General features: G+C 42.4%; 3 protein-coding genes across 9 annotated transcripts; 1 reads left to right on the top strand and 2 right to left on the bottom strand.

Annotated features, from left to right (window-relative positions):
- Positions 1-1,149: 1,149 nt before the first annotated feature.
- Positions 1,150-101,526, top strand: STARD9 (StAR related lipid transfer domain containing 9). The gene is made up of 33 exons (XM_075614255.1): positions 1,150-1,367; positions 12,434-12,503; positions 20,609-20,725; positions 48,438-48,554; positions 50,685-50,717; positions 51,255-51,316; positions 52,409-52,521; positions 56,941-57,010; positions 57,647-57,719; positions 58,530-58,597; positions 58,707-58,804; positions 60,934-61,110; positions 61,451-61,548; positions 62,609-62,686; positions 63,716-63,790; positions 65,239-65,418; positions 66,446-66,491; positions 68,232-68,369; positions 69,982-70,064; positions 70,626-70,729; positions 77,252-77,439; positions 78,012-78,492; positions 79,473-89,039; positions 90,054-90,251; positions 91,418-91,592; positions 92,635-92,781; positions 93,730-93,829; positions 95,982-96,151; positions 96,589-96,653; positions 96,746-96,951; positions 98,406-98,485; positions 100,111-100,269; positions 101,204-101,526. The coding sequence occupies exons 1-33, from the start codon at positions 1,321-1,323 to the stop codon at positions 101,303-101,305; spliced, it is 13,485 nt and encodes a 4,494-aa protein (XP_075470370.1). The 5' UTR covers positions 1,150-1,320; the 3' UTR covers positions 101,306-101,526.
- A 4,081-nt stretch (positions 101,527-105,607) lies between these two features.
- Positions 105,608-154,124, bottom strand: CDAN1 (codanin 1). 3 transcript variants are annotated; one of them, XM_075614256.1, is made up of 28 exons: positions 154,011-154,124; positions 143,939-144,663; positions 143,170-143,388; positions 141,426-141,616; positions 140,702-140,821; positions 137,886-137,964; positions 128,235-128,355; positions 127,685-127,794; positions 126,593-126,682; positions 125,764-125,839; positions 124,946-125,160; positions 123,780-123,894; positions 122,768-122,911; positions 120,720-120,886; positions 120,540-120,624; positions 119,730-119,819; positions 119,022-119,076; positions 118,424-118,557; positions 117,496-117,599; positions 116,878-117,027; positions 116,270-116,333; positions 115,221-115,299; positions 114,278-114,435; positions 113,823-113,930; positions 110,857-110,920; positions 108,492-108,682; positions 107,426-107,533; positions 105,608-106,399 (listed from the first exon to the last, which is right to left on the bottom strand). In XM_075614256.1, the coding sequence occupies exons 1-28, from the start codon at positions 154,092-154,094 to the stop codon at positions 106,274-106,276; spliced, it is 3,972 nt and encodes a 1,323-aa protein (XP_075470371.1). In that variant the 5' UTR covers positions 154,095-154,124; the 3' UTR covers positions 105,608-106,273. The 3 variants fall into 3 exon arrangements, 2 of the variants coding, with proteins under 2 accessions (XP_075470371.1, XP_075470372.1); XM_075614257.1 differs by lacking the exon at positions 154,011-154,124 and adding an exon at positions 152,465-153,939; XR_012803849.1 differs by lacking the exons at positions 105,608-106,399; positions 107,426-107,533; positions 108,492-108,682; positions 114,278-114,435.
- A 10,787-nt stretch (positions 154,125-164,911) lies between these two features.
- Positions 164,912-233,295, bottom strand: TTBK2 (tau tubulin kinase 2). Of its 5 annotated transcripts, none has more exons than XM_075614260.1 (17): positions 232,899-233,295; positions 213,443-213,596; positions 209,083-209,230; positions 190,438-190,511; positions 188,827-188,967; positions 187,938-188,042; positions 183,342-183,383; positions 179,856-179,921; positions 178,736-178,828; positions 177,252-177,377; positions 176,203-176,360; positions 174,966-175,182; positions 174,364-174,575; positions 172,892-173,477; positions 168,543-168,782; positions 166,168-167,399; positions 164,912-165,642 (listed from the first exon to the last, which is right to left on the bottom strand). In XM_075614260.1, exons 2-17 carry the CDS (start codon positions 213,509-213,511, stop codon positions 165,159-165,161), a joined length of 3,993 nt encoding a protein of 1,330 aa, XP_075470375.1. In that variant the 5' UTR covers positions 213,512-213,596; positions 232,899-233,295; the 3' UTR covers positions 164,912-165,158. The 5 variants fall into 5 exon arrangements, with proteins under 5 accessions (XP_075470375.1, XP_075470374.1, XP_075470376.1 ...); XM_075614259.1 differs by having other exon boundaries at positions 233,049-233,294; XM_075614261.1 differs by lacking the exon at positions 183,342-183,383 and having other exon boundaries at positions 233,049-233,294.
- Positions 233,296-248,547: the final 15,252 nt, after the last annotated feature.

Raw genomic sequence — 248,547 nt, forward strand, 5'->3', positions numbered from 1 at the left:
CTATTAAAGGCTCCTCTCTCCTGAGCCCCGCCTCTTCGTCATCCTTAGTCATTGGCTGAGTGTATGTGCATCATAAGTCACATGTTCATGGCAAACTGAAGGGGAACTTGACGGGGCAGTGTGAATGTGTTGAAGGCATCACACAGGGGGTTATATATATATATATATATATATATTATTATTTTTTAACTTATGGTGGGTGAAAAAGGCAACAAAAAACCTCCACCGTTAGTATATAGCCAATAAAGAATATCAATTGTGAGCACATTCACATGTCTTAGACAGGTCTGCACCCCTGCCTTTTACCATTATCACCTAGCATACAGTGCTCCCACTGCAGCAAGGGATTCTGGGAAATTACATGCAAATGAGCATACAGTGTCACCTTTTCATGCACATGGAGCCCATTTAAGCAGATACATCGCAGTTCACACAGCTTTTAAGCACAGCATGGGACTAGCAAAGCAAGTCAAACCACTCACAGACATGTTTCAACCTTGATGGGTATCATCAGTGTGCCCTGAAGGGTTTTGCCACTTCTTTTACCCACCATAACGTATTGAATGTATCACTCTCCTTGTAATTCGATATCTTCTTTGCTTATTAATTCAGTTGTAGTGCTCTGTGATTTTTCTTTTTATATATTGTGTAAACTAAAATGTAGACAGACTGCTCAATCCCTTGTGCCAATTAATAATATTATTTAGTAATAACTTTGGTGCAAAGGGACAAAATCATGAATGTACTTAGAGTGCAAGTTATAGGGACTCTTGAGTGAGATCTTTATCTCACTGTTTGGTTTAAGCGTATATATTGTGTAAGTAAGCCATGTAAAGTGTTTCTGGTGTTAGGAATAAAAGTGCACAAATAAAATAATTGGTGCAATAACTAACTGCAGGATACTTTGTAGCACGGCTCACCCTTCACACCCCTTCCCCATGCTGGAGCTCACCAGGCACGCCCCATGCTGCCCCTGTACAATGGCAGCTCCCTAATGGGCGGGAGTTACTGGGCTGAACCAAAACAAACCCGGAGAGGGGAGAAGCCGCAGCCTCACTGCAGCCTGGGATTTACTCGGGTGCGGGACTCCGCCCCCTATATTACCCCGCCCACTGGCTGTGATTGACATGCAGTAAGCTCCGCCCCCTCTGCTCCGTGTGCTGCTGTGAGCCTGTGTGTGCAGCGGTACCGGGGAGTGCGGCGGTATCGGGGAGGCTAGGCGGCCGGGTAGTGACGTGTGGGGGTGTCCCCCACCTGTTCTGCGGGGTTCCCCGGTAACACCGTGCGCGGTGCAGGACATGAGGCGCCCCCTCTGGGGATATGGCGAACGTAAGGGTGGCCCTGCGGGTCCGACCCGTCAGCACAAGGTGAGGAGCCCGGGGGGGCACTGCCATATAGAGAGGGCACTGCAGTATGCATGCAGCGGGGGGGGCACTGCCATATAGAGGGGGCACTGCAGTGTGCATGCAGCGGGGGGGCACTGCCAGGGCAGTATGCATGCAGCGGGGTCATATATATTAATCTATTGTATGTATGGGGAACTATAATATATACATGTCTACATATGGGGCAGTATAAGTAAGGTATACATTGGGGAATATATATATATATATATTCATATATTCATATATTCATATTCATGCACTATATATATATATATATTCACACACATCTATATATGTAGCAATATAAGGATGAATTTAGTGTATACTGTATATAGCAATTTGAGTACAGTATACTGTGGGGGTGCTATGTATGTATATATAAGTACCCCACAGTATACTGTACTTATATTGCTATATACAGTAATATGTACAGAATACTGTGGGGTTCTTGTATATTTCTATGGGGCAATACACTTTTCGTATACTGTGGGATACTATGTATGTGTGTGCACGTGTATGTATGTTTGTGCACGTATGTATGTGTGTATATATATATATATATATATATATATATATATATATATATATATATATATATATATATACACACATATCGATCGTGTGAAATTGCAATGAGGTGGCAGATATCTACAGGTGCAAAAATAACCATCTGTATACAGAGAGATCAATCATGTATGTACAGGTAGTCCTCGTTATCCAATGTTTCACTTTACAACGAATGGCATATCCAACACTTTATAATGCAACCGTATGGGCCGTTTTTCGACCCTGGAATGCGTTATCCAACGCTCACCGCCACTGATCACACGTGGGACTAATTTTACAGCGGTTTCACTATCCAACGCTACTTCCAGAACGGATTCCGCTGGATAACCGAGGACTGCCTGTATGTCATTCTTCTGAACAAATATCTCTGCAATCTACCGATGTACACTTGATGTTGTTGCATAATTATCTCTTTTATGCCTTAAAATGTCTGCTGAGACTTTATTTCTATGGCAATGACCCATGCTCTATAGAAATCCCCCTCACCCATTTCCTGTCCTTCTCCCAGGGCTCCTCCAGTCTCGTTTCTTGGCAGAAGCAGGGGGAGCTGGCACCTTAGGGCGACCTACTGTAATTTGCACTCTGTGCTTTCATTTCACTCCAGAATTGACAAATCTCCAGCACGCCGCTTTCAATCTAGTTCTTCATAGAAATCACATTGCTGGAATTTATTCACACAGACCACATAACCCAAGAGAACACAACTGCCTTTCTTACTGCAAAATAAGAGAGCTGATATGTCCTATAAATGTGGGTTAAGGGGTAGCGACAACAGAACATACACGTTGTGTATTTGGAAATAAAGCAGTTACCGTTCCATAGCAGCAATGATCTGTTTTGTGTCACTGGGAGTAACTGTGGTGACTATAAATATGTATATTGAAGCGTGAGAAAATATCTTTTGCTGATGGATGGGGTATTTTATTTGTCGTTCTGATGTAAATATTCATAGAATTTGGAGTTGTGTTTTTGAGACCCAGTTTGTCTTCGCTTGTATGTACTCTTTGTTATACAGTGTAATTATCCTCCCTTCCACATTGTACAGCGTTGCAGACTATATTGATGCCATGCAGTTTAAATATAATATTAAAATACTTTTCTCTCTTTGTAACAACACATGTGAGTCTCGGAAAATAAATCATGCTATCCATCTAAACATAGAAATGGTTTAAGTTGTGGTTCCCGGAAGTGATGTGCTAAGACTGTAGCTCTTATCACTAAATATTGTTTATGCCCTAAATCCAGGCAGGGCTGGTACTGAATGGGCAGGTTGGCAACATCTATTGGAGTTATCGTAACAGGGAACATTACAAGGCAGCATCTACATAGGCAATTTAACATACATGAATATGCCTGTCTATTTAGCCTGTCTGATTTAATGTAGCATCAATTTAGTTTTGTAGCTCAGAAAAAAACAGGGACTGTCGTGAGTAACTTAACTCCGCTCTTGCGTTGGAAGATATGTTATTTATGACTATAGATGCATTCAGCACAATGCATCTCTTTAGAAACCTGTCCCAATAACTATATCAGGGGTGGCAACGCCAGTCCTCAAGGGATACAAACAGGTCAGGTTTTAAAGATATCCCTGCTTCAGTACAGTTGGCTCAATCAGTACCTGCTTCAACACAGGTGACTCAACCAGTCCCAGCTTCAGCACAGTTGGCTCAATCGGTGGCTCAGTCTTCAAATGAGCCACTGATTGAGCCATATGTGTTGAAGCACGGATATCCTGAAAACCTGACCTGTTGGTGGCCCTTGAGAACTGGAATAGGCCTCCCCTGTACTAGATCCTCAATTTTAAAGCAGCAGTGACATTTTCTGCACTAGGCGCCATTGCTACTGTCCATTGAAACCAGTGGGATCTCAAAGCTGACAAAGGCACCAAAAATGTATAGTCCCTATGTCTGCAAACCTGGCATGATCGTGATTACCAGGAGAGTTGGGCTAACAGATTCTTCACAAGTCTTATTTCTTTAGTATTTGTAACAAAATGATTTATTATAACCTGGGCCTTTTTATGTCTGTGCTTGTGAATGAAGATATCCATTACAAATCTGAATTATTAGCATTATACAATGATGAACCCTGCAGTATATGAAGCTGACATGACTTGAGGTCAGGTAATACATTTCTATAGGGAACTTTTTCTAGTCCTGTGCAAACGTAACCCTGATTCTGCTCCTCTCAATTGTCCCCAATAATCCCCTGAAGGGAACTAAGGAAGCCGTCTCCTTGAAAGCTTTTCTTGTTGTCTTCTGCTGGCAGAGGCAGTCGAAGTTGTGTTAACTCTGCAACTTGACTGTAAACAGGCATTTGTTGTGCGTTTCCCAGACAGCAGCCTGGGTGTATAACTGTACTGTTACACACACGCACATCCCGAGCCCACAGAAACAGGAGAGTGGACAATATCCCAAAAGGAGCAGTCCCACTTATCCACATATCATGGGGGTCGCATTTATGTGAGAACTCATAGACATGTAACACCTTCTCTATAATTGTAACCGTTATTTTGAGCGTGTTTTATAGCTGTGCAAGTTTAGACCTGAAAGTCCAACTGAAAAGCACAGTAACAAAAGTGCTAAATGTGCAATACTTGCTAATATGATGATGTGTAGTAAGAGGTTGTTAACTAACAGATTTCAAGGAGTTCAATAAACGCTAACGCAGTGTTTTTCAACCGTGGTTTCTAGGAACACTTGAATTCCCCGGGCATCCTTAAAGGGTTCCCTGCAATTTTCAGGTCATTTGAAAATTGTACCAAATACAGAAGAATTTATAATATTCCTAATGTCAGTCGCTTTATTAGAGGGGGTTGGGGTTCCCTATAATGCATCTGATCTCAGACGCGCTATTAGAGAGGGTTGGGGTTCCCTACAATGCATCTGATCTCAGACGTGCTATTAGAGAGGGTTGGGGTTCCTTACGATGCATCTGATCTCAGGCATGCTATTAGAGAGGGTTGGGGTTCCCTACAATGTATCTGATCTCAGACGCGCTTTTAGAGAGGGTTGGGATTCCTAAGAATTTCACAATATAATTAATTTTAAAAACACTGGACTACCGTATTAAATCAGTCACTGCAAAAATAGTTTGAATTGCTTTTAGTTTTTTCATCCTAATCACAGACGCTGTATACTCCCATAGTGAAATGTTGTTGCAAAAAAAAAATTTTTTGCACAAAGTGTAACTATATATTTAATCTGTGTCTAGGCGCATAATTGGGATTGTACATTTAGATGTGGCAGCAGTTCGTTGTACTAGAAAACATTTTTGTTAATAAATAATGAACCGAATGTTAAAAAGACCCATTATAGTTGATAAGAGGCGGCTGAAGATTTAGTTAGTACACATTCTCCGTTATATTTTGGGGGCTGGACTATCAACGTTTTCTGGCTGAAACAATTGGGGTAAAATTAGTGCAAAGGAAGCGCCTTTTTCCTGCACCACTTCTGCAGCCAGGAGACGTTGATATATCATCCCTTTTATTTGTTGTTGTTTTAGCAGATTTTACACACTGACCCAGATATTAAGATGTGGCATGGAATGTGTTACCTTAGTTGCTTATTTGTCACTTCATTGCAACTCTTTATTGCCTAAGTGGAATTGAAAACCTTTTTTTTATTTATTTTTTTTGCTAATGGCAGCCAACCTACAATTATTAAGATTTGTCATCCTTCACTCGCTCTTTTATAGCCACGACGCAATATCATTTAAATAACAATTCTTGTAAGGATGGTATTAATTCCTGGAAGGCATAACTAAGGAGAGCAGGTTTAGCCGGACAGGTTAGAAAGTGTTTGTGCAGTGGCATTCATTACCACGGTGTGCAACCAGCAGGAATAATTAGGGAACTAGTAATCAATACGTGTGTGTGTGTGTGTGTGTTATATGCAAAGTTCTTAACTTCTTAAATATCAAGGAGAGGGAGGACTGCAGTTCATTGTACTGTTTAGTTTGCTACACAATGGCCACTATTCAATTAAAGCAATCTTTCCACATACAGGCAGTCCTCGTTTTACAACGCTTCGCTTTACAACGAATGGCTTATCCAACGCTATGCAATGCATACCTATATTCATTTTTACAACGCCAAAACGGCTTATCCAACGCTCTTACGACGCTTTGCAAAGTTGTTTATGTGTATATAATATATATATATATCATATAATATATTATACTATATAATATATTATATTATTAAATGACATGATATATTATGTTATATTATATATAATACAGTATATACACTATATAATGTATGTGTGCTGCATATTTTATTGCCCGAGTAAAATATTTTGTGTATTTTAGCATTAAAAATGCCTTCAGGAACGGAACCTTTCATTTAAACAGTGTTCCTATGGGAAAATGGGTTTCGCTTTAAGACGTTTCGCTATCCAACGCCATTTTGAGTAACGCATTGTGTCAGATAACCGAGGACTGCCTGTACAGAGAAGATATTGGTCCCATTCATTTGAGTGGAGCTGAACTGTTTTTTACATTGTATTAAATAGGAGCTAATGTCACTCAATGTATACTATGTCCATTTGAAGCCATGTGGAGCTCTGGAAACTGGTTATTCCTGTTTATTCTGTGTAGGCTTCAGTTTTCATCCATTGAGAAAGCTTTGCCTTAGCTACAGTGTTAATGTTAAAGTGAAACTGGGCTAGTTCACCGTGACCCAAGGCCTTGCAAATCTTTCTGTTGTGTGTGCTTTGGGTAGTTTAATGGGACAAGCAGACAAGTCTAGCCTGGCCTCCCTCTCGAAATTCCATAAGATACGGTCGCATTAAACTGATGTCCTCCTTATTTTTAAGTAAATAATATGCATCATAAGGCGGACGTCGGAGCTTCCTATTGACCCACATGATGTGGGAGATTTAGACCTCTATTTTGTTTTCCCTGGGGGGAAAGTACGGGTGACATCTTCCCTGTTAAGAATCTTGGGAACCTGAGGGTCTCCGGAGCAGAAATGAGCACTGTTCAGCTCAGAAGACTCCCTGCTTCCTTTACATGTAATAAAAAAGGAGGGGGAGGGGGGCCCCTGCAAAACACATTGAGATGGGGGAACTGCCCCTGTCACAAAATGTATTATTTTCACATTGTCAAATGTGTAATTATTAAATGCAAAATCTGAATATTATCCATAACACTAGTTTTAAATAAAAAAATAATACGCTTAATTATGTTTCTATCAAGTATCCAACATGACAATGCATCGGCGTTCATTTTAAACAACAAATTATGCGTCCCGTGTTTCAAGTTTTCATACTTATGACGCACATTCTATGAAGTTTTCTATGACTTTTTATCACTAGAATTTTGACGCACAGAAAAATGTTAAACATGTCCTTAGTACATAGAGCCCCTAGAATTACCGCGACCAAGTAATGATTTGAGCTGTGGCTTCAATTCCTCTTTTCTCTACAAGAAGTTGCAAGTAGTGACCTTAAGCATATAAGCGCATACAGGATGATAACCGTGTACAATGCGACATGTTCAATGTCAGGCTTGTCTGTGAGGACCAGTTTGAAGAAATGGTGATTTGTACATGAATAATGTTTCCTAATAATGTGTTATGCTGACTAAAAATCTAGTCCAGTGATTTGAAAGTCCTATGACCGTTACTTGTCCGGAAATACCAATGTTTGAAAGCAGTGTGGCCAGATGTTTCTCTGTTTCAATTTGTCTGGGTGAGTTCCAGGAGAAACAACAAAGTATTATAGGCCCGATGTATCTCAGTGTCACTGAGCACAGAGGGGTTTCCAAACAGATGTTATCAGAAGGAAGACTTTCGTCTGCGTTTCTATAATTTTAATCACTGCGCCGTATCTTGATTAGGAAGCAGATATCAGAAATGGTCCAAATTGTCCTGTGTTCTGAGTCACATATCAATACTTTCTCCATGTGGGTCATTTATACATATATGTAACTAGAAGCTTTCAAATGGATACATTTTAATTGACGTTAAAAGCACTTTTTATCTGACACAGGATGAAGGACAGAAAAGCAAATTACTGTAGGGCTATAATGAAATAAGCTTGACACACAACCCCATATTCAATATGCAGTGAAGATTTAAGTCCTATCAAATTAATTAATTCAAATTAATATGTTTGGATGTTCCTGAGACTGTAGATGTCATCACAGCATTGAATAGAGCAGGGGGCTTAACTCCAGTCTTCAAGTGTGCCCACCTCCCCCAACATGTCCCGGTTTTCAGGATATCCCTGCTTCAGCACAGGTGGCTCAGTCTTTGACTGAGCCTCTGATTTTGCCATTTGTGCTGAAGCTGGGCTATGCTGAAAACCTGACCTGTTGGAGGTGGGGGGGGGGGGGAGGGAGCTTGAGGACTGGAGTTGAGCCCCCCATTGTTGTCACCAAACATTTTACCCATTATAGATCACCAGCTTGTTGTGTTTTTTGCACCTATATAAATGTCAGTGTTTTCTCGTACTGACAATTGTGTTGCATTTCTAATTTATTCTGTAGTCTTTTTATGCTGGTGCAAAACATATAAATTCTGAACCAATCATCCTGTGGGATATGGAGTATATTCTAATCTAACCCATCCAAAAACAGGTGTGAACAGAGGGATATCACATTTTTGGCCCAGATCCACAATGCTGTTAACCCTTTGCGCACCCGAGTGCCACTTACTCTCCGGCACTCGCGATGATGTGAGCGCCCTGTCGCTGATGATGGCACAGAAGGAAAATGAGTCAGCGCAGTGTACAAAGTCCCCTATAGAAATAAGCTGGCATTATGTGACGTAGCTACGATGTGACAGGGCTCCTGCCAGACCTCATGATGTAACAACGCCTCAGGTGCACCAAAGGTTAAAATCCGGGATCATAGTGTGACGTTGCCTGAAATGGGGGGAGGACGTGATGTTCCCGGAGTTAATGTGGTATCCCAAGGCAAATCATATGCAAGCTAAACGTTGCTTTATTTTCCAATAACCTGGCGTTACGTTCAGCTTGGTGTTACTCCGATCCAGGCCCTGAAATAGGTGTTTAACTCAAATGAAGAGTGAGGAAGAACGGTGGGAAATAACACTTAGTAAAATCATGTCCGAGGTGTTACATCCATTCAGACCAGGGGTGGGCAACTCCAGTCCTCAAGGGCCACCAACAGGTCGGATTTTCATGATATCTCTGCTTCAGCACAGTTAGCTCAGTCTTTGACCTGTTGGTGGCAATTGTGGACTGGAGTTGCCCACCGTTGAGCCATACCCTGGCGTGTGGATGTGAGGACGTGGCGTCCCTGCGTTACCCGTAACGGACTTTAGTGAATATTAGATGATATGATAAGGCATATCATTATTACTAACATCCGATGTTGTTAACGCATGCTGTTTATGGGAGAAAACATGACGTAAGACGAACAGTATATCTTCAATAACGAGGCCAATAAATAATATATAATTATTGTGATGTTAAAGCAGCAATCCCCACCCCTCCCCCCCACACTTTGTTACCTTACCAGAGTGTTTCTGTTACAGGATGGGATTTGGGTGGTACCCTGCAGCTGATTTCTATTCTATTTTCAGCTCTGTCGATCCCCCAGTTGCTGAGATACTTACCGGGGCAGTAACTAGGTTTAAATCTCCCTCTAGGGGGAACATGACGTCTGCCAAATCTCGGCGAATAGGAGAGCATCACATTATTTCACATAACATTGGTAACTTCACCTGTCAGTATCTCCGGAACCGGGAGTGTCCCCGGGACTGAAAATACGATTCAACTCAGGAGGTCCCTCTCCTGCTCCAACACTGTATACAATGCGGGGGTCATGGGGGGCTTGCTGCTTTAAGTTACAGTGGGTTCACGTCATGTTAAGTGACTTAACGGAGATATGTGGATCTGAGCCCATGTGTAAATAATACGCTAGTGTGTCAGTGATTGCACACACGTGTGTGTCAGTGATTACATTACCCACACACGTGTGTGTCAGTGATTGCATTACACATGTGTGCGGTTTAGTTTCAGTAAGTCACACAGCCCCTGCCACTTTGCCAAGAAATCTACGGTATCTACCTCAGTAAGCACAAAACAGAGCACTTTTGGGTAAACCGTTCTTTTTTTTGGCTTGCGAACAGGAAGCACTTTTCTGACCCACAGTCACCAAATATTTTATCGTATAAGATTCTGTAATGTTGTCTGTTTGCTGTACAGAATCAGATAAGAACATCGTTCATTTGATGAAAACAACGTGCAGCTCATACCTACGAAACGAGCAGAAGCATGGCCACAACCGCCGTTTTGCGAAGTTTATGCGTTCCTGTAAACAGTTTGCAGATAGGAGGCACAGTACTGCGCGGGTCTACTTTACTGATAATAGAAATTTGTCTTTACAGACATTGTACTTAAAATACAGTATGCTTCCATCCCAGATGTGTATGAAACAAGGAATCCCTACTTACATTATCAAGTCACTTTATAAACATCCAAAAGTGAAACATCTCGGGACCCGGGGCCCTCAGAAGTCTAATGAAGTTAGACTTTGGGGGACCTCTCAAATCAAACATCCTGTATTGCTGCTTTTAAAGCTTATGTACTTATTGCTAAACATTTCCTTTTTTATGTTTGTTTTGGTTTGACTGCTGCTGGAACACATCCAAACATAAAATAACTTCCAATAAAGGAAAGAAATAGAACCACATACAGGGACCCTAAACTCATACAATATGGTCCTGGAGATTCCTACTTTTATGTACCTAGCTTTTTCCGATTCTTATCGTTTGGTTTGGAGTGTCATATTATCCTTTTGGTAAATTAATTCTGGCAATCTGTATCTGATAAACTGTAAGACATGTGGAGTTATCAGTTTAAGTGTCCTGTTGTTGAACCACTTCCCTTCCAGGCATCCTGCCAAATGATCATTTGCTTCAGAAGAGCTTGTGAGCTGTCAAAAGACAGCAATGTATTTTAACGTTTTTAATAAATATATATATATTTTGATTTATTAAGCTCGTCTGACATTCCACGTTTCAGGCAAAGATTTCCATTTGTTGGCACTTCTGCTAAAGTACTTGTTAGTGTATATAACTTACCACGGTTGTTTTCAAATCATTCTTCCATAAATCACTATAAAATGCTTCTTCCTGTTTATAAGCTCGGAATAAACCGTTGGTTCCTGTGAGCTTTAACCTTCAAAACTTCAGTATGTATCTTGGAAATGAATTGCAATACATAATGCGTTCTTGTATGTATGTCTTTATTTATATAGTGCAATTAATAATGTACATAGCGCGTCACAGCAGTAATACACGTGACAATCATATAAATAACAAGTAATACAAATAACAGATAATGGGAATAAGTGCTTCAGACATAAAAGTAACATTTAGGAAGAGGAGTCCCTGCTCTGAAGAGCTTACAATCTAATTATCATGTACTTCATTGCACAGCAGAATCAAGCTCTTTGTGTGTTTAACATTGATGATTTAAAGGCTCTATATGCAACCTGCGGCCCATCCTGTATAAATGGTTATACGGTGGCTTTTTATGTTTAGGATGTTCACGTTTTGATTCCTATTGTTTGTATAGTTTTAATTTGGTATCGGTGCAGATACACCATATTGGCAGAAACAGATGTACACATTGGCTTATGCTGTAGAGTAAATGTAATACTAAGCATTCATAACATACCAAAGCCATTGCCGTAGAGAAGCGTGGCCCCCATCTCATGCATGGGTTTGGCACTGATAAAGGATAAAACCACAGAGGGCTACTATCTGAATGGTGTCAAGTATATCAACTGTTGTACAACATGTTTTATTACTCAGATTTTACTTTTATATAGGGAATACTATATTTTGGAACAGTCTGTCTTTTAGAGCTTGAGAGGCCCCCTCTCTGGGTATCTATACAAACCGGCCCAAGACCTACCTGCTTACCCAGGCATTTAATTAATGACGCACAACCTGTCCAGCATTTAATAGCTGCAGTACCGTCCCATCCTGTATTGTATGTAGTGTCTGTTTTTTCGTACTGAGTGCTGGGAAACAGTACATAGATTTATTGGTTATTGCTTTGAGGGGGTTAGGGGTCCCTCTCTGTTCCCGTGCACCACTACATTTATTTTCTTATTGTTTCACATTACCTGTGGTGGAGTGCTGCCTTACTCACATACATCCTGTACTGTATCTTTCCGTGTGTTCGGTCTCTCTTATAACCTTACATGTTTTCTTCTTTTTCTCTTTTTGTAACTGTGAGGCGCTTTGAGAAAATCGCTATATAACTAGTTCTTATTAATACAAGGGAGTTATACAGTACATGAATAAGAGCATGAGGATAAAAGTTAATATTATGGATAGCACCTCCCAAAGAATTACAATTCACCATCCCAGAGGGCCACACTGAAGTGGCTCATTGCAACGTTGGGAGCCATTCAGAGAAGTTCAGACATTGGCTATTTTGGTAAATAGGAGGCTGGTATATAGTATCTAACGCTTTTTTTTTTTATGTTTATTTTAGAGAGATTGCAGAAGGAGCCAGAATAATTGTGAATGTTGATGAAAAAGTAGCAAGGATTAGGAAGGTAAAGGTGAGTACATTTGCATTTATTTCTTTTTAATAACACTCTCCTCTTCCTTTCATAGCTAATTCAGTGGGTACAGCTGTAATAGGAAAACGAAGCATGGTACAAATGTAGATGCCTTTCTACAATGCCACATTGGATAAATCATGTGTAGATTCCAAGAAGGATCATAGACGGTGAAGGAAAAATACAAATTAAGAAATTATCATTTTATTTCAAACTCATAGCATAACATCCAGCATACAACCCCACACACCCCTACCCCCTACACGTATGTCACTGTTCCTCCTCCTCTGGGGTCATTGAGGAGCAGCAGCAAAACGCACACAGGGGTTATCACCACCCATATTGGAATCTAACCTATGCATGATTTAGGAGTCCGGGGGGCGGTATTGCAGAAAGTTTATATTTGGGTGCATATGAGTATTCTAACCTGCACTAGGAAGAGATGGTACCTGATCTTTTGGCTATCTAAAAACTAAAAGGCTGTCTGAGATTGATGTGCATATGCAGGTATAGTTCTTTATTAATTCATGGCTTTACCCAAAGGCAAACTATGCAAATACTTCTGGTTCCAAAAATATACTAAGTCTTTGTTTGCTGCTGTTTTTGTTTTTTATCCTTAGATTTGTATTTTTTTTTAAAAAACATTTTTATGTAGTGTATTCGTTATAAAAAGTCAAGAGTTTTCTGTTCCACATCACTTTTGGCAAGTAAACAGTAAAAAAAAAAAAAAAATGTAAGCGAATAGTACACAGGCTACAACACGCACTGCATTCAGTAGTTTATTCCCGAAAACCCCAGCAAATAGCATGAACTACTGGATCTTTTCATGGGAATTGTGCGGTGTGAATGCAAAAGAAAAAGTAAAATGACGTGTAAGAAAAGACCTGCATTGTGCTGTGACTGGACCACTCGTTTTGTGTGTAATACACTGAGAAGTGCGTTTTTAAATGGGAATCCATTCCAGTGTTTTATACAGAACATTTCAGTCCCTTTGTAAAGCTGCACATTCTCGCGTATGATCTGGAAGTTGTTCATTCCCACAAGATAATCCTAAATCATAAACATCTGTGTGCTTTCTCTTTCCATGATCCACCCTTTTTAGTGTCCCGGGGGGAAGAGACTCTGAGGCCCTGTCTACAAAGATCCCAATCATTCCTCGAGCTGTTTGTCCAAATGTATCTCTTTCCGATATTATGGGGTTTATGGTCTGATAAACTCACCCTTGTAATCTGACACACTGACGTCACTATTAATGCAGAGATTGGCCCATATTTACAAACCAGTGCTATGTCATGTGACACTTTTCTTGCGCTAAACCGCTTATAGCGCATTCAAGTGAATGGTCTATTTATTAGGTTTGTGTTAATTACAAATGGGGTAATTTATAATGCTAGCCGCTGGTCCATATTCTCACTTTAGAAGTGAGTAATAACAATTTGCAGCATTTTCCTGAGTTGATGTATTATTAACCTGTCCATTAGCAGAGGGACATGTTGCATGCCAGCTGGCAGTAATTGGATTAATGAAGCAAAATATACTGTAGCACGGTATAGAACAGTGTTTTCTGATCAACTTCAACAATGGGTTAGATGTCAACACAAAATATTATTTGTGCCAGCGCTGATAGATATATATATATCTACTATATATTTCTGAGTTCACTGTATGTCTGCGTCCCTAGCGGCAATCTCATTGGTCCCTTGGCCTGCCCGCCCCCGCACCTCTCATTGGCCTGAGGCGGAGTGACGGGCCAAAGGACACACAGGGACACACACACACACACACCACCCCCCCCTCCTCTCCCGGTGCCCCTCACTCTCTCCCCCCTCCCCACCTCACCCAAATCCCCACGCTCTGCAACATCCCCAGCCGCACCCTCACCGTGCGCCGCGGAGAGCAGCAAACTACAGCCTCCTCCTCCCTCGCGGCGCGGCCCGGGCCTCCTGTACTGCCCCTCACGTGCGCCGCTCCCGGAGGAAGCGCGGACCGGGCCTCCTGCACTCCCCCTGACGTGCGCCGCTCCCGGAGGAAGCGCGGACCGGGCCTCCTGCACTCCCACTCACGTGCGCCGCTACTGGAGAGGGGAAGCGCGGCCCGGGCCTCCCGCCTCAGATCCACGTGGGAGCGGCCGGACGAGTGAGTGAGCGGCCTTCACCTCCCCTCACCCCCCTTCACCTCACCTCCCCTCACCCACCCCTCACCTCCCCTCACCCACCCCTCACCTCCCCTCCACCCCCTCCCCCCTCCACCCCCCCGGCGCCGCTACAGTCAGCGGGGGAGCGAGCGCCCGGGACACAGAGGGGGGGTGCGGCCACAACAAGCTGCCTCCCGCCTCAGATCCACGTGGGAGCTGCCGGACGGGTGACTGAGCGGCCTTCACCTACCCTCACCCCCCTTCACCCAACCCTCACCCCCCTTCACCTCCCCTCACCCACCCCTCACCTCCCCTCACTCCACTTCCCCTCCCCTTTACCTCCCTCCACCCCCCCTTCACCCCCCTTCCACCTCCCCTTCACCCCCCCTCCACCTCCCCTTCACCCCCCCTCCACCTCCCCTTCACCCCCCCTCCACCTCCCCTTCACCCCCCCTCCACCTCCCCTCCACCCCCCCCTTCACCTCCCCTCCACCCCCCCCCCTTCACCTCCCCTCCACCCCCCCCTTCACCTCCCCTCCACCCCCCCTTCACCTCCCCTCCACCCCCCCTTCACCTCCCCTCCACCCCCCCTTCACCTCCCCTCCACCCCCCTTCCCCCACCACCTCCCCTCCCCCCCCTCCTTCACCTCCCCACCACCCCCCCTTCACCTCCCCTCCACCCCCACCTTCACCCCCACCTTCACCCCCCTCCACCCCCACCTTCACCTTCCCTTCACTCCCCCCTTACAACCTCCCACCACCTCCCCCCTCCTCACCACCTCCCCCCACCTTCACACCACCTCCCCCCACCTTCACACCACCTCCCCCCCCCCTTCCCCCCTTCCCACCACCTTCCCCCCTTCCCACCACCTCCCCCCCTTCCCACCACCTCCCCCCCCCCTTCCCACCACCTCCCCCCCCCCTTCCCACCACCTCCCCCCCCCCTTCCCACCACCTCCCCCCCTTCCCACCACCTCCCCCCCTTCCCACCACCTCCCCCCCTTCCCACCACCTCCCCCCCCTTCCCACCACCTCCCCCCCCTTCCCACCACCTCCCCCCCTTTCCACCACCTCCCCCCCTTCCCACCACCTCCCCCCCCTTCCCACCACCTCCCCCCCCTTCCCACCACCTCCCCCCCCCTTCCCACCACCTCCCCCCCCGATCCTCCCGCTGGCCCCCCGATCCCTCTGCTGGCCCCCGATCCTCCCGCAACTCCTGCCCGATCGCCTGGCATGTGGAGCAGCATGTGGAAGACAAGCAGGCCCTGGAGGAACAGGTGGGCCCCCTCCCTTCCAATGAATACCAACCCAGTCTCCCACCCAGTGAGTGTGTCTCTGAGTGTGGGTGTGGGTGTGTGTGTGTCTGTGAGTGGATCTGTGAGTGTGTGTGTGGGTGAGTGTGTGTCTGAGTGTTTGTGTGGGTGTTTGTGTGTCTGTGAGTGGGTCTGTGATTGTCTGTGAGTGTCTGTGAGTGTTTGTGAGTCTGTGAGTGGGTGTGTGTGCGTCTGTGAGTGTGTGCGTCTGTGAGTGTGTGCGTCTGTGAGGGTGTGCGTCTGTGAGGGTGTGCGTCTGTGAGGGTGTTTGTGTGCGTCTGTGAGGGTGTTTGTGTGCGTCTGTGAGGGTGTTTGTGTGCGTCTGTGAGGGTGTTTGTGTGCGTCTGTGAGGGTGTTTGTGTGCGTCTGTGAGGGTGTTTGTGTGCGTCTGTGAGGGTGTTTGTGTGCGTCTGTGAGGGTGTTTGTGTGCGTCTGTGAGGGTGTTTGTGTGCGTCTGTGAGGGTGTTTGTGTGCGTCTGTGAGGGTGTTTGTGTGCGCCTGTGTGCGTGTGTTTGAGTCTGTGTGTGTTTGAGTCTGTGTGTGTTTGAGTCTGTGTGTGTTTGAGTCTGTGTGTGTTTGAGTCTGTGTGTGTTTGCGTCTGTGTGTGTTTGCGTCTGTGTGTGTTTGCGTCTGTGTGTGTTTGCGTCTGTGTGTGTTTGCGTCTGTGTGTGTTTGAGTCTGTGTGTGTATGTGTCTGTGTGAGTGTTTGTGTGAGTGAATGTGTGTGAGAGAGTCTGTGAGTGTTTGTGTGAGTCAATGTTTGTGTGTGTGAGTGTGTGTGAGAGTCTATGAGTGTGTGTGTCTGTGAGTGTGTGTCTGTGAGTGTGTCACCCTCTCCCTGTCACCCTTTCCCTGTCGCCCTCGCCCTTTCCCTGTCGCCCTCGCACTCTCTCTCGCACTCTCTCTCGCACTCTCTCTGTCGCACTCTCTCTGTCGCACTCTCTCTGTCGCACGCTCTCTGTCGCACTCTCTCTGTCGCACTCTCTCTGTCGCACTCTCTCTGTCGCACTCTCTCTGTCTTTGTCTCTCATTCTCTCTGTGTGTGTGTTCTCTCTATCTCTCTGTGTGTCTCTTTCTCTGTGTGTGTCTCTTTCTCTGTGTGTGTCTCTTTCTCTGTGTGTGTCTCTTTCTCTGTGTGTGTCTCTTTCTCTGTGTGTGTCTCTTTCTCTGTGTGTGTCTCTTTCTCTGTGTCTCTCTCTTTCTCTGTGTCTCTCTCTTTCTCTGTGTCTCTCTCACTGTGTCTCTGTTTCTCTCTCTCTCTCTCTCTGTGTGTCTCTGTGTGTCTCTCTGTGTCTCTCTGTGTCTCTCTCTGTGTCTCTCTCTGTGTCTCTCTCTGTGTCTCTCTCTGTGTCTCTCTCTGTGTCTCTCTCTGTGTCTCTCTCTGTCTCTCACCCACACTCTCTCTCTCACACTCTGGATCTCTTATTTACCCTATATATCTTAACTGCCTTATACCTACACCGAAATAACCTACACTGCTTTATTCCAGATCTGACTCAAGCTTCACACGGAAGACATCGGAACCCCCCTAACCCAGAAGACAGGTAGGGAACACATCCCCTCCAATGTATAACATTGCGGGAATGAGGGTACCTGGACATTGAGGGACTGCGGATCAGGTAAGATCCCAGGCGGGATTGCTGCTTTAGATATTGTGACGCGGGAGCGTCCAGGCACTAGTTATGGGGTTCAGGAACATTTACACACACACACACACACACACGTAACAAGGACTAATTGTAGTATAATGTAATACAATAAATAAACTAATGTCAAAAACGAATGTTGTTCGTACTATGAATTTATTTTAATTTTTTTAAAAGTGGGCCTGGGGGCGGGGTTGGGGCGGGACTAGGTGGCGAGTAGATTTTTGGGTGATTTGTCGAACACTGTATGTATATATATATATATATATATATATATATATATATATATATATATATATATATATATATATATATATATATATAAAAAAAAATTCAATTCCTATTAATTGATGAATCCAGCTGTTACTTACTCATCCACTTTGAGGTGTACAGTGAAAAACAATGTAAAATAAATACTTGTTTACTGGTCATACAGTATGTAGGGACAAATATGCAGAACTCTCACCCTAATATGAGCTGCCGATGATGTAACCGCCGTCCTGGGGGCCCCTGGAGTGCCGGGCAACATGACACCACAGGGCACTCGAAGGGTTAATTTGGAGAACGCCCATATTTTTTTTTTACCTTTCCAGCCTTCCTTTTGAGGGCCACTTTTTATGCATTGCCAAATATTCCACCCCAAAAGGATATGGTGAAATGTATCGCTCGTTTTCAAATGTGTACTCGAAGATTCAAAGCCGAGAGACCCGAGACATAGACATTGAGTGAATGTTCCTCTGGCATTTCTAATATGCTGGGAACGCAGTCACGTTATACCTTTTATATTGTATACGCAGCTCAGGGCTCAGGGGCCAGGCATGCAGAATTTCTGGCTTCTGTGTTTCAGGCTTCATGCAGAGAAACCTGGTCAGTGGGTTTTCCGCACTGGGGCGCTCGTTCTAACTGTGGCTATTGTTAAAATATTTTACACGGTGCTTTCCAATTGCATGTTGTAAGGAGGTCTAAGAATTAATTTAAACTAAACAGTTGCTAATATCTTTAATTTGTTAAAAATTTGAAGCATTGTAAATATATTCCTGTAACTTGCTTCCTAGGACTTGCAAAAAAAATGTATTATTCATCCGTTAATCACTGTACGTCATTCTCCCGGTGCTGAATCCTGCTATTTTCAGAGCCGGACTCCCCAGTCCCACAGATAATTTTACCAGTGCGGGCGCTGGTGCCGGTGCTTCCGTCTGGGGAAATAATTTGGTCGGCAAATCTCTCCGGAACTTGCTGGCCAGTTGTGGCATTCTATTTGCCGACACAGGCGGCCATATTGTATTTTACACAACGGAGCGCCGTCGGCAATTTTCTTTATCTTAGAAACTTGGGTGGTCCTCTGCGCTAAACGTAGCTAAACAGCTCTAATTGTGTAAAAAAAATAACTGTACTGTTTTTGCTAACTGCTGTTTTAACCCCTTTACTGCCAAGGCGAAGACGTACCTGTCCAAAGGGATGTGTACATTTTTGCATTATATTTCAGTGTGTTGGTTTTGTGGTATATCCCAGTGACCCATGCATTGTTTTTTTTTTTTCCAGAATATGTCGTGACTTTATCAAAATATATGCAACATGCAAAATATATCGGGATCCACAACACATTTTGCACGTTAATGAAATTTTGAAAAAGTCACATGAACTAATATTAATTTTGCCCCAACACCAAGTGTAAGGCTAAGGCCCCGGTAACTCCGCTGCAACGCGCGCCCGCGAGATTGGCGGCGCGTGCAGCCGATTCCCTGGTCTGCAGCTCACTGCAGGAAGAGAGACCGGGGTGGGGGGGCGTGGCGGGGGCGTGACGGGGGGCGTGGCTATGACGTCACCCGGCAGGTTCGCCCTCATTGGCTGAACCGCCGGGGGGGGGCGTGCCGTATCGCTCGTCGCGAGTACTGCTCTCAATTCTATTGAGAGCAGGAGCAACTCTCGCCCCAGCGCTGCGGCCCCCCCTCGCAGCGGGCCCGGTGCCATTGAGGGGAGGGCTCTCGTCCGTGCAGCGTCCGCAACAGCGGACGCTGTAGTAGGCAGGGGGGGCAAGGCCTAACTTGCTCTGAAGAAACTGACCCCAAGTGTATTGGTGATTAGGACCGGAGTAACCAACTCCAGTCCTCAAGGGGCCACCAACAGGTCAGGTTTTCAGGATATCCCTGCTTCAGCACAGGTTACTCAGTCAGTGAATCAGTTGAAGACTGAGCCACCTGTGATGAAGCAGTGACTGGTTGAACCACCTGTGCTGAAGCAGTGACTGGTTGAACCACCTGTGCTGAAGCAGGGATATCCTGAAAACCTGATGTGTTGCGGGGCTTGAGGACTGGAGTCTGGAGTTGAGCACTCCTGCTCTATGCTGTATAAACAGGTTTATTAAAAGGCGTTATTGCAAAAAATGCCATTTTAAACCACGCACGAGATCGCACCATGAAACTTGTAAGGCCAGTGCGCCTGTTGGGTAGAAAGTAGAAGTCTGTTTTAGTCATATTGTAGTAACAGAGAGAATAAAGCAGAGTGTAATGGAAACATCTGGCTACAATGGAAAATCTGGGAATACTTTGTTCAATTTAAAGGCGCAGGCCCCTGAACACACTGTAACTGCACTGAATTTACAGCTCTCTGTCAACATCTGCACTTTTGTTTATACCAGCGGTTACTAATTGGTTAACTGCAAAACAAAAAGCACAATAACACAATATGATCAGCATTTAATGACCTCAGGTCTATGTAGGAGCCCATCTCCATCACAGGAAATGCTGCGGAGAGTCCACGCTTGGTCATTAATGTTGAATTCCATCACAGAAAACATTTTTATTGGGACCATGTTAAACTTCCCTACAAATGTTATCTCCCCAAGTATTTCTTCAAAATAGGAAATACAGTAGGATTTAAGCACTGGGGTCATTTTTAAATGGGATGATAAAGTGAAGGCGGATGAACCCGTAAAACATTTAGAGATGAAGTGAGGCCGCGTGCATTGTTTTTCTAATGCCTTAATTGTTGCATATTTCTGATTTTTGGCAGCTGGACCATAAACCAGATGGCCCCAGGGACACCGGAGGGAGTCTGATAGAGTTTGGCTTCGATTACTGCTATTGGTCTGTTGATCCTGATGATCCAAAATATGCGTCTCAGGAAGTGGTAAGTTCCCCCATTGTCTGACTGATACAGTATGAGCTACTAGAATTGAAAGCCACAATTGTAAACACAGTGATTAACCCCTACCCTGCGTGGCCAGAAATCCACGAAAAAGATTTGTTTGCGCATGATATGTTTAAATATAAAGCTTGGTTTTTGCCATTTGCAGTGTGTTTCTGACCTCTCTGGAAGTTTCAAGTTTACCCATTTTCGATTGTATGTATATTTTTATTTATATAGTGCCATCCAGGTACGTAGCGCGTCACAGCAGTAATATACGTGACATAATATTATAACACGTAATGGGAATAAGAGCTTCACACATAAACGTAACATTAGGAAACGGAGTCCCTGCCCCGAAGAGCTTACAATCTAAGTGGTAATTAGGGAGAACTTGGTGTTACGCAAATGCCTGCTGAGGACAAAATGGTAGATCAAAATTACATACACTAATGTTGCAAAGTACATAAAATGAAAAACCCTAAGTGAGGGGGAGGGAAACACAATGGGATAGACAAGGAGAGAGAAGACAAGGGGAGGGGAAAACGGGAATACGGGGGGCAACGTAACGTTTCGGGGCACCTGGCCCCTTCTTCTGGGCCCGTTCCATTAGATCAACAGATCCAGGTACTGTACTTCCCTTGTCCCTGTCAACAAAAAAGTGTTCCCTAAAACGTAGTAGAGCAATAATAAATGCAAAAAACAGTAGTGGTTTCTACATCTAGAGACCCCATAGTGGGGTACTATACACAATGATAGTGTCTGACACCACTTCCAGACGCACAGGCTGTCCAACAAAATATAGTCTGATTATTTACACCACTCCATCAAGTTTATAAGTGCAGATGTCCAATATCAATGATAGCACAGACTAGATGTTTGTGCATGAGTTCCTTGTGGCTGATACTGTATCTATGCTCTGAGTACAGCACCGCACCCCCAGAATTCCTGCACAGAGGCCGTAACGTCATTTAAAATGTCCTACAGTATCAGCACCACAAATTAACCCTTCGGTAGTGGCTACGTCCCGGGGTTCGGCCCTCCAGGGGCACATAGCTGCTACATCCTAATCTTACTGCTAGTTTTCCAGGGGGGGGGTGGGAGTAGAAGGGGAGGACACCTCCTTTTTCCGGATTAAGTAGCCGTGGCACTCTGGCAACCAAAGGGTTAAACCAGGACATTGCGACTTCCGAGTGCACGATCCGGCAGCCATCTCTGAATTTACCCGCACACAGAAAGATACCGGGGAGTCGAGCTACGAATAGCATGGTTCTGCCCCAGGGGACCCTGGATCTGATTCTATAAAAGAAAAGTTAATTAGTATACTGTAATGCAGCAGCAGCAGCGCCATTTTTTCTAAGTGGGGAAAAAAGTAAAAAAAAAAAAAAAACATTTCATATTTACTAAGTATTTCAAATGGATACATTTGTTGTCAACTTTTTATTCTTTATACTTTCTAGTCTTCTAAAATGCTCACTTTAATAAGATGTGGAGAGCGAGGCGATTAGTAAAGTGATTTCCACAGAGAAGCAGCGTGTGATATAGCAGCCAGCTACCTGCCAATGACTGGCCACTTTAAGACTATGCTTTATACTCAAACAACAAATTAATCATAACTTGGCCCTAATGAGCCACCTGGTACGGCATGGTTCCCGGCATGGTTCCCGGGATGGTTCCCGGCATGGTTCCCGGGATGGTTCCCGGCATGCCAGAGGCCCTCATGACATTCCAGGCACTGTACGCTCTGGGCTCTTGTTCTTTTTCTAGGGGGTGATAGAGCTGACGGCACAGATGGAGTGGCCAGCCCAATGGAAGTGGAGCCCTCTCCGCTTCCATTTATGGTATTCAGGGCCTGATCACATGACCAGGAAGTACGCAACGGTCCACTAGCACTCCAGTGCCTCCGGACACCACGGCACACAAAAGGTTAAGAGCAATAATTTAAACGTATAATTTGGGAAGATCAAAATAACCTGATGGGAGTTAAAACTGTAAACGTGTCTGACATTTGAAAAAAAAACATTTTGCGCCTCGGGAGAGCGGTTTCAGAGCGTTTCCAGGTGGTAATTGAGGAGAAGTCTCTTGGTTTGTTCATGTTCTTTAAGTTTGACACTCGGATAGAAAATGTATGTTGTTTACCAGACGCTGAATTAGTGCCAGAGGTCTTTGTAATTCAGTAACTTTTTGTCTGTTTACTTTAGGATCAGCATATTATGTTATTATCTCAGATTGTATTGGGGATTGCAGCTGATATGGTGTATGATGTTGAAGTACACAGGGGATGAGGCAAGCTCAGGCTTGTATGACCTCCTGGTCCTGCTGATTAAACAATAGGGCTCAACCGCTTAGTGGTCCCATTGAAGTCATGGCAGATAATGAACTGCTCCGTATTTGAGAAGGGAGGTTTGGACACTTGTCATCATTCATACACAAGTGACAAGTGTACTGTGTGTATAATGAACAATGGACTTGGAGACTACTTGTTGGCTCCAGTACACCATGTGTCAAACAGTTTGACGACATGTTTTCATTGTGGTGCAAGCAACCAGTGGATTAATGTCCTTACTTTTGAAGGGTGCTCATGTTGTGTGAGCTTCTATTGTTTGTTCCAATTACTGTATCCCTCTTCCCAGAAGCAGAAATTGTTATTCAATCGCATAGTTGGATGGATCCATGTACAAATAGGCTCATATTTACTAAGCGGTGCTATTACATACTGACTTGAATGGGCCATAAGGTGACGTCTGGTACTAGAAGTTTTCTTAGGGAGCAGCACTGCTTACTACATATGCACCCACAAAACAAACAAAGATTCCCCAATGAATGCACTCAAATCAAGTAGTGAGAAATGTTGAATGAGTTAAAAATACTCTTTAATCAAATTACAATGTGCCAGGGTGGCACTGAGCGGCGCGCCCGCCACGAGGAGACACATTGCGACAATGTGTGTGGCCAGCGTGAGCGGGCGCTTAGCTGCTTGCCGAGCAAGCAAATTTGATTTTGCTGCTTGCACGTGCGTCACGTGAGCGGTTCGCCCAATGAGGGCCCCCAGACACACGCGCACCTAGCCGGCCACGAATTGCCCGGCCGAGCAGGGCGCGGCGCACGGGCACCAGCGTGCCCGTTCCCTACCTGGCCTAGGCCTTATGCATGTACTGTAAGGAAGACGGAAATGACTGCACTTGCTCCTGTTGTAGTCTGTGAGTCTCCCATTATTCCATTTAGATTGTAAGCTTTGCAGGGCAGGCACTCACTGATTCCCATTGTTTAACACATGTGAGACTTGGTATATTATCTCCCTATGCCATTTAGTTAATTCTGTAAAGGGCTGCGTACATTGATGGCGCTATATAAATAAACCATATACTGTATACACATCACTAAAATAGAGAAGGACTCGAGTCTAGGATGTCCTGATGCAGAATGTGTGTTTAGAAAGTTTAAGCACTGCAGAGCCTGGGAGTTCACTGTCGAGGCCAGAAGTTATCTTATTCGTTTTCCTCTAAGACGAAAGTGAACCAAGGATTCTGCCCGAATTTGACATAAATTCTGCAAGTGTAGGGCACGAGAGCAGGACTTCCATGTACCAGTTACAGAATACACTGTGTTCTGCTTTTATCTCTCCTTTGCGCTGTAGGTTTCTTCTTCAAAAATCTCCTCTCGTCTCCGGGTGAGAGACACAAACCAGCTACAGGGAGAGTATCAGTTCTATAGTTCGAACCATTGTTTTTGTTTGTCAGCGTTTTACATTTTGCGCAGTTCTTCTTCTTTTTTTTTTTCTTCACATTTCTGTAATACTTGGATGCTTTTGATGTCTGTGTGCACGCGCATTAGGCTGAAGAGGGTACGAGAGTTCATGATTTTCTCTCACTTCACATACAGTAAGTGCCAGCTACACACAGCTGCTGCATACAATAGCCCTGTAAATGGCCTGAATTTCAGAGGCATAACATCACTCTCTTGGCTTTACCAAGATGTTTCTCCTCCCAAAAGATGTGTTCACGTTATCATGGGAGCTTTAAGCCTCAGCAACTAAAGAAATGCGCAAAAGTGCAATTCCTTCTATAAACACTGCTTTTAGGCTCCTTCTGGTACGTGCGTATATCCTACGTAGCCTTACACTGGGATTGGATGGAATGTGCTCTGTCGACCAGGAGATTTGGCACGTTTTATTTCACTTTATTTCCACTTGATAATATTTCCTAACATTTTTGGCCTCATTTATCAAGATATATAAAAGATTATAGTCCAGAAAATCCTATGTATGCGTGATGTGACAAACGTCTCCCATTTGGTTGCTCTGCCGTAGGGGTTCGCTATGACACTGTCTTTCAGGGTAACCAGAATGAGCGCACGTACTACAATATTGTTTCACTCAGGCCTCTGCCTGCTTTATTTGTCCCAGCAGTGGGACTGCAACACTTTAACTGAGATACAAAATAAATCCCTGCTCAATTGAGCACCGACTAAACATAGGATTTCCCTTACTTTGGTTGGGTGGTGTCACGGTAGCTTATGACAAGATATAACGAACACCAAATATCTGGGTTGAACTGAACGAGGCTTAGATATAATAAAATATATTTATTCCTTAAAAAAGGTGAACACAGCAATATAGTATAAATAACAGACAAGAAGGTAACACTTACTTAGGGTTGGGGGATGGAGAAGTATCAGCTAGTAATTCTCCAGCAATCCGGTGACATTCCAGGTGGAATCAGAAGCACAACTAAAAACTGTAGGGCTGACACAGTTTATATACCCGTGTAACCCTATTCTTAACATTGAATACAGACTATTGGTGAACAATTATCTGTATCCAATCCCTAATGTGGAGACACAGATTAACCCATGCCCCCCCCAGCTAATTAGCCCATGTGTACTGGGACTCTATGGGTAGCCCCATAATTAAATCAGGGGCAACGACCAGTCTACCAAATGAAGTATCTGCATTGTTTGTAGGTATAACACTTACAAACCACTCCAGTTTGATGATTCTCCACCCTCAGGTAACAATTAGAGTGGCAGAGTCTGTTGATTAGTACTTAGTGTAAACAATCAGGCAGTTAACTTTTGATCACAGTGCTTAGGCTCAATCAGCCGGCTGCCCTTCATGACCTATTAGCATAGCAGATGGTCTGAATTTTCAGAACAGATCCAAAATACCATACATATACACTTTAATATCTACACATATTAATAAGTTCCATTCTGGTGGGCTCAGTGGGTCGAAATTTGCCAGTTTTTAATGCCTACATTTTTAATTCCACATATTGGCCAAAAATCAACTCTGCGACCTCCAGAACTGGAGATACAGAAATGCACTTTAAAACATTAAAATACAGGATTATAATGAAACATGGGAACAGGGGAACATACATTTTCATGACATGACAAGGTGTAAGCCACATTCCTGGACCGCAGTCCAGTTAACCCCTTGACTCCCTGGTGAGGTCAGGGGGTGACCATATGGGGTGCAGCCCCTTTAATACCGGGTCCTCCACGGGTGACCATATGGGGTGCAGCCCCTTTAATACCGGGTCCTTTAATACTGCTTTCCCAATGAACAGGACAGGTGAGTGGGAGCCTAGAACAGCCAACTCTGGGCTGGATTTCCCATCCACCAGTTTCAGCACCTGTGAAGCTGTGGGATGGAGCACATTTACCCTGTGGCTGTATTTTGTGGCCTAAACAGGATAGAAAGTACCTAGTATCCTGGGACTCTAACAATGATTTTTAGGGTTTAACCCTTTTAGAGATGGTAACATGTTGCAGGGCCTTGGTGAAAATCCATGTAGCCTTAATACACTGGGATCTTTTTTATAATTATTCTTATCCTTAGAACTAAATATATATTTGTATTTTCTTAAACACTAAACTAATATGTGTACAAAATCTAATTCATTGTAGAAGATCAAATGGTCTTGTTTGGCATTTTAACTCCTTCAGTAGTAATGTAATAAAGATGACCAGGGCTCTGTGTACGATACAGACGTACGTAGATGGGAAGACTCTATCACATCCTTCCTCGTGGCAGCGAATCAGTGGAGAGAGTGACATTAGAATACAAAGCATATGTTTGGTGTTTTGTTTCCACGGCTTCGTCTCTTGCATTGCGGTGGGGAAAGATAGACTTTCCTTCCTGAATGATTTCGATCGTTGGGCTGTGCCAACGCACATTCTAAGAGGACAGCTGGGGCTAAACTGGCCTTGCTGGAGACGTCTCGGCTCACATTGAATAATAAAACCTATTCATTGCAACAGCTGCATGCTAACGCGACAGGCCTGTCGTGAAATTCCCCAGAACATAGTTCGCTATTACAATTATACAGTGTGAGAACGTTGGCATAGATAGCCATTGCTCGTGCATAAATCTAATATTTTTTTCTGCGCACATGAGGCAGGCACAACCGTCCATACCATTTTTTTTGTTTTATCTTTTTCACTGCTTAGACAATTATTTTATTCATTTGCAGTTCGATGAGTGTGCAATGTTGCATTTAAACCGCTTGTAACTCGGGCTCTTGTTCTGCCAAGTGCAAATAGCAGCGATCTGCCGATGCTGCATGGAAAGCCACTTTGATTACAATGAGACTGGATACACACTACACGGGATTAAGTGATGAAAGTCAATGGCGGAGAACTCCACCAATGGATGCTGCTTATTAATCTGTTATCTCAAGGAAAATGAACACACGTTTCAAGGTTGGACATCCCGGCTCGTACTCAGATATTCAGTTTGACACACGCTCATGGGAGTTACAGCAAGCTGGATTCTAGCCCCTACTAAGCATCTTCTGCATTGAGACACCTTAGTCCCAGGCCATGGTACCATCGCCCACGTGGAGGCTGTGAAGTCACCCGCGTGAAGCAGGTGCTTTCCCTGTCCATGGTGGACAGGCCGTGGTGAGCGTTCCTAGGGGCGTCACAGAGCTTGTTCGCCTTCATTGAGCGAACTGTTCACGTGACCTGCGTGTCACGCTACGAAATCAGTTTCAACTGATTTCTTGCGCAACATGCGCCCCCTACGCCTGCGCGGTCTATGGGCGCGATCAATGGCTTAAGGCAATCTGAACGCGCTCCGCACGGTCTCCCACACCATGGACGCCGCCTAATACAGTAGCTCTTTGCCTTGAATAGGCTGTAAGACTGCTTAGGCAACATAAGCCCTAACCGGAAGCAGAAGCTTACACTGCATGTTTACTTTCAGTTACTGACTTCATTGCTGTTTTATCTATTTCATTTTACAATAGTTGCCAGATTATGAACTCCTTTAAGGTAATTTTCAAAGCTTTTGAAGTTGTCCTCTTGACGTTTTGATTTTAAAATATACATTTTTGTTTTCAGTAAGAAAACCTCTGCTTTCATTTTTATGCAGTAGCAGGGAGATGTGTGAATGAAATTCAACAGACTTCTGCACACTTAAAATGGTTACTGTACGGTTTCCTCGCATTCATTTATTAAGGATGTGTCATTAGATGACTATTTTAGAAAAGGAAACTTTAAAGTTATAGTTCTCTCTTACTATAACTCTTATTTCTAATGCAGTGTTGGTATAAAAAGAGAAAACACCTTTATAAAATACAAAAAAAGATTGTGAATTATTGTGGTTAAGCAGGTGTCGACACTCACACCGTAGTCCAGTCCACCTTAGCTACAGTATGTTATATTGCTTTACAATTTGTTAGCAATAACCTTGGCATTAACAGCTGCGTTTCCTGGCTCTGCAGCATGCACTTACCAGTGGCAATGAAGCGTTTCTGATTTCTGTATATGTATTTAGGAGTTTACAGAATATTTAACTCAATAGTTTGAGTAAAATAGAAGTAGGCCATTTTTTCCCTTTCTTTTCCCCCCAGGACTTTTTACTGCTTTCACATAATAGTTTAATTGTGTTCTAAACTCCTACTTTTTATGATCACCATACCATTAATATGATGTCAACAAAGGGGACTTTGTATTTGTTTCATTCAGCGACATTGAAATCTTTGCCTGCTAGACCCCAAGAAGTAGATTCTTTGAAGACATTAACATGAAGATTTTTCTTCACATTGCAGTATACTGTTTGGGGCAATTTGAATATTGACCATCCTCATTATGCATCTTTGCATTGTTCAGTGAGACATCTCTCTGTTTATATAAGCAAAAGGAAAGCTTATTCACGACTGACAAGTTCCCAAACCTGCCGTTTCCCCTTAGGGGTTTACCTGCAGACCCTCCTATCAGGTGGTCTGTTTATTTACATCCATTTGATACAAGCTGATTACCAGCTTCTCCTTGTGTCCATGAACACAACAGGCATTTTTTGTGGTAGATCCTTCCAGCTTCTACCACCTAGACCAGGGGTCTCCAAACTCAGTCCCCAAGAGCCGCCAAAAGGCCGTTTTTTTTGAATATCCCTGTTTCAGCACAGGTGGCTCAATCAGTGGCTCAGTCAGAGACTGAAACGGGGATATCCATAAAAGGCGGCCTGTTGGCGGCTCTTGAGGACTGAGTTTGGAGACCCCTGACCTAGACCCTACATGTCCAGCCTATACCGTTGACCCTCACCTTAGTTTATGATTTTATTATTTTTGTTATTAAACTACTTTTTAATCACACTTGTCTTTATCATCACTGATACTTTATATTTCCCAATGTATCATTTATGTCCGTCACTGCAAGTGTTTGTTTGACACCACAGTCCCTAATCAATAGGTTTACATCATTCCTACGTAGTGTTCATATCTAAAAGGATTATTCTCTCTACCCATATTATGTGTTGTACAAGTAAGAGGCCATGTGTGATTTGTTTGCATTGAAAGCAGCAAAGCATATGAAATCTTATGGGTTTCAAAAAAAATAAATCAGTTCTGTGGTATTAGGTAGTGTTTTGCATGGAAGATGGGGCTCATAGTCACGTGACTCTATTAATAGGATTTTGAATATAAAAGTTCATGACTGTGATGAATGTCCAATGTAACATATATGATGTATAGTGCCAAGAAAATATTTATTCTTAAGTGGCGCTTGGATCTAATCGTGATGTGTCTTCAAATAAGATAAGTAATCAAATGGTGAAAAATATATATAGTGCTTCAATCGCTATCAACGTGCATCAAAATATCACTGAATGTGACATAAATGAAAAAATATGATATAATTTAAATACAGACGAATTCAGTATGAAGCGTCAACCCAAGAATGGATTGCTTTCTCAATCCTTGTATTTTCTTACATGTCCAGGTAGAGATGGGGAGCGCAGGTATGATGTATAGCCAGAAAGCGGTGTGTGTCTAGTGGTGTCCACCTGACAACCACAGCATAAGGCACACTCATTTCTTCCCAGTCCGGTATATTAATTAAATATTCATTTATATAACAAGGTAATATAGGGAGCTATAGCCCATTACCTGTAGCTTCTCGGGGACAGTCCAGAAAATCCAGGGTGTGCAGTCCGTAATGCAGAAGATCCAGAGGTTGTAGGTAAATGCAGAACACGGCCAAAAATTAAAAAAATAGAAAATCCAGGGCAGCCCAAATATATGAATTAATTTATTGCAAGCTCAACAGCAGATGGACAGGATGAAATGCACCTACGCGTTTCATGCGTGGGCACTTTATCAAGGTGTTTGATAAAAACCTTGATAAAGTGCCCACGCACGAAACGCGTAGGTGTATTTCATCCTGTCCATCTGCTGTTGAGCTTGCAATAAATTAATTCATATATTTGGGCTGGATAGTGTGAGGTAAGGGCGCCACTGCGCATGACAAAACTTCACTTGGTCCCGGATATATTTGGGCTGCCCTGGATTTTCTATTTTTAAAATTTTTGGCTGTGTTCTGCGTTTACCTACAACCTCTGTAGTATTAGGTAATAGTGAGTGGCTGTTTTTTTTTTTTTTTGTTCTTATTCAACCCTTAATGCCATTTTTAATGAGTTTTAAAGCATCCTTTTATTTCTATATCCGGTTTTAACCCACCTTCCAAGCATTGCCAGATATTTGCAACACTTTCCTGTTGTTTGGGATAATTTGTTGCAAATGTTCCCAGCAGTTTGAGCTGCTAACTGTAAGAATAGATATCAGGATTTTTACAGTATTATAACAGGAGCTCCAAACGATTGCCAGTTTAAGTAAGAATGTAGAATTATACATTGTCACATGCTTTACATATAAATATAATGTTATAAAAGTTGGAAAGTAGTATTGCTGCTTTAACACCAATTCATAATCCTGATATTCAGAGATGGAATTTGGAGTACAAAGGTTAGGGAAGTTTTTTGCAACCTGCACTAATGGAATATCTGGGAAGAGTCCAAGGGTTAGAATTTGCCTTGGCAAATGATATCCTTTTAAGTATAACATGTTTACCCACCTAGGCCAAAAAGAATATTCTTTTTCATTTCAGATGGTGTTATCCCATATAGGCAATTATAAAGAGTTGGGAATCGTGAGATAACAACATATTTAATGAAATCTGATGAAGCCTAGTGAGCACCAATTAATACTGGATCGAGTGTGATATATATATATATATATATATATATAGATATAGATATAGATATAGATATATATAGATATATATATTAATAATAATATGATATAATAATAAAATATATATATATGATAATAATAAAATATATATACAGGCTGTCCTCGTTTTACAACGCTTCGCTTTACAACGAATGGCTTATCCAACGCTATGCAATGCATACCTATGTTCATTTATACAACGCCAAAACGGCTTATCCAACACTCTTACGACGCTTTGCAAAGTTGTTTATGTGTATATAATATATATATTATACTATATAATATATTATATTTTTATATTATATTATGTTATATTATATATATAATACAGTATATGCACTATATAATTTATGTATGTGCTGCGTATCTTATTGTCTGCGTAAAATATTTTGTGTATTTTAGCATTAAAAATGCCTTCAGGAACGGTACCTTTCATTTAAACTGTGTTCCTATGGGAAAACGTGTTTCGCTCCAACGCCATTTTGAGTAACGCATTGTGTCGGATAACCGAGGACTGTCTGTATATATATAATAATGATAATGAAGGAAAAAGATATAGAAGCCTATGACGAATAATGGATGTTTTCTGACATTGCCTATGTAGCAGTTTAGAGTCTTAATCTAACCAATATAAAGCTTGGTGAATTAAGAAAACTTTGATATAACTGGAGGTTCAGCACATCTGGTCCAACTTGTTCTTTATTCAACATTAACTTTTTAAGTGCAATTCCAGATGTTTTGCTAAATCCCAAATGAGTTAACCAGTTCATTCATTTTTATTAAAGCATCTGGATCAAACCCTTTCTTATTTATGCACCTGTAAGATCTAGTTGCTGATCCGATTACACTATCAGAACCCAGCATATGCGACATACATATTCCGGAGCCATGCCCATAACACCACCTGGCATTTCTTTGATATTCTTGAAAATAGACAAAGCCCTTGGAGAAGAAGGGTAAATAATGTATTAATATTTATGTAAATTGCCCTCTGTTTAATTTGAGATTTCTCTTTGCTTGCTGGCAGCTTGTTCCCTCTGTCATTGTCCTTGCAGAGCTTCCTTCTCATAGATCCAGTTGTTGCAGACAGAGGAGAGTCCCCCAAAAGTCACGTTTTAAAGGATGTGTGCTGATGCAATTAAGCGCGAACATTACCCAGATGTAATTGTTGCGCACAGACGTACAATTGCAAAAGACTTAAAAATGAAGCATAGGCAGCGCTAATCCAATACCTCATTATTATATTTGAAAAACAGCTGCTAACTACCCTGTAGCGCCTAACTCGAAGTCTTGTTGTTATTCCAGAAATAGCGATGGCACATCGCTAGACTGTTAATGCCACCACCATTTTTGTGGTTCCGTTGAGTTGACGTCTGTTCGGATATGTTAACCCATAATCGACTTGATGACTAACCCCCTAAGTAAGGGACACAATTAGGATAATAGTTTTATACGTGTTCCTAATACATGCCTGCACATGCCTTTTCTATTTGGAGAATGAAGAGAACAGAGACCCAGTACCAATATTAGTGCTCTTCCAAAAATCTTTAACCTCTTTAATATTGTTGCCTCTCCTAGTCATCTTTAACCTCTTCCTAACATCAATAGAAATATTACTGTGGGTTTGTGGGCAGCAGCTATGGGTACCTTTATCAAATCCAAGCATTACAATGTAGCGCTCGTTGGGTCTATTAGCCATCAAAAGGAGAAGGCTCTCGGTGACTACAAATGTTCATTGAACTTGTCCCCTATCCGTTAGCTATGCTATTCTAAGCACATATTGCCTTTATTTCTATGCTAGCTGGAAATACTTTGCAAACCTCTCAGGTGGATGGTTGACAAAATACTAGCAAGTTCTAAAAATAAAATATAAATAAGCTGTACGTAGGTAGTATATGGATAGCAGCCAAATGGAAAAGAAAGAGACTGGGACCTGACAAACAAGTCATTTTAAAATTCTATTTTAAATCCTATGACATGTAAACGGAAATCCTCCTCTCCAGCACTGGTTCTGTTTTACTGCTGCATTGTTTCTGCATTTCCTGTCTCTCTGGAATTGGAGTAGACTTTCCTTCGTCCCCCTGGGAGATCCTACGTGGCATGTCGCCCTGTGGGTGATCCCTGCCCAATAATCCATGCAAAATAAATAAATAATTGTGTCTCACCTTGGTGGGAAGCACAGAATTTGGGTTCTAAAATGTACAAAGTTTTACATTAAAAGAGATCTTTTTAAATCTATACTCTGAATTTGATTTGAGTGTGGTGACCACGCGCTTTACTGAAGATCTTGTATTTGTACGAGTTCAGCACAACAACTCTGCTTTATGGCAACATGGGACACACACACACACACACACACAAGTAAAATCAGGGTTATATCTTCACTCCTAAATGTATCCATACAGGGATAGACCATAATGCACGATTTACCACAATGGTCCTCAAGCTTTTGCCATTTTAAAAATACATATCGGAACGGAAAAGCTGGCACTTGCGATTACCATTTGTAATAATGTAGGGGACATTTACCAATATATATTTTTTAAAGTACCTGAACCAAGTGTCTCCACGGAGGGGAGCCATAGTCCCCCAATCTCCGGGACCGCCCCGGATCCAGAGATATTCAAGTGTTTTTCGTGTCATTGTGTGACACACAAACTACAAATATGGCTGTAGTGTCAGCAACAGAAAGTGGAGCTTTCTATTGGCTAATATAAATTCATGGTGTAGTTGATATTATATTGACAAGTACTTGATATCATACATGTATGTATATAAACAAATTTTTATTTTTTAATTTTAATGTGGAGTATATATCTTGAAACAACATATTGTAGATTGTAAACTCAAAGTCGAAATAAATGTGTGTGTGTGTATGTGATCTTCTAAAAATATAAACAAATTATAACGTTGAAGAATAAAAGTATAAATGAAGAATGAATAAAAACATATACAGTATATCTCAAATACAATATATAATAAAATAAAACATATTAAAAGATTTATATGAATGGAACAGCATAGTTGGATTGGACCATAGAAATTCCGTTAAAACATTGTTGATATATAAAAAAGAGATTGTGTAATTAACAATGGGTCAATTGCAATGAATACTAAAAGCTGGTGAGGGGAGGGTTGTTGAAATGTACTAGCATATGGTGATGAAAATACTCAGAGAAATGCTGCCAGATCCAGATTTAAATTAGGGCAATGTGGGGATAATGTTTAAAATGTATAGATCCAGAAACTTTCTTTGCCTCAGTGGCATTACCACCTCTTGTGTCTCTTTACCAGCTCAATACCTTTGATGGTCAGGCCCGGGGGTCTTTATTATGACTAGTGAGGGAATGCTTTGAGACTCCGTGGTTCATGAAGCCATTACATATACTGTATTTTGCATGTGTTCTAAGAAGCGTATTTTTAGGCTTCTTTTAGTCCGCCCCACAGCCTGTTTGCCACAGGCTCATTCTGTTACGTTCTATACATATGTACTGTTGCAATTGATGAAGTCCTTAATCTCATATTTCTTACCTCTACTCTTCAAAATAAAGCTTTTTTTTTTAATCTTTCATATCTATAAATTGACAGGGGATACGGTACATCTCCCGGCATTGCATTTAGGGCACCCATACAATTTCCCTGTGTCCCATAGGGCACATGTTGTTTTTTTTTAATGCTCCCATCTCCCTTATTGTTCAGTCTACTGGGTACCATTGAATGCTCTGGGAGTGTTTTTGTTAAAATGTAATCTAAAATATTTATTTAGAATGCGTTTGCTGGGTGCTTTCTCATTATAGCGGCTGATGAATGTCATCTCTTTGCCCTTTGTTTCTGTCTCTTTGATTTTATTAAGTTAATAATTGGTCAATGTTAGATACTTGATGTAGAGAGCTGGTAACGAGTTCTTCTTTGAAGTAAGTCTGTTTCTCTTGTGCAGTTTCTACAAGCTCCTTGGAATTGCCCACCTGGGATTTTGTTTATCCAGTTTCGATGATGTTCACCACGGGTGTCCCGGTAACCACTACAATCGACATTCTTGCAGAGATTTTTAGTAAAAATTAAATTAAATAGTTAAAGATCCCAAAAGGCTATGTTGTCCTTATGACTGTCGCTACAACATTTGAGGTTAAAAGTAACGTTAATAAATTCTAAAAAGGAGTTTCGAATGTTTCTAACGCTTTTCCTAATAATTCAACATCAATGAATCCATCCATAAAACTGTGTTTTAAAAAGAGATTACTGTGCCATATTTGGGTATCTTCCCAGAAACCCATAAAAAGATTAGTGTATGATGGTACAAAATGTGTCCCTATTGCTGTTCCACAAAGCATAACAAAGATACCTGTTGACTCATACCAAAGTAGAACTTGCGTGGGCAAAAGTCCTCTTTCGGGAGAATCATACGAACATATTAATGCAGGTAGCGTTGTTCTGGGAGTTACGGGGTGAAAGTTATATGGCGTTTCACACTTGCAGATTAATTTTCTCTCCCAGTCTTAAATGTCACAGGAGATGGATGAGTGGGAAAATAGGACTTGCTCAGGAGGGTGTGGGCTTATTCTAGTCCCATTGCAAAGTTTGAGCATAAAAAACATGCATTTGGGATATTCAAACAAGAATTCAACAAAGAGGGGTATTTTATGCCAATAAACACGTGAATTCTCATATTCTGATCTCCATGACCTCTGAGGTATCTGATATTATGGTAACGTATTTAGATTTTCTGTTTTTTACTCCATTGTTTCCTGAGACCGTCTGCATTTTTATTCTTTGTTATGTTGTTTTCTGTAAATAAGCACTGTACCACTTTTTGTATATTTATTCTAAAATATAATAAGTACGATGTAAGAGATGTGTGCAGGTGTGGCGTATGTGACACTACTTTTTTTCACTGCTTTAAAGAGGCAATCCAAGCAATATCCTACATACATTTTTTTAATTTAAAAAAAATAAATAAATTCAGTTCTGTAGTACTAGATCAAGGGTGCGCAAACTTTTCCTCGTGCACACCCATGCCTGCTCTCCTCAGCGTCTCATGCCCCCCCCCCCCTGCTCGACCCCGGCGTTAAATGACGTGCAAGGTCATGTGACATCACATCGCCATGGTAACGTGAAGTCGAGTGACCCCACGGCGTCATTTGATGCTGGGTCACCATGACGACGCGTCGCTGGAAGGGAAGGTAAGTGTGTTTATTGAGGCCTCGCGCCTGGGGGGAGAGCGCGGGACCTCTATAACTGCCGCGGGGGTGCACCGCTGTACTAGATAATACTTACTGCAATTTTTTTTTATTCAACTCAATGCCATTTGTAATGACTTATGGCATACGGTGGGAGCATCCTGATTTTTGTAATAGCAGGTTTTAGCATAATTTCCCAGCAGTGCAAGAGCTTTGTAACACTTTCCTGTTTGGGATAATTTGTTTCCGATATTCCCAGCAGTTTGAGCTACAAAATGTAACAATAGGTAATGTTACCTTAGGCCGTGCTTATAGTGCCCGAAAACATTGCAACGGAGCGACGTCGCCGTCGCGAAAACTGGAAGCCGGCAAAATTTGATTTTTCAAGGGCTGCCGCGTCACGTGACGGCCCTTGAACAAATCAAATTGCTGGAATCCCGCGCCGCCGCCGCCCGGCGAAACATAACTTTCGCCGGTGGCATCGGGTGACGTCACCCGTCGTGTCGCAATCGACGGCACTATATCACGGCCTTAGTAATACAAGAATACATTGAAGCTGCTGAGTTACACTGACTGAAGGATTGAGTGAAACTGAAAGGCAGCCATTTAGTAAACCCTGGGAAGCAGGATCTTTGCTGCTCGACCATGGGAGAACAAATCGACCGGCAGCTTAGGTCATTTGTTTTCAATTAAGGTAATCAAAGGCTGCATATATTAATAATAAAAAAAAGATATATATATATATCAAATGGAAATATTACTGTATGCTCATTTGCATGTCTTAGGCTAAGGCCCCGCTCCCTCAGTCAGCGCACCCGCACGGCAGACAGGCGGGGCGCTGACAGACACAGACCGCGATATGCGGTCTGTAGGGAGCCTGAGTGGGAGGGAGGGGGGCGGGATCTGATCGTGGTGCCGTCCACCCCCCCACACACCTACACACACATATACACAAACATATACACTAACCCGCAGCTCCTTCCCTGCTCCCCGCCCAAGGCGCCTCCCATCTAGCGCCTTCCCTCCCCTCCTCCCCATTGGCTGACTCCCGTACCACGTGACGCGTCCGCGCCGAAAATCACTAGGATCTTGCAGCTTCGGCCGGCTGACGCGTCACAGTACGTAGTCAGCCCTACCGGAAGGAGGCAGCGGGGGCAGGGACTATTCCGGCAAGGGTCTGGTGGTCTGCGGCCGCGCGCCCCGCCGGCCGCAGCGGGTTCGCAGCCTAAGACAGGTCTGCAACCCTGCCTTACACCATTATCACCCAGCACACAATTCTTCCACTGCAGCAAGGGATTCTGGGAAATGACATGCAAATGAGCACACAGTGCCACCTTTTGCTTCAAAACCATATAACATGGTCCCCTGTAAGCTTAAGCTTGCTGCATTTCACAGCTTTGAGCACAGCCTGGGTTAAGATGCATAGCCAGTAAACCCACCCACTGACAGCCGTTTCGACCTTAATAGGTCTTATCAGTGTGGAGTTGGTTATACTGGCTTTGTAAAATGAAGCTTAGGATAGGTTTATGCTTTACTGTGGAGGGGGGGGATATGCTATAAAATGAAGGATTGCGTGAACCCCCCTCAATGGGGTTACCAGGTTGCGGTCAGGAGTTAATATCGAGGTAGTATGTGCTGGGCCCCACCCTGTGATTCCATGGGGATACTGATGTCAGAAGGGATATATAAAATAGGGGGAAGATTACAAGACCGCTCAGTGGTCTTTGGGCCTCGCCTCCCTTGGCAAAGTTTTTCTCTAGCCCCTATAGACGTTGAAAAATTCTTATGTAATAGGCTGTAAGTGTATTTATATGCATGTAAACTGCAAATGCCTAATAAAAACGTTTGGGGAAAAAAAACAATAGGGGGAAGATATTGAAGTCAGGTTCCTGGAGGACAAAAGGAGAGGAGCCGCGGTGAGAGTAGATAGGGATGTAATGTTCATAAAGTAATAGCACAGACTAGGCCCCCCTGCTTTATTATGTTGTAGATAGGGACAATGCCCCTTTAAATTAGGACCCCAGAAGAAGGCTAATGGAGACCAACATATCTTAAAGATAGGAAACCGGTGCCTGGGCACACGAATAAAAGACTGTTGTACTACAAACGTTCCTGGTGTCCATTATTTTCCATGCTTGCTACCTCATCCCCCAGCCGCCTGAATCCAGCACCCTGAGTTAAGCTGACCCATTCGGTGTAGCCAAACACAGTACACCGATGTACTTTCCCCAGAAGCCGGGCAGGGAGCGTTACTCCTATTTAAGGTAATCAGACTTGATATCCAGTTTCTTTTCTAGTGACTAGTATTGTAGCCTCACACATTCTGCTTGCGGGATAGTTTCCAACATGCATCATTTTACATTTTGCGTCATTTCTTCTGTCATATCCCACGTACTTGGGTAGGGTGACCAGGCGTCCCAGTTTAGTAAGGACAGTCCTGTTTTTTTGCCCCCTGTCCCGGTGTCCTGAGATCTGACGAAATGTCCTGGTTTAATATCTAAATGCAGGCATGCGCCGATCGTGCATTTGTAACATATGTCCCGGGAAATATATGGTCCCCCTAACTTAGGGAGCACCTTATTAAATTCCCAAGCATACTAACAAATTTATATTGAGGTCTGTGTGAGCCACAGCATGGAAAGAGTGCAAGGTAATGCAAGTTTATGGACACACACAATGTTTTAAAGCTGCAATTCTTCTCTAGGAGAGAGTCTGTTTTTCCCAACTTGTCTGCACCAGGTGAAATCTCCCACTCTGCGCCTGTATTGCCACCAGGAACCCACCCTCCCACCCCCCCCCCCATTTATTTTGACTTGTGATGGGCCCAGCACTTATTTCTAAAAAGGACATTTGCCATCTCAGCCATTAATGGAAACAACGCACAACCTGCCATGTCTCTTATTTATTCACTTCCATGACAGCGCGGGGTGAAATAGAACGCGACTTCAAATGACGCCAGGGGAGAGCTGGCAGGGGGGCGTGAACAAAAAAGTTTGCTCACCCCTGTAGAGCATTGGAGTTAGAAACATTGAATAAATGTTGGACTGCATAGCAATACTCTACTTTGGAAACAATATGCTCCATACACACCCAACATCGCCTGCAGAAATGTTTGACTGTCCATTGTAAAGAACATTAACTGGATGCATCTTTATCCTCTGTTGAATGAGCTTTCTGTTTTCGATCTTCTTTGGGTTGCGTAAAAAGCACAAGAGAGCATGAATTGACCCTTTCTTTGTGATCCTCTGTTACATACAATTTTGTATTATATACGCTATGCAACTAGTTGGCATTCTGCATTCGGAAAGCGTTCATCTTATGCATATATAATCTCTTGCATACTGTATATTTTATTGCATTTTCTTCTTGTGTATGATTGAACAGACCTATACTAAACTTAAAACTAGAAAATTATGTAGGTCCTGTCATTTGTAATCAAACAATTAGATTGTAAGCTCTTCGGGGCAGGGACTCTTTTTCCTAAATGTCACTTTTATGTCTGAAGCACTTCTTCCCATTACGTGTTATTTATATAATTGTTGTGTATTACTGCTGTGAAGCGCTATGTAAATAAAGATATACATACATACATACATAGTTATTGAGGTCTAGAAAAAAGCAGTAATTCATATTCAGAGGGAAATTGTTTCCTTATTAAATATACAGTTACAATGCAAGCCACTGGTAGACCTTAAGGAGAAACAAATTGGTAGCCCACAACTGTTGTCCAACCCACAGAGCTATGTATGTATGTATGTCTTTATTTATATAGCGCAATTAATGTACATAGCGCTTTACAGTAGTAATACACGTGACAATCATATAAATAACAAATAATACAAATAACAGATCATGAGAATAAGTGCTTCAGACATGAAAGTAACTTTTAGGAAGAGGAGTCCCTGCTCTGAAGAGCTTACAATCTAATTGGTAGGTATGAAGAACATACAGAGACAGTAGGAGGGAGTTCTGATAAGTGCGTCTGCAGGGGGCCAAACTTTATGAATCATGTGTATAAAGACATACATACATTTAACTCCCTTATCCATACACTCTCGGGAACTTAACGGATATCCAGCACTTTTCAGGGCTGCGCTTCATAAATTTGTCACACATATAGAGAGTCAAATAATTTACTAATTGTATTACTAATTTTAGCGACTGCCATAAGTAATCTAAAACAACTGTTCCTCGCCTATGACAAATGTAAGTTTAATGACACTTAAATCGAATTTTTCCTTAACAAAAGATGGCAAAGTATATAATTCAATACGAAAATGATTGACCGACAATGAGACCATAAGAATATATTTAGTGTATTTGTCTTTAAATGGCCTCCAAAGTCAGGACTTCAACGTGGTGAAGGGAGAAACTAGAAGGGTCACTGGGCATTGTGTGGTCTATGGCTTGGTGACGCAAGGTGTGTGTGTGTGTGTGTGTGTGTGTGTGTGTGTGTGTGTGTGTGTGTGTGTGTGTGTGTGTGTGTGTGTGTGTGTGTGTGTGTGTGTGTGTGTGTGTGTGTGTGTGTGTGTGTGTGGAAAACCTCTGATGCACTCAAGTTGCAGATTAAAAAACAGGCTTTTACTCAAACAAATGCGGGAAAAAATGTTTGCCAAAAGATAATGTAGATAAGGGATGGAGAGCTGACAAGATGGATACAACCTCAGCCACCAGCTATTTTTTGCAACCAGGTGCATTTTCAAGGCAATAATCGGCTGTAGGTTGAGGCTGCAACGACCTTGGCACCGCTGGTGAGTCCTTGATCTTCTTCTTGCTGACCAACAATTGATGCGGATCTCCTCATCGGCACCCGGGTTTCCCTCCTGTAGATGAGGCTGTCTGTGTCCTGGATGACTTCACGCCAGTACGAGCCCTCTATGGTCCTTTCTGGAATGGGAACTGGTCCAAAGGGCTCTACACATTTCGCAATGCTTTGTCTCTTCATCAGGAGCCTCTACCAGTGTGTGGGGGACCAGAAGTGGTCACTTAATGTAGTCTCTGTAACCACTTGCATGTCAGAGTGCAAAACGTATGGTAAAAGGAGTGTAGACGATACAACAATTGTCATTGATGTATTAACTATGTAAGAAATGCATTGACAAAGGTACATTTTTTAATCATAGTGTGTGTGCGTAGCAAAATAATATATAATTTTACATGAAAAGAAAATATTATTCTGTGTGTACTGCATCTTTAAACTTCCTTCTTGTTACTTGGAAACAATGGAACTTCTAACATGGCTTTCATTGTCAGAATCAGAGTTTACCTGCTGTGCAAATATTTAAGAAGGTTTTCTCAGCCACCCTGTTCATACACACAGGTGAAATCCTCCTGGCTCTCTCAAGTCTTGGCTGCATTCTCAGTTTGCTAGTGTCATATGTCTCTGTTTTGCACAGTTTATCCATGGGAGAATGTTCTCGGCTATTGCTTCGTAAAGATGCAATATCTGGTAGCCAACCAAAAAACCCCAATATTTTGTAAATAATTTAACAAACTACTTGGCTTCCTTAACAAGTGCAACCATTCTCAAAGCAACTACTCATGCTTCTTTATATGGAAATTAGAGATGCAGTCCCACGTAGCTGGTCAGAAATAATATCCACGTAGCTGGTCAGAAATAATATTTTTGGGAATAATGTAAGTCTTCTTGGCTTCCCAGCCAGTACCTAATAGTTGCACAGTTACTTTAAATGTGGTCATCTTTTTTTTTATTCTATATTTATTAACTGCATTTTTATAACAGCGAACATACAACACAATATAATACACTACAAAACCATACAATAAAATACAACATAAAAATTATATTATACATATACATATGTATAGATTATTGAATAACAAATACAGACAGTCACCAACAAAATAAAAATATTCGATTGATATAAAATATAGGAAACAAGTCAATCCCGTGTTTGATAAACCCATTTTATCTCTTTAGTTCTCCTTTTGGCAGATGATTCCTCTCTCCTATCTTTTCACAATTTTCTGTTACCAGTGAACACTGACCATGGTCGCCAGAGGAGTTCAAATTTTAACCCTATATCAGTAGTCATGTACGAGAGTCGCTCCCTCCTCATAACCTCCCATATTCTCGATTCCCATTGTCCCATAGTGGGTGCCTCCGTGGTCATCTTTTCAACGAGGTTCAGTGCCGCGTATAGGGGGGAGAGGTGGGACAAGTGTCCCTGGCCCGGTGGCTGCGGGGGGCCCGGTGGCCGGACAAAGCAGGTGGGACCGACCTCTGGCAGACTCTCCCCCAGCGGCTGGCCTCCCTCACTGACTGTCCCACATCGAGCCTCTGACATCGGCGCACGCTGGACAGAGAGGGCCGGTGTCAAGAGGCTCGGTGTGGGACTGTCAGTGAGAGAGGCCCGCAGCTGGGTGAGAGCCAGGCCCGGCGGCCATGAGAGGACCGGCCTCTGCTGCCTGAGACCATCCCCAAAGTAGGTAAGTTTGTGGGTTTTTTAACCTGTTTAAAAAAAATATATATCTATATCTGGGGGAGGGGGGTTGTATGTATTTGTGGGGTGGGTATTTTTGTATTTGGGGGATTGTAGGGGGAGGTGGGAGGGAATGAGTAGGGGGGATTATGTGAGGGGGAGTGGGAGAGGGGGTGAGTGAGGAAAAGAGGGAGTAATAGTGAGACGTGAGGTGGGGGGGCAGGGATTGAGTGAGAGTGGGTTAATTGATGAAGGGGGGGAGAGTGAGAGGGAGTGAGTAAGGGAGAGGGAGTAAGACAGAGGACAGAAATACATGGGAAGATGGGAAATAGAGGGGGCTCGCGAGGTGTGAAATAGGGTGGCTCGCAAGACCACCGACACGGGGGGTGGGGTTGTAACTCTAGTCCTGGGCCCGAGGAAACCTGTCTGCGGTCCTGGTGAGGCTGCATACGTTTCTGTGAAATTACTTTGTAGTTTTCAATTATGGACAAATGAGATTTTGTCCAGTCCTGGTTCTCCTGGGAATCAAATACTGTAAACCAGAAAACACAGACTAAAATGAGAGAACAGGGACAGCTAGAAATGTCAGCAAAGTTACATTCAGTTGTGTTTTTACTGCAAAACATTGTTTCCTAGTAAATCTTTGCTTATTAAACTATTTTCATTACTACACCTGACATTTGAGTAGGGTCATCTTTCAGAAGACCCATCACTGCATGAACACTCATATACAGAGACTACGTTTTTTATCTTCCTCCAAAACAAAGCTTTGTCTTTGGCCGTTGGGTCAGATGAGGACGAATTCTTGAGCCACACTGCTCTTCAATTTCACTGCTGCAGGAAGGAGATGCCTTGAGAAATCAACAATGCAAATGGGTTTTCTTAATATTATTTAGCTACTGTCGTGTATAAATATGAGAAAGTATATACAATCAGTGAATGTATCTTCTGTTCTCCTGCTGCTTTTATCGGAGTACCTGAAGGTTCTGCATTTCAGTTTATTGGAGCAGAGGAAAGACCATGGATTTTGGTAATATTATATATACTTTGTTAATCAAGATATATAGCTAAAACTACAAGCGGTACACACTACGGAGAACATAAATGGAACCTAGCCTGAATAGCCATTTAAACAATGAAATGTTTACTCGTATGTATATTTTTTTATTTATATAGTGCCACCAATGTACTCAGCACTTTACAAAAGAGACAGTATAACACAGTGAATTATAGTACAAGTGCAACAAACAGATAATAAGAAAGTAAATCCCTTCCCCGGAGAATTTACAGTCTTGGGAGACCTGCAGACACTGTAGGTGAAGGTGTAAGTGTAGTAGATGGCAGTGCTTGACCACGATGTTTGGCAAGTGCGACTGTGGGTGTGGGGCTGACACAGTTGCTTCTTACAATTCACGTGGTCCAAGTAGGTTAAAAACAGACTCAAATAAATGTTTGAAAGCAATCAAACTTATACACTATTCTTTACTTTGTGATTCACAACATATTACTCATGCAGATGGGCCACACCCCCTAATCAATATTCTAATTTTGAAAAGATTATTACAGTTACTTTTTGTTACCTTCTATCAAACCTGGATTTTTTCCAGTTACTGTACCACGTCTCCTCATTATCAGGTCCAGCCAATATACATTACCCATCCTGACCTTGAGACTAGCCTCCCATCTCTGATCCATTCTTATCAATGCTGTTTTCCCACATTCCAGTGTTCTACTGAAGCACATTAACACAAACTAGGAAAGAGGCCGCAGTATTACAATTAGAAGATAGTGTTGGCTCTCTTGCTACTAGAAATAACTAATAAGAGCTCCTAACGATCACTACAATAATAAAGACAAATATAGAGATATATAGACACAATAGGGTTTATTAACCTCACCTATCCACACCCTGATACTGTCCTGGGAATATCTCCGGGATTGGAATCCATATGAGCAGAAGCACTGCCATTTTTAAAGCCCGGGATCAGGACTAGGCATTGTGATTGCATGCAAGAGGTTAACGAAATAGTTTTCCACAAAAGAAATGATTCCCTGGTAGGAAAACACAGTGAAGTTAGTAATTAGGAGGAAAGAAATTGTGAAGCAAAAGCAAATAATTTGAAAATAAATGAAGTTTAGTAGAAAGGATTCTGTACTGTTATTGGCTGATTATATAAAGAGGCAATCCTTTAGGACAGTGTGGCCAACTCCAGTCCTGAAGGATCACAAACAGGGCGGCAGGCTTTGGGGTTAACCCAGCTTCAGCACAGGTGGCTCAATCAGTGACTCAGTCATTTTGATTGAGCCACCTGTGCTGAAGCAGGGTTATCCATACAACCTGACCTGTTGGTGGCCCTTGAGGACTGCAGTTGGCCGCTCCTGCTTTAGGCTGCGCTTATAGTGCCCGGAACAGCGACGCAACGTCGCAGCAAATCTGGTAGTCACTGATATTTGATTTTTCCGGCGACGGTCTCCCCATTGCGGCCAATCGGGAGTTTCTCTGTGCCTCTGCCTCCCCCCCCCCCCTTTTATGACGTCATCCAGCGACGTCGCCTAAACTTTCAAGTACAACTCGTCGCAATGGGTGACGTCATCGGTCGCGTCGCCGGCTGTATAAGCGCAGCTTTAGGATTAGGGTTCTGCAGTGATATTTTACAAGAGAAGCTGGTCACAATATGTTTAATTGTGTCAAAGGGAGACTATTGTTTTACATTTCCGATTTGTTTTGTAAATTGTCACATTTGTTAGGTTGTTTTTATATTTTACTCACAAACGCAGTACATGCTATAACTCTCTATACCTCTCTATAGGCTCATTGTAACCTATGCAGATTAGCTGTACAGTTTATTGTTGCGATTACACAGACCCTGGAGTCTGCCCAGATTATGTACTGGGGAGGCAAATACAACTTTTACGGATTGTGTGGTGGAAATTTACCTCCACATTTTCCACTTACAAGACACAGGAAAGACCACATCATGTGAGTAACTATTTAAAGGGGCAGTCCCTTCCAGGACCAAAGGGAACTAATTCCAGTGACATGTTTAAGGGGTCTCCTCTGGGTGATTAACACCAATTATACCCAAATCTGTCTTTATTATTTTTTTTTTAAAGATATAATTGGAAGGGGTTTAATTTCCTCAAGGACGGGGGGAGGGGGGTAATAAGGGTAAAGAAAACACTTGACTGACAGTGTCCCCCCATTCAGGCGCCCGAAAGAAGTTAAACTGGCCAACTATGAGGGATTGCATCTTTAATTGTCAATTTAGCCCCTGCATTCTATTATAGCCACAACTGGTGAGTGCAGATCATGCCGCAGTCTATTTCCGTTGGCTGATTGGGATAAATCTGTAGAAATAGCAGATGACCAGACCTCCCTGTTGACATAGTCGTCGGCAAAGTAAAAACAGATGTTGAAAGCGAGCCATACAAAATACATAAGTAATAACAGAACTACATGTGAAGCCTCCTGCAGGTTCCCAGTGTGCATCATCCCCTGACGGTCACGTCTCCCCTCTCTCATGTCCTGCTTCTTGGGACTGCGCTCTTTAACCCTATCAAATAAACTCATATTAGTGATATGTTTAGTGGGTTAAATCTTGGTAATGAAAGCTTTAAAAAAATATCAGAAATATGTAAATCATTTTTTTCAATGTTTTGTAACACTGTAACGTCATTTCATTTTTTATTAGTTATCCCGCCCCCCTTTTTTATTTAATCGGCCTTCCTCCCCCCCCATTGTTTATATGGGGCAAAATGACTAGAACATGGGCCTCACAACAACAACAAAATCCCAATGGAAACAAATAAGGTTTACATTTAGTCAAATAAATCAACAGAGTTATTAATGAACTAATGTTATAGACGTGTTGTGAAGTTGGGGTGTATACTGTAGCTATGGAGAATATCACCGCTGTATACTGTAGCTATGGAGAATATCACCGCTGTATACTGTAGCTATGGAGAATATCACCGCTGTATACTGTAGCTATTGAGAATATCACCGCTGTATACTGTAGCTATGGAGAATATCACCGCTGTTTACTGTAGCTATGGAGAATATCACGGCTGTATACTGTAGCTATGGAGAATATCACCGCTGTATACTGTAGCTATGGAGAATATCACCGCTGTTTACTGTAGCTATGGAGAATATCACCGCTGTATACTGTAGCTATGGAGAATATCACTGTTGTTTACTGTAGCTATGGAGAATATCCCCGCTGTATATGGTAGCTATGGAAAATATCACCGCGGTATACTGTAGCTATGGAAAATAATATCACCACTGTATACTGTAGCTATGGAGAATATCACTGCTGTATACTGTAGCTATGAAGAATAATATCACCGCTGTATACTGTAGCTATGAAGAATAATATCACCGCTGTATACTGTAGCTATGGAGAATATCACTGCTGTATACTGTAGCTATGGAGAATATCACGGCTGTATACTGTAGCTATTGAGAATATCACCGCTGTATACTGTAGCTATGGAGAATATCACCGCTGTTTACTGTAGCTATGGAGAATATCACGGCTGTATACTGTAGCTATGGAGAATATCACCGCTGTATACTGTAGCTATGGAGAATATCACCGCTGTTTACTGTAGCTATGGAGAATATCACTGTTGTTTACTGTAGCTATGGAGAATATCCCCGCTGTATATGGTAGCTATGGAAAATATCACCGCGGTATACTGTAGCTATGGAAAATAATATCACCACTGTATACTGTAGCTATGGAGAATATCACTGCTGTATACTGTAGCTATGAAGAATAATATCACCGCTGTATACTGTAGCTATGAAGAATAATATCACCGCTGTATACTGTAGCTATGGAGAATATCACTGCTGTATACTGTAGCTATGGAGAATATCACTGCTGTATACTGTAGCTATGGAGAATATCACTGCTGTATACTGTAGCTATGGAGAATATCACTGCTGTATACTGTAGCTATGGAGAATAATATCACCGCTGTATACTGTAGCTATGGAGAATAATATCACCGCTGTATACTGTAGCTATGGAGAATAATATCACTGCTGTATACTGTAGCTATGGAGAATAATATCACCGCTGTATACTGTAGCTATGGAGAATAATATCACCGCTGTATACTGTAGGTATGGAGAATAATATCACTGCTGTATACTGTAGCTGTGGAGAATAATATCACCTTGATCTGAGTATGCTCAACTTGTCTGGAATATTTGGGCAGAAATTATATCCTTATTGAGTAACTGGTGTTTAAAAAATCGCCACACATCGGGTACTTTCTTCAGACATATCCAATAAGGGACCGGAGAGGGGAAATAATGAGTAAAAGTATCATTTGTTACATTACGGAAAATAAAGCACAATTGTAACTGTGCAGTAATAACATGAGTGGAGTTTAGTGCATCTGTAGGTCACTGGGGTATGAAGACCATGCACGTTCATGTGATGTTGTTAATATGTCGCAGTCGTTTGCAGGCACCTCCGGGATTTGAAATGAGACTGAAAATGACCCTGTGTATTGTGATCTGAAACTGGCTGCACTTATGTGGTGGCATTTCATTCTTTTGCAGGTTTTCCAAGACCTTGGTACTTCGGTTCTATCAGAGGCTATTAAGGGTTACAACGTCTGCCTCTTTGCATATGGACAGACCGGCTCAGGAAAGACATACACTATGACGGGGACTCCGGTAAGTGACGTCATTACAAGCAGAATGGCAGTGTTAACGCTTTGTGCACCTGCTCTTCTTCCACGTGGTCATGAATGAAGTTCCTTCCTTCTCCCGAGACACCGGTTTGACTCCCCGATAACTTGCTATATGCCCATGAAAAATGCTGTAGAACTAGTGAACTGAAACTTGCCATTTTAACCAGCCGGTGAATCATAATATTTTGGAGTTTTCTGTGTGTTTGATTTCCAAACCATTTTAAAATGAAACTTCAGAGAAATTCATGGAGCCATCCCTGGGGTGCATTCCTGGAGCCATCCCTGGGGTGCATTCCTGGAGCCATCCCTGGGGTGCTTTCCTGGAGCCATCCCTGGGGTGCATTCCTGGAGCCATCCCTGGGGTGCATTCCTGGAGCCATCCCTGGGGTGCATTCCTGCAGCCATGCCTGGGGTGCAATCCTGGAGCCATCCCTGGGGTGCATTCCTGGAGCCATCCCTGGGGTGCATTCCTGCAGCCATACTTGGGGTGCATTCCTGCAGCCATCCCAGGGGTGCATTCCTGCAGCCATCTCTGGGGTGCATTCCTGCCGGCATTTTCCTGGTGCTCTGGTCTGCATTGCAGAGCAGTACTGTACTGTACATGGGGCTACAATTGCAGAGTTGGGTTTGCTCTAAGACAATATAGCATTTGTTTTAGTTGATGGGGGAGAGGAAGGGAATGCATGTTTAGGTCCACCATGAAAGAAACATTTAAAGGTGGGTGCACCATCACAGCTCACTTTTCCCACCAAGTTTCCGGTGTAGTTTATAATACATTGTAGTATGTGATACCTTGTAGTATGTGATACACTGTAGTATGTGATACCTTGTATTATGTGATACATTGTAGTATGTGATACCTTGTAGTATGTGATACACTGTAGTATGTGATACCTTGTAGTATGTAATACACTGTAGTATGTGATACCTTGTATTATGTGATACATTGTAGTATGTGATACCTTGTAGTATGTGATACCTTGTATTATGTGATACCTTGTAGTATGTGATACCTTGTAGTATGTGATACCTTGTAGTGGACCAAACGTACTTACTTTACAAGTTCTACTTTGAATAAATTAAATTAGTTTGCAGCATCTTCACTTGAAAAAGAAACCAATGCAGCTTGGAAAGCTTTGTACATTATGCACGACTGTGTCTAAAAATAAATAAATAAAGGAATCTATGAAGGACTCTGTTGGTCCCAAAAAGGTATCTCAATCTACAGCTAATCTGCATTTCTCCAGGATCAATTTTGAACCACATTTATAACTCGGTCACGCTGGGAAATCCTCCAGTATTTGCTGGAGGTAAATGTAAGAAGGTTTTTGTGGGAACTCTTAACCATCTATGTAGTTTATCTTAAAAAAGTTGGCAAAAAATGATTTTTATCTGATTTAATGCTACTTCGGAATCGCCCTTTCCTAGACTCAAAAACAGCGTTTATTGAATAGTTGGTTATATTTGTTTTTCTGCCTCTAACAATTTTTAGACCTATATTTACCAAGCTGTTTAAACGTGTAGTTCCAGAAGAGCTGTTTAAGCAGAACGTGTTAAATAAAATAATATTTGGGGAGCAGGGATTTTCCATAGCTGAACCATGCTAATTTCAGTTGGGACTCCCCTGCTTCCTGACATACCTCCATAGGGGGTGGCGGTAGCAGCTCTGATGGTTTAAATTCAACAGTCAGGTGAGCCATTAGAAAGCTTCAAGAGATGATGTCACAGCTTCCTATTGGCTCACGTGACCCGGGAGCTTTATATCTGCCATTTCGATAGCCCCACACAGCCCAGCTGTCGCTGCTACCGGCACCCCCTCCGGAGGGGGAGCACGGGAAATTTATATAGTTCAGTTCCGGGAAACCTCTGCTTCAAACCTCAAACGCTGAAATAATAAAAAAAAGGAAAGCAGGATTGCCGCTTTCTGTGCTAGACGGTGTTACATAGCTGAGCGTGTCCAGTTTATGGTTACTCTGATATATGTTGCTTAGGGGGATCACACCATTTAGCCGCTCCTCTCCTGAAAGTGCATTCGAGTGATGAGGTTAATTCAAAATTGTACCACACGTATTACCCCCTTAATTGAAGTCTTATTTTTTTTCTTTTGTGGCAGACGTCTGTTGGATTAACACCCCGCATATGTGAGGTATGTATTATTGTTTCAGCCTCTTACCACCTGTGCGATAGGTTACATATGTTGGGTTGGGGGTCCATTAAACTGCGTCAGGGCAGCTTGTGGTCCTATCGTGCAGAAACTGATTCAAGTCAAAAGGCAGTTTCCATACGATCGTGCCCAGATTGGCACGATCAGAGTTTCAATCCCCACAGAATTAGAATACAAACCATGTATAATACAGCAGAATGCTGATACAATGTAATGCGAAGAGCAGCGGGTATAAAAGAGAAGGTGTGTGCAGTCATAAGGAGTAACTCCAGGTAAACTAAAGTGGAATTTATATTGTTTTAGAATTGTTACTAATAAGAACATCGTTTTCAGGTTTCTTGTTTATAACTTACCTGTTGTGTACATTTAGGTGTTAAAAAAGGTGATCTTAAGACAAAGATTCCCCCAAACAGCTTACATTGTCATTTTGTGTTCAGATTGTGTGCCCTTATTCACAGCGTTTTAGCCATCCCACCACTGAAGTCATTGTCAGACCCCTCTTTGGTTTGTAATGTGCAGGGTCTCTTCTCTTGGGACGATGGTTCTTCTGGAAGGCCGGCCTCATGCAGGATTGAAGTCAGGTGAGGGACGGGGAGGGCATGTGTAAACTGTAAAACCATGTGTGAGGAATACACCCAATCAGTGCTACCAGGAGAATAGCCATCCAATACTGAACCTGGGGACCGACAAAATCTAGAAGTAACTGGATCAATCAAATCCACAATGAACATAGGTTTTCCATGTTTGTGGCTGAAGAAAATACCTAATTTCTCCTCCACAAAAGACTCCAAACCAACTTGGATTATTCTACGTGCTCAATAGAAAATCTTGATTTCGCAAAGAAGAAAAAAAAAGTATATGTTTTATATTTGAAGTTAATTCGTTTTTGTTTAAGGAAGTAGTTTAACAAATAACAGATTTTCTGCGTAGGTGGGACCACCCCTCTAGTTCGATGCTGTTAATTCACCCCCAAATAATCAGTTCACGCAGTGTATATAATTACAGGAAGTGTTCATTAAACAAAAACTCCGCTTTGATCTTTTAAGCACAAACATACAAATCTCCTTGGAATTGTATGTACGCCGATTTTGTTTAAAAAGTATTTATATCAGTACATAATTTTAGGTGCCAGTAATCGGGGGCGGACTGTAGGTACATACTGGCCCGGGCAATTCCTTGAAGAGTGGCCGCCCTCCTGCAGCATCATGGCGTCATGATGTGGTGTCGCCATGTGGCATCGCGTCGTCATGGAAACGCGTCACCATGTGACGTTGGGTCGCAATGACGATGCTGCAGGAGGAGATGCCGCTCCAGAGAAGGTAAGAGGCACCCCCCTCTCACTCACTATACACACTATACACACACTCTTGCCTTGGGGTGAGGAGCCGGTCCGGGGACTCTGCAGCTCCCTCCTCTGGTCAGGCGGAAGTTGGATACGGGCGCCGACAGGAGGAAGGAGAGAGTATTGCAGGTGGTCAGGGAGCTGTAGCACCTGCCCGCCGAGGCAACTGACCGCCCGATAGGTAACTAGCTTTGTCAGAAGTTCAAACATTGTTGTGTTTGTACTCGTATGCAGAAGAACATATCGATAGCCTTTTCTTTACAGCATTTGTACGGTTCTTTGAAATTAACCAAATACAAGACAAATATTGTGTGTCTCTGCTTTATTTCAGTTTTCTTGAAATTTATAATGAGCGTGTTCGAGACCTGCTGAGCGACTCAGATCAGAAAAAACCTTACACTCTACGTGTGCGGGAGCATCCAGAAAAAGGCCCTTATGTGCAAGGTACGAACGATGACCCCTAACCTGGAAGAGATTCAGGGACACGGTGCACGGTCCTTTGCTGTTCTAATGTAGGAGACATAAGTGATTCGGAAGTAGGAATGTGGTGCTGGCTTCAGTTTTACTTTATTTCATTGTTTTGCTTACTTTAATAGACCTCCGTCTTGCCCTTCCCAAAGCTGTTTTTATGAAGCTCTCCCCAGAGCCCAGTGCAGTATAAAGGTTACCATGGTAACCTCAGAAGGTAGAGCTGAATCATGTTTTTTTTAACACTAGAAAAACATTATATGGGGCACTAACTCAGATAGGCTTCTGAGGGGATTGTTGCTTTAACTGTATGCAAGGGGTGGCAACTCTAGTCCGCACAGGCCACCGTCAGGTTTTAAGGATATACCTGCTTCAGCACGGGTGGCTCAGTGATATCTGAAAACCTGACCTGTTGGTGGCCCTGGAGGACTGGAGTTGCCCACCCCTGTACTATGTACAGTAAAACTGACTAACACATAAATAATATTTTGTTACTACCGTATAAATACATACCGTGGAGTTACAGTTATATAAAACTTTATCTTCTGCATGCAACTTACACTCGGATTTAACTTATGCTTGCTTCCTCATAGCGTGTTATTCGGGTGTGGCTCACCATGCATAACAACAAAAACATACATAATGCAAGATACCAATGTCAGATTATTTTTGGGAACCTCTTACAAATGACCCCTGTCTTTCAAAACACATCCCTGGTCACCGCAGCTTTGCAACCGCTGCAACGTTCTTTCTTCAGTTGGGTATAAGCTGCTTCTTCGCCATAAACTAAAGAAATAAGCATTGTATCTCTTCATTTGCAAAGCTAGTAAACATATTATGCTGTACGACACTAATAATAACCCCTTCACTGCCAGCAGTGCGTTGCCAGTCCTGCCAGCGAAGGGGTTAAAATAGGTCACTGGACCTCAACGTGGCTTGGTGCTTTCACAGCCTTAAGTTCATGCTTAAGATACTTCTGATTTCCACCTAAAAAGATATATTCTCTGCAGCAGTGCATGCTGAATCTCTATACGCTTCCAGGACTTCCTCTCGGTAGGGGAACCCTAACAGAGTTTCCGCACGTATTTCTTCCTGGATCTGCCATGTTGTCTCTGGGGCTCTGTAAGGTTTTTCTTATTGTCGTGTTACGGGGACTGGCGATCAGCTGATTTTAATAGCAGAATGCTGGGTCTCTGCTTCCTAAGCAGAAAATGCTGTTGCAGCTGAAGTGTGTGTTTTTTAAATAAGTAAAAAAAAAAAAAAAAATACCCAGCAATTCTTCAAGAGCAGTTCATGCTGATCACTAATTATTTTTTATTTTTTTTTATTTTTTTACTTATTTAAAAAACTATTTTTCAAATCTAATGCTTTGCTCAGGAGATATAAGCGTTTCTGATATGAAGTGTCCGAGAGATTAATATGGAGCTCGGTCTAAAGGTTACCATGGTAACCGCAGAAACAAGAACTTAATCAAATCATGATTTTTAACAGTAAAAGAGGCAGGCGAGATACTAACATTATCTGAGTTAAACTCGTAGAGGCTTCTGGTGGGGGGAGGGGGCATTGGTGCTTTAATGCTGCTGCATAATTTCTGGGGCTGGTCCAAAACATGAACTGTTTATATTTAATTTGAGGCAATGTATCCCACACCCCCCTGATATTGCTTCCTATCAGCACAGAAAGTTGGCAATACATTTGCTCCTCCTCGCATATCTCTTGTGAGATGTTTGCTAGAATCTGAAAACAAATGTAGCAACTGGTTAGTTAGAACGTGGCATGTGATACCATGAAACGGCCTCTTAGGGGATAACTGAATAGAAACGATTGTGTTCACATGCCATTTCCTGCACGCTAACAATTAGATAATACATATAAATAGAAGCATGTGAAAGAGCGGCCGATAAATGTTATTAAGTAACGCTTTGGTGTAGCTTCATATAGATAGATTTGTAAAATTCAGCTGAAAGAAATGTGGACAAAAGCCCCATTCCTATGAATGCATTAATCCCCAAGCTATTAAATAAATATATTACTTGAGGCACCCCATGCAGCATGGAATGAAAGGGTTAATTTTAACACTTGAAAAGCATAGCTGATGTTACCTGCCCAACCTCTGTTCATGTTAGCTACTGTAGGTGCACTGGGAAATTAGTAAGCTAAAAAAAGAGGTCACCACCCAAGGTAGAGAAAAAGAGAGAGCCCCTAATTCTATGCACACTAAACCTATGTCAATATCAGCTGAGACCAACGGCCTTGGAACACGTGAGGTTAATAAACTTGAGCACCCCCACCTCCCCTTTCCCCCCGATAGCCAGACACATCAATGTGGAACACAATGGGACCGTAAAGGCATTCAAGTGCTTTGTCATTGACCATCCAAACTCAGGCCCTACGAATGGAGTTGGGATAGGATCCTTTTGCAACGTGAATTCAAATTGATATATAACCTCCAAACCTTGAGCCCCAAAGGTCTGAACTACGTATTCCTGTTTTCCTCCTTCATATAAGGAATTAAGATACTTGGGTCCCATAAGTGTAATGGTAACCATGATCAAGTATTAGCATGAAGGTTTGAAAACGAGGTAACTCTCAATGTGTTCTTCCTGTTAAAACATTTTATAAATAAATAAATACTCCGTTATGGTCATTTCTAACCACTATCTATTATCCCCTATGAAATCTACCTAGAGGATAATCAATCTGACGTGTAGTAATGTGTCCATAATGGGGACCCCTGTGACATTAAACTAATATCCATCATATAGGTCATACTTGGACTTTATATATACATATCTATAAGATGCCCACCATTTCTGACTGTTCGAAATCAAGTGATGAACTACTACAATTCAAACTAAATAAGATTTCGAACTGCATTCTGCAATTGGCCTTAAATATAATTGCAATCCAACTCTGCAGGTATTTCTCAATAAGTAATATACTACCCACATGCTGATGATTCGCTCTCCTGGTTGGGAATGGGTTATATTAAGCCCTTCCCCACGATTGGGAGCATATAAAGGACCTCCTTTGAGTAGTATGCTGAATGAGTGAAGTTGGGGAAGACGAACTCTAAAAATAATGACATAGATGATTTTGCAGCAGGGGAACCCAGTTCAGTGTCCGTTCCTTGTGGCCATGGGCACTTTATCCCTCTGTGCCTCAGGCACCGAACATAGATTGTAAGCTCATCAGGGAAGGGACTGTGCCTTTAAAAGTCCATGGGTAGCGCTGTGTACTGCTCGCTATGTTGTAATTGTGAAACAGTTTGTGTCCGTTTTGGTAGAAAAGAGCTATATGAAATATAGTTACTAGTTGTACCCGGTGTAACATACGCCGATCTAGCAGATCTTAGAGATTACTAATTAAACATTACTCTTTGTTTGCACCCCTCCCTGGAATACCTTGCTGTCCTCCTCCATCATGCGCTGCTCCTCTTTGCACTCTCCTCCACACTCTTTGCACTCCTTGCCTTACTGTGTCTGCTCTTCTCCCTCCTCTCCTACTTATCTAATTTGTCTCCTCTCCTTGCTGTCTCTCTGTTTCCTCCTCTTACTCACCTTGCTGTCTCTCCTCCCCTCTCTTTGCACTCCTTCCTGCCCCATGTGCACACTGCTCTCCATTCCCTTCTCGTCATCAATCTGTCTCCTCCCCTCCTTGCTGTCTCTCCTTGCTCCTCTCCTTGCGGAGCCATTCCGGTGGCTTATTGATGCTTGTCAACCCTGTAACAGCTGAACCTTGGTACGGAAACATACTTAAGCCTGATATATAGATATCTTAAAGATTTGCATGTATGGTATTTTGCAAGGAGAATGTGTCTGCATGTGGCAGATGATAATACAAGAGAGCTGTTTTGAAGAGGCTCGGCATGTGACTTTGAACAAGTAATGTTATCATGCTGTGTTCAAAGAAAACAAATGTTCTAAGTTCTTAGGGCTGGGATGCATTATAACTGCAGAACCCCATGCTTATAGGGATGTCCGGCCATGTTGAATCCACCAAGTCTCTTGCGGTCACCACGTGCAGTGAATGTGAGGACACACTGCTCCCTAGTGGAGAAAGTTCTTGGCAAACATTCTGGTGCTGACCTCACGTGACCCATCCAAGTAAAAGGGAGAGGAAATGTAGGTTAGCTCCGGTTCAAAAATGATGTATTTGCTGTGTATTTAAAGCACCAGTCCACCTTCTTGGCATGTTTAAAAAAAAAAAACATTTTCTGTAAGTGTAGTTTAGAAAGACTATCAGGTAACCAAACTTTTTGAGATCACAAAATGCCGTTCATAGCAAAATTAGTGGGTTTAAAACTGTAGTTTTATTGTCCGAATGCTTGATCGGTCAGTCTTTTATGGGGGGGTGATGGATGCATAACCATCATGTCTTTGTTTCCTTTAACAGGTTTATCCCAGCATGTAGTTACGGAGTACGAGCAGGTGGTAGCACTTCTAGAGGAGGGGGTGGAAAACAGGTAATGTTACACTTCCTGTTGTACTTCTGAAGCCGGCACATCACGGGGGCCAAAACTTGTCAATCAGAGATTCCAAAACCCGTGTTTGGGGAACCTGTTACCGCTTCAAGGAAAAACATTTGCAATTTAGCACGGCGGTTACTCCATTATTGTATCATTTCAGAAGGGACTCACAAAAGCTCTGACTTTCACAGTATTACAGGAGGGGCTTGACAGCATTGTCACTCATTCTCTTTTTGAAATAAAAAAAAGCTATTTTTGATCTCTGTCGCTGCATTTTGAAATATTGATACTATGGGATGGATTTGGTCTTCCAAGCACTTTGTGTATGGACGCACGAGATATACGACTCTATTTTCTAAGTGGGACACAAGGCATTCCGGCAATGGAAGGCACCTTATGCCAAGTGAATGGGCCATAAGGTGTCCTCTAGCACGGTAAGGTATCTCATGGAATAGCACCGCTTAGCAGATATAGCCCATAATATATAAGCGTCCCATTATAAATACATAGCCAGCATTTCACATAGAATTATATTTGGCATCCGGCTTTTGTAACGAGATCTGGAGCGTTTGCTGTGCAGGAATCTCATGCGCTTAAGCACTTTGTAAAAGATCACCTATGTTTTCCCCACAGAATTACAGCAGCCACCCATATCCATGATGCCAGCAGCAGGTCTCATGCCATCTTTACCATCCAGTACACTCAGGTTTGTTATTCCTGTATCTCTTATCGCTGTAAGCCACGCTAACCCTAATTTACAAAGTTATCTTTTTTGTATACTGTTAGGACTATATACTGTACCAGTAACCAGAGCAATCCCTTAACATTATTTCTGATACAACCTCTTTCATTACGAGATGAAGGCGCGGCTCAGTGAGTAAAGACACTGACTCTGTAAACAATCACACAGAGTTTGGAGTAGGGGAACCTGGTTCAATTACCGGTGTCGGCTCCTTGTGACCTTGGGCAAGTCACTTTATCTCCCTGTGCCTTAGGCACCAAAAACAGATTGTAAGCTCTATGGGGCATTGACTCATGCCTGCAAAACGCCTATGTACAGCGCTCATACACTGTTGCCGCGATACAAGAAAAAACCTATTGTTATTATTATTAAGCTCTATACAATTAGTTTTTTGCTTTTCCAAAAAAATGAGAGCAGAGTATGAAACGGCTTTTTATTCAATGACCCACAAATAATTCATCCAGTTTCCGAATCATTGAAACATGCACATGCTCTGCACTAGCAAACACATGCTGTATCTGTCAACATACTTATGATGCATGTTTTCCTTGCTAACTGTATCCTCCTTTTGGCAAAATGTCCATCATGCGCATTGGGTATTAGAAGTGAGTGCGAGAGCAGAGTCACTATATCTTTTGGCCTATGTCCTAAAATAAATAATCCAAATTTTTTTTGTGCCTGGTAGTATCTCACATGCTGGAAATTACTTTCTTGGGGCCTCAGCGGTCTTTGAAATAATTGGGCAGTTATCCTAGATGTAATTCTTTGTTACAGGCCATGATGGAAGACAACCTTCCTTCAGAACTTGCCAGCAAAATTAACCTGGTGGACCTGGCAGGCAGGTGAGCAGGTTTCCCCGGCCTCAATTGTGGGCATTCAGGGGTTCTCGGTGCTGCGTAGTTCCACCAAATAGTATTCTGTGTGGTTTATTTTCATGGTTTGTGTTTTCAGCGAGAGAGCTTCTCCCAGTTACTGCAAAGACCGTCTTACCGAAGGCTCGAACATTAACAGGTCCTTAGTAACCCTTGGGATTGTCATCTCTGCTTTAGGTATGTTATGTGAAGTTATACACCAATAAGCATCATTACTGCCCACTAAAAGATGCAGTGCAATGTAGGATGAAAATGAACTAATGGCAATTCTATATTTATTGGGCTAATAGAACTTTCAAATATGATTAAAAGGTACCCATTTAAGCACAAAGCATTAATCATTTTACTTATTTAATCAATTTATCTCTGTCATTAGTTCACTTTGGTCATAAGTGGGACAGCAACTTTAACTAGTTATAAATAAAATAAAGCACCAGATGAATGATAGAATGACAAAGCATCATTAAGAGATAATATTTAGAAATTAGTCACGTACTAAAATTATTATCGTGATTTATTTATATAGCGCAAACATATTCCAGAGCACGGTACAATGGGGGGAACAGAATTATATAAATGACATAAACAGAAGGATGTACCAAGTAAGGACAAACGAGCACAAACAGATGCAAAAGGTAAAAAGGGCCCTGCTCATGAGAGCTTACAATCTAGGGCGTAAGAGGCCAAATTAAAACAAAAGGGGCTGCTCATTGTAGGACTGAGTATGTCTCAGGGTTACATTGGGTCCGGACGCACAGCTGGTCCTGTTAATAGTTTAGGGTGTGGATGTTAGGAGGTGTCAGCATGGAGGTTGGTGCAGCCGAGTAGCTGGTTCCAATTGGGTTAGGGTGTGTATGTTGGGCGATGCCAAATATTTCCATAAAGGTGAGATTTCAGGGAGCTTTTAAAAGTCTGAAAGCTGGGGGAGAATCTGATGGTGCGTGGTATGGAATTCCAGAGAAAGGGGGTAGCACGGGAGAAGTCTTGTAGGTTTGAGCAAGAGGAACTAATGAGGGAGGGAGAGGCGGAGGTCATGGGCAGAACATAGGGGGCATTTTAAGGGAATATTTGGAGATGGGGCCTGAGATTTAAAGGGTGGTGGGCATTGAGAGCTTTGTAACTCAGAGCTAGGCGTTTTGGTTTAATGTTACAGGATATGGGAAGCCAGTTTGTGAATTTGCATAGTGGAGCAGCCAATGTGAAGCGGTGAGTGAGGAAGAGAAGTCTGGCAGCATAAATTTGGATGGATTGGAGTGAGTACAGGTGGATAAGGGGAATGCCAGCTAGGAGAAGGTGGCAGTAATCAAGATGGCACAAGATGAGTGAGTGAATTAGGATTTTTGTCTCTTCATGAGTATGGCCTCGGCCATGTTACCTGCTTGCTGGCGGAGGCGCGCTCCTGCTCAGCACTGAGCCCCAACAGTCGTAATTAGTAGGGGCTCGTCTGCGCTTCCGCAAGCGCGCGGAAGCGTAGGTCTTAGTGAAAACTAAAAGAGTGTGTTGGGTAACCAAGAGAAGAGATATAGAGTGAGAAGAGCAGAGGGCCAAGGACAGAGCCTTGTGGGACTCCAACAGAGAGGGAGTGAAGAGGAGCTGACACCAGAGAAGGAAACGCTGAAGGAGCAGTTGGATAGGTAGAACATGAACCAGGAGAGGACTGTGTCCACAAGAATGGAGTGGAGACTGCGCAGGAGACAGGGTGATTAACTGTGTCAAAGGCAAATAATTAGTAAGGAGAAATTACCTTTAGATTTAGCAGTGAGTAGGACATTGGCCACATGACGGGTTTTATAAGGCACAAATGTTCTTGCCTTTCCTCTGCTATCCACACACAGCAACAGGCTCTATAGAAATGTCCTGCTATGTTCCCAGCTCTCTCCCAGGTCTTATTCCCGCAAAGTTATTTTTTCTTGATTGAGAAAACTGATCTTTATATTATAAAGATTGCAGATTTGGGAAATTAGTTACTTGAGGCTAGGGGGAAACTGATACTATTTTATCTTACACTGTTTACTTTAATGACAATTTTTAAGTATTTATGATTACTCTTGATTTATGTTGATGTTACCCTTATCCATGATGTAATGTAATTTTTAAACCTCATAGAGCGTTTAGAAGGCAAATATGAAGCTTCCAGCTCTCAAGATATAATTAAGTATAATGGGGAAACGCTTATAATGAAGACATTTTCACTTGAAACGGAAACAATAAGTAATCTTACCTGTAATGTTGTTACTTTGTAATGCTGAATAGCAAATGCCTGTGGGACAAATACATTGACTTTCTCTCTCTTCCCTTCCTTCTAGCTCAGAATTCCCAAATGTCCAGTAGCTGCCAAAGTATCAATAGTATAGCCAGTGATGGGGACAGTGGCAGTCCGGGCAGCCTGAAGCGTCAGCCTTATATTCCCTATAGGGACTCCATACTGACCTGGCTTTTAAAGGACAGCCTTGGTGGGAACTCGAAGACCATCATGATTGCCAGTAAGATTCAACCTTACTTTTTTGTGGTGCTAGTGAATCATTTTATATATATTTAGTCTAATCTAGTACAGCTCCGTCTGTGTATCAGTAGTTTAAAGGTAAAAGTACATCAGAAAGCTCAGATCCTGGTACACCTTGGCTATTTTATAATGATTCACGGGACTCCATTTTTATTGTACAGAAGGGAAAATGTCAAAGACTGTGGAATATGCAATACATGTTGCTTTAATCTGGAGACCGGGCTTTACCAAACTCTGGAAAGAATTCTAAGTTTTCAAGTATTTTTTGTCATTTTTCTTTACTTATTTACCTGTCTATCATTTTTGTCGTGTGATTACAGCAGTGTCGCCGGCGAGTGGGAGCTACAATGAGACCATGAGTACCTTGCGATATGCGTCTAATGCAAAAAACATCATCAACAAACCTCGAGTAAATGAGGTAAAAGTCATGCTATCCCTAAAATCCCTCTTTAAAGCCGTTCAAAATGACCTATATGCAGATGTTATTACCCCCATTAATGCAAAATAATGCACAAAATAGCGCATTAAATAATGTACTATGTAAATAGTACTGCTGTTGAGTAGCGCGTCAGTGTTAACGCTATGCGTCACATTAACGGGAGCGGTAACGTCTGCTACATTTCTGTCCGTTGCTACCATGCTTCATTGTGTTAACGGGCAGTTCAGCAAGGAACAGGTTCAGTGTTTGACTCTGCTGCGGACAAATGTAATGGGTATAAAGCTCTTCTGTCTCTTTCACCTGGATTTTGCTTGGACAGAAGCATTGTGGCATTTTACCGTTGTGTATCTGTCACCCTCTTGTTAAAGAGACCCATTTAATGAGGTATGGGAGAAACTCTTTGGCTGTAGCAGGAAATGAATCATGGTTGACACCTTGTGGTGCTGGAAGACCCATTCCAGCCTATGGTCATGAATGAGCTGTAAGGTATATTCCAGCACCGGGTTGTGCGCTCTGATAGAAGACTGCTTAGTAAATATTGCCCATGATCCCTCTGTCTGCATGTCACCCTGCATTGGGTGTGTCAAACTAGGTGAATTATAAGTTCTTTGACACTCGTTTAATTGGACGTGGTTCCGATACCAAGTAACCAACGCTTGATGTTGCCTTCATGCATTATAGTAATACAGGAGATTGCATTCTTGGGATCCCAGGTCTTGTGCAAAGAGCCACTTGGAGCTCTTCTTATTGATGAAATCATACATTTCACACTACTTGAATGGGATTAAGCCTTTAATTCCGGAGTGTGTTCTTAACCTTCACTCCACAGGTCTGTTCATATCAAATATTCACCTCGTTAGAGGTCTAGAGGTGTCTGTGGGATGGTAAACCCAGGCCTAAAATGTACATGTATCGTTAAATATTTTAATCCCCTGTATTAAATTCTCTGGCCACCTGTAAACTAAAGCAAGTATAGGTGTGTGAGTGATGGTTGTTTGGGAAATTTAGTGGCAAATATCTGTGGTTTTTGTTTTTCCAGGATGCAAATGTAAAACTGATCCGAGACCTCAGAGAAGAAATTGACAGGCTTAAAAACATGTTACGGAGCATTGAAATGGTAGGTACGGACAGTATAAAGGTGTCAACATGCTTCATAGCGCAGAACATCCATACAGAGGTTGAGCTCTGTTCCAGATTATGATATATATTGTATATTTGTTCCCTGAGAACTAAAATCATATTGCAACCAGCAAAGTGCATTAACAGATATACTGGGATAAACGTGTATCTGAATACTGATGGGCAATTCATAAAGTATCTAATATCTCACACTCTTTGCTCTCTCCCTTCAAAAAATCTCCTTCGACGTTACCCCCAATCCATAGTTTGTAGGCTCACACAATACAAAATAGAGGGATATATCAAGGTATTTTTGTTTTAGCAAAGTGGATACAAATCAAATGACTTTCATGTTGTGTCTCAGCATTGAGGTATAAGGGCATTGTGGTTTAATCTTGCCCTGGGGGCTGCCCGCTTCCGATTTTTGGATAGTTTCAGAAGGAAGGTTTAGGGAAAGGTAACCGACACACTTTCCATCATTGTGGTCTTTTCTTTCGCCCTGTATCCTCTGGCTACTTTTCTACATCAAATGTAGGAAGCTCCTTATATTTGATGCAAGACCAGATTTAAAAAAAAAAACCATTTTCTGTACATATTTGTACTTTAACCCAGGCAGTGCTGAAAAAGCTGTGTGGCACGGCAGGCATAGGCTTGTCCGGGTTCATGTTGAAATGAACAAGAAGCAAAGAGTGACTCGCAGTGAGTCACTGTGGCAGCCGGCGGAGGATGGGACTTCCAAGGTTGTCAGGTCTGCCAGGTCGGTGACCGTAGTATCGGCAACGTCCCCCTCATGGTCGAACTGGTGACCTGCGAACTGGTCATGCCTTGACAGTGGCTCACAGGCTTATACACTTTGGCCAAAGCGTTAACGAAATGACCCATTTTTAAGAGAGATATGGGTATTTCACTGTGTATTTTTGTCACGTTGGATGTTGCTCTGGACTTCTTTGTCCCCCTCATTGCTCTGGTGATCCTGCTCCTTGAATTAACAGGAAATTCGTTTTCATAGTATGTTTCATTTGTCTAGAGAACTTTCAGCCCTTCCTTCAGTGATGACAAAGATGGGAACTTAACAGAACTAGTACTTCAAAATGAACTGAAGGTTAGTAAAAAATAAAATAAAATGACCTTCTGGGTAGAGGAATTATCTGGTGGGTTTATAAATAGGTAGGCATTCAACAAAATATTTAACCTATCTCTTTCTGTCAAAAGCCCACAAGCAAATAGAATCTTGTCTCATTTTCAGGTGGTACCAATAAGATTGATGTACACTTCTATGCTGTGTACACCTGTAAAAAATAAATATATATATACACACACACACACACACACACACACACACACACACACACACACACACACACGCTTTTGAATGTCAGGTTAAAGTTTTTGTCGAATGCCTACCTACTTATAATATATATAATATATAATGAAGCGTTCTACACACAGTTTATTTAATGAGTACTTCAGTATTATGTGATACTTTTTTTTTAATTTGAACTAACAATTGATATTATAAGACAAGCTTCCGCGAATTCTCCTCTCTTCCTCAGGTCAAGCAATTCTAATAAACAAAATAAGATTTAACACTGATATGGGGTTTCTTACACACTTTCGTTTTTGTAATGTTTCTACCTACCTCTCTTAATTTTACAGTTCAACCGGTTCTCCCGCACGCTCACTGCACCCACTCTCCCTGCCCCCCACGCTCCCTGCACCCCCTTTCCTGCACCCCGCGCTCCCTTCGCACTGCTACTGGATCTATGGTCCTACATACTCTTCACATTTCTCACTGTCCCTTTTCTCCATGTATTGCCCTGTCTGTTTATTTCCTATCCCCTCTGCCAGTCCTTCTCTACCTCATCTGCCTTAGATTGCTATCTTGGTTTTTACACCTGTGTTAAGCTCCTGGGATCTCTGTAAATCAGTATCGCTGACCTGAGGAGGAGAGGAGAACTCTTGGAGACGTGCCTTATAATATCAATTGTTAGTCCAAATAAAAAGGTATCGCCTAATACCGAAGCACTCTTTTACTGTGCACTATCGCAACTGGACTAACACGGCTATTTCTGCTTCATTCCTGTGTGCAAAGAATACCTGTAAAGGAGGGAGAGAATTATTATTATTTTTTATACTTTTTCTGTTTAGTGATTCCGTCAGCATCTATTTCAAAGAGCAATTAATATGTAGATTTATAGAAGAGCCTTGGTGGAGGGATTACGTGTGTTCTAGAACAGGGGAGCTCAACTCCAGTCCTCAAGACCCCCCCAATAGGTCAGGTTTTAAGGATATCCCTGCTTCAGCACAGATGGCTCAATCAGTGGCTTAGTCATAGACTCACTGAGGCACTTAGTGAGCCACCTGTGCTGAAGCTGGGACTGGTTGAGCCACATGTGCTGAAGCAGAGACTGGTTGAGCCACCTGTGCTGAAGCTGGGAAATCTTTAAAACCTGACCTGTTAGGGGGTCTTCAGGACTGGAATTGAGCGCCCCTGTTCTAGGAAAGGAATATAATGCAAAGTTGACAATTGTATGTATGATTAATTCACAGATTGAGCAGCTCACCAAAGACTGGACAGACAAGTGGACAGATAAGGAGGCCATTATGGAGCAATACAATGTGGATATAAACAAGGGCAAAGCAGGGGTTACCATAGACTCTAATTTACCTCATTTAATAGCAATGGACGATGACATTCTAAGTACTGGAGTAGTGATTTATCATCTCAAGGTATGTGTTTAAATCCGTATCCATACGCAGTCTATATAAATATATTTTACAGCGACGTTCCCTACGTTATGTTTGCCACACAATGAATATTGTTAATTTAGCCTTGTTTATTGTAGGGGATGGTCTGTGGGGAACATTAAATATGTCACACAGTTTAAAATCTTAGTGGCGCTGTGCAAATCCCATTACAGAATTGCTAGAAAATGCAAGCACTCTACGAATAAGAAGTACACACGGCTTATCATTTATATAACCATGGTTTTATGTATTTCCTAAATAATTAACCATTTTGCCACCATAGAGGCCTGCTGGGTCCTATAGTAGCAAAATGGCTTAAAAAAGAGCTGATATAGTGTATCCTGTGATTTCATGTTCTATTCCAATATCCCTGTATACATTTATAAGTCATGTTGTATTAACAAGTCTGTGTCTCTGAAATAACAGGGCAGACGTTGCTGTGAGGTTTCATGGTCTATATCAGAGGTTCTCAGCTCTAGTCCTCAAGTCCCCTCAACAGCTCAGGTTTTACAGATATCCCAGGTTCAGCATAGGTGGCTCAATCTTTGACTGAGCCACCTGTGCTGAAGCAGGGATATCCTGAAAACCTGAGCTGTTGGGGGGGGGGGGGTCTTGAGGACTGGAGTTTAGAATCTTTGCTCTCTATTATTTTACACTACACATCATCTTCCTGACTCGCCATAGTACAGAATCACTTTGGGTGTCGCACCTCTTGCTGTAGAAGGCCACCTCTAACAAAAGTGAGATTCATTCATTCTAATCTCTCTCGTTTTCCACTTTTCTTGCTTTGTGTAGATGGGGCTTTTGCCATTTCTGCCTTGCATTCTTTAGACTCTGCTGTCTTGCTACTGTATCTTCTAAGCACCGAAAAGGTAAAATGATTGTTCTGCACATGGTGTGTGATTAGGCAAAGGCTCTAGTGTTCTCGCATGGCGTGTGATATTGTTCACAGCAGAGTATTGTGTCTGGTTATTAAGTGCTCACATTGATCTCTCTTGCTGATTTTTAGGAAGGAACCACTAAAATTGGGAGAGGCGATTCAGACCAAGATATTGGTAAGAAGCTTATTATTGTGATCGGTTTTCCAACTCTTATTGCACATCAGAATGGTCTGATCCCATTTAAGGTTTACTCCGTGAAGACGTGACATTTCTACAGAGCAGCCCGGAAAACCCTACAGGATGCTGTAGGAAAGCTTTTTAATGCTGTGGTTCCGATGTATTTTTTCATGGACTGTTTGCATTTGTTCTGCCTGATCGTGCACTTCACTGGAAGTGCCTCCCCTTGGGATTTTCTGCTTATATTTCAGCTCCAATTACCACCACTTTTTGTATCATTCCGCAACTTGATGTGACTCACAAACAAGTCCCTATAAATGCCGTATATTTGGGGATCTGTTGTTATCAGGGCTGCTAGAACCTTAATCTCAAGAGAGGAGGCTCTGCCCTTCAGAACCACACTCTGGGCTGGTGCTCGTTGGGTGCTTTTGTGAGCAGCTACTGGCTCATAATCAGCATAACTAGGAAACTTGCTTCTTAGTTTTGCTGCTTGTGTTACGACATTTATCTTTGGTGAAAAATAGCTGTGGAAAGCCTACTGTATGTAATTGAGGATAGCGTCAGCTGGGGGTCTGTACATCTCACCCCCCTACCCTTTCCCCTCCTCCCTCCGTTAATGTGTTAAATGTAATCACCTGGTTTATCAATCTATACAGGCATACCCCGCATTAACGTACGCAATGGGACCGGAGCATGTATGTAAAGCGAAAATGTACTTAAAGTGAAGCACTACCTTTTCCCACTTATCGATGCATGTACTGTACTGCAATCGTTATATACGTGCATAACTGATGTAAATAACGCATTTGTAACAGGCTCTATAGTCTCCCCGCTTGCGCACAGCTTTGGTACAGGTAGGAAGCCGGTATTGCTGTTCAGGACGTGATGACAGGCGCATGCGTGAGCTGCCGTTTGCCTATTGGGCGATATGTACTTACTCGCGAGTGTACTTAAAGTGAGTGTACTTAAAGCGGGGTATGCCTGTATACAGTTACATGGTTTATACTAGTTCAGGCCTCGTAATTTCTTTATTCTGATTAATAAAAAAAAATGCAACATTTTTAATGGGATACATCAATTTTCACAAGTAACGCTCCAAATGGGTCTACCGTATATATAATATATAATGAAACTGAATGCTGGTACAAAATTAACAGATTAGAATACATAGCATAACATGTTATTAGTGACCAAAAATAACCAGAACACCAACTGTAATGTTGGAGTTTTACTCACACTTTAGTGTCTATTTCTGTTGTTCTATATTATTTATCTTGTCAAAGTCCAAATTAGGATCAAATTGTTGATCTCACAATACATCTTTGAAAAAGACCTTTGGGGTCCTGGCTTTTTCTGCTGGACATTCCTGATTCCAGCTGTGCACCCTTGCATTCTGCTGGACATTCCTGATTCCAGCTGTGCACCCTTGCATTCTGCTGGACATTCCTGATTCCAGCTGTGCACCCTTGCATTCTGCTGGACATTCCTGATTCCATCTGTGCACCCTTGCATTCTCTGTGAGTGCTTCTACCTCAACAGAGTCAGTCATCACTGCATTAAAGGTGTAAAAGAACCTGGCAACAGTCTTTTCTTCAGCCATAGACCTACTGAAATGAATGTTTGGCTCTGTACAGAACAGGCTAAAGACTGAGCGGGATGAACCAAGTGTTACTCCTGTCAAAGGTACAACATGTTACTATGTAACAAGATGAGCACTGAAATACTGTTTGCTGTCAGTGTTACAGGGAGAGTGGATTGCAGTGGAACATTGCGTGATTGATAACAGCGGTGGGGTTGTGGTACTGAGAGCGGTCCCAGGAGCGCACTGCACCGTCGATGGGCTGGAAGTCGCAGAAGCTTGTCGTTTATCACAGGGTAGGATTTCCAGTTCCTAGGAAAGATTTCCTTAGTTAAAGCTGCAGTTCAGTCAATATCCTGCATGTGTGTTTTTTTTAAATAAATCAGTTCTGTAGTAAGAAAAAATACTTTTAGCATTTTCTGTTTTTAAAAAAACAACTTTGAAAGACCAATTTTCTTGTATTCTATTTTAACAGCCATTTGCTAAGGCACTGCCCCTTCATGTCCTGTCACAAGCCCTGGCACACCCCTTTGTCAGCCCTGCCCTCCCTCTAGCACATGTCAATGCAGGAGTGCTCATGAATATTCATGAGCTTCCACTGACAGACAAGCAGAATATAAACAAATCCCAGCTTTTAATATGTCACCAAATTTCAACCTATCAATACATGGAGAACAAATTGACCTGCAGCTATACATTTCTTTAGGTAATTAGAGATTGCAAACATAAAACTATTGAAGTAAAAAAAAAAAGACTGAACTGCAGCTTTAAGGACTCTGATACTCAAGGGTCTCATGTCTGTGTGTTGGAGTTCTGAATCTGGAATTTTCCATACCTCCGGACCCCTGCCATGTTAATAACTGCAGGCCCACCATGCTTACACTTGTTTCTTAATAACCATGTATGTCTATATATGAGATATATTTGAAAAATATTGAGATTGTGTCTAGAAATAAGCTTTTACTTGTGATAGAAAATTTATCTAGTGCAGGAGAAGGAGACGTGTTTTTACCGTTCCCAAAGAATCAAAACACAGTGCAGCCATCATGAATTACATCACAAAGTAAACATGGCTTCCTTCTGCATTTAAGGTATACATATCTTAATGGGTTTGTATTGCAGTGGAGCAGTCCCAACATAAACTGGAGTTTCAATAAAGCGAAAGCACACAGCTGTACGTTACAGCCTTTATAACAACTATAACATTATTACTGCGGTGAAGCGCTATATACATTAATGGCACTATATAAATAAAGATATATACATACACACACATACACACAGATACATATACACATACATATATACATACATCCCACAGGCTTAATTACTTTCAAATTAACCTAAGGTATGTTCAAATGTAACGAATATTGATCCTAATATCAGAAAACTACAATGCCTACAGCTGTTATGCAGGGCTAGTTTGGGATTCATACCTAAAATAGCAGCAGTGATTCCATCTATACTGGGAATTCATTTTATAATATATCAGAATCACGGTATATAAGTATGTTGTTAAGATGAAAAAGGGAAAATACAATATATTTGTGAAGTCTAAATATTTTTAGACTATCAATTTATAAACAAAAATACTTGTGGTCCATAGTAAAAATTCCTGAAGCATTTTCTTAGTGTCACCTGGTTTGTTTTTGTGACTAGAATACCATTAGAAAAATGTAATTCGCTATCTTTAACTTAGAGGTCAGCATAAATACAAAGAAACCAGTCCTTTACCATATGTGCAGGCTAATGGATGTTTGTTTGGCTATGATTTTATAGTGACGGGTTTTTGTTCTAGTTGTGGTTAAAAATATGCACACTTCCAGAGCAGATTTTACTGAAATCTATAGTAGTAACCCTTATTCTGTTTGTGTCTCTTATTTGTGTATATGTTGTATTTGTTTACAGGGGCTGTTCTTGTTTTTGGAAAGACTAATAGGTTTAGATTTAACCATCCTGCTGAGGCTGCTATCCTGAGGCAAAGGAGAACGGTAAGTTAAACTTCCCTCTAAGTTTCAAACTTGTGGACCAGGGGGGGGGGGGCAAACCCCAGTCTTCAAGGGCCACTAAAAGGTCAGGTTTTAAGGATATCCCACTTCAGCACAGGTGGCTCAAACAGCTCAAACAGTGGCTGTTGCAGTAAAAAAAATGCGTACGTGGCTGGAATTACAAATCTGCAAACAAGGCCATGATTTTGCAAAGTTTAGATGTGTCAAACTAAACGATATGAGCAGTTCCAATCCAAGAGCGCCTAAAAAATTAGTTTCATACGTAAGATTTTATTTTATTTATGCTAACATCAGACACTGTTGCTGAATACTTCTTCACTCCCAGAGCATATATTTGCACGAGTGTACTTGATCTATATGTCCCTTATTTTCTCTGTATTTCTGGACAAAACACACACAGCCCCTGTATGTTCTGAGCCCAAATCCACCAGATCATATATATATATTGTGTTAAGAAGAGTGCTACTAGGATTGTGACCTCCATGTATAAAACATTTCTGGGCGATATAAACATTTACTGTATGCATTTTAATGTTTTCGTAGGAGAGCCAGGCTTCATTCCTTAGCAGTGGTTCTTTAGATTGGCTGGACCTGTCTGGAGCTTTCTCCACTTCTTCCAGTGGCAATTCTCTCATGTCAAATGCAAGGTATGTTGAGCAGAACATTATGGATTAAATAGTAACTCCTACGTAACTTTAATTGTCTGTGCTCAGATTTACACAATTGCAATGCTCACATATGTAGTTTAGAGGTAACTTTGGTAACATCAGAATCTAGAGATTAAGAAAACCGTGACTTGGGGCCGTAGCCTAAGTAGGGACACCTTCTTTATTGACATACAGGCACACAAATTAATGTGCAACATTATAACACCTTAGTGGCGACGTCTTAAGATCTGGACAGCAGACACGGCACAAACATTTAGAGAACATCTGATTATATGAGAGATGAAAACACATTGTCCTGCAGATAATACACTGCTCTGCACGTGTTCTGCACCCGGGGTGGCCAACGCCAGTCTTCAAGGGCTACCAACAGGTCAGGTTTTCTGCATATCCCTGATATGCCAGTCCTTGACTGAGCCACTGATTGAGCCACCTGTGCTGAAGCAGAGAGATCCTGAAAACCTGACCTGCTGGTGGCACTTAAGAGCTGGAGTTTCCCACCCCTGTTCTATATACTCTCATTGCTCTGTATATAATACAGGCACACACTGCTCTGCTTATACAGATGCGAGTGACATTGTTTCCCCATTATAGCGTAGCATATTACACGTGTTCCATAGGATTCTCAAGCAGTGTTGGTACAGAATATAAATTCCACAATAATGCGAACGTGGCTACAATGAATCGCCCTACATCAGTAGAGACATAGGCACTGCTATACATGTATCCATTGCTCTGTTTATAGTAATACACACACTTATGTAATGCAGTCAGGAACTGTACCCCATATTCTGCATTAAGCATAGACACACCCTAATGGGCTGTGTGCCCTACTGCAGTAAAGATAGATGAAGTATTAATGAACCTGACCACCATTGTTTACTAAATGTTTCTTTCTGAAAAGGCACGTGTGTCTGATGGGCTGAAACAATGAACAGTGCTTTCTTTTAGTTCTGATATTCCTTTCTCCTTGATTATAAGCTATTTTCCAACATCCCTAGAAGATACAACAATCGTTTAATTGCGAGGCGATAGATTTGGGGACATTGTTCTTATTTAAAAAAAAAAAAAAATGAAATGGAAGAGTTTTCATTTAAATACAGGATTTAAAGCCATTGTTCAGATGCATGGCGTTTGTTGAACATGAAATGATACAGTAGTTACCGAGCAGATTGGTGCTGAAGTGACTTGCGACTGCAAAGCTGTAGTATTAGGCAGAATGAGGGAGGTGCTTTTTATCTTGATCTTCAAAAACATATTGACGCTTTGCGGTAATTGAGTTTGGTTGTTTTCCGAGAGATTGGGCAATGAAAAGCACTTCATTAAGATGATAAACATCAATACTGGGTATGATCACACTGTTCTAACTCTTTAACAGCACAGCCCTTCCAATGTGAACTAATGAAATGTTTAAGGAATTTAGTCTTGGTAGGTTACAACATTTACACAATCAGACATCCCTAGTGGAGATATGTACAGGGTTGCCACCGCTCTGGGTTTGACCCGGAGACTACAGGTTTTGGCCACGTATCTCCGGACTACATGTTTACCTGGGAAATCTCCGGGCGAGGCCTCAGCTCTTACTTTTTCCAGCGGCGGCGGCGGCATTACCGGCGACATCTCTCCCTGCAGGGACCTCGCGTTGTCATGGCAATACGACGCCATGTTGACGGAACCTTGCAGGAGGAGATGCCACCACCGGAGAAGGTAAGAGAAGTAAATGTATAAATAAAATAAATTAATTAAAAAAAATGAAATTTAATTGCAAAAAGTCTCCGGGTTAGCCTTCACTATAAGGTGGCAACCCTGGATATGTATTGTGTTGCAAACTGGAGCATTGTTTCAACAACGGGTGCAAATTGTGTAGTTTTTACATTGTGACACTTTGCGTCAATGTGACAACGTGCTTTGTTCAAACCCAGTGAGCGTTTTGGCCAGTGGTCATGGAAGGAGATGGTCAGAACAATATTATAATGAGATGTATAAAAAAAATTGTGACAGTGGCTGGTATAGTTTTAATTTCTCTTTGTATCAAATAAGTATGCCAGATGTAGATGACACTAACCTCTGTCATTTGATATGTATTTATTTTATCTCGTGCAAATTGAGAATTTCGTTTTAAAGACGGAAGTCACACACATGATAATGCTGTGTATAAATCAGTGCGCTGTTTCACCATCATTCATTCACAGCTACAAGCATTCAACCGGCAGAAATGATCCGAATATTCCAGCAATAGCGGCAGTGTTTTTATACATTGGGGAGAGCAGGAGACAAGAAAGGGCGGCTCAGTGAGTAAGGACACTGGCTCTGAAAGCAGTGATACTGAGTATGAAGCAAGGGAGCCTGGTTCAAATCCCGGTGTCTGCTCCTTGTGCAAGTCACTTTATCTCCCTGTGCCTGAGGCACCAAAATAAGATCGTAAGCTCTGCGGGGCAGGGACATATTGTGCCTACAAAATTATATGTACACTGTACCCGCTACCGCTATATAAGGAAAACTGTTATGCTTGTGCAGACTATTTCTAGTGCATGAAAGGAAGAATGTAATGTTTCTAGCCGTCTAATTGGGTAAGGGGAGTAATGATAAGAATATTGTAAGCCTTTGATTAGGAGCCAGTCCAGCCCAGTCACAGTCCAGCCGCTCATGTTGCATTACAAAGCTTTGCATTGCTGGTGTCCCAGGCGTAAAGGAGGGGAGAGATTTGAGCCGTGCGGGAGGCATTGCACTCAAGCTGAGCTAGGAAATGAAATGCTAATCTGGGAAATGAGGTGTGTGAGGCTTCAGTATTAATGCAGCTATGGACACGGTGTTACACAAAGGGAGGTAGCTGGCCTGTGTATGTTTCACTGCATAGAAGGTTATGCAGTATTTCAGTCACTGACTCATAGAGCCGTAACAAAGAAACAATGTCAATTCTATACATTCTCCTTCACTTCTGTATCTGCACATGTTTTCCTAGAGATATACCAGGCAGTGGATTTTAAGGAGCGACACATTTTGCTGTCCTATGAATCCCTCCATGCTTCATTACTGATGCATCTGCTGCTATAGTAACAGAGAGCTGCATTATGCTTTAGAGACTGTAGCCAGCCAAGCCCCTGCGCCAGCCTGGGCAGGGCTTGTGATTTGGGGGTGGAGAATGTGACCGTGTGTCTGTTAGCTGGGGACATGTTTGGATGAAGACGTTTAGCTACACAAGCTTGGTAGAGATTTTTGCATAACTAAAAACTAACTACTAGTATTGATCCTTTGGTCCCTGCATACACGGGGAATGTCTGATTCAGGTGAGTGAAATGTATTTCTATCTAAATCGGCTCAAAATGTACTACAAGGAAAAAAGATCTTTGCAGAGATTTGTGTGTGTTATTGCATATGAGGAATTTGCAGAGTAGCTGTGAGTCTTGTTCTACGCTCTGTGTGCTTGAATCCTTTGGACGTGTCTTTTCCGCGCCTCGGCTGGAAATGTTCCATGATTATTCGTTGCTTGGTTGAATCTTCCACGTATCCATTGTACTTGTTTTCATTTTATTTAATGTTGAAGAAATAGAAGATGCAGTAGATTCAATTATTTGTTTGATAAAATGGGGGGGGGCGGGCATTAGAATAATTGATTAATAAATGTTTAAACCTATAAATCTCATAAAATTTATAGGGTCTAAAATATATTTGCACATCGGTGGTATTTCCATGTATTGGAATTGGTGACCTTTTGCTATTCAAACGTATCACTCCCTCTGGCCAAAGGTTTAATGTGCACATATAGTTCCCATAACGTGCACAGTACACTTATTAAGACTTATTATTTTTGTAAGATATCTGTGCTCTCAAGACACAATGGTAGTATAATTTCATTACTGTCAATTTTCAGTGCACTAAAATGTATGTGCCATTTTTGTCACGTTCTTTAAATGCATTGCTTTTTGTAGTGTCTATTGCTTTTAGTTGCCTATATTTGCAGTGTGTTGTGAAAGTGCCCTGGCTAGCATCCATGCGTTAGTAAAGAGGCCTAGGTCCTGGGACATGTTAGAAGAAAATGATGACCTTCCTTCACTGTTCCATTATGTGTATCTCCATTTGAGTTGCTGTAATTGGCATTGGCAGCACAGAAAGGTTATGTACAATCACACAACAAGCAATGTTACTAATGACGATTAATGCAATGAGAATCACTATAGTTAGAAGTTTGCCAAGTGTTTTTCCTGTGTTTGGGGAGAGATTGCCGGCTTTGCATATTGTGTTATGAAATCACCTAGCTAGGCAGAGTAAAACAATGAAGACGGCAGCAATCTCACTGCTGTGGCATGAAATAAAACTGAGACTGCTACTACTGTACGTGCTTATTCTTCTATTAATCCTGAATCTTTCACTAGGCGCACGTGCTTTGCTGCAAATGACCGTAATACTGTTAATAACTAAATTCTTTGGCTACTGTAAGGCTTGTTTTATAGTTGTCGCTGCTGCGCGTGCGGGCGCACGACCGGCGTGGCGTGCGCATTTAGTTGCTAGGGTGCAAGCGGTGTCGCACGCGGTTAGGGGGCGTGACTCTGATGTTGCGCTGTGATTGTTTTGCGGTGCAGCAGCAGCGGGAATTTTTTTTAAATTGTATTTTCCCTGGTCTACCGTGTCACCGCTCACAGCCGTGCGCTCGCGCGTCCCTGGTATAGAAACGTCTGGCTTACACTGCCAATTATAATTACTTTATATTACATGCCTAAGAGTTTTCTTCGGTGCTGTAATGACCTCATACAAAGATAGATACTGACAAAATATCGGGTGTTTTTAGACCATAGTTTGCCAATTCCCCATCTTAAACCTTATATTGTGTTATATCTGAATTTGTTTCTTGTGTTTCTGCTGAGCAGTCTTAATTCATTTATTGAAACCTCATTTATCACAGCTGGGAGAATGTTCAATGCATCCACTACCTTTTCAGTAAATTAGTAATTTATTAGATTTTCCCAAAGTGTACCACTTGCCACCAGCTCCTCTGCATGGCCTCTTGTTCAATCACTACCTTTTTTTCTGGCAGAGGCGTTTTTCCTGCACCTCATTGAATACCTTATGGAATTTGCAACTTACTATTATATTAAATCTTCTCTTTTCACATTGAAACCTTGGTTTCCTCCATATCCGCGGTATACTCTCTATTCATATATGTTAGACATGCTATTGTCCTTATTACATCTGTATGTTACACATGCTATTATCCTTATTACATCTGTATGTTACACATGCTATTATCCTTATTACATCTGGATGTGGCATGCATGGTGTTTGTGTGGTGAGACACTAGTATTTTGACTTTTGTATCTCTCGGGTCTTCTGTTCACATCTGTGACAGGCCGGTCTTGCGTACCTAGGAAAATACATTTTTCCTTAGGTTAGCACAATATACCTCATTGTGTCCACCTATATTTAGATCGGTGACGCAGCATACCTATCCTGTCAGTCTTTGAGTTATATGCATGTAGTGTATATGTCTGCATAGTTTTTCTACATCTGCTAATTTTTGTTACCTAAGTGTATACCAAGCAAATACAGGCAGTCCTCGGTTATCCGACACAATGCGTTACTCAAAATGGCGTTGGATAGCGAAACGTTGTAAAGCGAAACACGTTTTCCCATAGGAACACTGTTTAAATGAAAGGTTCCGTTCCTGAAGGCATTTTTAATGCTAAAATACACCAAATATTTTACGCAGACAATAAGATATGCAGCACACACATAAATTATATAGTGCATATACTGTATTATATATATTACATAATATATAATATAATATAAAAATATAATATATTATATAGTATAATATATTATACTATATATATTATATACACATAAACAACTTTGCAAAGCATCGTAAGAGCGTTGGATAAGCCATTTTGGCGTTGTAAAAATGAACATAGGTTTGCATTGCACAGCGTTGGATAAGCCATTCGTTGTAAAACGAGGACTGCCTGTATATGTGTACAGAGACAATATGGCATCTCTCTCGTTTCAGAATTTGAAATATTTCCTATGTTAACTGGCGACCGATTAAAAAAAAAAAAAAACCACAATATCATCCATCATTTATTGGTGACTTCAGCTGCGAGGCTTATATTTTGCTGCCATATTTGTCGTTTTTGTGTGTGTCAAAACTGGCAGAAAAAAAAGTACAAATACAAACAGGATGGGGGATTTCCCAGACGGCAGGAAATAAAACGGGCAGCAGGGATTGCTGCTTTAATCGTAATGCATTTCTCCTTTACACATTGAATAGTCGGGGGGATGGTGACTACTGTACTGCAATTATGTTGCATGTCGCCCCAGGACTAGAGTGAGGGATTGGTGAAGTTTATATTCTCCCTGTGTGTGCCTCGGGTATAAGTGCCCGCAGCCGTCTGACCTCATCTCTCTGTGTGGCATTATGCTATTGCCATGTTTTTTCTTATTCCCCATAGCCGCGGAGGACACTGGCTTTTAACGTCTTGGTGTAACGTTGCATTTGTACTTTAATAGAAAGACTGACCCGCTGTCCGAGGAGTATCAGCAGAAGCTGAGAGACCTGGAAGCCTTTTACCAGCAGCAGGTGGACGAGCAGCAGCGTTACGTGGAGGATTTGAAGAGGCAAATCCAGACGGCGCAAGTCAAGGGCGAAAAGGAATTGGAGCACGAGCAGTCATTAATTAACCAGCTTATTAAAGAGAGTAAGTATCTCTGCTTTGGTTTCAAAGTCCGTGTATTGGAGATTCACCTTTGGGATGAAAAATCAGGCTACTTGTGGGAACTGCACAGGGTCCCGGCGTGCTGCAGAGATTCACGATCAGTCGTGGGAATTTGCATGGTGTTTTGGAGCTTTGCAGTGGTCCATGAGCGGCCGTTGGAAGCTGCAAGGGTCCACAATGGGCTGTGCAGATGTGTCTATGTTTTGAGAAGTGTTACAGAGGGTTGTGGAGGCTTATAGGAGCTTGTAAGTACATTTTAGTGCCTGTTGCAGCTTATTTTGGCTGTTTTGGGGGCCTTTCCCTACAGGGCTATGCGGAGCTCTTCCTGAAGCGCTTCTCCCTGTCGGTTCCATAACCAGAAGTCGCAAATCTTTTCTCCTTGAATAGAAATCACTTATAGAGAAGTCATATGACGATGTTAAGTAAAATACTGTTGGGATATTTACTGTTAATTATATAATGGAACATATTGGTAAGCGCACATACACTTGCAAAGTGTGCAATACTTTTTCTATACACCGGTTTCAGTTTGCTCTTGTCTTTGTTCCTTACAGACCAGCAGTGGCTTGTGAAAGAGGAGCAGCGCCTGACCACCAGTCAGCAGCAGCAGCGGCAAGAGTCGGCAGCACAGACAGAACCCAAGTCTTATGCAGAAGCAGAGGTTCATAAAACTGTGCCTGCGGACATCCACCCATCTCCAGCTGAGCAGGACAGGAAGAGGCTGGTGCAGCTGGAACTACTGCGCAAGTGCTCCCTCAGAAGAGCTGAGCGGAACATAAAACGGAAAAGGGTGAAATTCCAGCTGGAGAGGGTTGTCAAGAAGCAAAAGCTGCTGGAGGCCAAGAAAGACCTCCAACAGCTGCAGGCTGTATGTTGGATCAATGAGGACAGAGTGAAGCAGATTTACCCTCATAATCCAAACACACGAGAACCCTCACTCACAACACTTAGAAGGAGCAGGTCCTCACCTTCTGGCTTTGTTTACTCGCGGAAATGCGCATTACCGTGGTCTGTACAACCGCTCCCTAATTACAGGTGGGTGCATCTTTTACTATCTTTTTACTAAACATATTGCTAGTAATTGCGTCCGTGGGATCTGGTTCTAGTTAGATGTCACTAGAGAACCTTAAAAACGCCAGGTAGTGGGGAAAATATCTCATTAGAATTTGTCAAGAGCTAAAAGCAACATTTCTAGATTGCTGTTATTTCGTTCTGTTCTACCTGCCTACAAAACAAACCTGTCAATCTTTCTACAGTGAACCACATCATTATGAAGATCTAAGATTTTAAAGTTTGAAGTATGACCTAGAGAATCCTAATTGCAGCTTGCCCATCATATGGATTCTGCAACACCACTTCTTTCTAATCCAATAAGTGTGTCATAAATATTTAGTTTGATGGTGCAAACTGGTTCTCCAGTGTTGTCCCTGCAAAGATGGGAGCTACACAAAACATGCACTGTTACTCTCAAAATCATGCTTAAAGAAGCTATTCCTTTAAAAATATATATATTTATATTCCCCACCCCTTCCCCGAGGTGGGAAACAAGGGGTCTCCGGAGCTGAATCGTATTAATTTCAGCTCTGGGAACCTCCTGCTCCATGAGATACTTGGATATAAAAGTGATGCCGGGATCGGACTTTTGTTTATGCGACAAGCGGGCCAATAAGAAGCCACAAGGGATGTCATGGCTTCCTATAGGCCCGTGGGATGCAGGACATTTAAACTGACATTTTTTGTGCCCCAGCTGAAATCAACACGGTTCAGCTCCAGAGACCCCCTTCTTCTAACCTAGTAAAAAAAACCGAGGTAAAGCCACTTTAATTTGTGTTGACGCTTGAGAACAACCTTGGGGAACCTGTGCATGACGTGAATGGACTCGTGACTTTTTGTTGTCTTCACTCTGTCTTTCGTGGGAATTCCAGTTTTTGTTGCTCTTTTTGGCCTTACAACCCATGCTTCAGATGCTGTATCATTGTATCCTAATTTGTTTTGATGTTTTCGTATTCTTACAGTGCTCTCCTAAAAAGAAAAGGCAAACCTGAGCTAGCTGCAACGGTACATAGCTGTAAACCCCCCCAAGACCATAAACCAAGACGGTCAGTGTCCATAGAATGTCTTACCAAGGCATGTAATGGTTCAAGAAGAGGGGACACCGACTATGAGCAGACCAGTGTACTTACTGCAACTCTACAAGGAGATGAGAAACATACCAAAGAATCTGTAGCAAATCAGAATAAAACGCGCACTTGCTGTGGTGTTACTCTCCTGATAGGCTATCCACAAATGAGCAAAAAGCATAAAAACATGGATAAAGCTGGTAACAGATCAAAACTTTTGTCCAACAACTTCCCTGATGAACCTTCAAAGAAAAAAAATGTTAGAGCGTCTGTAGCTGCAGGGAGCAGGGAAACCAAAGCAAAGCCATTAAAAGGCCTTCGTCAGCAGCAGACTGTTAGGAGCATTAATAAGAGCTGTGTGCAGGAGTTGAACAAAATGTCACAAAAGAATGAAGTCAGCAAGTGCCCTTCCGAAACGTCTACCAAGAAAACACAAAAATCAGCTGCAATTGGGAAACCGCCTTTTGGACATTCGCCTTCCACTGTTCAAACTGTAAAACGCGAAACGGCTTCCTCTGTGCCATGTACTCAGAAGAAGTCTAATGACGTTTTCGCTAAGCTATCGTCTTCTGTTGACAACATCAATAGGTTAAGCAGTCGTGTACCAACTCATGCAATTGACAGGAGGTGTCAGAGCACAGAGAGGCTAAGTAGGGGGCTACTGAAGCCAACCACAGAGATACTGGAAAACTGGAAGGAGGATGGCGAGAGTGGTTCTTCAGACAGTGAAAGCTTCTATTCTGTGGATTCCCTTTCTTCTGCATATGCCAGTGCCTTACATGAACCGCTAAAGCCGGAAGAATTGGAGAGAAGTAAAAATATCGCTAACCAGAAAGATTCAGACAGTGAAGACAGTCAGATGTCCCAGGACTCCTTGGTGGGGAGAGAAAATAGAAAAGAGAGGCCCAATAAAAGACAGTTCAATAAATACAAGACTCTTAAGGCTCCCAACAGTTCTTGCAAAGTATTGACGGAACAAAATGTTTTGCCCATTATGTCTGGCTCCCTTACCACTGGACTTTCAAAAAGCTTTTCTCTAGATAGTTTGGCTGATGCTGAGGAGGTACCCGAGGCAGACTCATCGGAAGAAATGCCTGCAGAGATCTTCTGGAAACTGCCAAGCCCTAGGATTTTAGTGAGACACACAGAAGGACCACACAAGGTTGAAATCACAGACGGAGGTGATGGTTCTGGTGAAGGGATCAGCAGCTCTTTTTACCTAAATGTGAATCAGGAGTCTGGCTCTGATTACAATAGTACGAGTTCAGTTAGGAGGATGGGGGATTGTCCTAGGGCGTCTACAAATATTTGTGATGCAAAATGTGGGAAGTTAGGTAGAAACTCCCCTGTGCTGACTAGTACATGCTCTTCAATTGAGCAGGAAAATGAGAACTGTAGTCCTCAAATGGTTGTAGGTGATGTACATGTGGACTCGGGCTCTCTTGTGTCTAGGTTGCACTTTGTTAAAAAAGCTGATCTTTGGTTGGAAGAAGAGAATACGGAACAGTCTGCCATTGATGATATGTTTGTAAAAAATGATCAACAAATCTTTCCTCAGTCCCCAAAAGCTTTCATTACAAAATCTGTTTCAGATCCTGAGCCATTTAAAGAACAAGTCAAACGAAAGCACAGTAGTGTTGAAATAACTGAAGAAAATGTTAGCATTAATATATTGTTACTAAATAAAGATTTAGAGTCTCAGGAACCTGAATCAACATGTGACATTAAAGAGTCAACATCTGAAAAAACAGGAAATAGTTGTGATTTTCTCTCTGTTGCTGCGGATCCTTCTTTTAGACACACACCGGATCTAAGCCATTCAGATACCGAATTCACTAGTGTGAATGATGAATTTGATGTTCATACACCCTTATCAGATATGTTTAAGAATCACCATTCTTGCCAAACAAAGTCTCAGAGATGCAGAACAGAAGATGACAATGTGATTGTTGCTGCTGTTTGCAGAAGTAATTATATGACCAGTGAAGAAGTACCAGCAAGGTTGCATAAAATGAGTTTTTATACAGCAGATACATTCAGAAATGCAACCAAAATAAAACCCTCTGTAGGATTACCGGCAACCTGTGATGAAGACATATTTTCTAGTACAGGAGAGAGCTGTGGGAAGGAAGCAGGCACAGAATCCGTACCAACCACTTGTGAGGGCATTCCTTCTACACATTGTCACGTTAACACTGTGAATGTAAACATGTCTCTAGGAGAAATACCTTTAATCAGGAGAAAGTACACGGAACAAAGTAGTGTGTGCCAGCAGCTATCTTCTAATGAGATGTATTCTGACAGTATTACTCCTTTGAATCAAAAAGTTGGAGAATATGAAACTAAAGAGCTGTTTCCTTTGCCTAGATCTCAGGGTAAATCTGAAACATGCCACAATAGTTTTGATGCCGCATGCTTGGATCAAAATAAAAATATTGAACCTGAAATCCCTTTAACAATGCCGGTGTGTATGCTGCAATTTCAAGGGTCTCCTTGTTCAAACTCTGCACTAGAGTCACAAAGTGTTGACTATCAAGAGTCTCCTATACATTTTACAGACATGTCTCTACTTAACAGTGATGCAGAAAACAATGGCAATGATAAGGCAGGCAATCACTCCAGCTCTTGTGACTTTGAAATCTTAACACCTCCACATGGACCTGTAACATCTAGGTCACAGCTGGACATAAATGCCAACAAAGAATTCAGTGACGCTGTGTGTGAAGTGACGTGTCAGAGTGAAGAAGAGACACACACTGCATCAAACATTAGAAGTTATGACTCTAAGAATGAGAATGGAGATAATCCAGTTCCAAACCAGAACACGACGGGGGATAATGGAGTGGTCACTAATTCCCAATCCGTCCTCCGTTCGGTTGCAAAATCCGGAGTATTTATAGGCAGCAGGCAGTCATCAGAGCAGCGAGACATAAACCCTCCAGTGTTTACTGATCAAGTTGATGCTAGCCGCGTCTTCTCACAAACTGAGTACAATTCCTTTCCTGAAACAACAGAGAAAAGGGAGAATGCATCTTTGCTACCATTATTTATTATTAATAACAATAATAATTACCCTAACGGCTCTGCACTTTCTGAAGCCGTCTTTCTGTCTGCAGCGAGTAACTGTGGATCTGAACAAACGGAGGCCACAGAAATACACGTACACGCAACTGAAGCCCCTTTGTCAGTGAGAGAAACTTCTGCTCTGCTCATCAATTCAACACATGTAATTACAGAGGAGGCCAACTGTGATATCCCGGGGTGTATCTCTTCCGAAAACTCAAGTGGTAACAGCGGGAAAGTGGATATGTATGAAATGAATCGTACATTCGCAAGCTCAAGCCTGGTACTTAATGATGATTTAACTAAATGTGTGCATTTGAAAGCAGCTGAGAAGGAAAAAGATGAAGAGATGGAAAGTGCTACAAATGTGGGAAATAAGAACATTGTATCTAATCTGACTGCAAATTCTAACTCATTACATCGTTCTGCTATTTTCAATGATATATTGGACTTAAACAGCAGTGCTATTGATGCAGGAAATTGTTCTTTGAGTCTGAATAATGTGGAAATAAATACAGTTGTTACTTTTCAGGGGCCATCATCTCCAAAGGATGTAGTGAACATTTGTGTCCCACCAAATTGTACTGTAGATCTAGGTGTTGGAGAAGGATTTCATGATACTCTTAATATTAAAACCATTGCACGAGCACAGGGAAATGGTGCTGTAGATAACTCTTTTGATGAACTAAATGACAGAGCCTCAATGCAAAATGCAATTGACTTGGTTAAAAATGGTGGTGTCCTCAGCAAGGAGAGGAGAACTAAGGTAAATGTTTTATATGGAGAAGCAATTGCATTACCTGAAACTTGCACAGAAAAAGCATCAGTAATTACGAGTGAAAAAGAAATAGAATCTTCACAGACCAAAAGCTTCGGTTATACTCCTGAAGAAGGAATTACTAGTGATCAGAGGGGGACAGGAACCAGTAAAGTCATTACAAATAATAACTATGTTTTATCCATGGAATGCACTGATGTTCCAGATAAAATATCTATTTTCTATCCTGATTCAATGGAAATTCTACCATCTTTGCCTGAAACTCCTTCAGCTTCTGCTGGATCAGAAGAAAAGTCAATTGTGGATGGCAGGAAAAGCGTGGGTGCAGAAAGCACATTAATTGCGCTGAAGGAGCACAGCACACTGGAGGGAAGTACAGTCAGTCTGTTTAGTAGCAGAACTATTGGTTATCAAGGTTGGGCCCGCTGTGGATTTCATGATCAAACAGACATTGCTAGATCCCTGGAATACATGTTAGAATTACATAATGAAAGTGATCTTTTTGATAAAGATGATGGCGGGACAGAAGTGTGTTCTAACAATCAGAAACATGGCGATGGGAAGAAGCTAAATGTAGAGGTCTTAGGAAATGAGAGCTCAAGAACACAGGACGCTTTACCAATAACCGAAAATAATTTTCTGCTACGTGGGAAACTCCATATCCCTGTGAACCATGACCAACTTGAGAACAGTAGCCACAGTAGAAATACTTTAGAAGGCATATACACAAATGAGGACTGTCCCAGCAGCGTTCAAAATTCTAATCCTGCCAATTTCCCACATAAGAAGAATGGTATCAAGTATGTCCCTGTAACAGACCATAATGAACCTGGTGACAATGCAAATGCTTTTTACCTTGGAATAAATAGCAGATCGAGTTCATTGCAACAAAATCCTGGATGTGTAAATGTCCGTGCAGCAGAAGACATTGGTGGCACAGGTTTGGTTCTTCCATATTATGAAGCCATAATGCAAAATCAGCTACTTTGTGAGACCATGCATAGTAAAGATAAAAAACTGAGGTCCAAGTCCAGTCCACGGAATAAGAAAAGTGTTTTTTTAAAGACTGCGATTCATCCGAAAAAAATGAGGGAAGAATGTTCTGGGAAAAGTGGTTTGAACACATTAAACCTGGCAGGGGTCAAACCGTTACAAAAAAACACACGTGTAGATAATTTAAGGGAGCCTGTTACCGTGTCTTCAACTTCTGAACTTACAATGTTTAAAAATGCAGGCATGTTTTTGGAACAGCAAGATAAAAAATCAGAACATAATGTTTTACATGGAGCAGAAAATCTTCAACCTGACAAACCAGGCATAATGACAAATGCAGAAGGATTTGAAGAATGTTCTTCTCCTTCACCTCCTAAACTACATGCACTTTTTCATTACCCAACTGAACATTTGTCAAAGGCGTTGACTTCAGGAAAACTTCAGGTTGGGCCTAATATCCGTGGTAAATTGAAATACTTTCAAAGCAAATCTGACAATGTGAGTATGTTGTACCATTCTGCATGTGAGCAGTTAGACAAAAATGTCTGCTGTGATGTTTCTGAAACACAAGGGAATAAAATACAAGACGTAAACATATCTGTGACGGAGACAAGAAAAGAGCTTCCCAATAAAAAACAAAAATCTGAAGGTCCTTTGGCAGATATTGTAAATGAACATAGAGATGCATTGCTTGGTGGGAAATCATTGGGAATGGAAGAGATGGGATGTCTCGGCTACAGCCAAGGATCTGCATATCTGTTACACAATCCTAAATCTATGCAAAACAGAGACAAGGAAGACTATTCCATAATAACGTGTTCCATAAATGACAATAGTTTGCATTTGTCTGCACCACGGGGACAATGTACTTCTGATCAGTGCTGTATATCTTCGAGTAATTTGCAGGAGTTTTCCCTTCCTTTGGACAACCAGCTTCTACAGGAAAGTCAGCAGGAAACGGATAGTAAGGTAGACAATTCATGTGCAGATAGGTTCTCTAATACACCAGTAATGAGTGGCCATATTCTTGGCAATGATGTTGAATGCAAGCCATCTCTCGGTTACCAGACATTTTGTCAGGGACAGTCTCAAGAAACTCTGCCTAGTGATGGTGGAGACTTGCAAAACAAGCCAACAAGGACAGGAAATATGTCGCAAGTCACAATAAAGAGAAATGAAGATAAATTGAAAGTCTTAAAAGAAAAGGTGACTTCGCTTGATGGACAATCTTTACATTTATCTGATTCTAGCAGAGTAAACAACATAGAGCTTATTAGTACACAACTCAATGATGTTCGTGCTGTGGGAACGAAATACAAGGAACAGAATAATGTAACTGAAGAGAATGAAGTAATGCCAAAAGTGAGCAGTGAAGAATTTCATCCAGGTGTTGGTACATTGGATACATTACCACCTCAGACAGAACACATAGAGGCATCCAACTGTGTAGCTCGGAATGTACACTTGCATATCGTAGACAAGGCAGTGGGGGAGGGACAAATTCAGGGTGGATGTGTAGTAGATGTTCCTGTGGATAAATATACCCGTGCTGAGAGAAGTGGGGAAGTAAATGTACCAACAGCACCAGTTGTAGGACTTAATAATTATCAGTCTGCCTATTTAAAAGTAGGAAGTTCCAATGTAAAAATGTCTGATGCAGTATGTACTTGCTGTACCAAAGATCACTACCCAACACACACACACAATCACAGGTCATCGGCTCCTTCTGTTGCTGACATTTCTAATCTGGGGCATTTCTCCTATTCTATTTCTTCTAAATCAGTGCAAAACCTGACAGTCCAGTCCCCACCTCTAAATGCAGACAATGTATTTAATATTGAAAGAAGACCTACATCAAATCCACATGATATTGCACACGCTAAATCTAAGCTCATTCATCCACGTGCACCACACCTTGCAACAGATAACAAAGACCACCATTGTCATCTAAACAGTTTTGCCAACAGTCCTACCGAAACGAGTATTGATCCCCATTTTAACACTCTATTAGTTAACCCTTGCCATTACAAGCACATGGATGTGAAAACCGATGTGACAAACAGAGCACCAACAAAATACATAAGCAATACATTTAAAGAACAAGCACATCAGGCAGTGCAATCCGATTTAGAATTAGTAGACAATAAAGAAGGGTTGCACTTCTCTTCCAGTGACATAAATCCATTTGTTCACCTTTGGCAGCCAGAAGAGAACTCCAAAGTTAGCGGGAGGCAGTATGCATTTGGCAGTGCAAGTGACGTATCTTGCAGTAAACTCCTAGCAAGATTAGAGGATGATAAAGTAATGAGGTGTTCAAGCGTTGACGAAGGGTTAAATTCCCATAATTCTCCTTTCCATTCTCATCTTAGTTCATATGCAAATGCAAGAGAGATATCCAGCACTTTAAGTAGTAGTGAAGACTTTCATACATTGGGTGACACAATGCAAGATTTTAAACCTGCCAATTCACTGGCCTGCGCTCAATACTATTATCCTTTGTCCAGTACAACCATTGCAGTCAATTCCAAAGACACCGAACCACAGATTGGCAGTTCATCAAGCGTGGAGCCAAGATCTGAAAACTGCTCCATGCAGGTGGATGAAATCATGCTTTTATACACTTCCGAGTCACAGTCATGTAATGAAAAGCACATCAAGATAACTTGTGAACAGGCAACACAAACTAAGGCTCGGCATAATAGGTTGAATAGGCACCGGAGAAGCCACACGGATGTGTCTTCTGTGAAACCGACAAAGAGCAGGAATCTACATCAGAGACCGGCATCATGGACAAGTGTGCAGAACATGTCACTGCATTTATCACAGCTTTTGCATGAGACATCCGAACTGTTGGGAACCCTGTCTCAACATCATACTGTGGACATCCATCAGGACACTGTTAACCAACAAGTAGAAACAGTTGGGAAAAGTCCTGTCACGCATATATCCACCCAAACCACAGTAGACCTAGGTATTCAAACGGATGTGCAAGCATGCATTCAAACAAAGCACGAGGATGTGGAATACCAGGCCAAAGAAAGGAGCCGTTTTTTAAATCCCTCAGAAATTAATGTTATTGTTAAGGTCATAGGAACAAATTCATTGCCTCTAACTCAACAACAAAACCCAGATATAAAACTGAAAGAAAACGATCAGGAAACGCCAACAACGAAGACTCAGAGCCTGCCAAACTTACATGATTTTCTTTCGTCTGAAATATCGCAGGACGTTTTGTGTCCGTCATCACCTGTAAGAGCATCAACTCCCATCCTAGCGGACTTGCAGGAAACGACTTCTAATAAATCCTTTTCGCCTTTCATCACAAGTGTTTCTCCTATTTCACCCATATCTGATATGGCGAAAGGGGAATCCTCTTGCACTGTAGTAAGTGGAGCTGCATCCAGCACTGATGGAAAACTGAGCTGCCACACTGAGCCGATGGGAACCATAGAAGAACTGAATGAAAAGTTGATGTGCCGTGGAAACGCCATTATGGTCGACAGAGCCTCCTCGCCAATTCTAACACTCCGAGCAAGTAAAATGCCCCTTAATACAATCATTAAACCACAATCTTTGAATAGTCAGAACATTCTAAAACTTCTCCGTCAGCGAAGAAAGAAAGGGTGTGGTATCCATGAGCCTCTGATGGATAATTCTTCACAATCGGAAACCGACAGTGAATGTGCCAGCTCTCACGGCAGTTCCAAAATAGTGAAGACTTCAGAGCTTTTAAGTTGCAGCCCAGTTAAGGAATCACTAGTGCGGGATGATTCAGAAGATGCAAAACTGGTACATAGATTCAGGAGTGACAATTGCATTCCTAAAGAAGTACACCCCTTGGCTCCTAACTGTTCGAGCAGCATCTTAGACTTGGCACAAAAAAAAGTTGATGGGACGTCTCCAACACCTTTAATTCCAAAAAAACATTATGGTGTTTCACACCTAAGGAAAAGGCCTCATTCTTTAGAAAACCTTTCCCAAATTTCTCAGGGACAGCCTTTGGCAAATAGAATTAGCCAATCAAGTTCTCCAAGTAAAGAAGACCGTGACGATGACAACAATTGTGGAAGCTTTACCTTAACATCTAACAATTCATTTTTGAAACATAAAAACTATCCATTTTCAGCATCCGAAACAAGTGTATTTGACTTGCGTTTTCAAGATGAAGATGAAGCATCAATTGTAGAAAGTGAATGTAATACAGAAGTTCTTTTAAATCAAGATCCATCCATCAGTGTCAGCCTGAGACTTCAGAGTTACAGTTTGCAGGATCTGCCGCTGCATAATAAATTCAACAATTGGTCTGGAGTGCAGTGTAGCCTTCCTGCTGTAACAGGCAGTTTGCTGGGAAGCGCTGCTGATCTGAGCTTGGGAAAGAGCCCCAGTCAGACAGAGGCATCTCGGATATGTGAAAGCAGAGCTAGAGAGATTGAGAGGCTGCAGAGAGAGCGTGTAGAGATCATGTCTGGAATACACCTGGAAATGAATCAGCAGCCTCTTACCGTGCAGCTTGCGGAAGCCAAGCTCAACTATGGCATCGGGGAGACGGACGCGTTGCTGAGAGTTATTCAAACTGGAAAGGTGCATAACCAAGATGCGGTTTCCATAAAGAAGCAGCTCTATGACGGGTATGGAAACATGTCAAATAATATAGTGGATGTTTAATTGATGTATCTTTCTCTCTCTACATATATATTTCCCCCTGAAAGATGTTTATATTGTATATATTATCTATCTATCTTTCTATACACACACACACACACACACACACACACACACACACACACACACACACACACACACACACACACACACACACACACACACACACACACACACACACACACACACACACACACTAAAAGAGGCACAGTATCTACTTGTAGGAATTCCATGCCTCTTTTAGTGTAGCTGTGTCTTTCTCTGTCTCTCTCTGTCTCTTATTCGTATTAGACAAGTGCACGTATCATATAAAGATATACTTCACCCAAAACCAGGTTTGACGAAGAAGACACAGCACTGCAGAAAATGTGAACAAAATCCATGTATTGTATATTAAACATCTGGCAGTGCAAACACCACGGGGTCATCCCTTAAGGTCGGAGGAAAGGAGATTTCACCAGGAACATTACCCATGGAGACGGTGATGGCAGATACAATAGTTATCATCTAAAAAAGGTTGGATATCTTACAAAGGAAATGTATACAGGGAAATACCTAATAAGTAAACTAGGAAAGGATGTTGATTCAGGGAGTAATCTGATTGCTAATTATTGGAGTCAGGAAGAAATGACATGTTTTCCTTATGAGAGCATTAGATGATATTTCACTGGGGTTTTTATTTGCCTTCCTCTGGATCAAAATACTGTAAATATAAATATAGGATAAGTATCTGTCTACGTTTAACATAGGCTGAACTTGATGGACTTATGTCTTTATTCAACCTCGTCAACTATGTAACAATATATCTATTTTGATCACATTTCCTGCATTGCTGTGGCTTCATCGTACCTGGTTTTGGGTGAAGTATGTGTGTGTTTGTGTGTATTTATGTTTATAGATATGGATATCATAGATGTTTGAGATGTAAATAAACGTGACATACAAATTCCATTAACACCTGTTTGTTTTTTCCTTTTCAGTCACATGAAAGCGATTGAAAGTCTGCGTAAGGAAAGAGAGGAGAGATTGCAGTGTTTCAGGAGGAGCCGCAGTCTCAGCCCCCAGAAACAGCTGAGTGTGTCCCAAGGATCGCTGGCATCACTACGAGAGTCAGACCTGCCCAGCCGACGCAGAGAATACCTGCAGCAGCTAAGGAAAAACGTGGTAGATAATACCAGGTTAGAAAACTTTACGTCATTTACTGTTCTGTACAGTAGATTGTAATTACATAAATCTATTAGAGGTTTGATACAGGGGGTCTCTGGAGCTGGACCCCATTAATTGCAAGTATCTTCGGAAGCAGGGAGCCTCTGGAGCTGAAATTAACGGGGTTCAGCTCCACTTCAATCCTCTGTTATAAACAAAACAAAGAAAACCACTTCGCTGGCTTGGATTTAAACCGCTTCTTTTTGTAAACATTAAATCGGAATTTACCATTTCTTTGGAGACGTTTGTAGCATCTTCTAATGCATGTAATGTGTATGTGCAGATTAAAATCAGCAACATACAATAATAATACAGATGTTGCCTGCGTAATTGTTTCTATTAATAACACAGGTACAGTTGAGGGGTTCAAAGTTACTGCGGCTGTTGGCTTTCGGACAACCAGCTGGGCTGTGGTGTTATTTTTCTTTTGACCTTTAATAATTTTTGGATCTCCTTCTCAAAGAGCTGTACAAGCCTTCTTCCTACAGTCATCTTTGGGTAGAAATCCTAGTGGCACATATCTGGGGCTCAGTCTAGATTATTATTATTATTATTATTATTCAATAACCGATGAGAGGCTGAGGCACACACAGGATGATGAATTCCCAAAGTTATGTTGGATTTTAACACTATACTTGTATATTCAAGACCAACAAAATTGTCCTCACACTACTTCTATAGGTGTACTGACAGAACAAGGAGTAGAGGTGGTGATGTCAGGAAAGAGTTGGTTAGACTCCTTTAAAGCTGCAGTTCAGTCAATATCCTGCATGTGTGTTTTTTTTAATAAATCAGTTCAGTAGTAAGAAAAAATACTTTTAGCATTTCCTGTTTTAAAAAAACAACTTGGAAAAACCAATTTTCTTGTATTCCATTTTAACAAGCATGCTGGTTCCTATAGCAACAATTTACATTCCCCATATTTAAAGATGTCGCCAAACTTTGCCGATCAATAGACGGAGAACGAATTGACCGGCAGCTATGCAGTTCTTTAGGTAATTAGAGATTGCCCGTATGAAACTATTGAAGTAAAAAAATAAATTAAGAAAAAAAAAAAGACTGAACTGCAGCTTTAAAGGATAAAGTTAGATAATTGACTCCTTATTGAACAAAGTTCATAATACCACAATCATTCCAGGGTACAAGAACCAAGGAGAAGGACAGCACAGTGTCCCTCTGAGATTGAGCTGCTGCTGAAAGACTATCAAAAGGCCCGCGAAGAGGCCAAGACCGAAATAGCCAGAGCGAGGGATAAGCTGCGAGAGAGAGCAGAGGTGGAGAAGAGACGCCTGCAACAGAGCTGTCAACCAAGGGTAAGTCTGGAGTAAGTGCTGTAGTGTTGGATTATTAACAAAGGGAGATACGCTTTGAACCACGATTGAGCCAAACAGGGCACTATCGCAGGGAAACTCCCACTGACTTTAATGGAAGTTAACATGCTATATATAGTCCCCTGACCGACATTATCGTAGTGTAACCCCATATCAGTATTAAGTCCTCTTGATTTTTGTGTCAAATAGCATTATTATTTTGAGTTCAAATGTTTTCCGTTCTTGATGCTTTGTAACATTCCTTTGAGGATTTGGGTTTTAAATAATGTATGGAATGATCTGACTGTGAGAAGTGGTGTCCCACTGCAGTATCTTGCATCTTCGTGGTGTGTTATTGTAGGTCTGTGCAATATCTTCTTCATAGTGTGTTATTGTGTGTCTGTGCAGTATCTTCCATCTTCATTGTGTGTTATTGTGTAGGTTAATTCTGATTGGAAACATTTGCTGGTTTCGATGCATTTAATCACATATATCACATTCTTGGATGTGCAACCTCATGACATGTTCGTTGTTTGTGATTGGCTGTGTCACAAACATTGAATGTTCTATGTTAAAGCTGCAGACCAAGCAATTTCCTTTTTTTTTTTAAATTTAATAAATCAGTTGTGTACTGTGAGAAAATACAGACTTGTTGTTGTTGCAGACTGAACCACTGATTGAGCCACACGTGCTGAAGCAGGGATATGCTGAAAACCTGACCTGTTAGAGGGGAGGGGGTATTGAGGACTGAAGTTGATAACCTCTGCTACAAAGACAAACTATATTAACGAAATAAGTAATAATTGAAACTTAAAATACACATTCCCAAACATTTTTGGAGCATTCGTGCGAGGGGTTTAACATCTGAATTCTAAGTCAAGTTCCAAAAACAAAAGGGTGCAGCAATAGGGTGCAGCAGCGCCATGAAGCGTTCCTGTGTAAGAACACGTGTAATTCAGTGGCTAATGATGACTGAGACACCATATTTGTATATAGAGTTCACGATGGAGATGTTTATTCTGTAAATACTGGGGACTCTCCGCAGGACGACATAAAACCGAAGACACGTCTGAGCACAAGCACTTTATGCACCAGTTCCAGCTTCAGCGTCTCCTCGGGGCCAACGTCTGGTTATAACAGCAGCATCACGGCTACATCTGGCAAGCAGAAACTCGGCAGCCTGGAAGCAAAGGTATGTAACATCTTTTATCCCATGGAGGATCAAATGCTGGTCTTTTATTCCTCGTTTTAATTAAATTCAGATGAATTTCCCTCCCCCCCCCCTTTTTTAACCGTTGAAGTGAAAGATTCTTATTTGCTTGTTTTTCTCTCTTATGCCAAGTTGTAAAGACATAGGGGTGTGTTCAGTAAAGTGCGATCGCACGGACTCAGCTGCACGGTACGGAAAGTCCCACCCGAATATACTCATTTGCTTCATTGTGTGAAATCGCTGGGGTCGCTTAATGCTGAGACTCGGCATACACACCATATTTAGCTCATTGCCGATATTTCCCTGAAAGCTTGAGAAATTCCAAGATCCGAGACCAATTTCATTACGTTGCTAGCACTTTGAGGTTTGGCTAAGCCAGGGCTGTTCAACTCCAGTCCTCAAGCCCCTCAACAGGTCAGGTTTTCAGGATATCTCAACTTCATCACAGGCGGCTTAGTCTCCTCGAGCCTCTAATTGAGCCACCTGTGCTGAAGCTAGGATATCCTGAAAACCTGACCTGTTGGAGGGCTTGAGGACGGGAGTTGAACAGCCCTGGGCTAAACATTTCACAAGGAATCTAATTTGGAGGGGGAGTGGGGGAGGGGGTAAAAAACTTAAACTGTCCAAAAATGTAGTCACAACATTTTGACATCTCTAATGTGGAGATTGATTTATACATTTTACTTGTAGGTTGTGATACCTTTTACCAAAGGTTTATATGTACAGGTATCATTTGGTTTGCGATTTGACTTTTTGTGTAAGTAATAGCCAAACATTCTCCAGCAGTCTTTAACACATATTTATACATATACAGGACTTGTACATTTGCTCTACATGCGCTTGCTGATGAGCGTATGACGGACTTATTTTAGATCTGTTTAATGCATTGCATAAGGATATTTTCACTGTTCTTTCTCTTATAATTCAAAGACTTCTCCAAGAAGCAGTGATCTTCCATCTGGCGCCACAAGAGGGCGCTCTGCTGTTAGGACCTGTCACCTTGCACCCTCGCAGAAGACTTCTGCCTCTGGTAAGGGTGCTAAGGCAGGGGAGCGCAAACTTTTTCAGCTGCACCCCTCTGCCTGCTCCACCTTGCTCTCGCGCCCCCCTCACCTTGCTCGGCGTGACGTCGCGTGGGCGTCACGTGACCCCGTTGCCATGGAGATGGATGTGTGACGGCACTCCGCATGGCACCTCGGCGTCATTTGACGCTGCGTGGCCATGGCAACGTGTCCCTGCAGCACTTCAGAATCCCAGTAAGTGAGTTACAGAGGCCTCGCGATCCCCCAGCATTAATTGAAATGCCTGGGGGAAGAGTGCGGGACCTCTGCAACCGCCTGCGCCCCCCTAGAAAAATCTCCTGCCCCCCAGTTTGCGAACCGCTGAGCTAAGGTCTGTGTTTGTATGTGTGTGTATATATATATATATATATATATATATCATACACAGGGGGTGAATACCGCATCAACTACCAATTAATATATGCAATGTCTAAACCTATCTTAACCAGAAAAAGTAAATCTGAGAAAGAAATCACAGAAAACACGTTAGCTGCTAGGCGGTGCTAGAGGAAAGGGTAAATGTATACACACAAAAAAGAAAACCTCTAAAAAGCACTCAGACAAGTATATGCAAAAATAGTAATGGTAATTTATTAAATCAAAAAATAATGAAAGACACAAACAGCTGACTGAAGAGCCTGCCTGACTGAATAAATCAGAAAATCATACAGATAAAACCAAAAAAAAAACCACAAAAGTACAATATTGTAAACCCAGCATGAATGATACAGTATCAAAAAAGTGAGTGATCACTTATGGGAACATAGTTCCCACAGTGAAGACAAAAGACCGGCCGGCCATAATCAATGATACTGAGCTGAAGGTAGTTAAATATTAACCCTTGAAAATTAAGCAAAATACAATGTTGTGAAGTAAATAACAGGTGTGCTATACCAAAATGCAGGATATAAAATGAAAGAAACCTGTATGCCTATTGCCATAACATAATGCATATCATATGGAAGCATGTTAAATAAGTACTTCAGTGACCCAAATACATATATCACAATGATGGGAAACAAAGGAAGATACTCAGCTCCTTATTGGCAAGGCAGTGCAGTCTCAGGCAAGCACAGCCCACAAAAAACAATTTCCATGGATGGGAAAAATAAATAAAAATATTGCCCCAATAGAGTGTCAGCAGGCAGGGTCAGCAGCAGCAACAATTAAAAAAAGTCCCCGTGTGTGTATGTATGTATGTATATATATATAAATATATATATATAGTTTAAAGAGACAGGGCCTTAGGGTACAATGCAATCTAACTAATTACCCAGTTAATGGTACAATATTCCTTCCTTTTGCTATAACAAAATCAATACAATGTAACAAATGATGACTAGCTAACTAATACACAGTAGTTGTTTAGCTGATGCTTAAAATAAAAAATATAAAATAATAAAATATATAAGAAAAAAATGTCCAAAACCATATAAATAAAGTCCAATACACTGTGACCTGTATCAGTCAACCTGGATATGTATTCTGGATACTGGCAGCTTTGTTCTTGGGCACAACAAGCTCCCTCCACGTGACCTAAGCAGAAAAAAAGTAAAAGCGCCCGATCCTGTTGCGATACCAGAGTAAAAAATGTGTTTGTGTGTGTATATATATATATATATATATATATATATACTATATAAATTAAGTTGTTATTATTATTAAAGTAACATGGTCACTCCATTGTCTTGTTGACACTCTTACTACATGCAACATATTTAGGGTATCTCTAGGTTTATAAAGTGATTGAAACGCCATAGCGATTAGAAGACCGGCGTTTTGGGTATCGCCCAGAATACTCTGAATCCAAGCAGGGTCAACTTAGCCTTGTATCCATATAATGAAGATCAATTCTGCTGGGTGATAACTTCTTATTATAAATTGATACCTTATAAGGTGTTAAGAATTTTGGATGACAAAGGCATTAAAGAAAACAATCACCCTCATTAAAAAGTGTATAGACCGTTACAATTGGGATTCTCACATATGAAGGGTGTTACTGTTAAGAATATATTATCCAGGAGCTATATATTATTACTGTACTGTGCGCCAATACTACATTTACAAGTTGATTTGTCTGGGATGCTTGTGTCTATATGACAGATGTTTCTCTGGTTTTAGAGCTCGTTGCTGTCAGCCGCGCACCTGCTGAGGAAAGCTGGGTAGTGGACTCACCCGCTACGTCTGCCAATATAAATCCCTGTTATATTCCATACAACTCTACTCTTCCCTCTCCCACTGCATCGTACCAGGAGTTTACCAGGCAGGTTCAGGCTAGTGCTACAGCGGAGGTGAGCTTCAAACGATTCCAAATGTTTTGGTGCTTGTGCCTTTAAACAGAATCACAGCTCGGCTCTGTACTGCAGAGTTCTATGTGGCAGACACTTTGTGGTAGGTCTTCCAGCTGCATGTTTAACCCTTTTGCTCCAAAGAGGGATTGTAATGAATAGCTATGCTAAGTTAATTCAGCACCACATGGACTAACTACCCAAGGAGTGGCCAACTCCAGTCCTCAAGGGCCATCAACTGGCCAGGTATTAGGGATATACCTGCTTCAGCGCAGGTATCTCAGTCATGATGACTGAGCCACCTGTGCTGAAGCAGGGATATCGTTAGTGGCCTGTTAGTGGCCCTTGAGGACTGGAGTTGGCCACTCCCCATGACTACCCCAATAATTTTTTGACTTTTAAAAAAAATAATCCTCTAGTTACAGATTTCCATTTTTCAGGTTATGGCCGCTTGCTCCGACAACTTAAGGAACCTGTTTATCTGCCAAGCATCTTCTGGGTGGATGTAAGTTTCATTCCCTTGTCGGCCTGCATGTGAAATGTAATCACGGGACACTTGAAACTCACATTCATCTTGTTCTCTTTCCTCCTCTTCAGGTATCAGTGCATAGAAAAAGACGTATTGGTTTATTACAAGGCATTCCCATCTGCCACCAAGCATGGCTTTATCGGGGCTGGTGTAATCAAAAGACCGTTGCACGATGTCTGGTGCATGGTGAAGGATGTTGGTACAAGGCATCTGTATGACCAGTCTATCCTCACAGCTCAGGTTCATCAGAGAGTGAGCAGCAGCATCCATCTTGGTGAGTAACCGAGGTTAACCATGTGACAATCACTAGGAGGCTTGTATCCATGAGCTTATAGTAGCCACGAGATCCCACATTTAGCTCTTTAGGCATTAAAGTACTTAAAGTTCCATACATTTCCAGCCATTATCTAAGCTGCCGATCAATCCGTTCTCCCGGGATCGATCGGTGGAGATGCCGCTTCCCAGGGCACGCAATATGGCCGCCTGTTTCAAAAGAGGGAGTGGTGTGGCTTTCTAAATGGTTTATATAGCAACCCAATTAAGTTTAATACATTCCAGATAATTTAAAAAAGGCATAAAGAGCGAGCGGGGGAAAAAAGGTAGTAAGTATTTAATACTACACAGCTGTTTTTTTTTTTAAAACAGGATTTTGAATGAAATGCGACTTTTAAGGATTTGAACTGATAATGAAAAATAAGTTAGACAGTCGGTCCGAATTGTTAATGCAGCAAACAAAGTATCATCTGATGTTACTATAAATGGAGAACTAACATTTATAATGTCTGGGTAATAGTGAAATGTTACAATACAATAGTAAATTAATAGTTAATATCTCATTATTAACCCATTGATTGCTGAAGGGCGCAGCAGCGTTGACCCTTTCGAGCTATGAAACCTATAAAGTCTAGTGTGCCTCGCCGTTTTTCTTGGGGGTCCCATGTATATTAACATCGTAAAGAAGAGACTTGTGCATTCTTGATATTCCATGACATAGTATCACATCCTATAGCGTATCCTGATAGCTGTAAACCGGGACCTGTCTGATAGTCACGTTGGTCCTTATATCAGATGACGCGTCATGTGATGAGCAAAAGTCTCTCAAAAGAGACCACAGAGCTCTTCATGTGGCTATGCTTTGTAGTTGAGTCTGTGTGGATAGATGCTGCGTTTGCCTTTTGCTTATCCCACAAGTTGTACAATGTATCATTAAACTTTAAAAGGCATAAGGCCTGGGACATAGTAAGTTCAAGCTTGCTGAGGCGGGCTGAGCCGCGCTGAGCAGATGCACAAAGCCCCTGCATCTGTCAGCGCGGCTATAGTTTCCCCTTCCGCATGCGTGCGGAGACTCAGAAACTTTGCCGAGGCAGGCAAGTTTCAAATTTGCCGCTCGGGGAAGCGGAGGAGCGGTCACGTGACCGCTCCCATCCAATTGGAGCGGGGGACTAGTCCCGCCTCCCACTCCTGACACGCCTCTGCCCCGCCCCCAGAGCGCGCTCACTGCCTCGCTGCAAGGACAGAAAAAAGCACCATTTTCAGCAGGCGAGGCAGAGCAGGAGCACGCCTCAGCGAGCTTCCATTTACTATGTCCCAGGCCTAAGACTGTCTGAATACCAGTACTCTCAATAACAGACGGCGACATCAGAGCATCCATATATTAGAAAGCCCAACAGTTCAAGGCATACAATGTAACGACCATCTAATCCTCTTTTTGTATTACATTTGTTCCAGTGCATGTGATGAGTGATATGTCTCTTTGCTACTTAAAACAACCCAGGGATTTCTGTTGCATTTCTGTGGAGTCCAAAGAGGTAAGCCCCATAATCTAAAGCCAAAAACATTGTTATATAGAGTGCATACACATACAGGGTGGCCAGGCGGCTTCTCCAAAAATACTGGGCACAATGGTGATTGGTACGACGCGCGCGAGAATCCCGCTGGGAAGGGATGTTATGTCTGATCTGACTGTTATGTAATTTTTTTTCTAAATTTCTCTCCCGAGTTTGCACCAATTCATATTCCATTTTGTACAAATGTCTGGGGAGGTGTCTGGGAACAAAGGATGAGCGCCCTTCAAGCATTTTTTTTTTTCCAAAACAATATGAAATGGTGTATACTTGGGAGTGAAATTTTGAAAAAGTTAGATAATGGTCAGATCATTCATAAATTACATACCTGCAGTCATACAGCAATACTGACCTTAATGCTCCTCTCCACAAATTCCAAGATTGTTGCAGCCCTCTTCATCCTCTCACGCTTCCCTCCCTTCCCCTCATCCTCTCACCCCCGTTACCCCTCCCCGTTGCCTCTTCCTCATCCCCCTCCCACCCCTGTTCCTCATCCCCCTCCCACCCCTCATCCCCCTCCCACCCCTTCCCCCTCCCACCCCTCTTCCTCGGTCTTCCATGTCCCCCACTTTCTCGCCCCCCCCATCTCTCATCAACATTGTTATGAACAAAATCAAATTATAATTGTTTACATTTTCTATTCAAATTAAAGGATTACGAATTAAGAACAATTGTTTAATACATTTCCTGGGTATAAAGACATTCTTTTTACTTAACGAATATTAGTGCTATTCTCTTTTTGGTGTCACTCTCAAATTTAGCATATTTGACAAAGCACAGATATTACAGCTTTACCGTGAGATCTGTATTTTCTTCCCAGGAGGCTGCCACCTTGAATTGGCGTTTCATTAATGACAGGCTGAAATTTAGTGAGATGTATTCCCTATCCCTCTCGGTTCTGCTTCTTCCTGGAGCAGCTAAAACCTGTTCTTTTCCTTACAGTTGCTTGTAGGATAAATCTAAATTCGGACAAAGATTTGCTTTGTTTCTTGGCCTCCTAGAACCTTGTGTATTTGTCAATGGTTACAAACGAGTGATTGTTTTGGATTATTTCATGTGGGAGTCCCAATGTTCTGTAATAACTACTGACAAAGTTCTGCTAGGAACCTTGTGCTGTATACAAAAAATAATAGTGGCAAGCAGGGAGTATGCAGCGTGTGCTGGTCCAATAGGAATGTGAGTGTAAGAATGTGGGTACATATATAAACACTTCCCTTCATGGATGTTATCGCCATTTACACTAGAAGATTGAAATGTTTTGCTGGTAACTAGAAACCAACTGGGAGAATTTACCCTTTGAAATGTTTGTCGTGGTTGCTATTTCCCAGAAGAGGCACTTCTGCTTTGCAATTAAAATGATTGTGTTAATAAACTATAAGGAAGTGTCAAGCCAGTTATTTATTTTGTAAACAAATTTTGTGTATTTTCATCCTTTGTGCGTCATTAGTGACATCACAAATGAGGCGGCGGACTCCACAGAAGATCGGCCATTATTTTCCTCCAATAAGTGTTAAACAATGCACACGTTGCAGCTGTATTAAAACGAAACATAATAAGCCATTAAGGGAGAATGCTTTTCTATCCTGCAGGACAAGTGGTATAGCTTATGCTTTCAGTCCCTGTATAATGAATCGATGCCCCGTCCAAGTAAAGACACAGTGCGAGGGGAGGTCCTGCCCAGTGCCTGGATCCTACAGCCCGACACCATCAATGGAGAGGACGTCACCAAAGTAATTTACATGGTGCAGGTAGGAAAGCTACAGTATCTCCTCACTGCCAATGTTTGAGATGTAGGTAACATTATTGCACATTGCATATTGTTATCCTCTGTATGTGTTTCCAATATATTAACTTATACTAGCAAGTCACATTATCCGCAACAGACAGCTACAAATCTTAGGTAAGTAAATGGCGCACCATTTACCAAATATTTCAACACTAGGTTTAGTGAGAAGTTACATAGTTACATAGTATAAGTTCAACCTATGCTAAATTTAGACAAGATACTTTATCCTATATCCGTACTTACAGTATATTTACATGAATGACATTTCATATTTATGTCATAATTCATATTTAGTGGATTACAATCTGACACCATACTCCCTCTATCTATAAATAAAAAAAAGTTTTACCACCTGCTTTAAGGTTCTGAAAAATAATTCCTTATTTGTAATAAATTCCAACAGAAAGGAACATGCTTCCTGTATATAAAGGAAGTGATGTTCTCTGTCACTTATTGTTAGTGTATCTCTGTCCCATAAGCATTCTCTTATTTGGTCAATGTCGATAGGAATTTTAGCAGGTTTAATACAACGTGAAGTCTCCCTTTTTTTATCTGGGGCAATAATTCAGACCAAGTTGAAGAAGGTAACTTTTCTAGCATTTTATCTGCAGCCAATGCAAAAAATAAAATAAAAATGGTTTCTTGCTTTTGATTTAGCAACAAATATAATGCAGTGCATCAAAGTTTACTTTCATTACTCCAAAAAATAATAATCCACCTCTTTCCCACTGACACCTTTTTAAATGTGTAATTTGTTTCCTATTAAGGGAATGAGAACACAAATCTATAAAGGATTTCTAATGTTCACTAAATTAACAAGTTGTCGGGTTTACCCTTGTAGGTGCTTTGAAAGTGATTAGAAGAGTTGCTATTTCGCTCTTCCTTTCTGTTGGCAGGTTGACCTGGGTGCTCCTGCGATTCCTTCGAGGTTACTGAGTGTGGTCGCCAAGAGACAGCCGCTGATGATTGCAAACTTGGCAAATTTTCTTTCAAGATGATTTTTTTTGTTTTTGTTTGTTTTCCATTCTTGCAAACCTGAGACACATCCATGAACTGGGAGCCTGTGCTTCCCTGCGGAAACAACACGCTAATTATTGCTGTAGGATTGCAGAGTGTGTATAAGGTTTCCTGTAGCTACAATGCCGTCCTTCATCAAGACTGTAAAAAAAACCAGCGCCAATAAGGTAAAACATATTTAAAGACATTTCCTCAGCATGGATTCAACTTAAAATAACTTCACAAGACCATGGGCATTAAGCACCATTTGCCTAACATTCACAGAAGCACCATAAGAACAAATTACATTTTTGGCAGCATTTTAACCTGGCTTTACAGCTTGCAACTCAATCAATACATCCAGTAACCACAGTGGCTTCTTCTCTCTCCCCCCCCCCCCCCATGGATGAATTAAAATGTTTATTTGCATGAACTGCATCCAGAGAAGAGGCGGGTACAATCCACCAGCATTTCAGGATGACAGAGCATCTTATGAGTATTCAAGTCCTAGTTCTTTTAAGGAAAAAAAAATGCTATATGGATTAATCTTGAATATTTCAGGGAACGAAATAGGATTACGCAAAGTATCGCACAAGCAGCGGCGTCTAGACAGGAGTTTTGTTCTATGTTTACATTTTCTTCAACACAACTTTAATGTAGCAATCCCACCTTTCTCTCTCTCTCCCCCCCCCCCCTTTCTAACCGGGAACCAATGGGTTCTTTGGAACGGTTATTTTCAGCTCCAGCACCCACCGCTTCCCGAGATACGTCCTTGTTTTTAAAGCGGATTTAAATGGCTGTCCTCTAGTAAGTCACAAAAAATGTGGCTTCCAGTTGGGCTGCAAAGTTTGGTGGCCATTCGTTTCTTGTTCAGTATCTCGGGAACGGGAGGGTCCTCCCAGCTGAAACTGGCCCCCGCTATTTTCAGAGGACTCAACAGGTCTCGCTCTACAATAAAATGAGGGGGGTGGGGGGTAAAATAGAAAACAAAGATGGTGGGATTGCTGCTTTAATCTGAAGGCAGCACGTGTTTAACAGGATTAGCGCTCCCTCGTTAAGGTTTCCGTTTCATACAGTATTCCGCGTTCTCTGCAGTTTGCACGTTTCCTGCAGCCTCGCTGTAAGAGGGTTGAACGTTCAGCAGAAGCTTTCTGAGATCCCAGAACCATTAGTACAAAACAGAGGAATCCTTATTTTTTCATGTTATATGCTGGATTTCACTTTGGTATTTAATTAAATTGCTTAAAGGGAAAGAAAAGTTTGTTTCCGGTTTAAGTTCCAAGACCAGATCCAGTATGAATGATGAGAATCTAGAGCTGTTAGATCAAAATAAACTATCCCTCTCTAATCATTATACATTTGGTAAAGGCACTTTTAACTATAAGCCTCCTCTAAAAGTATTTTATTTTTATTAATGACGCATGTATAACTAGATTGTAGAGACTCACCACAACTGCATACAATTTATTTTTCTATCTCCACGGTTACCAAATAAGCAGTTTTCTTGATAATTTTGTTCTAATCATAGCAGCATGAATAAGTGCATTGATTGCTCAAGGAATTTTATATACTGTATATACACTTTCATTCTTATAGTAATGTATTAATGGTTCAGTGTTCACCTTTACAATTGTATTTATTTCAAGAAACAGTCACTTAGGAAGTTTCATGGGCTTTTTCACTCATGTAAACAACGTCTCATTCCTTTCATAAAGAATTGATTTCTAAGACTAAACACGTATCCCATATACACCAAAAAATGATTACTGAAACTATTCATATCCAACTAATGCACTTTTTATTCTGCTCTTATTTGGGAAGAGGTTGACAACACTGTCTATATTCATTAGATTGGGATTTCAAATTTATTTTCCATGAACCGGATTAGTGATCAATTTATTTTGAAAATCACATTAAGAAAAGTATGTGCGAACACATTTGGCAACGTGTCCTTTACAGCAGGGTGTGCAAACTTCTTACAGCGCACACACATAACGAAGGCTGATTAAATGTAAGATACTATGTACGGGTCGAATAAATGGCGCCCCCCCATAGAATATTTAACGTGCACCCCTGCTTTACTGTATTACCATCTCTTAGAAGTCATTGTCATGCTGACCAAGGCTACAAGCAGCTTTCTTAATACTGCGATGCAAAATGACATGAATAACAGATCACAAGATACACACCTTGGAATGGTTTAATTTAAGTGACATTTTTTAGACGGATTTCCCCCCCGCACACACCACATCACGAAGAGGCTGCAAAAGCCACTGACGCAAAACTGAAGTTTTATTTAGACCTAAGTCAATGGGCACAATCGCGTAATGAACCTTAATGAATAAACCCCTATGAGTGATAACTAGATTGTGTGTGGTTTAACCTCTTCCCTGCCAGAGATATCTTACAGCACCTAAGGATCCTCTCCCAGTAAAGAAATTATGCAGAATTAGATGGTTAGACATTTACTTACCAAGAGCTCTTTGAAGGATAATGTTTTCTGTACAATGCAACAGATGTTTATTTTTCTATAAATGTATACACTGTTTACAAATCTTAAGTTATTTATATATAAACATATATGCTTGTCTTGTTTTTTTGTAATATATTGATTCTAAGTTTGTACTCTACTCCTGTATTGAAATACAAATATTAATACAAATCTTTGAATTGTGATGGTCTTTTGAAAAAAAAAAATTTGCTGCAAGATGATCAAGGGTATGATTAAATGCAATGTAAATACAAATTGATCGCAAAGATATACACTGGATTAGCAAAATCATAACAGGCGAACATTTTATTTATAACTATTTTCTCCATTCAGAATAAAGGGCAAGTCGAATGTACATACTCATTTAAGCAATCAGGCATTCAGTGTCATTTAAGATGATTTCAGAACATAGCACTTTATGATAGCTTATACTACATATAAAATTAAAAACAAATGTATTTCTAAATAAGATGAGGCTGGCAGTCGGCTCTGAATCGGACATGTACATCAGGGCTTTAACAATGAAATATGGCCCATTCATTCAGTGATATTTCCACACCCTATTTCACCCATTCAACACACTGTCTCTCCTTTCTCACTAAAGACACTTATTGTGTAAGAGTTAGGCTCTACTAATCTTAGATTACAACCACTGTCCCAGTCAAACATTTGGTGCTAGTAACCAGCTAGCTAGCTAGTTAGCACCAAAGGGATGCATTGTCTTAATCCGTGTGCTCCAGTTATCTTAATGAATAGAAGGCTGGATTGGAACATTAGGCTCTTAATGGAGAATTATTGTGAGCATGTAAACATTTTAGTCTGACAGGAGACAAACCATGAGCAATGCAGAGCACGCTGCTTCAGAACACAAAGGGTTAATTCAGAGTACACATTTACCATGAATAGGCAGGAAGTCTCAGACTGTACATGGCTGAATTTTGTGAAATGGCCTTGGAGAGAAACTACATACGTATTCGCTGTTTAAGGCGGATGGTGCTCTGTGCTGTACATTGCATTACATGACTTGCAGCAGCGAAGGGCCTGGTTCTGATTTAAATGGTATACAGGCATACCCCGGTTTAAGTACACTCACTTTAAGTACACTCACGAGTAAGTACATATCGCTCAATAGGCAAACGGCAGCTCGCGCATGCGCCTGTCAGCACGTCCTTAACTAGCTCCCTACCTGTACCGAAGCTGTGCGCAAGCGGGGAGACTATAGAGCCTGTTACAATTGCGTTATTTACATCAGTTATGCACGTATATGACGATTTCAGTACAGTACATGCATCGATAAGTGGGGAAAAAGGCAGTGCTTCACTTTAAGTACATTTTCGCTTTACATACATGCTCCTGTCCCATTGCGTACGTTAATGCGGGGTATGCTAGTACCATAAAATGTCAAAGCTGCAATCCCAGCTACTTTCCTTTTCCACTTAATGACTGAGCGGGCGCACCCCCTTGATCACCTGTTTGTTATTCACTGTAGCATCACGCTCTGCAAGGCCATTCTGAATGTGATCACATCCTTAATCAGTGAAGCGGTCAACATACAATAAAACACATGCTATTTTCTCAGGGATGGAAGACAACTTCCAGAGTATGAAGGATTGTACCTTTAAAGTTTAATGTAAAACAATAATTCAGATTTTAGAAGAAACTCTACCTTTGCTAACAAAGAGTTATCATAACTCACCATTATATACATATAAAATTACTTTTGAGCTGGTAAAAAAAAAAAAAAAATGCTTTGTAAAAGTGAAAGCTGCTTTAATGTGCACCCCCCCCTCTCCTCCCCACAAAACAGCCACCATCCCAGCCACCATCCCAGCCACCAAACTCAGACTCCAGCCGAAAACACTGTGAATAAGTTTTTTTTATAGGTTGTGACTATAAAAATTTCTTTAAAAACCTTTCGATTAACAATTATAAAAAAGGATTTATTATACCTACTTAATAAAATACAAGTGCTGCCGCTTATTTGTGTTGCATCAAAACAAAGAAACATAAGTGTACATTTTCGTGATTAGTTCTTAACCAGAATCCACGGGAAACACTTTATGGCTCAAGTCCCAAAATCTTTTGAATTATTCCTGCAAGCCCCCGGCAGCCAGGGGGCTCAACCCCTCGTTTCCTCACCTATTGTAAAAAGATACCTTTTACCCAGGATATACTAAAAAGAACCGAACTGCTAACCATGATAAGAAAATATTCATCCATAAATATAAACAAACTTGTCAAGTTCCATTCTCGCAGTTCATTGTCGCCTATATCGTCAGCGTCTAGAACAGCTGTGCTTCGCCGACGTGCAAAATAAAATATCAACACAGGATAGTTAAGAAAACAATTGCAGAATGGAAATGATCCTTCTTTCAGTGTTTGCATACGGACATCTGTACATCGCAGCACGAAGGAGTCAAAGCTGAGCGGACATAGCAGCATCAGAATGGGCAATAAACAGCATGGCACTTCCCAGACACTAGCTCTGAGCTGCAACTGTACCCACACTCTGTGGCAAAACTGGGCATGTCCTGTCCTTTGGTGCCTCTGTTTGCTGTTCAGATCTAAAGACATTAGACATCCGCTCCAGCTCTGCCAGCATGTCCTGTAAACAAAAAGCCCAACTGTTAGGCGTGTGATCTGTGGGTTGTCGGGTCAGTGTTACACGTGTGATCTGTGGGACGCCGGGTCAGTGTTACATGTGTGATCTGTGGGAGGCCGGGTCAGTGTTACACGTGTGATCTGTGGGAGGCCGGGTCAGTGTTAGGCGTGTGATCTGTGGGACGCCGAGTCAGTGTTACACGTGTGATCTGTGGGAGGCCGGGTCAGTGTTACACGTGTGATCTGTGGGACGCCGGGTCAGTGTTAGGCCGTGCCTATAGTGCCGATGGCGACGACAACACGCCATCGGCAAAAGTTATATTTCTCCGGGCGGCGGCGCGCAATTCCGGCAATTTGATTGGTTCAAGGGCCATCACTATAAGCGCATGCGGCGGCGGCGGCAATGCTTTTGTTTTCGGGCGACGTTGCGTCGCCGGCACTTTAAGCACGGCCTAAGGCGTGTGATCTGTGGGACGCCGGGTCTTTTGTGCTTTGTATAGATATCTTCTACAGATCAGGAATATTATACAATGCAATATCGAATAATTCTCATGTTGGTGCAATATATTATACAATATCGAATAATTCTCATGTTGGTGCAATATATTATACAATATCGAATAATTCTCATGTTGGTGCAATATATTATACAATATCGAATAATTCTCATGTTGGTGCAATATATTATACAATATCGAATAATTCTCATGTTGGTGCAATATATTATACAATATCGAATAATTCTCATGTTGGTGCAATATATTATACAATATCGAATAATTCTCATGTTGGTGCATGGTATACCTAAAATATCCGACAGGCGTATAAAGGAGGTGTAAATATGGTTCCTTTCTGGAAAATGATGTCATGTCACAAGGCAGGACTTGTACACTGTAAGAAGCATTTTTACAAGTTGTAATATCTTGTTGTAACTCCATTATATAAGAAACTTAGTGCTGGACCAATGTGTTTGCTGTATGGAGCCAGACAGATGCTCAGACATTCCCGGGTGAGATGAGGTAATACTCACTGGCGGCCATGTGTAATCCTGAAGCTTGTGCATATGATGCTCTATTTCTACATATCCCATAAGCCCCTGCTGAACCACACCACGCAGCATGAACACGAACAATTCCCACTGCAGAGTAAACAAAGGACATACTGGTGTCAAAAGGGCAGTCATCATGAACCCCACACTTCCTAACAAGAGCCGCTCATACAAGCGACACCTGAAGAAGTGCTACAGAAGTGGAACTGTCCTCATATGTTTTCGCTGCTCTCTATGGGAAAGGAGAATGTAAATCTTCTGAATCACAACCTACAACAAATCTACAAACATTACGGTTCTTTACAGATTAAATTATATTTTGCAGACTATTTCATTATAAACCTTGTCTGTTTATCTGTCAAATGTACACCTGATATTCTGAAAGCTCTGCACACTAAAATTTTAAATCAAAAACCGTAATGTCGAAAATCTTTCACAACCAACAAGTCTACATTTCTTCAGGACCAATAAGCCTACTGGATCTGTGAGCTACAAAACAGACGTTTCTAATGTTCTTCTTCTGCAACACTTTAGTGATTATGCACTTGACAGCATCAGCTCCAAAAAGAATACATACCAATCTTAATTAACTTATCGAGTAAGGCAACGTGACAATGTGATTAAGATTCCATTCATTTTCCTGCGAGGCAAAAGTAGCAATGTTCCCCAATGAAAAGAAGACACCAGGGAAAAGCTTTGCACACTTACTCAAGCAAATTCTGAATACATGTAATCTTACGGACATGTTTTCTTCCACGCTTCGTTTAACCCCTTGAGTGCCGGAGGGCCCACAGCTCTTCCAGCAAAGCGAAAGAGGCCCTCAACCCAATAAAGAACGACGTGTCCTCTATCATTTCCCTTCACTGCAAATCGCATCCCACGCTCCATAGGCACGCAGGACGCAATCTAACCCGAAAACAAGTTCTCCCCGGGCATGACGTAGCCACATCATCACGGGGCCCGTGGAGTGCCAGACCCCATGACGCAGTGACTGCCTTGGGGCACCCAAAGGGCTGAAGACACATGAAAGGTTACTCCGAAACCTCACCTCGTGCTGTTGAGCATCTGTAACATAACTGATGTTCTTCTGGCTAAACATGAGCTGTAGGGGGATGGGTACCCGAAAGTCTTCCTTCCAAACAGAAAGCAGCACATTTAGGAGGCCGCAAAGTGACTCCCTCCTCACGCTCCTGTGGGTTGGTGAAGACGGTAGCCCCAGTACTGGAATTCGGTCCGATACTATGAATGTGGAGCAAGGAAGAAGAAACTGCTTAGAGGAATTTGCAATGGAAAGTTAATGTACAAGTCAATTTATTTATGATCTGTGCTTAATGGCGCCAATTTCCCTAGCCAATTCCAATCTGGCTTTCGCCCCAAACACTCCACCGTAACTACCCTGCTAAAAGTTTGCAATGAAATCCAGTGTGGAATGGAACGGGGACAACTCACTGGTGCAGTATTCCTAGATTTTGCAAAGGCTTTTGACACAGTTGATCATGTTATCCTGCTTAACAAACTCCAGAGCTCTGGAATAGGGAAACATGCTTTAAACTGGTTTCAGTCCTACCTATCAGGAAGATCCCAACATGTGTCCATCTCAGGCTCTAACTCCAACCCCCTGGATATCACCTGTGGTGTCCCCAAAGGCTCTGTTCTGGGGCGCCTACTCTTCTCAGTGTTCATTAATGATCTTCCCACAGCTTGTAAGGAAGCCTCAATACACATGTATGCAGATGACACAATCCTATATGCACACAGCCATAGCCTCTCTGACCTTCAACACATACTTCAGTCTGACTTTTTGAGACTTGAAAACTGGATTTCCCAAAACAAACTGTTTTTAAACACTGACAAGACTAACAATGGTATTTGGGACCAAGACTAAATTTGTAAAGCTTCCAGTGACTGAGCTCCTGATTAGAACCAACGCTACCACCACCCTAACACCTGTCACTAGTTTTAAATACCTGGGCTTATGGTTTGACTCCCACTTAACATTCGGGATGCACATTGATACCCTGACAACCAAGACCTATGCCAAACTAGGGGTACTTTACTGGAATAAATCCTCCCTAAGTCTCCTGGTCAGAAAGCGTATTGCACAGCAGATGCTAATGCCAATTATTGACTATGGAGACATAGTATATGGCTCGGCTCCTCAAACCCACCTTAGCAAACTTGACACCCTCTACAATTCAATTTGTCGTTTTGTTCTCCAATGCAACTACAACACACATCACTGCGAAATGCTCAAAGAACTAGATTGGTCATCACTAGAGTCTAGGCGCAAAGTTCACCTTTCCTGTCTCACCCTCAAATACTTTCTGGGCAAGCTACCCAGCTACCTGAACAAGCTCCTCACCCCTACCACATGCAGTACCTATCACCTGAGATCAGACTCCAAAAGACTATTCATGGTCCCAAGACTCAACAAAGTATCCGGACGTTCCTCCTTCTCCTTCCGTGCACCCCAAAACTGGAACAACCTACCAGAGACTCTCATATCCACCACCAGCTTAAGTTCTTTCAAATCTAAGGCTGTCTCACACTTTAATCTGGTCTGTAACTGTTTCATACGCTCATAATATATATTTTCTTTAACTGTGCATGCAATGTCTTGTATATAATGTATACCTTGTTCATTTATGTAACTGTACTTGTAACCATGTATTATTTTGTTTTACTCTGTGCCCAGGACATACTTGAAAACGAGAGGTAACTCTCAATGTATTACTTCCTGGTAAAATATTTTATAAATAAATAAATAATCGTGTAGATGGCCTGTGCACACACAAACAGTATTTAATACAGGGATAAAAACACAAGGCTGTAAACATTGGGCGAGAAGGAACTGCTTGCAACAAAAAGCATCAAACAGTATGAAACTAGAGTGTAACGTGAATTCGCACCAGATATGTATTGTATCTTTCTTAATAGCTTACTGCAAAATATGAATGTCAGGGCGATTTATCTAAAAACGTATAGTTCCACTCAGCCCATTTATTCTGTAATAAATTGCTTCTAAATTTCATTTTTTTTTTCATCCTTATCACAGTTCACATTGAAGTTCTTCAGTAGTTTTTGGTTCATAAATAATTGCACCTAACTAAACCCTACAGATGTACAGGGTAGGTATTACATTTTCATTACGATTTGTTAATTAAAGTTGGTTTTACAACAAAGGCCTGCAAACCTTTTCTAAAAAAAAAAATGTAAACCCACAAACAATGCTGAGTGCTTGTGCGCATTCCTTTACCGCAACTGTAATATGGGTTGCAAAGTTGAACAGAACGGTTGCTAAAGTAATAAATTAATACATATACCTTACTATGTGATTAGGACTACACATGGTAGGTTCTTTTACAGGACTCTGAGGGATCCACATAGTACCAGGTTAAGACAGCCTTCCTTACCCAAGAGAGATGCCAGCTCCACAGTGCACTTTGCAAGATGCTGCTCTGCCGGAGGACACATGTACTGTGAAAAAAAAACAGGGAATATAATGGGTGAACAAATACATGGCAGTCATTTGGATAAAGGAAGCAAGATGGCACTAGCTGTCAAGGTTAGATAGAGTGCTGGGCATTGAAACAACCAATACAGAACACGGAGCAGATTCAGCAAAGATGAGGTTTCAGTATAGTTCAGCGCCTGAGAAATCAGCCAAAGCTACAGTAAGTAGCCAGATCATGCTGCAAGTCAGCTGGTAGCAGGAGCTCTTCCCTTCTACAGAAAAACGTCCCGTTTTCCAGCGTGGTCATCTATCTTGTGATCTATTATAATTATGTTATGAAGGCATACAAGTCAAAATATCTTTGAGTATAGGAAATAGATGATAGGAGCACTGTCACCGGTTGTATTTCTTAAAATAATGAGGTGTATACAGCAAGGAAAACAGAGTTGCAGCAAACCAATTTGATTGATAAGTATTGGTTGTGGGTGCATACATTTTGTACAAATATGTTAGATAACAATATATAAATAAATACACGTGCACACGCACACACTTCAAGTTATGGTGGGTGAAAAAGGCGACAAAAAACCTCCACCATTGGCATATAGCCAATAAAGAATATCACTTGTGAGCACATTCACATGTCTTAGACAGGTCTGCAACCCTGCCGTTCAACCATTATCACCCAGCATACAGTGCTTCCACTGTAGCAAGGGATTCTGGGAAATTACATGCAAATGAGCACATGTCACCTTATGCCTGAAATCCATTTTTACATGGAAACCTTATAAGCAAATGCTCTGCTGTTCACACAGCTTTTAAGCACAGCAAGGGATTAGATGCAAAGCCAGTCAAAGCACAGGCAGCTGTTTCGACCTTGTGGGCTTCTTTATCGGCTATATGCTAATGGTGGAAGTTTTTTGTTGCCTTTTTCACCCACCATAACTTAAAATGTGAATCGTAAACCTACTCAGCCTTGAAAATTGCAAAGCAAGTATAAACCAACCTCACACTGATGATACCCATCAAGGTTGAAACAGCTGTCTGTGAGTGGTGGGACTGGCTTTGCATCTAGTCCCATGCTGTGCTTAAAAGCTGTGTCAACAGCAGAGCATTTGCTTATACGGGTTCCATGTAAAAATTGATTTCAGACAAAAGGTGACTGACTGGGTGTGCATGTGTGTGTATTAATATTAAACCGTGGATATAACCACAGAATTGTAGACCAGCAAATCCAGAAAGCCACCAGAATACCAAGAAGTGATCTCCTTGAATACAGACAGAAAGAGACAAGCGACAGGGTGCCTTTGGTGGTCACATATAACCCACACCTAGGAGCCCTACGCAAGATCGCCAGGGAACTACAACCCATTCTCCAGGAGGATACAAGATTGCAACAGGTCTTCCCTGAAGCACTCTTATTATCATACAGACAACCTCATAATCTCAAGAAAATTATGGTGAAGAGTAAAGTATTCAACAGTACGAATGCGGGACAAGACCATGCCAGGACGCAAGATGCAAAACCTGCGCAATGCTCCACACAGTGGGCACAATACAAATACCACACAAGAATCTGGAGTTCAAAATCACCGGAAGGTTCACCTGTTCCTCCAGCAATATCGTGTACCTCATTATGTGCATGAAATGTCCAGGGGCCTGCTACTACATAGATGGGACGGGACAGGGGCAAAACAAGAGAATGAATCTGCATCGCCACAGCATCAAACGCGGAACAAGAGACAGTCATGTTGGCGAACATTTCTCTGACTCTGGCCATACTCAAAGGTAATCTTAGAACACAGAAAGAGAGACGGTTGCATGAATACAAATTTATGCAACTGTTCAGGACACTTAGCAATGGCCTAAACCAAGACCGAAGTTTTATGAGTCACTATTGACACGAGAGAACTCTCTTCCCATGAGTGCTAAAGGCCCTGTCTATACATACTTTGCTATATGTATGCACACACAGCTGTCTCCTACACATACAAATACTCTATGTAATTCCATCCCTATATACCAATAGGGACCACATAGTATCTACATACACTTTTAGTAATGCTACAGCCTCTTACATTTCCACACCTACTCAAACCATTGATATACACTCCCACCCCACACACACCTTTTGTAAAGTGCTGTGCACACTGTGGGCTCTCTACAAATTTATATACACACACACACACACACACCACTAACACTCAGGGACTATTTAACACCTCAAGTCATAAATCACATACTACACAGGGGGGGTGTTAGGTTTCAGCCACAGATAATATTCTTATATGCACTGTTTTTAAGTTAAACCTTGCTTCATTCATTGTAACACCGCCGGAAGTGATCAGAGATCTCGAAAGCTCGCACAAATATATGTAAGTGTCAAAAAGGAGTGCTATTGAGCGTGGCATATGTATACAACAGACGACAGAGAAGCCCAATGCTACATCCAACATGACAAAAATACAGTCAAATACTTATATATTCTCTTAAAAAAGGGTCATTCAGTTTAATCCTTTGGCCAAAGCGGTGTAAGCTTGCGAGCAACGACAAGGCAGACCCTGTTCGCAAGTCCTAACACTACCTGATAAAATACTAATATACCTCTATTAGGATTAAAATTCTCAATTCTCTCAATGCTTTGGCCAAAGGGTTAAACTAAATGACCCTTTTCCAAGAGAATATATAAGTATTTTACTGTGTATTTTTGTCATGTTGGATGTAGCATTGGGCTTCTCTGTCGTCTGTTCTTTAAAACTATGCAAACAAATAATATATTCAAATAATCATTGTGTGTACTACATATTTTGGGTGAATTTATGATGGCAGCCATGTAGACATCTTGATTCAAGATAAACCCTCAGAAAGAGCAGGTGAATGCAGTCCTAGACCCTCAGAGACCGTTGCTTGCTGTGTTGATGTTACCTTCCTGCACTGCAGGGTCTGAGAGAGTCGCTCGAGAAGACTCTTCAGTTGGATATACTCCACTCCCTCTTCCTCACCACATGGTCCAACCGCAATACACAGGATATCCTGCACAGGGAGAAGCAGAGAACCCTCTTCCACTTATTTCGTTTTAATGACATTTTTCATTTGTTTTAGATCAGTTCATTAACTCACTGTCTAGCACGGAACAGGAAAATACTACATAATGCAGAAGCATCATACTCAGCTTGCAAATAACATATATTCTCATACAATTTGTAATGTGAGAATTTGTAAGGTCTCATTATAACTTCAGCTATGTTTTTCATTTTAAAAAGTGTTTTTTATATAAAGTGCATTGCAGGCGCAGATGAGTGGAACCAGAACACATTTTGTGCGCGGGTATATCAGGTTGGATTATAACACAAACACAGAAAATAACAAGGGCTCTGTACCTTGATATCCGTAATGAGATGGGAAGGGAGAGTGGCTCTGTGCTCACACCCTTCCAGGCATCCCTGTATCACACCCTCAGAGACCGCAGATAATGTGCTCATACTCTGGGACTTCACCATACGACTAAATGTGGCTTTCACATCTCTTTTGATCAGTGCTATAAAGGAGAGCAATGTTTCACATTCTTGCTCTTCAAACAATGAATCCTCTATTGGGTCAGGCCAAATTTAGGGATACTCATATCATTCCTTACTATGAAACTCATTGAGGCTTTTATAGTTCTAAAACCATCAATGTAATTTGCATATATACACACTATTTATAAATAGTCTGATTACAGCCCAAGGTTGAGGCAAAGTGATCTGCTAAAGAAGGCAATGTATGAGTTGCATTACTACCCCTGTGAATGGATGCAGAGCCGGAGAGATAATACATGAGTGCCCCAAAGGCGGACAGCCTGATGGGGCTCCCCAAGAGCTGTTCCCCTCTGCACAGGACAAGCGTGCTAATGGTTAACATTTGCTTGTACTTTGTGGAATGTCAACCCCACCCACTGGAATGTTAATGAGCCAAGAGGACAAAGAACTTTGTATTCACAGCTGCATTGAATCTCAACCACCCCAGTGTACATCTGTGTTGCCCCAAAGGCAGACAGTCTTTGGTGTAGCTGAACGGCAGCCAAAGGGTGTGAGCCGTTTGCTGATGTTAAAGCTGCTCTATTTTAATCTGAAACTCACAAGCCCTTTATCCCCTGCACCCAATTTTACAACTATCTGTCTATGGAATGTCTGTGAATTGACTGTATAACCCTGTTCTTTTAATGTAACCATGTTATAACTCTGTGCCCTGGACATACGTGAGAACGAGAGGTAACTCTCGATGTATTACTTCCTGGTAAAACATTTTTATAAATAAATAAAATACATCCTGTGGCATAATTACCTGAAATGTTGGAATTTAGCCAGGTGCAGGCTTTGTCTATAGCCAGAGCCACGGCGATATCTTCTGCACTGCTGAGCACCTTGTGGAAGACGGACATAATGGTGGGGGAATGGTTTTGAGATCCCATGCAGGCATTTGTTGATGTACATTTAAAAAGTTGTGCTACGATGTCTAATTTGAGTGCAGTATAAATAGCATCTTCCGAAAGGTTTATGCTATTTGTATGCTATAAAGCTATTCAAGTTGATTTCCAAAGTGGCCAGATGAGACAATAAGAGTAGGAGGGGCGGAACAGTATTGTATTTAAGATGTAGATCTACTGAAGACAAATACCATAACCTCCTGCTTCTAATTGGTCTCCCTCTGCTTCCTCACCAGTCTATTCCAAATGCTGCTGCCAAAGCTCATTTACTCTCCAACCGTCCTTCTGCTGCTGCACCCATATACAATTCACTACATTGGCAAGTCAAATTCAAGACTCTTGTGCTCACCTACAAAGCGATACATAACACTGCTCTTCTCTGACCCAATTTCCAACTACTCTCCCACACTCAGTCTACCCTCTGCACATGATCAACATCTCTCCACCTTGCTCATTACTTCCTCATTTCGGCCTCCAAGACTTTTACCGTGCTGCACCCCCAACTCTGGCATTATCTACCACTCCCAATCAGACTCTCCCCCCAACATACATACATGTAAAAGTTCCTTAAAAAAAACTCATTTTCAAGAAGCGCTATCCAACTCTCCTGACTTTCTTTTACTTTCACACCAGAACGGCATAAGAGTCCTGATGTGCAAAGCCAAACCTTTTTGCGCGCACACACACACACACACACACACACACACACACACACACACACACACACACACACACACACACACACTTTTACCCTAGCTGAGTTTTAGTGTGAATAACTACACTCATCTTACTTGAGAAAGTACAATACAAAATACCAGAGAGGCGCCGTGGGCCGCTCACAGGCCTTTTGTGGGCTGGATTTAACCCCTAGGGCACGAGTTGAAGAGCCAAACAAACATTAACATACCGATGCGGATATCTCCTCGGGTAACAGGACTCGGACCGCCTCTGGCACCTTCTTCTGGCAATATCTAGAGCAAAAAAAACAGGTAGCAGAAACTGCAAACACTAACCAGCGTTGCAACATCATCCGATGCAGCGCGGCAGGAGACAGCAGACAGGCAAGTCTGATACAGCGGAAAATATGGCTTTACAAATGTCATTTACTTTATACGTTCTCTTCACCCCTCATGGAATGTTTCAGATTTATATTTCAAAATACAAAGTACACTGATGTAGAATATAATGTACACTTATTCATTCTCTATAAACTGCTTTATCTGAAACAATAATTCAATATGCAAGTGAGTATGTTGCATAAAAGAGTTTTTTACCATGATTGCAATAATATCTGTGGGATTTCACCTGTTAACATCTTCCGTGCCAGAGAGGAAAGGCGTTAATGAAATGTAATTTAGGACAGGTGCTCAATTCCGTCAAAGACTGAGCCACTGACTGAGCTGCCTGTGCTGAAGCTGGGCTATCCTTAAAACCTGACCTGTTGGGAGGGTCTTAAGGACCGAAGTTGAGGACCACTGATTTAGGACATAAGTCAGTATAGTGTTACCAGCTTACTCTCTGCCTTTCTGCAGCGCCTGTCTCCCATCGTCACACAGCGTGGCGCACACACTGTCCAGCAGTTTGCTGTGTCTGGAGCAGTCTTCCGTCACTTTGTCCTGGAAAATGACCTCTGCTCTCTTTACAAGCTCTGCCACTAGAGTTGCCCTACAAACATGAAAAAACACCTTCAAAAGGTGAGGAATGTTGGGAGATCCAACAAAGGAAATGGGCAAACACTACTAGAAATAGTTGTGCGCGCGCGCACACTGCAAATATAGATCATGAAACAGATGTGCTTTAGTACAGAACACCATGTAGCAGGGAAGGAGAGCAGGCAGGGGGGCGCAGGGGGAAAAGATTGCACACCCCTACCATATGTAGACAGAAAACACCCAAAATGCATGCTGGTCCCAAAAATGTCCAATCTAAGTTTTAAATAAAGCATATAATTGTAAAGTGACTTGTCCAAAGTCACATAATGTGACACTGGACTCCACCACTTTAGAGGCTAGTACTTTATGCACAAGGGCATACACACTTAATGTTCACGGGAAGGCTGGCAAAACACCATGTATAGCTGCGATACAATGAGGGTAACAAGTTCCTTCTAACCTCCAAAGCAATAGGACTTACTTGAGGTGTTTGACACAATTGGATCCAATTCGCTCAGCCACAAACTCCACCGTTCTCCGAAGTGAGGGAGGCTGGTTGTGGAAAAAAGCTTGTTCCAGCTCTGCCTGTGCGAATAGGTCAGAGAGTTTATCACAATGGCAATATGACAAAGCAAGATAAATCCTCAGCAAGAAAGGGTGGAAACCAATCAGTGGCAGAGCCAACATCTCTCATGGCGTGATGTTCAGGTATTCATTTATGATATACATTGCATGGCGGATACATTGATAGATGACAACAGAGATGCAAGGTGCTTCTAAAAACAAACACTGCACATTCATTTGTAGAGGTCGCATCCCACAATGAAGAGGTTTATTAAAACCATATATTATATAACGTGTGTGTGTATGTATGTGTGAATGTACATAGGTGTATTGGTGTATTTACATACAAATACATGTGTATATCGTTATTTTGATGGCGTGGCTATTGAAACAAGTTACAGCAAAATCATGGAAAGAGCTCCCTAATGCATCAATCCCGGCTGCATCTCTCGTGGTTGTTATAGGTTTGAAGCAGGCGGTCTCCGGAGCAGAACCCCATTTATTTCAGTTCCGGGGACCCCTTTACATCCCATACGTGCTGCCGGTATCTCTGCGAAGTTTAAATGTCCAGGTCATGCAGGCCAATAGGAAGCCACAATGGCTTCCTATTGGCCCTCGGGACGTTCAAACATCGCCTTAATGTTAGGCGCACAAGTTCCCTGGCTGCAGAGATACCGGCACCCCCTATGGATGTAATGATCTCTGGAAGCAGGGGGTCCCGGGAGCTGAAATTAATGGGGTTCAGCTTCGGAAACCCTGTGCTTCAATCCTTTAACAAAAAAGCGAGCCCTGCTGCTTTAAGCGGGTGTGTAAGCCAAAACATGACCAACAGGACAGGGTTTTACCTGAAGTTTCTTTTGCGTCAGAGTAAGCTTCGGCATCAGAGGTTCTGCAGCAGTGGGCGTTATCTTTCTTATAAAGCCACCATTTTTGGCTCCACTACCAGCCACAAAAGATGTGAGTAACTTACGCAGTTCCCCTGCAAAATATACAAAGCTCACACCATGTACACCCCGTTCTACAGACACAATCGTGTGGTTTAGGAACTCAATCATATAATGGACACGGGTCAGCGCATGCGCTCACATCTGTGTTTACCAAAAATGTATCCTTTTTGATTGACAAAAGAACATTTAATTTAGATATTTTCTTTATGTATGGCCTTAAAACGTCTCATCTTCAGATGTAATATGGAATCATTGTGTCGATTTAATAACAACCATAGGGCACAGCTGAACATAATATAAAGCAGCGCCTAATAAATGAAGAACCTCAGGCCCAGAGCCTTATAAAAGGTCCCAGGTAGGATGCATTAGCAACACCAAGCAGCGGTTATGCAGAGAAAGATAAATACATTTTATATTTGGTACCATGCAAGTTACAAATTGTGAGGCTTAACAATAGCAAGGCCAATTTACAGAACAAATAAAAGCAATGACTTACCCAGGTAAGGGCAGCAGCTATACAGCAGCTGCTGATCCACTAAAGGCACGTAGTCCTGAGAGAAGGAAGGCAATTACAGCTATATAAATAATACAGGTCAGTAAGCAGCCGTGCAATCATACTGGAACAGCAGCGCAATAAAACATACTTTAAAAAACAAAACAAAAAAACTATCTAGAGCGAAGTACCTGAATATATATAGTTCATAAATGCATAAATGGGTACGCAATACATATACGGGGGGCTCTAGGATCAGAGAGGAATGCACAAGCAAAACCCAGGTACTAAATATAAAATGTAATGATAGAATAGTATTAGAACACCACATAGCACAGATAGTGGCACAGAGAATTCTAATATGTTGTGAACAGCCAACAGTACCAACATTAAATACTACTCCATATAAAGAAATATATCAAAGGGAAAAAATAGTAAAACTCAGCATGGCGTCGCCTTCCTCGGAATTCCACCTTCCTGGGTGTAGCATGAAGCAGGAAAAGGTTTCTCTGCACTGAACATACTAAGGACAATATCCTTTACCAGGACTTGTGATTGAAATATTAAACTACTGTACACAGCACACTGACTTATCTTTGGGAACCTAAGCATAATGTTAACAATTAAATCACGCCAGTACACACCAGTGTCACACTGAAAACCTTCTATAAGCAATCCACAAAAATTACCTTGAATGAAATACACACTTACCAGCCCCTGTGTCACTGCCACAGCGCTAACCGAAACGCCACTCAGAACACTTTCATTGTTGAAGAACATTTCCTCTGGTACTGAAGGTACCTTAAACACACATACAGACACATTACAAAGAGACAGGGACAACATGCCCAAGTAGAAAGCACGGTTCACTTTGCTCGGTTTTATTATATGAAGAAATCATACACAAGTGTTTACGTAGCACAGTGGGAGTCAGATGTAGGTCTAAGTGCATGAAGAGTCCAGTAAAAACCGCTTGGTGGTATACACAATATAGTGTAATAGCCATGACCATTTGTTAGGTCTCTGGGCCCAATAATGAGAATCGCACCTAATGAATCTGCTCTTCCGGGTGTTACACATCTGTATGATAAACCAGTCTAATTCTACCACAAGAATATACCTCTTTCCTCCGCTAAGTGGGCTTTGGCTTTTACAAGCTTCAGTGTCAGAGTAAGAAAAAGACTTTCAAATAATCACAGAGTGGATGGGCGATGTAGCAGACTGTAACAAAACTGCCAACAATCTAAAAGTAATGTGAACAGCCACACATCCGACAGGGTCATTATTTATATTTCATAAAGTTTCAGTCTGTTGCTCTAATTAATAATAATCTAGTCATGCCCGAGTAAAATCACTGCAGAGCCAGTAAGCACAAGCGAATTCTTCCCTTAGCATGTTACCAAACAGGCGCATAAGTCTTTTTGTCCTTGTAAAACAGGGGAGGGTAAATGCATCCACATCTCGGGCATATAACCAAGTTTAGGCGAGCTCAGTCCTGTTAAGCATCTAAGCATCCTGTACCTGGAAGAGCCAACCCAGAACGGCAAGAATAAGTAGTTTATTCAGGAAACCCATAGCCTTCTCCTCGGACAGAATCAGCTGGTACCTGAGAGAGAATAACTACTTGTGTAAATATGGCACATTCAAAAACCCAAGACAGGTTTACACTTAATGTCCTAGCCCATGTCCTTGTCCCCTCACCTGTATAGGTGCAGCAAAAGGGAAAACACCCTGCTGTAATAATCCAAGAAGGGGGCGACATGATCCACCAGCGAGAGATACTCCACTACCCACGGCACAGTCAGTACGGTGCGATGGTTGTGTATGGAGTTCCTGAGCAGCTTCAACACGTCTAACATAGGCAGGGTCTGGGCAAAGAACAGAGACCACCACCGTCAGCGTTACATCTAGCACATTGTCGACCGCTGACTGAGGACCCAAGCTTCTCCTGAAGCAACAGTGTTACCCGTTGCAATCACGCTTTGTAATCTCTTGTAATTAGGTTAAAGTCTTCTCGTCGGATCAAGAAAAAATATCAAAGCCTGCAATGAATCTACATGAATGTACATGGCTATAAGAACTTCACAATACATTTGTTCAGACGGTGTCCCTATCTAAATGTACTCCAGGCACAATTATATAGAAAGAAGGGCTTTCCGAACTATTTTTAAAAATACATTTAAAAAAACGTAGTAGATGAAAGTTATGTGAATTGTCTAATTTTGTTAAATGTATTAACTTTTTAATAATGCTTTTCAAACACTCACTAATTTTCTATTCTCCCCCCCCCCCCATTTACAAATGTTTTCATTTCCCGCAACACATTTTCAAATAATTGCTAATGTTTTTGAAATTTAGAAATGTTTAAAAAAAAAAAAACACATAAGCACATCAACTAGTGATTTTCTGAATATTTGCTATTTTCATTGCGAATTCAAATGGGGTGTGTATACGGGTGTCAACCAGTGGGGGTGTAACAGGAGGGTCATAGGGAATAAGAGAGAAGGAGGGGAAGAATCAGAGAAGGGAGCAAGAATAAGAAAAGAGGAGAAGCTGGTGAGTAGGGGAGTCTACAGGGGAGAAGCTGGTGAGGAGGGGAGCCTACAAGGGAGAAGCTGGTGAGGAGGGGAGCCTACAGGGGAGAAGCTGGTGAGGAGGGGAGCCTACAGGGGAGAAGCTGGTGAGGAGGGGAGCCTACAGGGGAGAATCTGGTGAGGAGGGGAGCCTACAGGGGAGAAGCTGGTGAGGAGGGGAGCCTACAGGGGAGAAGCTGGTGAGGAGGGGAGCCTACAGGGGAGAAGCTGGTGAGGAGGGGAGCCTACAGGGGAGAAGCTGGTGAGGAGGGGAGCCTACAGGGGAGAAGCTGGTGAGGAGGGGAGCCTAGAGGAAAGAAGCTGTTGAGGGGGGGAGCCTACAGGGTAGAAGCTGGTGAGGAGGGGAGCCTACAGGGGAGAAGCTGGTGAGAAGGGGAGCCTACAGGGGAGAAGCTGGTGAGGAGGGGAGCCTACAAGGGAGAAGCTGGTGAGGAGGGGAGCCTACAGGGGAGAAGCTGGTGAGGGGAGCCTAGAGGAAAGAAGCTGGTGAGGAGGGGAGCCTACAGGGGAGAAGCTGGTGAGGAGGGGAGCCTAAAGGGGAGAAGCTGTGAGGAGGGGAGCCTACAGGGGAGAAGCTGGTGAGGAGGGGAGCCTAAAGGGGAGAAGCTGGTGAGGGGAGCCTACAGGGGAGAAGCTGGTGAGGAGAAGAGCATGTGGGGGAAAAGCTGGAGAGGGAAGCATAAATAATTCTAAAATATTCTGTTTATTGTGTTAGGAAACTAAAAACACATCGTAACAAAACTGCTAACAATCTAAAAGTAAATGTGAACAACAGCCACACATCCAACAGGGTCATTATTTCTATCACATTGCAATGTTTAAGATAGTGTTGTGGGGGGACGAGAGAAACAATTATTAAAAAAAAATATATATTTTTTTTTAGAACCCTAGCACTGTACGGTACACGCGACATTATTGCCACCTGACATGGCCTCTTCCTGTGCCAAACACCAACAGAGCCTGAACACAGACACACAGACACACGGACACACACTATCACATACAGATTTACACAGGTACTCTTACACATGTACAGTGATTTACAGAGAACAGACCCAGGCATCATTATACTGTACAATGTGTGATATTTTGGTTATATGGGTGCTGTGACCCTGTAAAGGTTTTACAATGCGTTTCCTGGACAAATGATTTTACCTGGTTCCTTAAGGCCACTGCAGACTCCTGTAACTCACTGGTCAGAGGTTCTGTTGTTCGGTACGGCAAAAATGTCACAAAGCCCAAAAATTTCCCCAGGAGCCGGAGGGTCATTAGAATAGAGGCAAAGCGAGCTTTTTCATCCTGAAATAATGAGCGAGAGGGGGACTGAAGAGAGAACAATATGCAATACAACTTTAAAGGTATACATTTTGGGAAGAAAATAAAGGAATCCAAAATGCGACCTTTCACCTATATCTGAACCAAGACAGGATGTTTTTACAAAACGTGAAAATTTAAGTAGGTTTTCAGTAATAATAAAACTTTTAAAAATGAAAAACATTGTAGTCCGACATACAAAAATATACTATAAAGAGTTGGCATAGTCTGACTTCCAGACCAATTGCACTTTTAATGATATACGGTAATAAATATTGTAGCAATTTGAATATTTTTCAGTCGTTGAAAATTAAATGAGAAACTTAGAATGTTTCCTTATGAAGCTGAAAAACACAAAACAAGGATCATATTTTATATCACCAATATGTTATATCACCAATATGTTATATCACCAATATGTTATATCACCAATATGTTATATCACCAATATGTTATATCACCAATATGTTATATCACCTCTGCGCTGCACATGGCATAACGCAAAGGTATTTTTTGTATTTTTCTTTTTTTTTTATTAAACAATACCTATATACTCATACTATTAAACAATTATATAAACAGTGATTTAGATAACAAATCATTTACATATTTTACTTCTAAATATTTACAATTGTTTAAAAAAAAAATTAAATAGGTTACTTGGAAAGTTGAAATATTTAAACCTAACTATGTACATGTAATTATATAATAAGAAATATATAAATGAGGACATTCCAAATGGCATTAGAAATAAGTCCCTACACTTTTGGTTAGCTGCAAATCCATCCGATCTGTTAGCCACGGATTCAGGAAGGACCAGAGACACGGAGAATGATCTGGCGTGAGAACACACCTGTTCATCCATGTCCGTTTCTCCATCCCTGGACTCGTGTCCAACGGGGGAAATCCCATCCAGGTCTTTTATCTCTTGGCACAGACTGTCCATCAGGTGCTGGTTAAACTGGTAACTACAGTAGCAATGAGAAAAGTGGAAAGATTCACTTGGAAACTGCCCACGAGCTGCAGATTTAGTTTTATTTCCACATAGATGTATGGAGGAAATACTAGGTATTTAAATCGTAACAAGCGATGGTACCAACTTCACACCTACGCTCTGTGGTTAAATATACTTTACAGCCACATGTTATAATTGTTGTGTATTTGCATGGCTGGAATAGTAACTTACAATCCCCATCTCCCCCAACACCTATTTTATTTCTGTACACATGCCACCCCCCCCCCTCTTTAATTTTAATAGACCCGTTTCCTTTTTTATTTGAAAAATCAATAAAGTACATAAATAAATTTATAATTTTTAAAATTATATGGGAGGGGGATACACACCATACAATAAGATAAACAATAGCCATATCAGTTTAATGTAACGTTAGACAGGATAAAAATATTATTATTATAATAAAAACATTATAATGAGGGAGGGGGGAACGCAACAGAAATTATACCATGGGGTGTGTTGGGGGAGTGGTGGGGGAGGGAGAGTTCCGTGTAGATTTACTAATGGACTTGCTACCCTCAGGTTTGAGGTCTGGCCGCATTTGGTTCTTAGAGAAGAGCTTCTACTCTACCCCCACCTGGGTTCCACATGGCTGCAATCCATGGTCCACAAACCGTACTAACGTTTTTACACCAGTCTGATAAATAACTGGTCAATCTCTCCATGGCGATCACTTCCCAAATGCATCTGGCGGCTAGAATGTGTGACGTTAGTTTCTGGCGGCTCGTAAGAGTTCTTGGGCTCGCTTATATAATAGGGCCACCTCACGGGTCTTGGCAAAGCAAGGACCCCAATATTGTACTTATTAGAGCAAATGTTTCCACCCATAATGGGGCACTGCACCAAACGTGGACCATTGTGGCGTCCTGCCCGATACTGGGTACTTTTAACGTCACCGTGTTCATTCTTCCCCTCTGCACCTAAACGACGACCTTTTAGCATGTAAACAAAAGATGATAATTAATAGCAAATTTCAGCACAGACTGTGTGTCTTGGGTACTTACCTTCCCGCGCTGAGTATAAAGTCCCGGAAGAACTCCTGGCAGCCAGGGAAGGAAGGAGGGGGGCATGGGCCGCCGACACTCTGGGGCGTCACAAACCTCTCCTGCAGGCGCTTCAGCCGGTTGAGGTCGTCAGAGCCGAGCATGTTCAGCACATCCTGGTCAGGGGTGTCTCCGACGCCACCACCTCCCATGCCACTACTTGGTCCCTTACACATCTGAAGAACAAGAAGGAAAAAAGCACAGGTATTTCACTTGTTTAGTGGACACGCTCACATTTAAAATGCCACTCGGCAACATACACACTGAACATGCAACAAAGTAAAGCGCCCGGTCAGAGATCACAATCTTCACATTTATAATATCTTTAATAGTTTTGAAAATTGTAACCAAAAGCCTAATTCCAAAAGTTACACCGTAACCAGGATGAAAAATAGAAAGCGAAAGCAATCAGATGAATATATAAATAACAGGCTCTTCAGCACTCCAAGTAGCCACCCAGTGTCACCCTTGCAAATAGCAAATATATCACTGCATATACGCCATCTTATTCGCTTTGGGTGTCCCACTATTTTAGCAAATGAAATGAAAAATGTAATTGCAAGGTCATAAGTCTACCACCCTGGGGAAGGTCCCCGAGCGGACCGGCTGAACTGCAGCGCTGAGTGGAGCCCCAGAGAGGTTAACTTGTAGCCCTTTCCGACTGGGTAAATGTCTGCGTTATGACTAAAAGCTACTTCTTTTGCATAGACATGGACAGGATGCTATACTTATTGTTACAGAGTAAAGGACCTAACCGGAGGAAGCAAGTCATACATTACCTGGACTAGCTGCTTCTGAAACAGCCTGGCAAAGTGGCTGTGATTACAGGCTGCACAGAGATTAGCCATCATTGCCCTAAAAACCGCAATACAAACATAAAATGAGAAAAAAGGGCAGTGCTTTAACACACATTTGCTAAACAGCGGCCATGCCCTGAAGGTGACGGGTGGTACACGGACAGTAACGGCGAGAAAGTTTGTGTTCAGTGGAAGTCCAGGTGCAAGCAGAGGAGTTCGGAGGAAGGTGAAGGAAAATAAACAAGAAATTCTTGGGATAGCCACAAATAAAGCAGAAAAAAAGTGATAAAAGCCAAAGGTGAAGTTTAAAGATTAAACAAATGGATAGACTAACTGAACTTTGTGGTTCGACTCAATCATCAATGTTATGTTTTTCACGGTAAAGTGAAAAAAAAAAATACAGTATCGGTTTTCCACTGTCAACCCTAAAAAGCAATAGGAAAACATCCAACAGAGCAACAGTAGCTGCATGGAAAGATCCTCTTTAGCATGTGGCACTTAGTACATTTGTAGAATCATTTAAGCAACCCCTAATGTGAGGAAGGTCATTATTAGTACGAGATCACGCCCTTCAAATCACCTAATGCAAATACTGGCAAACATTCAAAATACAGTCTTCCTGTTCTTGGATACTAAGAAACCAACAAAAACTGCATTTGCAACATGTGCCAGAAGCGAGCAAGTAACACTAGAATACAAATTTAGAAAGAAGATCCATTCTATAACAGGATGCAGGGAACAACATGCAGCAGCAAAGCAGGGGTCCCCACCCAAAGAACAGAAGACTTCAGTCAAAGTCCCCCTACTGTACCTGATCTTATTGCCCAGACCACGATCAAAGTCCCAGCCACTTTTTTCATGGCTGTCTTCCCACTCACGTAGCAGCTCGTAGAAAATATCCCTGAAGGCGACATGCAAGATAAATCAAGGTGCTGTGCCACTATGCAACATATTGCAAATTAAACCATCAATTAACATCTCTAACATTCATAATTTAACATATTTGCCTGGTCCTATATTTTTAGTCATTCATTATATATATATATATTTCTTTTAGCCTTATACCATCAGTCTAACTTTCTAACATGGTTTCTAACTTTCTTAGCTGGCGCTGTAATTTATCTTTTTGTTTTAATGTAACGTGTTTAGTTGCTGTTCAATGTTAAACCTAAAAGTCTAACGTGGAACAGCATTGCAGATACCACATGATGCATAATACATACTTAAGAGGCTAGTTCGAGATTTTCTGACGTTTCAATGATTAGCGCTCAGTTATGAAGATATTTTATCAATACTACACCAAAAACACAGAAGACGTAGAGGATTTTGCAATGAAGTATGTGATTAGGATAGAAAAGGAAAATGGCTGGGTAATTCTATTACAGTGCAAGCCCTGCAGAACTGAAGTCCCAGGGCAGCTCTTGGTTGCAGAATAAGGGCCATCAAGTGGAAGTGATCATGACTCGAATCATAGTTGATAAGCTGCGGTACCTACTAGCACTGAAGTATTAATTATAATCCATGCAGTAAAGTTACATAATCAAATCCAAGAGCAATGCCTCGAAACGTTGTTTTCATAAAACCGCAGGATATTCAGAAATATTTAGCATTTAGTTTTTATTTGGGCTGAAACCTCCTTAGAAATCATGTCATACACAGCAAGACGCTACATACAGTATGAGGATTGATGGCAGCTATCTTTTACACTCCCTAAGAAACAGTGAAATAAAAGGAGTTCTCTGCAGTTATACAACATAAAAATTCAACGAAAACATCACTGTAGGGCCTTTATGAAAGACATGTTTCCCTTAAATCAACCATCATTCACGCTCTTTAAATATTTGAGACTGATGTTTATGGAACTGTATACCACACTGCAGCCCGAATTACAGAAGAAGTTTACCTCTGCTTTTTAAAGATGTGAAATGCTCGGTCACTAGGGAAGTTGGAGCGGTTATCTGTTTCAGGCTGAAAGGACACAGACTGTATGATAGGTGGGAGGAGAAGGGAAACCTAGAAAACAAACACAAAAAACAGTTCATTGTGCTGTCAAACAGTACTTTTTGTACATAAACAAATGCCGCCATGCATACCCTCTGTACACAATGTAGGCACACACTGTGCTATGGCACAACACACACAGGCATTCCTGGCCCGTACAGCACTGAAGGAATGAAATGGTTCCTTTTAAATAAAACCTCTTATGTTCCTCTAAACTCAGACATGCAAAGTACAAGTCAGTCAAGCAAACTAAATTCGTTTTAACATAGTTTGTATGAATCAAGCACATCTGGAAAGGTTATAAACCACCAAAGTACTATAATTGTCATAGAAATGCCTTAATACTTACACACCATGTTAAAATGGCTCGCACGCTTTTGTTTGGGTGAGATAGATATATCGATATATAGATCTTTTAAGGAAGTTAGTGTTCTCCCTGCTTTGTTTTGTACCTTGGCTGTGCTGGTTTTATACGCCTGAAGAAGCCTCTCCTGCAAACTGGGGGAAAATGTTCCAATGCGTTCGTTTTCTGCCAGAAGCTTCAAGGTGCCTTTATCCAGGCGAGAAATGATTCTGCAAGATACACACGTAGTACAAATGGTTACAGTACAAAAAGGGGGCGGGGGAGAAAAAAAAGACAACCCACAGGATGCTAGGGGCTCGTCACACCGTGTAGGGCGACTGTGTCTGTAGGTGCCTTCACACAGGATAAGAGTCAATTCCTAATTCAAATCCCCATTTTTACCTCTCAGGAACATGCAACAAATAGAACGTTTCAGGCTGCAGACAGCCTTTCTTCGGGTAAGTGGTTAGACAATATTCATACCCATGTAGCCCAAGGATAATGATTCTGGTAACAGTGCACATGATTTCATTCCTTTCATGTACACGCCGAGGATTGCTCAATAACAAACAGTATGAGACACAGATGTTCAGAGGAAGCAATGAAATAGAAGCACGTTACTGGAAAATATGTCCACTGATAACGCCACATACGCATGTGTACAATTATGAAGCCACGCACAGAAATAGAAAAAATTCAACAGGCTACACTGACATTAGTGGGACGCAGAGCTCACTAATTCTAGCCAGAGATAGCAGAACCGAGAATTGAAGAAAACTGCTCATGCTAAAACTGAACAGGAGTAAACAGTGACCCTTTATATATTCAGTTTTATTCTGTTACTTAAAACAGAGCTCCAAGTTGCCGTTTTTTTGTTTTTTACATTTTTACATTTTATTTTTTCCCCCATTAATGTGTGCTTCAATACAATCCACACAATGATAAGTAATTAGCGATGTTGCCGATCGATCCGTTCTCCTGTGATCAACCGGCAAAGATTCAGTGGAGCAGAAGAGGACCAAAGATGCAAAGTTCTGTGGGGAAGATCATGTGACCAGGCAGTCACTAGATATAATTGGTATTTTCTCATAGTACAGAACTGATTTATTAAAAAAACACATGTATGGGGAGACTTCCGGTGACGTCAGCTGGTATGGAGTAGCAGCCTGGGAGCTCCGCGGACTCACCCGAATAAACTACAAAATAAACACCCTTCCACCTAATATTCTCAACTAAAAAGAATATCCTCTGGAGGGGGAAACATCGGCGGGATGTCCAGGCAACAAAAAAAACCGGCATCACAAGTAGTAACGAAATACTTCTCCCCGCAGCAGACAAGCCCCGAACAGCAGTCTCCTACACAAGATGGCGGCGGCGCACGCGGTGCACAAGCTGCACAGGGCAAGAATGCCAAAGCCAGAGAGACCTCCACGCAGGAGCAGCCTCTAACCAGGGCCTTCATGGAGCAGCTGATGGCGGCCCAACACACCAAAATGCACGCATCCCTCCAAATGGAGATAAAAGCCGCGGTCCATGACCTCACTCAGCAGATTAATGGCCTAGCGGACAAAACCGCCACACTAGAAGGCGAAATGGAGGAGCCCCATACGCGCCAGACAGCAACGGAGAACGAGATCTTCAGGCTCCGAGAGGAAATCGCTATGCTCAAAGACGGATTGGAGGACCAGGAGAACAGGGATAGGAGGCAAAACCTCCGTATTCGTAATATCCCCGAGACAGTTCTCCCTGGCCTCCTCCGCCCATACCTCGTGGATCTGTTTAAGTCTGTGAGTAACACAGTAAAAGACGAGGACTTGGAAATAGACCGAGCCCATAGGGCCTTAGGGCCCAGATCTGAGGACCCTGGAAGAAGGCGAGATGTGATTGTAAGGCTGCATAGCTATTCTGCTAAAGAAAATATACTCCAGGCATGCAGAGAAAAAGATCCACTTACCTTCCTCAACGAAAAGCTGCAAGTCTTCAGCGACCTGTCTAGCAAAACTGTGCTGCGGAGAAAAGAGATGAAACCCCTAACGACCCTGCTGCGGGACAACGAGATCAAATATCGTTGGGGGTTTCCCTTTAAGCTAACAGCCAGCAACAGCAAGGGCAGGTACCTCACGATTAGATTTCCGGAGGACATGGGCCCGTTTGCGCGGGTGCTGGGGCTGACCCCACCCGCGGCATGGATGCAGGATCAGCAGCAAGTCCCAGCCCAAAGCGAGGAGGAGGACAGCAACACCGAGCCGAGAAAAAGAGAAGCCTCAACACGCAGCAAGACGCCCAAACGCTGAGGGGACCGGCGGAGAAGTCGATCACGATCCAGCGTCGCCTATACTACCGAGATGTCTCTCAGCGCACACAACGCGGGAATAACTCCCCCACCACAGAGGGCCTAACATCGAAGGAACCCAGAAACCTAAGTCCAGACGCCCCAAGACGGAGAGGCATCCATTAAAGTTCGTGGCCGGACAGCCACAAAGATGTCCAAGTTTATAGTTAATTGTTTACCAGTTTTATCCCCTCGAGGAGGCGGCCCGACTGGCCCAGATTCCCACAGTTGTGGGCCAAACATGGCTCCGGAGGTCGGGGCCTGGGGGGAGGGGGGAGGGAGATGGTGGAACCCACAACATCATGGCGGAAGACTCCGAACAGTAAGTACTGCTCCCACAAAAAGCCCGCTGAGGCCCCCCCCTCCCCCCCCCCCCCCAGTGGGAACGGTCCCGGTTGCCGCTACTGAGTGACAGGCCCAGCCGCAGAGAGAGCCCCCCTTCCCCCCCCCCCTCCCTCCACTGGCCAAACCACGACCTCCCCCGGCAGGTGCTCGCACTCAAGGGGGCAAACAAAGATATACGTTCCTTGCTGGGATTGAGCTGACTCGCCAGAGTGTGACCGGATTTTGGCCCCAATAAAACACGAACAAGGGACATACTTGCTAATAGGCCAAGATGGCCTAATAAAGTTAAAACGTCACACAATATACAACCCTACCAACAAGCAAGCATATACTTTGCCAAGTAACCCATGTCTATTTAGAAAGGAATACACAGAACTTATCTCCCCCCCCCTTTTTTCACCCCCCACTATTCCCTTCCCCCTCCCCTCATTCCCCCCCCCTCCCCTCATTCCCCCCCCCTCCCCTCATTCCCCCCCCCCTCCCCTCATTCCCCCCCCTCATCCCCCCCCCTCCTCTCATTCCCCCCCCCTCCTCTCATTCCCCCCCCATCTCTCATTCCCCCCCCCTCCTCTCATTTCCCCCCCCCCTCCCCTCACTCCCCCCCTCTCCATTCCCTCCCCTCCCCTCTCTCCCCCCATTCCCCCCTCCCTCCTCTCATTTCCCCCCCCCTCCTCTCATCTCCCCCCCCCTCCTCTCATTCCCCCCCCCCTCCCTTCACTCCCCCCCTCTCCTCCCCCCTCCAAGCCCCCCCTCTCCCCCCTCCCTATCACCAGGGTTGCCCAAGACAAACCGTGTTACTCTGAGTCGTCTAGGATAATCTTAGCCTGAACTGAATGTCAACGCTGATTATATAATCTCAGGTGGAGAAACACATAATACTTGCCAAGCAGGCCGGCCGGATACAGACTGTGCTAAAACAAACGTCCATGAATGTTAACCATGTGAATGTATCACCTTATGCATACAGGTGAACTGTTGGATAAATATGTCTGCCTCCAATATAAAAACTAGAACAACATGTCCACCTCTTCCCCCGACCACCCCCTCCCCCCCACACCCGCCCCCCCCCCAACACTCCCCCCCCCCCACACCCGCCCCCCCCCCAACACTCCCCACCTCCCTCCTTCTCCCAAGGTTGCTCAAGGCAAACGGTATACTATTGAGGCGTTTGAAACATTATTAGCCTGAACTGAATGTTAACTGTGATAAAAATCCCCAGGCGTAGACATATATGAAACCTGCTAAGCATACTCGTTGGATACACACCACACAAAGACACACGTCCTTGAATGTTAACAAGGTAAATGTACCACTCCATGCATACAGTTGCACTATCTGATAAAAATGTTCATTCCAAATGTAAATGGTAGAACAGCATGCCTCCCCACCCCCCCCCCCTGCTCCCCTTCCCCCCCCCCTTCACCTAAGGTTACTTAAGGCAAATTGTGTACTTCAGAGACGTTTGAAATACTCCAGACCGGAACTGTATGTCAACTGTGATAATACACCCACAGACGTGGATATATATAATATGTGTCAAGCATGTTTGGTGGACACAAACCACGCAAAGGCGCACGACCTTGAAGATTAACCATGTAAATGTACCACCTATACATATATTAGAACTGTTGGATAAAAATGTCTGTCCCAAATGTAAAAAGCAGAGCAACATGTTCTCCCTTTCCCCTCCTTCTCCCCCCCTCCCTTCCTCCTCCCCCTCTTTCTCCCACCCACCCCCCCCAACCCCCCCCCTCCCCACCCCCTCTTCCCCCACCCCTCTACCCCCACCTTCCCCCCCCTCCCCCACTGCCTCCCCTCCACTCCTCCCCTCCCATCCCTTCACCCACCCACCCCCCCCCTCTCCCCACCCCCTCGGCCCTCCCCAAAGCCCCCCCCCCCCCCAATTATCCCACATCCCCTTCCCCCCGCCCCCCATACGCTCTCCAGTTAAAAAACCCGCGGTCAAGCATCACCAAAATAAGGTTGCCCACAAGGATCCTGCCCTGCTAAGTGCAAACAGGATAGGGTATCATGTACATAGTTTAGCTGAGTCTGCACCCTCGGCTTGTTGCTCCCCAGTTAAGGGGTTAACGGATTTCTCCCAACGGGCCTTAAGCCCAAATGCCGGTTAATAATACCGGTAGCAAATGCAGAGGATCCCTCGGAGACCTCTTTTCACTCTACTCTTTCCTGACGATTCTGTCCCGTCAGGCCCTTTATCCCTCCCCCCCTCCAGTACCTATCCTGCTGTGTCCAAACCCTTCCCCACACCCGAGGCCCAATGAAGTATCCCCCCCAGATCTAGACAGGTCCAGGCGACATAGTGTGCCGCTCCCCTCTCCCCCTCCTCTGAGGCCTACTGAAGCACTCAGCTCACACCTACCCTGCCTAGGTGAATTAAAATCCAAGACAAAACTCTTGACATGGGAATTCCAAGAGTTTCGGAGCCCAAAGCCCCGAAAGAAAACAAACAAAAATAATGTCCTCCATTAAACTGATATCAATTAATGCCAAGGGCCTTAACTCCCCGAGGAAAAGGAAACTAGTCCTAAGGGATTTGAAAAACTCCAAAGGGGATATAATTCTGATCCAGGAGACCCACTTTAACTCCCCGACCCCCCCCAACACATTCAGAAGTGTATTTCCCCAGGCATATTTCGCCTCGTCCCCAAGTAAAAAACGAGGAGTAGCTATTCTCTTCAGAGCAGGGACCCCCTTTGCGCTAACCAAGACTCAACCAGACCCAGACGGCCGATTTTTAATAGTTCAAGGGACATTATCAGGCACACCAATCACATTGGTCAATATCTATGCCCCTAATGAAAATCAAATCCCCTTCCTCAGAAAACTTCTTGAGTCACTGGATAGGCAATCCCTCGGATCTCTGATCATAGGCGGAGACTTTAACATGGTGGCCTCCCACACTCAAGATAAGTCAAGCCATACCACCGTCAACACTCCACCCTCTCAGGCCACATATATCTCACAATCCCGAAAAAAAGCCAAGAACTTTAGGGACATTATGGAGGAATTCGCTTTAGTGGATATCTGGAGGGCCCAGCACCAGAGTCAGAGGGACTACACCTTTTTCTCCTCCCCTCATCAGTCTTACTCGAGGATCGATTATTTTTTAGGTACAAAAAATGTTTTCCAGGCCTCTGCCCAGTCTAATATAGGATCTATCACCTGGTCTGATCACGCACCCATAGATCTCACCTTATCCCTACCCTTTGTTAAAAATACACAATACAAATGGAAGTTAAACGACTCCATGCTAAACTACCCAGACACGGAGACAACTATCCGACAGAAAATCTCACTATACTTCCAGCAGAATACGGGGTCTGCCTCCACCCCAGCCATGCTCTGGGAGGCCCATAAAGCCACAATTAGAGGAGATCTAATTTCCCTAGCCTCATACAAAAATAAAATAAAAAACAAACTCCAAAAAGAACTAACAGACAAAATTGCTCACCTTGAACAACAACACAAAGCCACAATGTCTAAAAAAATATTTAAACAACTAAACCTAACTAGGTCGGCCCTCAAACACTCTCAGTTGGAAGATGTCGAAAAGGCACTCAGGTGGACTAAACAAAAATACTTCGACAAGGGCAACAAGGCAGATAGACTGCTGGCCGCCAAACTTAGGGGAACCAGAGTTAAGTCCCAGATAACTCGTATTAAGACCAAAAAGGGACAGGTTACATACATTGAAAAAGAAATAGCGCAGGAATTTGCGGATTTCTACTCCGATCTATATAACCTACACCCCCCGGGACAAGACCAGGTCAGTCTTGACGCAATCTCCCATTATTTGGAGAAATGTTCCCTTCCAACATTGTCCAATGAGGAAATAAAGACACTCAATAAAAAGATAACACAGGAGGAATTAAAACAAGCCATAAGCTCTTTGAAACTATCCAAAGCCCCGGGCCCGGATGGCTTTTCTAACTCCTACTATAAAGTGTTCAGGTCTATCCTTTCACCTCACTTACTCAAAATGTTTAATTCATTTCTCCAAGGTGAACCAATCCCCACAACAATCACAGCCGCTAATCTAGCAATAATTCACAAAGAGGGTAGAGACCCGCTCCTCTGCGGGAATTATAGGCCCATCTCACTACTAAATACAGACCTCAAGATCTACAGCAAGATCCTAGCAAACAGGTTAAACCCAATTCTCCCTAGACTTATACACGTTGATCAAGTTGGTTTTGTGTCGGGAAGACAGGCCTCCGACAATACCCGCAAAATTGTGGATATAATTGACCACGTGCATCTCACAGGCTCCAAAGCAATGACCCTAAGTCTGGATGCCGAAAAGGCATTCGACAGAATCAAGTGGTCTTTCCTAGATCAAACCATGCAGAGGTTTGGCTTCTGTGGACCCTATCTAGAGGGAGTGAGAGCCCTCTACCAAAACCCCACGGCACATGTAAAACTCCCAGGGGGCCTCACAGACCCAATACAAATCAGGAATGGGACTAGACAGGGCTGTCCATTATCACCTCTCTTATTTGCCCTAACCATTGAGCCCCTCGCAGCCACAATTAGGGACGAAAAAAGTATAAAAGGAATCCCAATAGCAGACAGGGAGCATAAAATCTCCCTGTTTGCGGATGACGTGATTTTGACACTTGTGGACCCCCATGTCTCCCTTCCTAACCTCCAAAGAGCCCTAACCCAATTCGGAGCAGTCTCTGACTACAAAGTAAACATGGACAAGTCAGAGGCCCTAAATTTGTCCCTATCTGATCAAACATGGAAACTAATTCAAGCCAACTATAAGTATAAATGGAGTAATACCTGTATAAAATATCTGGGAGTTAAAATATCCAACTCCTATAATACACTTTATCAATATAACTACCCCCCCCTATTCGATCAAATCAAAAAAGATCTAGAAGCATGGAAAAAGTACCAGATATCGTGGTTTGGAAGGATAGCCTCGTTAAAAATGAATATCCTTCCAAGACTACTTTACTATTTCCAAACACTACCAATCCCCGTCCCACAAGCAATCTTAAAAAACGTCCAATCTCAATTTTCCCAATTTATCTGGAACGACAAAAAACCTAGAGTCCCCAGAACAGTAATGCTCTCGTCAAAAGAGAGAGGAGGTCTGGGTGTCCCCGACATAGTTAAATATTACCAAGCGACGCAATTGAAGCAGGCTGTAGTTTGGAATTGCGACCCGGCCATGGCTTCTTGGCTTGAAATAGAGACCTACTATGCGCGTCACAACCCCCTTCAGGTGGCAATGTGGTCCCCGAACAATAGCGGGATGGGTTCACAGAGGTATGAACTAGGAGCAATGAGATGCACGTGGAATGTATGGCTTAAAAGCAAAGGGAAGTACGGTCTGCTAGCATCCCCCTCCCAGCTCACACCACTCTTCGGGAACCCCAACTTCCCACCAGGGTGTTCCCCAAGACAATTTGACCAACTTCAGGGTCACAATATTAGCCTGGTTGCTGATCTGCTGCAGAAGGAAAGGATATTGACCTATCAAGAGCTAAAAGATAAATATCAGATAGAAGACCTACACCTATTTAAGTACCTCCAGGTACGCCACTTCCTGCTGGCACTCGCCCCAACCGCCAAATTCCCTCCACTCACCAGATTTGAATCCCTCTGCACTAAGACCACCCATCAAAGGGGACTGATATCAGAGATTTACAAAGGTCTGGAGATTACATCTCACGACCCAGACCATAGATATATGCAAAAATGGTCAGAGGACCTCCAACTCCAAATAGATAGAGAAGACTGGACAGAGATCTGGGAGCAAGCAACAAAAACTTCAATCTGTACAATAACAAAAGAAAACATCTATAAAATTATGTATCAGTGGTACCTGACTCCAGTCAGACTGAGCCAAATCTACCCCGGCACGCTGGACCTCTGCTGGCGGGGATGTGGTGAAAAGGGGGACATGGCCCACATTTGGTGGTCATGCCCGGAGATACAAAGGTTCTGGACCATGATCCAGGCGCTTATTTTTGGAGTGACAGGAATCTCCTTACCCCTCGACCCACTGACTCTGGTGCTGAACAAACCAATAGAAGATATCCCCTCCCCAATGTCCAGGCTCATCATGGCCATACTAACGGCAGCCAGGTGTTCTATAGCAGCAGCCTGGAAACAATTCAGGGCCCCCTCGAGAACCTCAGTGATCAGGAGAATAGAGGAAGTGATGTCTATGGAGAAGCTGACTGCCATGCTCCAGAAGAGGATGCCTCAATACCAAAATACCTGGGACCCTTGGATAGAGAGATAAGTTCTAAGAACGACAAGCGGAGGAAACCCTGAGCTAGACAAATCTATAATGATTCTAAGGGGAGGATCCTGGAACGGGCTCGGGGCCCCAAATTCCCACCCCCTGTTACCCTCTGTTAGTCTGCCCCCCCCCCTCCCCCTCCGGCCCTCTACATCTTTTCCTTGCTCTTTTCTTTCTTTCTCACCTCTTTTCTCACACTAGAAAAACGAGAAAAAAGATGTTGGTCATGATGTACCTAAACAATGGTAAAGGTCATGGGCCCATGACAACAATGTATGTATACTAATATGTGAACATGACCAATAAAAAGAAATTGTTATAAAAAAAAAAAAACACATGTATGATATTGCTTGGTCTGCAGCTTTAAAACAGACAATTCCACTTTAATAAGTAAAAGTCTTGCTTATACTGTATGCATGCATTTTCACATTAAGGTGTTAATATGCTAAAACAGGGCGCTGCACAAATTGGTTTTAATACATAAGGATTGTCTCTTCATTATATATGTTAAATGCATTATTAAAAACTATAAAGGATTTGAAGAATATGTTCTGTGTATTCATTTGTGTATAGTATCCTACCTAGATCTTGCAGGCAATAGACCCTCAAGTTAGGCTATCCATGTGTCAAAGCAATGTATAAGACAGCAGCGAGTATTGGGTAGTGGGTGGCTGTTTCTCCCTCTCGCCCAACTCCCTGTCTCTTACTCAAACCTCCAATGTCCTCACAGGTCCCACCCAACAAGCATAATACAGCAGAATAATTTGTTTGGGGTAAGAGGTAAAACCAAAAAAACTTACACGAACTGAAAATCGAGGACCAGCACTGCAAAAAACACACAGTTGTGCACACTGCGGAAGTGCTGCTGCTCCACAGCATCTGAAAACAAGGCGAGATTTCAGTCCAAAGAAGATGCAATAAAAGCAGGGAGTGGTTTCATAGTATAGAGAAACGATTATTTAAAGAAGTTACATTTTGGTGGGATAAATTTAGTCTTGGAACAATCCCTCAAATAAGAGAATACCTAGAGGGGCTTAGATTTAGGAAACGGCCTACAAACCGATTAGATAACCAGATTTCTGAAGGAATGGTTTGATGTATTAGAGGAGTGTTAGTTGATTCAATTATTAACTAAAGAAAGGGATGTCACACTAAAAGTTAAATAGGAAATTATGGAAGTAAAAGGGACAAATAGTTACGCTTACTAATGAGGAAAATCTAAGGGTATGCGAGAAGTATTAGGTGATATATTGGATAGATTGGAAAATAATATTATGGAATAGAAAAGGGATAACAATGGATTATTAATTGAAAAGGCAATACAATTGGTGAAGAAACCCAAATTGGGTATTAAGAGGAGATGATATAGTAGGTTCAATTAGATGACAGTACATAAGGAAGAGTGATTTATCAGGAACGGTCTGAGAGATATCAGCCCAATCTATATTTGAATAGATATGGAGAAGCATCTGAATGGTGTTTCTGATGAAAGGACATTATGAATGGAATAGAAATCAATGCGACACATACAGTATATAAAAAATGGTTATGAACAACAAAAACATCTTTAATAAAAACTATAATATGAGTAATGTACCAATCAGCTACAGTATAGAAGTAGGTCTGCAAAATGTATCTCGCCAAACAAGAATATGGAGGATGTTGAAATATTTATCATCTCCATTTTTAGAGAGACATCCAGAAGGACTTGGGGGCGATACGGAGGAGGCGAATTTATAAATATCCCCCCAAAACAGAATATCAGGTGTATTTAAAAAAAACTCAGAAATCAAAAATCCCAAAAAAGAGGAGGGGGGGGGGAGTCAGAGGAGGAAGAGGTAAGGGATCCCAAGAGGTGAGATTTGAATACAGAATGGGATATTTAATCTTTCTAGTCATAAACATGATTCAGTATTTGTACCGAATTAGAAGGTAAATGTACGTTATATATAAATTTACAAAAAAAATTAAAATTTGAGAAAATTAACATTACATATTCTTCCTTAATAAAGCTGGGACACATATTGATTTATTGCTTAACTTGATGTATCCATGTCTACATCCCACTATCATTTTATTCCTTTTTTTAATTTCTGTATCCCACATTATTTAACATTTGATTGTATAAAATGTATGTAATACTATTGCAAATAAAATACAAAGTTTAAAAATAAAATAAAGAAGGGACAATAAATGATAAAAAGCGAGAGGAACAAGGACATGGTTTTGATTGTCATATTCTAGTGGATAAATTAGAGGCTCTATTAGATGGTGGATTGGATTTCACGGAAAATGGGGTCTCTAAGGGATCTAGTTGATCTGTTTGACGATAGTTATGTATCTGGGGAAAGACCAATTTCCCATACTAAATTTAGACCTAAATCAGGGTTTTATCCTCGTGTCTGAAGGTCCTTGTATTGATTTATTTGGTAGATTAATAGAAGCTGAATTTCATAGGATGTGTGATAAATCAAAATGTTATACAATGAGGGATAATAGGAATAAGGAGAGAAGGGCTCTCAAGGAACTCAGATAATGGGAAATTAATTATTAGGCAAGCGGACAAGGGAGAAGGCATTGTCCGTTTATTGGGAGATACTTCACCATACATTCCCCTAAAATCTGACCCCACTAAACTGTATATTGATCTATTACAAGATCTTCTGACGTGCTGAAGAGAACATTCTAAATATTCATAAGTACAACTACATCTTGAATCATTTCCATAAAATACCCATTTTCTGTCATCTCCCAAAGGCCCACATGTCTATTTACCACCATTATTGCGCTTATCAGATCCTTTACCACGAATCTATCTGAACAAGTAAATTTTTTTTCTTTCCTCCTTGGTTTGTAAATTACCCTCCTTTTTGGGGGATACTATCGACATTCTAAACTCTTTAGAGCACTTTGTTTGAGGTGAAAACTATAGATGGGTCACCTCTCACTATACTTGTATAGATCACCAGGACGCTATACACGCAGTGTCATATTTTCGGAATAAAGGTAGTGGATTACCACTATCACAATGTTTATTTATTCTGGATAGTATTACATTTATGTTAGATCACAATTATTTTATTTTTGAATGTGACCTTCCGACAGTTTCGCGGTGGGAATTATAACTGTGATAGTTGTAACGTGCTCTTATATGCAAACGGATACTTTTATTTGTTCCTGACGTCCATAGCAACTGACGGGATATGCTCTGTATAGAGGTAAACGTTTGAACGATGAAGGCACATCTATGTGCAAATGAACAGCCACTAATGTCAGTCGCATATGTAAGTGTCTCTTAATGCATAGAATGACACAAGGGCCCGACAGCATTCAATTAACAGAGTACCCACACAAACAGCAGCAGTGTCAAGCATGCGAGAGAGAAAGGGATTTGCTCCTACTATGCACGCTGCTGCGTCCTGGTGGCAACAAAAATAAAGTACATCTGCACTAATACAAACTGTGTAGCATGTTAAACAATTAGCTTGACGTGAAAGCACTACATTAAGTCCCCCGTATCTAAGAGGCAATTGCTAGTAACTAATAACGTAGAGCATGTATCTTCAATCACCAACAGCCACTATTTACTCAAAACAGCAGAGTGGAGCCAGCTCACCTTTAAATCCTCTTGCGATATTAAAATCACTGTCCCCATCCTCAGAGCCGGATGATCCTCTTGATGTTAGCAGCTGCAGGACAAAGAACAACTCCAGGAAAATGTTTGGTACAAGATTTTCTGCAATGAAAGAGCAGTCAGGTTTTCAGACGAGTCTACCACATTAAACCCCCTTTGTGCCAGGGGGAGCTACAATGAATTGCTGGTCCCTTTGAAAGGTTAACAAATATGTGCCTCATTTATATCTGTTACACAGTACAAGAGGGGGAGGGGGTGGCAGGGGCGGGAGGGGCATTTTGCCCGGTTTGCAAACTCGGGTGCAAGCTTCGCTCATCTCGAATTGCAGATAATAGACTTGGCAATATTGTGTGGGGGCGAGGCAGCTACAAAGGCTACCAGGATATTATCATGCCTATGAGGTGTAGCTGGACGAGGGTAGAGCAGAACGGTCAGTGTCACGATATGAGCACCTAACTATTAAAAAAAAAAAAACGTAAGGAGAAAAGAAAAGCCAAACTAAAAAAAAAGGTAGTGGAAGGTCTGATTTATGAAAAAGGTTTCACATTAGAAATGTTGCCATAAAAAAAAAAACTGTGTAAAAAAATAATTTTTTGTCACAAGTGCAATGAAATCTGCTATAACTGGGTTTGTGCGTTTCTTTTGTCTATCTGCAATGGTTTAAGTATTGTAGTAGTTGCTAGTTCACCAGCACCCTTTTGCCTACCTGTTATACATGCAGAATAGAGCTCAGCAAGTATTTCCAGCTGCTTCCTACAAGAGACCTTGGCAAGGTCAGCAGAGGTCATCAGGCTGTCTGCAGGAAAATTTGTGCTTCGATTGTAGCTTTGTTTGGTAGGGGTGGTGGGATCCAATAGTAATCCTACCGGGGATGAGCTCTGCTGCAGCAATGTGGATCTGATAGCCGTGCAAGTGAATAATAAACCATTAATACATTTTGGGCATAAAAAAAAACACTTGGGCATATGGTTTGACTCCCATTTAACATGTGGGTTGCACATTGATACCCTGACATGCAAAACCTATGCCCAACTAGGTGTACTTTAGAGGAACAAATCCTCCCTAAGCCTGCTGGTCAGAAAGCGTATCGCACAGCAGATGCTAATGCCAATTATAGACTAAGAGGACATAGTATATAGCTCGGCACCCCAAACCCACCGTAGCAAACTTGATACACTCTCCAATTCAATATGCCGTTTTGTTCTCCAATGCAATTACAACACACATCACTGCGAAATGCTCAAAGAACTAGATTGGTCATCACTTGCGTCTAGGCGCAAAGTTCACCTTTCCTGTCTTGTCTTCAAATACGTTCTGGGCAAGCTACCCAGCTACCTGAACAAGCTCCTCACCCCTACCACATGCAGCACTTATCATCGGAGATCTGACTCCAAAAGACTGTTCACGAAAACGAGAGGTAACTCTCAATGTGTTACTTCCTGGTAAAACATTTTATAAATAAATATGTCCCAAATGTGTCCTTTTAAAAATGTAGTTTTTTTACTAGGTCGTTAACTTGTATGATTACTTACAGGAAATAAAAATATCACTTGTGAACACATTCAAATGCCTCACACAGGTCTGCGTCCTGCTTTCCCCCATTATCTCCTAGCATACAGATCTTCCACTGCAGCCAGGGATTCTGGGAAATGACATGCAAATGAGCACACAGTGCAAGTATTATTACTTAAATACTTATTTCAACAGATTACCTTATTTGTCCTGCTGATCACAACATACCTCTGGATTCTGGAACATTTCACCAGGATGTAGGTAGGTTGATGTAAAATAATTTTGTAGGACTCCTAAACAGCCACCACTATTAATGATCACCTGGTATATCTGTTTGCAGCAGAATTACTTTCTCATTTAAATATCAGCCCCTATATAGAATTTAACAAATGCACCTCTTTGGCACCACAGTGGCCAGCAATGTGATACAGTCCTCTCATGTGCTGAAGGAGTTAAGCTATGTGCAGTATATTGAATATTTACATACGTTTGAGAAGGTAGACCCAGGTTTCTAAGGCTGCGTCCGTGGTACTTCAGACCGGCGGACGCGTCCGCACGCTGAGCAAACAGACTGCCTTAAGGCAGTGTTCGCGTACATGCGCGTGCAGGCAGGAGGGGGCACGCAATGCGCGAGAAATCAGTTAAAACTGATTTCTCGGGCGTTCACGTGAGCGATTCGATCAATGAGGGCGAACCAGCTCCGTGACGTCACTAGGAATCCCCCGAGGAACGCCTCCCACGGCCTGAGTACTATGGCCAGGAAAGCACCTGCTTTCCCTCAGCCTCCACGCGTCTCCGCACGGGCTGCGGCACCATGTCCGCAGCCTTAGTCTACATGTTTAAGTACACTTAGGGTGTCACATTTTATAACAATTGTCTCTCGGAAAATACCAGACGAGAGATGGACCCCAAACACTACATTATATTTTGTAGTATACCTTGCCTTCCTCAGGATTTCCCTTTCCTCGTGCAGACTTCCTCCATACGATGGAGTACACTTCCCTTCTTGAACATTTGTAAAGGCTTCCACGTTCGTCTGATGCCTACTAATGTTGGACTGGCTGATAGGCGTAGAGGTGAAGCATGTCCGGGATTTAGTCAGCGAGTGCACGTCATTGACGGGCGTGGGATTGATTCTTCTGGATGGTTTAGATTTGCTGCACAAATCAGAGGAGGGCTAGTTACCGTCAACATGGAAAAGGGGGTTTAAGTTATAAAACTGTGCTTAAGTCAATGGTTTTACTGTACAAATTTCAGCTACAAGAGATTTGTGAATGGACTGCTTACTGCACCAATACAAACCTTTATGTGGCATTGTAGAATTGGCCATGCAGAGACTAATCGATTAAACAACTGTTACTATCAAATTACAAAAATATCTGTGATATGCGGTGATATACTGCATTGTATTGCATACAGATCTCTTCCAAATGGATCAGGAAACTAGAATACATGCTGCTTTAATTACGGTTTCTTACACTGGAGTAGACATGCTGTGCTGGCTAGATGACGTGTGCTGCAGTAATCTATTATATTCCACACTCTTGCTATGCGAAAAACACGTAATATACCCCTACAATCAGGGTGCAGTGTCCATAAAACCCAGCCTTGTAACATACAACAAATATCTCTAATAATATTAAGTTACCAACAACATAATTACTCAAATGCTGCAGTGCACAACAGAAAAGGGACATTCTCCCTTACCCAGCTGATCCAGAGGAGGCGCTCATGGGTGGGAACTCCTCCAAGTTGTTAAGATTTAGCTGGGAAATGGTGGGAGAAGAGATGGCCGCGTTTATGCCTCCTTGTTGTTTTCTCCTGTTTCCACTACACGAAGTGTTTGCCGCTTGGCTTTCCTCGTCGTTGAGTCTTCTGCCCAGATCCTTGGACATTTGGCGGCCAGATACATTCCCTGAGCTGTTGCTCTTTTTCCGGCTGCGTCTCTGTGTCTGCCCTTCTGGAGTGACCACTATAAAGTTCCCCAGGTTAACTCTCTGTGCTGACCGCTTGTCACTATAAGTCACCGGGCTACAGCCAAAGCTTGGGCTGCTCTGAATGATGCTTCTTCCAAAATCACTGCAGTTGGCAGACAGGCTTGACGCAGTCAAGAAAGAGGAGTCGCTGGAGGCAGAGGTGGAAGACGGGAACCAATTATCTGAAGCATAGGAGCTATTGGGAGTCTGGGCAAAAAGCTGCATTCGGCTCCCGCGTTGGCCAGACGAGTTACCAGACCTCCTCTCTGGCATTGTCCTTTGGTTGCCAATGTTACTGGGTTTCGATATAGCCTTGGCGTTGGGTGTCTTTGCTGGAGTAGAAGGCCCATTACTCAGAATCTGGCTGGTCTGCTCGCGCAAAAAGTTAAGCAGGAAAGGAACAACGTCCTTCCGCAGTAAAGTGAGAGAGGCAAGGCTGGAATCAACAGTATTCTCCTATCCAAATAGAAGAAATTAGGAGATCAAAAAGGATGAAAAAGATACAACAGGATCAAAACGACACACTATAACAGTATTTCTTAACCAGGGTATCGCGAGCCTCTGCCAATGGCATCGCAGCCCACGAGGAAGACATGCTGCCGGATGCTCAGCTGGTGCCCCCCCACAATGTTTGAAGACTGAGAGGCCGTTATCCGCCCTCTACTCGCTCTCCAAACCACCACAGGGAGAGAAGGCGGATGGCAGCCTCCCTACCATGAATGTGGAGGGTGTGATAGAGACATGTGAGGATTGCGCTCTGTGACAAAGGTGAGTATGTGGTGGGTGCATGCAAGAAAGCGGGTGGGTGCGGAGGGTTGGTGTGCGTTCAAGAAGGGGGGTTGGTTTGTACGAATGAGGACGAGTGTGGTGCGTTTGAGCGAGAAATGTTGCGTGCGGTCTAATGAGCCGGGGGTGCCCTGAGATTTTAAAATCTTCCAGGGTTTCCTGTGCTCAAAAAAAGGTTGAGAACCGTCCATTGTACCATTCTATTTATGCCTTATGGTACATACAGTTTTGTTGCATGTTAAATCCTGATTATTTCGCAAACAAAAATAAAATAAACTTCAATCTTGATCCCACTTGGCAAGTTTGTAATGGATATTTTGGGACTTTCATGACTTTCAATACTTTTCATTCTAAAAAACAAAAACAAATCCTAAAGTACTTACGACTGCTAACAATTTAACAATACTTTAGAGGAAAACCACTCGGTTGTCGTCACGAACGACAGCGGTGTACAAACTGGGGGGCGCGAGATTGTTTGCGGGGAGCGCGGGGTTTACAGAGGCCGGGGAAGCGGCGAAGGCCTCTGTAAACTGCAGTTACCTTGGCTCAGACGGTTTCAAATGACGCCGCGAGGTCAGGTGATGTCACGTTGCCATGGCAACATGACGTCATGACGCCCAAGCCGAGGTAAGACGGGGGGCGCACAGAGAGGGGACCAGCCGGCAGGGGGGCGCATGGAAAAAAGATTGCGCTCCCCTGTCGTACGGCACACCTGTAAGCACTTGACCTGCATACTGGACATGGGTTAATACACAGCTCGCAAACTGTGCCACTTTTCACTTTCACAAAGGTCGCTCAAATGAACAATATCTCCCTTCGATCCGTCTCCATATACAATCTGTCACGAACAGCACACTTGTGAGCACGTGACATATATGTAACCAGGGTCAATACACATGGCTACTCTAGCCAACTCACCTTTCGCCTCCGCAAGGTACTTTCAATGAGTTCATATTTACCCCTTACCCAATTGCAATCATATCTGTACGCTGCCACCACCCAAGAATTATGCAAATTAAATCTAGATCTGTCTGGGTCTAAGATCCCGGTTTATTAAAGAAAAACTATGCACTTAACACACACTGTTGCAGCAAAATGTGCCCGAAAATCTACTTTACTCTATACAAAGCCTGCAAACAGTTCATTCACAGCGCAAAGTATCACTTATTAAAGACATACAGCTATAATAAATGCAAAACCATTTCTTAAAACATAAGGATAAAACAAAAATCCCTATACAGTATGTTGCCATATACGTCATAGGTTTTTCCCAGAGAGGTCACTGGACTAAGAAAGATGAGAACACGTGTGTCTAATCCCAAAACACACCTCTTGTTGAATTCTACTCAATACAAAGTAGGACTTTTATATGCTAACTTCCGTTCATTGAGAACACCATAAGCTCACCCCTGTCGTAAATTAGCTACTTGGCTGACATGGCATAGGGGGGGAAAAATTCCTCTTTTGACCTTTAAAGTGAATTGATATATAAAAGGCCTCATAACTTTATTTCTATAATACTTCGACGTGAGTCACAGAAACAGATTCAGGCGGGTTTGACGAATGTAACAGGATTTTGGCAGACAACGTTTGAGCGACAAATGGCTCTGTCTGTGGCCACCTCCTAAACATGAAGCGTTTGGCATCATGTGATTTGTTTAATTGCAACAGTTACAAATATCTATCCGGTATACTTCAGAATAGGTGTCGGGTCCACACCATCTTCCTATTTTTGAATGGTAGGGTTAGTCACACCCCTTGGCACTCTGTAGAACCCTTCCAGGAATGCTTAGAAAGTACCTTTATAAAAATATCCCGTTTACTTGAGTGTCAGAAGAGACATAATTTCATCCAATCTCTGGCAAAACATATGTTCTTAACTCTAGATTCTATCAGTCCTATAAGCTAGGCCTGGCCAAGGGTTCAACAGGCCATAAAAACATTTGTATTTTTATGTCCAATTGCAACCACATGAACCCCTGATTGATTAAAATATTTAATACCCCTGTCATGATAATATCATGAGATATTAATGCATCTTACTGCACAGATTTAAAATGCATGTCTGCCTGAGTGGGATAACAAGAGTATGCCTACATTTGAGAATGTAAACTCCAACGTGCCTTTTTGAATGAATATAATGTACCTTAAATGACATAATTTTATATAATTTATGGGAGCGGCTCATAAATATTAAATCGTGGTAACTCCCAGATGGCTAATGTGGAGTAACAGGGTCTAGAGACCTTCAGGTGTTGAGTTACCACAAACCAATACTGGGTAAACAGACGGCCTGTGGCTAAGCAATACAAATAGTGGACCACATATACTAGTTTCAACTCTGGTAAAGAACTACACACACTTACGGCTTGGATTTCAGGGCAACACACTCGGTAGCATCACCGAAAAGTAACGCAACTTCTCAATGCTTCAATAAATGGATCATGAGTAGTAACAGCTCACTGCAGCCTAATAGTATAACAGAATAAAGGTCCACAGTAACATAGTCTCAAGGTTACAACTCGAGTACCTGGAACAAATACAATCTCAAATAACTTCCCACCACCATATTACATGAAATAGCAGAAAAGCCCCTAAAGCACAACCCTTCATAGTACTCACAAGTGACATACAGATGTATCATCTCCGGCAGCGAGGCAAGCACCGTGACTGCAGCTGCCCCGGAGGATTATCACTGTGGGGGGTCCGATGCGGAAGCATGGACCCCCCCCCCCAAACTGAAATGTCACAGCGGCACTATCCCTGGAGCCGCGGAGTCCTGCAACATCAGCACTCGGAGAAAACGCAATCCCCCAAATGGGCAAAGTCTCTAATAGCAAGAAGCGGTAAAAAAATAACAGATCCTCTGTAATTCTCCACTAAATAACCCAACATCATTGTGTCTTATTGCATAGTATAGCAGTACAATAAACCACAAACAATACCCTCGTCAAAATTCAGTTTTTCAGTGCCTTATAGCATGGGTGCGCAACGTTTCCTACATGCGCCCGTCTCCTCTCCGGCTTGCGCCCCCCCCCTCTCTTTGCACGGCTCCGGCGTCAAATGACGCAGCGTGGTCATGAGATGTCACGTTGCCCTTTGACGCCGGGAGATGTGTCGCAATCCCCGGCATTTATTTTAAATTCTTTCGGGAAGTGCGGGGCTTCTTTCTGTAACAACTGTGCCCCCCCCAAGGAACTTTCGTGCCCCCCACTTTGCGCAGCCATGCCTTATAGAACAGCAAAGCCGGAACATCACACAGCTTATCAGAGCATAACTATCTGGTGTAACTTCCCTGAAAAAGCACAACTAATTCTAAGCACACTATGACAAAAAAACAAACAAAAAAAAACAGCCTAGGTTTTTCTGTACATTAAAGTTATACAACCTCACTAACTCTGGGCGTCACTCTACAATACTGGGATAATTTCAGCAAAAAGTATTTCTTAAAATTACGTGCCTCATCATAATCCTATTGCAGGAGCATAAAAAAAAAAAAGAAAAGCTGTATTATAACCAATCTATCCTCAATATCTTATTTCATTAATAATCATAACTTTCGTTGTATTCCAGGGGGAGCATGGAGGGAAATAGAACAAAAAAAGACAAAAACAATCTAAGTGTAGACAGTTATTTCAAAGGTGTAAAATTAGATATCTTGTCTTGGCTCGTATGTTGTGCCTACTTACAAGATGTAAGTTGTATACAAGCGATTTAGACACACAATGGTCTCTGCTAGGGATGTTGTTCTCCACTCTATGAAGCAGTCTCCAGTAATCAGCTCAGCAACCAAGTGTATGTGAAGAAAAATGATACCATAGTGCAGACCAATATAATGTTAAAACTAAACTTTATGATTTTTAAAATTGAACACTTACAATAAAATTGAATATAATAAGCATTGTTCACAATATTAGTGAGGAGAGAAGAGTGTGTTAGCTTCCGGCTCACCCGCCTCTTCTGATGGAACTTGATGTAATCAGCCTCTCTCTGTGACTTGATGTCTCTGGCGGTGGACTGTGTACCCAGGCTGTGTCCTCCCGTGGGTTGTTAGACTCCCCTTCTGCTGTTGCAGCTTAGAGCTGCCTCTCGGGTGGGCGATCCCGCCTCTCTCACTGCCGATACGTCACTTCCGCTTTGTTCCGTCACGTCACTTCCGGGCGCGGCTGATCGAATTTCTGAATGGCGATCACGCCTCTCTCCTCTCTCCTGACAGGACGGCTCCCACTCTACGCGTTTCGCCAAAAAAGGGTGTGTGGCTCCTGAGGAAGCCACAGACCCTTTTTTGGCGAAACGCGTAGAGTGGGAGCCGTCCTGTCAGGAGAGAGGAGAGAGGCGTGATCGCCATTCAGAAATTCGATCAGCCGCGCCCGGAAGTGACGTGACGGAACAAAGCGGAAGTGACGTATCGGCAGTGAGAGAGGCGGGATCGCCCACCCGAGAGGCAGCTCTAAGCTGCAACAGCAGAAGGGGAGTCTAACAACCCACGGGAGGACACAGCCTGGGTACACAGTCCACCGCCAGAGACATCAAGTCACAGAGAGAGGCTGATTACATCAAGTTCCATCAGAAGAGGCGGGTGAGCCGGAAGCTAACACACTCTTCTCTCCTCACTAATATTGTGAACAATGCTTATTATATTCAATTTTATTGTAAGTGTTCAATTTTAAAAATCATAAAGTTTAGTTTTAACATTATATTGGTCTGCACTATGGTATCATTTTTCTTCACATACACTTGGTTGCTGAGCTGATTACTGGAGACTGCTTCATAGAGTGGAGAACAACATCCCTAGCAGAGACCATTGTGTGTCTAAATCGCTTGTATACAACTTACATCTTGTAAGTAGGCACAACATACGAGCCAAGACAAGATATCTAATTTTACACCTTTGAAATAACTATCTACACTTAGATTGTTTTTGTCTTTTTTTGTTCTATTTCCCTCCATGCTCCCCCTGGAATACAACGAAAGTGACGATTTGCGGGACTACCGAAACCAGTCCCTACCAGCTGGGTTTGAACATTTTAAATATTTACACCTGCACGTTATTTTGAGCACGTCTTTATTGTTATACAAATAATTGATTTTGTTTAAAATATTCACTATATAGTTTGTAGTGAAACACTTATAGAGCTAGCGCCGTTTTTTCACCTTCACTCAACACATTAATAATCATAACACACCATCGTCTATAATATTATTTTGATCTCATATAGTGCTAACAGTGTACGCAGTGCCTATCCCGTAAAGCTGACAATCTAATGTTGGTGCCTGATGCACAGAGATTGAATGGCTTGCCCAAGGTCACAAGGGGAGCCGACATCCGTATACAACCGGTTGCCCCTGCTTCAAAAGCAGCGACATTACCACTGAGGCACTCTTAGGCCTTGTCCAGGGTGGCGCTGAACAGGCGCGCGCGCTCACGCTGGCCGCGATGAAACACATTGCGGCAATGTGTGTGGCCAGCGTGAGCAAGCGCCTGAGCATGCGCGGCACTTAGCTGCTTGCCAAGCAAGCAAAATTGAATCTGCCGCTCGCTCACGCATCACGTGAGCGGTTCGCCCAATGAGGGCGAACCAGCTCCATGACGTCTTGGCCGCGCCGCCCGACACGCCCTCCCGCGCGCACACCTAGCCGCCACGAATCACCAGGCCGAGCAGGGCGCAGCGCACGAGCGCCCACTCCCTGCCTGGCCGCAGCCTTACAGCTTCAAAAAAAGCTGCACTATCCGCAACTTAACTAAGGCAACAATTAGTGAGTGACTGACAATTGAATAACAAGATAACCCGTCAGCGATGTTGCCTCCTCGTGACTTAGGCCAAGTCCATGCTGCCACAGACCGCGCGGACGGCGCTATCAGGTTGCCTTCAGGGATTGATCGCGCCCATAGACCGCGCGGGCGGCACCAGGAGGGGGTGCACGTTGCGCGAGAAATCAGTTGAAACTGATCTCTCAGCGCGATGGGCAGGTCACGTGAGCGATTCGCCCAATGAGGGCAAACCAGCTCCGTGACACCCCTAGACACGCCCCCACAGCACGTCTAGCATGGACAAAATAACGCACCCGCTTCACGCGGGTGACGTCACACAGAAGCACGCCTCCGCGCGGGCGAAGGCAGTATGTACCTGCCCTTAGGCCGCATCCATGCTGAGCGTGACCGCGGCACGTTCAAAATGCCCTGGCCCTATAAGGTAAGTGAGGTCAGGCAGTTTGACAGATGCTTCACGTGATCCCCGGCATTTAATTTAAATGCCTTCGGGGAAGCGCCGGGCCTCTGTAACGGCCGCCCCCCACTTGGTGCCCCCACTGAATTAAGGCAATGTTACTTGAGTGGATTGATTTCATGGTAACCCACGTCATGAATGTCCTCCTGTCCCTCAGATTGACATTAACTCAGTATCACAAGTGCTGGATTCCTCAATATACAGAACAATACGATGTCCCCTCAGGGTGACATCATATGGTAACTACTCCTTGAAGCCGCATATCAGGGGGTAAAAATCCCCCCCTCATAAACAGCAGATAAATGTTAAGGTGCCTCATTACTTACAATAACAATGTCGCTTGAGGGTGAAACTGGCCCATACCAACCACTTAGATGCTCCATTAAACACAATAACATGATGTCCTCTCTCACGATGATGCTCTGGGAAAGGCACCGTGGGGCTCAAACACTGGCATTTAACAGCAATAAATGTAAGCACTTGACTTTTCAACGGGCTCTCCTATGACTGTTTACCAGGTCAGTTGACTACTCCCGTCAGACTTCGGCTGCGCTTATTGTGCCGGCGACGTCGGGCTGCGGTCGCTGGAAAAATCAAATTGAGATGACTTCCAGCGATCGCGACCAAGCCATCGCTGCGTCGCGCTTACTATATGCTCACGTGACGGCGGCAATGCATTTATTCTGACGCGACGTCGCTGTCACTATAAGCGCAGCTTAACAAATCCTTCATGTTTAATTTTCATTTTTGTTTCCTTGCTGACTCCTACGTTCATTTTACACGGTTCAATGGTTATGCAACTCCTGAGAGGAATGGGACATTTACTCCCTGCTGGTGTTTACCGCTGGGGGACCCTCCGCCGTATCCGGTCCGGCGCTGTACACTCCGCCACCAGCCGCTTCTACGAGAAGGTACATTTTTGGGTGGTAGGGGGTTAGTTTTTGGGTGGTAGGGGGTAAGTTTTTGGGTGGTAGGGGGTAAGTTTTTGGGTGGTAGGGGGTAAGTTTTTGGGTGGTAGGAGGCAAGTTTTTGGGTGGTAGGGGACAAGTTTTTGGGTGGTAGGGGGCACGTTTTTGGGATTTTAGCGGGTAGGGGGTTAACTTTAGGGTTTTCGTGGTTAGGATAAGGGCTTAAGGTAAAGGGTTTTAGGGTATGGGGTTAAGGTTTTTGGTGTATGGGGTAGAGTTAGTATTAGGAGTTAAGATTAGGGGGTTGTAGGGTAAGGGCTCCGGTTATTGACTTACCTTAGCAGCGAAGTGGCCAGCGGTAGCGTGTCCTGGCAGCAAGGTGAGCAGAGGCTCAACGCCAGCGGTCATTTGGTCGCGGCAATCCTATCTATACGACATGCCAAGTAATGAGGCACCCAAGTGCTATGTTATAGTGTACACCGACTGAGACTGAACCCGTCCCTCAGGCTGAAAGCATGACACTATCATGCCACAGTAGCCCGATATAAGCATCGCTGAATAGTAATAGTACCCCAGGGCAGCTCTTGCTTACCGCATTACCCCTGGGAGAACACGGTTCTGACTATTTAGAGTGGGTGACCATTCATGATGACACAGCCACGTAATAAGATGAATCTCCTCCCACGAGAGAACCTAAACACTCCAAGTGTGACAATGACACAGGACACCACGAACCACGCGTTACATCACGGCGAGCAATGCCGCGTTCAGACGCCAGAACGCCCCTCAGGCTAGCACTATGGTACTGTAACTCCTGGGTGCCTCATCACATATCACGTGTCACATCACTGCAAGCAATGCCACATTCAGACGCCAGCACGCCCATCAGGCTGGCACTATGGTACTGTAACTCCTGGGTACCTCATTACATATCACATGTTACATCACTGCGAGCAATGCCGCATTCAGACGCTAGCCCGCCCCTCAGGCTGGCACTATGGTACTGTAACTCCTGGGTGCCTCATTACATATCACGTGTTACATCACTGCAAGCAATGCCGCGTTCAGACGCTAGCCCGCCCCTCAGGCTGGCACTATGGTACTGTAACTCCTGGGTGCCTCATTACATATCACGTGTTACATCACTGCGAGCAATGCCGCGTTCAGACGCTAGCCCGCCCCTCAGGCTGGCACTATGGTACTGTAACTCCTGGGTGCCTCATTACATATCACGTGTTACATCACTGCGAGCAATGCCGCGTTCAGACGCTAGCCCGCCCCTCAGGCTGGCACTATGGTACTGTAACTCCTGGGTGCCTCATTACATATCACGTGTTACATCACTGAAAGCAATGCCGCGTTCAGACGCTAGCCCGCCCCTCAGGCTGGCACTATGGTACTGTAACTCCTGGGTGCCTCATTACATATCACGTGTTACATCACTGCAAGCAATGCCGCGTTCAGACGCTAGCCCGCCCCTCAGGCTGGCACTATGGTACTGTAACTCCTGGGTGCCTCATTACATATCACGTGTTACATCACTGCGGGCAATGCCGCATTCAGACACCTGCACGTCCCTCAGGCTGGCACTATAACTCCTGGGTGCCTCATTACACCATGATGTACAGTCAGGGAGCCCGTGTCCAAAGGTAACTCAACCCCAGGGTGCACAATGACATGGTATCCCAGTGGAGGCACCCAGGAGTTGCGTTACCATGTTTCTGTTACGGTGAGACGGGATGATGCCCCTATAAGGTGACACTATCCCAGGCCAGGGGGTTACAACCCCAAGCTTGCCTCATTGCCCCTTTCAGCACCAGAGGGGCCTGCGCCGCATACTGCGCATTGCCACGGCGCCATTCTCGCACGATGGGCGGTATACCTGCGTCGTGCCGCTAATTACCCAGCGCAGCGCTGCGCACACCGGCGCCTCCCCACGCAACAGCAGATCCAGCACCGCCGCCATACCAAGAGCGCGCGCACAGCTGCGCGCCAAACTGCGCGCGCGCGACCCCGGGGGGTGACGTCATGCGGAGGGGTGGGGGGGCGGGGCCTGCGGAGAGGGCCGGCGGTAGGACACGTGTGCGAAGTGGGGCGTGTGAAGTAGGGGGCGTGGCTAATGCGGAGCAGGACGCATGGGAGGCGGAGCCTGGGAGGGGCGGAGCCTAAGGAGAAGGTCCTGCGGGGAAGGCCGGAGCCTGCGGTGAAGGCCGGCGGGAGTACACGTGTGCGCAGGGGGGCTGGGAAGGAAGGGGGCGTGGCCGGCGTCAAAGGGGGAAGCCGGGTTGCAGTGTGACTGAAAGGGGGCGTGGCTAATGCTGAGTAGGCCGCGTGGGGGGCGGAGCCTGGGGGAGGCCTATCATCCTGTCTCTTATCACTATGGCTGTTACTATGTCTCAGTGTCAGAACACCAGGGATTCCATCCCAGACAAGAAAGCTTATTTAATGTGATTGAGAACCAGAAATTGGCGATCATCCTAGGAAAAGAAGATTATGTATTTATTTATAACGTGTTACCAGGAAGTAATACAGTGAGAGTTACCTCCTGCATGTCCTGGGCACAGTTGTACAGGCGGTCCTCGGTTATCCAACAGAATCCGTTCTGGCAGTAATGTTGCATAATGAAACTGTTGTAAAGTGAGTCCCATGTTAATCAGTGGCGGTGAGCGTTGGATAACATTCCAGCGGCAAAAAAACAGCCCATAGTGTTGCATTGTAAAGCGATGGGTATGCCATGCGTTGTAAAGTGAAACGTCGTTTAACGAGGACTACTTGGTTACATTAAATGAACAGGGTTATACAGTCAATTCACCGTCATTTCATGGACAGTTAGTGTTGGAAAAGTGGGTACAGGGGATAAAGGGCTGGTGAGTTTCAGATTGGTGATGTTAAAGCTGCTCCATTTCAAACGGCTCACACCCTTTAGCTGCGCCAAAAGCTGTTCATCTTTGAGGCGACGCAGATGTAGACAGAGACCGCCTGCACACTAGATCAGCGCCTGTCACAGGCGGCGAGATGCCCACATCTGTGTTTGTGTAACTGTTACCTATGTACTGTGTAATCATTCTACCCTACCCAGTTATTCATGTACTGTGTAATTATACCCTACCCCTTTATTCATGTACTGTGTAATCATTCTACCCTACCCAGTTATTCATGTACTGTGTAATTATACCCTACCCCTTTATTCATGTACTGTGTAATCATTATACCCTACCCCTTTATTCATGTACTGTGTAATTATACCCTACCCCGTTATTCATGCCTTGGCAATACTGAACTGTTTTTCCGTCATGCCAAGAAAGCTTATTTGGTTTAAATTTGGTACCCTCTCATTTTATTCCTACTGTATTTGATGCAAGCGCAAACAGAATCCTAACCAGGGAGTTCCCCCGACATGGAGAGCTGGGTATAACGTGGACTCAGTTACCCAAATAAACAGTGTCTTGTACAATGTAGAAGTAAAATAGGGGTAATTAACCCTATGCACACAGGTATCATGGGAGATACCAACTATAGTACACTATATCACAAATACATCATGTATGTATGTCTGTCTTTATTTATACAGCGCCATTAATGTACATAACGCTTCACAGTAGTAATACACGTGTCAATCATATAAATAACAAACAATACAAATAACAGATCATGGGAATAAGTGCTTCAGGCATAAAAGTAACATTTCAGAAAAGTCCCTGCTCCAAAGAGCTTACAATCTAATTGGAAGGTAGGAAGAACGTAGAAACAGTAGGAGGACTTTCTGGTAAGTGTGTCAGCAGGGGGCCAAGGTTAATGTATCGTGTACAGTGCTACTCATATGCTTCTTTAAGCAAGTGTTCCTTAAGGTGGGTCTTAAAGGTGGATAGTGAAGGTGCTAGTCGGGTATTGAGGGGAAGGACATTCCAGAGGTGTGGGGCAGTCAGTGAGAAAGATTTAAGGCTTTAGATACACAAGGGGTAGAGAGAAGGCATCCTTGAGCAGAAAGCAAGAGTCAGGGTGGTGCATAGTGAGAAATTAGGGCTGAGATGTAAGGAAAGGCAGAAGAATGTAACGCTTTAAAAGTGAGGAGGAGAATTGAGTGTGCGATACAGGATTTGATAGGAAGCCAGGAGGAGGATTTCAGTACTGGAGACAGACAGATTTAGTGTAGAGAATCACTTCACAGATTTGACTTCAGCAGAAGCAGTTTATATTACAAAGCTGACACGGTTCAAGTAATAACACAACCTTTCACCAATTTACACTTGTATTAATTATTATTTATTTATTTTAACAGTGCCTAACGTCCACATATTTTCCTGGTTTTAGACTTGGAGCAGGGTAAATAAAAGATTTTAATGTAAAACAAGTTGCTGATTGTAAATATTTGCTCATGGGTGCTTATTTTCATTGAACAGTCACATAAGAATTTAGACAGGTTTACTGTAAGTAACTCAAGCCATGTAACTTTTTTATAATCCCAACTTAAATCTGAGCTACATGTAAAGGAACTGAAAATACAGGCTTTCAACATTAGCCATCAGAAAAAGAAAGATACAAAACCAGCAGGTGCCTGGGAACAAAGTTAAATATATTAGTTGGTCAGAGATCTGGTTTTACAGTCAGATAAGGAGTCTAAGCATGTACAGTAGGAGAAAAGTTTGATTATATTGTGAATAATTACATTGTAGCTGCCAGTCTTGCAATCCTTTAATTGATTTAGTGACCTTGTCTTATGTATGGCAGCTGCATTCAATCTGAATCCCTTCAGTGTAGATCTGCGTCGTCCCAAAAAGCGGACGTCTGATGGATCGCCCCAAGAGCAGCTCCCCTCTGCACAGAACCAGCATGCCAAGGGTTAACATTTGCTTGTACTTTGTGGAACGTCAACCCCACCCACTGGAATGTTAATGAGCCAAGAGGACAAAGAACGTTGTATTCGCAGCTGCATTCAATCAAAAAGGTGGACACAGCCTTTGGCGCAGTCAAAGGGTGTGAGCAGTTTGCTGATGTTTGGTGAAGTTAAAGCTTCTCTATTTCAATCTGAAACTCACCAGGCCTTAATCCCCTGTACCCAATTTTCCAACTATCTGTCCATGAAATGTCTGATTTGCCTGTATAACTTGTTCATTTAATGTAACCCTGTATTGTTATAACTGTGCACAGGATATACTTGAAAACGAGAGGTAATTTAATATATTACTCCCTTGTAAAACATTTTTATAAATAAAAAGTTAAATAAATGTCAAGATTGTTTTTGGGGAAACCGTGAATATCCCCTTATGTACTGAGTATAGGCACTCATGTTTGACTCGCATACAATTCTTGACAATGAGAGCAGCCTCACCAGAATGTATGAGAGTAAAAAATGTAAATACACCGGAAACCAGTGTAATCCATTTTACTATAAACTAAAACTAAATGCCATCAAAGCACTCACAAACTGATAAAAACATGCTCCTCAGAATCAGAATATGGAGCACATACAGAACAGTTATAGATTCAGATTTACATTGGTCTCCCGAAATTATTTAGAAAACTAATTCAGATCCAATATTGTTTCTTAAATAGGGCTAGACCACATTCAGTACAGCTGGAGAGGGGGTAATAGGCATTATTGTCTGAGATGGATTCCTAAGGTTAAGACCCTAATTTAGGAGGTGCGGTCATAATCGTGTATCAAATGTAACAATGTCAATATTGTACAAATAGAAATGTGGGGTCACAAAGGTACAAACGTTGTGAAATAGTATGAACATCGTCACTGTAATAGGTATTTAAGGAAGGGGAGGGTAATGGAACAATTAGCCCTAGGAAATAGAAAGCGAAATGCGTAGGGCAAAAGGATCCCAAGGGAGAACTGCTTGCCCCAGAAGTGGCGCGGAGCGCGCAGTCCTGGCACAGGAAAAGGCCACAAAGAAAGCGCGTTTTGGAATGTGCGGCAAGTCTCGTTGGACTGACTGATTTGGAGGACCACATTCATAAAATGTTTGTGGGAGCTACACTAGCATTTGATATTATAATACAATGGATTACGCCATTTTTCCCGGTCTGTTTAAGCACATAAAAAAATGGCGGAAGAGTCTCAAAATAGATTATATGCAAGTGCATTCAGTACACTAAAACATTGTAAAATATCAGACTACTACACCATTTTCTTTTATTACTCTTTATATACTAGGGTGAGGCTGCCCTCAAGTGTCAAGAATTATGTGAGACCTACTGGATTGTCTTTTTTTTGGAATGAGCAACACCGCTGAGGGAGTTTTATTATATTATTTTCGCAATTATTTGAATTTAACCCACCTATTACACATTTGTCACATGAAGGTTAGTAATGCTTACATTTGTAAGTGTCAGCTCGTGTTTGCAAAAAATATATATTATCCCTAAAACATGCTGTAACTCAAGAGTCCCCAAGTATTGGTTTGGGAACCATTGCACTAAACTTTTTTCACATGAAACCCTTACAATTGTACCCAAAGGTAGCACGATGACACATTTACAATCTCGAAAACAGGGCTGCTCAACTGGTGACCTGCAGGCCAAATGCAGCCTGTGAAGGGCCTTGATGGGTCCTTGCTATTTTCATACTAGTTGTTTTGGCAGTTTTTCCCACTAAAACCAATTTGTAAATTAAGGTGAAGTAAATCTGTATGGCATACTTTGTATAAATTATTGCAAAATGTTGAAATATTTATAATCTAAAATTACATTACAATAAACTTGTGGCCCTTTTACATCTAAATATTTTCTGGCCCCTTGAGAAAACCAGTTGAAGAACCCTGGTCGAAACTGTTGGTCCGGCTTATCCCAACACATTCTAGAAGGGAATTTTGCTCTTCACACTACCAGCTCTGCATTTCTGTAAACCTAACATTGTGAAACTCAATAGACAGATGCGCTCACTATTTTATATGGCTAATTCCCATTTAGCCTCACGGGTATATATGCAGGTATAAAAGCAAATGCAAACACATTACCTTGTTCTGATTGCTGAAGGACAACACATGCTCTTTTATTCAGTCTGAAAACATCACTTTCTTCTCTCGTAAGGTGGTTTATTCAATATCCTTTCATTGTTGAGATAAGTATAAAACGCGGATAATGACCATAGAGAAGGTGTAACTTAAAAACAAAAGCCTTTATTCTTAATGTTTAAAACCAACATCAGCCGGTTCCTGTGCGCTATGCTTTCATCGGGGTATATTTTTGATACTTAATTTCTCATGAAGTAACCAACTTTCACAGTACCACATTAAGCAAATGAAATGTGCTCCTGTATCCAACTAAAGTAAGCCGAAAAACACAACTTTTGTTTATTTTTTTTATTTTATTTCATCTTTACATGTTTTCAAAAACAAAGCGGGTACCTGAATTGATGGCACGCTCTCCCGATAACGGGCGAGTGCCCAAATGTAAACACTCATTCACAAGCGCTGTGTGTACACTACAAATGTCGCCACCTCACTTGGGACTGACTGAGGGTTAGTAAGCTTGATGCAAACGGTTGTCACACACATACAGTATGGCCGACAGTGGAATCTCCTCCCTCTATCCACAGATTATTAAAAACTCCTTTGCGCTGCTGCAGGGGCCCGTAATGAATTGTCGGACAATGTAAATTAGGTTACATGCCGAGCAAGACATTGCAGGCCCCAGTGGCTGCAAAACGGCTAAGGTAGAAATAAAAAAATAAAATACAGCAGCAGGAAAAAAAATACGTTATCCTATGTCTTCTATCACAGTTTATAATGTATTGTTGTAATGAATACAAAGGGCTGTATCAAGGCCAAGTGGAGCAATTCAAGGGCAAAACAGCTGCTCTAAATTTATCAAAATATAAAATCTAATTGAAAGCAACAGGATTTTTTCTGATACATTTTGTAGAAATGTTTGCCTCAGATCTGCACCCCTTTTGCCTTGCTACATTGAACCTCAAAAGTATTAATAAAGACAGTGCATTTTAAAGGAGCAATCCAAGCAATATCCTACGTGGTTTTTTTAAATGAATCAGTTCTGTAGTATTAGATACTACTTTTTTTATTTTAAAATTCAACTCAATGCCATTTTTTTATGAGTTTTAATATACTGAGCATCCTTTGATTTCTATAGCGGGCTTTAGCCACCTCCCCAGCAGCGCACGATCTTTGTAACACTTTCCTGTTTGTGATAATTTGTTACCAATATTCCCAGCAGTTTGAGCTGCAAACTGTAACAATAATGTTACCTTAGTAATATAAGAATACATTGTAACTGCTGAGTTACATTGACTGAAGGATTGATTTTAAACTGAAAGGCAGCCATTTGGTGAACCCTGGGAAACAGGATTTTGCTCATCGATCACAGGATAATCAAATCGGTGGGCAGCTTATGTAATTCGTTTTCAATAAATGTAAACAAAGGCTGCATATATTTAAAAAAAATGCTTCGATTGCCTCTTTAAAGCCTACATGTTGGTATCCAAATATTCACTCTGAACCCCTCTGCTACCAGAGATTACAAAGCAATTCCATTGCTGGCCTCCCCCGGCAGTATAAGGGTTAAGACGCAAGGCAGTTGAAGATCTGACCATGGGTTGCATATTCTGCAAAAAAAAAAAATAGGTTTTAACAAATAAATATTTCTTAACACTATAAATTGAGGCTATTCAGCTGAACATAAACATAAAAGTGAATATCACCAACGTGGACTTTTCTCATTTAGGCCCATATTTGTCAAGCGATGCTACAGTATGTCAGAAGAAATTTTTCAGCACTAGAAGATAATGTGGCCCACTCCCTGGAACTGGCCACAAGGGGTCTTCCAGGACAGGAAGGTGCTTTGTGGAATAGCACTGCTTAATAAACACGGGCTGTAAATGTATGTAAGCAGCACAGCATGAGAATTACAGAAACATAACCCTGTTACAGCAATCTGTTACTGGCCCGGCCAGCAGAGAGGCAAATATGCAAGGGTAAAAAGACACACACACACACACACACACACACACACACACACACACACACACACACACACACACACACACACACACACACACACACACACACACACACACACACACACACACACACGTGTTAGAGATGCATGCAATTAATTGCTCTGCTTTAAAGGTACTGTACATTCACTCTTACAAAAAGTAAATACATTTTAAAACAAATATACTATAGGTCTATTGAGTGTAGCACCTAAATCAGCACACTTCAAGTTTCATGTCTGAAGCTTCCAAGCCCAAAAATATAGAATTTGCATTGTCAGGAAGATCCCAGCTCGATGAGGTTTTCCTACTGTCCTTCGCGATCACCCACAACTTATGGTCACATTAGCCCAACTACAGTGTTTTTGTAAGATAAAGAATTAGATATCAAACAACGTGTTACTCAGGATTTCAAGAGCTACCGTATAAACATTAAATACAGGCATTTAAGAGGTGCAAACAAAAAGGGACTACAAAGAACTACAAATTAGAAGCCGATTCAAAGCAGATGTTTGTGAAAAGTGAATGCATCTTTTAACATGCATTAAAAGAGGGCATCCGGTCTGATGTAACAAGGAGGTTTCCCAGGCACAGGATCTCTGAGAGGCAGGTGAAGCAGATGTGAGGGAAATGGCACTCCCAGGGTGGGACAGGCCTATTGATCAAAGGAACAGGGACAATAAGCCCCTTCATTTATTAGAAATCAGGGCTTCAGTCTACAATGAAACATGTTTAACACAAGTGTAAGATTAACTACTCATGACATGTGGATCAATTGGATATTCTAAGGCAGAAGTGGCCAACTCCAGTCCTCAAGGGTCACCAACAGGTCCGATTTTCAGGATATCCCTGCTTCAGCACAGGTGGCTCAATAAGTGGCTCGGTCACAGTGACTGAGCCACGTATGCTGAAGTAGGGACATCCTGAAAACCCGACATGTTGGTGGCCCTTGAGGACTGGAGTTAGCCATTCCTGTTCCAAGGGCTGCTTTTAGTAGGGGGGCAGCTTGAGTGAATCCCTTAAACAGCTCGTGGCAAATCAGATTATTTCATTACTCCCCAAAAAATAATCAAACACTGCATACAATCAGCACATTGGTAAAGTGGGGAAAGCTTTGTGGAATTCAGCAATCTGATTGGTTAGCGTTGTGGCCTAAATGATAGTAAAATGCCGTTACAGGGTGCCGAGTAATAAGGAGTTACCAGAAGTCATTAAAATAAGTCTATAGTTCGTCTCCTTTTACTTTTAATATTTAGCTGCAACATACCTACCAAATGCAAACAAAATAACACTGTGATAGAGGACATATCATTTAGAAAATACATTAAAATAAACTATAAATAGAATTAAATAAGAAAAAAAAACTACAATTAAAAAAAAAACTGGCTGAAGAAAATATTACCAACTCTTTATATGTGCAATGCAATCATTGGAATAATTTTAAAAATTGACATGCTGAGAAAATATTTTCACATAAATGGAGATACAAGGCCAAAACATTTTCAGGCACACACAAAAAAAAAAAGAAAAAGGAATGGTTATCAGCAGTCTACAAATGCAGAATGAATATGTGAATATGTGAATATATATATATATATATGTATGTATGTATGTATGTATGTATACACACACACATATATACACATATACACATACATATACAGTGTTCGACAAACCTATACATTTGCACGCCCCGGGCGAGTTAATTTAACATCGTGGCGAGCTCCTATTGGCCCAAGCAGCACACGTGTGGTACTAGGTGGCGAGTAGATTTTTTGGTGATTTGTCGACCACTGTACATATATATATATATATATATACACACACACACATATATATACACACATATATATATATATATATATATATATATATATATATATATATATATATATATATATATATATATATATATATATATATATACACACACACACATTCATATTTATAAATATTTATATAGGATATAATTTACCATGAGGACATGCAACTATGGGGACAAAACCTTTTGTACAATATACTGTAATTATAATACAAAGAAACGGGATGTCGGGTTAAGATTGCAGCTTGATTGATTTCAGGATTGGGCAAATATAAAATCCCATACATGAATTTAAAGCCATATATGTTAACCTTTGCAGTGCTAAAAGAGATGGCAGCGTTACTCCAGCACAGCAGAGATTAAAAACATAGGGGTTACAGCACAGCCACTGACAAGGAAGGAGAATGCTGCCAGGAAGCGTTTCCCTTATATATCCAAAATGTGCTCATTTTGGTACCAACGAGTCAGAATGAATTAAGCAATGCACAGAGTAGAGCAGGGGGGACCAACTCCAGTCCTCAAGGGCCACCAACAGGTCAGGTTTTAAGGACAATCCTGTTCAGCACAGGTGGCTCAATTAATGACTCATTGAGCCACCTGTGCTGAAGCAGGAATATCCTTAAAACCTGACCTGTAGTTGGCCCTTGAGGAGTAGAGTTGGCGACCCTAGGAGTAGACAATCCTTCGTAACCTGTCAAGGCCAAAGCAGCATGCAATGCACTGCGTATCAATACCCATATATACACAATGCGTTGCTGGCTCCTTTGGTACGGAAAGGTGCATACAAAAATATACATTCAAAGCATTTGACCTTTTGAAATGGAGAACCACATGATCCATCACCTCTTCTCCGGGCCCAGAACCAGAACCACAGAGTTCTGAGGCAACTACTCAATAATTGTAATTATTTGCAAATTAGGTGAATTCACTGTATGCAAGAGCATTGGTTGTTCCTAAATCCTGGTGTGGCCGGTGGTCTCCAGGGAAAGGTACCATTTCTCTCTCTGCTTACCCGAGACACATCAACTTCATAAGAGGCTTCCATGTAATAAGGCGATATTTCTCTCTCACTCATATGAAAATGGACCAAGTCCTTGGAAATAAAACTAGAACGGCTTTCCTTTTTAGTTAAAAGCAGCAAATCATATTCAGGAAAATAGAGCTGTTCAACAAATGAAAATAAACATGCTGCACGGACAATGCATTGACAGCAGTTGCAGCATGATATAAATACAGTAGTTCATAAATAATCCTCAAGGTATTAAGATATCCAGCCCTCCAAAGTGCTTTCTCCTTGGAGAGACTAAAACGTGGTAACAGGATGGTATTTTCAGCCACATGGCAACTACGTAACAGTAATGGCAGTCACAACGGAGATGGTACGACTATAAAGGTATTACTTTCCAGACCCACAAATTACAGTATGTCAGATATGACATGCAGAACTACGTCATGTTGGGGAACCCTTAAACAATGAGCTTCCGGTGAGAAACCACTTTGGCTACATTTTAAATCTTATTCTTTCTGTGAAGAAAGAGCTTGGAGAGACTGGGGGCATCTGGCCTCTCAAATCAGTACCATTCTACGGTGAAAGGAAAATAAAAATAAGTGTTATTTGGAGAAGGAATTAAATATGGGAAAGCCGGTGTGCTTTTTACCTTCTCTGCTTGGGAAAAGGTAAGTGGCACACACAATTGTGTAATCTTAGTTAGACGCAAACCTCTGTGGATCACAAAATGCACCATATTAACTAGAATGAACAAAACCGGCTGAAACAACTTAGTGGAAAAGGCAAACAATCCCTGCAGATTCCTGTGGAGAATATGACCATTACCGATTTAAGAATGTTAGAATTCCCTCCCAGGTTCTGGCTGCTGCATCATCCCGATTACCTATCCTCCACTGGACAAGCTTTCAACAAAACGCAGCCCTTCCAGTAGTGAATGGAGTTCTAGCCAAATGCAAGTCTCTAAAAACCATGTCCTGATATGCTTGCTGTATATATATATATATATATATATGTATGTATAGGCAAATGGCTGGCCGTGCCAGTATCATTCTCTCTAGAGCCCACCCCCCCAAAAAACATATTCCAATGGGTACCAAGCCTTTAAAATCTTCTTCTGAACATTAAGACCAACACGGATTATGTTTTCATCTGAAAAGTATACGGTACACATACACAACATGCATCATGGGAGGAATGGGGGAAATGTCAGTTTTGACGTAGAGCTGGTAAAGCCTAGTTACTATCTGCTGAGTTTACTGGACACTTTGCTCTCACGAGCAGAGGACTTTCCTCGGCTGGTTTTGCTGCCTGTGGAGTGGTGGGCGCTGCCCAGTCCCTTGGAGGTGTTTTTACTCTGTTTACTGCAGCAATGATCTTGTTGGCAGGACCTCCTTGAAGAAGAGGACCCAGAGAGGCTGGGGGGCGACTTGCTGCGACCCACGTGTGAGGAGGAGCTTCTGGGGTCATGGTGGTGAGCTCGCCCGGCTCTTGAAGATGAGGAGCTGTTGGTTCGGGGTAAAGAGGAGCTGCGCGGGGAGGCGCTTGGACTGCGTCGGGGAATCACAGGGCTTTTGGGAGGGGTTTTGGGACTGCGCGGGGAACTGGGGCTTTTGGACTGGGAGGAGCTGCGGGGTTTCTGGGATCCATTCTGAAGGATCTGAGCGAGACGGGAGAGGAGGTCCGAGTCCGAGTTGCCGCTCCCCAAAACTTTGTATCGGCGTATCCTTTAATGAAATATACACAGAATAAATAGATATAAAATACACACACAAATAAGCAGATATTAATACTGCGTGTTTATGTCAAGCATTCAATTCCTTTAACCCTTTCACTGCCCGTGGGAGCCGTTTCTCTCTTCATCTCAATATTGTATCAGACTGTACATTGTGTGTTATTGTGACAATGCCTAGAGAGTTAACAAGCAATAAAATCAGTAACAAAGAGAATTTTGTTTGAGAGGATGGTTGAAAAAACATTATGCAAGAAGCAGAACTTACCATACATAGTACATTAGTAAGCAAAATAAAGTGTAATAGGTATCATTACTTATTAACGTTCAATTCACTCGCATAGCTTTTGTTTGTCAAAATATTTGAGGGGACTTTATAATACCAATATTTGTAGTTCGCTATGGAAAGTGATTAACACAATCTTCATTACATAAAAAACCACACTATGCAACTGAAAAATCCTCGCACTGTAAGAGACTGTACAGATGCAAGAGAAGTTCTATTTTCTATTGGTCTTACCGTGCTTCTACTCCAGGTCGGGTTGGTGGCTTTCCAGGTGGTGGTCGGGGAAAGAACTGAGTTGAAGGTGTACTGCTGATTTGATCATTACTTGTCCAAGACACTGGACGTGGTATCTTGCTCTTCCTGGACTGAGGGCTGTTGGAGGATACTGTCCCATCCTCAGATGGCCTGACCACATGTGAATCTGTGGCCAGCCTAGGGAAGGGGAAAAAATCTTCAGATAAGCGTACAGCTGCTGGAGATGTCTTCTCCTCCAGTGACTTGTCAGAGGCACTTGAGAGGTCGCCGAAGAACGATTTGATCTGTCGTTTTTCAATGTGCAGTCTGGCCAGGTCTGTCTGGTATGCTTTTTTCAGGAGCAGCTTCTCCTTTGCAGAGATGGGAGATGACTCTGATACTGTATCAACCTCCTGAGCTAGGACAGGGATTCTGCTGTGCCTGGCTGGAAAATAGGACTTTGTCAGATCCTTTTTAAACTGCTGAGATTCGTCACTTTCAAGGTCAAACTGCTCTCCATTTTTTATGTACTTTTGCTCTTTTTCACTTTCCTGATCCAGCAACATCGACAAGCTAATTTTGTGGTCGAGGAAGTCATTAGATGCACCAATGTCCCTTGTATCATGGAAACCATTTTGCTGTACTTCTTCCAATGGGCTCCCTACACCCAATGCCATATAATCAACAGCTTGTCGAACTGAAATGTTTGCAGCCTCCGCTGCTTCTGGCATTAGTATTTGAAGGTCCGAGTCTTCATTTGGCACAGAGCAGAAAGTTCTTGACTCAACAGGTTGATTAGCAGCTGAAATTACATTCTCAGAGGGTTTGTAGTGTCCTGGTGGTGAACATCCATGGGGGTATAGTCTTTTGTTTTGTTCTTTGTTGGCATCAAGAAAACCAAGGAGAGGACTCTCTTGGGCATTTATTGCGGGCTCTACATATTTTTTCTCCTGCAGCATTTGGTCACACTCATTAAAGATATTTTGGCCAGACTCTGGGTGTTTGACACATACATTCGCCTGGCTAGTCTTATTCAATTCAAGCACCAGATCTGCTTTGCATACACCAGTGGCTAACACATCCGCCGATGCACCAAATCCTGCTATGTTGTTCAATGGGGATAACATTTCCTGAAGACGGGTGTCCCCATCTCTTTTCTCGAAATGGGGACCACATGGAAGGCTTTCTGAAGCAGACTGCGTGGAAGTTACTGAAGGCCGGGGAATTGTCATCTATATTTACAGAAGTCACACAAAAATGAAAACAAATCCAAGGTTATTTAAGAAATCTGCAGCTGTGATGCAACCATAACCTAAATATCTAAAGCAACTATAAATGTGTGAATGAAAATTAAGGTGTGGAAAGCAGGAAAGTGTGGAAAGCATTCAAATAAGTAGTGGTATGGAGCACAAACAGGAGCATTATGCTTTTTAATAGTGGAGGTGGGGGCGAGGCTAAGATCTTTACATACAGCTTTTACTGTAAATCTAATATGTTGTATACAAACAAAAAAGTTACACTTTTTTTTAAAAAGTTTACATTTGTGTAATTCTTTAGCTCCTTGTGTCCTAAGAACTTTGACCACTGGGGGAAACGTAAATAAAAAGCGCAACAGCATATATTGTACATGAAGAAATTACCAAATTATTCTACAATTTCCAAGTCACCAAACTCCATACAAACGGCTACTCTACTTACCTGACCCGTAAATTAATTTATGTTAATAATTCTTATAGTATTTTTTTATTTTATTTTTAAATCTGTTACACTGCAATGCAAGAAGTTACCTGGCACAGTCAAACGTGTGGCCCATGAGTAGTCTACACTAATCTTCTACAAACAAGTTTACATTTCTAAAAGTACATCACTTGTTTATCTCTGTCAGTTGCATAGATATAGTGTATGAATTTTAAGTGCAAAAGGGCATGTTTTGGCTTTGGGCCTAAACACACTTAAGGAAAGTTTGGCTTGGGATGCTATAGATAGAATGCAGAATGTGTGAAAATCATGTGTAGCAATTGTCACTTTTCAAACTGTTCATATGCATAAAAACATGCTCATCAGACCTTAGGCTAATGCCTTAAGGTAGCAAAAAGAACCATAATTATGCGCAGAGTTGCAAAGCCCACCAAGAACCTTTACATCGGAAGCTGAAATGACAATGTTTAAAAATTTGAATAACCTGGTTAATTTTGTGCAAGAGAAACTTGTACAAATCCAAAGAAATGATTATGCTCTTCCAAAACTGGTTTGGGTCTTTTATTTCATTACAACTGGGACATCGTCTTAAAAATTCTTACTGAAAGTAGGACATGACGAGCTTGACATGGATGGACAACGGAATGGTTGGTTTATGGACACAGCGATTTATTCACCTGCGATTCAGATATTCGAATTACAGAGGTGTACTTGGCGCCACTGCTGGGCGGGACAGGCAGCTTCCTGCGGCCGGCCGAACGGGAGTAGCTCTCTGCCGACTGACTCCTGGGAATGCAAACATCTTTCTTGTGCAGAGACATTGAACGGATGGACTGGGAGGTTATGGAGCTCGTGAGGCGCATGACAGAGCTTTGAAGACTTGAGGTGGATGAAAGCAGGATGTGAGAAGCACCAATCTGTCGGAATATATGTGATGTAGGGGGGAAGAATAATGTTGTGAATGCCAGTATCTACCAATATTGATAGAGCAGTAACTGCATGTCGATCATGAAAGCAGCGTCACATGTTTGTCACCTTAAAGGTATGTTTTTGTATATTGTATAGACCTATTTGAACTCCGATATACGGGTACAGTTTCACTTTCTAAGTCAATGAATTATAATCACTAAAAAAAAGTTCAGGATTGCTCCACAAATGTAGAATTTACACAACCAGCAGTAGAAAGTAAAACTTCCCTTACCGTTCCACGTGTTGACTGACCAAGACAGAATTTATAAATAGCAAACTTATCATTGATATTCTGCCTGTGGAAGAAATAGGGATTTCAACTGAGCTTGCTGCAATCGATCCTTTTCTTATCAGCCCTCAACATCTAAAATTAGGAATGCTAAAATGATGTAACTGATCAACGTTCTTTGTTCTGTATGCTGACAGACATTACATTTGAGGAGTAATTACTCCGTTGCATATCTTCATTTGCTGAAGTCTTCCCTAATTAGTTCTGGACAGCTTTCTGTTTCTATGGAGGGATGACAAATAATACTGAAGAATGTGAAAAAGAAGCTACACTTGGCTACCTTGATCTACATGGGAAGGTACAATGTAGAAGATACTGGTGCGGTTGGGGACTTGTCTGACCACCAAATTTTCCTTACATTTAGGTTCAGCATTGCTTACACAAGAATAGTCACGGAGCAGAAAATGGGTGTACCAGAAGACACAGAAGTCAGTGGCAGCAGTGGGTGTGAAATGAAGGACATTGGCCTGTCTGCAAACCGGTGGGTGAAGGTTTCAGACTATTATGACAAACATTTATCAGATCAGTGGGGTGTATCAAGAGCAAGACCAGCAAAGCTAATTTAAGACACATGGCTCATGTCAGAAAAGACAACTCCCACATATCTGAAAATGAATCATACAAAACTGGGTGAAGGCAGAGCCGGGGTAATTGGAGGAGGCAGAAACCAGACCGAATGAAATAAAAGCCCAAGCACAGTGCTGAATAAAATCAGATCATTGCTAATCGATTTGTGAATATGAGAAAAAGTATTATGTGGTGCACAGCAACAAGACCAGGTCATGTGGCAAATAAAAATTCTATTTATTTCAACTGCATAAAAAAAAAGGTAAGAGTACAGCCCTCCTACGCGTTTCGTGCTTTTGGCACTCCTTGATAAAGTGCCAAAAGCACGAAACGCGTAGGAGAGCTGTACTCTTACCTTTTTTTTTATGCAGTTGAAATAAATAGAATTTTTATTTGCCACATGACCTGGTCTTGTTGCTGTGCACCACACAATACTTTTTCTCATATTCCCGGATCCTGGACCTGGTTGCACGCTTCAGGACCTACAGGGGACAAACAGTGAGTACACATGTTTTATGGAATGCCCTAAGAAGAGGTGAATGGATGAGCTTCTCACCAAGGGATCAATGTGTTAATTCATGCATCATTGGATTTTGAGCATCTATACTTCAATCACAATATGTCCCCTGTATGGTATCCTCTGCATAGACTATGAAAGCTAAGGGTCATAGTATTTGAACTCCCACAAAACCCTATACATACTAATTGATTTGTGATCAGTAAATGGCGTTCACCCACATCTAATGTGAGGAAATTGGTTATTTTGTCCTTTTCTTTTCATCCACATCAGTAATAAAACACTCTAGGGTACTTTCAATTATGGCTCTCAGCATGTTGAGCAATACTGCTTATATTTCTGGAATATGGTATATTAACAGGGGACAAGAGAACACATTAAAGGACAATCTTACAAAGTAGAGCTGTTTCAGAAGACATTTTCTGGCACCGAAAGTTGGAAAAGCAGCGCTTCATATACATGGGCCTAAATAGTGCACCAAAAAAAAAAGGTTTGCTAGTGTAACGTCTGACAATTGTTAGATATTATTATCTCCTTAAAAAGGTGTGTGTCAGTTTTTTTCTTAACTAATAACTAATAATGGAGACTCCTTTCTCCCCCATCAAGAGTCTCAGGGAAAAACTGTATGCAAGAAGGTAGGATTACAGAGTTTTATGTACATCCCCAAACTGTGCCAGTTAGTGAAAACCGTAAACTTATATTATGAAACACAGCTGTTCCGCCACAATTTTATAGGAAATGTCTGCGGTTATCAAACAAATATGCATGTGTTCAATTACCATGAAGTTCCCTAGAGGCTGCCAACACAGGGGATATCTTAGGGGGGAGTTCTATATTCTGAAGCGGTTGATAGGAACCTCCATTTAAGTCAATGGGGGTAGCGATCGGCCGCTTCGAATAACATGGGGGGTAATTCTGGTAGCTCTATAGTCTTTTATAAAAGAGTAAATTAGATTGTTCTATTGTGTTGAAGTTTGCACCTTTAATAAGTTACTTGGCAAGTATATATTGATTGGGGAATGTGATCAGCAATATACTGACAGTCAGTGCAAGAACCACAGAATCAAAAGGTGTGGAAGAGTTGGTAAATACAAATGAATGTAGTTGCTCTGCAGAAGTTATTTAATAATCTCCGTAGGTATTATAATATGTGCCCTCCCAAAAGCCGAGGCATATACAGGCATATGGAAACAAAGAAAAGACAGCGCAAAAAAACCATAGTGTAGTATATTTAAAAATATTATTTATAAAGTGGGGGTGAGTATTGCACGTACATCAATATAAAGGGTTAATAGCATGACATGTTAGGGACATGTTACCACTCTGCGGGGACAGCAGGACACGAACACAGGTTTCTTGGACGTCCTCTCTTTAGCTGCTGGTATCCAGAATCAATGTATACAGCTCGGCGTTGGGGGACCTTCCCGCATGTTCAAGGAGCTCCAGGCGGTGGTTCAGAAGGGATGATCTCCCAGTTGTTTCCGGGTTAGTCCACGCTCACGTGTGACGTCATCCGGCGGCGTCTCTCGGCCGATCGCGTCTTTAGTGCGTCACTCCTTGGCGATATTCGATCGAGTGGTCAAATAAGTCCCAAACAAGTCTCACAGTAGAACAAATGTTCAAATATAATACCGCAATGGGGATAAATGCAGAAAATGAAGGAACGCGCCCTCTCCTAGGACCTCCGTTCCTTCATTTTCTGCATTTATCCCCATTGCGGTATTATATTTGAACATTTGTTCTACTGTGAGACTTGTTTGGGACTTATTTGACCACTCGATCGAATATCGCCAAGGAGTGACGCACTAAAGACACGATCGGCCGAGAGACGCCGCCGGATGACGTCACACGTGAGCGTGGACTAACCCGGAAACAACTGGGAGATCATCCCTTCTGAACCACCGCCTGGAGCTCCTTGAACACGCGGGAAGGTCCCCCAACGCCGAGCTGTATACATTGATTCTGGATACCAGCAGCTAGAGGGAGGACGTCCAAGAAACCGGTGTTCGTGTCCTGCTGTCCCCGCAGAGTGGTAACATGTCCCTAACATGTCATGCTATTAACCTTTTATATTGATGTACGTGCAATACTCACCCCCACTTTATAAATAATATTTTTAAATATACTACACTATGGTTTTTTTGCGCTGTCTTTTCTTTGTTTCCATGTAGCCTGGTGTTTGAGCCATTCCAACTGACCAGCAGCACAAAACCTTACCCTATCAGGTTGTATCATATAACCTCTAATTAAGTCACTATCTTTCATCACAGATCACTTATGAGCGCAAGTTTTTTGTTTTCACTATATACGTGTAATACACATCCCTTTTCACAAATACACAAAGACTTAATGATGGTCAGTGTATTGGTGTGTGTATAGGAGTTGTGAGAATGCATATCCTAAGAGGGAGTCGGGTAACCAGATCGATTCGACACTTTGTGAATTGTGATTTATGAAATGAGTGCTGTGTCATATGCTTTAAGGTTTGGAAGAGCACATATCATAATACATGGAGTCATCACAAGAACAACTCTTTTACGTATCGTGGTGAAGTCAATATTTCACAGACCATTTGGCATTGGGGGTGCCAAAGCACGGTATACAATGTTAATCATTACCAGAATTTCATACTGAATTGCAACCAGATAACTAGATTTCTATGTACTAGAAGAGTCCTTCCTTACCGGGGTAAGAGCTCCTTCTGCTTGGGCTTCCATTGGACTAGTGGGTGTGGCTATAGGCAGCTGACCAGCAGCTCCTGACATGGGGTCCAGTTGATCAGTGTAAGGACCTGAAGAAACTGCCATCTCAACTCCAAGATTTTGTTTGATATGGAAATTGTTATCTGTCCAAGTGCCTAGTTTGTGATGACCTTCTTCAGGACTGTCCTCCAGTACTTGAAGCACCTCTGGCTCTTCTTCTGAAGGACTTCCTGTCAGCTTCTGACCTGGATTTCCATTTGTCCCAAAATCCTTCAAATCACGGTCCTTATCCACTATGACCCACTCTTTCGAATCAACCTCCTGCCGGCAGGAGCTCAGATTCACTGCTACAAACCCGTTGCTAACTAAACCATCCAGATGCTCTGGGGTGTTGGCCGACTCAGGTTTTGAGCCCTCTGGGAGATACGCCTCATCACAGCGCCAAACGTGGTCAGCGTGGGTTGCTGTGGGAAAAGCAATGGTCTTCCGAGGTTGAGATGGCGAAGGAGCAGAACCAACAGGAACTGCTGCTGCATTCACATTTGGCTCCTTCTGCATCTTCTCAACACTTAGCAGGACAGAAAGGAGTGAAAACTATAGTAACTAATAAAATCTTCATATAATCCCTCAAACACAGGACTATGACAATTTTTTTACATTTTCTTTTTATGATTGGTTATAACTGCGAATTCTCCAAAACTGGAATAATCGCTGACAAACACTCCCCAATGTATCCGCTCTGACAAACACATTATGGCAGAGTATATTTATTTCGTGGATTCAAGGAAATATAACAATTAATGACAATGGACCATAAAGGCACATATTTAGTAAGCGACACTATTCCGTGGCATACCTTCCAGTGCTACAAGTCACTGTACGGCCTATTCACGGGAAAAGGCAGCAAGGCGTTTTCCGGTGCCAGAATGCAGTATGTGGAATAGCACTGCAACATAAACATGAGCCAACAGGTCTTCAAGCTGGAAGGTGCCTTACGGCAGGAGGCACAAACTTTCTGCGCTGCGCCCCTCGGCCTGCTCAGCCCCAGTGCTCGCGCCCCCCAGCCTTCGGCATAGCACTTAGTAAATATGTCCCATGATGCTTTGCCATTCATGTTATCGCTTTGCTGTCAACTATAACCAATAAAAATGAAAACACAAATATGTATTTAATATAATAGAAACCAATGCGCTCACAATACTAATAAGATACTTCGTAGGTTGTGATACTTTTTAGTGGACCAACATATTAAATCACAAGGTTTTCTTGTGTATAAGAAAGAATTATTCTGCGGTCTTGAAAGCTTATGCACAAGAACACTTTGTACAATTGATAGGTGGATCCATTAAAAAGGTATCAAAACCTACAACATATCTTGCTCTTTCTGGGACCAATACTGCTACTAGCACACTTTGATGACAATATTGATAAAAAATACATGTGCCTTTTCATACCAGCTTTCCAAAAATTTGTCAGCATCTGGCTTTGATTCGAGTGTCAGACGCTTCTCTAGCTCGAAGCTATGAATGGTGCGCAACTTGCGCAGGAGAGGGACATCCCTGTCCAGCTGGGCAATTTCTGAACGTACCCGGATGGGAGAACCAAGGCTTGGCACATTATGTAGACCGTTTGCATGGCCATTACTATGCTCTTCCTCCGTAGCAGCCTAAGAAACAAGAGGAAACATGTTGCATACTAGTAAAACAAGTAGCAGGCAAGGCAGCATTGGAAGAAAATAACCCAGCCATGCAAATCTGAATCCCAGTCTTAATCAAGGGTTGAAGATCAATACTTTCAAACATTTATTGCCAGTCCAGTGATGAGCCAGGCTGTTTATTAGGGGTTCTAAAACAAGGCGCCAGCAACCTAATATTTCTTGCTTGTTTCTCATTGGCCACCAGATGTCCGACAGCAGTTGTGGTATCGTTTATTAAGTCTCCCAACAGGGACATGGATTAATAATAATGAGTGTATTTCACACTGCTTAAAAACAGACATATTTCAAGGTGCCTGGATAACTTGTGGCATCTTTATAAATCTCCCAATGTGTTGGTACCTTGCAAACCCCCATTTTTATTTTGTTCCTGTTTGCGTCCATCTCCTCCCAGACATCCTTCTCCTGCAGACGCGGATGGCCGGGTGACCCAGGTATTTTCTCTGGGGAAACCATGATTGGGATTCCGTTTTCACCATCACTGAGTTGCTCATCCGGAAACACTTCGTCAGTGTTTTCACGCAGCATGTCTCCTGGGATGGGTGTGGCATTGGCAATTCTGAAGATTAGAAGGAACAAGCTTTCAAAAACCTTGCATGCTAAAATTTCAAAGCTGCATTTTAAATCATGGGGAGGAGGGGGGTGGAGGAGAGGGGGATGGAGGAGAGGGAGGGAGGGGAAGGAGCGAGGTTGTCCATAACAGCAAAATTGATTTGTAACTAGCAAACAAAAATGTGTTGTTAATTTTGGTTAATACTGAATGGCTTTAATACTAAATAAAAAACTCAGTTAATGGGCAAAACTCTAGTTCTTGGCATTTTACTAAAAAATGGACACTCAAAGATGTCCGAAAAAGTAATTGTGTTCATCTACCTATGCTTTACTAGAGGGGCTGCAATACACATTTATTAAAAACACATTATCACCCTTTGTAGAGGAGAGATATACTATGTACCCATCAGGGCCGTGCTTTCTTTGTGGTCTTAACTGGGACTTTGATCAATGAAAATCCTAAATATACAGATGTAGTAAGATTTACTGCCGGCTTGGCCGCGAAGATCTATGTCTAAATCCCCTGCACTTGTTTACGTATCGTAGGGTGGTCGCAACTGACTCGCGAGTGCACCGCAACTGGGACATTTTTAGTTTTAGTTGCACTACTCTGCAGTAATGATAGGCGGTGCTAGAGTGCATCTGTACGATAACGTTTGTTTCCCCGAAAACTACTGATGCCTCAAGTCACTGCTGCACAAAGAATCCATTTTATTCAGTTACTCGCACATAAACAAAGGCGGACCCTTTTGACCTTACACATCTAGCCCTGACGTCTTCCTCAGTGACGTTTCTATTATTCTTTGTGCAGCATTGCTGCTTGGCTGTATAGTTTATGACTTGGATCGTGACCTGGCGGCGGTCTGCACGGCAAACATGCTGAAGAGACGAGGCTTGAGCCGATGAGTATGGTCTGCGTGTTCTTTTAAAAATGGATACTTTCTTGTAAGAAGCTGTGTGTTCCAGAAAGCCCTGCCACACATTTCCTGACCATTGATAGTTTAATACCACTGGTCTGCATGCATACCCAATGGCGGCAGGAGTCAGGCGAGTGTGAAGCTGAGGGGTAGTTGATGTTGTTGTTGTAGTTAAAGAGCCGTCTGTGCCACACTTTTCCCAGTCAAAGGGGTCGCTGTCCACAACTCCAAACGTCTTCATGCTGGTGTCAAAGACAGACACGAGGAGCTATATGTAGAGGGAAAAGGTTTAGACGAGGATTCAAAAGGTAACTTAGCATTTGTTGCAAAGGATAAGGGAAGCGGCAGAGTTCGCTGTAAAATCTTAGTGTATAAAGAAGTAAACTAATGGATTACAATCCTCAAAAAAAACATGGTTAGCAAACCATAAATGCAAATGATCAAGAAAGTACCAATAAACTGTTTGATAAAGATGACCACTTCATTGAATAACTGTCAGATAACTTTCTAGTCTCAGCCACTAATAAAAATCACATTATCCAGATCTAAAAACTGTAGACATGATTAAAAAGATGCTCAAAAAAATCAGGAATTAAACAGCGAATTTCAATTTTCTTACTTTCCAAACTGTCTTGTATGTACCGTACAATGTAATCATTTTTTGCCAGTGCACAACTTTACCTTTAGTGCCGCATGAACCTTGCCATTGTACCAGCAACAGTGTGCCTAATGTTACAGTGTTATATTGTTTTATGGGTTTACGAATCACTAAATGACGATCCACTATTACTAAACTACTACTTGGACCTATTCATTTTTTGTTCAGAAACCTTTTTCAGTGCCACAGGGGCTTACACTATAAGTAAATTGCTGTAAGATGGCAAAAAATGGCATGATCACTTAGGTACTGTATTGAATGTAATCTCTCCCTCTCTCTGTAGATCAGCAGTGGCCAACTTCAGTCCTCAAGGGCCAACACTAGGTCAGGTTTTAAGGATATCCCTGCTTCAGCACAAGTGGCTCAGTCATTCTCACTCCTGCTCTAAATACAAAAACACACATAGACCAATAGAAATAAATAATACCACCTAGCATTGGTATATCCCAATAGCTGTAAGACAATGTAAAAAATTAATGATATAGATAGAGAGATACATACCTCGTAATCTGGTTTTGTTAAATAGTCTAAGGCGAGAATGTGATCCAGGAACACAGAGAACTCTGGGGGAAGATGTTTCAACATAAGGCGATGCTCATATCTCTCCTTGATGGAACCTACTTGTTCCTATGAAGACAGACACAGGATGGTTAGAAGCAAAGCGTTTTCAGTTTCATCAGCTACATTTCAGAATGGAAACCCAACCTCAGTTGGCAGGTTATCTGCTTTTTTACTTTGTAGAAATATTGTCAGCATCACGGTCAGTTGGCTACATAGTCACATGAGCAGAATTGAATGTTTAGGCATTTGTCTATAAAATATGTCAGCATAATTTATATTTTCTACCTTTCATGCCAAGCTTAACTAGTCCTTGATAAAAAGAGAATGAAACTGCAATAAAACAAATTTCTATAAAAAGCTAAAAAAAACTTTGTGACCCAGTCTCTACAATTTTTAACACTAGTTCCATATTGCAAGATAATGGCCTTCCAAATGAACAGAGCGCTAAACAGCAAAAATATACAATACCTACTACCTATAAAAACCTAACCACACCTTACATGAGACATTGGTAATTGCATCACTTTAACATCTATCTAAAATGGAAATTCACAGAGGACACTAATTACATCTTGTCAGGATAAAACAAATATTAATGAAAATACATATTTGGACAAATGTATTAGGACATTATTACTAATTTCAATGCATTGCTTTCCTCTGGATATTTTATTTCTGTGGAAAATGGAGATTTACAATATGATTATGATCCAAAGTCAAGTAGAGAACATTATAGAAGATAAGAATTTATAAAGCATTAAAAATGACAAGAAAGGAACTCAAAATAGGTAAGAAGTCAGATTTTAAAACAATATAAATTGTACATATGGGAAATAAGAAGAACCTTTTGACTCCCTTGCTTTTTTTATCTGCTGTCATCACAAATAGTTTTTATGGATAGTGATATGGTATGCAGAGAATTAATGTGTAATAATTACAACCAGTGTGGACGTTTGATTACTGTACACTAGCTGTACCCGGCATAATATATGCCGATCTAGCAGATCTTAAAGGTTATTAAAAACATTACTCTTTTTTACCCGTCCCCGAAATGCCTTGGCGTCTCGTCCCCTCTTCCCCACCTTACTCTCTCCTCCATCATCCCCTGCTCCTCTTTGCACTCTTTCCTCCCATCTCTTTGCTCTCCCTGCCTTACTGTGTCTGCTCCTGTCTGTGCATACTACACTCCCTCCTCTCCTACTCATCTCTAATCCTCTCCTTGCCGTCTCCCAGTTTCGTCCTCTCCTTGCCGTCTCCTCTTTTTGCACTCTCCTGTCCCATGTGCACACTGCTCTTAATTCCCTCCTCATCGTACATACGTACACGTCTAGAACATGAGCAGAGTATTTTTAAAGTGCATAAAAGAAAGGTTTGTACCTCTTATTAATACCTTCTGAAATAAGTCCTGTGACAACCACATTTACCTTGTCCTTTATTTTCCTCCAAGGAAGCTGGCCAACCACAAACTCCACAAGCATATAAAATAGCGACCAGAGGTCATCATGCCGACCCATCTCCTGGAGAAACAAAAACATAGAACATTAAACTGAGGCGTCCAGATGTCCGACCCATATCCACTTTAAGAAATGGACGTAATTAGACGTTAATCCCCTTTTGAGCACGAGAGGCTAGGAATGCAAACAGTACAGTTCATTGCAGGTCCCTCCAAGAGTACAGGGATTTCTTCCAAAACAGATTTATCTGTAGTTAAACTTAGAAGTACACTTAACCCTTTGAACCTTTACACTGTAACATTTTGTCACTCAAACCATCCAATCCTAATCTCTCTGGATTTGAAATTGGTGAATTAGAGACGATAATATGCGGACGACATTCTTTTATCCTTGGAAGATTCGAATGCCTTCCTGTGGCATGAATTACATAGCGTGTAGGAATTTGGGTAATACTCTGGATTAAAGATCAACTGGAACAAATTAAATGTATTCTCTTTTGATCCCTAATATAGAACGGAGGAGATTTCTGACCATTCTTTAGTATAGGTAAATAAATTCAAATACTTGGGTGTTTTGATATCAAAAGGATCCAGGATGAATTGTCCACGTTGAATCTACAACATACTGTATATTAAATTACTTCAGGCAAAAATTCAATAGCTTGTCTCAATAGCCCGTAACTATTGTGGGGAAAGTAACATTTAGTCAAAATGATTCTTGTCCCCCGAAACCAATGTAAGTTTTCCAATCCACTCCTGTTCGAATTTCTTCAAAATACTTTATATGCCTTAAAAATATACCTTGTCCTTGCTTTGGGGAGCAAAAAGATCCCATATCACTCCGAAACATTATTGATGAGGGGGTCAGACATTAAGAGATTTATTTTCTATACTATCTTTCTAACTACAGTACACGTATTAGTGGTTGCAGGAAATATGTTACTGCCATTGGTTGATTTTGATCCTAGGAAGGTCGATACTTAGAAATTGGGTGAATGCTCCACTGCTACTAATTGCCTGCCGCTGATAGCCCTGCTCACAGCATTAGTACTTTGGTGTACACTAGGTTCCATGCCTGCCCTTTCACTCACCCGGTTCCTGTGTGCGTTGACAGAGGCATACCGTACTGTTCCACGAAATCCAGCAACAGCTCGTGGCTATGAAAGAAACACAAAACTAGTCAGTGTTATGGCTCCCCTGTATTAGTTGCATTATGTCAACCAGGTACTGTATTTCTAAATAAATATTAAATATGGGTGATATCAGTGCATAAACACTGTACTGTGGTGTAGTTAGAGCCCAACATATTGGCTTTGAGAGTTGCTCCGGCTCTAGATCCAGCTTCTGTTTACAACTTACGATTTGCTAAATGCTTTTGCTGTATGTAATACAATCTTCACAGTTACAGAATTGGAGCGAGTCCTCGCAATTGTTTATGTTCATTTGTCCTCATAAAAGACAATCAAGTCTGCCACCCAAAATTACAAGATGTGGTCCTGGCCCATACCAAGGTGGAAGAATGGCTTGTCATACATCAGGAGATAAAAGTACAGGCACTACGGTCTTCCAAATAAAATAAAAAAAAGTGTTCAATAAGCCATGATTATCCAACGTTTCGGCGGCAACAAAGGTGAGGGCTATACATAATACATATATACCATCTAATTACCTGCCTCACCAAACAGAGTCAGCATCCGAAGGCCGACGCTGTGAGTGACGTCATAGCGCTGACGCCACATCACAAGATGCCGGCCTGCGGTTGCCATGGAGACCAGAGACGCCAACCTAAAAGCATCCACCGTCGTCACGGCAACAAAGATGCCAAGTCAGACTGTGGGGATTCCCCAAAGTGCACTTAGTAATGCCAAAACCACTTGCGGACATTTGAAAAATCAAAGATACCCAATATAGGTTACATATTGCAAGCCATGAGATGGCCAGGTAACCCTTCTGACTGGGCCGCCATCTTGGGCCGCAAGTGGACTTAACCTTTATAGTGGAAAAGATGAATTGCAGAACTCCAATGGTCTTCGGCAAAAAATTCAAAAAAAATATATATCAACTATATATGTCAGAATGTCAGTCTCTTTATGCACACCCAAACAATAAGATCTAGAACAACCAAACTTGGAAGGATTACTTTATATATCAAAATAAGGATCATCGTTTGGATCCTCTTGAACACTCCAAAGGGGGAAGGGGGAGTGGGGGGGGCGCTGCTAAGAACATTAGAGTTATTACAATTTATCAAGCATGTCAGCCACTGGGTGTTGGACCTGGTAGGATATATATCTGGCACGTGACATATTGGTGACATCATAACACAAATAGCCTGGTGGCAAATAAGGAGTCAGATAGCTATAAAGTATACAAAAAAAAAAAGCAGACGGAGAAAGAGGAAGTCAGTTGGCACGTGAAGAGAAAGTAAGAATGCTGGAGAAGGGGAGAGAGGTGGAAAAAATTGGGGACATCAAAAAAGATTTAAAGGAAAATGATGGGAGGAAGAGAGATATGGGGGGGGGGGAGAAGATGAGTAGGGAGCAGGGTGAGAGGAGTAAGGAAAGGGAGAATGAGAGAGAGGGGGAGAGAGGCAGACCGTGAGAAACCGAGGTTTACGACTCCAGAGTACTAAACTCATGCAAAGCCACGCACTTTATCTAGTATATACTGCACATATTTTTGGCATAAGACCATTGGAGTGCTGCTATTCATCTTTTCCTGATGTTTTCATATTTTCCTGGCTGATGGAATTGATCTTGATATGCACCCGTGGCAGTGTATCTACAGTATCGAGTAAGCTTTTCTCTGGATACAAACCTTTATTGTACCATGCCACGCTGACCCAACTGTCACAGTGATTATATATTCAAAGCGGTCAATTTCAACTCCTTTGATATTCACCATTTGTGTAATCCTTGAGGCCAAGTGTTACGCAAATAGGTGGGATAAAAGTAGACACCTCTGTCTAGTTCATATCCCTAATGCAAGCAGACCAACCACAATATAAATCTGCTGCCTTTTAATTTGGATACTTGTTATATTTTGCTTTGTTAAACCGTGCAGTCAGATAGACAAAAAAAATGGAACAAGAGTGTTAAGTTTCTGGTAATTTATCTGATACTAATAATGGCAGTATGATTATTTTATATTTTAAAAAATAAAATAAAAAAGGCTAACAGTCTGATCACAAATGGAACTGAACACTCATGAGCATTTGGTTACCAGGAAAACATTAAAAAGTAAAACAAATATTTCAAATAAGCCATCTATTCAATCATCCACTTTTAGCCAAATAAAGACATTCCCTACCATTAGTTCACTATCATCCAAGTAATAAACTAAATAATTCTAAATGGTTTATTTTATGGATTGTTACAATTTTATATGTCCCTCACTGTATTTTTCATTTGATTCTGTTAATTACATTTTGTAAACAATTAAAACAGTCAGTCACAAATAGCTTACCATTAGACAAACCCAAAAGGGTGGCATTGCCAAGGACAGCACCAAAAGGCATTATCAATGGTGACTTTGTTATGGTGAGCAGATGATATAACTTTTCACTTAACATTATCCTGATGAACGCTTTTGTTCAACAATATCTATGGCGTGACATCACTCTGGCAGTAGCATTTGAACAGCTTTTAGAACTATATGTGCAAATGTATCCTGCCTGACGTAGGCAAAATAAGTTAAAATGGTCGTTCCCATAATCTGAAAATATAATACTTCTCCTGCAAGAAACCAGGGTTTATAGGCTCATAATTTGTCCAGAAGAAAAAAAAACTAAGTCAAGGTAAAGCCTCATTGCTATGTCTTAACATGTTAGAAATCCATTTATTATATTAAAATGTATTAATGAGAACTTATATCAAGACAATTGCATGAGAATATGCTGTAATATTTAGAATTCATATGTAGCCAAAAGAGCTGAATTCTAGTGCAGGTTTGATGCATAGCAGATGTTAGAGGTTGGCTTAAGGATAGGATTTCAAGGCTAGGTATGAAATCTGAGCCTGAAGTCGTTTAGAGTTTCTTATTTAGGCTGTGATTCTACCAGACGCCGCTGGGCAGCAGCTCGATCCAGTGACGTCATCCTCTCGCTGCCGCCGAGCGGCATCTGAACAAGCAGAGGAGACAGGCGAGGAGGCAAGTAAACATGGCCGTGAGCAGTTCGCCCTCATTGGCCGAATCGCTCACGTGAAGTGGCCGTCACCTGCCAAGAACAAATTCCTCTCCAGTCTGCCGCCCTGCAGCTCCAGGCGGTGCGCACGTCGCTCAAGGTATGTTTACCTAAATTGGATTTGTGCGTTTTGTTTTTGAGCTGTGCGGCGCCACGCGGCGTCACCGGCGTTTTTTTGAATAATCACTTCCTTGGTCTCAAGTGGCCATGAGGAGAAAGGGGGCAGAGTTACTGATCAATAAATACAGTTGTGTTCTGGTCACTCTCTCTCTGCATGTAACATCTAAGCAGCATGTGAGTGAACAAAGGTGTCTCTGTCATTGTACCAACTAAGCACAGGTTTGTCATCATTGATTGAACTTTCATCTGTAAGTAACACTAAGAATAAACTAACTTTGTCTGCTGAACAAGAATCTTCTGAAGTATTGGAATCTTTCTGAATAAGAAATAAGTGGAATTATTATTTAACAACATACCTGCAGTATTTATTAGTTATCTCCTAGAGCTAATGCACAACATTGTATGTAAAACAAAAATATATATATAAAAAAAAGTTATTAGGAATTCCCTATTCGTTACCTATTGAGTGATTAAGAGGTGATAGCATGGAGCAAGAAAAACAAAAATGTAGTGACATTCTACAAAACACGATCCAGCATACACACCTGCAAACTTACCTTATATTTACACAAATTACACACTTAACTGCAAACAGATAAATGGAAGGTAACATGCGAAATAAAGTGAAATTAAAAGATGTCAAAGTATGAACAAGGAAGTGCACAATTCTGCCGACACGAGCGCATATTTATCGAGCTGCGCTATGCCATAAATCAGGGGGGCGCAACCCCAGTCCACCCAACAGGTCAGGTTTTCAGTCTTTGATGGAGCCTCTGATTAAGCCACCTGTGCTGAAGCTAGGATATCCTGAAAACCTGACCTGTTTGGGGACTTGAGGACTGAAGTTGAGCGTCATTGCCATAAGACACTTTATGGTTCCTTCACGTGTAAGGACTAAGAGGTCTAACAGATTTGCACTGCTTAGCAAATAATGCCCCAATGGTCAAAGACAACCCCCAAGAGGCAGCATAATGTTCTGGGGGCAAAATCCCATCATCACATGCAGGCACTTCTCTGTTTTTGTTATCAATTTGTTTGGTTAAACTGAATCTGACCTAATACATTTGTTTTATTGACAGTGGGATGGCCAGAGTTAGTTTGTTCTTTATCCTTTTACTGTATGCAGGACTTCAGTGCCCTCTACTGTAATAGACAAAGTGCTTTCCCAATTGTGATACCACAAAGCCAAGATACACCTTACTGAGTGAGCAAAATGAGCCCATATCTAAAGCTCATCTTACAGGGCAGGGTGCATGGGCAGTCAACTCCGGTCATCAAGGGCCACCAAAAGGTCAGGCTTTCGGGATATCCCTGCTTCAGCACAGGTGGCACAATCAGTGGCTCAGTCATTATGATTAAGCCATTGATTGAGCTACCTGTGCTGAAGCAGGGATATCCTGAAAGCCCAAACTGTTGATGGCCCTTAAGGACTGGCATTGGCCACCCCTGCACTACTATGTTAACCCTGCTTTAAAAAGGTGTTACTGGCCCCTCTGGCAGTGAAGGGGTTACAAATAATGCATTATATCAGACTTATAAGACGGAAGAAAAATGTCTGCATTTAAATGGCCTTCACATTTCAAATGAGATCCAGTTACTTCTATAGAAGAATAGAACCAGAACCGTAATCAGGACTTTTGATTCCACTATTCAAGGAGACAATTCCATGTTTAAAGCTGCAGTTCAGTCAATATCCTGCATGTGTGTTTTTTTTTAATAAATCAGTTCTGTAGTAAGAAAAAATACTTTTAGCATTTTCTGTTTTAAAAAACAACAACTTTGAAAGACCAATTTTCTTGTATTCTATTTTAACAGCCATTTGCTAAGGCACTGCTCCTTCATGTCCTGTCACAAGCCCTGGCACACCCCTTTGTCAGCCCTGCCCTCCCTCTAGCACATGTCAGTGCAGGATTGCTCATGAATATTCATGAGCTTCCACTGAGAGACAGAAGCAGAAGAAAAACAGATCCCTTCACTAATGATGTCACCAAATTTTGCAGATCAATACATGGAGAACGAATTGACTGGCAGCTATACAGTTCTTTAGGTAATTAGAGATTGCCCACATGAAAATATTGAAGTAAAAAAATAAATTAAAAAAAAAAAAGAAAAAAAAGACTGAACTGCAGCTTTAATTGTATCACATTTTAAAGCATCATAATTCCCTTTTGCTCATTATCTCTGTTGTGTTTTAAGTCTGAGTCCCTGTTTTAATTGGATTTCTAAAATGTCACCTGCTACCAGACAGCCCAGACCATCCATACAAGTGGTACCCAAGTAGGAAAGATATTCTGTGGCTCTATATAAGGCTTATCCCAAAAATATCTCATGAGAGCAATAGAGACGGATATTGCATTGGCGAAGCACAGACAGTAATTAAATCGGAGTCAGAGACTGCAGCTGCTTTGCGCATTACATCATAATTAAAAAATGATTAGGAAAGAGATGGTTCAATAAAGGAACCGAAAGTGGCTAAAAATAACTTGACATAAGAGACTGCTATCTTCTCTTGTGTGTTTAGTGCTGCTATGGCGTTTAGTTGAAAGTAAACTGCATTACCCAATGATAGAAATAGTGTTTGTGGAACATCTGCATTAATAACTCATTGATATTTGAGTAAATAAGAAATGTCATCTTTCTAAATAACAAAACAGATAAACAAACTTCACTAGAAAACCAGCTCCCCGTGCAGAGGGAACACCAGAGAAAAGAAAGTGTGAGAAGTGTTACAAGGCTATTATTTCATGCTGTAACACGAGTGTCCAATTCCAGTCCCCAAAGGCCACCAGCAGGTCAGGTTTTCAGGAAATCCCTGCTTCAGCCCAGGTGGCTTAGTCTTTGACTGAGTCACCTGGGCTGAAACAGGGATATCCTGAAAACCTGACCTGTTGATGGCCCCTTGAGGACTGGAGTTTCCCACCCCTTATGTAATAGAAAGACATATATACACAATTGAGAATTGGTTTGCACATGAATATCCCCATAAACACACAGTAAAGGGTTCTTCAGATTGAGCTGCTCTTATCTAAAAGAGCTGAGATAACAGTAGTTTAAAGGGGACGTTAGGGGAGCTTCTGGAAACAAAGTCCCTGACAGCAGCAGTTAATACCATCTTAGAAATCATCAACAACCATTCCATTCAATCGTGGAATCTCTACATGTTACTGGTTTGTTTAAACAATTCAGTGAGACTACTCCTTCTGTGCTGGCAGTGACTGCAATGCAGAACTACGCAATGTGCTTCTGAACCAGACCAGTATCGTCCCTCCACTTATATCCAAAACAGAGCAGCTGTATGTATTAGCATTATTTATAATGCTCTGCATTTGCAATCCATTGCTTGTGTTGTAAAACAGTACATCTACCATTAAACAGCAACATCTCCAAGGCCCCATTTCATGCACTGTGCATTTAGAAAAGAAATAAAACTAGAAAGGCAATTTGTGATTTTCAACTTCATTTAACATTTATCAGTATGGGGGGTATTATAGAGAAAGAACTTTCCATGTTCCCTCTACTCGCTCAACGTCTTGAAAATCTCATTATGAGGTCATTAATAATTTGGCTGCTGAAGCCAGGCGCATGCATGCAAATCCAGTTAAAGCTCCGCCAGTATCTGATGCAAATCTCTTCTGTAACAAAATGAAATTTTCAGTGCTCACTAACAAAGGTTGACGTGATTATATTATCAGTGTTGCCTATACAGACATGCTTCAACCTTAAAAAATATCTGAGCAATGCCAATAGATATTTGTTTGCTTTGGGACACACTCCTAAAGACAGCACTGTACCAATGGTCACATCATTTGGTTGAATTCACCGTTTGCAAGATCCATTCATAGCTTTAACCAAACCAGAAGCAGAGACGCATGTAATACAAGGCAAATACTTTATTTGTAACCATGTATCTGTCATCATAACTCTGTGCCCAGGACATACGTGAAAACGAGAGGTAACTCAATGTATTACTGCCTGGTAATACATTATATAAATAAAATAAATAAATATTACAGCATTAGCATGTCGGTTCGGTTTTAAACCTCAACTAAGATTGATAGCTTTGGTGTCGTCATGTTGACTTGGCTTCAGAGAAAGCTAGGACTCAGTCACACGCTGTTATATTCATGCAAACATATGAATAGTTACTTTTCTCCATAATGAAAGAATGCGCAAGTCCATTACATTTGTCAAAAGTTGCATTACTATATAGTGTTAATGCCATAAATACCCAGCAGTGAAACCACATATTGAACTTGGCGGAGTGGGATATACTGCAAGTTCTTATGACAATGGACCATAGCGGACCATTTAAAGATATCTGTGCCGTGACAGTACAAATGACTGCAAATGACTGCACATTGGAGCAAAAACAAGCAATGGCCACTGCCATTATCACAAGTCGGATTTCTTATTTACTCATATCAAGGAGTTATGAATACAGATGTCCTACAAACACTATTTGTATCATTGGGTAACTTCCACGGTGGAATTATGTCCAAGTGACTCCCTACAAACCATAAAATCACCATCAAGCTATAGTTTTAGTTTGTTATTTTTCATGTCTTGCAGTAATTTTTTGCGGCTCCATTCTTTTGTTTTGACAGGATTATTACACTGTATACGCGTTGCTTGTCTTTTTCAGATGTCTAGACTTGAACCAAAAATAAACATCAATATTTTACCATTTCCTCTGTATTATGTGTAAAATCCCTACACTTATCCATCGATTTGCCTAATCCAAGTCATTTTGTAGGGTCACACACACTCCACTGCCTGTTCTGTTGAATAGGTAGTGTTTTGTTTTATCAGCTTCCAGACTTTACTGAATGATGCCTTAGTTATTAGGCTTAAACACTCAGAAATCACTTACCGGGCGGACTTCTCCACATGAGTTGGTAAACTGTCGCGCCAGCCCAAAGTCCAGCATGAAACACTTCCGACAGGTGCTCGGGAAACGGCCCATAGCGAAGTTGGACTGGAAGAGGAGACAAAGTTTCAAACGCAGAAGGATGGGTGTATCACAGTGTAGAAGAAATATACTCAAGAGATGAGAATGATACAATAAACGCTTGCAGAATTTTATTGCTTTTATATAAAGAGGTGACAGAAACATGTAACGTCGGTATAATATGAAGCCTATGGGTTTAAATCCCTTCAAATGTTATGCATTTTGGGTTTTATTTACCAAGCAGTCTTGTCCCACAAGACACCCTCCTGGCAGTAGAAGACACCTTAGAGTCCATTGAATGCATCCATCAGCAGGTGGCATCTTCTGGCAGAAGACTGCTTAGGAAATACAGGCCTTTATATTACACACATAAAACTGGTCAACTATAATCTGACAATGTAACATTACAAATGTAATGATGCCTTAATGCTTTGCTTATAAACGCCCAATAAAAGTCATGTATAAATTAAAAGCTTCTGGAATGTATGAAGCAAACACTCATACTCCCCTAGGACAAGCCTAATTTCTTGCTCACTAATCAGCGTATCTATTGTATTAGAGAAAAGGAAGGAAGAGCAGGTTGTATTTACGCCAACTCATACTTCAGCATCACTGGTTGTGAAAACTATAAATGGGAGGTTCTCACTGCGACTTCTTCAGAGGGGCTTTAAATCAACAATTTGTAGCCATTTTTCACACACCGTTACGTAGATTTCCCTTTATTTCCGAGGAACCATTAAACTTTCTCAGAAAAGGAGTTGGCATGATGATATTTGTGTTTATCTGGCAGTTTCTTGCCCCTGCTGCTCACCGGTTTGATGTCACGATGTAAGAATCCTACAGAATGGATGCTCTCTATAGACTCCAGGATTTGACGGCCGAGTCGCAGCATAGTGCTCATGGAAAAGGTGCCTCGGGACTGACTGCGACGCAGATCCGCCAAATTACGACCCTGAAGAGACAAAACGTAAACTTTTCAATGTAATGTCACCCACCACTGCTATGGCTTATCCCATCAGATCTCTTCTGCGTTACGGTGAAGGATAATATAGCGGTCCAAGGGTGATAGGCAAAGGAGCATTACAAGTTCAGAGCAGGTCAGGTTAAGGATATCACGGCTTCAGCACCAGTGGCTCAATCAGTGGCCCAGTCATTTTGATTGAATCACATGTGCTGAAGCTAGAGGATCCTTCAAATCTGGCCTGTTGCCAGTTCTTGAGGACTGTGGTTGAGAATCACTGGTTTAGACATTACGGGAGACTACAGAATATGCAGTGCTAACTATTAGAGGTGCCTTAATGTTTTCAACTTCTGTTCTGTAAGGAGAAGCTTCGAAAGCTATTGAAAAGGGCATAGTGATATAGCCAATTCTCCCTATACTGCTGCTGTTCCATTTTAGTGAGGCCAATTTAATATGCAATGCTGCTCTATAGTACCTAATGCTAGCTGCAACAGCTTTAGCGTTGGAAAGGTCTGAATAGCATCTAGTCAAATTGTGTTTTAAGTTCTGCCAGCAGTATAAAACATGGAAGACCAATAACCAGAATACATTACAGCTGCCTTATTTTGTGGCTTCAGAGAAACAGCCTTGCTACAGTATGCACAAGCCAATGACTGAATCTACCGGTGCCAAGCTACATTGTTTTATGCTGGAGACTAAAGAGATACAGTAGCAGGATCCACAGTTTGGACAGCTCATTTAATACATAGCAATGTCACACGTTATAGTTTCTATGGGCATGCCGCTGGGGTGTACCCTAACCCCCACAAAAGCAAACGTTTTTACAACAACAAAAAAACAATGCACTTCAGATGTCAAACTTTCTTACATAATGCTGCTTAAAAGCCTGCAATACAATTATAATTACCAATGTTATCTCTTCATTCTATGCAACATGCTGCATAAAGCAGGTAATAAAAACATTAACACTTTCATATTAATTCAAGAGAGGAGATCCTTGTTTACAGATTTTGCCCAAAAGATGACCTGCCTTGTAAGCTTTAAGCAGCATGTGGAATAGAATTAGGAAACAGGAAATGGTTAATTAGATTTCAAGAGCTCTTAAGCAGCATTAAGTAAATTGGGGGATCTGGGGGGAAAGTATTGGTGTATATGTGTGTGTTTGTGTACACATATATACATACACACACACACACACACACATAATATGTGTATACACATACACACTTTCGATACCATGGTAGTCTCCATCTGCATGGCCAAGCATTTCCAAAATTGTGCTATACATTTAACCATTATTTGTGTGAGACTTTGATGTAACTATGAATAGCCAGCTTACATTGCAAAATTACTAATGGTTTGACATAGCCAGAGGCATTAAAACAGTTGCAAACAGCACCAGCAAAAAAAAAAAAAGGGCACAAACAGATATTTAATGTTAGATATTTTGAGCACATTTACCTGCAGTTGCATGACCACATAGTTAAAACGATCGTTTCTCCCGCATCCTATAAATCGACAGACATGGTCTTTTCCTGCACCAAAAAAATAAGACAATAACTGAAACAGATCTCCGATATTTGTGTCAATACCTCCATGACACACTTGCATTCTGTATGTAATGTATTCAACGTTTATTGTACATATAATACTATAATCATTTCTATCAAAGCTGCAAAGAAGAGATGAGTTGTGGTTAAAGCCTTTAAAGTACGAGAGCAGAATGTCAGCAAAGTGAGACCCTCACAAAAACATTCAATCACCCGTTACCTCAAATACAGAAAAACTATTGGCCATAACAGGAGTACAGTACTGTGTACAGTGCTGTGTACAGTGCTGCATTCATTACTAGTGCCAGATAGAAATAAAATACATTCCTATTATAGACAGTTATCAACTAAAGGATCCCTGAACCCTAATATGCAGGTAAATGTTAGGAGATTTAAATTCCCTTCTCTGTGTTCTTGTGACAGTTTGACTAAAATCTCAGCGAAATTGTTAGAACTAGAAAACTAATGTTGGTCAAAATCCTTGTAATTATAGATCCTTGCGCATAGGTGTCAGACAAAAATATTTCAGCAAAACCGGGTTTCCTCCTTTTGCAGGTCAAAAACAAACAAATGCATTAAAAAAAAAAAGTTGCGAATAATTGGGGAAAAGTGTCAAGTTTTATCCAGATCTGAACATTCACCTCCGCCTCACCATTTACACAAGGGCTCTTCAACTAGTTTTCCAAGGGGGCCGGATCAGAAAAGGTTTAGGAGCAAGAGAGCCATAAGATCATAGTAATATAATTTGATACATAAAAAATGATTATATTTAAAGATTTTACAAGACTCAATAAACATCTGTACCATACACATTTACATTAACAAATTGCAAGCGTGTATCAGTGTGAAAAGGGCACTCGGATCCTTAAGCAACTGGGACCAGAAACAGAGAGCCAAGGCTTCGTGGGCCACTTATGGAGCCACAGATTACACACTACTGCAATGGGCAATAAGGCAATCCCAGGGAGGGGATTTTTTTTTTACAAATTAATTTTTATAGGGTTGAAGCAGGAGTTGGACCCCTTTAATTTTAGCTCCCAGCACCCCATACTTCCGGAGATACTTACATGTGAATTAGGTGCTGGAAGCCACTGTCCTCGACAAGCAGGGTTCAGAGGTCACTGGTCCTGCGGGCCAATAGGAAGCGGTGACATCATCGGTGCAGCTTCCTATTGGCCCATGTAATGCGGGAGCTTCAAGCCTGAAAGCCCTGCTTGCTGAGCCAGTGGCGCTACCCGTATCTACGTTAGAGGTAAGCATGTACGGAAGCACGGAGTCCGCGGAGCAGAAATTAACAGCTCCGGGAACTCCCTGCTTCAATTCTTTAAAAAAATATATATATATAATTGCTGTCTTGGATTGCTCCTTTACCACAGAATATTTATACATACCGATCATAGTATGGTCAAGTTACACTATCTCCATGTGATGAGGGTACTAAAAACTACTTTATAAGAGCTTTCATAAGAAATGGTCATACCTACAATTTATTCACTTAACATTTCAAACAGAAGGTGAAATCAAAGTATTAAAGAATCTTGAAAACACACTAGAAAATAATATATACCTGTACTGCTTTCAGTCCAATACAAAGAGTTCTGTGGCTCAAATATGATGTAACTTTTGTGATTTCCCCGTCCATTTTTATTTTTTGTACTATATACTTGATTTATAAAATACGAATAAACATATGAGAGATATATATCTATATCTAGATAGACACAAACAAACACACTTATGAGGCAGGGGCCACGCCAACTTGTGGTATCTCAACCTTCTTGTGGAAACCAGGCTCCTTTGAGAAAGCCTATAAATTACATGTATTTTTTAATTATAGCTCTGTACCCCACTGGCAGGAAAAGGCCCACATGTGACACTGATATATGTGGTGTTATGTCTAACCAATCACCATTTGCATTTTCTGAATACATTCCCAAAGGAACAGATATTCAAATTCCTTCCCTGATTAAGTGTTTTGCTGATAAGGTTTCAGCGCATATTTAATCTTGCGACAGGTTACCGCAGTCTGCTGGCAGGAAAGTGCAATAGTAACGGCCCACAACAAGGGATGCTTAATTGGAGCAATACACATTTCAAATATGACTAATTAGGGAAATTATATAAAAAGCAAACTTATGACAGAGCATTTCAATAATCTGTTTTTCTATACAGGAAATAAACGCCATGCTACAAATAATTGACATGGGGGGGAAAGCACATAATACAAATATTAATATATACATACTGTACATATCTTGTACTGTCAAGGAAAGCTAAAAAATACCTCTATGCAATTCCATAAATATACAGTACTTTTTGCAATTCTAGCAAGAAACATGGAAAATGACCTTTGGACAACCTTGAATTCCTGCATGTAAATAAAACAATCGCTTGCTCTTGCCATTTACTTATTCCTGCCTGTTCTTGTATCTTTATTCCCACTAGATCAAATTGAAATCAGTAATAGAAGTGAATGGCTGAAGACGGAAGTACACAGGGCACCGGTGTGATGACCAGGGATAAGAAAACTAAATACACAAAGGAGGCCCACTCTGTTTAGTATGCTACTCACAATGCAATCATTTTGTGTGTGTAAACTATTTATTTCAACATTTCTATTGTTTAAACATAAAAAAAAAAAAGATACAATTGCATTACATGCAAATATAACAGAAAACACCAAGTATCTTTTAGTAAATGTGCCCTTTTTGGACACAAATCTTGATCCTGCATTTCTTCTCACTAACGCAATCATTTTTAGAAGATAAAGTTGTTGGATGGTAGGAGATCTAATTCATCAAGAGTATGCCTTCATATACCTATTCATTGTAATGTCTACTACTAAAAAGGAGCGACTTTAACAAGCCTCTTTACCACTTGTTGCATAGGCGCCCACATGACAGGCAGGCACCTTTAATATTGCAATAACGCTGCATTTTAGATCTTTTCGGGACTGAAGGGCTTACTAACTTTGCTGCTGCCAGAGTCACAAGCTGCAAACTCGTGTTTCTGGCAGCATTTTTAAAAAAAATGACCCTAAATTCTTTGCAATCCCAAAAGATGGAATATGCCATTATTATATCGAACACGCTAGATATGGGTATATAGGCTATTACAAACCTAATTCCTAAAACACTCCTGGCAGAAAAATAAATAAATCAAATTTATAGGATTAAGTAATTTGCTGCAATTTCTACCGATTTAAAAACTCTTGCGCAGAAATAACATCAAAGCTATCAAAAAATATTATATTATTCTAAATTAATTGTGCAATCCATGAGCTTCTGAAAAGTGGTTTTGTACAAAATAGGTTTCCCATCATGCTTTGTACATTAGTTTAGATCACCAAGGCTCCTAGAAGACTAGCATATCATCTCATTGAATCCTTAAAGCAGGGGAGCGCAATCTTTTTCTTCTGCGCCCCCTGCCAGCTGTCCCCATCTCCGCGCACTCCCCCCCTTAACTTGACTCCGGCGTTCTGGACGTAATGATGTCACATTGCCATAGCAATGCGACATCACATGACCCCGCGGCGTCATTTGACGTGTCTCCAGAAGCAGCCTGCACCAGGGTAAGTGAAGTTTACAGAGGCCTTCGCCGCTTCCCCTGCATTTAACTGAAGTGCTTTCGGGAAGCGCGCCTCTGTAAAACCCGCACACCCACCCCTCCCCCCTCCCCCCCCCCCCCCCCCCCCCCCACTGGTAGGTGTGTTTTTTTCCAGTTTACAATGCAGGAGGTTTTAGGATAAAAACCATGCATTTTCCCATTTTATTTTATGAAACTGTCTGCATATATTTTACTATATGTTTTTGTAATCTTTTTCTGTAACCTAAGCACTGTACTACTTTTGTATATTACATCTAAAATGTAATAAAGTATTCTATGGGCTCTGATTGAACTTTACACGCTTTGGAGTAATTGCATTTTCAGACATTTTGCTACAACAGATGTGTGCATTAATAACATATTTTTCTTAGTGAACGGGGACCAAGGAGCCCATGGCGATAATATTTTCCTGTATCCTTGATGGTGGCAGTGATTTAAGATTTATATTGTGAAAGATGAAGGGAGATATTACTAATTTGAGGGGCCCTTAGTGGGTAGCCATATGTATTTACCCTTTCCACATATACAAGTCACGTGCTCACAGCTATACAGATTGTGACAGATTGCTTTTCCTGTGCACTATGTGCAGCAAATAAAAACACCACTTGTGAGCACATTTCACGCGTCTGACAGGTCTGCAACCCTGCCTTTCCCAATTATCTCTTAGCATACAATGCTTCCACTGGAGCCAGGGATTCTGGGTAATAACATGCAAATCAGCCTCCATTGTGTGTCATGTTTTGCTTATAAGCGAATGCCTGCTGTATTACACAGCTTTTTCAGCACAGCCTTACTATGTGCAAGAAGGAAGTCATTTTATTTTCCAGTAGTCTTCTTCCATGGCAGCAGATTATTCTAAGTCGCTCACGATTCCCCCTCTGGTAGGGATGGCAGGTACGATATCCGTCCGTACACTGATATCAAGCCTTACATACAGATAGGGACCAAAATGATTGTGATGAGACACGATGATGAACCAATAGCCTCCATACCATTAACTATCTCCACATTAAACAAGCAGGGATCAATACACATTTGTATCAACATATAATGGTCTGATATCTTTATAACCGTCCCCATTTCCTGTATTCTATTCTGCATAGGAATACATTAGTGCCTTTCAAATGAAGAATTCCAATTGGCTTGAAAAGGACTATAAATTAGCGTGCACGTGTTAGAACAACATCCTTAATGATTTTTAGTTTATATCGGTTATGCATACCTACGCTGCATATACCTTCAACCATGAGGCGATTGTAGCCTGTTCAGGACAATACTCTTTTCCAAATATCTATGTTTATTCTATTATACCAGTATTGAATGTAACATGTCTCTATGCTTATAATGTAACAGGCTGCAAACATCTGCCATTTTCTTTGACCTATTTTGGCTGAAGTCAGTCCTTTGTCAGCAAAAAGTCTCTAGTCAATGTTATCCCATCTTGTTCTCACTTGGTTACATTGTAACAGCAGCTGTATCTGCATCACATCCTGACGTAGGCTCATAAAAACCAGAACAGCACAGCAACGAAAAACCATAATTATTCTGCTGCCGTGTCTGGGTTGAAATGACGCCGTCTGCATTACCCATTACTCCCAGGTCTGCAGAGATAAATGCCAGCAGGTGAAGCATAAATCTGGTAGTGGGGATTTTATAGTAAGAGAATCAGTGTGCCAAAAGCTGCAGTCAAAATAAGATTTGTGTGTAGGCTTAGACGAAAAATGCGAGTGTGCATACAAATTTACAAGCATATATGTGTATTTATACTAGTTTCAAATTACAGCACGAGAACATTTGCACTAAAGAGGGTTACATTCTAATCTTTTGTGCACACGCAGAGATGGTGATTTACATGTCACAAGGAGCTGGTATTATTAATTACTGCATTTATGCAGCACTCTGATATTGAACAGAATATACAGGAAACGTAGCCCTCGCTCAGCCTGGGGGGAATTGGGACAGTGCACCTCTGGGCTAGATATACTTGGAGAATACAACTAGAGAAAGAAAACCCAGTTATGGGCACTCAGTCACCTTAGGTAATGAATTGATGATCTTTTAATAAGTTGATTTAAAATCATGAAGTAATGATGACGATCGATGAACTGTACCCATATTTTGCTCTTTATAGAGAGTGGTGTGGCTATATAGGGGCACCCCAGTATGTAGAAGTCCTGCAGCTGGCAATAAATAGATCTATAGACAAATTAAGCTACAAAATACATAATATACTAGAGTAGGTAAATATAAGTGGGTAATGAGACTGCTGCCTGTAACTTGGTCACCCAAGATGGCTAGATGATAATGGAGTGTTAATCTGATATTCTGTATAAAGGGATCAGTATCATGGAAGCTAATGGAGGTTAGAATATAGAATACAAATCAATTTACAAAAATAGAGGTCGAAATTGAATCCACCTAAGAGGTAACAGATAATACGTGTAGCAGTAATCAGAAAAAAAATAATAATAATAAAGGGATCAGTACCCTCTATATATAACCCAAATATTATAGATAGTATACAAAGTTATTAAAGTTAGCAATAGGAGTAAAGTAGAATAGTTCTGAACTTGCAGAGACTCCTCACAGTCATGCAGTGTGTACCTGGAAGTAACCACAGCTCCTGACACATTGTGTATCTGCTATAGATACATAGTATGAACCTGCCTGGAGCTATGTCAGGAGTAGAGAGTGGAGGAGAAGTAACCCCCTACAGACCAGCAATGCAGGGAAGCAAGATGCCAGATAGATAAAGGATGGGGGGTCACTGCGTAACAGACATTCCAATGCGCACTAGTGAGCCCCTTTCAAGCACAGGAAAATGCTGGTCACTGTTGACAGGCATTTTCCTATGCTTGAATGGGACTCACTAGTGACTAGACTGATGGGCATCTGTACATTATTAGCTACTTAATAAAGGGGATTGATTCCCCCACATTAACTATTTGCTCTAACTTCAAACTACATTGAGCAGCCCCATACAGCAGAAGAGCCGATTTGTTGTTGCTTAGGACCTGACGGTTTAATTCTTTGCTTAAACTTGATTCAAACTCTTGCTGATTCTGGACGTTACCTATTGAGCTTACACACTGTTTGATTGATTACGCCATTTAACTTTATTGTTGGGTGTTGCCTTGGTGGTTGGGGATACAGGGTCAAGGGAAGTACCTTGTGGTCCACATGGACCTGAGGGAACGGGCCTGAGGAAGGGGTCTTCACAACAAAACGTTGCCCCCCTGATTACACCCCCCCCCACCATGTTAATCCCCCTCCCCACCCCATCCATTGTCTCCCCCACTCCCTGTGTTTTTTCCCCTTACCACCTGTATTTAGGGTCCATTACTATTTACCCGCGTGTGTGACATCGCTCCAAGTTTATTTGTATTATCTTGTGCTTGCATTAAATAATTTTCATTTTGGCATATACCTTGTTTTGATCATTTTTCCCTTAGTCAGTGAGTGCTGGAACTCTAGTTGGTGTTTGGATAGTTTACTAGTATAGCATTATCTACTCGAGAGACTCCTAATATTACCAGAGGTTTAACCCCCTATCCATCCCACAAGGAGTTACTTTCACCCCAATTAGAGTTTGTGGGGTAGGTTATGTGGGTTGTATATTTCCTACATTACCCACATTATGTTTTTAAATACACTAGCAGCTACTTCGTGCAAAATATGGGTACAGTTAATCGAACGTCGTCACTAATCCTTTATTTTAAATCAACTTATTAAAAGTGTTTTAATTTATTAGCATCAATTCATTACCGAAGAGGACTCCGTGCCCATAACTGGGTTGTAGTCTGCACTTTGATCGTTATAACTCAAAAGGTATTCATGCAGCAATTGCAATGGTGAAATTCAGGAAGCACACTTCCAATGTATTATTCATCAATCATCAGCAAGTAGAGGCAAGGGGAAATAAACCGATTTCTTCAAGATTGCATAGATGTGGGAATTAAATAACAGCAATATTGTGTCTTAAATAGTGCTAACATTGTACACAGAGAAGCGTCACTCCTGAGAGAACGGGGATATGGACTGATCGGCTTCAGAGAATGTATATAGGGACAAAGGACCCCACAAGCTCCATGACAGAGGGGCCAGCAGGCTAGAGAGGAGTCCTGCATGAAGTGCTGGACAGCAGAGATCACAAGTAAGGCCATCATTATACCAAAAACTGCAGTGCTGCAAAGCAATCTGGTGACGTCATCATAGCGACGTCGCCGTACTACATGTGAACATGCCAAACAGATTTGTAGCGCTACTGCAGGGAGACATGACAAGACGGGTTGGGTGATGATGCACTGTGATTGGCCGGGCAAATCACGTGATGCGGCCGTTGTGTGTGAATAACAAAATCTCAAAAACGCTTGAGGAGACAAATGCTTAAGTATACACACAGAATATACGTCGCTACACCAAACCAACAGACATAGAAACACAATTAACCTGGTGCAAGGGAGAAAACACTTGAAACCACACAAATAATCAAAAGATTATACACAGCCCCCTGTAGTTGCACTCAAGGTAGGTGACAAAATGAATGTAATGTCAATGTAACATTGGCTAGAAAATAGCCAAATCCTAGTATAGGATGCACTACCAAAAGGTCACACTGAAATGTAAAAATAAAAAAACTTTAATAGTATATGCTATAAAAACCGTCGGCTTTGTCATTTTGTTACCTACCTTGCGTGCAACTACAGGGGGCTGTGTATAATCTTTTGATTATTTGTGTGGAGACAAATGCTTTGCAGTACGTCGCGCTTGGTATGTGCACTTGTATTGGTTTGTTTTATTTTGTTTTTCTGGCGCGCCGTCGCACACGATTTTTGGTATAAATCACGGCCTAAAACAGAAATTCCTTACAAGTTGTTTTCAACCACTTCATTGAAGGAATCAGCTACAGTCAGCAGTGAAGTACTGTACAAAGATCTCCAGATGCTTTCAGTCACTGGCAATCCGGGGGTTACTTCTGGTCTGTATATTTTTTGAATGTGTGATTAACTAGAACACGGGCTTCATTTGAAAATGAAAGGTTCAAAACTTAAATGGTTATATAACCAATCAGCTTATTTTGGGGGGATTTTCAATGTATGTGTACTCCTTTCATCAAAGACTCAAACTACCACTGGTCTTCAGAGCAATGCTACCATCTTCAGGTTTACATTTACCCCTTGCGATACCATGGTAGTCTCCATCTGCATGGCCAAGCATTTTCAAATTGTGCTATACATTTAACCATTATTTGTGTGAGACTTTGAAGTAACTGTGAAACACACACATATACACATTTTTTTCAGCACAAACTATGCTTTTTAGCAGTGTCTTTCCCGGATTATTGCATTTCACATAACTAATAGATGACAACTGTAAAAAAAAAAAAAAAATACCCATTATATTAATATGGTTTCATACATCTACCAAATTCAACCGTTTCATTAAAATTAATACTAAAATCGTATTGCGCTATGTTCCAAGAGTACATTGATACCGGATATGTAGCGTATAGGCTTAGATTGTAAACTCTTCGGGCAGGAACTTATTTTCCTATTGTTTTATGTCTGAAGCGCTTATTACCACTATGTGTTATAATATTATGTCACGTGTATTACGGCTGTAAAGCACTATGTACCTGGATGGCATTATAGAAATAAAAGATATGCAAATATGGTTTGGGCCAATACAGGCCCCAAATTACTATGACTGTGTAAGTATCTTCACTCGAACATTCCAGGACTGAACGAAAAAGGTGCATGCCCTATCGGCAAAGTAAAACTACCCTCTAATATAAAAATACCACCATGAAAGTATATTTTCTGAAGGTACACACCACATGGAATTTAGACATGTTTACCCCCCAAAAAAATTCTAGCTATGAAACTTTGTTGAAAACAGTGCTCTAATTTTTTCCATAAATGTACACGAAAGTCAGATTTTGAAATCCTTGGTAAGACAAAATGGGATAGGACAAGAATTCTTGACACGGGTATAAAGGAGGTGTAGTCTTGCATCTGTTATATCTTCAAAGCTGGCGAATAAGCACACAGAGAAAAAAAACATGCGTGTCAAGTATGCTGCCATGGAATTGAAGACACCCAAATATTTCCTAATAGTTACATTTCCTATTTTCTTCAGCATCCTCTATGGCAGACACAAATAGCTGGGATTTCCCAAAGCAATTTATTTAGGGGGTACTTTATTACTGCCAAATCTGGCATTCGATGAGGCCTGAAGATCCAACTGGTAATGTTTGACAAGTGTATTTGGAAGACCAGGTTAATGCTGCCCTGTAAATCTTGTGTAGAATCTGGAGCTCTCTGCCCAGGATGCCACCATGATCCTAATTGAGTGTCGTTAGCCCTGCAGGGATTCTTTCCTTGTGGCTTCCTGAATAGTTGATGTAATTCACCTTGAAAAATAGTTTACGCAGAGCTAACTTAACCTATCTTACAACCTTCAAAAAGGATAAATAGATAAAGATTTTCTAAATCTTTCTGTTAGTTGACTGCCCAGACTACATTTAGACTGTTATCTTCCCTCCTCGTCATTAGCCGGATTCGGGAAGAATGAAGGAAACAGGATATCCTGATTCAGGTGGAATTCTGAGGAAACTTTACACATCGAGGCACTGTCCTCATACCTATTTTATCTTGGTGAATCTGTAGGTACAGCTCCCTACATAATGCTTGCAAGTCCCAGACTATGAGCTAAAGTAATTGCCGTAAGAAAGACAACTTTGATAGTTAAAAAAAGGTGATCGAAAGATCCAGTGGTGGCTCAAATGGCGGGGATGTCAGATTTAATCTTGCCATCATGGGATTAACTGCAATCCGTTTGTTACATCTGGGATGTGCAAGACTTTATTTGGGGGGGCACAGCTCACTTACCCGGCTTCAGTCCACGTGGCACCATGGCAATGCGGCGTCAAATTACGCAGCGGGTCATGTGACGTCACATGACCCCTCAGCGTCATGACGCCTGTTGCCATGGAGGTGCATTGTCAAAATGATGCCGCGGGTCACGTGACGTCATACGCACGTGTCATTTGACGCTACATTTGAGGTATGGGGGGCGCAACGCAGAGAGAGAGCAGGCTGGGGGGCGCAGCAAGTTTGCCCACCCCTGGGTTAAATACTGCCCCTAAACCTGCTACCTGTACTTTTAAAGGATGTAGACCATAATCCCTTCTAAAATATATCCTGAGGTTTGGGATTTGTGGAATTGATGCTTTAGTAGCTTTTAGTGCCTTCTTTTGTCACAATATAAAAACAGAAAATGTATTCAGATTTACTGTCATTTTCTAATTCCTGTACAGTGGGTACTGAATGGGATAACACCTCCCCTCAGAGCAGGAGGACAGAAAACTCTTCTGCAGGAATTGCCATACAAGCCCTTCCCTCCACCTACAGAACAGTTTTTGGTTTCTCCGATAGATAGATATTAATAACGGGCAGGTATCTTCTACCCATTGCCATTAGTGGAGTACAAGAAAAGAAAATTACGGAAAGTCTGAACACATTGTCTGTTTTACAGATCTCCACATGGCAGTCGGTACTGAATGGGAAATACCCAAGCAAATGGAAATAAGGGACGGAATAAGAAACAGTTAACTTCTTAAATCCTTTATTAATGTACAACGGCTTGTAGGACTTTCCAGCTAAAGCTTGCTTCAGCTGTGGCCTGAATATCCAATTTGCAGAATTTGAGGAAAGTGTGAAATGATTACCAAACTGCTGCTCTGCATTTCTGCATTGGAGATGCTTTGACTTTCCAAGCCCATGAAGTAGACATTGCTCTTGTTGAATGTGCCTTATTGACTTGTGGGACTTGCTTATTATCAAGGTTATATGCCGATATGTTCATTCAGGACATGATCCATCAGGAAATTGTTGCTGTAGAGGCTTGCTGCCCCTTTCTAGATCCCTCTGGGAGTATGAATAATCAATCTGATTTTCTAAAAGCTTTTACTCTGAGCAAGTACATTTTTAAACATCTTACTACATCTAGATTATGCAATTTCTCTTCCTTCGCATTAGTTGGATTGGGACAGAAGGAAGGAACAATTACTTCTTGATTGAGATGAAGTGGACAACTTTCAGCAGAAAAGCAGTGACAGGTTTTAGTACAGCTTTATCCTGATAGATTGTGAGAAATGGCTCTTTACACGAAAGAGCTTGTAGTTCTCCTACCTTTCTTGCTGCAGTTATAGCAATTAGAAAAACTGTCATCCATGATCATTTCAATAAGAGTTGTAAGGGTTCAAATGGATGATCTGATCGAGACTCCAAAAGTTGTATGAGGTCCCACGTTGGAACTGTACTTCTTGGTTGAGGTCCTGCTTGAACGAATCTTACTACAAGTTTATCCATTGCCAGGTTTTTCTCCAATAATACTGATAGTGCTGAAACTTGGACCATCAGAGAACGTAAACTGAGGTCTTCATCAAAGCCTTCCTGTAAAAATGATTACTGGTATGATAGAAGGGTCAAGCATAGCATACCAAAGAGGTTGAACATTTCCTCACAGACATCAACGTAGGGATTGTTTTATCTGAGCAGCCTTTTGCTTTCAATACAGGAAAAGTGAGCGCAAACCCAAAAAGTGTTTAAAAATGTGGAAAATAAAAAATATCACCAAGAGGAGATGCAGCTGGTGTGAGGAATTTCTCAATCCCTCAAGGGAACATCTGGAGTGGTACACAAAGCGCAGGGACTCCTCTCACAGGTGGAAAAGGTTTTTCACAGGAAATCAGGTAGTAATGTATGCAGCATATGTTGGAAAGAAAAGAAAAAATATAGTGCAACAGTTTAATGAACAAACAAAACTAGAGCAAGGAGCTCCAGTTCACTCACATGTTCCAGGAATAAAACAAGCGGTTTAAACACTCTGGGTTCTAAACGACGCAGCTCTGCTTGGCTCTACTCAGCTCCACTCGTGTCTCACTTCCGCATTCGAGCGGCGTCTGACGTCACGGACCTTCTTGTCACTGCTCCAATAGCAAGGTAGGAATTTGTCGGCTTCTTTGTCAGCGTCAGCGCGATGTCTTACAGCGGGGAGACACAGGAAAACGAGCCGACTGCACAGCAGAGGATCTGGATTACTTCACGGGTCACTGTGCATGCAATAACCCTACGCGTTTCATCCGGGTTAACGGACTTCTTCAGGGGTGTAAGGATATGGCGCAATACATTACTACCTGATTTCCTGTGAAAAACCTTTTCCACCTGTGAGAGGAGTCCCTGCGCTTTGTGTACCACTCCAGATTTTGCAATCAATGCCTGCCCCCTTAATCTCCATGCCACCGATACTAGTGTTTTTGGTTCTGTATGTTGAATTGGTCCTTGTTTCAGCGTCTGTGCACACTTGTCGGAAGATGCCAAGGTTCGTCTATCGACAGGTTTATCAGGTGAGCGAATAAGACTCTTCTTGGCCAGAATGGCATTATGGCCATTACCTCTGCTTTGCCCACTTTTTTTTGTAAGACTCTGGCGAAAATTGGGATCGGAGAAAACATGTGTCAGCCTGAATCTCCAAGGGAGGCTGAAAGCATGTGCTTGATCTACGTGCTGGTTTTGAAATCTTGTACAAAAATGCTGCACTGTTCTGAAGTGTTACATAGTTACATAGTTACATAGTAGATGAGGTTGAAATAAGACGTAGGTCCATCAAGTTCAACCTATGCTAAATTTGGACAACAGATACTTTATCCTATATCTATACTTAGTGTTGCCATGAGGTCTATTTGAGGTTGACCCCCCGATTCACTAGCTGTTGGAAAATTCTGGTATGCAGTTCCCTTTCACCTGGATATGTGTGGCTCAGGAAAACCGGCTGTGGTATTGAAGTACCCTGGGATATAAACTGCTGCAATGTTTAAATGGCCTTCTGCTCATAGCATTATTGATGTTGACTCAGCAAGCAGCTTTGAGCTCCTGGTTTCCCTGCAGCTTGGCCAAATAAAACGCATCGTAGTGGGGTATGTATGGGCGTCTCTGCATGGCATCCTATCTTGTTGCGGATTGAAGAAGTGTCTACTACTTCTTTCTTGTGGGAGAAACGTGCTCCTTCCTCCAGAGACAATTGTGATGATGGCGAATACATTGTGATGAGGTGAAACATTGTGGTCCTTTGAGCACACACACTCACCACTCCAAAAGGCAGCCATCAGCCAACTGAGCTTAAAATAGGCTTTCCGTCTTTTCGGTTTGCTCCCACTCTGCCTGAGGGGTGCTCCCAGGTAGTCACTTCCAGAACAAACTACGGTATGTGTAAGGAGACGCAGTGGAAGCCCCCCGATAATACCAACGTGGAACACTGGATTGGAGCATGCTCCAGAGCTCAGAAGAGAAACCCCGCTATGTGCCCACTGCTCAAATTAATCACCCCACCTCGGCACCACAGCAGGACCTCCAAACGGGCTCTGCTTTTTATGGTAAGGGACGACAGGGATTCTTCCACTACGGCAGTTAGAGAAGGAACAGACACTGGAGAGGGAAGATATGGAGTATGATCTGCTCCCTTAGGACAGCATGAAAAAGGCCTATAACCTTACCCCTGCCAGCTAAGGTACAAGGAACAAGAATAACTGACCAGAGGGGAGACCGCTCTCCTTTATACCGGTGTCAAAAATTCTTGACCTACCCCAGCTTGGAAGAGGAGTTATCCCACCTGTTAAGATTACGCTGAAGTATATATTTTCTGCAATGTTATACACAAAGTAGTGCAGGGTAATGTCTCTTCCCCACAATAATACCTACCCAGGAACAACCTTTTCACTGCCAAGGGTGAATGTTAAATAACATTTTTAAACCGTGATTTTCATGTCAGTGTTGTAGTGTACCTTTGCCAACTATACACTATCAATAATTGAAGTTCAGATTGGTGTTCATCTCATGTGCAGAATTGGTCATGAAACCTCATCTAATTAGTAATCAAAAATAAAGGATACTTTTTCAGACTTTGCAATGCAGTATATAATAGCACATTGTCCAGATTATACACCATAACAAAAAAAACTCAGGAATAATTTTACTCCCACAAATATACAGTAGACGTACTCCTGATTAACATGAACTCCGCCCTCTATCAAATCAACTATACCAACATATGCATAGAACAAAAACAAAATAAACTGTCTGGGGGCCCTATCACTGATCTTCCTCCCCCAACTCCAAACACCAAAAATAAATATTACATTTAATTTGAGTATGTGTGCACTTACAATAAATAAAAAGCAGCACACACAATACCCAGATTAAGTGAGATGGGGTAATCTTTTAGATTACCCTCATAATTACAAACTCCTACAACTCCCGAGGGGCGAGAATGGTGCTTCTCCCTCCCTTTGTGCAGTGGGGAGGGGGTATGCGCCCTCCCTTTGTGCAGTGGGGAGGGGGTATGCGCCCTCCCTTTGTGCAGTGGGGAGGGGGTATGCGCCCTCCCTTTGTGCAGTGGGGAGGGGGTATGCGCCCTCCCTTTGTGCAGTGGGGAGGGGGTATGCGCCCTCCCTTTGTGCAGTGGGGAGGGGGTATGCGCCCTCCTTTTGTGCAGTGGGGAGGGGGTATGCGCCCTCCTTTTGTGCAGTGGGGAGGGGGTATGCGCCCTCCTTTTGTGCAGTGGGGAGGGGGTATGCGCCCTCCTTTTGTGCAGTGGGGAGGGGGTATGCGCCCTCCCTTTGTGCAGTGGGGAGGGGGTATGCGCCCTCCCTTTGTGCAGTGGGGAGGGGGTATGCGCCCTCCCTTTGTGCAGTGGGGAGGGGGTATGCGCCCTCCCTTTGTGCAGTGGGGAGGGGGTATGCGCCCTCCTTTTGTGCAGTGGGGAGGGGGTATGCGCCCTCACTTTGTGCAGTGGGGAGGGGGTATATGCTCCCTGGTCACCAGAATCACAACCACCCCCAAACCATCAGATTTTTGTGGGGGAGTGCCGAGTGTAAGGACACACACACACACACACACACACACACACACACGCTTTTATTATATGTTTTACATATGCTCTCGAATTATTGTTTTATGTTCTGTACCTATTGCATTCAGCTGCACCTATTTCTGCCAGTGGCTGCTGAAGGTTCAGGCCTCAGTTGTACTAAGTTCTGCAGCGCTATACTTTGACGTCACCCAGTGCTACCGCCGAGCGGCATCTTGATTATGCCGGGGATACAGAGCAGAGGAGTCTTGGAGGCGTGGCCGTGAGTGGTTCGCCCTCATTTCGCTGAACCGCTCACGTGACGCGGCCGTCGTGTCAAGAAAACTATTTTGAAAATCTCTTCTCAGGAGGCTGCCGCCCTGCAGCTGCACGCGGCGCGCTGGTATGTAAAGCATCAGCGGATTTCAGCAGTTTGTTTCCAGCCGCGCTGCATCGCCGGCGACATCTGGTATAATCACTGCCGTAGCTATATAAAGCAGCTGAAAGATTGATGACTTGTCTGCCAATGATCAGCTGGTTGAGGGAGGGGGGGGGTTTAATATGATCGCTATTGTGTGTGTATATAGGTACATGGGAAAAAAATCCATCAATATACATTGTATTGATTATACAATCTTATAGTAAAATGTATGTGTTGTGCCTGCTCCGGGGGCTCCCTTGCCTGGAAGCTCCTCTATCCACCTTTGACATACTGTAGCAAATAAAGTGTACCTATTTTTATGCGCCAAAGGTTGGAAGGTTTGTTTCACATAGGAAGTGCTGATGTGCCAACACAGCTGTCAAATGCCGATTTAAAGCGTCCTGGGCTGTAACGGGGAGGGTAAAGGCGGTATATACATCCCAAGAGCCATCTAGGACCCAGTCCTGAATCACAAGAGCATTCTAAGGGTTATTGCGCTTCTCATATTTGCAAACACACAGCCCCTGTAAGCTCAGAACCCAAAACCACTGCATTATATCCATTGTGTCAAAAGGAGCGCTACTAAGATTGTGACTTCATGTATAGAACAAAAGACAAAGAGGCCTAGAGCTACATCTAACAACATATTATATAGTTAAATACTTATCTGTATATCTTCTCATAAGCAAGGGACATTTAGTTTGGCCAATTCCTTGGCCAAAGTATTTTAAGCCAACAACATCACAGGGTGGCCCATCTTCTCATATTTGCATATTTTTAATACCAATCCATGTTGGGCACATGAAAGCTACCTTTATATTGCATATGCCTAACATTTTACCATTACAACAGGGAGTATAGGAAGAACACATGCCCGGTGGACACAAAATAGCAGGGAGATCAGGCTCACCCAGGCGGCCAAATAAAAGTTGTAACGTCGTCATCAAGATATGGTGTTGCGACTTGACAGAAGGCACAAAATATTAAAGGCCAATTTTACCACAGTGCATTAAGGAAAATATTTAATCAAGTGCTATGGTTTATTTGCTCGTCTTCCAAAATCATTTTTTTTTTTTTTTTTAAAGTAGCTTAAAATAGCAATCCCCCCCCCCCCCCCAAAAGGGGTACCTGGAGCTGGGAGCATCATGGCTGGGCGCAACGGGACCCGTTGGATAAAATAAGGTAAAAACAACATTGTTTTGCGGGGGTCTTGGGTGGAGGGTTTGCTTTTTTAAGATATTCCTTTAGAAGACAAACAAATAAACCAAAGCCCCGGATGTAATATAATTATTACTCCTTGATGCATTGTTGACGCCTCTGGCACTGTGGGCTTAAGATGCATTTCTGAAAAAATATGTAAGCTTCTAATTATTTTAGCTTGATTTAAAATGCAAAAAAAACCTTTAAAGCTTCAAACACTGCTTTAAAACGTCTCACATTTTCTTCTAATGGAATGGAACAAGATGTAGCAAATTACAACACAAGAGGGATGAATAGACTGACTACATTAGATACCTTAGTACTTCTGACCAGATAAATGATTTGCCAAAGTATTGCATTTCAAGGAGAACGCTTGAAGGAGACAAGCTGATCTAGAATGAAGTCCTTCCATTAGGTTAAATAGACAGCTGACGTGGAAATATCTAACATTACACACACAGTCAGATCCATACGTTTGTATTCTCTCTAGCATAGGCTGTATGTAGTGCTTTCAAATGGAAAATGACCAAAGTCTGCCCCCCCCCCCCCCCCCCAATGCCTTGATACAGGAGATATAGATATACAGTATATAACAAAATCATCAATAGCAAAAATAGATATCTAAATGTTACTCAAACCTTGCTTCCCCCTGTGTGTGATATGCAACACACTACATTGTTTCACTTTACTACAATGTTCTTCAGTTAAAATGTATTGTAATGACCATATAGTGCTTGTAATGTATTTGATGGGATATATATCTACAGAGATTGAGAGATTTAAAAATACAAGACACGGGGTCATATTTACCAAGCTGTAAGGTGCTGTGCAGTCCTTTCAATTGAACAGGGTCGTAAGAGGCCTTAAGGTTTAAGACTACTTCGTAAATATAGACCTTGTTTAAAATAATAATAATAATAGCATGTTCTTGTATGGCGCTGCTAGTTTTACGTAGCGCTTTACAGAGACATTTTGCAGGCACAGGTCCCTGCCCCATGGAGCTTATAATCTATGTTTTTTGATGCCCGAGGCACAGGGAGATAAAGTGACTTGTCCAAGGTCAAAAGGAGCTGACACCGGGAATTGAACCAGGTTCCTCTGCTTCAAACTGAGCAACTCCTTCTCCCTATTGGTCCTGGAGAAATATAGATTTATTTTAGGTTGCAATAGGTTGATAGAAGTATAGCATACAGAGCAAATAGGGCCATCTTTAGATTGTTGTTGGTTGAGAAACATTTTAAGGGGACAAATATGAGTTTTTCATAATGAAATGATAGTGTAAAGTGCCTGCAAAACCACACAGGTCTTCAAGTACACTGCGTAATGCATTGCCATGGCAGCGATTGGTGTTGATGCCTCAGAGAAACCTCCAAGTATAACACATGGCCTGTGACGGTTTGACGGGATAATCACAGACTGTACCTTGCAGTTTCTTCAGCACAGCCACCTCCATTTTCAGAACCTGCTTCGGCTGTTGGGCAGATTCCACCTTGAGTGCTACATTCTCTCGTGTCAGCAAATCCAGGGCATCGTAGATCTCTCCAAAGCCTCCGCCACCGATTTTCCTCAGCTGCAAGGGGAATGCAGATTAACAGATGGGTAACTGAACATACATGAAACCCTCACTGTGACCTTTCGGTGCACTGGACAAATACTTATAAACCAGGGGGTCCATTGGGCTGAAATTAACAGTTTGTCTCAAGAGAACCCCTGCTTCCTATACAAGTAAAACAAAGGGGTATGAGGGAAGGAACTGCTGCTTTAAAGCTGGAGACCAAGCAATATCCTACATGTATGTTTTTTAATAAATCCATTCTGTACTATGAGAAAATAGTTGTCGATTTTTTTTTTAACCACTCTTAATTACATTTTTTATGTATTATAATGTAACAAGAATTTTGTTTCTATAGCAACTAGTTACAAAGTCACATCCTCTTCCTCTTCTGAAACAGGCTCTGGCACACCCCTTTTTGGCACCAATTGTATCTGCCTGGTCATATGATCTTCCCCATAGAACTTTGCATCTTTGGTCCTCTTCTGCTGCACTGACAGCCATTCAGTGAACCCCTGAGCCGAATCTTCGCCAATCGATCGGCAATTTAGCCAATTACTTATTATGTGGATTATATTGATGCACATATTAAAGGGGGGGGGGATAAATAAAAGAACGGCAGCTTGGACTGCTGCTTTAAACACAAGGCCTGTAAATGAGGGAAACTCACTTTCCAGTTTGTACTCACAGATGAAAGCATGTAACATAGCTGGTAAAATAAACAGCAGAATAATGCCATGCAGAACAGAGGAAAGGCCGGGGAGATAAAGGAGACAGAAATACTTCATTTAACCTTTTCAGGCCAAGTGGGAGGGGGAAGGGACTTGAACAAACAAACAAAAAAAATGATAAATTAATTAAAATAAAAAAACGTAGAGATTGCTTAAAAGCATAACTTTCAAAGGATTGAGATTAAAGTCAGGTGTCTTTGATGATAACATTCATAATATTCTAACAATGAGGATAATAGAATATTTTGAACTGACAGCGAGAGCTACAGGCATCAAATACTAAGTATAATACATTTCCAATGTTGCCTATTATAGGATATTGGACAACACTCGCTGTGTTAAACTTTTTATACAAAAATAAATAAAATATAGATTTCACTTGAAGACGTGTCTTCACTCTCCGGTTTCCAAAAGGAATATTTTGTAGCATTGATTCCTCAAGGCCTAAGTAAAGGCAGGTCTGATTAGCAATTAAATAAAACCGACTCTCGTAGAAACGAGATACACTCAAATTAATTGGTTATAGTTTGGTGTGGCTGCTCTTCCCCAATACGTTGGTATAGAAAAGCTCATCCCATCCAGCCTCGTGTTCCCTGTAGGTTTTCCAAACCAGTCTGATCCAGGATCTTCCCCTAGATTTAGTGCCTTCCCCCTGAGATTTCCAAACGCTCATTACTTAATGATCTCCATTAGTCTTTACAATCCACATGATCCTGCATCCAGAGACCAACATTACCACAGTAGGTAATGGTGCATTTTGTACTCTTCAAACCCAGTAATTTTATTTTTCCACATTTGAATGCAATTCAAAATGTTTGTTCAAAATGTATAAAAAGCAGCCAGTTCATTTGGAAAATATAAGTCCAACCACAGCAATTGTATTTGTATGTACTGTGTATAGGATAAGCGAGTAGAATTCACAATACATTTTTAAGGCTTTTTTTTTCATTTTTAGGGCTCAACATTTGACAATCATTGCCTCAGAACAGGAGTGGCCAACCCCGTCCACCAACAGGTCAAGTTTTATCCCTGCTTCAGCACAGATGACTCAATCACTGACTGAGCAACTGATTAAGCCATCTGTGGCTGAACCACAGATATTCCTTAAAAGCTGACCTGTTGGTGGCCCTTGAGGGCCGGTTGGCCACTCTGCCATAGAGTGACACCACACTGCCTAAGTCACAATACTAGACGTACAGTGACACAAACACTGCCGCAAATGTTACAGGGAGCATCCAAGGATACGTCATCTCCTATATGCTTCTGGGGGCGATCGCCGTGTGACGTCAGCTGTTCAGCCAATCAGGGCAAACCGCTCATGGCCACACCTCAGCTACACCCCCCAGTCACCCTCGTCTCCTGCACCATAAGCAGGAATCGCCATTACAACTGCGACAACTGACGTGACGCGGTTCCGTTGCCTGCACTATAAGCGTAGCCTTACACCGCTTTCGCTTACCAACTGAAACATTTCTGAGCCTTCCTGAAAGTGTTTTCATAAGGCATCTTAGCATGTATGTACACAGTACGTGTGGCTTTTATACTCTAATACTGATAAGCACTCACCAAGCAGTGTCTTGGCTTCCAGAATTTGTAACGCATTACAAACCGCACGCAACAAAATCCCCATTCTAACTTGTATTTATACTCTACCTATTACAATTTCCCCATACTTATTATCACAGTTCTTATTCTTTTTATTATATGGCTAATGGATTGCATATAAACATTTAGCTCTCAATTAAATGATATTCTCATATTATTTATAGCTAATGTATATAGTGTTTTTTGCTACTAAGTAGCTTTGTAGTAAGAACACAGTCTTTGAAGAGAGGAATAGCTCATTGGTAATGGCTTGGAGTCCTTTTCCTAAATGTGGTAAGTGTTACTGCAGTAAGTGTACTTTTCTATTATAATGGCTGGTTAGGGAGCAGCAGATGGAGGGCACCATACAAAGGCAATAAAATGGATTAGGGAACATGTGCATCACTGATCAATACTGTAACTGAATCTTCTTCTCTCCAAGCACAAGATTTATAGCACTGTTATTGAACACGAGAGCATATACATTTTTCAATGTGGGGGTCTTTATCCTGGCTTAACTTCAACCAAGGAGAGATTGTCAATGTATCAGGGTTAATTTAATCTATTGGCTAGTTGGAGGCTAGCTCCAGAGGATAATATGCTACGAAAAGTACAGCTGTGGCCATTTTAAACAACCCCCCCATAAAAAAAAAATATTATTTTATTATATTTATTTTTTAAATTGAAGTTTGGAGAATTCCCAATGGATTAATGGACGGATGTGCAAACAGAAAAACAAGAAGCAATACTAGAAAATATATATTTTTTGAATGGAGTAAGTGGAACTGCGCCTATAACAACTGTCACTGCACAATGTCACAGTACTACCTAGCATAGGAAGGGTTAAACATATGTTTTGTGTACTAAAGTCAATAGAGTTATTTTAGTGCATACAGAGAAAATGCAAAGCTTGTCCAACCGAGCAGCAGCCTGTGTGAGTTGATCAATAAACAGACAGGAGATTAGCGCAGTTTTCAATTGCCAAAGACGGGATGCTGCATTGAATTATAAGGGAGGTAAACAGCTCAACTCCAACACTCGTCTCATCTACCCAGCTTGTGCCACTGGGAAAGGCAAAGTGTAATCATGGTTAGTACTGAATGATTTGCACAAATTAAACCAAGTTTTCATACTGAGGCAGATATGGAATGCTTGATGTTACTTAAATACTAATCATGAGTAGGTTTGTTCAAAGTACAACTATATTTGCATTCCTGTTACAAAGTAGTATACGGTGCACAATTAAAGGTTAACGTTTCTTGCAATAATGCAAGGTAGCCTTCTCTACGATAACAATACATTCTATTTGTATACATTACGTATCTGGATTGCACCAAGCAATTATGTCATGCGTGTAAAACTGTAACGATAGTAACACAGGACGCTGCAGAAACTGGTAAAACCTAATTTTACATTTTGAATACACTTACTCCGTCGAGCTATAGACCGACATTCATGTTCTAAGACAGGGGTGCGCAAACTGGGGTCGCGCCCGAGATTTTCAGGGGGGAGTAGGGGTGGAGGGGGGGGGGGGGGGGGGGAGGAGATGCTTACAGAGGCCCTGCGCTCTTCCCCAAACCATTTAAATTAAATGCCAGGGGGGCGCGAGCGGGGCTTCCAACTCCCTTACCTGATCTCCAGCGGCTTCTGGCAACGCGGAGTCACATGACGTCAGAACCACCGGTGGCGGGGGGCATCTGCTGATTCTGTTCTACATATACTACAGCTTTTTGATGAGTGACACATTGTAGTATTAAGAGAACATTTTCACAAACACTTTTATTGTACGTGGGCACAGACACTATGTAAGGAAATCTTATTTGATATTTTAACACGTACAGAAATACAGTATGACAATACACGGATACATGAGCTTCTGTGAAGGTAATTTTATTTATTTATACAATTTACTTACCACTTTCCATCTTTCCTTGACCAGGATTCCCACACTGAGGATATCCGGCTGCTCCCCTCCCCCGCTCATTGCAGTTGGCGCTGGGGCTGCTAAGTAAAACTTGCGTCACTGGAGATCATCTGGCTCCGAGAGGTGGCTTCCATTTACCCACAGGCTACGGAGACAAGGGCAGTTTGTATTCATCAATAAGGAACCCCAAACCGCAGTAATGCTAAATTACATAAACTCCGGTTAAAATCACTCCTATACTGGATCATAATGTTACAGCACAAGTATTTCTCCCATCACAGTTAGTAGATGCCTAGGGCTGTTATCTGTAAAGGGGTATTCAGACAAACAATATTTTAAAAAAATTAAAAAAAACAAAAAAACACAACTTTTACCAGCTTTTTTTGGTGTATTATGTAAAACAATCTTGTAACTTTATAATAATTTCCTTTTTGTGCTCTCTTGAAGTAAAAAAGGAATAGTTTAGTAAGTCACATACTTGATGGGAACGTCCTATAGGAAGCTACCATGGTTCATGCTCAGACAACATTGCAGCTTCTTATTGGCACATAGGGGAGAGGCTTTGCTAGCAGCCATATTAATTTCCCAAATGGACAAGAAACACGAGGGGAAAGGTGGGGGAGGGGAAAGGTGGGGGAGGGGGGGGGGGGTAAATATATCTTAGGAACTCTGTAGTCTCCAGAAATACAAATAGCGATGTTCAGAAACTTGCTGGAAAAGATCCCATCAAAACATTTTTTTTTTATTATTGCATAAGGGGGGACAATTCCTCTTTTTCCAGGTATGGCAATTATGGAAAGCACAGCAACTTCTAATAGACAGCCACAAGCTGGTAATATTTACTACGTTAGAATGTTTTTCAAACTTAGGCCTCGCTCTGAACGGCGTAACACAGATCACAAAACATACAACAAACACTGCTTTGTGTATGGGCTGGTTAGAGATGATAAAAGTGACAGAGCTAAGAAAGTTACAGCCATTTTGAGACTGCAATGGTCAAGCAAAATAGGTACATCAGGATTTCTCCAGTACATAACACAAAGTGAGGAGGATACAAAAGGTCAATGGGAACTATTATTGGAAAGATCAAGTGAGATCTTTTCAAATCGGGCACCAGAGCCAGCCAGGTTTCATTCATATCATGTATGATACTGGAAGCATCAGTGGGTTATATGTATTAAATGTCCTCAAATCAAGCTACCTTATGCTTTTCCTGGAAGCAGGGCTGACATTAGGGGGGGTGCAGCGCCGGGCCAACAGTGATGGGCCTTATGGCGAAGGTAGCCAAGCCGGCTAAACCCAGATGTTACTCTGCACTTTCAGGATCGGCTGGCCCCTTTCTCTGTCTGGCTTGCAAACGGCAGCAGTCTCAACACAAATTCCCCCCCGCTCAACAAACTGACCTGGGGGATAGGGTTTACACTTCTCTTCTGAGAATCCCTGGGATTGCTGATCAAGAAGCCCCAATGCACATCCAAAACTACAAACCATTTAGTTAATTTCAATGTTTTTTCTTCTCATAAGTATGGGTCAGTTACTTCAATGTTTTGACCAAAACATATCAAACCCTTAACGAGGTCAAGGTGTGACCCTTTCAGCAGGCCCTACACTGCCAATTTTATATTGTGTCCTTTTGTATTAGCTCCATTGTAAAGAGAAAACAAAAACTATGATAGGCACTGCATACATGTCCCTTGCTATGGACAAAGGGTTAAAATGTAGGAGCACTATATGCGCCATATGCCACATGGGATTGCTGGTGACACGCCTGCATGGAAGAGCCCAAGCTGGTCTGTCCTCTTCTCTCTTTTTTCAGTCATATACCTTGTGTATTTATTGTAGCTCACACAGTGTACATTTCATATCCTAACATTTCCAAATCAAGTGCTTAAAAAGTGTTGTCTGCTTTAAAGCCCGAAAACTAAAGATGACCACATTTTTTGTTCAAATCATTTAAAGCAACAGCTGCAAAAGGATTGAGAACATCATACAGTGGCAGAAGTCACAAATAGACCAGAGCTAATATCAGCTGTCCTTGAACAAATGTCATGCCCACAGTCTCTAGCAAGCCAAACCAGATGATAACATACTCTCAAATTACCTATGAGGCTGCAGCAAGGTAAAGCAGATAATTAATTGTGCAATTAGACTCATACAGTAGCCAAAGCTCTATGAATATGTTAAGAATGCTTGTTACTGCAGGACATGCATATATTTGTTAGCCCTTATTAGTTGTACTATCTGCTCTATGCAACACAACGCCTTGCAATGTATTCAATATGCGGTGAAGCCGTCTGCCTAGTGATGGAGAAGAGTTAAACTCCATTCAAATGATTGGGATGTAAATATTTTCCAGCATGGAGAAGGCGATTTCACAGCCAATGTGAAATTGCATAAGGAAGAGCAGATTGCGACAGTGATTTTAAAAAAAGGGCAATAAGAGTGACAATGGATATTTAAGGAACGAGAAACAAAAAAGGATGAAAAGGAAATGTAAATCAAAATGAAACATTTAGAACCCATAACGAAGTCAAACTTCCAAGAAAGTATATACTTGAATTCATGTTAAAAGTTCCATGTCTAAGTTCCCGTTTTGAATAGAATACCCAACTTTAGCTCTTCTCTTATACTGTATGTAAACTATTCATTTCCGTAAAATATTAACCACAGATCTAGCAACGGTTATTGCACCCACTGATCATGCAGAATACCAGATTTTCTATAGGATTCAATGTCAGTGATAATGTGGAATATCACAAAATATCCCACTATAAACACACTAGCGGGATCAATAAAAAAAATCTACTACTACTATAGCTACTTTCCCACTTTTCATTTTGAGCCTTGTTATTATACTGCTGCTTTACTGCAGGGGTGCGCAAACTGGGAGGCGCCACGCTTCAGAGGCCCCGCGCTCTTCCCCACAAAATTTAAATTGATTGCCGGGGGAGAGCGTGGGGCCCCTAACTGCCTCTTACCTGCTCTCCGGCTACTCCTGACACGGGTCGCCATGACAATGGGACGTCACAGATAGAGATGTCGGAGAGCAGGGTGAGTGAGCATGACTTAAAGTTTGAGAATCCCTTTTCTAGAGAGTAACCGTGGTATTATCATCTGAAGTAGGATCTTCCAATTTGAATCACAATGTCAGGTCTATATAATCTTAAGTTATTTTATCTCACTGTGCCTCAAGTACTAAAAAGATATTATAAACTCTCCACAGGGCATGGATTTTTGGTACATGTTTTATTGTACGTTGTAGAGTGCCATTCACTGGTCTCTTTATATAAAATAACCTAAAAATTACAATGTCTGGCCTGATTCCAATTTAACATATTTCAAATTTTAATAACTCCATAAGGTTGAAAGATGTCACAATACATCCCTTTTCTCTTTAATAGTTTGTGCGTAACAGAACCCATAACTCTGACAAAGTAATCCGAGAACAGAATGAAGCTTTTCTGAGATCCGCATAGCTTGTGGTTTCATCTCTCTCATGAGGACATGATTCTGTACAATTACTGCGCTAAGTACAAATTGTGCTACATTATCTTTCAAGGTCACTCATTTCTGTACCAAAAGGTGCCATGAAAATATTCATGCCCATGTGTTGCAGATTCCACATAACCGGTGATAAACACCTTGGAATTGCTGATGTTTGGGCAATACCGCATGTGTGTGAAAGCAATAAGGATTTCCAGTAAGGTTAATACTATCTTGTACACAGAAAGAGAAATAATCCCTATATAATAAGCACTCTTCCTCCACTAATTGTAATTCATTTTAATGATTATAAACCAAGAGAGGAAAAAAAAAAAAAATTAAAACCTGATGCTAATTTGCTAGATATCCACTTGATCTACACGGAAAACATACTGAAATCCTAATAAGTGTAGCATCAATGATCTCTGTATGTTTACACTTTGGTAATATAGTACCACGTAATCAATCCATCTGGTTGATAGCACACATTGAATATAGAGTGATATCTTTTTAGAATGCGCAGGCACTTGTAGGTAACCCACATAGCTGTATGGAATTCATAATGTATCCAGCGAATTCCTAATCATTGCAGCAAACGCCTTATATGTTGTATGTTTAGTGCAGTCCGTACCCTGTGCCAGACTCAATGTAATGATGTCTGGTATATAATCAACCATATACAGGGCACATACCAAACCATATTAATAGTGTGTAGATGACCAAAGAAATTGTAACCCGACAGAGTTAAATACCGAAATTCACATGGTATAGAACTCCTTGGTGTAAAATGTGCATTAGTAAACTGCATGTGCAGATGTTAATGTTAACCCAAATGTCAAAATACACCCTATACTTCCTAAAGAGAATACAAATGAAGGGAGGATGGGGAGGGAGAATGGAGTAACGTCACTTATATTGGTGAAAACGTCCACCGAGCCAGCGTCAGATCGCACATACCCCGATATCAATATATTAGCTGACTGCCCCTCACAGCATTGGATATCACATCTGCATGTGTGAGAACCGGATCACTAATCTTCAGATTGAACACACCTTTAGTACTAGCTATTGCTAGTGGATGCCTCCTGGGGCCCACAACTTAGTTTAACCAGCTGCAATATTTACCAAATTGGTTACTAAAAGCATACAAGTGGAACAAACAGTGACCGTAGCCCAATGCTGCAGTCGCATCTATGACGTCACTGTGACTGCGTCATTGAAAACCCAACGTGCGTTTCGTTGTCGTGGGAACTTCTTCGGGGGTTGGCGGTACTAGCGAGCCTTCCTTGTTTTTATATCACAATTGTTGTCATTGACTACCTGTTAACCAATCAGGATTCGCCAAAACCGGACACTAATAGTGGGGATAGAAAGGCAGCTGTCTTTGCCCTGATTAAAAGCACTAATTTATTTAAATATACATTTACATAATGACATACAATGACAATGTTATCTGTCTACCATTATTTTCTTGTACGATTGGTAGGGTATTTACCCAAGGATAATATTGATTAAGTGCACAGTCTACTACTACTATACACCGTTTTCTATTCTCTTGTTTTTTTATACAAAACACTTAGCACCGATTGAGGAAGAACAGCGCCGAGGACAAGTTACCGGACTGTTTAAATACAGAGGTTTCGCGACAAAGGATCCCCTCCACTTCCTGGTTCGTCAAATGATGTGTGGTCTATGACGTCAGCGCACAAACATCGGTATTCAAAGTAATGAAAACCTTATTGACAATTGTTATCAACAAAATAAACAAACCGGTAGCGTCCCATAGACAAATGGTTTTAAACAGACAAGACATTTAAACACTAAATAAAGTAATAGAACACTTATAATTTCTTTAAAAAAGGAAAAATCTAACACATAATTCCTTCGCAGCTCATAATCTCAGAAAATCATTTGAAGAGGTAAAGGCCATGGACAGAACACTGTTACAAATTAAGCAGAGAAAAAGCTGCGGTTTCAAATCCCCACTATCACAAAAAAGAATACACAAATTAATCAAATCAAAAAGATTTTTGATAAGCATTGTTGGGTTTTGTCTGCAGATCCTGCTTTAAAATCAGTATATATGAAAGGTCCTAAGCTTGTCTTTAAAAAGGCAAAGACTATTGCCAATCATGTCTCCCCCAGTTTTTTTTCCAAGTTCAGAAGAATGTTCCTAATTTTTCATTACTCTGGGAAATGTATTCCCTGCACAATCATTTTTCAATTGAGATGTAGTGCTCTGCCTTTTTCTTCGCTTCACCTGTTACCAACTACAAGCGGTAGCACACCGATACCCCAGGACAAGTGGAATCTGACTTCCAGAAAAGTGCGATAATGTATGTACAGAAAAGTTAACCCAGTTATGGTCACTCTTTCCCCTGAAGTGGGTGTATTATGACATAATTAGGATTTTGTGAATTAAAAAAGGTTGTTGTTCAATTTGTACGACAATAAAAGAAAACATCTATAAAATTATATTCCAGTGGTACCTGACCCCGGCTAGACTGAGCCAGGTCAACCCCGGCACACCGGACCTGTGCTGGAGGGGATGTGGTCAAAAGGGAGACATGGTTCACATTTGGTGGTCATGTCCGGAGATCCAGAGGTTCTGGACCAAGATCCAGACACTTATCTACGAGATCACTGGAATCCCTCTTCCCCTGGACTCTCTGACCATGGTGCTGAGCAAACCCATTGACGACCTCCCCCCACCAATGTTCCGGCTGATCAAGGCCATGCTGACAGCGACCAGATGCTCTATAGCGGCAGCCTGGAAACAGATTAAGGACCCCTCGAGAACCACAGTAGTGAGAAGGGTTAATGAGGTCATGACTATGGAGAAGCTTACGGCCATGCTCCAAAAGAAAATGCCCCAGTTCTGGAACACATGGGACCCTTGGATCGAGCGATAAACCCCCAAAAATTCAAAGCACCTAGGTCTACTAGCCCCTCCAAACAATCAGAGAGCAACACGGGGACACCTCTGGGCAAGCCTACGCCCCCCTACCCCCCCCCCCCTTTTCCCCTCCCTCCCATGTTTGTCTCCTGCCCACCCCCAACCCCCCTCCTCTCCCCTTTACTCTTTCTCCTACTGAAAACGGAAAACTGTTATTGGTCCCTCTCTGAAAGTAATGAGCCGAAATATTGTGGGCCCACGACACCACTGTATGTAAACTTATCTATGACAGTGACAAATAAAAAAAATTGTTACAAAAAAAAAAGGTTGTTTTTATAAATACTAAACATAGGGGACTTTATCTTCATCTAGGATTAATACTTCATGTGCTTTATATTAACATCATTACCCACAAATAGTCAAGTAGAATAGCACTTATCTTACATCGGAGGACTTTTGGGATATACTATATAGTTTCATGTTTATCATTAACCCTAAGGATATGATACCACTATAGCTGAACCGGCTCACTAGAGGGCATTGACCCCGAGTTACCCCGGAGGCACTGCATTCACTCCAGGGAGGTTCACGCCTCTGCAGACCTCAGTTGGAATCAGATCATGAAGATTAATCATTGTCATTATCTAAGACCACTCCCTGCATAATATATCATGTTATACCTTTTGAGCTACGGGTATTCTGTTGCTATATTGCTACATCAGCTACTATTAGATACCCTGTATGCACTGTATATAATTTATATCCATGGGATATTAATTCATATCCTAGCTATATCTCTGGTTATGAACAAGGGCTATTTATATTTTGAACCCATTTAGGTTCATCAGGATTATTACAGTGGGATATCTATACATTCCTAGTCCCTATATATACAGTACACTGTACTAAGGGGACAGTTATTTTTCACCATGGGTCACTGTAACAGAGGTTGTTTAGTATTTATAAAAACAACAACCTTTTTTAATTCAGAAAATCCTAACATTCATCATTGAATTTTAAGGATCTAGCCAAGCATCGTCGTTTACACTACCTATATTTTAATGATGCATTTAATAAAGGTATTTTTAATTATATGTCATAATACACCCACTTCAGGATGAAAGAGTGACCATAACTGGGTTTACTTTTCTGTACATACGTTATCGTATTTACCTTAACCCAGAGGAGCACCATTCCCCACTTTACTTTAAACTGAGCGAGGGTACCCCTCTTTTTTTGTTTACATTCCAGAAAAGTGCAACTACATGCGAGTCTCATTTTTTCATTGCTGATGTACACAAATTTTCTGGACACCAGAGTGTGTTGAATCTTCACCGCAGTGCAGAGTGGGATTTGTTCCAGTTAGTACATCTAATATTGAAGAATCTAGTGCACAATATTTGGTTACTGGAAGGGTACACCTGTTTATATCTATGCTAGTTTAGCATGATTTGCCATGTGTTTGAGCATCACACAAGTGTTTTTCCATACACTTATTGATACTTTAACTCTCATTTGTCCCAGAAGGCAGCTAGAGGTATATAGAAATAACATGCAGTGTTGCATATTAAATAATCTGGAACCATCTTTCCTCACAACTGATAAATCTTATATGCATCTCATGTATAGCATAAACAGGCAATATGTGAATAGTCATAATAGTTAAATATGCAAAACTATCAAAAATGCAGTTGCAAACTAAAGCGTTTCTCTCTACCCCCCACCTCTCCCCCAGAAAAAAAATTAAAAATTTGAGAAACATTTTGCGAGCCTTAAAAGCAGCACCCCAGGTTACGCCGCCGCCGCTGCTGCCGCCGCCGCTACTACTACTACATTGAAGCACAGGATATCTGGAGCTGAACGATGTTAATTTCAGCTCCGGGCACCCACTGCTTCCCGAGATACTTACCTCTCTAGGGTGTGCCAGTATCAGCTCTGACAGCTTGTTGGGGCCAACATAACAGTGGCTTTAAATATCCCGCGTCTTGCAGGGCCAATAGAAAGCCGTGACGTAATCCCCGACAGCTTTATATTGCCTGCTTGACGTTATCAGTTAAACATGAAGGAGATACCGGACACCCAACCCCGGAGCCAAGTATCCCGGGAAACAGCTGGTCCCCTGAGCTGAAATTAACGTAGTTCAGCTCTGGAGACCCCTGCTTCAAACCTATAACAAAAAACAAACAAACAGAAAAAACACATTGCAAGAAATGTAACCTGGAGTGCCACTTTAAAGGGCTAATAATGTAGGCAAAGTAGTAAGCCTTCAGTAAAAAGTGGTGTGCGCACCCTACTTCTAGTCTCAACATTGAGACTAGCAATTTAAAAGAATTTTGCAAACTAATCTAGTGATTTTAAAGAATTTCCCAACATATTAATAAAAATTGTAATGTACAGTATATAGCAAAGCAGGGTGGGTCGCCGCGTTGGTTCTTCTTTCTCATGTAGCAACAAAGAAGGCAGAGGGAGTAGGGTGTATGACACCTTTTATTACACCAACAAGTACCCTATTTCCTCGATTCTAAGACGCACCTTTTTTCCAATTTTCACATGTCTGAAATTGGGGTGCGTCTTAGAATCGATGTATTAAAAAATAAAAAACTAGTGTCTATAGCACTAACCCCCTCTTTTCACATACCATGTTTCAGCAGAGGTCCCATGTCAGTGGAGGACAAAGCGGGTGGCGGGAGTGGTCCCAAGTCTGCAGGTGAATGAAGATAAGAAGACAGAGGGCGGGCGTTCGGTGGCGGCAGGAGATCATAATAGCAGGAGAGTCGAGCAGGAGCAGAGCGGCATAGGGGAACGTCTTGGGAGGTGCACACAGTAACCGGAAATCAAACACCTGTCAACTTCCGGTGTTACAGTTTGCACCTCCTATGCCGCTCTGCTCCTGCTCAGCTCTCCTGCTATTATGTTCTCCTGCCACCGCCGCCGCACGCCCGCTGTCTTCTTATCTTCATTCACCTGCAGAATTGGGACCTATGCTGCCGCACTCCCACCCACTATCCATCTTCAACCATCTGCAGACGTGGGACCTCTCCTGCCACCGCCCGCTTCATCCTCCACTGACATGGGACCTTTCCTGAAACATGGTAAGTGAAAAAGTAATTTTCCTCCATCATATGGGCCAAATCGATGGTGCGTCTTACAAATCGAGGAAATACGGTAGTTGAAATGTTACAAGCTTTCGAAACTCTCAGGGTCACCCATGGACCCAGAGAGGTTGGAAAGCTTGTAACATAACTACTTGTTGGTCTAATAAAAGGTGTCATACACCCTGCTCCCTCTGCCCTCTTTGTTACTACATAAATATGGCAGAAATGATTCAGTATTTTAAGCAATCTGGCACATGGGGGTTTACGTTGGCTACAAATGGTCTTTAAAATAGAATGTATTTATGGTTGGTTAAACTCCTGACCAGACCTGTGTTTTATAGGACTGATGTTATCTCAAAGTCAACACCAGAGTTTGCAAGTGGTGGAGTTGAAATATGGCTTTCCTGTCACTAGAACAAGACCCTTTTAAATGTACCTTGAAAGGCATGCTTTGGGAATATCTCGGGTCGTGGCTAAGAAAGTATTCTAAAAAGGGTAAATGTATTAAATATGAAGATATCATGGGGCTGACACTTATTCTCAAGAACAACAAATAGATATTTGTAGCAGTTGCAATGAGACCAATCAAATGATTCCAAACACTTCATGAATAGAAGGTGCCAAAGACAGATATCCGTCTATCACTCAAAAATAGAAGTTATGTGCTCATATATCACATCCAGGTGAGTATATTAAGTACAGAGTGGCAACAGTGAAGATGGCATTTGTCCAAGTTAGTGGTTTTCAACCTTTCTTTCGAGGGACACCTAATCCTAATCACAGTACTCAGTTGCTGAGGCACCCCCACAACAGGACAGGGTCACAGGATATTGAAGGGGTGGGGAGCGGCAGAGTGACAGGAGACAGTCACTGACGTCACACAACAGAAAATACACAGGACAGAGACAGACTCACCTCTCTAGCCCATGCTGCTTCCTCCTTAGCTTGGCCACAGCCCCAGGATCCTGACATCTGATTGGCTGCATTACCCAGCAGCAGCCAATCAGGATGGAGGAAACTGCTCAGCCCCCTAGGAACTGCCCTGTTTTCTCCCTACTCTGGGAGATCGGGAAATCCCATTGCCCCTTTTGAGCCACTCACGCAACCATGGTTGGGAATCACATACATATATACATAAATAATAGAAACAGAGTTACAAAGTCTAATATATTGAGGCAAAATGTAAAAAGGAAAAAGAACAGTTTTTTTCTTTTAAAGGCCTAAAACTCTTTGGAGATTGATAAAAGGGGTGGGTTCAAAACACAGAAAAGGTGGGCTTATGTTGTTCTCAATTAAGGGAATTTAGAATATAAAGCCCTACTTTTTAATTAAGAGTGAGATTCCAACTAAGAGTGTCCATGCTGGAGCAGGAAAAATCTCAGTTTCCACTGCAGACCCTTTAGGAAAAAATCTGATCATTGTAAGACGATAACGTAAGGTAGATTCTTTGTTTATCCTTTTTCTTTTGAACAAATTGTCTGCATTTATTATAAAACTGTATGTACTTAGAATAATCTTTTTCTGTAACCTAAGCAGTTAGGGTTACCAGGTGTCCTGTCCTGTATTTGGACTCTGTCCAGTAAAAAAAATTAGAGGGAATACTGGACATAGAGGGGGTCTGGTATTACCTCTCTGGACAGTGACCTGACCAGCTTGGGGGCCACGGGAGTTGCCTGAGCAGGGCTGTTGCCAGGGAGCTGGGCAGCTTCCTACGTACTGCTGCGTAACGCAGCCAATAGGGAGGAGGTATCAGGAGCTGGGGCCAAGGAGAGGAGGACATGGCATAGAGCGGCGAGAGGTGTCTCGAGCACGTCACACCTTTCACCATTGCGTCCAGTATTTTTGGAGAAGCTACCTGGCAACCCTATAAGCAATGTATATTTTGGATATTAAACCTTAACAAGTAATACTTTAGGCTCTCATTGAACTGTTTGCATGCTTTGTAGAGAGCAATTTACCTTTTTGGACACATTTTGCTACAAGAGATGTGTGTTTTAAGTGCATAGTTTTTCTTTAGTAAACAGGAACCGAAGACCATGGCAAATATAGTTTTGCGTTATCTTTAGTGGTGGCAGCGAGATAAATATATATTTTGTTACAGTATAGGTAAATATGAACTAGGGATGTACCGGGTCCAAAAAATTACCCAGTAACCGGTACCCGTGAATAAATAAATAGAAGACCCGGGACAGGTAGTTTTGATTTAACTGCAGCGGAGGGTGAGGAGGACCGCGGCGTACGGTGTGGAGGAACGCGGCGACATCCTGGTGGCAGTGGGAGCAGCGGAAGACCTGCCAGTCGGAGCAGAGGAACATGTGACCGGAGCATATATAGTTACATAGTAGATGAGGTTGAAAAGAGACGTACGTCCATCAAGTTCAACGTATGCTAAATTTAGACAACAGATACTTTATCCTATATCTATACTTACTTATTGATCCAGAGGAAGGCAAACAAAAAAAACATTAAGGGGAAAAATAAATTCCTTCCTGACTCCAAGAATTGGCAATCAGATTAATCCCTGGATCAACATTCTTCCCATGTTTACTTATTTGGTATATCCCTGTATACCTTTCCTTTCTAAAAAGATGTCCAACCTTTTTTTGAACAAATGTATTGTATCTGCCATCAGTCTCCATGGGTAATGATTCCCACATTTTAACTGCCCTTACTGTAAAGAACCCTTTCCCTTGTTGCTGGTGAAATCTCCTTTCCTCCAACCTAAAGGGATTGCCCCCGAGTCCTTTGTACTGCCCTTGGGATGAATAGTTCATTTGAAAGCTTCTTGTACTGTCCCTGAATATATTTGTATATAGTTATCATATCCCCTCTTAGGCCTCGGCCAGGGTTCCTGCTGGCGTGCGGAGGCGCGCTGAGGCTCAGGGAAAGCGGGTGCTTTCCCTGGCCTTAGACAGCGCGCCGTCCATCAAGGATTCCCCCAATTTATCCCCATTTAATGTGTAAGTTTCCAGTTTATTCTTGCATCCCAAATGCATAACCTTACATTTATCTGTATTAAACCTCATCTGCCATTTACCTGCCCACGTTTCCAGTCTCTCCAAGTCCTTCTGGAGAGAAATTACATCCTGCTCTGATTCTGCTACCTTAAACAATTTAGTATCATCAGCAAAGATGGAGATTTTGCTCTCTATGCCAACCGCAAGGTCATTAATAAACAATTATTGTTACACCATGCGATATTGTTTTGATTATATGTCACGTTTAGCAACAACTCATTACCCAGCTGATCCCATTGGTGATCAGGGGTACTCAATGCGCATGTGTTGCCTCAATCGTGTACTCCTGACGAAGCATTGATTGCGAAACCGGTAGGGGTCACGAGAGGCAGCTTTGCGCAGTCTCCCTTTGGCTGGAACGAGATCCCAGGAAGTGGTTGCAGAGAGGTTATTCTGCCGTGTGTTCGTGTGTCTGGACAGTATTGCGTCCACACTTAGCCCCTGCTGCCACTTCTTGCGGTTAGTTTCGTTCCCCTCAATTGTGTTTGATCCTTGTAGGAGTAATTAGACATCCTCAGTGGATGTATTTTTAACTCATCTAGTTGTTTACTTCACTGAAGTTATGTTTTGGTTTAGCATTTAGGGTGTGATTCACCATACTTAGTATTTGCTTCATATGTGTATTTTTATGTGTTTTTGTTTTGTACATTTTATTTATTGATTATTGTCTTGGTCACAGTGACCCTTATTAAATTTTATGATACACTTTTTACTAATCTGTGGTGCGCTTGTGTGTTTGTTTTGTCATTAATAAACAAGTTAAAATGCAGGGGTCCCAGTACTGATCCCTGAGGTACTCCACTCACGACTTTAGCCCAACCTGAAAAAGTTCCATTTATGACAACCCTTAGATCTGGTTTAACATATAAACATACTCCACCTCCTCTTCTATTTGCTCGATCCTTACGAAAAATTGAATAACCCTCTAAATTAACTGCCCACCATGTTTCAGTAATGCCTATGATATACTGCTCCCTTGCAGCTATTAATTCAAGCTACCCCATTTTATCTATCAGGCTTCTTGCATTAGCAATTATACATTTCAGGTTTTTTTCAGCCTGTACCATTATCTTATCTGATCCTTCCTTTCTGCGCCAACTTGGTTTAGTCTTTAGAAGTTTTCTAGTATTATCTCTATGTACTATTGGTGTCTCATTGCTCGTCAAACTCGCACATGCCCACATTCTACCTACAAAACCCTTTATTGCCTCTTCTATTGTATTTAGTTCGTTATCTGTTTCATTTCCCTCCCCCCTCCATCCTAGTTTAAACTCTCCTCCAACCTTTTTAACATTCTCCCCCCTAGCACAGAAGATCCCTCTTCATTGAGGTGCAATCCGTCCCTAGAATATAGATGGCACCTCTCAGAAAAGGAGCCCCAGTGCTCTAAAAACCCCAAACCCTCCTTCCTGCACCACTTTCTTAGCCATGCATTAACCTCCCTAATCTCTGACTGTCTCCCTGCGGTAGCGCATGGCACTGGTAGTATTTCAGAAAATACTACCTTGGAGGTCCTTGCCTTAAGCTTTTGGCCTAGATCCCTGAAATCATCTTTGAGGAACCTCCATCTTTCTCTAACTTTGTCATTGGTGAAATCATGTACCAAGACCGCCGGGTTAATCCCAGCCTCCACCTCAACAACCAAGCTACCTACCTGCTCCTCACTAATAGCCCCATCATCTGCACCACTAGTCGAAGCAAGGGCCTGCTCACTGAGCTCTAAACCCCTTTCAAGATTGCCAATGTACCTCAATATTGCAAGTTACCTCTTCAGATCAGCAATTTCTGACTCTAAAGAGACCACGCCCTCACACTTCTGAAAGCAGTATGCTCCTTGGAACAGCTGCTCCAAGTGCACATACATGTGGCAAGATGTGCATTGAGTGGCATTTTCAATCCTGCTCATTATAGCAACTATGAAGTTTATAAGTATTAACAATAAACTGTACTCCAATATACTATACCTTGTTTAACCGCTTCCTTGTTCAAACTGCTTCTGGATCTAACTGTACACTTCAAACAACCAGCACTTGCAATTAACCACACAGATCAGTCAGTACACGCAAGCAGAGGAACTTGTGGCCAGAGCAGGAGCGTTACTATTGGACAGCCGGGGAGGAGCGCACCCCAGCATTCCGACCCAGAAGTCTTCAGAATTCCAGTGCAGCTCCAGCCCGGCTGTCCAATAGTAACGCTCCTGCTCCGGTCACATGTTCCTCTGCTCCCACCGTCACCGGCTTTTGAAGGATGTTATCCTCTGCTGCCACCGACTGATGGATGTCTTCTGCTGCTCCCACCGCCACCAGAATGTCACCATAGTCATCCTCCGCCGGCAAGTTTCTTCTGCTGCTCTGCTCCTGCCGTTCTCAAAGAGGAGGACCGAGGGAGCAGAGCAGAAATTACTCGGCACCGGTTCCGGGTAATTTCTGGGTACTTTAAATATGGCCAGGTAAACCGGGGAATTTCCGAGTACCCGGTACATCACTAACCCATTTAAAGTACCTTGCAAAGGAGAATGGTGAGGCGAGTTGGCTGTGTGTATTAACCCTGCTTTCATATACAATTCCCGTGCTCACAAGTGTACTGTTCGTGACAGATGGTATATTGGGACGGATTGAGGGGAGATTATTTATTTGTTTGCGGGTCAGTGTGTGGAGAAAAGTAAATCAGTTCTATAGCCATGTATTAACTCGTCCCATATACAGGTCCGTGCTCCCAGGTATGCCATACTCGACACAGACAAAGTTTGGTGAATAGCTTGAAAATTTTGCTTGGCTCACGATCTTTGCCAAATGTTTCACACATCTCTTCCAACAGTCACTTCGACTTGTCCTTATGCAGACATGGTACAGTATGGGAAAGCCAAGCAAGTAAAAAGGCAATATCTTTCTCTCCCTCCATTTTGCACTTCATACCAGTCCTCATTCGTCGTCTCCTTATTTACATTGTTCCCACGGATTTCCTATGAATTGCCAATTAAACAGTCCTACATTTAAAAAAAGCACAAAATTATGCATTTTTTTAAATGCTAAAGTATTTTCTCATAGTACAGAACTGATTTAAAAAAATTAAAAAAAAACACATATTGTTTGAACTGCTGCTTTAAGGGAGGTAAAAGGCTGTAGTGACTTCAATGTTACTGTATTTTTGGTTGAGTTGGTTACTAGTAGACATGTTCACAAATCCCCATGGTGGCCAAATTTGTCAAATTAAATTAATACTAATATTTTTCTAGCATAAGACTTTGTTTACTGCTAAACGATCAGAGATTAGGATGAAAATTGAAACACAAATACAATATTTTAGTAGAAATATATATATATATATATATATATATATATATATATATATATATATATATATATATATATATATATATATAATCTCTGAGTTTAATTTGCAGGTTGTTATAGTAACACATTTTCTTTATGAGCACATTTACATATCGTAGACAGCCCCCATAATCCTGCCTTACCCCACAATCACACAGCATTCCGTGTTGCCCCTGCAGCCAGGGACACTTCGTAAATGACATGCAAATGAAGTTCGCTACGAGGAAAGCACCAGATCCAGCATTCAAGTCAGACGTGTTAATCCGTAACAAAAAACTTAATAACCACTTCAGTGCATCACTTTTTGCTTCTTATCCACTTCAACAATGATCCCTTCAGGTCAATGGTTCTTAATCTTTTTGACCCTACGGTCCCCTAGATCCTTCGTGGTTGCTAATAGTGGTTTGCAGAACTTAAATAATCAGTTTTCATTTTTCCAGCTCCGTTTTAGGCAGTTCTAAAAATGTATTTTTTTTGTCTGGTTTTCCAGGGACCCTTCACGGACTACAGCGTTAGGAGAACCCCTCCTTTAGGCGCAAGCCTGTTGTTTCATATACCATTTAAAGCAAAGCCTGGGTTAAAGAAGTGCATGGCCAGCAAACTTACTGAGTGAGCTATTCCAACCTTTGTTCAGAAGAGCAGGTATAAGCTTAACCTCTTGGGTGTCCTCTAAACGTTGCTACTACGTCATGGGGTCGGGCACTCCGGGGAGGCCTGACATAGTAGCTATGGAAATGTTCTTGCTCATTTTTCTAGGGGAGATCACATTCTGCCAAACGAGATCTATGTGGAACGGAAGGACTCCTCCCCTTCGGTTCCATCATCAGTGATAGAGGGGTCACAGCCCTCAAAGGGTTAAAGAGATCTACGTTAAAGCCAAGAAGCAAAAAGTGACGCACGGAGTACTCATTTCCATGTTATTACCCAAAATCCTTGGCTGCAATGGAATTTCTGTAGGCTGTGTGATTAGATGGTAAGGCAGGTTTAGGGGACCTGTCAGACATGTGAACATGGTCATAAGTGTTCCTTTACTCATTTAATACTTTGTACGATGGGGAGTTTGTTACACACACACACACACACACACACACACACACACACAGTTTGTGTACCAGGTTGTGATAGATAACACTTTATAGCTGTACACAAATTTCACAGACCAAATAAATCTTGTATTGCTCAAAGTTCATGAATTACAATTTGTAAAAAAAAAAAAAAAAAAAAAAAAAATCTGCAGAACCAATATGGCAGCGATCACAATACTAAGTCTCTTACCAAAAATTCATCCATACACATTGTATTATGTAACACAGAAACAATCTCTAGCTATCAGTATCACAAGTGCACCAATCTCTGCAGTAATCTGAGTCATCTACCATCTCTAAACTGCCTGCGTTTCTTTCACAACCGTGCTGCTTGGTTATTCTGTTTTTATTGTTGTACCATTATATTTCACAGTACAAAATTCAAGGAGCAATATTGGTTCTCGGGAAGTATGGCTGTGCCTGTGTTCACTGTTCCAAATTTTGATACCAATTTTCATAAATGTAGTTGTACAAGAGCTTTATGGACCTCACAGTACTCTTCTTCAGTTACAGAAGCAATACTCGAGGTGCGTGCAGCGTCCAATGGTCTGAGCAACTTCATCTGTGAAAACAAAATGCCATGTTGGTCCAAAATGACCACAATTGAATACCAATATTCTGCAGATGCACATTTCAAAATATTTCAAAATGTATTTTAACAACATAACTTGAATTCATAGGCTTAACATTAAGAAACATTTTTACAGAAGATTGGAAATATGCTGTATAAGAGTATTCCAGAAAAGGGGTACGATTTGGAATTTAATGATGAGGGGTATAGCTAGTCAGGTAGAGACCCAACAATATTTTCAAATTGTTTCCTGTAAAATAATTAGATGTTATGTTAGACTTTGATTTGTGCTGAATATCTGTTTGTATAAATTGTACATTGTTAAATAATTACGCTGGTAGCACACACAATGTTCAACCATACCCTGCCCTTTGCTTGCAAGTTGCAATATACACGTTTAAAAAATGCTTTCTGTTTAATCAAATAAGATGTTCTTATTCTGCAGTGTTAAGGTATATTTTACCCTACAAATAAATCATTGTATTTTTCAATAGATTCTCCTTAAGGCAGAATAATGTGTATTGAAAGAGGCTTGTCATCTTTCTGCCCACACCCTGAAGGTTAGCTGTTCAATAATAATCTTTGTCCTCTACAGCCGAGTGCTTTATCCTGACAGGGCCACCAGGATGGAGAGGATTCATACAATTACCACACACAAACCCTTCAGTGCTATGGCCTCCGTCATTTTGGTACTTGTTCAATTACACCCTGCAGCGGTGGAGGGGATTGCTATGGAATATGTTGCAGCCCAGAAGGTGCTGAAACCTCCACAGATCTCCAAGTACCCTGCTGTATCTGCATTCAGATACTGGCACAGCTGCTGATAATGGTTGCACTAGACTAGCATCACAACATGCAGCTTTTTCAGTCACAATTTTGCATTCACCATATTATAAAAGTAAATTGTCACGGTGTATACCTGCAACACAGGGAGGAATAAAGGGGCAACAAGGTCAGATATCACTTCACAACTCATTTGATTTTGAATATCACAATTGGATACAGATGGACAAAGACATCATGAACAGCCACCATCATCGCTATCAGATAAATGTTCACAGACAGACCTATTTAAACATAATAGGATGAAGTCAGTGTAAACAGCCAGTAGCATCACAATAACAGGGATACAAATAATAATACTATTCCAATATATCACACATTAAAAATCAGTCAGTATAGATGAACTATCACAAAAATATAACAGATTTCTAAATAAATACTATTCCAGTGCAAGAACAAGGTGTAGCCTGCACTATTATCACAACCATTTGTATATATAAAGACACACTATGTGTTTGCAATCTATTATAAGGCACACTGTAGTAGGATCACTAACCATTATCAAATATGCAAGGCAAAAAAGGAGACAAGCACAATGCACTTCAAGTGTTGTGCATTTCAATGTACAAAGGAACTGTAATCTGTATGAGATTGGCAGATGCACAATACACACTGAAGATATTGATAAAACAGACAATTCCAATGCATCAAAAAAGGTGCATTGCACACCGATGTGTTAGGGTGACCCAATGTCTGATAATGTAACATGAAAATCCCAGGCAGGCGCCTTCCTGATGTACTCTTTAAGGGGTCCCTTGGTAATGCCCCAAGATATGAGATATGAGGGCGGGGGGAAAGCAGCTCTACACAGGGCAACCCCTCAGTGCAATGAGAGAACAGAGGTTGCACAGCCCCTCCCTAGTGTGTGTGTGTTATATATCAATTTTATATACACAAATCTATAACACACACTAGACTGTACAATATAAACAAAATAAATTGAAAACATTAAATACATGTGAATTCATTACATAGTTTTAGTATACATTTTGTGTTATATATATATATATATATATATATATACACATATATATATATATACATATATACATACACACACACACACACACAGTGTGCTTTGGGCTATATGTAAATAAGGTCATACACGGATGTAAATGATAATACCTCCTGTGTGTATCCCAGCACACGGTGTGGCTGAGCACAGCAGCCTGGCCGGCACAGGGCGGGTACAGCGTAGGTACAGGGGCGGGTACAGCGTTGGTTCAGGGGCCGGTACAGCGGGCCGCAGGCCTCGCGGTGACAGCGCGGTCTTACCTCAGCGGTCCCAGCATCTCGGGGGCGGCATGCCGTGCGCCCCCCACCGGCGGGGCGGAGATACCTGGGTGCACACTGCGGGGGGGGTGGGGGTCACCTCTATCCCCCCGCAACCACGGCGTGACACACTCCCATTCCGGTGCCCCGGCTGAGCCGTTAACCGCCGGTCCCGCGCCCTCCCCCAGCCCGGTCACCGGCAGCTCCCCCCGCTCCCCATCACTGCAGCACCAGCGACGTCACAGGCTGCCTTCGCAACGCAGCGACCAACCTAACCTGCAGCCTGCAAACCCCGCCCACCGCCGCATAGTCCCGCCCCGCGACCGAGCCCTCAGTGCTAATTGGCCAAAGCCAAGAGCCACTTGGGAGGGAACGGGAAGGCAGTGCGTCAATCATGGATGAGGGGAAAGGGGGAGCCACGCCTCTTATCCCCACCCCGCCCCCGCCACTCCTCAGGCTAGAATGAAAAGAGTGCGGTTACCTGGGAGAAGCGTCACAATAGAAATGCGCATGCGCGACCGCAGCAAGTCACGCTGGGAATTGTAGTTCTAGGGATGTGTCCGTGGTTAGATTATAATGACCAGCAGATATATTTATTTACTTGTTTAATAAGAGAAAGGAAGTGCCGGCTGAAGCTGTGCTGTGGGGAAGTGGCGTGAATCTGTTACATTCATCTCTGGTTATTAGCTTTATAGTATTAAAAATACAACTTGTAATATATGTAGCCAGGGTACCTCCGGTCCCCCTGTCTGCCGGTTGCTTTCCCCCTTGCGTGTGTGCTGCTGCGGGGGCGAGCGCGTTCCCGGGGGCTCCCGGTGGCAGCTGCGGCAGGACGCCGTCATGTTTAATTTTTTCTTGCATGTGCAAAGGCTTGCGCGTAAGCAGAGCAGTCGCAGCGGCCATGTTGTGGTTGGTGCGGTGTTCGCGCAATGCGCAGAGGTTGGCAAGGGTAGCGGTGGCCATTACATGTGTGCAAGAGCTCTTGGAAGTTGCGCATGCTCAGTTAAGAGTAGCGGCGGCCATTACAGCTTCAGACATGCGCAGTAGATATCGTGCACGCCGCGCTAATAGAGAAGAGGCCCTGAGTGGACTACGATTCCCAGCAGCCTCTGGGGACTGCCCTATGATCCCTGTCACATGCAGTCAGACAGCCACTAAGGCCTCATTCAGGGTGCCAGAGGCAGGAGTTGGAGGGCGGGCGTTCAGGAGGGCGGCAGTCTGCTGGGCGATGTGTGTTCATCCCCAGCAGACTTTTTCAGGAGTTGAGGAGGGGGCGGGGCTACAGACGGCAGGTTAAGGATCCAAGTTGCAGTCTTGAAATCATTCTCAAGAATGATTTCATTGGCTGCCGAGGTCCCAGTGACGCTGCTGCAGCTTCAAAAACGATTTTTTTGTTTATTGAAACCGTAGCCAGCGTCAACTCCGGGCTTCGGAGACAGGGCAGCTGCTACCCTGACAACCAGTATTCAATTTGAATACTTTGTGTCCCACGGCAGCACGCCCTCCCTCCGAAGCCTGCACCCTGAACGAGGCCTTAGGCCTTAGGGAGGGCGTGCTGACGTGCGTGCGGCCGTGGGATACAATGTATTTAAAGTGAACTGTGGTTGTCAGGGTAGCAGCTGCACTGTCTCCGAAGCCCGGAGTTGACGCTGGCTACAGTTTCAATAAACAAAAAAATCGTTTTTTGAAGCTGCAGCAGCGTCACTGGGACCTCGGCAGCCAATGAAATCATTCTTGAGAATGATTTCAAGACTGCAACTTGGATCCCTAAGCTGCCGTCTGTAGCCCCGCCCCCTCCCCGCCTCCTCAACTCCTGAAAAAGTCTGCTGGGAGGATGAACACACATCGCCCAGCAGACTGCCGCCCTCCCGAACGCCCGCCCTCCAACTCTGCCTCCGGCACCCTGAACAAGGCCTAGGAGGCTGACAGATTCTCATGCTGCAAAGAAGATACAATGTTGTGTGCAGACAGGGATTGTTCAATCAGGCTGAGGACACAGAGGGGGAGAGAAGGGGGGCAGAGAGCTGCGAGCTTCTGCCCTAGGCCAGAAATCCCCGGGCTAGAGTTGAGGCCCTGACTCCCCACTAGTGAGGGTGGGTGTTCATAGGGACAGGCTCTTAGGTAAAGATCACATAAACATAGTGACTAGTCGCTCACCTAATAGTACATTTGATAAAAAACTAGGTGCATAGGGAATAATATATAACCAACACTTGAACAAGTGACCACCAAGGGTCACCAAAAGCCCTATAGATTGCACTCATAAGTTACAGTATCCAAATCAAACACTGTGGTAAATGGATATTGTATAATGATATAGGAGGAAGGAATAAGGATATAAAGGAAGGGTCCATTACCCTGTAACAGCAGACTCAAATGCAAATTAAAACCAAAAATAACAAAATGTTATTAAAACTATTCTTAACACACCAACATATATATACACACATACAGGATTTAAAATCCTCAGGTGGGAGAGAAGGTGGAAACGGGGTAAGCAGGTATATGTCTAACCGTAGCTTAAATAAGGGACGAATGTCAACTTGGATATGAGGTATCTATGATATGATAACCATGATAGCCACTGGAAAAGACTTCTCAGAGATAAATGCCTACTGAAATAAATACACTATCTGCCCAGTCTACGCAGAGTGACACTTATATAAATATCTCCAGTGAGAGGTGCCCTGGCAAAGAGAAGGTATACCGGAATACATGTAATACTAGCAATACCAAGGTAAAAAACTCAATGCTGAATTGTCAAGGGTTTTAAATTTGATCTTAGAGGATATGGGAAGCCAGTGTAGGGATTTGCATAGTAATTGTCAGGTAGATTAGTCTGGCAGCAGCGATTTGGATGGATTGGAGTTGGGATAGGTGGACAAGGGGAAAACCAACTAGGATAACGTTGCAGTAACCAAGGCGGGACAATATGAGTGAGTTAATTAATGAGAAAAAAAGCGTGTACTGGCAATATTTCTGAGACGGAGATAGCAGGACTCCGTGAGAGACTAAATGTTAGTAATGTAGGATAGATCAGAGTCAAAGATGATCCCTAGACATCAAGGCGGAATTGACGTGTTGATGAGATTGTGCTTTTATTGATGGTGAGGGAGAGTTTAGGTGTAGGGGGTCTCAGTGAAAGGGGAAAAGAGTATCAGTTCTCTTTTGGACATGTTAAGCTTCAGGTAATGGTGGGACCTCCAGGAGAAGATTGCAGAGAGACAGAGTCTCTTAGCTTAAATAGGTAATTGGCCACTTTTGTTTATGCTGTTTCAGTGGAGTGTAGAGGACGGAAACCAGATTGCAAAGAGTCAAGCAGGATGTTGGAGGAGAGAAAGTGAGTACTTTTAAGGAGGCGGACAGGTTTTTATATAAGGCTAGGGTACCAGTTAGCAAGGGGTCCGCAAATCCAAATTCCTCTAGAGTTTTACTCAGGAAAGAGCAGCTACTTCTGTTGAACACTTTTTCAGCATCTAGGCTGAGGATGAGAGTTTTGATTTTTTTTACATGCACATAATTGATTATGTTGATTATTTTCCGGGTATTATCCTGTCTATCGTTGATGAAATCTACCCGATCGAAGTGGATCAGTCTAGGCAGGATAGTGTTAAGGCGATTGGCCAGAATCTTGCTGAAATTTTTTACGTCTGAGTTGAGAAGTGATATTGGCCTGTAACTTTCGCATCGCATAGGGTCTTTCCCTTCTTTAGGGATAACGGTGATCAATGCTTTGGATATTTGAGTGGGAATTCTTCCCCTTCCAAGATATTCGAGCAATTCTGTACATTTTTTAACTTGTTTGCAAGGAGTCTAATCGGGATTGTTTCCCTTATCATAAAAGAGTTGTTTGGTCCATTTAATGGCTCTTGCAACATCTTCTAGTTGAAGTTTTCTCAATTCTTCCCTAGGTCCTGTTAATCTCTTGAGAGCTTTCTTTTTCGGGCTTACTTTGGTAATTTGTTCCAATGGTTTGATTTTGGTTTCTAGATCTAGAATGGTTAACGGTTCCTGCCTTTTTTTATGGGAGGCAAGGGATATAAAGGAGCCTCTAATACAAGCTTTGTGGGCTTCCCAAAGGGAGGAGGAGGTAGAGACAGGGCCAGTATTAGGCAGGAAATAATCTTTAAAATTGGTGTGGTTTTTCCAATAAACTTCTGGGCAATTGAGAAGCAAGTCATTTAATCTCCACCAAGTCGGAGAAGTGTACTTCTTTGAGAGGAAGAGGTTAATTTGGATTGGGGCATGCTCTGACCAGGTAATGGGGCCAATGTCTGGGACCAAAATGGATGGGACCAGATGTGGGCTAACCAAAAAATAGTCAATTCTGGAATATGTGTCATGGGGGGGAGGGGAGGGAGTAAAGCAAATAGTCCCTTTGTCCTTCGTATTGTGCCTTCCATATGTCAGTTGAAGGGAATCCCTTGATAAGAGCTTTGCATTTTTTAGATAAATACAAAGTCCTGAGGACTTGGGCTGGACCAGGGTGTAATGATTTGTCTATGTCAGGAGTAAGAACTGTGTTAACCCCCCCCTTTCCCCCAAGAATGGGGGATTGAAATTGGACAGTTGGGAGAATTGTTTTAGGTTGAATTCTTCTTGATTATCGTCCGGGACATATACGTTTGCTAAAGTGAGATCCTCACCAGCCAGGGATCCTGTAATTATAACGTATCTGCCGTCTTTAGCTAATTTAATTTTATCGACCTGAAACGGAACGTCTCTTTTAAAAAGAATAGCTACACCAGCTTTTGTGGCTGGCCCTGAAGCAAAAAAATGTTTGTTAAATATCGCCAGTGGATCACTCTTCCGGAAATTAGTTTTTTTTGGAGAATTATTATGTAGCCTCGCGCCCTCTTCCGTTCAGAGAGAGCGAGCCAGTGTTTTCGGTTTGTGTCGAGGCCTTTCGGCATTTATCGAAATAAATTTCAACAATGAGGATGATTGGGCACTCATTTTACAGTTCAAGGGATTCGGATCTTTTAAGGATGCCTTTTGGGATGTCATATTGTATCCCTGCCTGATTGTAGCTTAAATCTGCGTTGTTTGTAATCTTTCCATGGAGGTAAGGGGAGGGGGGGGGAGGTGGAAGGAGAGATGAGGGGGAGGGGAAAGGATGGGTGCAGGGTAGGGGAGGCCACATAGGGTGGCCTAACATTTAACATTGACTGCATAGGGAATATGCAGTCAGAAGGAATGGCTCATTCCTGGGGGGGGTATGTTGGTCCGGAAAAGGGGAGGAGCCACTGCCAGCCAATCTGGGACCCGCCCACTTCAGTTAGTGGCCCGAGTAGATTCTGACTCAGAGAGAACCTAATAAAACATATAGGATCAGTAAACAGTTAACCGTTTAAACAACAGAAACAAACAGTTTGGCGAATTTTTAACCGTAAAACCTTCTGACATTTCCACTTTTCTTCCCCTCCCCCACAGTTTTACTCTTCAGTTAGCCCAATACCCTGGTGTGGATCTTGAGGGGGGGCGTGAAACATGTTTCTAGGAATGTTATTTTTAACCTTGTGGGGGGTAAAGGGGTCTTATGGGTGCGACACCTGGACACCAAGTCCCAAACTAAGAACCATAATGTTGGAGGGAGAAGCTGAAACAGAGTGGGTCCTATTAGGGAACCTTGGGTCACTTATCCCTCCCTTCGTCCTACCGCTCTAGATACTGTTGTTTAGGTACCTTTGGTTGTGGTGGCGAGTTCGCTCAAAACCCAGAGTCCTGCTGAGGTCATCTTCTCCAAAATTAGTCTTTACCCCCTCCCCTCCCGATTGGGGGGGGGAGGGGTTTGCACACCTAAAGTCAACGAATACCAGCTGGTTGATCTTATGGCTGTATTCTCGTTACGGGGGAGGATCCAGGGGAGCTTCGTCTCTCCCCTAATTTCTGGTGTGGGTTATGAATGGGTAGGTCTCTGATTCTCCTGAACCTCATCTCGGCTCTTACAGGGGGTCTGCCCTAGACCTTGAAAAAAAGTATCTGCTTCTCTCGGGGAGCGAAGTGAGTGTAGTGTGTTCTCCTTCATCACAATTAATCTAAATGGGAATGCCCAGCAGTATTTGATGCCTTTTTCCTGTAGGATGGTTGTCACTAGTCTCAGTTCCCGTCTTTTGTTAATCGTTGAAGTTGCCAGACCGTTAAAGATCTGGATTTTGGCTACTTGTCATGAGCGAGACTCTAGGAGCGTGTAGGACCTCAGTATGCGGAACAGCGGGGAGCAGGGAAGACTCCTCAGGATCACAGACAAACAGCAGATAGCGTGATCGGGGTCACAGGCAGGGTTCAGTGGCAGGCGGCAGGCTCGTCAGGTTCCAGGCAGGGGTCAGAGGCAGGCGGCAGATAGCATTGACGGGGTCACAGGCAGGGTTCAGTGGCAGGCAACACCGTCGGGGTCCAGGCAGGGGTCTGCAGCAGGAGACAGGGGGTGCCCAATGCTGCATCCAATTGACAAAACATATAAAGTAAAATACTTCAATAATAATAATTGGTTATTTAGTTAACCCTTTGGCCAAAGGCGTCATAAGCCTGCATACCAACGTCAAGGTATAACCAAAATAATGCAGGTCCTACACTACACTGTGAAACCTTTCCTTTTACCTCTGTGAGAGGGGAAAAAACCATAATGGGTCTTGTTCCTGCAGCAAGTGAAATGACCTTCCAAGTTAAAAGGGTGAAGGAGGAGGAGTGAGCTCTGGGGGGAGGTGCCACAGCCTCCAAAGAGACATAGGTTAACACAGATACCCAGCAAGCTCAAACTCCCCCACCCACCACAAAGTGAATATATATTTATGTCAACCAGAGAGCTACTGAGCGTGGCAATTGTATATAACAAGAGACAGGGGGTGCCCAATGCTGCATCCAATTGACAAAACATATAAAGTAAAATACTTCAATAATAATAATTGGTTATTTAGTTAACCCTTTGGCCAAAGGCGTCATAAGCCTGCATACCAACGTCAAGGTATAACCAAAATAATGCAGGTCCTACACTACACTGTGAAACCTTTCCTTTTACCTCTGTGAGAGGGGAAAAAACCATAATGGGTCTTGTTCCTGCAGCAAGTGAAATGACCTTCCAAGTTAAAAGGGTGAAGGAGGAGGAGTGAGCTCTGGGGGGAGGTGCCACAGCCTCCAAAGAGACATAGGTTAACACAGATACCCAGCAAGCTCAAACTCCCCCACCCACCACAAAGTGAATATATATTTATGTCAACCAGAGAGCTACTGAGCGTGGCAATTGTATATAACAAGAGACAGGGGGTGCCCAATGCTGCATCCAATTGACAAAACATATAAAGTAAAATACTTCAATAATAATAATTGGTTATTTAGTTAACCCTTTGGCCAAAGGCGTCATAAGCCTGCATACCAACGTCAAGGTATAACCAAAATAATGCAGGTCCTACACTACACTGTGAAACCTTTCCTTTTACCTCTGTGAGAGGGGAAAAAACCATAATGGGTCTTGTTCCTGCAGCAAGTGAAATGACCTTCCAAGTTAAAAGGGTGAAGGAGGAGGAGTGAGCTCTGGGGGGAGGTGCCACAGCCTCCAAAGAGACATAGGTTAACACAGATACCCAGCAAGCTCAAACTCCCCCACCCACCACAAAATATAAATATATATTCACTTTGTGGTGGGTGGGGGAGTTTGAGCTTGCTGGGTATCTGTGTTAACCTATGTCTCTTTGGAGGCTGTGGCACCTCCCCCCAGAGCTCACTCCTCCTCCTTCACCCTTTTAACTTGGAAGGTCATTTCACTTGCTGCAGGAACAAGACCCATTATGGTTTTTTCCCCTCTCACAGAGGTAAAAGGAAAGGTTTCACAGTGTAGTGTAGGACCTGCATTATTTTGGTTATACCTTGACGTTGGTATGCAGGCTTATGACGCCTTTGGCCAAAGGGTTAACTAAATAACCAATTATTATTATTGAAGTATTTTACTTTATATGTTTTGTCAATTGGATGCAGCATTGGGCACCCCCTGTCTCTTGTTATATACAATTGCCACGCTCAGTAGCTCTCTGGTTGACATAAATATATATTCACTTTGTGGTGGGTGGGGGAGTTTGAGCTTGCTGGGTATCTGTGTTAACCAGGGGTCTGCAGCAGGAAGGAACAAACAGGACAGGGGAGCAGGAACTGAGACCAGGGATCAGGAAGTAAACAGGGACAAGCCAGATCATAGGCAAGGGCCTTTAATATGTACAGGACTCAATACAGAACAAACAGAAACGGATCAGGGCAGAGGGAGTCAGCAACATATAAAGCAAGGAGGTACAGGAACAGGAAACTACAAGGACATACAAAGACGGAAGACAGGAGCACCCAAGAGGAGACAGACAGAGAAACCCCAGAGCAGACAGAAAACAGCAGCACATATTGTGGACAGACAAAGGAACTGTGAGAGAGGGAGACTTAGGAAAATATGTCAGGGCTATTACTGACACTCCTTCAAAGCTCAGGTCGGTTTTATTTCTACAGGTTACGATTATTTGCTCCCTCGTAGAGAAGTATTGGAGTTTGGGGATTACGTCTCTTTTCCTGTTTGGTTCTTTCGGTTTAGGGCCTAGTGCCCTCTGAACCCTGTCTAGGCGGAGCATTTCATAAGTCAAGTCACGGATCAGTGAGCGGAACAGTCTGTCCAGATGCGTTGGTAGCTCGTTATCAGGTATATTCCTAATTCAGAGGTTTTGTCTCCTCTCCCGATTCTCGTTGTCCTCAATGATATTTTTAAGGGAGTGTATCTCGTCATTTAACCAGAAGATTATCAGCAGCAGTTGCATGCCATTGCAGAGATTCCTCCTTTGTGTTCTTTATATTGCTGGTTCTTTCCTCTAGAGTATATAGGTCTTTTTTTACATTCTGATATTGCCTTCTGTAATTCCAGGTGGAAGGTGTTGGTAATTGTCTGAAATAGACTCTAAATCCTTTTTAGTAAAGGATTGGGGCTGTTCTCCACCCTACTCTGAGTCTGAGAAGGCAGGGGGAGAGCGGGAGACGCCACCATTCCCCTGTGTTGTGGTGCAGCGCTTGCTCTGCTGAAAGAATCGCGTTACCTCCTGAGACTCCGTTTTTTTCTGTTTGGAAAGCATCTCTCTGGCTGCTCGGTGACCTCTGGTGCTGTGCTTCAGAGTTTTATTCGGCGCAGTAAGTATATTGTGGTCACGGGTCCCGGGAGCGACAGTGTCACACAGCCATTCCCCGTGGAGCCGCGCATGCGCAACCTTTATTATTCAACTCTTAATGCAATTTCTAATGCATTTTAATGCATTCTTTGATTTCTATAGCAGGTTTCAGCCCACGTCCCCAGCAGTGCAAGATATTTGCAACACTTTCCCGTTTGTAATAATGTGTTGCCAATATTCCCAGCAGTTTGAGCTGTAAACTGTAACAATAGATAATGTTACCTTGGTAATATCCAGATACATTGTAGCTGCTGAGTTACCCTGACTGAAGCAGCCATTATGTTAGTGACACCATAAGGATTTTGACAGATTTATAACAGGAGCACTAAATTGCCAGTGTAGGTAAGAATGTAGTATTTATACATGGTCACATGCTTTAAATATTACAAAAAATACAAAATAAAGAGGAGGAAATGTAGTATTGCTGCTTCAGTTTATTCCTAAGAACATACTCTCAGAACACGGTTTGCTTTGTTTCATTTAGGTTTTCTGAAAACAATATTTCGTTTTTTGTTTTTTTTTATATTACTTTTCCGCCATGCCTATTTTTTGCCTATTTTTCGGTATGACACCCAACAAATGAGATCTTGTTTATCTACTTAAGGTATTTGTCTTTTTTTACGATCAATATAAAATCTGCGGAGTGATATTCTCAATAAGAAGCGCTCCAATATAAAATACCCCATGATATTTATAGTACAGTGCGCCTTATACAATACAAGCATTAATAAGTGTCACACCGTTATACTTATGTATATACGTTAAAATCCTATGGAAGTTAACCCTCTCTGCCATGGCTGTTTCCAAATCCGTCTCTACAGCTAATCAAAAGAGCAAATACTGTATCTTATAACTTCTTAAACCAATAGGTGGTTTGCATTGTATTGTATTGTAAGCCTGGACAGACCTGTTCTGTACATATAAAGTAATTCCCTTGTACATTAATCCAAGCACGCTGAATCTGTGTGTTACCATCCCTTCTTGTTGTAACATTGCTGACTGCAAAACAGGATACGGACCTGCAGGGCAGAGGTAGGGTGTAGTACACCGACCTTGGCCTGGTATCAGAAGCCTGGGATGCAGGGGAAGTAAGGTCCAATTCCGGGGTCGAGGAAGGCAGCAAGCAGGGGTAGTCAGGTCTGGTTCCGAGGTCGAGGCGGCAAGCAGGGGTAGTCAGGTCTGGTTCCGAGGTCGAGGCGGCAAGCAGGGGTAGTCAGGTCTAATTCCGGGGTCAAGGCAGCAAGCAGGGGTAGTCAGGTCTAATTCCGGGGTCAAGGCAGCAAGCAGGGGAAGTCAGGTCTGGTTCCGAGGTCGAGGCGGCAAGCAGGGGTAGAGAGGTCCAAGCAGAGCTCAAGCAGGAACATGTAACAGAGTACTTTGCACGAGCAAAGACAGAGCGCAACTGCCAAGCTATTTAAAGGCCAGAACCAGCTGCAGGCAATAGAGAACCAGAGAGAGGCGATCTTAGGTGAACCTGTCGGCAGCGATCTTAGGTGAGCCAAATATGACGTGGTCGGTCGGCCATCCTGGTATCCAGACAGATCCCTTATACTTGTATTCTGTACCCCCAGAACTTTGAAAAACTACTACAAAATAAAGGGAAAAAATGTGACAAATAACACAATCAAGCAGATAGACAATGGCAGCAAAATATCAACCTACCTCAGATCAAATATTGTGTGCGCCTCTGCACTGGCAGCTTCCTAATTATATGCAAAGGATCAAAAGGTGGGTATTAATGCAGATTTGGGGATCCCATTCCTGTGCATCAGACAATGGGCAACCTTCTTTATTTGGGGGTGTGGGGTACATGTTTGAAATAATAAGTGTCTGGAAGGTTGACATGGAGCTTTATCCAGATCCCAGTGCAGTATAAAGGTTACCATGGTGACTTCAGGAGCTAGAGAATATTTGTAACACTAAATATATATATTTATTTATAGAGCAGGACATTTTCAGGAGGCAAGTGTAAGGAATCGTCCTTTGCGACGTGTTCCCTCCTTACCTGTCTCATCGCAGACCTCCGCTCTGGCACCAGCGCGTGTGCGCACCCCCCATTCTGCTTACAAAGCGCGCGCATGTGCAGCTCTTATAGTGTGCCACAGAGCTTAGCTCCGCCCCCTCAGACGCGCCACGCTTCTCTCACGCGCGGCGCGCACACGTGACGATGTGCACCGCTCCGCAGCTGCGCGGCAAGTACTTGTTAGCCCACTTGTCTCCTGCAGCCAATCCTTGCCTCAGCTCCGCCTCCCTTGCTACTGGTTCCTGTTTCCCATATATATCCTGCTCTCACTCCCAGTCATTGCGGAGCATAACTTGTTGTAGCCATGAGCTCCTCCGTCGTCCCTTGCTCCCTGTCCTCTCTTGCAGTTAACCCTTTGTGTACCGACCCGGCTTGTCTTTGGAACCCCTCTGGATACTGACCCCGACTTACCCTCGACTCTGCGGATATCTCCAACCCAGACCACGGCTATACGGACCACCACAATTCTAACCTCTCCAACCCCAGACCACGGCTATACGGACTTCCATGATTCTGACCTCTCCAACCCCAGACCACGGCTAACGGACTTTCACGATTCTGACCTCTCCAACCCCAGACCACGGCTATACGGACTTCCACGATTCTGACCTCTCCAACCCCAGACCACGGCTATACGGACTTCCATGATTCTGACCTCTCCAACCCCAGACCACGGCTAACGGACTTTCACGATTCTGACCTCTCCAACCCCAGACCACGGCTATACGGACTTCCACGATTCTGACCTCTCCAACCCCAGACCACGGCTATACGGACTTCCACGATTCTGACCTCTCCAACCCCAGACCACGGCTAACGGACTTGACTATTCTGAACTCTCCATTCCAAGACCTTGGCAAGTATCGACTAACCAACTCTCTCCAACCCAGACCCGGCTACGTTGACAATCCGCCTGCCAGGCACGCTTCCGCTGCTGTGGGTGGGTGGTTTACTACTTCCCCACCTCAGTACCGGGGTCCTGTCTTGCTCGTGGGCAGCGCAAGCGTTACAGCAAGGTACCAACATTAAATGAAGCCTTAAAACCTGGGCAAACGTGAAAATATAATTGAAAAAAATATATAGATGCTGGCTTCTTTAACCATTACTTAGGTACAATGTGTAGCAAGTAAAAAATACAAAAAAAAAGCTGTGTGTGCTGAGCACGCGCATAGTACTGCACCGACACACTTTATTCGAGCAAATACCTGGTATGTACCTGGCAGATACCTGGAATGCGCCGCTCCTCACCTCTGACAAGCCCCGTTGCATTTGCCTTCCCAGCCTGGGTTCATGCCTGGCTGATGGGCGGCTGATCTGTTAAATGAGGATGATTAGGATTTAATAGGCTGCAATGCTTCGCGTGTCTACCAGATGGCATAAATTCATGAATTGTAATGCAGTGTATATATATACTGTGCAGTATTGCAGCCAGCGGGAATAAAATGCTTCAATCCCTGCCTGAAAAATAACTCAATGTACTCGGGCAGAAAACAGTCACAAACCTCAATACACCCGGGTATACCCGAATTCGTGGGACTAGCCAAGCTCGAATAAAGTGTGTCGCCAGTGTAAGTGAAACTTCTTTGTTTTTTGTCACATAAATTTTATTTGTGATGGTGATGTTTTTAATTAAAAATCACAAAACAATTTGACTTCCAAAACACAAAAGTTTGACCACATGTTTTAGCTATTTGCACATCTATATTTATAGTAACTGAATTATTTGTGTCTGCGTGTGTCAGTCAGTGTGTGTGTCTGTGGTGTGTATGTCTCTCTCTGCGACCTACACCCACCACGACGTAGCTGCGGACAAGGAGAACTCTGTCTGAGTCTCCTCCCCCGGCGGAGCTGTGGGCTGTGTTTCCTGCTGCAGCCAGCCCCCCACCGGAGGTACGGAACATGGGAGGTGCTCGGCAGCTCACAGGGTGGGGGTGGGGGTGGGGCGGGGGATTGTAGGCACATGTGTGTGGGCGCTGTTCGGCGCATCACTGGGGTGTGTGTGTGTCAGTCTGTATGTATCAGTCAGTGTATGTCAGTCAGTGTAGGTGTATGTGTCAGTCAGTGTAGGTGTGTGTCAGTGAGTGAGTGTGTATGTGTGTCAGTCCGTGAGTGAGTGTGTATGTGTGTCAGTCCGTGAGTGAGTGTGTATGTGTGTCAGTCCGTGAGTGAGTGTGTATGTATGTCAGTCAGTGAGTGAGTGTGTATGTGTGTCAGTCAGTGAGTGTGTGTGTGTCAGTCAGTGTATGTGTGTCAGTCTGTGTGTGTGTGTGTGTGTGTGTGTGTGTGTGTCAGTCAGTGAGTGTGTATGTGTGTCAGTCAGTGAGAGAGTGTGTAGGTGTGTCAGTCAGTGAGAGAGTGTGTATGTGTGTCAGTCAGTGCGTGAGTGTGTATGTGTGTCAGTCAGTGAGTGTGTATGTGTGTCAGTCAGTGAGTGTGTGTGTGTGTGTGTGTCAGTCAGTGAGTGTGTATGTGTGTCAGTCAGTGAGTGAGTGTGTATGTGTGTCAGTCAGTGAGTGTGTATGTGTGTCAGTCAGTGAGTGTGTATGTGTGTCAGTCAGTGAGTGTGTAGGTGTGTGAGTGAGTGTGTATGTATGTCAGTCAGTGAGTGAGTGTGTATGTGTGTCAGTCAGTGAGTGTGTGTGTCAGTCAGTGTATGTGTGTCAGTCAGTGAGTGTGTGTGTGTGTGTTAGTCAGTGTGTGTGTGTGAGTGTGTGTGTGTGTGTGTCAGTCAGTGAGTGTGTATGTGTGTCAGTCAGTGAGTGTGTATGTGTGTCAGTCAGTGAGTGTGTGTGTGTGAGTCAGTCAGTTTGTGTATCAGTCAGTGAGTGTGTATGTGTGTTAGTGTGTGTGTGTGTGTGTGTGTCAGTCAGTGTGTGTGTGTGTGTATGTGTCAGTCAGTGTGTGTGTGTATGTGTCAGTCAGTGTGTGTGTGTATGTGTCAGTCAGTGTGTGTGTGTGTGTGTCAGTGTGTCAGTGTGTCAGTGTGTGTGTGTGTGTGTGTGTGTGTGTGTGTGTGTGTGTGTATGTGTCAGTGTCAGTGTATGCTTCCTGCGGTTTCTCGCCTGAGGATAGCTGGCCAGCTCCCCCGCAATGATCCTTCTCAGGAGCCCCACCGAGAAGCACTCCTCTCTCACCCCGATACCCTCCATCAGGTGGTTAAGTCCTGAAACCAGGCTCCGGATGTGAAGCTGTAGCTCAGGGGGGCAAGGAGGGCAGCTCCATGTCCCCCAGCCCCGGGATCCTCTTCTTGTCCGGCCAGCTGCAGTTGAGAGCCTGCAGGTCTCCGCCAGGTAGCAGCGGGAAGAGAGAGGAGAAGGCCGGGGCCAGGAATAGGTGCGGGGAGATCGGGACCAGCAGCAGCAGCGCCCACATCACCTCAGCCATGAAGTTCACCCCATCCACTCACCCCCCGCAGCTCACCACGAACACAGCCTTCGACTGGTTGGCAGCGCCGGCCTCGAAGCTGGAGAACTCCTTAACTTGGAGGGCCCCCGCGGAGAGCAGCAGCAGCAGTTCGGCGCAGCCGCACCAGTGCAGGATCTCAGCACTCGTTAGCTGTGACGGCGGTGAGTATGTTGAGCGGGGGGGGGGGGAGCAGGAGGGGGGAAAGCAGCAGCAGCTCATCATTCACCCAGCAGCGCAAGGAGGTCTCCGAGCCGCCCGTGAGCATCGCCATGGCTACCGCGCATGTCAGCGGGCAGCAGCGGCAGTTAGGAATGGTGGCGGCGGACGTGTGGGAGGAATGGCATGCGCAGGGGGGCTCTGTCTGAGTCTCCAGCCCGGCAGAGCGCGCGGCTGGGACAGAGAGCGGTCAGCGGGTTGTAGCAGGAGAGCCGGTCCCCGCTGCCCCGGATGCCGCCCGTGCCCATCTCCACCTGGGGGAAATTGCGGCCGTTAGGAGCGGCGCCGGCGGCTATCGCCGCCGCCGCCGCCTATGTCATCGGCCATGTGGGGGGAGCAGCAGCCGTTAGGAGCGGCATCTGATTTGTGGAGCGGGTGTGATGTCAGTGTTGGGGTCGGGCTGAGCCAGAACACAGCCCGGCCTCAACTGCCAGCACTGACGTCACATCCGTTTCATTTCTGTCTCCACAATTCTTTTTTGCCCCAGTTTGAATGAGGTGCCACTAAGGAAGTTTCACTTCAATAAACTGTAACAAGCGCTAAACCTATTAATACAGTGCTGTGCACAAATGACTAAGCAGCCTGGTAACCTACTGAGACATCTCTTATGTCTCAAACCAATATATAAAAAATACAAAAATAGATACAAAACCTGGCACATAAGTTGGTG

Source organism: Ascaphus truei, chromosome 9 (genome assembly GCF_040206685.1).
Source record: "Ascaphus truei isolate aAscTru1 chromosome 9, aAscTru1.hap1, whole genome shotgun sequence".
NCBI lineage: Eukaryota > Metazoa > Chordata > Amphibia > Anura > Ascaphidae > Ascaphus > Ascaphus truei.

What these genes read in the sequence shown, in the direction of transcription:
- STARD9 (XM_075614255.1), top strand. Translation starts at nt 1,321, where the DNA reads ATGGCGAACGTAAGGGTGGCCCTGCGGGTCCGACCCGTCAGCACAAG. An exon ending in CAAGGATTAGGAAGGTAAAG is followed by an intron (nt 12,504 to 20,608) that starts GTGAGTACATTT and finishes GATTTTTGGCAG; the next exon opens with CTGGACCATAAACCAGATGG. An exon ending in AATATGCGTCTCAGGAAGTG is followed by an intron (nt 20,726 to 48,437) that starts GTAAGTTCCCCC and finishes ATTCTTTTGCAG; the next exon opens with GTTTTCCAAGACCTTGGTAC.
- CDAN1 (XM_075614256.1), bottom strand. Translation starts at nt 154,094, where the DNA reads ATGGCGGCGGTGCTGGATCTGCTGTTGCGTGGGGAGGCGCCGGTGTGC. An exon ending in GAAATCCTGAGGAAGGCAAG is followed by an intron (nt 141,617 to 143,169) that starts GTATACTACAAA and finishes CACGGCTATCAG; the next exon opens with ATCCACATTGCTGCAGCAGA. An exon ending in GCTAAATTCCAACATTTCAG is followed by an intron (nt 114,436 to 115,220) that starts GTAATTATGCCA and finishes TCTCCTTTATAG; the next exon opens with CACTGATCAAAAGAGATGTG.
- TTBK2 (XM_075614260.1), bottom strand. Translation starts at nt 213,511, where the DNA reads ATGAGCGGGGGAGGGGAGCAGCCGGATATCCTCAGTGTGGGAATCCTG. An exon ending in TGTGCTGAAGAAACTGCAAG is followed by an intron (nt 190,512 to 209,082) that starts GTACAGTCTGTG and finishes TTTTTGGTGCAG; the next exon opens with GAAAAGACCATGTCTGTCGA. An exon ending in TCAACGCACACAGGAACCGG is followed by an intron (nt 178,829 to 179,855) that starts GTGAGTGAAAGG and finishes TTGTTTCTCCAG; the next exon opens with GAGATGGGTCGGCATGATGA.